The sequence below is a fragment of the Lobosporangium transversale genome (assembly GCF_002105155.1).
Source record: "Lobosporangium transversale strain NRRL 3116 chromosome Unknown BCR41scaffold_56, whole genome shotgun sequence".
Taxonomy (NCBI): domain Eukaryota; kingdom Fungi; phylum Mortierellomycota; class Mortierellomycetes; order Mortierellales; family Mortierellaceae; genus Lobosporangium; species Lobosporangium transversale.
In genome coordinates this window covers 1-260,085 of record NW_019029034.1, presented here as the reverse complement: position 1 = coordinate 260,085, position 260,085 = coordinate 1, and the positions used below count along the sequence as shown (strand labels likewise).

The 260,085-nt window shown below is 42.3% G+C and overlaps 77 protein-coding genes across 78 annotated transcripts; 38 read left to right on the top strand and 39 right to left on the bottom strand.

Annotated features, from left to right (window-relative positions):
- Positions 1-4,083: 4,083 nt before the first annotated feature.
- Positions 4,084-7,012, bottom strand: BCR41DRAFT_362704 (hypothetical protein). The gene is made up of 5 exons (XM_022025766.1): positions 6,599-7,012; positions 5,130-6,100; positions 4,981-5,031; positions 4,641-4,879; positions 4,084-4,535 (listed from the first exon to the last, which is right to left on the bottom strand). Exons 1-5 carry the CDS (start codon positions 6,664-6,666, stop codon positions 4,269-4,271), a joined length of 1,596 nt encoding a protein of 531 aa, XP_021876650.1. The 5' UTR covers positions 6,667-7,012; the 3' UTR covers positions 4,084-4,268.
- Positions 7,013-9,423: 2,411 nt separating this feature from the next.
- BCR41DRAFT_379066 (nucleotide-diphospho-sugar transferase) lies at positions 9,424-11,570 on the top strand (the record flags this gene model as incomplete). Its single annotated transcript, XM_022027192.1, has 2 exons — positions 9,424-10,636; positions 11,470-11,570. 2 exons carry the CDS (start codon positions 9,424-9,426, stop codon positions 11,568-11,570), a joined length of 1,314 nt encoding a protein of 437 aa, XP_021876649.1.
- Positions 11,571-11,949: 379 nt separating this feature from the next.
- On the top strand, positions 11,950-13,410 carry BCR41DRAFT_313010 (hypothetical protein; the record flags this gene model as incomplete). Its single annotated transcript, XM_022021108.1, has 4 exons — positions 11,950-12,252; positions 12,354-12,607; positions 12,690-12,901; positions 12,995-13,410. 4 exons carry the CDS (start codon positions 11,950-11,952, stop codon positions 13,408-13,410), a joined length of 1,185 nt encoding a protein of 394 aa, XP_021876648.1.
- Positions 13,411-13,480: 70 nt separating this feature from the next.
- BCR41DRAFT_362701 (mediator of RNA polymerase II transcription subunit 1-domain-containing protein) lies at positions 13,481-16,805 on the top strand. Its single transcript, XM_022025765.1, has 9 exons — positions 13,481-13,692; positions 13,778-13,953; positions 14,058-14,203; positions 14,328-14,418; positions 14,525-14,599; positions 14,702-14,958; positions 15,122-15,279; positions 15,373-15,764; positions 15,897-16,805. The coding sequence occupies exons 1-9, from the start codon at positions 13,539-13,541 to the stop codon at positions 16,752-16,754; spliced, it is 2,307 nt and encodes a 768-aa protein (XP_021876647.1). The 5' UTR covers positions 13,481-13,538; the 3' UTR covers positions 16,755-16,805.
- Positions 16,806-16,809: 4 nt separating this feature from the next.
- Positions 16,810-17,913, bottom strand: BCR41DRAFT_425890 (N-terminal domain of NEFA-interacting nuclear protein NIP30-domain-containing protein). Its single transcript, XM_022030647.1, has 3 exons — positions 17,874-17,913; positions 17,653-17,718; positions 16,810-17,544 (listed from the first exon to the last, which is right to left on the bottom strand). The coding sequence occupies exons 1-3, from the start codon at positions 17,899-17,901 to the stop codon at positions 16,829-16,831; spliced, it is 810 nt and encodes a 269-aa protein (XP_021876646.1). The 5' UTR covers positions 17,902-17,913; the 3' UTR covers positions 16,810-16,828.
- A 334-nt stretch (positions 17,914-18,247) lies between these two features.
- BCR41DRAFT_312966 (mitochondrial carrier domain-containing protein) lies at positions 18,248-20,635 on the bottom strand (the record flags this gene model as incomplete). Its single annotated transcript, XM_022021106.1, has 4 exons — positions 18,248-19,084; positions 19,180-19,382; positions 19,525-20,279; positions 20,394-20,635. 4 exons carry the CDS (start codon positions 20,633-20,635, stop codon positions 18,248-18,250), a joined length of 2,037 nt encoding a protein of 678 aa, XP_021876645.1.
- Positions 20,636-22,979: 2,344 nt separating this feature from the next.
- Positions 22,980-25,966, top strand: BCR41DRAFT_362695 (alpha-beta tubulin). Its single transcript, XM_022025764.1, has 4 exons — positions 22,980-23,788; positions 24,729-24,978; positions 25,071-25,532; positions 25,659-25,966. The coding sequence occupies exons 1-4, from the start codon at positions 23,267-23,269 to the stop codon at positions 25,769-25,771; spliced, it is 1,347 nt and encodes a 448-aa protein (XP_021876644.1). The 5' UTR covers positions 22,980-23,266; the 3' UTR covers positions 25,772-25,966.
- A 363-nt stretch (positions 25,967-26,329) lies between these two features.
- On the bottom strand, positions 26,330-29,038 carry BCR41DRAFT_362693 (putative CDC12-septin). Its single transcript, XM_022025763.1, has 6 exons — positions 28,717-29,038; positions 28,478-28,609; positions 27,273-27,607; positions 26,967-27,162; positions 26,722-26,869; positions 26,330-26,585 (listed from the first exon to the last, which is right to left on the bottom strand). Exons 1-6 carry the CDS (start codon positions 28,820-28,822, stop codon positions 26,357-26,359), a joined length of 1,146 nt encoding a protein of 381 aa, XP_021876643.1. The 5' UTR covers positions 28,823-29,038; the 3' UTR covers positions 26,330-26,356.
- Positions 29,039-29,743: 705 nt separating this feature from the next.
- Positions 29,744-31,770, top strand: BCR41DRAFT_328253 (organic solute transporter Ostalpha-domain-containing protein). Its single transcript, XM_022021691.1, has 5 exons — positions 29,744-29,937; positions 30,041-30,138; positions 30,279-30,780; positions 30,888-30,974; positions 31,121-31,770. Exons 1-5 carry the CDS (start codon positions 29,856-29,858, stop codon positions 31,666-31,668), a joined length of 1,317 nt encoding a protein of 438 aa, XP_021876642.1. The 5' UTR covers positions 29,744-29,855; the 3' UTR covers positions 31,669-31,770.
- A 51-nt stretch (positions 31,771-31,821) lies between these two features.
- BCR41DRAFT_196350 (hypothetical protein) lies at positions 31,822-36,943 on the bottom strand. Of its 2 annotated transcripts, XM_022019853.1 has the most exons (6): positions 34,624-34,884; positions 33,150-34,445; positions 32,967-33,055; positions 32,732-32,877; positions 32,132-32,637; positions 31,822-32,021 (listed from the first exon to the last, which is right to left on the bottom strand). In XM_022019853.1, exons 2-6 carry the CDS (start codon positions 34,424-34,426, stop codon positions 31,913-31,915), a joined length of 2,127 nt encoding a protein of 708 aa, XP_021876641.1. In that variant the 5' UTR covers positions 34,427-34,445; positions 34,624-34,884; the 3' UTR covers positions 31,822-31,912. The 2 variants fall into 2 exon arrangements, with proteins under 2 accessions (XP_021876641.1, XP_021876640.1); XM_022019852.1 differs by lacking the exons at positions 31,822-32,021; positions 32,132-32,637; positions 32,732-32,877; positions 32,967-33,055 and adding an exon at positions 36,899-36,943 and having other exon boundaries at positions 34,238-34,445; positions 34,624-36,767.
- Positions 36,944-37,104: 161 nt separating this feature from the next.
- Positions 37,105-40,061, bottom strand: BCR41DRAFT_362690 (hypothetical protein). Its single transcript, XM_022025762.1, has 5 exons — positions 39,607-40,061; positions 39,273-39,404; positions 38,669-39,016; positions 38,449-38,548; positions 37,105-38,348 (listed from the first exon to the last, which is right to left on the bottom strand). Exons 1-5 carry the CDS (start codon positions 39,842-39,844, stop codon positions 37,196-37,198), a joined length of 1,971 nt encoding a protein of 656 aa, XP_021876639.1. The 5' UTR covers positions 39,845-40,061; the 3' UTR covers positions 37,105-37,195.
- A 597-nt stretch (positions 40,062-40,658) lies between these two features.
- On the top strand, positions 40,659-43,278 carry BCR41DRAFT_362688 (acetyl-coenzyme A transporter 1-domain-containing protein). Its single transcript, XM_022025761.1, has 6 exons — positions 40,659-40,813; positions 40,965-41,317; positions 41,452-42,320; positions 42,416-42,555; positions 42,666-42,853; positions 42,952-43,278. The coding sequence occupies exons 2-6, from the start codon at positions 40,972-40,974 to the stop codon at positions 43,149-43,151; spliced, it is 1,743 nt and encodes a 580-aa protein (XP_021876638.1). The 5' UTR covers positions 40,659-40,813; positions 40,965-40,971; the 3' UTR covers positions 43,152-43,278.
- A 469-nt stretch (positions 43,279-43,747) lies between these two features.
- Positions 43,748-44,781, bottom strand: BCR41DRAFT_313051 (histone methylation protein DOT1-domain-containing protein; the record flags this gene model as incomplete). Its single annotated transcript, XM_022021112.1, has 2 exons — positions 43,748-44,165; positions 44,264-44,781. 2 exons carry the CDS (start codon positions 44,779-44,781, stop codon positions 43,748-43,750), a joined length of 936 nt encoding a protein of 311 aa, XP_021876637.1.
- Positions 44,782-47,552: 2,771 nt separating this feature from the next.
- On the bottom strand, positions 47,553-48,627 carry BCR41DRAFT_362686 (hypothetical protein). The gene has a single exon (XM_022025760.1). It carries the CDS (start codon positions 48,570-48,572, stop codon positions 47,727-47,729), a length of 846 nt encoding a protein of 281 aa, XP_021876636.1. The 5' UTR covers positions 48,573-48,627; the 3' UTR covers positions 47,553-47,726.
- Positions 48,628-49,795: 1,168 nt separating this feature from the next.
- BCR41DRAFT_313028 (SRP40, C-terminal domain-domain-containing protein) lies at positions 49,796-50,157 on the top strand (the record flags this gene model as incomplete). Its single annotated transcript, XM_022021110.1, has 2 exons — positions 49,796-49,894; positions 49,993-50,157. Coding segments are annotated over 2 exons (264 nt in total), but the record flags the coding sequence as incomplete, so codon positions are not given.
- Positions 50,158-50,486: 329 nt separating this feature from the next.
- Positions 50,487-51,499, bottom strand: BCR41DRAFT_196238 (hypothetical protein). The gene is made up of 2 exons (XM_022019851.1): positions 51,341-51,499; positions 50,487-51,129 (listed from the first exon to the last, which is right to left on the bottom strand). The coding sequence occupies exons 1-2, from the start codon at positions 51,429-51,431 to the stop codon at positions 50,525-50,527; spliced, it is 696 nt and encodes a 231-aa protein (XP_021876634.1). The 5' UTR covers positions 51,432-51,499; the 3' UTR covers positions 50,487-50,524.
- A 197-nt stretch (positions 51,500-51,696) lies between these two features.
- BCR41DRAFT_196219 (40S ribosomal protein S14) lies at positions 51,697-53,160 on the bottom strand. The gene is made up of 3 exons (XM_022019850.1): positions 53,120-53,160; positions 52,062-52,446; positions 51,697-51,958 (listed from the first exon to the last, which is right to left on the bottom strand). Exons 1-3 carry the CDS (start codon positions 53,120-53,122, stop codon positions 51,891-51,893), a joined length of 456 nt encoding a protein of 151 aa, XP_021876633.1. The 5' UTR covers positions 53,123-53,160; the 3' UTR covers positions 51,697-51,890.
- Positions 53,161-53,957: 797 nt separating this feature from the next.
- BCR41DRAFT_425878 (signal recognition particle, SRP9/SRP14 subunit) lies at positions 53,958-54,884 on the top strand. The gene is made up of 3 exons (XM_022030646.1): positions 53,958-54,096; positions 54,277-54,345; positions 54,473-54,884. Exons 1-3 carry the CDS (start codon positions 54,025-54,027, stop codon positions 54,749-54,751), a joined length of 420 nt encoding a protein of 139 aa, XP_021876632.1. The 5' UTR covers positions 53,958-54,024; the 3' UTR covers positions 54,752-54,884.
- BCR41DRAFT_196178 (vacuolar protein sorting 55) lies at positions 54,570-55,890 on the bottom strand. Its single transcript, XM_022019849.1, has 5 exons — positions 55,687-55,890; positions 55,563-55,585; positions 55,295-55,467; positions 55,143-55,200; positions 54,570-55,045 (listed from the first exon to the last, which is right to left on the bottom strand). The coding sequence occupies exons 1-5, from the start codon at positions 55,704-55,706 to the stop codon at positions 55,002-55,004; spliced, it is 318 nt and encodes a 105-aa protein (XP_021876631.1). The 5' UTR covers positions 55,707-55,890; the 3' UTR covers positions 54,570-55,001.
- Positions 55,891-56,663: 773 nt separating this feature from the next.
- BCR41DRAFT_362677 (short chain dehydrogenase) lies at positions 56,664-58,209 on the bottom strand. Its single transcript, XM_022025759.1, has 6 exons — positions 58,126-58,209; positions 57,907-58,025; positions 57,731-57,785; positions 57,529-57,620; positions 57,405-57,414; positions 56,664-57,320 (listed from the first exon to the last, which is right to left on the bottom strand). Exons 1-6 carry the CDS (start codon positions 58,136-58,138, stop codon positions 56,743-56,745), a joined length of 867 nt encoding a protein of 288 aa, XP_021876630.1. The 5' UTR covers positions 58,139-58,209; the 3' UTR covers positions 56,664-56,742.
- A 192-nt stretch (positions 58,210-58,401) lies between these two features.
- On the bottom strand, positions 58,402-64,974 carry BCR41DRAFT_425875 (actin interacting protein 3-domain-containing protein; the record flags this gene model as incomplete). Its single annotated transcript, XM_022030645.1, has 16 exons — positions 58,402-59,671; positions 59,787-60,032; positions 60,150-61,147; positions 61,250-61,431; positions 61,590-61,698; positions 61,837-61,960; positions 62,075-62,274; positions 62,410-62,525; positions 62,635-62,886; positions 62,979-63,100; positions 63,215-63,235; positions 63,329-63,959; positions 64,054-64,195; positions 64,286-64,413; positions 64,509-64,526; positions 64,639-64,974. The coding sequence occupies 16 exons, from the start codon at positions 64,972-64,974 to the stop codon at positions 58,467-58,469; spliced, it is 4,830 nt and encodes a 1,609-aa protein (XP_021876629.1). The 3' UTR covers positions 58,402-58,466.
- A 100-nt stretch (positions 64,975-65,074) lies between these two features.
- Positions 65,075-66,850, bottom strand: BCR41DRAFT_425874 (hypothetical protein). Its single transcript, XM_022030644.1, has 3 exons — positions 66,626-66,850; positions 65,284-66,520; positions 65,075-65,188 (listed from the first exon to the last, which is right to left on the bottom strand). Exons 1-3 carry the CDS (start codon positions 66,787-66,789, stop codon positions 65,093-65,095), a joined length of 1,497 nt encoding a protein of 498 aa, XP_021876628.1. The 5' UTR covers positions 66,790-66,850; the 3' UTR covers positions 65,075-65,092.
- A 232-nt stretch (positions 66,851-67,082) lies between these two features.
- Positions 67,083-70,265, bottom strand: BCR41DRAFT_401034 (WD40-repeat-containing domain protein; the record flags this gene model as incomplete). The annotated part of the gene is made up of 10 exons (XM_022029189.1): positions 67,083-67,180; positions 67,301-67,433; positions 67,544-68,023; positions 68,105-68,213; positions 68,309-68,410; positions 68,535-68,597; positions 68,702-68,901; positions 69,005-69,698; positions 69,816-69,906; positions 70,118-70,265. 10 exons carry the CDS (start codon positions 70,263-70,265, stop codon positions 67,083-67,085), a joined length of 2,118 nt encoding a protein of 705 aa, XP_021876627.1.
- Positions 70,266-72,887: 2,622 nt separating this feature from the next.
- BCR41DRAFT_425872 (hypothetical protein) lies at positions 72,888-74,927 on the bottom strand (the record flags this gene model as incomplete). The annotated part of the gene is made up of 5 exons (XM_022030643.1): positions 72,888-73,333; positions 73,423-73,584; positions 73,737-73,892; positions 74,030-74,226; positions 74,786-74,927. The coding sequence occupies 5 exons, from the start codon at positions 74,925-74,927 to the stop codon at positions 73,049-73,051; spliced, it is 942 nt and encodes a 313-aa protein (XP_021876626.1). The 3' UTR covers positions 72,888-73,048.
- Positions 74,928-75,913: 986 nt separating this feature from the next.
- Positions 75,914-77,076, bottom strand: BCR41DRAFT_282383 (mannosyltransferase putative-domain-containing protein; the record flags this gene model as incomplete). The annotated part of the gene is made up of 3 exons (XM_022020246.1): positions 75,914-76,165; positions 76,271-76,570; positions 76,687-77,076. Coding segments are annotated over 3 exons (942 nt in total), but the record flags the coding sequence as incomplete, so codon positions are not given.
- A 978-nt stretch (positions 77,077-78,054) lies between these two features.
- BCR41DRAFT_195846 (hypothetical protein) lies at positions 78,055-82,658 on the bottom strand. The gene is made up of 8 exons (XM_022019847.1): positions 82,529-82,658; positions 82,306-82,350; positions 80,473-80,642; positions 80,218-80,277; positions 79,468-79,511; positions 78,701-79,344; positions 78,427-78,596; positions 78,055-78,315 (listed from the first exon to the last, which is right to left on the bottom strand). Exons 1-8 carry the CDS (start codon positions 82,555-82,557, stop codon positions 78,128-78,130), a joined length of 1,350 nt encoding a protein of 449 aa, XP_021876624.1. The 5' UTR covers positions 82,558-82,658; the 3' UTR covers positions 78,055-78,127.
- A 189-nt stretch (positions 82,659-82,847) lies between these two features.
- BCR41DRAFT_362667 (hypothetical protein) lies at positions 82,848-85,807 on the bottom strand. The gene is made up of 8 exons (XM_022025758.1): positions 85,408-85,807; positions 85,255-85,289; positions 85,063-85,132; positions 84,747-84,931; positions 84,568-84,640; positions 83,975-84,485; positions 83,465-83,872; positions 82,848-83,359 (listed from the first exon to the last, which is right to left on the bottom strand). The coding sequence occupies exons 1-8, from the start codon at positions 85,539-85,541 to the stop codon at positions 82,898-82,900; spliced, it is 1,878 nt and encodes a 625-aa protein (XP_021876623.1). The 5' UTR covers positions 85,542-85,807; the 3' UTR covers positions 82,848-82,897.
- A 1,769-nt stretch (positions 85,808-87,576) lies between these two features.
- BCR41DRAFT_362664 (60s acidic ribosomal protein-domain-containing protein) lies at positions 87,577-88,985 on the top strand. The gene is made up of 3 exons (XM_022025757.1): positions 87,577-87,694; positions 88,255-88,501; positions 88,628-88,985. The coding sequence occupies exons 1-3, from the start codon at positions 87,632-87,634 to the stop codon at positions 88,639-88,641; spliced, it is 324 nt and encodes a 107-aa protein (XP_021876622.1). The 5' UTR covers positions 87,577-87,631; the 3' UTR covers positions 88,642-88,985.
- Positions 88,986-89,186: 201 nt separating this feature from the next.
- BCR41DRAFT_195745 (hypothetical protein) lies at positions 89,187-92,091 on the bottom strand. Its single transcript, XM_022019846.1, has 2 exons — positions 91,433-92,091; positions 89,187-90,463 (listed from the first exon to the last, which is right to left on the bottom strand). The coding sequence occupies exons 1-2, from the start codon at positions 91,983-91,985 to the stop codon at positions 89,385-89,387; spliced, it is 1,632 nt and encodes a 543-aa protein (XP_021876621.1). The 5' UTR covers positions 91,986-92,091; the 3' UTR covers positions 89,187-89,384.
- Positions 92,092-92,512: 421 nt separating this feature from the next.
- BCR41DRAFT_195743 (hypothetical protein) lies at positions 92,513-93,209 on the bottom strand. Its single transcript, XM_022019845.1, has 2 exons — positions 93,143-93,209; positions 92,513-92,989 (listed from the first exon to the last, which is right to left on the bottom strand). Exons 1-2 carry the CDS (start codon positions 93,153-93,155, stop codon positions 92,658-92,660), a joined length of 345 nt encoding a protein of 114 aa, XP_021876620.1. The 5' UTR covers positions 93,156-93,209; the 3' UTR covers positions 92,513-92,657.
- Positions 93,210-95,552: 2,343 nt separating this feature from the next.
- BCR41DRAFT_195716 (hypothetical protein) lies at positions 95,553-99,075 on the bottom strand. Its single transcript, XM_022019844.1, has 3 exons — positions 98,818-99,075; positions 96,110-98,758; positions 95,553-95,970 (listed from the first exon to the last, which is right to left on the bottom strand). The coding sequence occupies exons 1-3, from the start codon at positions 98,869-98,871 to the stop codon at positions 95,641-95,643; spliced, it is 3,033 nt and encodes a 1,010-aa protein (XP_021876619.1). The 5' UTR covers positions 98,872-99,075; the 3' UTR covers positions 95,553-95,640.
- Positions 99,076-103,296: 4,221 nt separating this feature from the next.
- On the top strand, positions 103,297-105,313 carry BCR41DRAFT_195638 (hypothetical protein). The gene has a single exon (XM_022019842.1). It carries the CDS (start codon positions 103,414-103,416, stop codon positions 105,037-105,039), a length of 1,626 nt encoding a protein of 541 aa, XP_021876618.1. The 5' UTR covers positions 103,297-103,413; the 3' UTR covers positions 105,040-105,313.
- Positions 105,314-107,116, top strand: BCR41DRAFT_195655 (AIG1 family-domain-containing protein). Its single transcript, XM_022019843.1, has 4 exons — positions 105,314-105,670; positions 105,921-106,000; positions 106,348-106,470; positions 106,578-107,116. Exons 1-4 carry the CDS (start codon positions 105,587-105,589, stop codon positions 107,044-107,046), a joined length of 756 nt encoding a protein of 251 aa, XP_021876617.1. The 5' UTR covers positions 105,314-105,586; the 3' UTR covers positions 107,047-107,116.
- Positions 107,117-107,528: 412 nt separating this feature from the next.
- BCR41DRAFT_389926 (hypothetical protein) lies at positions 107,529-110,538 on the top strand. The gene is made up of 3 exons (XM_022028177.1): positions 107,529-109,764; positions 109,910-110,021; positions 110,133-110,538. Exons 1-3 carry the CDS (start codon positions 107,763-107,765, stop codon positions 110,413-110,415), a joined length of 2,397 nt encoding a protein of 798 aa, XP_021876616.1. The 5' UTR covers positions 107,529-107,762; the 3' UTR covers positions 110,416-110,538.
- A 2,907-nt stretch (positions 110,539-113,445) lies between these two features.
- On the top strand, positions 113,446-115,117 carry BCR41DRAFT_313082 (mitochondrial carrier domain-containing protein; the record flags this gene model as incomplete). Its single annotated transcript, XM_022021113.1, has 3 exons — positions 113,446-113,577; positions 113,992-114,214; positions 114,546-115,117. 3 exons carry the CDS (start codon positions 113,446-113,448, stop codon positions 115,115-115,117), a joined length of 927 nt encoding a protein of 308 aa, XP_021876615.1.
- Positions 115,118-115,340: 223 nt separating this feature from the next.
- BCR41DRAFT_362646 (maintenance of mitochondrial structure and function-domain-containing protein) lies at positions 115,341-116,985 on the top strand. The gene is made up of 4 exons (XM_022025756.1): positions 115,341-115,694; positions 115,920-115,999; positions 116,130-116,365; positions 116,475-116,985. The coding sequence occupies exons 1-4, from the start codon at positions 115,422-115,424 to the stop codon at positions 116,804-116,806; spliced, it is 921 nt and encodes a 306-aa protein (XP_021876614.1). The 5' UTR covers positions 115,341-115,421; the 3' UTR covers positions 116,807-116,985.
- Positions 116,986-118,566: 1,581 nt separating this feature from the next.
- On the top strand, positions 118,567-120,064 carry BCR41DRAFT_362641 (60S ribosomal protein L2; the record flags this gene model as incomplete). The annotated part of the gene is made up of 4 exons (XM_022025755.1): positions 118,567-118,772; positions 119,253-119,287; positions 119,414-119,792; positions 119,898-120,064. 4 exons carry the CDS (start codon positions 118,570-118,572, stop codon positions 120,043-120,045), a joined length of 765 nt encoding a protein of 254 aa, XP_021876613.1. The 3' UTR covers positions 120,046-120,064.
- A 425-nt stretch (positions 120,065-120,489) lies between these two features.
- BCR41DRAFT_374859 (hypothetical protein) lies at positions 120,490-122,354 on the top strand (the record flags this gene model as incomplete). The annotated part of the gene is made up of 3 exons (XM_022026903.1): positions 120,490-120,671; positions 120,805-120,880; positions 120,969-122,354. The coding sequence occupies 3 exons, from the start codon at positions 120,490-120,492 to the stop codon at positions 122,352-122,354; spliced, it is 1,644 nt and encodes a 547-aa protein (XP_021876612.1).
- Positions 122,355-122,515: 161 nt separating this feature from the next.
- On the bottom strand, positions 122,516-128,845 carry BCR41DRAFT_425861 (hypothetical protein). The gene is made up of 4 exons (XM_022030642.1): positions 127,980-128,845; positions 126,312-127,800; positions 122,762-126,192; positions 122,516-122,668 (listed from the first exon to the last, which is right to left on the bottom strand). Exons 1-4 carry the CDS (start codon positions 128,817-128,819, stop codon positions 122,624-122,626), a joined length of 5,805 nt encoding a protein of 1,934 aa, XP_021876611.1. The 5' UTR covers positions 128,820-128,845; the 3' UTR covers positions 122,516-122,623.
- A 3,066-nt stretch (positions 128,846-131,911) lies between these two features.
- On the bottom strand, positions 131,912-133,210 carry BCR41DRAFT_341939 (hypothetical protein; the record flags this gene model as incomplete). The annotated part of the gene is made up of 4 exons (XM_022022268.1): positions 132,947-133,210; positions 132,566-132,840; positions 132,301-132,480; positions 131,912-132,206 (listed from the first exon to the last, which is right to left on the bottom strand). The coding sequence occupies exons 1-4, from the start codon at positions 133,058-133,060 to the stop codon at positions 131,912-131,914; spliced, it is 864 nt and encodes a 287-aa protein (XP_021876610.1). The 5' UTR covers positions 133,061-133,210.
- Positions 133,211-135,479: 2,269 nt separating this feature from the next.
- On the top strand, positions 135,480-140,389 carry BCR41DRAFT_379052 (ABC transporter type 1, transmembrane domain-containing protein; the record flags this gene model as incomplete). The annotated part of the gene is made up of 3 exons (XM_022027191.1): positions 135,480-135,784; positions 136,158-136,549; positions 136,683-140,389. The coding sequence occupies 3 exons, from the start codon at positions 135,480-135,482 to the stop codon at positions 140,387-140,389; spliced, it is 4,404 nt and encodes a 1,467-aa protein (XP_021876609.1).
- Positions 140,390-142,322: 1,933 nt separating this feature from the next.
- Positions 142,323-143,740, top strand: BCR41DRAFT_341931 (NADH-ubiquinone oxidoreductase complex I, 21 kDa subunit-domain-containing protein; the record flags this gene model as incomplete). Its single annotated transcript, XM_022022267.1, has 4 exons — positions 142,323-142,473; positions 143,071-143,178; positions 143,317-143,481; positions 143,597-143,740. 4 exons carry the CDS (start codon positions 142,323-142,325, stop codon positions 143,674-143,676), a joined length of 504 nt encoding a protein of 167 aa, XP_021876608.1. The 3' UTR covers positions 143,677-143,740.
- A 732-nt stretch (positions 143,741-144,472) lies between these two features.
- BCR41DRAFT_288640 (hypothetical protein) lies at positions 144,473-144,787 on the bottom strand (the record flags this gene model as incomplete). Its single annotated transcript, XM_022020313.1, has 1 exon — positions 144,473-144,787. A coding segment is annotated over one exon (315 nt), but the record flags the coding sequence as incomplete, so codon positions are not given.
- Positions 144,788-146,688: 1,901 nt separating this feature from the next.
- On the top strand, positions 146,689-148,164 carry BCR41DRAFT_379050 (aurora kinase A-like protein; the record flags this gene model as incomplete). Its single annotated transcript, XM_022027190.1, has 5 exons — positions 146,689-146,768; positions 147,000-147,206; positions 147,321-147,459; positions 147,554-147,949; positions 148,048-148,164. The coding sequence occupies 5 exons, from the start codon at positions 146,689-146,691 to the stop codon at positions 148,162-148,164; spliced, it is 939 nt and encodes a 312-aa protein (XP_021876606.1).
- Positions 148,165-148,350: 186 nt separating this feature from the next.
- On the top strand, positions 148,351-152,934 carry BCR41DRAFT_362628 (hypothetical protein). Its single transcript, XM_022025754.1, has 9 exons — positions 148,351-149,024; positions 149,119-149,214; positions 149,333-149,443; positions 149,561-149,809; positions 149,910-149,987; positions 150,081-150,603; positions 150,773-152,424; positions 152,510-152,637; positions 152,719-152,934. The coding sequence occupies exons 1-9, from the start codon at positions 148,619-148,621 to the stop codon at positions 152,860-152,862; spliced, it is 3,387 nt and encodes a 1,128-aa protein (XP_021876605.1). The 5' UTR covers positions 148,351-148,618; the 3' UTR covers positions 152,863-152,934.
- Positions 152,935-152,938: 4 nt separating this feature from the next.
- Positions 152,939-154,241, bottom strand: BCR41DRAFT_195376 (hypothetical protein). The gene is made up of 2 exons (XM_022019840.1): positions 154,137-154,241; positions 152,939-154,021 (listed from the first exon to the last, which is right to left on the bottom strand). Exon 2 carries the CDS (start codon positions 153,966-153,968, stop codon positions 153,102-153,104), a length of 867 nt encoding a protein of 288 aa, XP_021876604.1. The 5' UTR covers positions 153,969-154,021; positions 154,137-154,241; the 3' UTR covers positions 152,939-153,101.
- BCR41DRAFT_195379 (hypothetical protein) lies at positions 153,703-155,183 on the bottom strand. Its single transcript, XM_022019841.1, has 2 exons — positions 154,137-155,183; positions 153,703-154,015 (listed from the first exon to the last, which is right to left on the bottom strand). Exons 1-2 carry the CDS (start codon positions 154,962-154,964, stop codon positions 153,944-153,946), a joined length of 900 nt encoding a protein of 299 aa, XP_021876603.1. The 5' UTR covers positions 154,965-155,183; the 3' UTR covers positions 153,703-153,943.
- Positions 155,184-157,443: 2,260 nt separating this feature from the next.
- Positions 157,444-160,077, bottom strand: BCR41DRAFT_374852 (kinase-like domain-containing protein; the record flags this gene model as incomplete). Its single annotated transcript, XM_022026902.1, has 6 exons — positions 157,444-157,734; positions 157,813-158,183; positions 158,285-158,692; positions 158,780-158,896; positions 159,000-159,168; positions 159,286-160,077. The coding sequence occupies 6 exons, from the start codon at positions 160,075-160,077 to the stop codon at positions 157,444-157,446; spliced, it is 2,148 nt and encodes a 715-aa protein (XP_021876602.1).
- A 1,343-nt stretch (positions 160,078-161,420) lies between these two features.
- On the top strand, positions 161,421-163,235 carry BCR41DRAFT_362625 (t-SNARE). Its single transcript, XM_022025753.1, has 7 exons — positions 161,421-161,665; positions 161,763-161,858; positions 161,948-162,047; positions 162,150-162,221; positions 162,347-162,591; positions 162,704-162,958; positions 163,059-163,235. Exons 1-7 carry the CDS (start codon positions 161,633-161,635, stop codon positions 163,149-163,151), a joined length of 894 nt encoding a protein of 297 aa, XP_021876601.1. The 5' UTR covers positions 161,421-161,632; the 3' UTR covers positions 163,152-163,235.
- Positions 163,236-163,278: 43 nt separating this feature from the next.
- On the top strand, positions 163,279-165,652 carry BCR41DRAFT_362622 (WD40 repeat-like protein). The gene is made up of 4 exons (XM_022025752.1): positions 163,279-163,335; positions 163,864-163,935; positions 164,314-164,732; positions 165,116-165,652. The coding sequence occupies exons 1-4, from the start codon at positions 163,296-163,298 to the stop codon at positions 165,539-165,541; spliced, it is 957 nt and encodes a 318-aa protein (XP_021876600.1). The 5' UTR covers positions 163,279-163,295; the 3' UTR covers positions 165,542-165,652.
- Positions 165,653-165,958: 306 nt separating this feature from the next.
- BCR41DRAFT_425853 (hypothetical protein) lies at positions 165,959-167,238 on the top strand. The gene is made up of 2 exons (XM_022030641.1): positions 165,959-166,016; positions 166,177-167,238. Exon 2 carries the CDS (start codon positions 166,186-166,188, stop codon positions 167,167-167,169), a length of 984 nt encoding a protein of 327 aa, XP_021876599.1. The 5' UTR covers positions 165,959-166,016; positions 166,177-166,185; the 3' UTR covers positions 167,170-167,238.
- Positions 167,079-171,566, bottom strand: BCR41DRAFT_362619 (hypothetical protein). Its single transcript, XM_022025751.1, has 2 exons — positions 171,365-171,566; positions 167,079-171,277 (listed from the first exon to the last, which is right to left on the bottom strand). The coding sequence occupies exon 2, from the start codon at positions 171,238-171,240 to the stop codon at positions 167,266-167,268; it is 3,975 nt and encodes a 1,324-aa protein (XP_021876598.1). The 5' UTR covers positions 171,241-171,277; positions 171,365-171,566; the 3' UTR covers positions 167,079-167,265.
- A 709-nt stretch (positions 171,567-172,275) lies between these two features.
- BCR41DRAFT_389910 (hypothetical protein) lies at positions 172,276-175,084 on the top strand (the record flags this gene model as incomplete). Its single annotated transcript, XM_022028176.1, has 5 exons — positions 172,276-173,127; positions 173,255-173,331; positions 173,432-173,676; positions 173,812-174,857; positions 174,975-175,084. Exons 1-5 carry the CDS (start codon positions 172,419-172,421, stop codon positions 175,082-175,084), a joined length of 2,187 nt encoding a protein of 728 aa, XP_021876597.1. The 5' UTR covers positions 172,276-172,418.
- A 51-nt stretch (positions 175,085-175,135) lies between these two features.
- BCR41DRAFT_362617 (TRAPP II complex) lies at positions 175,136-181,367 on the bottom strand. Its single transcript, XM_022025750.1, has 14 exons — positions 181,004-181,367; positions 180,716-180,831; positions 180,549-180,632; positions 180,263-180,436; positions 179,803-180,140; positions 179,585-179,702; positions 178,918-179,454; positions 178,476-178,809; positions 178,179-178,371; positions 177,526-178,050; positions 177,218-177,373; positions 176,828-177,100; positions 175,465-176,746; positions 175,136-175,351 (listed from the first exon to the last, which is right to left on the bottom strand). Exons 1-14 carry the CDS (start codon positions 181,161-181,163, stop codon positions 175,208-175,210), a joined length of 4,434 nt encoding a protein of 1,477 aa, XP_021876596.1. The 5' UTR covers positions 181,164-181,367; the 3' UTR covers positions 175,136-175,207.
- Positions 181,368-181,549: 182 nt separating this feature from the next.
- On the bottom strand, positions 181,550-182,604 carry BCR41DRAFT_312974 (hypothetical protein; the record flags this gene model as incomplete). The annotated part of the gene is made up of 3 exons (XM_022021107.1): positions 181,550-181,754; positions 181,862-182,172; positions 182,263-182,604. The coding sequence occupies 3 exons, from the start codon at positions 182,602-182,604 to the stop codon at positions 181,550-181,552; spliced, it is 858 nt and encodes a 285-aa protein (XP_021876595.1).
- A 250-nt stretch (positions 182,605-182,854) lies between these two features.
- Positions 182,855-185,447, top strand: BCR41DRAFT_389907 (DNA polymerase subunit Cdc27). Its single transcript, XM_022028175.1, has 5 exons — positions 182,855-183,176; positions 183,258-183,313; positions 183,405-183,529; positions 183,693-184,769; positions 184,862-185,447. The coding sequence occupies exons 1-5, from the start codon at positions 183,108-183,110 to the stop codon at positions 185,065-185,067; spliced, it is 1,533 nt and encodes a 510-aa protein (XP_021876594.1). The 5' UTR covers positions 182,855-183,107; the 3' UTR covers positions 185,068-185,447.
- Positions 185,448-188,234: 2,787 nt separating this feature from the next.
- On the top strand, positions 188,235-190,130 carry BCR41DRAFT_362614 (hypothetical protein). Its single transcript, XM_022025749.1, has 4 exons — positions 188,235-189,312; positions 189,402-189,473; positions 189,559-189,712; positions 189,822-190,130. Exons 1-4 carry the CDS (start codon positions 188,258-188,260, stop codon positions 189,966-189,968), a joined length of 1,428 nt encoding a protein of 475 aa, XP_021876593.1. The 5' UTR covers positions 188,235-188,257; the 3' UTR covers positions 189,969-190,130.
- Positions 190,131-190,172: 42 nt separating this feature from the next.
- Positions 190,173-195,497, top strand: BCR41DRAFT_328176 (hypothetical protein). The gene is made up of 7 exons (XM_022021690.1): positions 190,173-190,440; positions 190,572-190,714; positions 191,133-191,256; positions 191,480-191,720; positions 191,828-192,276; positions 192,378-192,632; positions 192,754-195,497. Exons 1-7 carry the CDS (start codon positions 190,383-190,385, stop codon positions 195,333-195,335), a joined length of 3,852 nt encoding a protein of 1,283 aa, XP_021876592.1. The 5' UTR covers positions 190,173-190,382; the 3' UTR covers positions 195,336-195,497.
- A 592-nt stretch (positions 195,498-196,089) lies between these two features.
- On the top strand, positions 196,090-198,362 carry BCR41DRAFT_425848 (hypothetical protein). The gene is made up of 7 exons (XM_022030640.1): positions 196,090-196,400; positions 196,490-196,649; positions 196,745-197,135; positions 197,231-197,516; positions 197,663-197,673; positions 197,785-197,979; positions 198,099-198,362. Exons 1-7 carry the CDS (start codon positions 196,247-196,249, stop codon positions 198,321-198,323), a joined length of 1,422 nt encoding a protein of 473 aa, XP_021876591.1. The 5' UTR covers positions 196,090-196,246; the 3' UTR covers positions 198,324-198,362.
- Positions 198,363-198,524: 162 nt separating this feature from the next.
- BCR41DRAFT_313029 (hypothetical protein) lies at positions 198,525-203,326 on the bottom strand (the record flags this gene model as incomplete). The annotated part of the gene is made up of 3 exons (XM_022021111.1): positions 198,525-202,610; positions 202,735-202,941; positions 203,045-203,326. The coding sequence occupies 3 exons, from the start codon at positions 203,324-203,326 to the stop codon at positions 198,525-198,527; spliced, it is 4,575 nt and encodes a 1,524-aa protein (XP_021876590.1).
- Positions 203,327-206,026: 2,700 nt separating this feature from the next.
- On the top strand, positions 206,027-208,512 carry BCR41DRAFT_401006 (hypothetical protein; the record flags this gene model as incomplete). Its single annotated transcript, XM_022029188.1, has 3 exons — positions 206,027-206,298; positions 206,463-206,794; positions 206,906-208,512. 3 exons carry the CDS (start codon positions 206,027-206,029, stop codon positions 208,510-208,512), a joined length of 2,211 nt encoding a protein of 736 aa, XP_021876589.1.
- Positions 208,513-208,544: 32 nt separating this feature from the next.
- On the top strand, positions 208,545-212,767 carry BCR41DRAFT_328170 (chorismate binding enzyme-domain-containing protein). Its single transcript, XM_022021689.1, has 6 exons — positions 208,545-209,016; positions 209,153-209,234; positions 209,382-211,646; positions 211,728-212,160; positions 212,275-212,371; positions 212,502-212,767. Exons 1-6 carry the CDS (start codon positions 208,775-208,777, stop codon positions 212,530-212,532), a joined length of 3,150 nt encoding a protein of 1,049 aa, XP_021876588.1. The 5' UTR covers positions 208,545-208,774; the 3' UTR covers positions 212,533-212,767.
- Positions 212,768-212,874: 107 nt separating this feature from the next.
- Positions 212,875-215,042, bottom strand: BCR41DRAFT_374839 (hypothetical protein; the record flags this gene model as incomplete). The annotated part of the gene is made up of 4 exons (XM_022026901.1): positions 212,875-213,965; positions 214,076-214,213; positions 214,323-214,590; positions 214,683-215,042. 4 exons carry the CDS (start codon positions 215,040-215,042, stop codon positions 212,875-212,877), a joined length of 1,857 nt encoding a protein of 618 aa, XP_021876587.1.
- A 2,434-nt stretch (positions 215,043-217,476) lies between these two features.
- On the bottom strand, positions 217,477-225,154 carry BCR41DRAFT_401003 (Golgi CORVET complex core vacuolar protein 8-domain-containing protein; the record flags this gene model as incomplete). The annotated part of the gene is made up of 9 exons (XM_022029187.1): positions 217,477-221,316; positions 221,404-221,646; positions 221,772-222,007; positions 222,122-222,269; positions 222,376-222,606; positions 222,693-223,543; positions 223,645-223,947; positions 224,041-224,096; positions 224,217-225,154. 9 exons carry the CDS (start codon positions 225,152-225,154, stop codon positions 217,477-217,479), a joined length of 6,846 nt encoding a protein of 2,281 aa, XP_021876586.1.
- Positions 225,155-225,824: 670 nt separating this feature from the next.
- On the top strand, positions 225,825-227,097 carry BCR41DRAFT_401002 (hypothetical protein; the record flags this gene model as incomplete). Its single annotated transcript, XM_022029186.1, has 2 exons — positions 225,825-225,833; positions 225,931-227,097. 2 exons carry the CDS (start codon positions 225,825-225,827, stop codon positions 227,095-227,097), a joined length of 1,176 nt encoding a protein of 391 aa, XP_021876585.1.
- Positions 227,098-227,322: 225 nt separating this feature from the next.
- BCR41DRAFT_401001 (hypothetical protein) lies at positions 227,323-228,172 on the bottom strand (the record flags this gene model as incomplete). Its single annotated transcript, XM_022029185.1, has 2 exons — positions 227,323-227,676; positions 227,825-228,172. 2 exons carry the CDS (start codon positions 228,170-228,172, stop codon positions 227,323-227,325), a joined length of 702 nt encoding a protein of 233 aa, XP_021876584.1.
- A 326-nt stretch (positions 228,173-228,498) lies between these two features.
- Positions 228,499-232,477, bottom strand: BCR41DRAFT_362602 (hypothetical protein). The gene is made up of 8 exons (XM_022025748.1): positions 232,212-232,477; positions 231,655-231,829; positions 231,297-231,546; positions 230,156-231,174; positions 229,187-230,015; positions 228,996-229,094; positions 228,751-228,897; positions 228,499-228,643 (listed from the first exon to the last, which is right to left on the bottom strand). The coding sequence occupies exons 1-8, from the start codon at positions 232,268-232,270 to the stop codon at positions 228,612-228,614; spliced, it is 2,610 nt and encodes an 869-aa protein (XP_021876583.1). The 5' UTR covers positions 232,271-232,477; the 3' UTR covers positions 228,499-228,611.
- A 131-nt stretch (positions 232,478-232,608) lies between these two features.
- BCR41DRAFT_362598 (SacI homology domain-domain-containing protein) lies at positions 232,609-238,676 on the top strand. The gene is made up of 18 exons (XM_022025747.1): positions 232,609-232,897; positions 233,025-233,298; positions 233,443-233,596; positions 233,714-233,813; positions 233,903-233,961; positions 234,049-234,115; positions 234,196-234,610; positions 234,706-235,003; positions 235,085-235,274; positions 235,388-235,638; positions 235,738-235,928; positions 236,022-236,076; positions 236,163-236,381; positions 236,466-236,520; positions 236,632-236,844; positions 236,935-237,141; positions 237,262-237,783; positions 237,939-238,676. The coding sequence occupies exons 1-18, from the start codon at positions 232,633-232,635 to the stop codon at positions 238,634-238,636; spliced, it is 4,233 nt and encodes a 1,410-aa protein (XP_021876582.1). The 5' UTR covers positions 232,609-232,632; the 3' UTR covers positions 238,637-238,676.
- Positions 238,677-238,994: 318 nt separating this feature from the next.
- On the top strand, positions 238,995-240,496 carry BCR41DRAFT_194722 (hypothetical protein). The gene is made up of 2 exons (XM_022019838.1): positions 238,995-240,059; positions 240,214-240,496. The coding sequence occupies exons 1-2, from the start codon at positions 239,289-239,291 to the stop codon at positions 240,217-240,219; spliced, it is 777 nt and encodes a 258-aa protein (XP_021876581.1). The 5' UTR covers positions 238,995-239,288; the 3' UTR covers positions 240,220-240,496.
- BCR41DRAFT_296442 (kinase-like domain-containing protein) lies at positions 240,238-241,909 on the top strand (the record flags this gene model as incomplete). Its single annotated transcript, XM_022020434.1, has 6 exons — positions 240,238-240,342; positions 240,651-240,767; positions 240,879-241,096; positions 241,391-241,492; positions 241,595-241,654; positions 241,774-241,909. Coding segments are annotated over 6 exons (738 nt in total), but the record flags the coding sequence as incomplete, so codon positions are not given.
- A 755-nt stretch (positions 241,910-242,664) lies between these two features.
- Positions 242,665-244,910, top strand: BCR41DRAFT_194769 (hypothetical protein). The gene has a single exon (XM_022019839.1). The coding sequence runs from the start codon at positions 242,906-242,908 to the stop codon at positions 244,784-244,786; it is 1,881 nt and encodes a 626-aa protein (XP_021876579.1). The 5' UTR covers positions 242,665-242,905; the 3' UTR covers positions 244,787-244,910.
- A 1,547-nt stretch (positions 244,911-246,457) lies between these two features.
- Positions 246,458-248,171, top strand: BCR41DRAFT_362594 (ubiquitin carboxyl-terminal hydrolase). Its single transcript, XM_022025746.1, has 2 exons — positions 246,458-246,907; positions 247,058-248,171. Exons 1-2 carry the CDS (start codon positions 246,497-246,499, stop codon positions 247,889-247,891), a joined length of 1,245 nt encoding a protein of 414 aa, XP_021876578.1. The 5' UTR covers positions 246,458-246,496; the 3' UTR covers positions 247,892-248,171.
- Positions 248,172-248,863: 692 nt separating this feature from the next.
- On the top strand, positions 248,864-250,872 carry BCR41DRAFT_313017 (putative arginine--tRNA ligase, cytoplasmic; the record flags this gene model as incomplete). Its single annotated transcript, XM_022021109.1, has 3 exons — positions 248,864-249,103; positions 249,227-249,631; positions 249,769-250,872. 3 exons carry the CDS (start codon positions 248,864-248,866, stop codon positions 250,870-250,872), a joined length of 1,749 nt encoding a protein of 582 aa, XP_021876577.1.
- Positions 250,873-251,034: 162 nt separating this feature from the next.
- Positions 251,035-252,432, bottom strand: BCR41DRAFT_389893 (hypothetical protein). The gene is made up of 2 exons (XM_022028174.1): positions 251,968-252,432; positions 251,035-251,878 (listed from the first exon to the last, which is right to left on the bottom strand). The coding sequence occupies exons 1-2, from the start codon at positions 252,400-252,402 to the stop codon at positions 251,264-251,266; spliced, it is 1,050 nt and encodes a 349-aa protein (XP_021876576.1). The 5' UTR covers positions 252,403-252,432; the 3' UTR covers positions 251,035-251,263.
- A 28-nt stretch (positions 252,433-252,460) lies between these two features.
- Positions 252,461-254,941, bottom strand: BCR41DRAFT_341886 (methylenetetrahydrofolate reductase-domain-containing protein). The gene is made up of 5 exons (XM_022022266.1): positions 254,531-254,941; positions 253,994-254,434; positions 253,204-253,839; positions 252,866-253,084; positions 252,461-252,750 (listed from the first exon to the last, which is right to left on the bottom strand). Exons 1-5 carry the CDS (start codon positions 254,819-254,821, stop codon positions 252,544-252,546), a joined length of 1,794 nt encoding a protein of 597 aa, XP_021876575.1. The 5' UTR covers positions 254,822-254,941; the 3' UTR covers positions 252,461-252,543.
- Positions 254,942-255,566: 625 nt separating this feature from the next.
- On the bottom strand, positions 255,567-256,872 carry BCR41DRAFT_425838 (hypothetical protein). Its single transcript, XM_022030639.1, has 5 exons — positions 256,600-256,872; positions 256,445-256,503; positions 256,233-256,357; positions 256,038-256,130; positions 255,567-255,959 (listed from the first exon to the last, which is right to left on the bottom strand). Exons 1-5 carry the CDS (start codon positions 256,782-256,784, stop codon positions 255,708-255,710), a joined length of 714 nt encoding a protein of 237 aa, XP_021876574.1. The 5' UTR covers positions 256,785-256,872; the 3' UTR covers positions 255,567-255,707.
- A 1,000-nt stretch (positions 256,873-257,872) lies between these two features.
- On the top strand, positions 257,873-260,019 carry BCR41DRAFT_400995 (hypothetical protein; the record flags this gene model as incomplete). The annotated part of the gene is made up of 4 exons (XM_022029184.1): positions 257,873-258,241; positions 258,331-258,891; positions 259,014-259,858; positions 259,926-260,019. 4 exons carry the CDS (start codon positions 257,873-257,875, stop codon positions 260,017-260,019), a joined length of 1,869 nt encoding a protein of 622 aa, XP_021876573.1.
- Between the last annotated feature and the right edge of the window lie 66 nt (positions 260,020-260,085).

Genomic DNA, 260,085 nt, shown 5'->3' with positions numbered 1-260,085 from the left:
ACACACTAAGGAGGACGCTAGATATAAAAGTCCGTTCAGCAATAATCGAAACTGCATCAAAAATTGTGGCAAAGTTTACTCTAAGCAAGAATGGCTCCTGTTAGTGACAAAGGGAACTTGTTAACTTCGATTTAAAAGAATCTATTCAGGATCAACGGAGCACAATGCCTGTATTCATTATTATAACCATAGAAAAAGCATACTCATGTCATTTTTGATGACCGTATGGGTTATTGGGCCAGAACCTCGAGAAGCAGAGATTAATCAAACAGGTATCACTCGCCTAGGTGATTGGTACGATATGGGCCCCATTTCACAATATTTTATTCAATGCTCCTTGAGGAAATGACTTATAGAATATCCGATAATTGTTATTTTTCGCGACTTAGCCAACTTTCCCTGAGGGAAACCTTTTTTTCTTGCTGTGTAACTGGCAAATATTTACCACGACTGGTTTCAAAATTGAAAAATACATATTTTCTGAAGGCTCAATGGGGCTTTGAGTAGCATTCATCACATCACTATAAATATTGGTATTCGTCAGAAAGCATAAACCCCACTTGAATAAATTGCGCTTCGACGCCTGCTAGCGGCTCCAAGCAGAGCGAGCCTAATTGGATTTGAAGTGAGTGACTTTGCCTATAGCACTAAATGTAGCGACATGTCCATAAAAAAACAGCCCTGTAGAGATAGTTTTTTTTATAAGTGAAAACATATTTGCATGGGAACCGTACGAATAAGACGGGTATGTGCAAATAGCTTCATCCTTTAATTTACATTGCAGTCAGACACTCAGAGTTTTTTTTTTTTTTTTTTTTTTTTTAGAAAAAACAAGAGTTATAGGTAGGCCTAGATGTTAGGATAGTAACTTGCATTGGGATGTCATTTGTAGGCACATGGAATCATTGTTTGTTAGCAAATGTGCCAGGGGGCGCAACTGTGGTGAGGAACACAGACGTAGTAGCAATGATTTCCTTCTGTCTCTCCTGAGGCAACAAAAACTAGGGTTTATAAAAGCATGAATACAACGGCTCTGCCGTTTGTACAGCAATAACTGTTTATTCTCTACATATAATGGTCCTTGTTATAAAAAATATCATTTGTCTTTATTTATACCACATGCCGAGCACAATAGATTGACGTATTAGATCACCGTATGCAGTATGGTGGGCAGCTATACACAACGCATTTATTCAACAAGGATCGGAAGTCACGGTCGAGTGGGTCAAAGGACATGCCGGCAACCGAGGGAACGAAGAAGCGGACGAAGCAGCAAAACATGGACATTATGGCGAGCTATGGGATATCAACATAACGGAGCATAATGACATGTACTGCCATGCAAAGTTCAACGGTGTACCAGCGGAAGATGACTTAAGGCAGATCCTTAAGTTACAGTCAACAACTCGTACACATCACACGTGGATCGCTCAGAACAGGATGCAGGAGCATGTTAAGGATTGGACAAAAATTGATTGGCGAGCTACTATGAACATTGTTCATGATAGCAACCTACCGAAAGGACTCTTCACCAGCCCAGCGGACTGCCAAAAGCGAGCGCACAGGATCAAGAAACTCCATGGAATGTTGCCTACACAGTTATATATGAGACACTGGAGGCCGGACCTTTATGAAGACGGCAACTGCAGAGTGTGTGGGACAGAGGATGAAGATACATCGCACATCTGGAGATGTCCAAGGACGATGGAGACTCAGGCCGAGAAGTGGAAGGAGATAATCCAAAATGTGAATGTGATAGGGGAGAGGACATGGAGGAAAGAGTTGAAAGCAGTGCAGGAGCAAGCACAAAGGGCCAGAGAGAGAGGTGTAGACCCACCAAGGACAAAAGAGCCAACTTTTACTGCGGCAGAGGAGGACTACATTTGGGGAACTCTGGAGATGCATATCGATGGTGTGCGAGAAGTACGACGCCGTGGTGATAGGAACGGCGATGATGAGGAAGAGAGAGAGCACACACCAGATTGGTCTGTGCAGGACATTTACCATGGACTTACGCCCAAGTCCATTGCTCAGAGTTGGAAAGTTGGCTTCAAGACAACAACAAGGATAGCTACATATATGGCAGGGCGCTTCGTCAAGGCCATAGAGGAATTCGGTCGTACAGAAATCTGGAACAAACGGTGTAAAGTCACCGTTGAATGGGAAAAGGCTCGTGGAATCACTGCTTTGAGCAAACGCGCCAGAGGACGCAACTGTGTTGGGGAGCACAGACGTAGTAGCAATGATTTCCTTGTCCCTTCCCTCAGACAAAGACAGAAGCTGAATGTAAAAGAGATCTACAAGATCGCGGATGACCGAGTCCGGGACATTTACCTTGGGAAAGCCAAACTGGACGTGATGGAGCGGCTAGGTGGAATGAAGTTTTTGATGACTATGGATAGCGGATAATTTGTCGCGTTGCGCAACAGGCCACGTCGGAAAGGTGGACTTTGAGTACCAACCACGGCGGTCAGGGTTTATGAAATCATGGATACAGCGGCTCTTGTCGTTTGTGCAGTAATAGCTATTTATTGACTATAGTTTCTGGAGCATTTTGTTCATAGAATGTAGAAAATAAATCCCATGACCCTGAGGGTCCTTGTTGCCGAGCACAATAGATTGACACATTAAATAACCTGAAATGATTAGCGCATCAGAGGGTCAGACCTGCTGATATCCCTTTCAAAGTATGTCTGGTTGCTTCAGCAGTACTTGTATTGCCTTTACGCTGACTAAAGGAGCTGATAGCAACCATGGCAAGAGCCATTCGTGCTTGTATAGAACTCATGTTCCAACCACTAATAGTAATAAAATGGCTGACAGTACAAAGGCTGCATTGACAGCCGCGTCTGTACTTCGAAAATAAATCTCTCCAAAAACCTGCTATGTGTTTTACGTTTATCCCAGCTCTTGCAGATAAAGCATGAGTTGTCTTAGAGGGCATAACGTCGAGGCCTAGGTCTGAATAACTACATTTTCATTAGTGTTCATACAGCAGATTGGATCCAGCGATGTCCATGGTGTCGTGGGTAGGATATTTGAAGTATCCAGCTTTGTTGGGGATGCGGGTTCTAGAAGTACTGACAAATAATGGTGTCTTCGAGTTCAAGCTGGTATTTGGGTGAGAAAAAAAAGGTGTCTCTTATATTTTTATTATTCTAAAAGAACGAATAAATTAGGCGAGCCTTTGACAGCTAACAATAAATCCATTGTTATGTTGAAGTTTACCTTCACTGAGTTGAATGCACAGAACGTGGCTCAATGGGCTTTGCGACAAATGCAGGAGCAACGTGGTTGCGTATTCAGTTGCTACTGGTCTACTTGTCTCGGGAGTGTCATCTTTAAAACTGCATCTTCCATTCATAAGTGCTCAATTATATCGAGGAAATCTAAAATGTAAAAAGACAAAAAAAGAACGAAGGATGTTTCTATTGATGAGGACTGATCAATGTGTTACCCCTTGTAGACACGTTTGTCTATTAAGCAAATGAGGTTAGCAACACCTTGTAAGCTGATAAGATATTCGAGACATGTAAAAGAGGTTATTTAGTGAGTCCTGAGCTCTTCTAACACTGATGAATGTAAGCACCGGTAAAAGAATGTTTGCTCTGCTCAAAATAGATCGCTGGTACCAGCTCAAAGGACGAGCTTCGGAAAGACCAATGCCTATAGAGCCTCGTTGGGGTATTTTTGACAAACAAGAGTGGTGCAATTTTATATTCAAAATATCCAACTGCACTGTAGCATAATAATACATTCTAAGATCGAGAAACAACTGTGTAAAAAAATATACTTATAGAATTGATTTGCCTTTGTTTTATTTAGTAGCAATGCAAAGAGACTGCTAGAGATAGATATGATAAGGATTAAGGAGTAAAAGAGAGACGCGTCTCGAAATCTGTAGACCTTAGGCCTATTATCTACATTTCTGACTGTAGAGTGAAATACAAAAAAATCAACTTGGTACGCTGTCTTTTATTTTTCTTTTGTACAACTGTACCTTCAGTATTATTTTTTTATTTTTATTTTTATCTTTTTTTTTTTTTTTTTTTATTTTTTTTTATTGTTTTTTTTTTTTTTTTAGCTCCATGTCTCCTTATGATTGCATACTGCAATATGAAGAGCGATGTATAGACAAAATAGAGACAGTGGACGATGGTTATTGGGTGTAAAACTGTATACTTTTTATGCTTATTAGTGGTAATAAATGAGTGTTACGGTCCAAATGGAAGTGCATTAGTTTGCGTGTAATATGTATAAAAAAACATTCATTCCTGTTTCTCTTCTTTAAAACTCTTTAATCCAGGCCGGCCGGATCGCAGCATGCCGTCGATATGGTTGGAGCACAACAACGCTACAAGCATCACAAAAATATGAAAGGGTGCGATCGAGAATACGATGGTCCAGCAGGTTTTCAAAAGCTTCGCCTCAAATACATTATATTTATGTTGGCATCCTGGTAGCGTGGTTAGAGGGAAGCAGCGTGAATCGTATGCTCCATACCAGCTTGCACTTTGGTACCCACAGCACCACAGCTAAAAAGAAAAGTCATCACCATAAAGTTAGCAACAGTAATAACTTTTATCCTCTGAGGGGGAGCAATTTCTACTAATAAAAATATGGTGGAAGAAACTACTTACATTGTGCTGAACAAGAAGGCGCTGCTGACGGCTGTAGTCATGGATCCACTCGTCCTTGACATGTGCTCGAAGATGAGATTTGGCGCGTCGGAAAGAAATATAACCAATAGACATGTAAAGTGCAAATACGGGCCAAAGAAGAACAGCATACGCAGAAAGCCATATCCTGTTCTCACGGAAAATACCAACAAAGCCAATGCCCGCTGTGGCAATGCCTGCTACTGATGCGGCACACGCCACTAAAATAAATAAAAAAGAAGTTGTGGTCAATTATATAGTGCCACTCCCCCAAAAAACAGAAAAGATGCCAACGCTGCATACATAGGTTATAAAAACATACAATAGACGAGTTTATGATGGAATTCCATGACTAGAACCGACAATTCCCATTCTAAGCGGGACAGGATACAGGATTAGAAATCTAACACAGTATTTCAATATGACTTTTTTTTTTTTTTTTTTTTTTTTTTTTTTTTAAAAAAAACTTACTCTTCATTATGTACCCAATAGTAATAGCAAGGACTGCGCATGAGTACGCAAGCAATAAAAGATTTGAAAAGATGAGGATCCACTTTGATTTCGTCCAGCGTTTATAAAAGGGATACTCAGTGTAACGCTTCTTCATAAGAGCTTGATATGCACGCCATCGGTCTGCAAGGCCTTCCAAAGTCAAGTCAGTTCGTGTAAGATTGTAGCTGGGGTCCAGTCCAGAGCTGTTCCTGGACCCATGGTATGTCGAGCCCAGACTATTGGTCTTTTCACGACCATCAGAGGACCCATTATTTGAGTTTGCAGCGGCAAATGGTGATGCCGGGCGAGTAAGACTGCCATTAATTGCAAGTGCCGCTGTGGGCGGCAAATAGTTGTTTTTGTAGTTGTTGCTGCCACTGTTATGGTTGTTGTTGTTATAAATCATAGAGTTAGTAGAATTGTTGATGGGCGGTGCCCTGTATGGAGCGGGAACGGGGATATCCTGCTGCTGTTGCATTGGAGTCGATTGTGCATTATCAGGAATTAAAAGCGTATCACTGTTGCCGCTTTCATGACCTTGTTTGGGAGTAATCTTAGGCATGACTGGCGTCGCCGCAGATACTGAGGTAGAAAGGGATGATAGTGATCCGTCCGTGATATAAGACGAGTTTGATTTTTGAACGATTACAGGGGCGGTGCTTGCTTCAGGTTGAAGTTGTGCTCTCGCATGGACGGAATGCGAATAATTGATTGGTGAAGGCGTTCTGTCAGGAGTGAGTGTGTCCTTGCTTCCACGTTTGAAGGCATTCATGATGCGATCTTTAGGTTTTTGAGAGCTAGCGTGCGTCTGTATGTAGGGCGAGTTGGCGTGCGTTATTATTGGGCTTGAAATGTCTCGCTCAGGTAAGGACAGATCCTGCTCTGAAAAGAAAGACTGTTCAATGAGTTCTAAATATGGGGATCGGGGTCCAGCGGCGTCGTCTAATGAACTACAATAAATAGGTAGATAAAGATCAATGGGTTGTTACAAGTGTTCTATGCGGAGGATGCACACCCAACCGTCAACAAAGAGCCAAAGGAAATAGGAATTCTGTTCACCCCTTCTTATTTTTTTTTAACTTCATCCCTAACTGTTAGATGAATATGGCATCATAAATAAATATGCTGGACTATTTGTATCCAGTTCTTCACTACACTGCTCAGTGCTCACACTCATAGCCTCTGTCTATTTGTTTGTCGGCTTTACTGTCTATTTCTTTTCGCTCCTCTTCTTTCAACTCAGGGCTTGGACCAAAAGACACGAGGAAATTCATTGATGGAGGATTTTCTTAATGCTTATTTTGGGTGGCGATATAAGCAGCCATTATTTTTGAATTCTTGCTCGATTTCAATAAACATTTTAGAATACAGCTTGGAAAAGTGCAGAAATATTGATATGCACAGATGGAACCATTAAAGGAAAGGGTGGCAAAGGTCTGATTAATTACCTATTGCTTTCCTGAGGGGAGGTGTTGTTATAACTACTCTCTGTTGGATTTGGGGCATTGTGTGGCATGACGTTATGATGGTAAATAAATAAATAACGGTTTCGATTGACGAGATTGTAGATAGAATATGTATGATGAGATTAAGGAGACTAGGGGAATTAAGGAAATGAGAATACCTCCAGAGTTGAGAGAAGGAGGGATGGGAAGGAGGAGGGAAGGAACAACAAGGAGATCGATAAGAGAAAGGGAGAGGAGAAGAGGCAAGGGTGGAGAAGAAAAAAGAGGTGTGGGTGAAAGAGAGTGGAGGGGAGAAGAGTGAAGACTGAGGTGACTGGACAAAATCGAGTGTCTCTGTTTATTATTAACTAGCTCAGTTACACATAACAGGGTTACCTACATTAAGTTAAGAAATGGTGCGAAAGAGAGAAGAGAGACAATTTATTCACCATTGACCATCAACAGCCTTTTATTTCGAGCAAAGTGGGTTCATTGATATATATTTATAATCGAGGATAGCATTGATGATCCTGCTTCTCCTCTCTCCTTGCTGGAATGTCCATCACATAGCATTGCACTAGACCAATGAATTTACATCTGCATGTCGATCGGGTTCGGGAGGCGAGGGCTACCTTTCGCTTACAACATATTTTATAAAAATAAATCCTCAGACCCAAGATGGTATCTATCTTTTCTCTTTGTGCTTTCTTCCCGCAGATGGCTATAACGTAAGTCAATAGTCTACAAACAAAAATCTTTTTAACTGGAATGACAGACAAGAGTGTAGCATGTGGGATAGATGCAGAAAAAAAAAGCAAAGGTGGATCTGCATGCTCTGCGTACTGTCCTTTATCTTAGGATCTTTTTTTTTTTTTTTTTTCTCTGCACTCGTCATGAACTCAACCTCACCTATTCGAAACCATTTCGGTTTTCCATCCGCAAGCAGGAGCTTCTCTCTTTTTTTTTTTTTTTTTTTTTTTCAAGACAATTGTCCTTACTACCATATGTTGCATAGAACCCTTATATGTAGTATGCAATATTCGTCCATAGCTTTTAATCTGGACTCGGGGCATCGTTATGTCTAAATATGGAATCTGTTGTACTCTTATTCTTGTTTGGATGCAGAGTGCAAGTGTTTCAATCATATTACGCACTTAAAGCAATTGAATAGTCTGCACAGCATCAACAATAACAACAGCTCAACATCAACATCAATATTTGTGAATTTGTTTTCTGTGTCATAATGAGGTGATGTGTCTTTTTTTCCTTGATACCAGTAAACGGTATGACATCGCGTGAGAGAAGAACTTTTTCTGAGCTCAGTTAACAATAATAACAGCATTCTTAATTCTAATGTTTATGGATACGATTCTCTGGATATCACCTTGGATTCATTTAAAAAATAAAAATAAAAAGCTTGCACGTTCTTGGTAAAAAAAGAATTGTCGGTGGAGTGAAAGTGAGAAATGATAGTGCGGTCAAATAGAAGCAAAAAAAGCGATTTCGCGCTGTACAAGGCTGGGAGCAGATTATCAAAAGTAAAAAGCAAGTGGGTAAGTAGAGTACACGCAGAACAAATGTCCAAGATGGTCGAGATCGAGGCCTAGAATTTATCAAGTGAATACCCGCGCAAATTACGAATATTTATACTTATGGAAGATACAAAGAAGTTTACCGCTGATGTATCAGTGCATTGGAGTGAAGAATGGAGTGCTGAAAACCTTACAGTCAGATCCTGATGGGATAGTATTGCCATTGAACTATTGCTATGAGACATACATTCCATTGTACCATGCTGGATTCTCATGAGAAATCATTCTCTCCTGCTTAGCTGATAGTAGCATTCTTTCGCGATCTATTTGTGTCCACACGATTTCGCCATCTGTTTCCCGTACAATCTCGTTCAAATACTTAATTTAGGATTCTTGCTTGTGGAACGTTCGTATGATTGTTACATCAAACCCAGGTTAAAAGCATGTAATTCCATGTTGGATGTTCCAAGATAAGAGCCCCTGACTCTAAGGAATCAGGATATTATTCGGAGATGGTAGTAGGAGCAGATATATACCGTGATGTTTTTTTGTCTTAATGACATCTCTCAATGGGATCTATTTTTACCGTTGTGGGCGATTGTGCTAGTTATTCTTCAATTGTGATGGATTGAGTAAGACAGGGATCCTGTTGAGGAAACACCTGCATCTGCATCTTGATAGAGTACATTCATCAAATGAATGTCCGCTTCTTATCCAGGGGCATGCTAGGTTAAATATCATTGTTGTTGCCCATGTTCGCCCCCTTTTTTTGTCCCATTCAATCTTTCATGATACTTTAGTACTCTGTCAATATCCGCCCTGTCCACGGCGCCTCTTTTCGGTCTATCGGTCGTTCTCAATCTCTTCTTTTCTTCTCTCTCTCTTCACTATTTTTCTTTCTTTCTTCTCGACTCACCCACCCCTTTACATCGATTCTACATTTAGCTGGACCAGTGACCAGTGGTCACTGAATATTCTATATAATCCCAATTAACGTCTCTTGGGTGGTCTTTTTCGTCATTAGTTGAGGTAATGCAATGTTCATGTTGACGATGAGCATTTCTGAAAAAAAAAAAAAAAAAAAACTTCTTTTTTGACCTTCCTCCGCATTGGGCCTATCGGTGCCTGAAAAAAGAGATTGGCATCTGTCCATCTACTCACTTTCACTTTTAAAAAAAGCTTATTAGGTCGTTCTGTCTCGACATATTACTACATCATTGGATATTGAGTGACCATCAAGCGCCTACGCCAGCAACTCACGAATCGTTAATCATATAAACATCAAAATCCTTAACGATGTTATATCTGACAAAGGATCTATTCCCGGTCTTTGTACCGCTGGGTGTGGTTGGGTTCTATCGGTATTTGTGGTTTATCATCAAACTGCTTGCCTACTTCTTTTATCGTCCTATGATGCCAAAGAGTAATCCTACCTATCGGGCTGAATACGATGTCACCATTGTTGTCCCTACTATTGATGCTGGAGAGGAGTTCAAGGAAGCTGCCCATTCTTGGTTGGCTAATAATCCCAAGGAAATCATCATCATTACAGAGACGAAGATGAAAGATGCTCTTCAGGAACTCGCCAATTCGGTCGATCCCACTAAAATTAGAGTGTTGACTGTACCCAAGGCCAACAAACGCCTACAGATGGTGGAGGGGATTAGGAATACAACAAGTGAAATCATTGTATTTGCAGATGACGATGCTATTTGGACTCCTACCTGCTTAGAGTATATCCTTGCTTGTTTCGAGGATCCTAATATGGGAGGCGTGGGCACCTCTCAGACCGTTAAATCTGTAGGTCGTTACCAAACTGTCTGGGAGGTCCTCGCTGGTTTCCGTTTAACGATCCGTAATATTGAAATTGCAGCATCTACCCATATCGACGGTGGAGTATGTTGCTTATCAGGTCGGACGGCTGCTTACCGCACTTGTATCCTTCAGGATCCCCAGTTCCAGTACGAATTCACGCATGATTTTTGGCTGGGCAAGTATCCACTCAACTCTGGAGATGACAAATTTTTGACCCGTTGGATGGTCTTCCACGGATGGAATACCTATGTTCAAATCTGCAAGGAGGCGGAGCTACTCTCGACTTTCAAGAATAACTGGCGATTCATTAAGCAGGTATTACGATGGACCCGAAACACTTGGCGCTCTGATTTTCGTTCTCTATTTATGGAGCGCAGGATCTGGAGCCGGCATCCTTATGTGGCCTTTACAATGATAGACAAGATATTTAATCCTATCACACTGCTCTCCGGACCTATCTCTGTCATTGTGTTATCGGCTCAGGATAAATTTCACTTACCCATTTGGGATATCATCATTTCTTATGTTGTCTGGCTCATGATGACCCGTATTATCAAGTTGCTACCGCATTTGTTCAAGCGTCCTCAAGACATTATTTGGGTGCCAGCGTTCTTGGTCTTCGGTTACTATTTTGCAATCATGAAAATTTATGCTCTCTTTACACTGCACGAAGTCGGATGGGGAACACGAGCTGGTATCGATCAGTCACCTGCAGAATTAGCTCAAGAGAAGGAAAAACAACGATCAGAGCAGGAAAAACTGCAGCAGGACATAGAGAAACATGCGCTCGAACATCAGGCTGCGGCTACCCAGGCTGCTATTACTGCCGCTGCCGCCGCCGCTGCAGCGACGCATTACGAGGAGCGGCAGGAACAACGACCACAACTAGAGCGTGAGCCATTACGTCCGCCCACTATGATTGGGGATATGATTCTAAGGCCAGATTCTCCTGGCAGTGCCGAGCTGATCCGCCACTTCAGTCGGCAACAAGAGTACCAGCAGTGTCAAATACCTGGATACTCCCCATCACGGAGCGCTCAAGCTGGAAACGCGCAAAATACGGAGGTGTATGAGTATTGTCAAGATGATGAGCTGACTCAGTATTTCGCGCAACAAGATACAAATCTCACGCGCCGCTCACAGATTGATCCTTTTGGGTACAATAGAAGGATAGATGAGTACGGACGGGGAGGATCCGGTGCATAAGAAAATAGATACCCTAGATGTTCTCTTTCTCAAGGAGGAAGTGGCAGTAATAATAGCAACAAAAGTAAAGCTTGTACAACAATTAAATGGCTGCAATTTTTCTCTTGATATTATTAAAAATGTGGTAATGAATGTTTTTGTGAGTGTACACACACTATGAGCATGGTATACGGTCATAGTGACCTCAATCAGGCACAGAATTATATATGACAAACCAAAAAGGAAGACTTTCTCTTTTTCTTTTCTTTTCTGCTCCCCAATACTCTTCATTCTCTATTGATTCTACTGCCAGCTAACAATTCATCCGGTTTGGTCGAATAGCTTGTTTTTGTTCCTTATATCCCAGCGAAAAGATCAAAAATTGGAATTCATCGTCACCCGATGATAAGAAATCCTTGTTGCCTGGTGCAACATCCACTTAGATCATTGCGTCCGGCAACAGTAAGGGTGTTAGCAAAACCCTCTTCGGGATCTGTTATAGTTTGCTTGGATACGGTTGCTAGACAAACCCCTTTTGGCTCTAAAACGTTTGTGTCAACCGGTTTTTCAACTTTCCATCATGGATTCGCAGTTAACATTTGTAACAGCGGCGAGATACGCGCCATGAGGACAAGAATAAAATTCAGAGGCTCATCAGACGTTCTATGGAGTTATCAACGGGCAACCATTAGTTCGACCTCACAGGAAGTGACGCAGAGGCAGATGCGGACAAATATGCAGACCCAAAAACTGTCATGGAGCCAGAAGTCCCAACTTCTACTACAGAGTCAGGCTGAAACATCGGAGAAGACAGCTGGAATAATGGCAAGGCGACAACGGCTCTTATCAACCATACCTTTTAAACCCCGATCTCATCAAAAGCTCGAAAGCCGCAGAAGCAAAAGCAGTGGCAGTAACAATATTTATGGAGGGACTGGAGCAGGAGCAAATGATGATTTAGAGGACGGTGATAATCCAGTAGCAACCTTGCAAAAGTCTTTGGCAGCTGTACCGCACTATGCAGTGAAGAATGAAATCAAACTGCGGTACACAGAAATTGATTCAAAGGGTAATATCGTTCGGTCAACGTCAGGAGAATTCTTGAAATCAGATTTGTGCCAACAGGTAATGAACGCAGAGACAAATACTAGAGCCTTTCTCTCGCCATCCTTTCTTTTAAAGTAACTGACACTGTTATACTTCCACATTTTGTTTTATCTTGAAAGTATGGCCTGCATCCTCGAGACCTACGTAAAATTGATGGAGGCTTTAGTAATCAGATGCCGGTGGTCTTGGTCCGCCCAGAGGTCATTCTTGTCAACTTAGGGCATATTCGTGCGCTGATCAAGGCAGATCACATCGTCCTCTTTGATTTTCCCGACTCAAAAGATAAAATCGAGGATTCACCCTTTGTCAAAGATCTTCAAGTCAAATTGAGAATGGATATTGTAGAAGCTGGAGGACAAGCATATGAATTCAGGTAAATCAGATAATAATGCCTTTTAATGTTTTTCTTTACTTTCTGATGTAAAGTAAAGTAATGCTCATTAATGCTTGAATAGGGCATTGGAGGCGATATTTGTGTCAGTGGTGGCGTCTCTTCATGCAGAGATGGAGATTCTTGTACATTTTGTAACTAAACTACTGGCAAGTATCGAAGAGGAGATTGATCAGAACAAACTGAAGGAGATGCTCCAATATACAAAGAAAGTGTCTAGATTTGAGTCAAAAACACTCTTGATACGTGATGTTTTTGAGGAGTTGCTGGATCAAGGTACCCAAAAAAAAAAAAAAAAAAAAAAAAAAAAAAGAGATATATACTTGAATTGATGTAAACACATTTCTTTTTTATTATTATTACTACTAGACGAAGATTTGGCTGCCTTATATCTGACAGAAAAGAAGGAGGGTCATCCACGAATGGTTGATCAGCACGATGAAGCTGAGATCTTGCTTGAAGCATACATGAAGCAGGTGGAGGAGATTGCCAACGTGGTGACGGTGGTCAAACATCAGATGCAATCTACAGAAGACTTTGTGAATGTGATCCTAGGCGCCAAACGTAACCAACTGCTCCTGTTTGAGCTACGGATTGCGATGGGAACCTTGGGGATTTCATCAGGTGCAATTATTGCAGGATTTTATGGCATGAATCTTCGAAACTACCTGGAGCAAGATCCGTATGCATTCTTTGTTGTCACAGTTGCAGCCCTTGGGATTAGCGGATCTGTGTTCGGGGCATGTGCCAGGAAGTTGAGGATACTGGCAAGGGGCACAACATAAATAAGTTAGACTTTGTAGACTAAATATAACCAACATGCCTACTGCTCCTACTGCTTTTTATCTTTATTTCGCGTGTCACTTTTTTCTTATATTGTTTCTTACAACTTCAAGTCATCCAGTGGACAACGATGCCTAATACGACCAATGCAACAACAGTGCAGGAGCACCTACGTGAACTTCAGGCACTCGTTCAGGACGCTCTCAAACAATGGAGCCTCGCCTCAACAACTATAGCAGCTACATCACTAGTTGCACAGACTAATCCACCACGATTGACAAATGGTAATAAATGTCGTCTACACTGGAATAAAACTGGAGCAATAGGACCTTAAATTCTGACAAGAAGATCGTAATTGGACATCATTAGAACTACATCCCCTTGGACCTGTCCAAGTAAGCTTATTGCAACGAGACTACAAGGAAAAAATTGCAGCTATTCGCACTATTTGTCTGTCGTTTGCTCAAGGGCCTTTGCAACAGTCATTAAATGGAAGTGATTCGTCTAGTGCGTCGTCTCTCCGCAAGTATTCTTCATTACTAAAAGTAAAGAGAAAACTATGTTTATTTGGTATCTACCTTTCATTGCCAGTTTTTTCGAAGTCTGTGGCACTTTATCTAATTACTTCTTTTTTAATCTCCTGTTTCAGGAAGATGCACAACATGAGGAAGCTTTGTCATCTGTCAAGCTGAGCATGAAGCTATGTCAAAACACTCTCCGAGCAGCATCACAAGACGGCAGTATTAAAACGGAGCATTTAATCAACACTATTCGGGATATGGCCACAGGGCTTGGGTAAAAAGTCGAATTGATGATAATTACTATGTTCACTTTGAAAAATTTGAGATGGGGAGAGCAGCTTTCTAAATATCCTTACACCTTTTACTTGTATTTTGCAAAAAAAACTATCCTTCATCAGATTGGAGTGTTACTTGGAAACTGGATCTAGGCCAGATAGCATGTTACCCGTATCAACACTAACAATCGGAGGAAATGTGATTGTTATCGATGTATGTCCCAAACAAAAAAGATTGTTGGAGAGATCTAAAGGCGCGCTTATGTGACCAGTACCCTTCGACTTACATATTGCAACATGTTCAATTCGCTCCCTGATAGATTGATGTCGAGAGTACAGGGGCAATTTTGAGAGTCAAGGTCTCCTATGCTTCCGAAATTCATCAGGATGAGAGGGTAGCCGTTCATAACTGTGAAGTTGTATTCTATATTATTGTATTTCCAAATACCTTTTCTTTAGCCAACCTGAAATTTTTATTTTTATAATTGAGAACATAGATTGACCGTTTACTGGGCCATAACTTGCGGTGTAAATGTGGAAAGTTGGTGCATACGACGACGGAAAAAACTGGCAAAGCAACAGAGACCAAATTAGTCCACCTTCCGGATTGTAGTCGCGATTTTGACGCCTTTTCAAAGAATTTAAAGGCTTTAGCAACACTCGACAGCTTTTCGAAAAAATATCCAAATATTGACTTCTTTCACAACATCAGGTCTATGGATATGGATCTCAAAGAGTTATTCAGGCGAGAAATGTAATGTGGTTCTATTCACACATGCTCTCAGAGCAAAAGAGAGGGAAAAAAATAAGTGTGATGCCCTTTGGTTGAAACACAAAAAAATTGATTTACATCATGACGAAGAGGGTCAACAAAGCTTATCAGTTGGATCTTTCACTACCATGATTTTTGGATTTAGGTCACTCACCGGAAGGGACCTTAATAGGGTTTTAACATGTGGACACGGAATACCAATGACTCACGAAGTTTCTCCAGGACCCTCTGTCGCGTATTGGGCATCAAAAGCAGATCTGCTAGATGTAGCATGGGAAGAACTTTCAGCAGCAATCGAGCAAGGTGTGAATTCCTAATCAATACTTCTTCATTGTCACTTGATTACCGTCTGGAATCTGAACAAGGAAACTTATATTACCCTTTAATGCAAAACAGGGGCGAATGAGAAAGTGAAGGTACCCTTCCATCGGATTAACATTATGATGGAAGAATCAACAACACCATTGGCTGGATATCTGCCTGCAGATCGCAGTGGTTTTCTGCTTTCAGAGCAAGACTCGCTTAGCTTGACGTCCGTGCCATACGGATCTATCATGAATGACCAAGGCAGCGTCAGTCCGACCACGATCCTCCAACAACCGTTGAGATGGATCGTTCCTAACACAGACTCTACAGTCGAGGCGGCGTATGTGGCAGTACTTCATCCACCTGTTGTTGTATCGGAGGATGTTGCTAAACAGCTAGCAGCACTTTCAAACCAGGCAGGTCTGAATACAACCATGGGTTCACATAAAAATTCAGGATATTTATCGCTTCAAGAGTGCTTAGTATGATTTCTGTAAAACCTTGGTTGAATAGTTTATGACATTTTGTCATATTGGTACATCACAAATGAAGCTAACTTTTTATTCAATATTGATTACAAAATACAAAAAAACAAAAAAACAAAAAAAAAATAGATCAGCAATGATAATGAACAGAGGTCGTGGGAGGTCACATTAGACTATGGTGTGAATGCTGTGCATCAAGTTTACTCGTTTGACAGGAGCAAGATTGAAGCCCGTCTACTACATAGAGTCCCCTTCACCCACGTTTCTCAAATCTACATTTGCACAAAATTATTACGTCAACAGCTGGCATTCAACACCCTCTTCCAGAGCTGTTTTAAAGCAACAGTTTCAGGCTCAAACCCCGCAGTTGAAAAGACCAATAAGGAACTGGCAGCAACTAAATTGCAAACCAGCATTGGTAGTAGTAGTAGCATTAGCAGTGGCGACAAAGGCGGTAGCAATGTCCCTAGTGAAAGCAACAAGGAAGATGACCAAAAGGTCTCAATTGTTATCCAGACGCCCCAGCCTCCACACGTAATCTTGGCTTCGTTCGTCAACCCACATACGGAAACGAACATGACGATCGAAATTCTAATTGATGCAGGCACTGGGTTACCTGCGGTGCGACTTATCAATGGAACAACAGTAGGATCATCAGGGGTATCATCGGGAGGAGTAGGAGGCATAGCTGGAGTCACTGGTTTGAGCAGTATATCTAATATGGGTAATCTGAGTGGTAGTTTAGTTGATATGCAACAGCAGCAGCAGCAGGAGCAGCGACTATTCTCAATTGAGCCAGAGAAGTTGACAAAGGTTCTGCAGATGAGCGATAGTATACCAATTTTGGTCCGGTGGATACTCAAGAGATCATTTGCATGGGTGAAAGAGAACTTATATCAAGGTAAAGCTGTTCACCAACCAAGCCTTTCACGAAGGGCTTCGACCTATACAGAGGAAGGCGGTATATTGAAGCGGCCCAGAGTGTAAAATAAATGCACTTTCATTTATGATGGCGAAACACAGGTGTAATACATACGAGCATCGATAGTAAAAGTTGTATTTTATTCATCTTCATCACTCTGTGAATCGTATGCTACCAGGCTAAGCAGCGCATTTGATTTTGGTTTTGCAGCAGAGGCACTAGAGATAATAGATGTTGCCTTATTTTCCTCCAACTTAACTTTTTTGTTGTTTGTATCTTTGCTTTCTGGTGCCAATTTGGCTACTGCTACTATTACTGGTTGAGGTGATTCTTCAGCCTTACGTTTAGTTTTATCTGGTGATACGGTCGCTGTTGATGGCTTCGAGGTAGAGGTTAATGCGGGTGGAGAGGATGAAGATGAAGAGTTATTGTTGGTATCCGTACGCTTGACTAATCCAGAAAAGAGTGATGCCTTTCTTTTTCGTCCCAGTCCGAGATCCGATACTGGTGTTGACACTGATGCTGATGAGGGTGGTGATTTTGATGGATTAGAGGAAGTGGCAGAAGTAAGAAGGGGCATTGGAACTTGTGGTGATGCTGATTTTTGACTTTGTACTGTCATTCGAAATTTTCTCAGCTCTTCTTCTTCCTGTTCAGCGAGTTCCTTCTTTTTTTTGGCTTCTTCGTCTTCCAAAGAGCTGAGAAAGTCAAATTCATCGTTATCGATTTTATGAATAAGGTTTCCAAACTTGGTGGCCTCCAGGAAGGCATCATTCTTCTTTTGTTTCTGCTCTTGCAATCTTTCGTAAAGCGTACGAGGATCATATGGTTCTTCGTCCTTCAGAGGCGGAGGATCTGGATATAATTTAAATAGGGAGGATGATAGGAATAAAATATAGAAATATTAATAGTTTTTTACATTTTAGCAAGAAAAGTAGATAAGATAGCGGAGTCTTCACTCACTTTCTTTATTCGCATATGCCTTATTCCATTCTTCTTGACGTGCCTTGCGAGCTTCCTCGACAGCATCTAATAATAATTCCGATAGAAAAAAAAGACAGTGTGGGTGAATTGTTAACATAGCTGCGAATCAATGCGGTCATCAACATTTCCGTCTTGTCTGTAATAGTAAGAAGGAAATAAAAAAAAAAAAAATGCTGTTGTTGTTGCTACTGATTTCTTGCCTGCACTGACGAAGTTGATGGAGGACATGGCCACTGAATGCACTGAATGTGATTGAAAATCGAGTGGTTTAAAATTTCTTGAAGTCTATCAAAATTGTGCACGTGAACAATAAGTGCACAGGCCCTCGAGTTGAAAAGAGAGCAGAGACAGACTCTAACGTATTGATTCATGCATGGTAAAGCATTTGAGAGAACTTGGCGATTAAATATCATGCTCTGCAAGTAGACTATTTAGAATAGGATATCTCTATATTTTTATGCTGACATGTCTAAATGATGTTGATGATCGACATTAAGATACAAAATGTGAAAAAGAAAATGAAATGAAGTGTAGTCAAAGATGGGAATAGGTTTGATTGTATCTCCCTTTAAGGCTATGCAGTGCCAGTGATGGCGGCGGCGGCACCGGGAAGCTTAATGTTCGTGGTGGGAACAATGCCGAACTTGTAGTGGACATCCAGGAGAATCTTGAGGGCATTTTTGGACTGAAGATAGCTCAGGTCCTCACCAGGAGCAGCAGCTTGGGCAAGATCTTTGTTAAGAGCTGGCTGCTTACCATCGAAAGGGAAAGCACGCTGGAGAATTTCATAGACCATTAAAGTCGTACCGAACTGAGGTGAGGAGCGGAAGATACGAGCAGGGCCTCCTTTGAAGAAAGCACGGAAGCCTTCTTCTCTGTAGATTTTACGGGCAGCATCAGTGATGCCGTTATAGGTGCTCTGGCCTTTCTTTGCTTCAACTTGCAGGCGAGTCTTGATCACATCTGCAGGGGTAGTGAAGTAAGCCGCAGGCATACCAGCGACAGCACCAGCAATAAGAAGCTCGCCGATAGTCAAGCGGTGATCTGGGCCTTCCTTGAAGAGGTCCTTCTTTAAATGAGCATAGACAGGGAAGTAGATAGCAGAGAAGGGGATATCACGGAGCAAGCACGCGCTTGCGCCCTTGTAAAGACCTACAATACCTAGGTTACGAACGATTTGGACGGCACCAGGACGTGGGGCATTGATATCCATTGACTTGGCAGCCTCACCAGCCACTTGGAGACGAATTTTGACAATCTCCAGAGGATTAGTGAATACCACCTGAGAACCTCCTGCAACACCACCGGCAATTAACTCGCTGGTGAACGTGATGTTGCCGTCCTTATCTGTAAGATGTTTCCTGACCAAGTCATTCATGGTCAACTTGATAGCTTTTTCTGGCGCAACACCCTGTGACACGTCATGAATTCGAAAGAAAAAAAATGTTATTTAAGTGGAAAAACCAATGTTTTTCAACATATAAGCCTTCTTTACAAGTTACTTACAACCAACTGGGGACCAAGACCACGGTAGAGACCAAGCACGCCTTCATTCTTTATGACCTTCTTAAAGCAATCGATACTGTTCTTGTACAACAGCTCTCCAACGACCTTGGAACGCTGATTTTGCATACGAGTCTTGACAAGGTCAATAGGATAAACGACAGTGGCACCAACAGCACCACTGATAGATCCCAACAAGAAACCGTCTAATTTTTTTGTACAAACAGGGGTTAAAACGCGAGTCAGCTTATGAGCTCATGCTTGCTTTTTTAACTCACATAATTTATCGTATATCTAATGAAAAATAAAATAAAATAAAACAAAATAAAAGAAAAAAAAATTGCTTACAAGATCCCTTCAGCAGATCATGGATACGGCCATGTTTCACTTCAGGTTCGGCAAGGACAGCAACAGGGGCGGCGGCATGCTCCCATTTGGACTCTAGCAGACGGTAAAAGTCACGCAGAGTCAACTTGCCTGAGGTATTATCAAGACCAGCGAAATGGAAGATGATGTCGGCTTCCATGGGTGTGAATAAAGCAAAGCGAGTTTCCTTAGCTGCGGTGTTTAAAAAGTCAGCCTTAGTGATGGTGCCATCCTTGCTCTCTGACACAGCCTTGCGGATGATGCGCTCCACCATGTCCATTTCACGAATGACGTTGTAAAAAGCCATGACGTTTGCAAATGAGATCTTGTTCCCAGCATAAACATTAGCAAGCGTAGGTAAGTTATCGAGGACATGATCCGACAGCTTGTGTCCAGCGATGTCGATTATGATGCGCCTGAATTCGTCAGGGGTGATGTAGCCAATGGCCTGGGTATCATAGTATTTGAAGGCTTGACGGAGTCGCTCTGCCTGAAGACCCTTCAGAACCTGTGTAAATTCCTTATAGGGCATCTCATGCGTGGCTGATTTGCCTCCAGTGTACAGCTTGAGCCATTCACAATCAAAGTCGAAAGCTATGGCATCGGGTCCAATGTTGGCAGATAAGATTTGCTTAAACTGCTCACGCGTGATGGTACCTGACCCTTTTGTGTCAAAGAGGCGGAATGCGATCTCGTATTCTGCATCAGGACGTGTCAACAAGTTCTCAAAAACGATACTTTATTTTAGTGTGAGGAAAAAAAAAAATTTAGTTAAAGATTGTAAAAGCAAGAAGCAAACCACCCAATCCAGCAAAGACGTTTTTTTTTAAAGCCTTTTCTGTTTGACTTACAAATCTGATAACGACAAGATGCCGCTCTTGGACTGATCGGCGACATTGAAGAGGACACCGTACTGTGAGCGCTGAAGTCTCTTGTAGTCCTCACCAGGTGCGATGGCATTCACAAAGTCATCCTTAGTCATGAACTTTTCACCGTTCTTTTCAATCGATGCGAATCTATGGAAGACACGCTTATATCGCTCGACGGCAACTTCATTCGAGATACTTGATGAGAAGGCAGTCTTTTGTGACATTGCGGAGGGAAGGAGAGAGAAGTGATATTATAATTTATAAGGGAAAGCTCTAAAAGAAATATGTTTAAAAAACAAAGTCAATTCAGGTACACAAAGTAAAATATAGGCATGACATAATCCTCTTCGAGATCTTGATCAGGTAGAATTATGAATCTCACACAAACACAATGAACCATCATCATCCACTACTTCGCCATCTTTAAGTTACTGATGCTCAGTTTGTAAGTTGTAGATTGGAGGGAGATGAGCGGAGTAGATCATTCACACAATCATTGTGATCGTATTTCAAGTTGGCATCCACTCCTCTTTGATCCCGATATTTCCAGTCCCGATCCACCCTTGTCTGTTCATACGCAAATTCATTAAAATAATAATAATTGTAATTTGGCATTGTCACAGTGTTCCGACGATTCTTAATAGGAATCATGGGGCCAAAATCACGATGAAAGAATTGACCTCTGGTAATAATGCTGATGTGGGACTGTATAATGCATCATGAGACAGATCCATACAAAACTTGCAATGCTTACCAACGGACCTGAGGGGCAGTAAGGAGGTGGATGGAAGGATAGGATGGGAAGAGGAGTGGAGAGAGGTGAGGAAGGAAGAGAGAAAAAATGGAGACGAGCGGAAGATTATTTGAGAGATGCGATCGATTACTCACAACTTGAGGTCAACTGTATTTTTATTTTATTTTTGTGTGCGGGGTTATTTGCTCAGAAAAATATAAAAAAAAAAGCCAACATGTGCTGGCTCAATCCATCCGTTTGATGCTCACTTTCTCCTATAATTCCATCTCAATTCAAGATTGGTTTTGCAACCTACTGTAAATGGTGTATCTGCAAGGAAGGATGTACACAAAATACTGGATATTCATACAATAACAAATGCAAGTCAGCTGAAGTAGATTCAGTCTGAGAGTGGAGCCGATTGAGATGGAGCGAGGTTAAAGAGACAAACACTGAAAGAAAAGCAGTAGAATCGGGGAAATACGGTTCAGGGTCCAGAGTCTGTTCAAAGTGTCAAAGTATACAAATACACCAATAGCCTCGTGCAGCAAGAACGTGCATGAAACTTTGTTTACATTGATTGTAAATGCCATGCGAGCAAGAATCATCTTTGTTTTCTATTGTTCGACGTTGGAAATCTGCCTTTCGCACCCAGGTATGACATTATGTCAGTTTTCTTAATAGTTGAACGTGATCCACTTTTGAACGACACTTGATCTTCCCTTTGTCCATGGAATGCCTTGTAGCATAGCATAGCATTCCTTTCACGTGTCGCGATTGGCCCAGGAGGAGTAAACCTATCAGATCAATAGAACTTCCATTTCCTTTTTTGGATACATCCGGGGTTGACTGTCTAATTTAAAAAGGCTTGCATTTACAGAAAAGCGATTAGTGTATATTATATATATATATGTATACATATACATACGCATTTTCTGTATGCTGATGCTTTGTTCCATGCCTTAGGAATGTTTTATTCAGAGCGACTGTTGTTATTTCCCAAAATGGGCTCAACCTTGCAACACCTTGTGCTGCAGATCTAATAAAGGAATACAACGAAGATTTGCACAGATGGCTTACTTAGTGCCTATACGATCTATGGAGGGTTTTCTCTGGATGACTGAATACTATCATACAACTCCAGTGATGGAAAAAAGGGAAGTCGAGATTTGCAACCAAATTTATTGAAATCACCTTGTATTTAGAGAAAGAGAGAAGGATATTTCACCAGTCCTTGCTCGTAGAGACAGAAGCGTGAGAGAGGCCTGGCGATGAGAAGTTTCTTTCTTTTTTGAGAGAGAGATTGGGAGAAATAATGGTAGAGAAAGGTTAAAAGACGCGTCTGAATTTCAATAGAATGCATCTGTTTGCTAATGTGCGCAGAAGATAAGACTGGAGATAACCAAGAAATTCTCCCATTAAAACCACTGCGGACAATGTGATTAGCTACTGTGTCTGCCAGATCAAAAGCAAAGACAGAGCTAAAAAAATAATAGAGTCAGTGGAGCCAGAGGGACGAAAGGTTGCGCCCGGCTTTTAGGGTTCATACTCCACACTATATTCACTATGCCTGGGTGATGGAGGTGTAAGCTAAGGTACATGTACAAAGCATAGATTACTGTAAAAAAAAAAAAAAGGTAAAAGATGAGAGCATGCTGCAACAGCAAGGGATAAATTTATAAAGACATCATGGATGAGAGCATGGAGCTTCATCTTGCTTTTGTGCATTTGGATAGGTTATATGCATTTCTGAAGTGATTGTTGAATACTTCTGTTTGTCCAGTAACCTGCATGCAGCGCGCTTTTTTTTTTTTTTTTTTTTTTTTTCTTTTCTGTCCCGCAAGAGGTCGAAAAAAGAAGCTCTCACTCCTTCCCCTATTCCCTCCCATCAAGCTTAAAAAGCAATCTTCCTCTTCTTTTCTTTTTTCTCTTTTCTCTTTTCCTCCTCTGTTCTATACCTTTGTTCCTCCTTCTTTAGCCAGTTCCATCCTTCTCCTCTTCCCTTTATAATATATCCATTCGTCATCATCCATTTCCTTATTCAGTCTTCTGGCGCGTTTTCGTCGTCCCCTTACTAATTCATTAATTTCTAACATCACCTTTCTTACATTACAAATTCATCATGCGTGAGATTGTCCATTTGCAAACCGGTCAGTGCGGAAACCAGATTGGAGGCAAGTTCTGGGAGGTCATCAGTGAGGAACACGGTATCGACAACACCGGTGTCTACAATGGTGACTCGGACTTGCAGCTTGAACGCATCAACGTCTACTATAATGAAGCATCTGGCGGCAAATATGTCCCTCGTGCCATCCTCGTTGATCTTGAACCCGGCACCATCGACGCTATCCGCACTGGCGAATTTGGCCAACTTTTCCGCCCCGATAACTATGTCTTTGGCCAGAGTGGCGCTGGCAACAACTGGGCCAAAGGTCATTACACTGAGGGTGCCGAGCTTGTCGACTCGGTCCTTGATATTGTCCGCAAGGAGGCTGAATCTTGCGACTGTCTCCAAGGATTCCAGATTACGCACTCGTTAGGAGGCGGTACTGGCTCTGGTATGGGAACTCTCCTGATTTCTAAGATTCGTGAAGAATACCCTGATCGCATGATGTGCACATTCTCCGTCATGCCTTCTCCAAAGGTAATTGCGTTTTTTCCTCCACTTCTTTGAAAGTTTATGCTATGAGACGCGTCTCCTTTTTTTATTCGAGTTGGTTTTGCCAGGGGGTGCGGGAATGAGTTGAAGAGGTGCTTTCTTGACAGGTCATCGATTTCCATCTCGTTCGTTTTAAGCTTTATTTCTTATGGCCCTTTGACCCATTCTCTCGTGGTGCGAGTGGAAGTTGCCATAGGGGAAAGGTTTTTTTTGGGCACACTCAGCAGCGAGTTTATTATCATTTAACATTGACGCAGGCTCTTCATTGTTACTCGCTTCGAGATATCTCCTTGCCGAGGGATGCAGGGCGGGATGTTTGGGCACATTCATTTATGAAAAGAAAAAAAAAAAATAACGCTCTGGTTATAACTCAATTGCAGTTCCGCAAAAAGAGAGAAGGCATTTGATTATTGAGCATCTCTCATTTGGATATAATACGACATTGCTGTCATTTTGAGATGGAAAAGATGGCTTTAAAATTGTTGTCAAAAACAAAGGCACTCTGTGTTTGTTTTCTTTTTATTGGACATCCCATCAATTTTCAGTGATGTTGGGAGTTGGTGGGTCAAGGAAAGAATTTAAAAGGCGCATTTATCGTTTCATGTTGTTGTTGTCAATATTGATGATGCCTCTGCGCTTGGCTCCGCATGGTTCACTTTCTCCTGCGATATATTTCATTCAAGTTTTGATTGCGGTTTTACTCCTTTCGATCATTGTTTCAGTCTCTTTCGGGTGATCTAGAAGAGGTTTAGGGTTACGACAGCTATTGTAGTGACAGGGGCATGTTAAAACTGTGCAAGGAGCCCATTTTCCCTTTAGAAACAGTTGACTGATTAAGATTGATAGGATGTTATCCTCCTCTTGACTTCGCGATGAAAAGAGGCTTAAGTAGACTTTGAGCTGACTAAATCTTTTGCTTTGTTAGGTGTCAGATACGGTTGTTGAACCCTACAATGCAACTCTGTCTGTTCATCAATTGGTCGAGAACTCTGACGAGACTTTCTGTATTGACAACGATGCTCTCTATGATATTTGCTTCCGTACCCTCAAACTCACTGCCCCCAGTTATGGCGATCTTAACCACTTGGTCTCTGTCGTTATGAGCGGTATCACCACTTCGCTTCGATTCCCCGGTCAGCTCAATGCTGACTTGAGGAAGTTGGCCGTTAACTTGGGTATGCATTAACAAATGATATCTTAATTTCACACCCATCTTGTCCATTTCCATGCTAATTCAGGGCACATCTTACACAACTTCTTTCTATAGTTCCTTTCCCTCGTCTTCACTTCTTTATGGTTGGCTTTGCTCCTTTGACTGCCAACAACTCGGCATCCTTCCGCGCATTAACTGTTCCTGAGTTAACTCAGCAAATGTTTGACGCCAAGAACATGATGGCCGCATCAGATCCTCGCCACGGTCGTTACTTGACCGTCGCTGCCATGTTCCGCGGTCGTATGTCGACTAAGGAAGTTGATGAACAGATGCTCAACGTTCAGTCCAAGAACAGCTCGTATTTTGTTGAATGGATCCCCAACAATGTCAAGACTGCTGTCTGTGATATTCCACCTCGTGGTCTCAAGATGTCGGTCACCTTCATTGGAAACTCCACTGCTATTCAGGAGCTCTTCAAACGTATTTCTGAGCAATTCACTGCCATGTTCCGTCGCAAGGCTTTCTTGCATTGGTACACTGGTGAAGGCATGGATGAAATGGAATTCACAGAAGCTGGTATGAACCTTTTAATTTATGGCAGCAATACCATGGAAAATCCGGGTGTGGGTTATGACTAACTCCTGTGTTTTTTTTTTTTTTTTTTTTTTTTATATTTTTTTTATTAAATCATTTTCTAAATAGAATCCAACATGAACGACTTGGTGTCTGAATACCAACAGTATCAGGACGCCACCATCGAGGACGAGGATGTTGGTGATTATGGTGATGAAGGTCATGAGGAAATGGAGATTTAAGCACCATAAATAATAGATTGATAAATAGTCATTTTACCTTTTAGTGCCCTCAGATGGATGGAGCTCACACTGCACTAAACTCGCCGAGACCATTTTTCTTTTCTTTGCGATTTGTATTAAACACAAGCAACAGTAATAAAAAAAGAATATAAATAAAAAGATTCAGCTGAAAATCCGTTGAGCGGGAAAATTGGCTCTTTTTATTCATGCGTCTTTGTTTTTCTTTTCTGTTTGTGTTTGTTCCTGATGCATCATGTTGGAATGTGGTTGCGACATGCCCATATACAAACTCTATTTGGGACACACCCCGATTCATTCATGTTTCCATCCCATGCTGAAAAAAACTTTATAGCTAATTAATATCAACTTTAGGTTGATATAAGATCAATTTATTATGAAGCTTGGTATTATCTTGCGCAAGCAATAGCTTTATCTCTTTCCTTCAATCAACAATACATTGTAATAGAATTATTCATAAAAAAAAAAAACAAAATTCCGTCTTTGAGAGCATATCCGTCCATCCCAGATAGAGGGCATGAAAAAACAGTGCGGGGGGGTTTTTTTTTTTCTTTTTTTTTTTTTTTTTTACTTGCGCTTGGGAGAAAGGCCAACCTGCATGGATTCGAGTTCAGCTTCCAGAGCCTTGATGTGTGAATGTTCTGCTTCCAGATCCTTGTTCAGACGGTCACGCTCAGCAATAAGCTGTTGTTCCCATGATCTGAATCGGTTCTCCTCCAGTCTGACCTGCTCAGTGAAGCGTTTGCGCAGAGCCTCTTCTTCCTCCTTCCATTTGGGGTTGGTAACAGTCTTGACCCTAAAATAGAAAAGCAAGGAAAGTGAGGAGGAAGAGGAGTTAGCTTCTGTGATTTCCCTAGATTGTTCAACAGCGATCTTGTCTACATCAAAGACAATAGTAATTATATATATATAATAAGATGAGTAATACGTACTTGGCCTCTCCAATTTTGCGGGTCTCCATCTGAGCATGGCGGTAATTTTCGTAATGAGTTTCTTCAGTCGAGCTGATCAGATCCAGCATATGTGTACGAATCAACAACTGGCGGAGTTTCTTGAAGTCGCAATGATCCTCATTCTCGACTATCAATAGGAGTAATGCAATATCAAGCAAAAACATTAATGGATGATAGATAGGACTCTGACAATAGCAACAGCAACAAAAAGTTCATTTCTATACCTTCAGCGACTCCCCAGGAGTACTGGCGTCCCTTGACAGTACGACCGTCAGCAGCGACGACGTCGTCTGTGCTGCCAATGATAGAGAAGGGCATTGCAGCCATAATGCTCATGTTGCGCTTAGTACTAGCCTCGTCATCGCTCTCAAGTGGGAACGAATAACATTGGATGTTCTGAGCTGCAATAACCTCCAAGATCTAATAGCAATGACGATAAAGTAATATAATAGTAATAAAGGTATGAGTCCCGAGCGTTATATCTTCAGTCTTTTTTTTTTTTTTTTTTTTTTTTTTTTTCAATGACATACACGCTTCTTGAATTTGTGTAAGTCGGTAGGAGTCAGAGTATCTGCCTTGGCAATGACAGGGATCAAGTTGACGCGAGTTCCCAAGCGCTTCATGACCTCAATGTCCAAAGGCTTCAAGGTATGTCCAGTTGGGCGAATGAAATACAAGCAGCAGTGGACACGCATATCGCTCAGCTCATGGCGTTTGGGCTGTTGTTCCTGACGCATGTATGATTCGTGCTGATCATCGATAAAGTCAATAATGGGCATCCAGCTGTCGCGGTTGTTGGTATAGTCTCCAAATCCAGGAGTATCAATCACCGAAAGTTTAACATGGAATTGCTTCTCCTCAAGTTCTATTTTTCAAACACAATAAGGAGACAAAGAAATGATGAAGAGGTTAACGACAGAATATTTTTTTCTTTTGTGTGTCGGAAACTAAGGAAATTTGATGATGCAAGTTCATTTTGTGGTAGTTTTTTGTTTATTTTGAATTGAGAGCATTTTGCTGAATTGATGGTGGGACCATAATTATAGAGTGGCACAGAAATAAAAGCTCAGAAGATTCTGAGGCAGGAGAAGGATCAGAAAAAAAGTAAAAACCACTCAGAAAGCGCTGGAGAAAATAAAGCATGCATAAAAACAAGAGGCCAACTTATACCAATATTCATTCAAATAAGTGGATGTAAAAACAAAGCACTGATCAAGGGCTTACAACTCTTTTATCTCTCATGCAAAAACCATTTGAGTATGAAGCTTGAAAGGAAAGGAGTGCATAAAGCATTGAATTTAAACATAAATAAGCTGGCTTCCCAAGAGGAACGAGAAAGTAGAGGATTTAATGCTCAGATAGAGAGAGGATGAAAGACAGAAAAAAAAAAAAAGGAAAGAGCCAGTTGCCAGTTGTGTTGAGCCAACACATCAGAGCTAAGGAAAGAGATATGGATACAAAGGGCGCTGACTAGTCCACCAGACTTCTTCCATTCATTTCACTCACTTGGCTACTCAAAATGAGAGTGGAAATAATAAGAAAAGAAATCCAGAGTAGACAAAGCTACATATTTATGGTTGTATCTCTATAGCTGTGGACTTATTGAAGCAGACATCCATTAAGTGTTGATCGGTGGTTCTACCCCAATTCAAGGGATGCTGCCCACACACGGCCAAAGGCTTGATGGCTTATAAATGATTTGGAAGGATAAATGGAGAAAGGGTAGTGTACCTACCAGCACGAATGATTTCAATCTCAACAGTCTTCTCGGCCGTCTTATTGAAGCGTCGCTTGTGGTTCTTGGGAGTCTTGATGGTGGTAGTGAAGAGAGTGTTGATGAATGTCGTCTTTCCAAGTCCAGACTCACCTAAGGAATGTAATACGTGTCAATTTTTTCTTGATATGGAGGTACATTCGAAACTTCTCATCTGGAATGTCTCCATCCAATGCCTCTTCATGCATACAAAAACTTACCGCAAACCATCATTGTGAAGTTGGCACCACGCTTGGCAACAATCTTGTGGCGCTGATTAGGCAAGTTGGCAATACCGATGCCGGTTCCGACCTGGGGCTGCGACATGTCTGATATTCAGGGAGAAGATAGACAGATGATGAGAAAAGGAAGGGGTCGTTTCTAGTTGTCCGATGGATGGATGTGAAAGAAGGACTAAGAGCGGAAGAGCGAGAGGAGGAAGGAGAGAATAATAAATGGATGGAGGAGAGGAAGTATGAAAGATGAATGAATGAACAAAAAAAAAAGAACGAAAGAAAGAGAGTGAGATGCAGAACGAGATGGAACACGGACAGATGAATGGATGGTGTATTAATCGATGGTCATGGAATTAAAGGGTCAAACTCCCTATTTGCATAAAGTGATTTGAGTTTCCTTTATGTGCACAATTTCAATTTTAAATATTCTGCTGAATAGCAGTTGTAAACTTGTTGCGTTACTGATAGGATATGAATATGTTATTATATATATATTTATATATAAATATACATGTGTTCAACAATGATTTTACATGGGCTGTTACACAAGCACGGAGCTGTAGCCAAAGTGTTATGTATATACATAAGCTTTACTATGAACTTCAACATTTATTATATATACATCCATGTCCGCATTCTCATTAAATTATTCAAAAGGGTGGATCGCAAGAGGCAGGGGACTTTCGATGTAGGAATCAATATGCTTAAAGTTCGGCATAAGGAAAGAAGGTCTTAATAGCTGTTTTTTTTTTTTTTTTTTTTAATTAGAGGAGACATGAAGGGTGTTGAAATTTACGCGCAATAGCAGTGGAAGGATTAAGGAGCGTCCAAAAAGAGAAGAAAAAGCTTAAACTGAAAAAGGACACTCTGATTCGCTGTAATATCGGATTTGTTCACTTGACCTATTCACTGCCAAATTTGCCGATTGTCCGTCCAAAAAGAGTAGGAGATGTGGGCTGTTGTGTGCCATCAATCTTGAAACAGGAGTGGCGGGTGCAGCTGGACTATTTTCACTCTTCTTTCTTTTTCTCCTGACTTAATCAGTGAATGTCATTCACTCTCACTGGTCATTGTACACGCTCATTCTTCTTTGGCTTGTCTCTTCCACATACACTCTAAAAGGGATGGCTCCGACTTGTCCAAATTACGACCTGGAGGCCACAGATCCAAGCCAGTTCTATGATGGTCATAGTATTACATGGAAGCGTGAGTATCCTTGTTTCTGATCCCAACTGTCTATTTCCACCTTAAAAAAGGTACTTGATTTGGGGAGCTGCACTGTTGTAACATACACATCATTTGTATCTAGGCCATTACATTGGATGGGGCATTGCGGGAATTTGTACTTTCCTTTCGACCGTCATTTCGTTCCGTCTACTCTATAAACATGCTCGCAATTATACAAAGGTATATGATGAAAGGGTTCACAGATCGATCTTTAGGTCTGGATACAAACTGCTGTACTCGACAGGAAAAATGGTTCCAAAATAGAAGAAATGTAATATTGACTATTATTTCATATCACTTTATTTCTTCAAAATTAATAGCCAGCAGAGCAGCGGCATATTATGCGAATTGTGCTTATGATACCCATTTACTCTTTCATTTCATTTCTCTCTTACCGGTTTTACAAGCAAGCCATCTACTATGAGACAATTCGCGATTGCTATGAGGCTTTTGTGATCCACTCCTTCTTTATGCTTCTACTCACCTATCTCGGCGAAGACACAGAAGTACGCAAATCCCGTATTAATGCAGGACCCGAGCGTATGAAGCTGGTTTTTCCTCTCAACTGCTGGTATTATAATCCTCAAGGCGAGCTGTTCTTACGCATGATGTCATATGGAGTACTTCAGTATGTAGTCGTGAAGCCTGCAACAACGATCGCGGCAGTAATATTAGAGTATAAAGGCCTTTATTGCGAAACCATGTATAGTTTTGCATATGGAAAGGTTTATATTACTATCATCAACTTTATCTCGGTCACTATTGCCATGTATTTTCTGGTCGTATTTTACGTTACAATCAAGTCAGAGATTCAAGAACAAAGTATTTTTTCATTTCTTTTTTTTTTGTTTTTTTGTTATTTCTTTGTTTGACACTTTGAGCAGAACGAATGTTAATAATTTCCTTTTGAACGGTGAATGGCCTGATAGAACCTTTTTTGAAATTCCTATGTGTTAAGCTGGTGATTTTCTTTTGCTTCTGGCAAACATGTTTGCTCAGCTTGATAGGTCATTTTGGTAGGTTTTTTTTTTTTTTTTTTTTTTTTTTTTAGAAGAAAGTAGATTTGATATCTAACCATGTGAAAAAATCAAAATCATAAAATCCAAATAATCATCTTTCTCTGACATTGTCTCCTTTCATTTTTTATTTTATATAAAAAAAGACGTATTCAAGGCGACGGAGTATTGGAGCGTGAATGATATTGAAATGGGTATCAATGGATTACTAGTATGTGTCGAAATGGTGGTCTTCGCCATTCTCCATGTTTACTCCTTCTCCTATATCCCATATATCTCTAATGTGACTACATCTGTCTGCAAATCCCTCCGAGACGGGTTCAATCCAATCGATTTATTTCGGGAAATCGGGTGGGCATGCAAAGATATTATCCTTATTATCATGGGTAAACCATTACCTACACGAGATGGTCATCTCAGTGGGGCTGTCAAGCGTGCCCAGACTGTCCGGACAAAAGCTAGACTGTTTAGGAAAAAACGCAAAATGGAACAGGCCTCATTATCGTCCTCACCCCCTGATGCTAACGTGGACCCTTCAACTTTGGAAGCAGGGGGCAGATTTATAAACAGAGGAGATCAGATCCTTACTGCTGATGCACAACGCCAGAATGTGCCGTTATTAAGCCATGTGGATGGAGCAAGCCTCTATGAGATGCAGGAGCTAGAGCATGCAAACCAACGGGCGCGATTTTAGTAGTGGAAACAGTCTCAACTACAATATTTATAGAAATTATGGAACCAATATCAGTAGCCTTTTGTATCCAGAGTAGTAGATCGGTATCAATATTGTTATTATAAAAGCTTTCACGTATAGGATATATTGTATTTTTTTTTTTTTTTTTTTTTTTTTTTTTTTTTTAAAAAAAATTGTCGTTTATTGCTTCATCGAGTCAACAAGTGAGCTGGGAATAGTATGAATATGGTTGGTGTATTGTTCATCAAGATAATTCGAAGCCTGTATTTGACATAATTGCGTAGCGAAGCTTTTCTCTGAGGACAGATTTTGAAGTGAATGGTGGTAGTTTAAGCAAGTTGAAGCAGGTTGAGCTGTTTAATCAACAGCAATACAGCAATAAATAAACGAATGAAGGTTAGTTTTTAGTGCATTAGGAATGGATGTCAAGAGTATTGGTGAGCTATGTTTTCTGTTTGTTTACCTTGTAGGCAAACGGGCCTTTTTACCAGCACTCTCACTAGAGGAACTAGTGCTACCAAGGACACCTCCAAAGAAGGATTTCACAACGCCAAGGGCCGCAGGTGTACCATGTTCATCGGTCGTAAGTGTAAAAGGAGAGGGTGAAGATGATGATGAAGATAAGCTTGATCTGGATGTTCGTGAAGAGGATAGAAACGACGTTGCAGTTTGTGGTCTTTCATTGGATCTACTACTGTTATTTACACTAAGCGCTGATCGTAGTCTGGATCCAAACCTTCCCCCTGATGCAGATCCGCCTGAACTGCCTATACTAGTGGCAGTGGCATTACGCTGATGAGGTTGTATATTGTCGTGATGATCCTGGCTGGAAGAATTATTTGTGCTGCTTCCAACGCGCCTCGACGCATTTGCCTGAGGACCATCATGACTCTGGTCAGAAACCGTTGGATTCATGACTAACCGAATTGAGAAGGGTGGGTATAAATGTTTGAAACCGCCTAGCGGAGGCTTTGTTTCACGCAGAATAATAAGCAAAGGTCATTAATTCAAAAAGTTGATTTATATCCTCTTTTACTTTCTTTTGAAAGACGCCTCTACGAACCTTGGAGCAACTAGTGACAAACTTGAGGAAAGCACGTTTTTCTTCCGAGTTAAACTCATCTAAGACTGCCCACAGATTCCTAATCACTGGATGCTGATCGAAATAGCCATTCTGGTACTCTGTATGCGCACGAAGGTCTTGTACATCTGCAGATAAGAAAAATTGAGTCAATACATTCCTAATGGTATAGAGTGATTTCTGTTTATAAAAAAAAAAAAAAAAAAAATCTACATACCGAAATCAACATCCTCACCAGCCATAACGCGCTGTAACTCTTGTGGAGAAAATATTGAGATCCAATGCAACGGAATGATCGATCGGTAGCTAACATCATTTTTCTCAAGTTAGTCTTGATATTTACCTCCAGCTCATGACTTAAGTCCCTTCCCCCTTCAAGCATCAAATGAATATTCCTTACCCTTCAATGAATGCCTTGGACTGCTCTTGAATCTGTTTATTCAGCCGATAGTCTGAGAGCTTGAAGATATAGTTGATCCTGTTATCTTTGGTCACTTCTACATCCTTACCGCCTCTGATTAATTCAATCGTGCGATGTGTTCCAAAGACTTCTTCATCCAACGAGAAGGTCAGTCCTAGGTCCTCGATATTACCATCGTATTTCTTGACGAACATTAGATTCTGATACACCTGTTCATCATAAGATCTCATTTCATCCAAGAAAACTGTTCGACCTAGAATTTTACTAAGAAAAAAGTTTGCAAACTTGACATCCACCAAAAGGCCTTCATACATGGCTTTTCCCAACATCTTGCCAAATAATCGAAACAGTTCCAGTCCATTGGATGGATGCGTATAATGAGATGTCGGTGAAGGGTATAGCATATTCATGGATGCTGTAGATGTTGTAAACAGGTTCAGATTAGGCGAGAATCCGGCCTCCAGAAAGCTTTCCATGAACTCCTTGAAGGGCCCACCTTGATCAATCCCAGCCTCATCTGCTCCAACTTCGTTCACAAATTTCACCCTAATTGTGTTCTTCCATCCATTATTTGATAACTGCGCTAGGCTCTTATAGCCATCTTCTAGGATATATCCACGCCGAACCTTGACTATGAATGATTGATGCAGATCGGGTCGCACAAGCGCTAGTGCCTGTGCTCGTTGCGCCTTTTCTTCTTTGATAAAGTTTCGAAATATCTCGAGACGTGCATTAAAAGGGATGACATGTGACATTGTTTCCAGTATTTGCAATGCAGTCCTGTCCTTTTGTGCTATTTTAGTAATATACTCCTTGGGTGTAGAGTATTGTGGAGGCGATTTGGAAGACGGGAAGGAAAAGATTCCTCCACCACTTTTAAAAGGAGAAGACCCTGGCTTGCTCCCACTGCTGTTCTTGCTACTTGACAAAGTAAGAGACGCTAAAAGCTGCAGAGGTGATTGAAATACGCTCTTGGATGGGTGTATCAAAAGCCAATGGTTCGGAGGGCAGAAGGCTCTGCGGCAATCTCGTTCATACAGTTGCATCAACACTTGTCTTGCATGATAGAAAATAGGCGGAAGTGGAGGTGATAGCAAGGAGTTGCTCTCTGTTGATGTTACATTAGAGTCATTCTTGATCTTGTCTTCGTTTTTTAGATTCTCTTGCTGACTTAGGATAGAAAAGCAAAATTGATTGAAGAAACCAGACATGAATACGAGCTCTGATAATCCCCACGTCTTCTGTTGCTCATACATGTCATCATCATCAAGGGTGCTATGCCATTAAAAAAATGAAAATGAAAATGAAAATGAAAATAAATAAATAAATAAATAAATAAATAAATAAAACTCCGGAATATCAGTAATGCATTTTTTTTCTTCGTTGAACAATACAAGTATGGTTCCAAGAGCATGAAAGGAAACATACATGAAAAACCGAGCACAGCACTCACAAAAGATCTGCAAAATTGCGATCAATGGCTCCTGATCCAATCCTTTACCTCTAGCGCCTCCTGTCGCCGCAGCCTCCAGGTATATTACCATACCGCCCTTGGGACCAAGTGTTAACATCAGCCGCCAGAGATGTGTTAGAAATGAAGGCAAGTACATGAGCGTCACCAAGATCTTGGGCTTTTGCGCGTCAAATAGTTTCATCAGCGTCATATAGAACAAGCAAGATTGCTGTACTTCAATCGCCAACAGCGTGTTCTGAGGCTCGGACCATTTTACTTCGCCAGATTTGGTCAGAGCTAATTCGAGTGGCGATGAAAAACGATTCTGGCGGCTTGTTGATGGCGTACTTTCCTGGCTGCTGGTGATCTGATCCGTTTTTTGTATGGCAGGGAGTGAGGCATCAAGTAAGGCTCTGAAAACACTTAGAGCATATTCGCGACTCCAAAGATATTCCAGCTGTTGCAGTAACACGCTAACCTGGATGTTCGAGAGTTGCTGCTGCTGCTTCCTTTGCGAGGCTCTAGTCCATGAAAAGATAGGATGATACTGCCGAAATTCAGCTGTTTGCGTGGTGGAGACATTTTTTCGACAATGCGTCAACAATACAGTCACGGCTTCAACCAACTGATTATTGAGCCTTGTATTGACAGCATCAGTATTTTTGGAAAGACTAGAGCGGTACAGCTGGATCATATTTCCGATAAGCGAAAGCGTGTCGTTCAGACTCATAATCGAGAGTATATATTGTTGATGGCGTAAATCCAAGATCACATCCAGTGTTTCTTCAAGGGTGTTATTTTGCCAGGCAAGTTGTATGCAGAGGCCGTCCAGACATTCCATAAGCAATGGAACAGTCAAGATATAGCACGCGATACTCACAGATGTTGAGTCATCGCTATACAAATTGATGAGATCGTCCTTATATTGTTTACCGTTGGATTTTTTGGCTGGCTTCTCTATCACCTCCTTGTCCACAGACGGAAGGAGGAGACAGCACCTCCAGACGGCCGTAATCCAAAGCGATAGCGCCTTCTGTCTTGAGCTGTCGATCGGAACCAATGCCGTCTTCTTGGATCGTTCCTTGAGCTGAAGTAGTGCCTCAACTCGCAATGAAACACCAGGTTTGATCTCCTTATAGAATTCGCCGCTGTTGAATATCTTTGTAATCAATGCCTTGCCTCTGTCTGTCATTTGGGTCCTAATTAAAGGATTTACGGCTTCTGGTAGACGATAGGTATTAATATCAATGTATGCCATTACAAACCGAAGTTCTGAGCCTGACAGATATAGGGCATCATTCGATATTCCAAGGGAAGTTGGCTTATGTGCATTGGCTTTTGTTGATGCCTTTCCTCCTGAGGTATTGAGGTTAGAGGAAGATAGTGCATCATACTCAACCCGGTATCCTATCATAGACTTGATGCATTGTTGTAATAATCGCAAAATAACACTTATTCCAAGCTCCGAGTACCGGGAATGAAGTAAAATCATTTGAAAAGGGACTTGAACCATTGGTTTTATATCGCTTCCTCCACCCGACATTTCTGTCTCAGATGATTGAGATATTAAAGCTGAGTCATTAAGCGATAATGATTGTGGCGGTGTATCTGTCTTTGAAACCGCCTGGTCCCTTTCCTCCGCTATAATGACGGTCTTGGATAAAATTAGCTTGCATAATGTGGAAAGTCGTCTAGAATCCATTGGGCATTTGGCCGGGTCATAAAATTTTAAAAGAAGATACGCTAATTGCAAATTGCGGATGAGTCCAAGGGCCGGTGTAGAAGGAAATCTAGTCGAAAGGGTATCCCAATCCAAGCGTTGTTGATCCTTCATCGCACGTCGGTGTTGTATACGTCTCCACGATGCTTGTATCCGTGAAGCGGCCTTTTCCTGAAGTGCATTTTGTTCCTCTATTTTCTTTTGTCCACTCCGTGCTAACCTATCGGCTTTGGCTTGCGCGAGTAGCGCGGCCTTCTTGTCAACTCCGGGGCGGGAGGAGAACATTTGTGCTCAGAATCGTTTCTTGGACAACAGAAGACTAGAATATAGAGACGCAAGACAGCAGTCTTGACCTCTTAGTTGTTGTTCAATGGACTTATTAGAGATGAGAATAATGAGAATGAGAATCTTTGCGCTCCTCCATCTATAGTTATTCGTCACGTGGTCAAAGACAGAAAGTCAGGCGGATGGTGTATGGCAAATATGAATGTGAATTAGTATAAATGTTGGGATACCATTCACAAGCAATTTTGCCCAAACTCATACATGACCGACCTTGTTTGAAAAACAAATGTGGGTGAAAATAGTTGTACATGAAGTGATAGTTGCCTTTTTTTTTTTTTTTTTTTTTTTTTTTTTCAAGCAGGCAGCCGACAGTTACTGGTTACTTATCTTGAATATTAATGCGAACGAGATTTGTAACTGGTCTCGTAACAAAGCAATTTGTACCTGGTACGTATTTTACGTATTACCTTCCACTACCAGCGTTGAAGGGACTTTATAACTAGTTTATTGTCTGAATTATATAATTCTATGAATTGGTCTATTAGCATTTAAACGCCAAGTGCCCATCTAGTGGAAGGCTTTCAACTTTGCTTGCTCAACAAGCTCTTGAATTCGCATCATTGCAGCATGGATACGAATTGACAGCCTGAACTCGAACTCATAACCCGAGTAACTAGCTGCCTTATCCCAATACATCTTGGCTCGTGCCCATTGTTTATCACCTTTCAACGCTCTATCTTCCATCCAACTGCCTACACCAGCCTCCCAACAAGCAAATGGAATAACCCACTTTTCTTCCAAAGTCTTACTAGTTGGTAACTCCACCACCCAATCTAAGCATTCAGCACCTTCTTTGTGCCGTCCAAGTTGATGTAAGATAGCGCCCTTGATTGTCTTGAGCACAGCAAGGGAGTCAAGGCTGGTCTTACTCCTATTTTTACTGATCTGTTCATCCACTTGGGCAAGATTTGTTGATAATATCTCTTTGGACATGGACGGGAATGCATTCCAGATTAAAAGGATTTCGAGTGCAGGCAGATTCGTGTCCTCAAACCCAGTTTGTTCAAACATTTTGACCTTACGTGTCACGTATTGTTCTACGAGGATTGTACGGCCACCAAATTTACGGTTCACCAAGCCAGGAATAGTTTGATAGATGCTGATGGCCTCTTCCTTGTTACCTCCAGCTTCCAAGGACGCTGCCTTGAAATACAAGAAGAATCCCTTTGACCAATAGTTCTCCTTGACCAGCTTTTCAAAATATACTGCTGCCTGTGCCCATTGCATCAGAATGGCGCAGTTCAGTCCCAACTCATAGTCACATAATCTCTTTAGCTCCTGGCCCCATTCCACTGTAGCCTTACTAGAAGCCAGTTCGAACGCTGCGGTTGATTCTTTAATCAAGCCTTTGAGTCGACAGTTACGCCCTTCAAAATAGAGGAAAAATGCGGATTCTTTAAAGTCTTTGAGTGCCTCGTTGAGGATTTTATCTGCGATCGGAATATTAGTTTCACCCAAGACAGAAGGCGCGAAACCTGCAAGAAGGGTGTAGTAAGAAAGGAACATGAGTGACCCAAGCGGTGAGCGGATTCCCTTGCCTGCAATACATTTCGAAACGAGGTCGAAACCAAAAGCTTTGTCTCCTGAGTATCCAAATGATGAAATGACGCGGAGTATTTTAGCCGGCATTGACGCCAAAACGATATGGATTGTTCCCAGCCTGTTATAGGAAGAAAATTTTGGTCAAAATACGATTTTGTATGGGCTGCATATCAATACTAAATAGTAATGTGGTGAAGAGTGTATCGGTTAACGCGTACCCAAAATAAATGCCACCTAGGGTATTGTTATCTACGAGTGTGTTGACCTCATCGCCCATCGATTTGAGCTCTGTCCAAATGTTCTCGTAAGATTTGTACCCTATTTAGTTCACAAGCAATATTAACAATAGACACATTTTAAAAATAATGAGTTTTCTTTGTCTCTGAGTCTGGGCTGTTCGAGCAAGTATTCTCAAAACGAAAACATTTTGCTTTTTACCTTTTCTGAGGTTTAGTCCAGCCTTGAGATAACTCATAATGCTTTCCTGCAGTAGCAAGATTAATGAGGTTAGTAGCAAACTCTCAGCACGAACCACCCTGGCGCGGATTTCTCCGTTCGTCATGTGCTTTGGTGCTGCTGGGTGTGCTTCTGCAGAGCCTTTTTTTCCAGAAGAGTGCTTGTTGTAGCCAAAATAGCTCCAACCGGACGAGACGAGCTTCGAAACTGAGCTTATTACGGATGATGACTTTTTTGGGGCTGCATGAATCTGAGCATTGCAGAGTGACTCCGATTGCTGAAGGATCCGGATCGCGTCCTGAATGTCGGATTCATTAAATGTCATACAAGCTAAAAGAGTGTATATATGAGAGGATAGAGATTCGAGATCAACAACTCAAAATTAATTGTCTGAATGAAGTTCGTATCAGGACAACATCGCTCCGTTACTCCGACAGTGCTCTGTGCAAGGGTGATATCCACGCTCTTTTTTTCCATGTGAAAGAAACATAAAGGCGCATGTTGATGTCTCACCACGTGGAGCTACCATCATCTGCAGAGGATTCCTGCCGAGGAGTATTATGCTCATTTTGCCATCATAGCATACCTTTCATAAAGGCGAGAGCACCCGATCCAAGGGCATAGATAGGATTGACTTGATCCTGTGATGCAAAGATGCGCTGTGCTTCAATAAAGTTGTTTTCAAAAAAAATTCGCACACCATGTAACATAGCAGCATCTATTCATCATAAAACAAAGCAACGTTTTTATATTAGATAGAGGTAATACACCAATGATACATAATTTTGCCAACTATCAAGATGTGAAAAAAACAGCTGGCAGAGAGAGGAACAATGTAAAGAAATTGGTAAAGAACAACATGTGTTGATTAAACAGGATGTAGAATATACCCACAGAGCTGCAATTGCTCAAAAACACACCTTCAGCCTCCTGTTCAGCGGGAGTGAGCATATTGGCCTGCATCTTGATAGTACTTGCGGATGAAGAAGTAGCAGAAGATTCTGAGGAGGCACTAATGTTCTCATCGTCGTCGTCTTCGTCGTGAAGCGCTGCAGTGTGTAATTCGTCTTGCAGTTGCTTCATCAGTTTGGCATCCTCCTCTATCTCATTTGTACTTATTGGATTGCTATTCGGAAGTAAGACAGGTTGAGTAGACATGACGAAGGGATTTGTCAAGAAAGAATATGTGTATGTGAGACGGAGAGAAAAAAAAAAATGGAGAAGGAGAGGGAAGGGGTGAGGAAGAAGGGTAAGAGAGAGAGAGAGAGAGGGAGAGAGAGGGAGAGAGAGGAATGACAATGGAGCGAGAGGACTGGAATGAAATGAAAGCAGAGGAATGAGACCGGGGAAGAGAAAGAAAGAAAATAAAAAAACCGTTAGACAAAGGCAAGTGAGACAAGAAACTATTTTTGCGTTGTAATGTGATGTGTTTTATTACATGTCAACAAAAACAAATGCACTGAAGTTCATTTTTATGAAATATTAAAAGAATACACATCTGTAAAATAAAATGTATTTATACAATACATGGGCTCCTTGTAGACAAAGCAAGTAAGCAAATACCAGGGCCAACATGTTCACCAACGTGCACAAGTACATCCGAGCAAATACAGTGCTCTCCCTAATCCTTTGATAGTCCTTTTTGTAACATCTCAAGAGCTGTTGAATGGTGCATATTAAAACGTATCAATTGTATTAAAAAATATATATATATTCCTTGGTTTGGTTTGTATTGCACAGAGGTACATCAGCAAATGTTTCTCCCCCACATCAAAGCACCGTTTTGCCCTGCATTTGTCTCCGCAGCTTTGCGCTGGTATTTATTTCAAGTGTCCAATGAACGACTGCCAGGACTTATTGGGTAAAACTAAACACACAAAGATCGAAGCTAGCCGCTGGGAAGGTGCAGGTCCATCACATTCAGCTTTTATAATTACTCTTCTCCTTCTTCCTCCTCTTCCCTTCATTTATTCCTGTATTCTGACACGCCTCCCTTTTGTCTTTCTCTTTTCTTCTCTCATCTCTTTACTCCTTTTTTTATTTTTTTTATTTTTTTTTATACCAACCGAACTCTGTCTGTTCATTCACTGCTCTGTGAGTATTAGATTCGTCATCTCACGCCAGAATGTGCGTTGTATTCCCATAATGCCATGGCACCATTCCGTCCTCTTTAAATCTTCATTCTTTCTTTTCTACGTTACATTCATATGTCCTGATCCTGGATTATTTTTGCCCTGAAAATTTTTTTATTCTAACTGACTCTGATTATTGCAAATAGTTCACCAATGTCCAAAAAGACAGAGCCTCAAACATCCTCGAACCGCTCATCTGCTGGCACTGTTGTAACGGATACCAATCACGCCGACAATAACGGATCAGCTGTACATAGTAACGCCCGATCTTCCGCTCTTGATCTAAAGCAGAACATCAACAATAGCGCCATGTTGACACACAAGAGACGTGGTGATTCCTTATTGGCTGAGGACGAGCGTGAGGAACTCATGATGGCGCAGCGAAGTGAATCTACTAGCGATGCTATTAGAGAGAGTCTTCAGGGTAGCTTGGCTTCAGAGACGATGGGGACACTTTCTGGTGCTGACAAATGGAATTTTATCCTTTTGGTTGTGTTGTGTAAGCTCAGACTATCACTATGTTTGGGTTGATCTGTATGGACAGTCGCACTACTCATAGCCAACGGAACTCACTAGAAAGACTAATTATCTTTATTTTATTTTGGTTTATTTTTTTAATTTGTTTGCATCTAGATCTTTTACAGGGGATCCCCGTTGGTTTGACGTTTGGCAGTATTCCATTCTTACTCAAGGCCAAAATGAGCTATTCACAGATCGGGATCTTCTCTTTAGCACATTACCCATATAGCATGAAGTTTCTCTGGTCTCCAATCGTCGATGCAGTCTACAACAAAGATTTAGGTCGCAGAAAGTCCTGGATCGTACCTATCCAACTCATGACGGGATTGATGTTTTTCTGGCTTGGGATGAACATTGAGGACTGGATGGCACAGGATCAGATCGCAGTTGGAACGCTTACTGTCGTTTTTTTCATCCTCATCTTTTTTTGTGCAACACAGGATATTGCGGTCGATGGCTGGGCTTTGACATTGCTTTCTAAAGAGAATCTTTCGTATGCCTCGACTGCCCAGACCATCGGTCTTAACACAGGTTACTTCCTATCATTCACGGTCTTTTTGGCATTCAACTCTTCAGAATTCAGTAACAAGTACTTCAGGACGATCCCTCAGGACTATGGGTTGGTACCGTTGGGAGGATATCTCAAGTTCTGGGCAATGATGTATCTTGCTATCACCCTTTGGCTCGTTTTGATGAAGAAGGAGGGTCGTTCGCACTCGGAGGAAGACGATATTGGTATCAAAGCTGTATACAAGATCATTCTTAAGATCATTAGATTGCCTCATATGAAGTCATTCATGATTGTTCTCCTCACAGCGAAGATCGGGTTTATTGCCAACGATGCTGTGACAGCGCTCAAGTTGTTGGAAAAGGGTTTCAGCAAGGAAGACTTGGCGCTTGCCGTGTTGATCGATTTTCCATTCCAGATCATCTTTGGATACTATGCGGTTCGCTGGAGCTCCGGTTCTCGTCCTTTGAAGCCTGTAAGTTTAATTCCAGATTGTTTTGTATGCCATAGTGTCATAAGTGTGAGATTCCTCATTGACAGAACATTGACTAATTACCAACTACTAAATAGTGGCTCTGGGCGTTTTTCGCTCACTTAGCATGCTGTGTGATCGCCATGCTCCTTGTCTGGGGTTTTCCTTCAGATGGGGTCGTTACTACATCATACTTTTACATGGTCCTCATTACAACCGTTGCCACTTCGTTTACTAGGTATGCTAGCTTGTGCCTTTTTTTATTTTTTTATTTTTTTTATTTTTTATTTTTATTTTTTTTAATTAATTTATTTTAATGTCGTTTATTTCTTTCATGGCTCTCTTTAGTACTGTTGCATTTGTGAGTATGGGTGCCTTCATGACTGTGATTGCCGATCCTGTTATTGGTGGAACATACATGACACTTTTGAACACATTGAGTAACTTTGGAGGCACGTGGCCAAGGTTCTTTGTCCTCGAGGCCGTTGACTACTTTACTGTATCCACTTGCTCTGTTATCGATAGCAAAGGCAAAGGTAAGAAATAAAATAAATCGATTATGGAGCAGCTAATAGTGTAAGTTTCGTCTGCCTTTCTATTTACTTATTTATTGTTTTTATTATCATTATTGTAGAATTTTCTTGCACTGCAGAACCAGGCAAAACATTATGTACAGACCTCGGCGGTGAATGTATATTGCGTCAAGATGGTTATTATCTAGTCAGCTCGATGTGTGTGTTGATCGGAGGACTTCTGCTTATTTTTTACATTGCACCCACGATCCGGTATCTCGAATCTTTGAACCCGAAGAAGTGGAAGCTCGATCAGAAATAAACGCCCTCCCCCTTTCTCCATTGCCTCTTTATGCTATACTTATCTTTTGCAATCCATATAGAAACCCCCACCCTTTCTTTATATTCATAATTATTTTACTAAAATAAACACTTACGACATAAACCAGCATACACTCTTGAAATTGTTCTGATTTTCTGATATTTGTTGGCCTTTGTGCAAATGGGGAGTTCTTTCCCAATGTTTGATACAGCTTTAAGAGCTAAATACAGCAGATTGTTGATATGACAGTCATGGTGGTGAGATGTTCTTAGGGGAGTCTGATGGCGCTATAAATAGCACCAATGTGGCTACACAGATGGCCCTTGGAAACTTCGTAAATATAAGTCAATGCTCGCGTAAAATAATAAAGTTCCGTAGGCTTTGTCCCAATGAGAGCTACTTGTACTATTTTCATACAGGATTTATTCGTGTCAATTAGCTAGGTCAACATGTTTGTTTCTTGCGGTCCAAAAAAAAAAAAAAAAAAAAGAGCCTTTTTTATGACTATTGATTATCGTGGAACGCAGGAATTAATGTTTTGAAAAATACAATGGTTTCTAAAAAGATAAAATAGCAATGTAGGAAAAAAAATCTATTTAGCGGCGACGAGAACTTGACCGACCGCGGTCATCAAGCGTGACACCACCATTCGCATAAAATGCCTGCACAGCCGACCGGTCTACAGTCGCTATGAAGTACTCTCCTCCATTATGAGTCCATGAGACCGCGTTAGTATAGTAAGGATACTTCTTCACTCTTAAAATCGATTCAACACTGCCTGCGTTGCGCACATTGATCTTGTGATCTAGTGAGACAAAAGTTTTTAGAGAAATTATCTTGCATCCTTCCTTCAGATCCAAGAACAATTGTAACAACGACTGATTCAGAGCCGAGTTGAATGCATAGTTATTGACAAGAACCACATCCGCGCGTGCAAGGATTGCTGGTAATCCAGGGGTGTCAAGAAAGTCTCCATGAATCATAGAAACAGCACCATGGTGTAGTCCGTAAGCACTATTAGAACAGCGAGGAAGTGATATTTCATCCACGATTAGTGGCTGGTAATTAGTGACAGTACTATCACTTATTTTACTTTAGCGTTTAATCCTTACCGTGAACGCGCTTCAAATTCCTTAGCTTGCTTCTTGGAAAACTTAGCCGGTGTATCCATGATTTCAACCCCGTACGATTCTGCACCTGTCTGCAACGCAACTTGTAAGACAACATTACCAATTCCACATCCAAGATCCACAAAAACCTTGGTATGGTCCAATTTCGTCCGTTGAATGAATTCTTTAGTCAGAATTGGCAAAATTTCGCCATAAACGTTGTTGGAGAAGGCTTCATACTGATTGAGTTTCGATGCCCTTGAAGCCACTGTGCGTGAATAAACTTGCTGCAAAATGTGAACCACAAGCTCATATGGAAGCTTGTGGCCATAGTGTCTCACGTATTTTTGTACAGTCCCTGAAGTCTTTTCATTCTTCATAATATGATTGAATTCTTCGACAGTCTTCAAGAAATGAGCGCCGTCCTTGCGGTTCTTAAATTTTGTAAGGTTACGGTAAAGCCCCTCTGAAGCTGTGCCAAAAAGTTCTCTGGATTTCTCTTGGTCAAAGAAATGCTCCATGATAATCCGAACTGTGCTCACCAAATCCTCGATCGGGTTGTATTCGTCCTTGTCGTCTGACTCAGTCTTTGATCTGCTTACAAATGGTTTCATGAGGGTGAACCTAAATAGAAATATAAGAATTCGTGTAAAGATTTCACTCAAACCTGAATCGGTCCTCAGCCTCATAGAGCTTAAGCAATATACTTCTTAGACCTACCTTTCTCGTGCATCCTTTCCTGGATACTCTAGAGCGACACGCATTGTATCAGCCCCAACAGATGATGGGCTTGAGGCTACAGTCGAATCTGAGTCCTCAACAACCATGTGGAAATCTAAAATATGGGTTACATCAAGAGTATCAGAATATTAGTGCATATGGCCTGCAATATACACCCGTAATAAACACCATAATTATACAATTAACATACGGTTTTTGTATCGACCAATGGATGCTGCAACAATTTGGTCCGAGTGAAGGATGGACATTCTTCGGGATCCTAATCCATTTGATGTTGTCGATACTGTCTTTTGGCTATCTTCGGTAGATCCTTTAATTCCCTTTGAAGATAGCATGGGGTCTGTTGGCTGGTAGCCATTTCCTTCGTTTAATTTAGGCGTATGTGAGATCGGAACCGTGGCGGAAACCACTGTACCTTTCCGTGTATTGATAATGACGATTTCTCGAAGCTTCTTTGCTGATTTGTTTAAGTGGCGCTTCTTTGAGGCCGTATTATTCTTTGTAGAAATATCACTCTTGATGGGAAAAGTGCCTAATGAAGCGTATTCGTCATCGTCATCGTCATCATCGCCAATGGCTGCAGTTCTGGGCGTAGTTGCCTGCGTTGTATGCTTCATAATTCCATTTCCCTGCTTTTTGAACTTATTCTTAGCGCCATTTAGTTCTGCATCATCATCAGTGCGGCGCTGCTTATCCGCACTAGCCACGCCAAAGAGCTCCATTTCTAATGAACGTTGTAAGTCATTAGGAAGGCCAGTGGTTGTATCCATGGTTGCTTGCATAATGTCTGTTGTATCGGTAGGTGTGGCAAGATAAGGTGACGACTCAGGATCGCTGCCTATAGATTCTCTATCCATTGAAGCATGATTGCTGTGATCCGGCGATAGACTAGACAACGATGAAGGTGAGGAATATGATGCCTCTGCTTGAAGGATACTCTCCATACGTCTCTTTACGACGGGCGTGAGTTCTGGTTTGGGTGATGATGGCAATGACCGTGGAGACGGCGAAAGTGAATACGATGCAGGGGACGACAATGTAGAGAAGGATGATGTATCGTCAATCTCGGGATATGTCGTCCTAGATGGTGGGCTTGGCGTCCGGGGAAGAGATGAAGGTTGAGGTGGTGGGGGAGGAGTCAATGGTCGAAACCCCTCCTCCTTCAACTCAAAACTTTTACTCCTGTTTTCAATTTGAATCCTGCCTGGACTCCTACCTCTACCCCTACCCCTACTCTTGCTCCTATTCTTCCTATGTCTACTTCTGCTTCTACTCCTGCTTCTATTTCTATCTCTGTTTGAATCTCTGCTCCTGTCCCTAGTCCTGCCTCTACTTCTGCTTCTGCTCTTACTCTGGCTCCTGTTCCTGCTCCTGCTCCTGCTCCTGCTACTTGCATGCCTTTTCCTTGCTCTGAAATCGGAGTACGAATCATCTTTAGAAGTATATCGAATGCCGCCTCCTGCGTTTTCACCAGGTCTATCACCATACGATTCCAAATAGTTGTTGTCTGAGTCTCTCTCACGCTTGCGCCTATTTACGGCATTGTTATAGCGACTATCACTGTCACTGTCCTTTCGAGAAGATCCGTTATTACTGTAACCACCATTGACTTGGCGTTTATTGGCAATTCTGTTGTCGTTTGAATATGGATGGCCATGACCATTCACATACTTTTTGGAATCGACTCGATCATGATTTCGATTAGGCAAGGACGACAAGAAATGTTTCCCATTGCTACCAGCAAATGATGGTGTTGTTCTTGATTTTGATGGTAGGCGGGAACGACTTGAAGAAGAAGTGTAGGAGGAGGAGGAGGAGGAATGAGTTGAAGATGAGTAGGATCTACTTGTCGAGTTTACGGAGGTTCTTGACCCACCTGCAGAATGTGGTGCTGCTGTTGTTGATCTTGCTGCTGCGCTTGTAGAGACTGTCGAAGTTCTAGAGGTGGAGGTAGTTGTGGAAGCAGCAACGGCGGACGAAGCGAGTTTTTTGAGAGTCGAGTGACTCCCTGTTGGACCGCCAAGACTAGCAAGAAAGCTCAAGTAGGGATTGGACATTTAACAGGGGGTGGCAAGGAAGAACTAGCGCACGGAGAAAGGAACAAGGGAACACACAACACAAGCACACAGAAAAAAATGTGCCAGAATAGCAAGAGGCAAAAGTTGTTTTGAGGGTGTCGTTTCAAGCGAAAGAAAGGTGAAGGAAAGACTGTTTATTTGAATAATGCGTGATTGTATGTATGCGCATGTGGTGGCAAGACCGAAAAGTATAAAGAAAAGGAAAAAGGAAGGGATGAGAATTTTTTTTTAAAAAAAAAAAAAAAAAAAGTAATGACGACAAGAATGGACAGGTTTACAGATGAGGCAGACGCAGGGTACAAAAGGAACAACGCAGAAAAAACCCTACCAAATAAAGCGAGGGAAAAATCACTAAATGCGTTAAATACGCTGAATTTGTTGACACAAATTCACACATGGCAAAAATGCGTTGGCGCCCAGTGCGCTCCGCTCATTATTCTATTCGATCTCTTGATGCCGATAAATAGACAAATTTATCTGCATGTTCATTTAGTAGGAAACGATATCACCTCCGTGGAAGAGCAGCCAAAATAACAATATAAAAAAGAGAATGACATTACTTCTAAAATAGTGTCTTTTGACACATCAAGCAGTAACTACATATACAACTAAAAGGACACAACCTCACATCATCACAAAGCTCATCTTTATACGGAGGTCGAGTCGACTTTGGCCTTGACACTCTCATACCCAATCTTGCCTCCTGAGACAGTACCATCAAGTGCATCCTTAAGCTCCTGTTCGCGTTTCAACAAGTTGGCATATGATACCTGGCCACCGTTCTCCATCACATCTGCGACCATGTCCTGAACATCCGACAGATATACCTTGCTCTGCAGCGTCAGTCCAGTCTCATAAAACTCGTTCACTTTGGCATCCAAATTTTCTATCGTCACAAAGTTATCCGCTGAATGGTATAGCTGAATCATGGCGTCCAATCTCTTTTCTGACGCACGCGCCTCTGCTTGCTGATAATTAGCCTGACGTTTGATCTTGCGCGCCTTCACAAACTCGGCCACCTGTGCTTGGCGGTCTGGCCCTGAGGCAGCGATCTCTCCATTAGGTTGCATTAAACGCTCAAACGCAATACGGCGCTCATTCTCCAATCGATCCTTTGCCTGGCGTTCCTGAAGACGACGCAATGATCCCTTACGTTGTCTTTGAGTCTCTACTCTCTCGACACTCTGTTCCTCCAAATATTCCCGCTGATATGTGTGGCGAAGCTTTGTCATTTCAAGCTTATATTTCTGTTCTGGTGTGCCATTAGCTTTGATCTGGTGCTTCTTAGACATTTCTGGGAGTGAGTCAGTTGTTCGGGGTTCTGGAGGAGGGTGCGGTGAGGAAGTGGTGCCAGGAGGATGAGGCATGCCTGGAGCGAAACCCTCCTTTCCAGGACGATAGTTGACAGAAGGATCTTCAATAGAGCGAGCTGAGCTGAAGGTCCTGATGTAGCCCGTCGGGCGGGATAGATTCCTTGTGATCTGTCGCAACATTCTCTGCCAGAATACCTCTGTTGATGTGCTGCCAGGTGTTGTTGGATGGAGAGCTGTCCATGGCGATCGGAGAGTTCTCAGCACAATAGGTACACGTGAGATATTCAGCCACATTTCAAAACAGAAATGCATTTGACTTGTTTCTCAAAAAACAAAGGCAATTTACTAATTTACTCGCATGGCTCATTTTCTCATTGTTTCTCTCCCTGTGCACGACGCCTACTTTTCTTCTTGCAATGGGTGCCCCCTCTGAAATATTCCTCCTTATTGAGCAATTCTTGCAAGAGCAAGGCTGTGTTGACACCCTGAAGGCTTTCAAGAAAGAGGCCAAGAACGTACGATTCCTGCCATGTGTTTTAAAGTTTTTATTGTTGCCTCGCGCCATTCTAGCACACTGCTATAACATGAATTTAATCGAAATTGTCGTTGCTTATTACTATTACTTAGACTCTGAAATCTGGTTCAAAGCCAAAGACGACATTGATTGAGATCTATAATGCACATGCCAACAACGTTGATTCTACTTCCTCTTCCTCTTCCCCTTCCCCTTCCTCTTCCTCTTCCTCTCCTAGCGAGTCGAGTGATAGCGAGGAAGAATCTAGCTCCTCGGATTCCTCCTCAGAAGATTCAGAGTCTGAAAGCTCTGAAAGTGGCGAAGATGCAGATTCAGAATCCAACAGTGATGAAGAGGAGTCATCTTCTAGCAGTGAAGAAGAAAGCTCATCCTCCAGCAGTGACAGCAGCGATGATGAAGACAAAGGAAGTAGTACCGCTGAATCTGATGATGATAAGACGCTAGTTGCTGCTCAGAAATCTGGAAGCCAAGGATCATCATCTTCGTCCTCATCAGCTCCGTCCTCATCTTCCGAGTCTGAGTCCGACTCTAGCTCCTCAAGCTCTTCCTCAAGCTCTTCCTCAAGCTCCTCCTCAAGCTCCTCCTCAAGCTCCTCCTCAAGCTCCTCCTCAAGTTCTTCCAGCAGCACCAGTTCTGAATCTGAATCTGAATCTGGATCTGGATCTAATTCAAAAGACAAAAATATTGCCGTGAATAAGACTACTATTGTTCAAGAGACTGTTACCGAGCCGCCAGTAAAGAGGATAAAGATTGAGGTAAATATTTTCTTAATGTTATTTAATTTGCGTGCACTTACAAAAGAGGACCATAGCAGCTAATAATAGCTTACATTTTTAAAATCTGTGTTTTATACTTGAAGCCTAAGGAGAAGAAAGCAAAAGTTCAAAATGAGCCATTTAAGAGAGTCAAAGCTGAAGATGTCGTCTTTATAGATGAGAAATTAAAGGACAACACATATATGAGCAAGGTATGACATAAGATAGCAGGACTTGCAATAATAAATATGGTTATAAAAAACGCGATAGCTGATAATCTTTATTTTACTTTTCAATCCTTTTTAAATAGGGTGGTTCTATGGACGGATACGGCTATCGTGCTCACTTGGATATGATAGTCACAAGAGGCAAGGGATTCCGTGCTGAGAAGACAAAGAAAAAACGCGGATCATACAAGGGCGGTTTTATCACCAACGAATCTCACTCCTTCAAGTTCCCAACTGACTCGGATTAAAGTATATATTAAAAAAAAAAAAAAAAAAAAAAAAATTGCATTTACACTATGGCATATTAGACATTTTTAGCAGCCCTCGTGGTGTAATCATTAGAATTAAAGGTGGCGTTATTGGTGGCTGAGATAATGCTTAGTTTCATATCACGTAAACCATGCCTTTTTATGATGAAGTAGATCCGGTTCAAAGCAGGCGCCAAAGTAAAAGATAGCGCCGCATGGTCAATCTCTATGTAATCTCGATTGAGGCATGAAATTCTCATTTCCTAAATCAATAACCGTTGACTTGATGCTGAAAAAAATAATGGTTCATTTATGAACGATCGATGTGTGCAATAGTGGAAATGTTTTTATTATTTTATTAAGCTCTTCAGTGACATGATTTACCATGTCGCTTCAAATTCCAGTAATTGAAAGGTAGCGGCGCAGACCATCCTGCCAAAGCACTGTATCCTACCGCCTTCCAGAAGATTGGATCAGACAGATTCACGTTACCCCATCCCATCAAATGATAATCTACGGCATTCTCAACAGCCTCCATTGTCAGCATTGAAATCAAAGACATGCCTGTCGCCGTTTTGAAGGCTTCTCTCCACGGCATATTAGAAGCTCTTGAAAATCGCAGCAATATTGTCTCCAAGCTGATCGAGGTCAAAATACCGGAACTCATTGCTAGGGCCATCGCAATACCCGGCGATAGGTCCGGGTGTGCCGACTGGAGATAGAATAGCATCGACATGTCTCCAAGTGTGCATCCGACCAGACAACGAAATGTATTGACAGATGCTGTCTTCCAGATTCTTGGATCGGACCAGAACTGACCTGAAGTGATCGGGAGCGAAGAGGATGAGGATGGTTTGTAAGCCGCTGATTTGGATGGGCATGTCCTCGCACCGGTTTCATCTCGATGTTGTTCCCGTGGATTGGTGGTGATAATGGACCTTGTAGAACTAGAACAGCACGCTTTAGAGAAAGCTTTGTTTCCGGTTGAATGATGAGCTCTTGTATAGGTTTTTCTCCCGAAGAAAGAGCGAGTTGATGAAGCCGCGACCCATTTTGGTAGTGATTGTTCTTTTTTTGATTATTATTTATTTATTTATTTATTTTATGAACCGGGATAAAAGAAAAAGTAAAAGTCAGGATCGGAGGGCAAATAGGATGGAAAAAAGACAGATGATAACCATACCATTAAAAAACACAGCATTAGCCTTTAACGGTGCACGAAGCCTAGTTCGAGGAAGGAGGAGCAATAGGCGAGATGTGGAAGTCTGCATCATGTATTTGTGGATAGTTGGATAATGAGTAATGGTATAGAATATAAAAGAAAGAAGGATTTGAAAGGTCCTTATTAATGGTATTTTATAGGGATTGGTTAATTATTTTGTTGCGTTAATTTAAAAACGCATTCCGAAAATGCGCGCTTAATTAAACCAACAAGATCGCGCAACCCATCACAGATAAAAAAATACATCCCATTTGTACTCAATGCGGCGCTTTTTTTTTTTTTTTTTTTTTTTTTTTCAAAGAACAGCTTCCATTTTTTTTTTTTTTAATGGAGTTTTTATATTATAAACATTGGTGCAAATTTTAGAGTTTTACTGGATGAATATTTGTTCTATCACGTTTATTGGCAAAGTCAATAAAGAACTGCTCCTGCTCCATCACAGTCATGTCGTAAGAACCTTCGAAGCGACAAAAGACATGATCCGATAATAGATGTTGATAGCAGCAACTTTTTACAGACGACGACCACGACGACCACCCTTTTTGCGAGTAGAGTCAGTGGGAGTAGGAGTGACATCCTCTATTGTATTGTGAAGCAAACAAAAAAAAAAAAATTAGAGTATTGCTTTGACTTTGCCCACAATACCATAAAGGTGATAATAAAAAATTAAAAAAATACGTACCAATGCGACCAATTTTCATGCCAGCACGAGCCAAGGCACGGAGGGCAGCCTGGGCACCAGGACCTGGGGTCTTGGAGCGGTTACCACCTGTAGCACGGAGCTTGATGTGGAGGGCGGTGACACCAACCTCCTTGCACTTGACAGCGACATCCTGAGCAGCCAACATGGCGGCGTAAGGAGAAGCTTCATCACGATCAGCTTTGACCTTCATACCTCCAGTAACACGGGAGATGGTTTCACGGCCGGTCAAATCAGTGACGTGGACAAAGGTATCGTTGAACGAGGCGAAGATGTGAGCAACACCGAAAACTTCCTCATCGCCACGGACCTGGGGACCGAGCGAGATGTTCTCCTGAACCTTGGGAGCGGACTTGGCCTTCTTGGACTGCAATAATATTGAAAAAATGAAGGGAAAGAAAATAAATCCTTTTAGGAAACAACTTAAAATAATGATGTTTGTTGATACTAAGTATTTATGAGTGATTTTGGCGGGGGGAGACTTTGGCGGTGAACAAGTCAAGAAAGCGAAGGATTTGTAATAGCCAGGATTGCCCCAAAGCCTGATCTGTCCATTATTTATCCAGCATTTTGTCAATAGTCAGAGCTGTTATTAGATCTGCCTCAAAGCTCCAATATCAGGCTTCCTGTATGCGTTGATGTTGCTGCAGGTTAATATTGTGGGACCGAGGAAAAAAAAAAAAAAAAAGAAAAAAAAAAAAAAAAAAAAGTTGATCAAGTTTGTTGCAAAAATACTTTGGCAAACGAGATCTGATGTAATATTGGATGTAACTGCCAGTTAGGCTCCTGTTTCGTTATTCAGTATGTGATTTCGGAATGGATTGAGCAGTAAAATATGATGATCGTCTAGTACTGCAGCAATGATATAATTAATGCCTTTTTTTTTTTCTTTTTTTTCCGAGAAAAAAAACTGAGAATGATCCTGAGAGTTGATTACAAGCACTAGTTATCTCAATCAATCGATGGATGAGATGGATGGATGGGCCAGTAATATCGATGGATGTTCTATATAGTCTGAAAAATTTCTCCAGCTGCTGTACCATGATGAAAGATATGTGAAAGAGAAGGAACTCCACTGGCTGCACAAAGAAGGGTACAGAAATAATTTTTGCGCTCAAGTGTATGTTATTAAGGGGAGTGCTGACGACTTTTCTTAAAAAAAAGCTGTACAACTTCGAAACTTTATTTTAAAAGCCATGTTCAGCTTCAGTCCCACTGTAATCTGACCTAGTATCTTATCTTTGGGAAGGCTTCTACTCGCTTCCTGGGCTGGGTAACTCAAGAAATAGCACTTTGGGGCTAAGAAGTAAGGGTATATCCTGTTAAGAACAGATTGGTCTTTTTTGACAGGGAAATTTTCAGGATTTTGTAGACGTTATTCACTCTCCGAGCTGTTGCTTTGAGCTCCATGGTAACGTTGTCTCACAGGACTTGCACGAGGCAGGAACTTGTTTAAACTGGTAACTAACGCCTCCATGATTGCTCAATCGTGCTAGCAGCTCTGACATAGTTGACAAGATGTTTCCTGAACGATTTGTCGAACGCATGATACTTAGAATTAAGAGTTTTTCCTAAGCTCAGTCAAGAGGGAACTGAAAGCATGACATCTCTGGACAGCTCCTGTTTTGCTCGCACTCGTTATCCATATTGCTCGGCTTCAAGGACAGTAGTTTCAGACAGAATGCGTTCACAGCCATCTTAACCAGATCAGTAAGGCTAGTGGAAACATCATTTGCGAGGCGCTTAGATAGGTTTTTTTCTCCAATTGAATAGGAACATCAAGCTGGTGTTTTTCCAGCTCTAATTAATTCAAAATGAAAAAGCCACATTCGAACCAGATCTCTTGCGAGCCCAGTCATTATCTCTTTCTTGGTGTCACTGTCATCTATCCATTTTGCATTGTAACTCATCTACGCGATTAACTTACATCACACACCTAAAAACCATGGTAAACATTCAGCATTGGGATGAGTTTCAAAGAGCTGCAGAAGAATTGTACACGGTTTCACCTAAGAATGTAAGAATTACTAGCACATCTCCAGACGTCTTTTCAAAGAACAACTACAGTATCAATACGAAAACAAACGAAGGTTGTCTGGATATACACCCATGGATGTGTTGCTAATAGCCTGTATTTTGAACAATGGTGGCATTTTGCCCCCTTTTTTCTTTTTTTGAAAATATCCTTCATTTCAAGACACGCTATGTCGCCAGATATCGTCACATTGACGGAAAGCTTGTTCTCAAAGTGACCGACGATCGCACAGTAAGTAAAGCCTTATTCCGTAGTCAAGGAAAAACAAACGCGCTAGGTAATAGATCTCTTCAGATATGCAAAACTGACTTCTGATATAAATCTTTCTAATTGACGTATCATGAAATTCATCTCAAAGATTCTTAAATACAAGACGGATCAGATGCAGGATCTCAACAAGTTTGAACGCTTGAATCGCTCATTGATGGCCAAGATGCATAATAGAATCCCAGCAGCAACTGCATCAGAAACTACGCCAGCATCAGGAACAGGACCAACAGCACTACAGACTTCTGTCTCCACGCCAACACCCGCGCCCACACCCTCACAAACACAGGCACAACAACCAACCACGATATCCAACTCATCATCACATCATGGAGGCAGTGGAAAATCAAAGAGGAACAAACGCAAATAATCAAGAGGAGGCTTTGTTTAATCTAGTCGCGAGGCTTTACAGACAGAATCTGAGATACTCTGTCATCTATGGCTTCACTAATAAAACAGGAAAAAATACTTTAATACTCAACGATGAGGCACTGCTACTGCTGTCCTTTTTTTTAAGGCAATTTACACATGTTATTATAAAAAGCCAGCGGCCAAACTATATCATCCTCAATATGTGCTATCCAATTCCTGAATTAAAAGATGGTATCCTACACCGTCGTTTAGAATTCATCTTCCACAGAAAAGAAACGCGAGTATGAAATAACTATTGAAGGAGACCGATGAAATAAGTGAGTTTACATATGAAGCCTAATGTCACATGCCACAAGATACAAGAGGTTAAGTAAAAAAAAAAAACATACTGGTGCCATAGATCAAAAGACCACCCGAAATACTCATAGCCATCGCTGGTACCGTGATCTAAGTATAGCATCAGGAAAGGGATATTTTTCAGTGCGTATGTCAAATGATGGTCAAACATTGACAGAAGATATAAATCTATATTAGGGCTTACGACTCCAGCATGAGCGAGAACGACGGGTAGGCAGAAGCCTGTTATAATCATTAAGCCCGTCAAAAAGTATCCTGCATCCGCAAAGCCACCTTGGTAATCCGACATAAAGTCATCGCGATTTGAGCACCGGCTAAATACTGCGTTCGGTAAAGGTGCCAAAACATACGTTGCCACTACCAAAAAAAAAAAAAAAAAAAAAAAAAAGTTATCAGTTGTCTGAAGTACTGAAAGTGGCAGTAGCGACATACGCCATGAAAGAGTATTATACCAACAAACAATGGCCACCAATTGCTATCAATTACAAGAATTAAACGTCGGATAGATATTTGTCAGTCAAGGGCAGTCTAGTAGTATGTTTACTGTTCCCAAACATATTGTGAAGTTAAGCTTACCCATAGAGCGCACACGACATGATGACGAGAAGAAAGCCAAGAGCCAGGACAAATGCTAGTCCAATGATACTATAATAGTTTGATAAGTACTTTAATTTCCATAAAATGCCAGTCTCTCTCTTTCAAATAACCTGCTGCATAATGCTGATAACAGTGTCGCGTGCGTGGTATGTCTAAGACATGCTATCATTCCACAGTAGTCTTCGCCCTAGTCTGTATATCTCTCTAATTTCCTCACACAAACCAAAATAACTGCTTCCTTTACACTAGAATTAGTAACAGTAAGGAAAAAAGGTTCAAGGGTTAGCTTTTTCGTTGTTGAATCATTTGGACAAACTCTATAAATCTGTGTGTAGGGTGCTATTACTCCAATGCCATAAGGTCCATTGCTTCCAAACGCTACTAGAGATTCTTTCTTTCTTTTTTTGATCTTCAGACACGTTAGAACTAGACAGTGTTTCCTTGAATGCTCTGAAATGGTTCATAGGTTACTCATTGGATATTCAGTTTTTGGTATATGTATATATATATATATTTCTCCCTTAATATCCCTGTTCCATCTATAACTTTCCAGAAAGCTATCTCGATAAGCTTGTGCCGATGTTCTTCAAGTTGAATCGAGGCGTCTCATTGCAATTTCCCATAATTACAATAATTGAGTTGTCGCTCATTCTTTGTTAAGTATCCAGGACATACTTTTTAGTTCGGCAGCCATGGTCTTTTTTATTATTACAATTATTTTTTCTCGTGAATAACTGATGAGGCAAGGGTATTGTCGTGTTGAGAAGAATAAAGGGAATGAACAAACTGCAGGAATAAAAAGATAAAGGAATTGACCAGAGTCTCTTTGGAAAAAAAAAAAAAAAAAAAAAAAAAAAACGCAGCTGACCGTGACGCACAAACGAATTTTGCTTGGACCCCTGTTTCCAAATTTGCTCTGTCATCAATACATGCCACATTTATACCATATTCTATTTCCCCATGATTTATTGAAAACTCAAAAGTATTTAAACAGGCGAAATGCGCTGGTCGACCGATTTAATAAAAAAAAAGCTATTAGTTCCAGCCTTGCTTGGCCCTCAGTTCCTCAATTTCCTTGACTGCCTCATCTGGAACGAAAAAATCGGGGGTAAACTTGCGTAGGCCAGGCGCGTATTGGTCCATATCCGTATAACCTTCCTGTCTCAAAAACAACTCGTCGATCAAGAAGTTGCCTGTGAACTTGCTACTATCTTTTAAAAACACTTCATGGGCTGCATCTGACATGATTTCAGGTGCTCTCATTGTCATCTTTGACGTATCTCCAACCAACTTGAGCGCCGAGGTTCCGATCAGGGTCAAGGGCCAAAGGGCATTAACACCAATTTTGTGTTTCCGAAGCTCCCCTGCCATCCCCAAAACACACATCGACATGTTCATCTTGGACATGGTGTATGCCACATTGTTCTTGAACCATTGCTCCTTCATTGTCAAAGGAGGTGAAAGGTTAAGGATGTGAGGATTCTTAGACGAGTTGATCAGGTGTGGAATCGCATATTTGGACACCATCCATGTACCACGACCATTGATCTGATGCATCAAATCATACTTTTTCAGTGTTGTCTCCTGAGTGTTAGTCAGACTGATTGCCGATGCTAAAAAAAAGGTATATACTTAGCATTCCCAGTTAAAAGATTCAGAACAAAAGGTTTTTTTTGGTTATCCTACATGTCACATACCATTGTTGACCTATTCGAACGCGCGATCGATTGTCGAAAAGGAGAATAATAGTTGGTATCAGTGGATCAACGCTGGAAATAGAAAAACTACTGCAATGAACTTTTTGGCATTTTTTTTCTTTACTAAGATGTCGATTCCTTCAAATTCTTTGGCGGTCTGATCAATAGCGTTCTTGACCTGTTCCTCATCTCGGATATCGCAGACAATAGGGAGCGCTAAGTAGCTCAAAAAAAAAAAAAAAAAACACCCAGTTTTTTCAGTTCTCACGCCCAAGTTGTTGTTCAAGATCTTATGGAAAACAGATACATTCCAAAACTTTTTTTACCTTTGCCTCCAGCTTTCTCAACTTCTTCGGCAGCTGTATAGATAGTGCCAGGTAACTAGCAAGAAAAAAGAAAGAAAAAAGCTTGGTATCACTTTGTTTCTTTTTATAAAAAGTACAATATGAAATATTAACATGCAAGCGACTAGTCCTTGAATTCAAAGGGTGTCCGTACTTACAGTGGGATGAGGCGTAGCTGTCTTTGCAACAATAGCGATATTGGCTTTATCTCTGGCTGCCCTCAATGCAATTGCTAAACCAATACCTCTGCTGGCGCCAGAGATAAAGAGTGTTTTCCCTAACAGATATTAATCATGATTAGTCTCCACTGTTCCTAAATTTTTTCTTCCTTTTTTTTTATATCAGCATTGAAGACTTTAGTAACATTCTTCCTCTACCTTGAAGTGACATAAGGCTGGGTTTTACTATTTTATTAATTTCTGTGAGATGTTTGTTTGATCTGCGGTCTTTGTGGGAGGAATAATGAATTGTTAAAAGGGACAAAAAACATTATAAGCCCGTTTTTATTGTAGACAGGCAGCTGCAATGAGTCTTAGTCACGAGCCGAAGCGCCCGTCACAGGCATCGCAAAGCGCGGTCCGGCAGATCAGAAATGTTCCAGTCGCAAATGTAGGACACCAGAAGGCAACATGTATTCATTCTCATATACAGAGACAGTTTTTCTTTTCTTTTATTTGTCATATTTACATCCTCACTGATTGTTTTAATATTAGGAGTTCTACGGATTTGCTACCGATGGTTGTTCAGGTGTCTCCACACTGATTAATGGTGCCTCCTGATCTTTCTTCGCAAACATGGCTCGAAGGTTTTCAAGGTCTCTCTGCTGCCTCTGCCTCTCAACCTCAAGGGCTCCTCCGGTCTTACGCAACTTACTTGCTCCTACAAACGACGTCAATTCCTCCTCAAACTCATCAATCCTATTTGACAGCTCTATGTGTCGAAGTTTCTCCATCTGTGCCATCGCTTTCAGTCGCCTCTCAGAGTCTGGCTCAATCATTTTGACTTCCTCAAGTACCGTTTTTAGGCCCTCAAAATTTTCATCGACTACTGGCTGGAAGACAAATTCCCTTGATGCTCCTCCGCTCTTGAGCTGCAGCTCCAGTACTTTTTTCAGGTTGTTCAAAGTTTGCAGCAACGAGCTCCGATCTTCTTTCAAGTCTTCCAACAAGGCCTCTTGCTCCTTCAAGAACATCTGTTCCTTAACAATCGTCTGAAGCTCAACCTCCCATGTCTTCTTCCATGAGGGCCGTACGGTTTGAATAAAATCCGAGAGCTCCTCAATTTCTCGACCAATCTGATCGCATTGCTTGTCTACAAACGCAATAGAACTATCACTTGGGCGGCCGCGTCTTTGTGTCACATTAACCTTCATATCCTCGACTATATCTTGCAGATCTTCGATCTTATTAGTGAGATCTTCTGACTTTTTATCGAGTTTGATTTTGCCCGTCTCAATAAACATTCTTGATGAGACCGGTTGCTCTTGTGTCTGCTTCCGGATCTGAGCAGTGTAGCCCGCTAAATTACCCAGTGTTGATTTGGTTTCGCTCTGCAATTCCGTGTAAAGCTGTCGTACCACACCTAAGTCACGCCTTAACGACTGAATTTCTTCATACTGTGATTTGAGCTCTGCAGCTGAGACCTTACTTTGAGATGTTGCGGACCCTGACGATGTAGCGCCTGTACCTTTATTCTTTGCAAGAGCCTTATGAACCACAGAACGAAGGATTTGAGAATTCTCTGATTGGGATGATATGAGGCGTTCTGATGGAGCGGCGACCGCTGAAGCTGCTGCTGCTGCTGCTGCTGCTACTGCTTTTTGACGTGCTGCTTCTGACGCTTCATGAGCTTTCTTAATTTCATGTAGCTCCTTTGACAGGGCAGCAAATCCTTGATCCATCTTGCGCTGAATATTCTCCAAGTCTATTGAGCAGTGGATATAAGAATAATAGTCAGAAACTTAGATGCTTGAAGTGTATCCTCGTCACTAACTAGCGTTTATCCCCCCTTCCTTTTCATCTTTTCTTTTCTCACTTGCCATCAACATTTAATGACAGAAACGCATTCTGTCTCACATCTGCTAATGACTCAAGCTCGTAGTGAATATTGGTATTAGGATCCTTCACATATATTGTCGGGAAATCTTCTTGCCCTGGATTGTACTGGAACTTCTCCATAAATAACATCCGCAGCGCAGAATGTGTCAATTCTCCTTCAAATTTGGTCTTTTTCACACTCTTTCCAACTTGCAAGAACAGCGTCAGGCTATCATCTATTGGTTCAGCTGGGGAGGAGAGATAGTGGAGTTAATAGATCAATTAATCTCGAAATTGGATAGTATGGTCAGGTATGTAAAAAAGGTATGAGTACGAGCATAGTATATAGCATATCTGCGTCTTACATGCGGCATCATTCAATGGTAGGGAAAGTGCATTAGATGTTTCGAGAAGGCTTGATGATTTTGGAGTTTCCGCATTCCGCATCGTATCCATGGACCCACTCCGTGAGAGCGAAGGACGCGGAGATTGAGCACGTTCTGGGGTGAGGGTACCGAGCATCATGGAAGATGAACCCAAACGTGGAGATGATGAGGATGATGGGATATCTTTTTGGAAGTAAGAGGAAGGTGCTGGTATGGTCGATGGCAAAGGCATTCTATTCACTGAACGATTTATGCTCGGAGAAGGCATAGCAGGGCTATTCGGCCGTTCATAGGTAGACGTGGTCTGAAACTGACTATAGGGTGGAGCCATGCTTGGACTAGTAGCGGGAGTTGACCCTTGTGAGCTGCTATATCCTGGGTAAGCCGAGAGCAGCTCGGGATCATTCATGAAGTTACGCCGTGGAACAGGAGGGGCATTTTGTTCCATTACCGTCGAAAATCGTTGAGAATGTCGACGAGAAGAGGCACGCCGAGTTATTGCATCGCTTTTGCGAAGCGAAGCAAGGGTTTCAGCGTGTCCTTGTTCATCGGAGACGGAAGAAATAGAGAGTGTGGGAGCCCCTGTTCCTGCTCCTGTTCCTGTTCCTGTTCCTGTTCCTGCTCCTGTTCCTCTTCCTGTTCCTGTTGCTCCTGCTCCTGCCCCTATTCCTGGTGAAGCAGGCTGAACTCTCATAGAGGTGCCACCTACTTCTGGAGATCTTCCTCCTGTAGGTTGTCTATAGTTGCCACTGGTGCTTTTTGATCTTCCTGATGCATTCGCTGCGGCCTGCAGACGTATAGTCCTTGCTTCATGTTGCTCTCGGTACAGATTTTGTTTGAGGCGAAGGCCCTGCAGTAGGTCAATAATGACCGCCTTGATACGTGGTAGATATTTTTCCAAGGATGCTGGCGAGGGTGGCTCTCCCAAGGCTGTTTCTAGACAATTTCGCAGGTCGTCTGGGATATGGGCAAGCTCACTAATATGCAAACAAAATCAAAAATAGTGTGGTTGGTCAATAAAACAAGCTCCTTGAACACTCTGTTGTCCCTGAATAGGACAATTCAAGGATGTCTCATACCTTGTATCAATGTCGACTTCGTGAAAAGCCTGACTTGCAAGGTTGAACTGTGTTGCAAGCTGTACAAAAATATCAGAAACCTGCTCCTCTGTCATTTTCTTTGTTGACCAAAGGGTCAATCCCTCTAAAAGCTGTTTTGTTGCCACCAACAACTTAGTTACAGTTGCTTCCAAAGGATTTGTCTTTTTTTTTAAAAAAAAAAAAAAAAAAAAAAGTTGGCGTATCTCTGTTTAGTATGAAATAGAGCTGATTGGATTATACTAGTTCTACCTTTCAGGGAAATGTCTATGAGGACTGTATGTTGCATTTCAGGTTTAAAATGAAAAGAGAAGCAACTTACAGCGCCCTGGTCAGTCTTTCGTCGTCGGACAGGCTGTGTGCCAGAAGAGCGGTGTTGATGAGAAGGATCTTTGGCATCCATGTGAATGTGTGAAGGGTAGGAGCAAATGCTATGTGAGAAAAGAATAAAATGAACAGACAGGAGGGGTTGTCTAGGATTTGAAGAAAAGAAAGAATGAATGCATTACACCACACAAACATCAAAGAAAGAATGTAAAAAAGGCGTATTTTATTTTTTAATGAGTGACTATTCCGAGAGCAACGGACCCATCGGACACGACTGGAACGCCTGCTCTACTGTCTCAAGGACAGCCATGTTCTGCTGCGTCTGCTGGCTGGCTTTGATGCCTTGAGACGTCGCCAAGTACAGATCTAATATGAAATTCATGTGTCAATTTTTTGCCGTATTCCAGAATCGCCATCTCTATCATCGTGCATCAATTATTGCCAGCAAAGACCGCCCCCCAAAAAAAAGAAATTACAAACCTTTCAGGCTGGATCCTGCTGCCGCAGCAATAATTTGATTACTCGTCTTAACTGCATGAATATATCCTGCCATTAACATCTTTTCGGCTTGTTCATCATGCGTTTGAAGATAAACATTACCTAACAATAGCAATGTTAGGCTCCTCATCTGTGTATTCAATAGCGCGCTAGAGAGCTTTAAAGCCTCTTGCAAATGCTGTCTGTAATGCAAATAAGCAGGGAATAAGCAGGGAATAAAAAAAAAAGAAAAAAGAAAAAAATTGAATGAGACACACTGTATACATTTGCTTTCGACGATCAATCATGATATAGGAAGCTAGACAACATGTCTGTACCTGGCTGGAATAAGCCCCTCCGCTATCCAACTGTCCAGAATATGAAATGCACAAAGTAAATTGGAAGATGCATTCGTACTATGCCTTGCTCTAGCTTCCAATTGAAGCTCTTTAGCCTTTGCAACAATAAAAAGGTACCATAGTATGTGAAAATTAAATGCTCAATGGCCGTTTTTTTTTTTTTTTTTTTTTTTCAATTGTACATGCGCGATATGCTGCTATTACCTTTTCCAGATCAAGGTACCGATCGCCGCAGTAGATTAGCGCACAGTTAACAATGGCAAGCGTCTTTGCTTCATACCCTTCTGGATCTTTGTGCATCCCTTCCGAGTGCTTCAGGCAAATACCATACCAATCTAGCGCCTCTTTGAGTCGCCCACCCAGCTGCATTATCATCGCTATGGAAAGTGCAAGCCTCCACTTGGATGTCTCCCATAACCCACACATTTTGGACCAATAGACTGCCTTAAGAATTGTCTACATGATATAAAAAGCATGAGGATGACAACAAGTCCAAGCCATTTCAGTGCAATCAATTTAATCCGCTAAGATCATCGTAAGGAATTTACCTCCTCAGCTGAAGCCAGGTCAAACTTGAGTAAGAAAACGTCTGAGAGATGCATAAGCATTGACATCATCAGCAAGGAATACCACTGCTGGTTCCGTCGGACGCTAATGGTAGACGTAGCATCTATAAAAAAAAATAAAAAAAAAATAAAAAATAAGAAAGTCAAAGGAAATCCACTTAAAAGCGCATTTAGCTTGCTAGATAATGATATGATTAATAGTTATACCAACTTCATACAGTTATTTACACAGAATTCTTCTAAAGGATTTAAGTAATTAAGTTAATCATCATTCCCCCATTTTTTTTTTTTTTTTTTTTTTTTTAAAAAAAAAGGGTGTTTTTTTCGCTTACGATCAACGACCTTGATACCCTCCACCAAGAATTGTTGCGCCTTCATTGGTTGCGTCATATCTGCTTTACTGCAGACTCCTGAGAGTAGATAGGTAAGACAATACACTTGCGAAAATGTCATCCACTTGATCGAAATGCTTAATAGATTTTGAGATGAATTGGCTAAAGACCGGTTGTGCGTATCAGATCGATCTTGAGATGCATTGTTTAATGGTATCTGAAATACCCCTCGAAGCTCCAGAGCGTCCTTGGGCTGAACCTCATCCAGTAACGAATGTAAAGCACTAAGAGCAGCCAGAGCCTTAGCTGTGCCTCCCGATCGTAACATACAGTAAGTATAAAGAATAAGGAAAAATACGCGCAACTGCCTAGACTGACATAGCTTTTTTTGTTCTGATGATGGCCGAGTCCCGTTGGATTTATGAGTTTTGGAGTTTGATGGCACGGCTGGTTTTGTTACTGGTAATGATGACAAGTTTTTACTCTTTGGGACATCCGCGCCAGTAGTCGACGGAGTATCCAACGCTTCATCCAGTCCCATGTAAGGCGTCAGCTTCTGCAGATAAGCAGTAGCCTGGTCCCAATTCGAAAGCATAATGGAGTGCTGTCCAGCAACAATCCAAAATGCCAGCTATAATTGGTGATCAAAACTCCACATTTTTATTCACATCAGTCTTTTTTCTTTTTTTTTTTTTTTTTTTTTTGGGACCAAGAAAGTTCCTGACCTTAAGCTCAAAGTCGCCCCGATTTTCAGCAAGAGTGGCCCCTTGATTTAGAGCCTGTAGACTGCCTGCAAGGTCATTCACCATAAATTGTACACGGGCCTTGAGAAGGTAAAAATGGTATGACCACCAGTGCAATCCATGTCTGTGGAGTGATCAAAAAAGAAACATAATCAATAACAATAGTATAATAAAGATAGGAGCAATACTCTTATGTGCCTTCGCTTATCTGTACTTTGCAGCTTCAACTGATGCAATCCTAAGAGTATTTTTTGCGACTCGGAATTTTTTCAATTCAATGTAAATATGGACTTGCAGTTCATAGAGTCGAAGTTGTACATCTAAGGCAGCAGATCCTTGAATCTTTTGAAATGAAGTGTTAGAGAAAAAGAAAAGAGAGAAAAACCCAGAATATTGAACTTTTTTTTTTTTTTTGTTTTCCAGAGGCATCTTCTTACAGCATCAGCGATAACGATCTAAATACGTTAAAAAACAAATAATTAGCGATAGTCCACAGTAAAGCCCAATACACCATCTCATTTATAACCTTGAATGATCGGCTATCCCATCCCCCCTCAGTTGCGTTACCGCTTTATTGACTTCCTCTTCTGCTCTCGAGAAACTCTCTGTCTCTTCGAAAATGAGTTGCGCCAGACGTAGTCCAGTCTTTGCCTTATCTAGTTGTGTCATCGCATGAGACTCAAGTGTGACACAGGCAACTAAACACTTTAGGGCACTAAAGATCAGATCCCGGTGACGCCTTTGCCACTCTGGTTGAGAACATGGCTGTGTAGTGGCAATAAAGCAGAGTGAGTGTGCTTGGTCTATATATTCCTCTGCCAATGCCCACAAAACCAGGTGCGTTTTGCCTTCAGAAGTCAATAACTCTGTTTCGAGTGTCCTTGCGTCTCCTTGCTGGCTCATTGTTTGTTGGTCCATGAATGTTTAGAATCAGAGGCCATTCTAGTTGACAAAAGCAACTTTTTTTTTTAGAGCCTTTGTCATAATTTTTTGGTGGCAATTAATTTATTTTTAAACTTTTTTATCGCTCTTGACTATGTAGCAGCTTAAGGATTCGAGTTCTCCACTCTTGGTATTGTGTGAATGCTTTCGAATCCACATACTTGATCCGTGGAATCTAACAAAAGAAATCTCAGTTTGTCAACATTCGCCAATAATAGGTACAAAAAAGTCCCATGTCTCTTTTAAGGCCTAGCCTTCTACACCACATACCATGCTATAGATTCCTCCTACTCTTTGCCGTTGTTTTTGCGTCCGACTGGCATCCTGAGATGCTATTGTAGTTTCCTTCAACCCTTTTCGCACCATTCCTCTTGTGGGAGCCATGATGCCTGACGACAAAAGGGGTGTATCGTTCTCAATATCTGCCTTTTTACGCTTAGCAGGCGGTTTCGCTGGTATTGAAGACTGCATCTTTGAAGTGGACAAAGACGACAACTCTGAATCCTCATTCTCATCATCAGACATAAGAGACATCTGGCTCACATTTGAAATTTGCCGTTTTGTCCCAAGACCAGCATAAACATCCAACGCCTGTGTACATCTTCGTCCTCTTGATGTGGTTACTGCTAGTACTGGCACTGATGTTGGTGCTGATGAATTTGAAGCCCTCTCAGGCAATGGATCCCCATCGAAGCCACTGTCCTTAGAACTTGAGTCCTCTTGGTTCCGCAACTCAACATTCCCTTGCATCGAGGCCACATCCTCGGCAAGAGTACCATCATTATCACTTTTAATAGATGTTTTCTGTTTTTTCGATGTCGCCAGTGTAGAGTTTGCTACTGATGATGCACTTAAGGCTCTATCTTTTTGCCTGGACTTCCGCAAGCCCATCAGATAATCATGAATCGTTTGTTCGATCAATCGGATGGTGCTTTCAAGTTCGCTCTTCTTAACTGTATGCTCCAACACTTCTAGAATCTTATCTTTGAGTTCCTTACCGCCGCGTCCTCCAATTCGTTTAATTGCCGACTTTGAGTTTCTTGTCCCTGATCCTGTTCCTGCTTCTGATGCTTGTGCCTCATCTTTGCCAGCAGTCATCTCGCGAGCCATTGCGCAAAGCCAGAAGGCCGACCCAACCCATTTGGGATCAGAATACTTGACATGAACACGTTGTGCAGGCGTTAAGGATTTAACCCAAACCTCAAAAAAATGCCCCAAGCACTCTAAAACTACATTGACTAATTCGAGCGATCCTCGTTGAATAGACAGTTGTCGAAGATATACCTGGCATGTCTGACCTAAAAGCAGCTTCATGTGAGATTGATTCGTGTCGGCTGCTATATTATGCTGCCCCAAAGAAGAAGAATCAGAGATTGACGACCGTGATATTTGCTCTGACTTTCCTGTCAGGATCCGAGAAAGGATTTGGAAAGCACTGCTGTACTCCGTCGGTGAAGTCGCTCCCGAGAAACGGACAAGTGCAGGCCTCGACACTTCAATTGAAAGCCTAAATGTATTATCCCATGACCAGCAATTGCTTAATTTAGTCTTCTATTATCAATATTTTTCTTTTTTTTTTTAAAAAAAAAAAAAAAAAAAAAAAAAAACTTACTGATCTGCTGCAATTTCAACACATACGGCAGCATGACTTGGATGATTTTTAATAGTGCTGTTAGACTCAATTACTTGTAAATATGCACATGCTTTATCTGCCAACGATGTTCGATGATCGAGAGAGAGTCGCTCAAGAATTACTGCAATGTCGCGTCGTGACATTTACGGTGCTGCCAGATGAAAAAAGTTTACAGTAAAGACAAAAAACGAAAAAGGAGAAAAGTGGCGGCGGTGCCATTTGAGCCACAGATGTAACACATTTTTGGGCAAAGACTCATTCTTTTAATGAGTCTTTTTAATGTAATATCATAAAATGCAACAAAAAAACGATGATGGGATTTAAACTAGCCCTCAATTGATAATACCAAAATGAAGTCGGGAACAGAGAGAAACAAATAAGGAGTAGGAAAAAAAAAAAAAAAAAGAGTACAGAAATAAAAAATCTACGAGGGATATCATTCCTGAAGAGACTCATAGCTCCAGACACGGGCCCGGGTATCTCCAGAGCCGGTGGCAAAATATGTACCGGCCGGGCTTAGAGCAACAGAGATTACTGTTTAAAAAATGGATACAGGTAATCGAGCACGTAATGGTTAGAAGAATATGAGTCAAATTAGGCGTAGCATGGCATTCGTTATACAGAAATAACAGAACCCCCAGATTAAAGCATTACCAGAGTTTTTATGCCCTTGCAACATAAACTGAACAGCAGTTGAGTTAGGGTCCCAAAATTGTACTCCGCGATCTTTAGAACCAGAGACGACCCATTTTCCATCAGGTGAGACGGCAACAGAGAGTACAAAGTCCTGATAAAGTAAGGCATCCCGCAATTGATGTCATTACGTTAGCAAGTAGACAGCATTATCCCCGATATATACAAAAGAGCGTATGTAAAGCTATCCTCCAGCTAGTTTACCTTGTGTCCATTGAATGTTGCCTTGCACAGTGTACCCCTTGGCGCACCACTCTGACCGTTTCTGCCAAGTAATGTCAAATCCCAGGACTTCAGTGTTCGATCCAAGCTTCCAGAAACAAGAGTCTTACCGTCAGGAGCGAAAGCAACGCTGTAAACAGAGTCCTTGTGGCCGTCTAGCTTCTCCAGCAGCTGACCAGTGTGGGTATCCCAAACACGGACCATCTTGTCCAATGAACCAGCAGCAACAAGGCGGCCATCAGGCGATATGGCGACCGAGGTTACACCAGCATCCTTCAAGTCAACATCGCCGACCGTAAGGACAAATAGACATTTACCAGTATCCATGTCCCAAACACGTGCAGTTTGGTCGCCAGATCCTGACACAATGATACGTCCATCCCTTGAAAAATCTAATGAATAAATATCTTGCTCATGCCCTTTCAATATCATGCGGATCTTTTTGCGGCCAATTTCCCAAATCTATCAACAGGATCAGGTTAGAAAACTAGTATCAACTACATAGAGAATTCATGCTTCAATGAAATTATTATAAATACTTACTCTGATCTGTTTATCTTCAGCACCAGTAGCGAGGTATTTCCCGTCAGGACTGAAGCAAACTGAGCGAATATAGAGATCATCTTTTCCAGCAGTGTCATCAGCAAGGACACTATTGTTATTACATAAATATATAGGATGGAATAAATAGGTTTAGGCTCATTGAAGCATCATTAATCACTAATGGTCTTCAAAATAAATACTCACCACACGCTTTGTCCAGACTGGATATCAAAAATTTGTGCACTGCGGTTGCATCCTGTAGCAAGATATTTGCCGTCAGCGCTAAAGCGAACACAGCACACCACGCTAAAAAGATATGTGGATTTGACACAGAGGGGTTATTTAGCTCACACTGCTATTGATCTGCTGCTATAGATTCGAAGTAATATCAAGGCTACGTTTGATTGCACCAAGACCTTCTTTAATTTACCTGGAATGCTCCATGGTATGAACGAGATCAACCTTAAGAAGCTGAGGGACCTTGGGATTAGAACTAGAGACGTAAACGGTAAATTACATTAATTGTAGGAAGATTAAAAGCAAAACAACCATGTGGATTGAAAACAGGGTGGCCCCTGTTAAAAATAAGTGGCTTACATCGCAAACCAGTCTGGGCCTTCTCTCTTAAGCTGGGCTGGGACATTGTCAGGATCATCACTCCAGTTTGATGGTGTGTTACCCCCTCGAGCAGTCCGAGCAACTGTCGTCGGAGTAGACGAAGCCCCTCCTGTTTTCCGCTTATTATTTCCTGGCGCTGGAGAGCCCACTTCTTCCTTTGCTTGAATGTAAGCTCCACCCTAAAGTCAAACATCGGTTCTTTGATCAGCATTTTGTTATCGATATTTATTTTATACCGGAGGAACAATAACTCAATTGTGGCGCTTAATCCATCAAAAATACCTTTCCTGGCTTGACAGGTTGCTTTGATGATGGTGGAGGTACCGGTGAGTTATAACCACCACCCATCATTGGTTGCCCATTAGGGTTACCATGAGGACTAGGCGACATGTTGCCGTACATATTGCCAGGGGGTCCTTGTGGTGGCATGTCTCCCTCCGTCTTAAATCGTGGCCCATCACTCTCTGTCTTGAAGCGTTTTGCCTGAGGTTGACCTTGCTGAGGCATAGCGTTATTTCCATTCATATAAGGCGAGTGAGGTCCTCCTGGACCTGGGGGCATATTAGGCCCTCCGTAAGGATGTTGTGGAGGTTGCTGCTGCTGCTGTGGCGGTGGTGGTGGTTGTTGCATGTGTTGTTGTTGGTGGTGCTGTGGAACTTGTTGCATATGATGTTGTTGTTGTACTTGCTGTTGCTGCTGCTGCTGTTGCTGTGCCTGCTGTTGCTGTTGCTGTTGCTGTTGCTGTTGTTGTTGTTGTTGTTGTTGTTGTTGTTGTTGTGAGAGATCAACCATCTGAGGAGGTGCGATTAAGCCTGGACCTCCTGGGCCGCCACTAATGATTCCACCAAAGAGATTCGATTGACCGTGGCCAATATTAGGTGGGGGTGGTTGAGCGTGTGACATCTGATGAGGCATCTGCGCGACTCCTCCACGCTGTTCGACCTCGCGTCTCAGTCGTACAACCTCTTCCTCGACCCTAATAATATCGAACAGATTGAGAAATATGCATCTTAATTGTCAATTATACTGTAGTTATTTCCAACGCTCTCGGAGACCATGCTTCAATGTCAGCCCAGATATAACGCCTTCTTACATTTGGTATTGACTCTTCATAGATTCGTGTTTCCTCTCAAGCTCATACAAGGCTCTTCGAAAGGCGTCCATCTCCTGGATCTGATTGTTGACTAGATAAAATACAATGACAATGTAGTGAATTTAAGAAAAAAAAAAAACAAATAAACAAATAATTGCATGTTAGCTACTTATTCCGGATTACTGGATATGTGAGCCTCGCTACAATATTAGAGCTAGGCGTCAGAGAAGCCATTACAATTTATTTGGTCATTCAACACCAGGGCGTGGATCTTCTGTCGCACCATATCGCGACACACTTACTCTTCTGTTCATAATCGTCGCGCTGCATTTTAGCGACCATAATCTCATGATTCAAGCTGTCGAATTCCTGCCTGATGAGATCGAGCCATTCAGGTACACCGGCGCTACGGCCAGGGACCATGGGGCGATGATTATATATTCCTGACATGAGCAAATGCCTGTAATAGTTGCAGTGATTGGCGGCGGTTTTAAAGTTTCTTTCTGTTTTTGACCTTTTAAATATTGTGTTCCAATTGCGAATTGAAAAGAATATATATAAATATAGATATATAAAAATATATACTATATAAAAGGGAAAGGAGGCAATCGCAAGCCGCAAGTAAGGGTGCGCCAAAAATCGGAATCGTAACAAGATTAATACACTAGTAATGTCAAAAAATGAAATAAAATGGGCTGGTTAATCAGATGATCTGGAATGAACCTGACTGTGTGTGATTGAGTGCGCGGTCCTCTTGGTGGCTTGTCTCATCAATCAGTTGAGTGAATTTTTTTTCTTCTGCCTTTTTGGCTTTTTCTTTTTTTTTCTCATCTAAAAAAAGCTGAATCGCTTTCATTCTCCAATGCTTCCATTCTTCCGCTGTTGCTCTTTTTTCTTTCCTTTTTTAGGTGGGGAGGGCCTAGGTCGCGTGGAAATGGATCATCGGCACGAGTGTTACGCATCATTCACTCGTCATGAATACTCTTTTTCAATTTGATCCACTGTGGTCTTTTTTTTTATATAAAAAAAAATTAGCAATGATCTCTGTCTGTAGAATCACCACCTGTACGATCCTCTCCCGCCCCTGCTTGTCCCCTCCGCCTTACCACCGTCACCTTCTTTAACAATGGTCAATGCCATCCATCTTGGATGAAGCACCATTCTATAACCTCACGCACCATCACCCAAAAAGATCGCAAACATGACTGATTGTTTTTATGAATGATGATCAGGGATAGGAGCCAGTACACGCGCTAATGAAAGATGAAAAGCAAGATTATTACCTACCTGCAAAACACAAAAGAGCTTGCAGTAGGTGAATGTAGGAACTGCGAAGGACAGAAAGACGGGGAAGGGGACCAAAAATAAAGAATGTTGTAGATTATGACGGGATATGACCGAGGACAAGGCTTGAAGTATGCCTCGGTATATGTAGTGAGCCCCTTTGAATAAATAAAGTGAGAGTAAGGATGAGAAGGGAAAGAGAGAAGGACGGGGGTGGAAAGAAGTGGGAGAAAAGAGAAGGGGGGAAGGAACGAAGGGAAAGAAGGGAGAGAGAGAGGGGGGGGGGATGAAGAGGAGAGAGGAAATGGGAAAAAGGGAAAAGGAATATGCTTATGCTGACGCACAAGAGATGAAAGAGGGAGGCGAGGAGGTCTGGGTGAGGAGAATAAAAGAGGTATACGGGCAAGAGGGTATGGGTTCACAAGGACAGGGTTAGGACGCGATTCGCCTGTTTCGATCGTCGCTGTTACTGTTTGTTTCGTAGTTTCGTTGAGAATAACAAATAAAGTCAGTTGAAAGTTTGAAACTATACACTCTATTCAGTTTTGTTTGTCTATGGAATAAATACGGTTTTAAAGTAAATGTGAAATGTCTTTTACTGCCCCAATATCCGCCGCGCCTTTTGACAGGTTTTTTTTATATCCGTTATGCATCTTTTCTTGCGGATGACACACATTAAACAAACACTAAAAAAATCACACGCTCAATCCTCTCCCACCCCCAAAACAAGTGAACGAGTGAACGAGTGAATGAATGAAGAAGTTGATTTTTCACATACTCCCTCCTCAAAAAACGGTACTGCTCCTGTCGTAGTCACATTGATGACAATCCAACTATCCGATTGAATCATTGAATGAAAAGAAGGGGAAAACAACCTGAACCGGGTGTATGTGTGTGTGGATCAGGAAGAGCACACATACAAGAACCAAAATAAACATGTATATTTATATAGCCCGTTTCATTTGGTCGCGATACCTTATATTTTTTGAATACTTTCGAGTGTATTGGCAGCCAATTAGCTCGCTTGTTACGAGTATTGTTGCAAGTCCGTCACGTAGTGAGATGCCACCAGAACAATTCAATCATCGTTTTTAGATTAAAAATATAAGGTATCGTGACCAAATAAAATTGGCGATATATACATGTATACATGAATATATATCTTAATATTCTTTTATGGGCAAAAATATACTTTCTTTTCATGGCTTTTTCCCTTCCCTGCGTTGTTTGTTTGCATTACAACATTGTTTATTTTATTTGTTTGTTGTTATTGTTATTTGTTGCTATTGTTGTTCTTGTTGTTTTCCAAATCAAACATCTTTTGTAGCTCAGACACACATGTTGTTTGCCTGCCATGCCTCTGTACATGTATGTTATTTTATTTGTGTCTGACAGAACATGTCCAAATCTGCTTCCATAAAACACGCCACGCCATTGAAAACCAAGCACTGACAGAGCCCAACTGACATTGCTCCTCTTATTTCTTAATGCCTGAACACAATTGACAAGTGACATCTCTCAAATTGATTCACATTATATTTTATATATATACATATTTGTTATATCTTGTAGACCTACAAATTTATTGACATTCATCTTTCATCTTTCTACATGTTTATATATTTATACTCTTTTATCCATACCGGCTAAATAAGGCCCTTATTTCATCCGTGAAGCTTAGCAAAACCGCAATCATGATACTATATATTTATATATATCTATATATCCTTTGAAAAGATTCCTTACCAAATCATATCTTTTTCCTTGTGAAATTTTTTTAGGGTCAAACGATATTAAGTAAATGTTTATATACATATATATATATTTGACAGCTCATGCACCTTAAATAACTGGTCTCCTCCTTTCAACCTTTTATATTTTCCTAAACATAAAACTCAAAAGGGGCAGAACGTGGCGTCGCGCACTGATCAAAACTAGGAGATGTTTATTTACAAGGAAATTACCCTTACTTCTGGGTATGACAAACTTTGTCCATTCAAAGCGTGCTCGCTATCATCGCCGTATTCATCTAGCGACAACGCGTCTTCATCCATGCTCTCAACTGACAACAATGGCACCTGTGCATTAGCATCTTCTACCTGCTTAGTGGTCCAGTAATACCCCGACTTCTCGCACATTTGACGTGTCAAAGCTTCTTCTTCATCTTGATCTTCTTCATCTCCCATGACTGCCAAGTATTTAAATATAATTGACAACATGATTACACCCACCAACTATTAAAAAAAATAAAATAAATAAATAAATATAACAGTATGCACAAAAAAAAAAAAAAAAAAAATCTAGATACAAGATTTTAACGCACCTGAATCAATCGTATATACAAGATAAACGTCCCGAACTCTTGGAGTTTCTTACCGAAGTTTGATTCCAAAGCTCCAATGCAAGGCGGCAGTTGATCGCCCATTCTTCCTAGCGGTTGCTCTAGAGATCTATCATTGCTATCTTTGAACCCTTGACACTGGAGCTAATAGATCCTCAACGAAGGTTGAAGGGAATCATGTTAATAATAATGATAATAAAAGAGAAAAGAAAAAAGAAAAGTTAGCATTTCTTTTTTCCCTTCCCTTAATTTTACAGAATGGAATGGATAGTAGCCTAGTGAATGTGTTACCGTACCTCTTTCTGTAACTCCTTGATGAGATCTGGATCATTTTCATATGCGTTCTCCCATGAAAGATCCAGAGTGTTTTGAACCCAGCTCATGCCTGAGAGGAAACCTTTGACTGCAATGATACCCTGTACAAAACTGAATGCTATCACCAGTGCAAAGTACTTAACAGTTATAATACAACACAACATAATAATAATAATAATAATAATAAAGTAAGAAATATGCGTGATTTTTAATAGGATAGTATCGATCGATTTAGATTACTTCAATATCTACAATTAAGGTAGGAAAAACTTACCACTTTCATCGCTGGTTTACTAGCCCTTACGACTCCAAAAAGGCCCAAGAAAGAGATGAAGATAATGCTGCTTACGCACAAGCTATCGATGTTGAAAGACAGGGTTGGAGCCATAATGACGCTATGATGTGAAGCCGAATCTTGCTGGTAACCACTGATGCTACTGCTACTGCTGCTACTGCTGTTGTTGTCGCTGCCTTGTATTTGAAAGATGTGATGTATGAATAAAATTGGAATCTTTTTTATTAAAAATAAAAATAAAAATAAAAAAAAGTTCGGATTGAGAAATTAGCCAACTGTGTTCTCGGAAATTATGTTTTTGAAAATTTAGAGTGCAAAGTGTAGCGATAAAACAATGAAATAAAAATAACAATAATAATAATAATAAAGGGAAAGAGTGAAGTCAAATAGCTCATCTAATTACTTTTTTTTTTTTTCTTTTCTTTTTTTGAAGAAGACTTGGTTGCTCAAGAAGCAGGCGAATGAAATTAGGTTGTTATTATAACAAATACAATAATAAATAAAAGTCAGGGAGATGTGGAGGAGGGATTATTGGAAATATAAAAATGTATCACAAAAGCCCAAATAATGAAGGAAATGCAATCGCAACTCGATTACATCCTGAGATTCTATTCTATCCAATAGCCGTGACCTCCTAATAAAAAAAAAGGGGGGGGAGGAAGGGCCTGAGCATCTATCGAACCCTTTGCACTTTATTATTATTCTCATTTTCTACGTTTTTTTTTTATTTTTTACCTACCAAGACAAAGAGCAAAAAAGCTGAAATAAGATACCGATGTCTTGGGGAAGGCAGTGGCAAAGAGCTTCTCATCATCCCTGGTATATCTTCCTGAAGCTCCAGCTGTCTATATGGTACTTTCACGTGTAGTGATCTCATTTTAAATATCGATTGTAAACTTTAGTTGGGCCCTGAACTATCGCAAAGTCGTTTATGGACAACACAGATATAAAGAAATGATGATGTACAAAAAAAAAAAGAAAAGAAAAGATAGAGTGCGAAAAAAATAAAATAAAAGGGAGTGAGAGAATGAAAAGCGAATGCAGTACTTTACATGTTTTTATAGGTGTTGGATGTCCTTCTCTCCCTTCCCTCTTTCCCCTTTTTTCTTTTCCCTTCAAAGCCTCGGTATCAAAGCTCAAAGTTTATAGAAACGCTATACCGAATAAGACCCTGCTTTGGCTCGTCATTTAGCAAGAAATGGAATACTCAATCCGCTTGGAATAAAAGTAAACATGGGATGGTCGAAGGCGGAATCTTGGACATTGGATAAAAAGGAAAAAATAAATAAATAAAAAAACATTGGAATGGGAGGGAAAAGAAAAGGGGAAAGGGAATTCTATCCTATTTGAACGTCAAATTCCTTTCTTCCATACCTGTGGTCAAGAACGAGATACCCTACGACTACAAACTACAATCCTCAATCCACAATCCATTCCAGACTGGAGCATAGCTTTTCTTCCTTGGGTTCCTTGGGCAACAATATAGCCTCAGCTTTTTTTTTATTTTTTTTTTTTATTACATACTTCGTGTATTATAGAGATTTAAAGCTTTTTTTTTATACGTACTATGTATTAGACGTTGGCCCAATCATGATAAGGGTTTGCTTCTTCTCCACGAGAAAGCTTCGCAATCTCTGCTTTGCCAATCCGATCAAGCCTCACATAGGCGCTCGTCAATCCAAGCTGAGTCTCATCTAGCTCTCGAACCTCAGCACCACGTAAACAGGACTCTTTCAAGTTCCATTCAGGGTCTTTACTTTCCTGAGGTACCTCATCCATCGATACCAAGTTGAGCTCTTGAAGTAGTGCTCGCTGCATCACCTCGTCTCGCACAACGTTCTCTCGATGTTTTTGCATCCCCCCGCCAGCCATCCAGTATCCAAAGTCAAGTATGCGTCGGTCCCTAGAGTTCTTGTTACGCATCAGTCCTGCATTCCACCACATGGGCCGTTCAAGGTAATCTAGGTGAAGTTGTGTGCCACAGACAGCGACCGTCTGAGGTTGTGATCCATCATTCTTGAGAGGATACTCTTCCCTCTCACCAATCACCCCGGGATATGATTTTACAAACGCATAGGGTTCTTGAACCATTTCATATCCAACCCAGAATGATTCCTGGAAATTTTTTTTAAAAAAAAAAAAAAAAAAAAAATTGATATCTAGATCCAAGTTTCTCTGCTTCACTTTGCTCTTCCCATCACCAGGATTTGGATTCCTCACCTTATCACCATAAAAGTTATCGTACGTGTACATACTACGCTCCCACCGGCTATTCATCTTGCAGGTAGCCAGCAAGCCCAGCAGTCTGGTGCCTTTATTCACAACCACTACCCCAGATTCTTGTTCATGCATGGATAGGCCTCGGAACATACGCGTCGTTGGAGGAAAACTCGACATGATGGGTAAAAACGTCCGCATCCAATTCGGCCCTTTCTTCCAATTAGGGAACAGTGTTCTGTCATAAAAATAGAGCGTTCCTGTGAGCTTGTAACCAGGATCCTCAAAGAGTTCCGCAACATCCTAAAGCACGCGTATATATATGTATAAAAAGAAGTGTAGCATATAACAATGCATTAGCCCAATGTAAACAACAACAATGTTGCGGAGATTTAGAATCAGAATTTAGCTTTTCTTACCCTCAAGAAATACGCGTCAGAGTCGATCATGATCACCTCCTTGAATCGTGAAGCCAAGATAGAAAATGCTTTGATGGACCAGCCCCCCAAATGCATCCATTCATTATCAAGGATTTCAAAGATATCGACTGTCTCAATATCATTTGTCATCTCTGTAATGTACTTCCTCCGTTCAACTGACAGATCTTTGGGACCCATGTGGAAGATCTGGATTGGCATCTTGGGTTGCAACCTTCGGATCGCCTGAACAGACGAAATCAGATATTCAAATTGACCATTCCCAGCACAGATTACAATCCCTCGGCCTTCAAACCCATCATACATTGAAAATGATGTTTGACGGTTGAGATGGAGCCATGGATACAGCTTGGACTCTAACCTCAAAAAGAAATCAACCTCAGCTCGCTCGCGGCTCAATTCCTTCACAAATTTCCTTTCCTTTTCAGCCGCTGTCTCTCCAGGAAGTGCGCTATAGACTGGATAGAGATAGTTCCAGAGAGACTTGTGGATCCTTTCTGCACGGCTACTGAGCGCAAAGTCAATCCGGGCCTTTCCTGTATCCCCTTGAAGATCCTCCACCCTGTTATACTCGAGTTTCAAAAGTTCATTCATCATGTCAAATCCCACAGCTGTATCCAAAGAAGCAGTATCAGCCTCTGTCCACGTTGGAATGTCTCGAGGAACAGCCACATCATGTGTTAGCCGAAGTTCGTCTGGGACCTAACGTTGCCGCCCAAACCATGTATAGATATCTTGGGGTGATGAGATTGGTTTTTTTTTTTTTTTTTTTTTTTTAAATGGCTTAATCAAAAGAATAGCACGCTTGGAATATCAAGTTTACCTCAAAAGAAGACAGCATCTTTGGTTTTCCAGGCGTCTGCAACGGGTCTGATTCTTCTTTAGTATCCATACTATATTGTGGAAAGGTGAACTGCTCTTCATGCTCATAGTATTTTTGATGGACTTTATTATCAGATATGCTCCAGTATTGATGGCATAGTGCCAAAAATGCGACATTGATGAGCACTGCAACCACTGTCCTCAGGTATGGAGATCGGGATGCTCCATACATCTCGCTACTTTCTGTGTTATATCCTGAATACAATGGGTAATGTAGATGTAAAATGAGTATACAAAGAATTTGGATCAAAAGATGAACAAAAGGTGCTCGAGAACAGGGGAAATTGAAAACTGAGTGATGGAGAAAGAAGAGAAGACAGATACTTTGAAGGAAGAATCTGTCCAAGTATACTTCGTAATAGATCTTCCTCCCCGTGTATTCCAGGTTGTCTGGTGATTGTCTCCGTGTCATTTAGAATAAAAGCGAACACAATATGATAGACCAAGCGTTATCTGAGATTTGGGATACCTCTTATGATTTTGGCACCTTTATTCCTTTTTTTAATATTACTATTATTATTAAAGTATCATAAAGGAAAATTCAAGAAACGTCTTTATCTTCTATAGACAATGGCATGGTCGCTCCACTGCCGCTCAAGATCCTTTCTGCATCTGATAATCGATGTTCCACCACAAGGATATTGGCTGTGCTAAAAGTACTAAGATAAAGCAGGTCGATTCCAGCCTCGGTCAATGGCCTTGCCACAGAGTGGATGATGCCGTATTTGTCTGTTTTTCATTTAAAAAGTATTCGTGTTAATGCATCAGGGACCATAGAACCATGTTCCTACTGGATAAGCGGCATTAATTATCTGCCTTGGACGGAGAGATCGAGCTTACCAAGGCCAAAACGGCGTAGGTCCAGTTGAATGAGACGAAGGGGACATGTGTCATGATCCATGAATAACTCATGCTCTTCAAATTCTTCTAGGATATAAGTGTCTGTGATCATTGAAACGCAGTCTGCCGTAGCAGTGAAGGAAAAGAACCTTGGGGCATCATGGGTCGGCCTAATAGGGGTGGATGAAGTAAGTTTGTTTTTAGTAAACCAATAAATCATCCGTAGTTATCATTTCTTACGTCAAATTACTTTGTGGCATTTAAGGCTCATTACCCCCGCCCTGTATCGATGGCCACTTGCTTAATCTTGTCATGGTAGAATAATATCTTGATGACTTTTAGGATCCATGGCTGATGACCCGACTCCAGATCAGTATTCAAGCCTACGCATCGAAGAGTATTTTGAGGCGATGTGCGGATTGCCTGCTGGCGGAGCTCAAATGCGGTGGCTGTCGTAGGCGACGCTTTGGGAGGTATTGCCGCATCGCCTAGCTCGACTGATATGCGTCCATGCTTCTGCGCTGAAATGATGTCCAATGGTGGAACCTGTTTAGCATCTGCATCCAGATGCTTACCGTTCAGGTATTCATTTTTAATCTTTGAATTGCTCTCTACTCCATCTATATCGTTATCAGAGATCGAGCCTCTGGACCCAGGCGGAGTCATCATTGACGACTCGGACATATATTTCAACTGGAATGCTTCCGTTGGGATTGAGTGTAGGGTCCTGTCCTCTTCATCATTGTGCTCTGACAGTTGGTTTTCCTTCTGGATGTCATGTATATCGTGCTTCCAGAATCGAGGTCGATCTGGTATAGGCGTGTCTGGAGGCGTGTTACATAGTTCCTCATCAAGAGCCATGTGAATTCCATTTTGAGATAGGATTGTAAATACAGCAGGAATCCTGTTTTCCTGAACCTATGAAGACATGTACGTTTGCTTGATTAGTAAAAAAAAAAAAAAAAAAAAAAACACTTGGGAGAAAACTGAGAGCTATCCGGATATATACATTGAAATAGCGTATATATTTTATGAACCTACAAATAGCAAATCCATCTGGTATGTACTCATGTAAAAGATCGAGACTATAACAGAGGTGGAACGAAAGAAGGAAATTAGGTTTGACTACACATGGACAAACAATCATCTGTACTTTCTGTTGTGTGACATTAACCCTGAGAAAAGACACCAGTTTCTAATCCACAAGAGATTCCTGTTCTCTCCGTAAACTAATCCTGTTTAGGGTCCTTATGATTTTTTTGTCGTAGAGCACCACCACAAACACATGAATAGCCAAAGTATATACAGTCTGAAGTAAGAGTCAGAGCATATTATTTTTGTTTTCCTCCAATAAGATGCAAGATGAAGGAGCTTCTCTCAAGATTGATAAAAAAAATAAAAAAAAATAAAAAAAAAAAAAAACATAACGTAATGGGTTTGGTCCAACTTTCGAGGGTTTTACAACAAAAGCATGCATGTTGTGGTGTTAAAAACTTTTTTTTTTTTTTTTTTTTTTTTGCAGTATGTGCCGTCAATGTTTGTTCAAACAACATTTTTCTTTATGACATGAAAGGGTGAAAGGCTCAGTCAGCCCCCTCCCCATCCCCTCTCAAATCATATATTTATCGGTGTTTGGAACACATTGTTCTCGATCTTTCGCCACTCCCCTTGCAAGAATTGAGAGCGAACTTTGCACCCCTCGCTCTGTGTCTGCCCATCAGGATTGGAAGCGTATGGGGACACAGGCACATTTTGTGTAAGGAAAGAAAAAAAAAAAAAAAAAAGACGTACCTCCTGCTTTTGCGAGTGGTTCCACAATCGCGCATATCCTCGATGAATTAAAGGTGTCATCTGTTGATTGATCCATGGCATTGTAAAAAAAAAAATTCCATGCAGAAAGAGCAAAAAAAAAAAAAAAAAAAAAAAAGGGATTGGCACAACGATAAAACAAGGTTTGGTTGACAGATTTGTAACATGGATGAGTTCAACATGTATGCAGGTTACGAAATGACCCGCAGATAAAAAAGAATGCGTTCCTCCATTTACCATTGTCAACCTGCAATGCACGATAAATATGATTCGAGATCTCGAGCCTTGGGCAGAGCTCCTGGCCAAAATCGCGCCCGATGGCCTCCGCATCGCCAAAGATAGATATTTCAAGCGAGTTATCGACGTATGAGAAAAGCGTCTCTGCTCGCCGTTGTTCATTTGCATGGCTGTATTTACGGAAGTATTAATCATAATGAGCGATAGGGTTTTGTTTTTTTTTTTTTTGCAAATACTTGTCAACTTTTTTTTCCCTGACCTGTAGTTACGAAAGAGAATATGCTTTAGGATTGCATGACTACATATCTCCAGGTCTTCACGAGGAAAACGAAGCAAGCATAATCGGTCAGGCAGCAACGAGACAGTCATGATTCGAAATGGATGTAAATGTAGAGGCCCTTGAGATAAAAATTATTACAGCGAATGTTCAAGAACAATGTGGAGGAAAGCTTAAAAAAAAGCGGGAAAAATGAAAAAGTCAAATGACAAGTGGCAGAGAAAAAAAATATTTTCTACTGATGTAAAAGAGAAATGAAGGAAGATCACGATTTGATTGATGCGTTACTGTTGGCTGTTGAGGATGAATGGGCCTTTATACTGTTAGTTGTTGAGGATGAACGAGTCTTTGTATGTGATAATGAAATGTCTGTGCCAGAAAGAGTACAGAATCGGGTTAAACAAAGAATGCTTTTAGATGGATTTGAATACGATGAAAAGAGAAAATAGTGAAGGATGCAAGTGTGCTTAATTTGATTGAGGCTGAAAGTGAGAGTGTGCGGTATGTGGAAGCAAGGATCAGTGGAAGTGAGGGAAAGAGAGAGAAGGTGTGAGTGTGTAGCTGAAAGGGTGAGAGGAGGGAGTAACAATGAAAGAAAAAAAAAAAAAAAAAAAAAAAGGATCTTGTGCTTGTGTAATAGCAAAATTGCCTAGAGTGTCAGAAAAGACCTTTTTCTTTTTTTTTTTTTTTTTTTTTTAAATTTCTCTCCGAGCAAATAAGCTCTCAAATAAACCATAGCCCTGCCGCCACTAAAAAAATTCTCTTTTTTTTTTTTTTTTTTTTTTCTTTTTTCATTCTTGATCGAGTGAAAGAAAGGAAAACCATCAAGGATCAAGGCTTTGATTGATAGATAGGCAGTAGACAGGATGTCATCCGCCAGTAATAAAACACTAAACACGGTTTTCCTATTCCTGTCTTGTCCAGCAACCACTTCAAACCGTAACTCTTTTACCAAAATACCAAAAGATTTTTCTTTTTATTCAGGCAATATTGGAAACAGGGTCTCACAAATGTTGTCCGAATAGAATGTTATCGGGTTAAAATCACTCTTCCTTCTCTTCTTTGTTTGATTTTGATTATTGGATTCATTGGTCCTTGTTGGCGCGCAACTTGGCATAGTACTCGGCGCGGATGGCACGATGACTGAGAGCATGATAGTTCCAGAAGCTGAAAGCAGCAGTTCTATTACAAGAGTTAAAAGAATGAGTTTTTTTTTTTTTTTTTTTTTTTTTTTTGTAGCCCCATCCACGTGCCGAGAAAAATTACTTTTTTCACATCAGATTATGTAATGGACATTGTCTTCTGTAACTCAAAGTCTAACTTCGTCATATTGAATATGTATATATATATTTCATTGCACTCATTCTTCCCCATAGTGTCACATGGTCTAACTGCCATCTAGCTTGTCTTTTTCTATGTTAACGCTAAAGATACTCCTGCTTCCATTTTTTTTTCTGTTGATTTGCCACCCTTTATGAAAATCAACCTCAATCCCTGAACTAGCGCTGCTTATAATTCAAATAAATTAACTTAAAATCAAAGTAAACTCAACTTACCCTCCAAGAGTGAGTGCAATACCGATATGAGTGAGCATGCTCTTACTATTTATTTCGGTCCACAGTTGATATTAAAAAAAAAAGGATAAATTAGAAAAAAGAAAGAAAGAAAGAAAGAAAGAAAACTACCACTATGTAATAAGATCTTTTTCCTTTTTTTCTTTTAAACTGTTGTTCCTGCTTGTCAAATGTACGCATCTTTAAGAGTTTACTTATAACGTACGAGAGCTGGTTCTGGACTGGAGCAATCATATTGAAGGAGTTGGGAGATCTGTGATAATACAAGTCAGCTTAGATGGAAAGAGTTGAAAGAAGAAAAGAAACGGAAGGGAGGAAGAAGAAGAAGAAAAAAAAAAAAAAAAAAAAAAAAAGGCGCATTCACCTTTGGAGAGGAAAATCCGAGTAAAACAACCTACTCACATCGGAGTGGCGTATATTGAGTGGTGGTACCTTGCACTTATTACATTTCCAATGTTTCAGCGCGTGCATCTACATGTCGGGAATCCATTTTTGACAAAGCAGCTTTCGATAAATGCACACGGCAACACAAGCTCACATATATTTATATTTCAAATAGACAACTAAATAAAACCTAGAGTTTGGACTCGCCAAACATTTCACCTCTATCTTTGGCGGAAGGCGATACAGCATTACGTGCGTCGGCAAGTGTAAAGAGCATCTGCTTGTTTTCTTCATATCGCTCCTCCTGGCCCAAAGATTGAATCTGACTGTCAACTCGCTGGTAAAGCTCCTCGCACCACCTCTGAGCCGAGATCCTGTCCACCTTAGCCTCCGCAGCAGCAACAGTGTCAGATGGATTTGCCTTGGCCTTGGCCTCCGACCAAATGGCATGCTCACACATCAATGCTCCTGCAAGCACATCAGCCATAGCCAAAGACAATCCCCGGGCAGAGGCCTCTAATGTCTTGCGACCCTCTAATGTCGCATAGGACGTGAAACGGATCGCGATCAGAACCAAACATTCTTCTAAACTCTTGACAGACTTGATCCAAGTGGGCAGATTCTTCAGTTGCTTCAAGATTTCACGGATGGTCTGAATATCATAAAAATAAGAATATGCATTATTAGGATACTAAACGATTGAAGGTGGGGGTTGATGGTCAAACAGTTTACGAGGAAAGAAAAAGGAGGTACATACATCAGAGTACAGCTGTAGGGCCGCTCCTCCGGTCTCAGTCATAACACGAAGCAAGTCCAACGATAAAACATTCGACGTTCCTTCCCAGATTGTGTTCACAAGGACATCTCTCATCGCACGTCCGATTCCAGTCTCCTCCATGTATCCTTGACCACCATAGCATTCCATAGCCTCCTGTGAGAAATAGAATGCATGCTTAGCACTCCAAAGCTTCAAGATGGGGGTCAGGAGACGAAGAAGAGGCATATCACGGTTCTTAATCTCTGGCAAATTGTTGTCCAAAGCCTCAATACGGCCAAGCAAAGTAACACAAAAGAATAAAAACTGGCAAGTGGCGCGATACTGCAGCTCCATATTGGCGAGGGTAGCCAAGTGCAGTGGTTGGTCCTTTAAAAGCGCCCCAAAAACCTTTTATATATATATACATGATAAAGCATATACCCTAGTCAGTATCGTAATCATAGACCAGTCCATTAAGCGAAGAAAAAATGGATGAGTGTTCTTCCATACTTCACGACGGCGTGCATAATCCTTTGCTCCAAGGAGTAACGACTGCATAACGGAGGCGCAGTTGATGCCACAATGCATGCGTGTAATGTTAAGGATCGAAGAGATATTTCTGACACCACGATAGATTTCTCCAACTTGCTGCGCCTCCATGCCACTCAATTGCAATTCAGCCGTTGGCAAGGCCTTGGTGCCAACCTTGTCTTTCAGACGGTGGATGGTAACGCCATTAAGCTTTCCTTGATCGTCACGGACTCGAGCCAAGTACAATGATAAGCCTCTGCTGTCAGATTTCATGTTGCCGGGAGCAAGATCCGGCCTAGGATCATGTGTTCTGGCTAAAAGCATAGTTACATCAGCATCTGTGGCACTAGAGAACCATTTAAAGCCAGAGATAGACCATACTTTCTTCTCCTCGTTCCAAACAGCTTGGGTCTCTGTACGGCCGACATCGCTTCCACCGGGGCGTTCTGTCATCCATTGGCCACTCGTGTAAAATGTAGAGGGGTCGCGACTACATAATAATAATTAACATATTGTTTAAAACTTGAGTTGGTGATAACATATAATATAGCTATGCTATCTATAAAACTAACCTGATAAGTCTAGTAAAGATCTGATCTTTCATTTCCTGTGTTCCAAGAAGCTCAATGACGCGAGCACAACCGTCTTGGAAAAAAAAAAAAAAAAAAAAAAAAAAAAGTCAATAGGTGGCAATGTTCATGTATTTGAATCTAATGACAGCCTTCAAAAAAAAAATTATAAAGTGAAGCACCTGTCATGGCAATGGGACAACTGTAAAGGCCAGATCCAACAGACCAGAGCATCAGCTTCGCCATTTGATAGATACGGGAATATTGACCATACTTGCGTTCGTACGCGATTGCAACAATGCCCTCACGAGCAGCAATATCCTTTTGTTTGTTCCATGCTTCAGTCACCAAGAGCTCGTCAACCCGTCTAATATTGCCGAAGCAAGGGGTTAGCGTAGGATATCACAGATGGGCATATTTTTTTCTCAAGATATTTTCTTTACGAATTAATACCAAATACCAATCCAATCCATCTTCTATTTTTCATAAGAACCTTACCTGCACCAATGATCATATTGACGCAGCCTCGGTTGATCCTCTTCCATTCGCTTGAGTAATGCCGATCCCTCTATTTCATATCAATGTTTCCGTTTAGGAGTATTTTTACGCCACAGGATTAAAAAAAAAAAAGTATCACATGCAGAACGATCGAAAGGAAAATTTTTGAGAAACAAAATGCAGTTGAGTAACCTGAAATGGACCAGTCAGAAATGTGGACGAGATCGCTAAACAGGGGGGGTGAAAATAAATCCTAGTCAAATTTCTTGTGAAAGGTGAATGACTACAAATTACTTCCTATGCTTGAATAGCTGTAGCTTGTCTACTTCACTCTTTCAATCTTACGGGGTAACTTCTTTGAACACATTGCTAGGCAAGAGTCTCTCCAGGATAGAAGCCAAGACTGGATCCTGGAGGAAGGCATTTTGAGCCTGAGGAACATCTTGCTTAAAACCAATGTCGGCTGTTGCATATACCATTTTATATAAAAGTAGTTCGCTTCGCTGGGCCTGTGGAGCAAAGGAGTTAGGGTAATAGGATGTTGTGGAGAACAACTAAAAAATAAAAGATGGAGATGGACCTAAATGTGCAAATGTGCAATTAAGACAAAAAAAAAGAGCAAATGGAGCAGGAGATCTCGTTATTGCAGTTCTGTAGCACATGAATGAACAGGTTTTGTTATAGTGTTCTGCTACGTCATGGCATCAGAGCACATGTCTTGTTATTGACTTCAAAGCATTGGTAGTTTGGTAGTTGTTGAGGTGCTTCAAATGATCAACGCAAATTTTAAGCAGCGAGGAAGTTTGATGGACGACGATACGGGCAGTTTCTGCCTCAAATCGGATGGGTTCAAAGATGAGACATGAAGCACGATAATCTTTGCCTTGGTGAGGAGTGCATATGAGCTCATTGGTCCCATTTTCTACCAAAGAAGGGATGCGCAATGCTAAGACGGAGGGAAAGAAACTACTTCTAGCGAAATTGAAATTCGTAAACCCAAGTATTGAGTGGGGGGTGCCGGAGCTACCCGCATAACCATGAACAAGTGTACTCATAATCATTCTTCTGCAGGTTGATTGAATAGCAAGTGGTGGCGCCAGAACTCATGTGAGATGCTGAAAGAGGTGTTATAGCCGTTACAAACAGTGGCCCGCCCCCTGTGTTCAGAGGCCTGAAAGTAAAGTACGGATTTTATATACATGTACGTTCTGCGATGCTCATTGGCTAGATCCACATTTAATTCAAAATATTTATTCTAAAACCACAATTCAATTGGCTGATTTTTTTGCTTGTCTTTCTCCTTTCACCCTTTGCCAGCCAATTTAAAATAAAAATTTTTGAATTAAATGTGAATCTAGCCAATGAGCATCACAGAACGTATATATAATCCACATTTTGCAAAACAGTGAGACTGGAGTGTACTTCAGAATTATATGATTAAGAGGTCTTCGAGTGAGAAAAGGGTGTGGGTCATCCATCACGACTTTACTAACCTTGAGCAATACAATGAAGTGCTTGCGCATCCCATTTGGCGCCTCATGTGTTTAATATGCGGTATAGCACCTACATGACTATGTACCATGTCATCGCTAGCCCTTCTTCCGAATAACAGCATATACCACTGGCGACGGTCAGGAGGAGTACACTTCTAGAGAGAGAATATATATATATATATACATTTTGAATGCCATTCCTGCATAGAGAAGATAACCCGCTTTCAATAATATATTTGTTCCCGCAATGATCATGAGCAATATCCAAGGAAGCGAAAGAGCAATAAAAGATGAAAGGGAACAAGCTATGGTAAATGAGCCATTTCTTCTCCTTCGCTTATAACCTTTATAACTTCCTTCAGGACTTCAAGGAGGTATAAAATATAAAATATACGTATACATGTGAATACGTTAATCAATAACTGTCATTAATAGTTAGGCCCTCATGATAGGTACACTAGTGAGTTTAAGGACGGAAGATGCAAAAGATTCTTCCCACCTTGATGGTGCTCCCTTATGCGTGAAAGAAAAAATGTACAGTAGAGTTTTGCTTTTAAGGTTACAGATGCCTAGTCACGTTCCTTACGCGTCTTTTTAACCAGAAATAGGCGTTATCCTTTCTATCAATATTGAAGCTTTACAAAAACGCGAAAGATAGGATGTATCCCATCATAAGACGAAGCTTCAATTACTCTGTATATAAGAAAAAAAGCTATCCTACATTGTCTATTGACGAAGAGTATTTCGGTGATAACTTTGAGAGGCGCTAAAGCTATGTCACGATGTTGCTATCAAAATGCCGTAGAGCTGTGCATGAAGAATGAAGCCTCTCTATTTTTTATCTTTGATAAAGGCACGGTCGAAGGTGCAGCCGTAGAACAACGGCAGAGCTCTTTTACTTCTTTACTCGCCGTAAAAAAAAAAAAAAAAAAAAAGAGAACATTGATGAGTGGCTTGGCTTCAAAAGACAAGTTTGATTGAGGGGCGAAACTTTGAGAAAATAAGAAGGACAATTCCACTGCACAAATCTAATCTTCCTCTTTCTCACTCACGAGTTCCAAATTTTAAAAAAAAAAATGGCTGAGCTTGCTACTTCGTACGCTGCATTGATCCTCACCGACGACAACGTCGAGATCACCGTTAAGTATCGGACCAAATCATTCTTCAATCCAATAGTCATATCCTCCCATCCATCGATTCATCTTAATGGATGCGTCATTATCACGATCAGCGGACGGATGGATTGATTCTCAAGCATAGGATTGATGGATACGATTTTTTTATTATTTACTTTTTTTTTTTTTTTTTTTTAACTTTATAATTTGGATTCACAAGGATGGAGACGATTCAGCTCATATGGCGACATTAGTCTATAACATCGATACTCGGCATCGTATCTGTGTTCAAGTTTGGAAGGCAAACATTGTATACGATCAAACCTGATTTCCATGTCAACCAACAAAACAAAATTGATCCAAGGAGCAGCAGCAGTGGTAAAAGTAGAGTAATGCGACTAGTTAAGGTCATTACAAGGATCTAACGGTTCATCTTGATCGGGAAATCTTCATATAGAAGAGCAATAGCTGTCATTCAGTTGTCAATTCGTGCTGACTATACCCAATCTGTTTATTCAGCTACACTTGAATGGAAAGAGAACGCACTACTGACTGAGTATGCATTTTTTTTTCTTCTTCTATAGTCTGACAAGCTCCAGACCCTCTTGAAGGCTGCCAACGTTGAGGTCGAGTCAATCTGGACTTCCCTCTTCGCCAAGGCTCTCGAAGGCAAGGACGTCGCCGCCATGTTGTCTAACGTTGGCGCTGCTGGTGCCGCTCCCGCTGCTGGTGGTGCTGCCCCCGCTGCTGGTGGTGCCGCTGCTGCTGAGGAGAAGAAGGAGGAGAAGAAGGAGGAGGCCAAGGAGGAGTCCGACGACGATATGGGATTCGGTAAATCAATTGTCAATCTTTTTGAAGTGAACTTATTTTACATTCTGATAAACATATGTATCCGCCATAGTAATGTCACCAAGTTGCTAACATTGCGTCTCTTTCACTATCGTTTACTTTCTCTAGGTCTTTTCGATTAAACAATCGCTCTCTAAAATATGCAATAAAAGCAAAACCGGCCTTCTGCCTTTTCCCTCTTCAACATTTCTTGTATATCGTCTGTTATGCGTGCAGACTTTCTAAGCAAAATGCAGCTGTAGTTAGTTTGGAATCTCTGATATCTTTTAAGACTGAGTCTACCTTTACTAGCCCTGACCAGCATTAGGCCATGTATTAGACCGTCAAATGTAATCCTACAATATCCCTTTACTTGATTGCAGCTCAAAGGTAACGTTGCTTGATGAATGTTCATAGGCCAATCCTTTGAGCCGATATCTTCGAGAAACACTACAAGAAATGGTGTATTTTGAATTATAAGCATGAGCATCCTGTTGTGATAATAAAACAGTGTGCTTCATAATACTGCGCCTCCTTCAATAACATATACCACTGTGCGGCAAAGCAGTTCCTCTGTGGATGTGCAAGATTAGTCAAAAACATTGGTGTATACATATCACTGATTATTTCGATCCATGAATGACCACATTGAAATCGGGAGCAAAAACCAGGAAGCATTGCAAATGAGAGTCATGTTGTATTGTACAATCTACAAAAGTTATGTATCATTACTATCATTACACAGAGACCCACAATAACAACAGTAATAATAAGAACAGACAAGGAAAGAGAGAAGAGGGAAGAGGAAGAGGAGGTAATAAATAAATAAAAAGACAGAAATGACATGCGAATTAAAAGATCGAATGCACAAGAGAAAGGAAACATATCAAACCCGGTAATTTGATGATTCACAACTACTTTTAAGAGGAGGATACGTATCCGTTCGACTTGACTTTGCACGCTTCGAGGTTTCCGTGTTCCCATGGCCATTTTGCATTCCGCTGTAGACATCAGATACGGCTTCTTTCTCATATGGAGGTGAAGGAGCGGTCGCCATCGATATGGATTTTAATGGACCATAGCGAATATGGTTCCCATTAAGAACCATGGGTGTGGCTGACAAGGCACGTGCTGTAAAGGCTGATACATGTGCTGCATCGGCCGATTGCATAAACCTTCTGGTGGCCTCTTGGCCATGAGCGACCAAGAGTGCTGTCCAGCGCATAAACGTATCGTGCGAAACAAAAAGCGAGTAGTCAATAAGCTTCAGAAAGATGAGCTCATTGGCATTTATCTCCTTAACGGAAAGACCCGAGATCTTGGCCCATGCTTTGTTGGAATAGTTGCGGTCCTGAAGATATTTTGATGCAACCATCAAAGATGCCAAAAATGTCCGTCGTCCGCAATAGATAATTCTGTTAGAATGGTTAGAAGATAACGATGTCGCAGAGGTCACAGATGAGGATGAAGAATTGGAGGAAACCGAGCACGGTGAAGATGATGATGAAGACGGTGATGAAGTAGTGGAAGATGGTGATGTTGAAGAGCGTGGGCTGTATTCAGATACGGGGCTTGAAGACAGAGGCGAGGGAAGGATAGGCTTGGATTCGGATGACGTACGCAAACTAAAATAATCTGAACCCTGCATGGATGAAAATTCAGAGTTCTGGAGGTGATGAGGAGAAGCAGGGGGGGTCATCAGCCCAGCCACAGGCTGGGAGGCTGACACAATCATATGCGACTGGTAGAGTTGATCTTGGCGGCGCTTAAGATAAGCGCAGGGGACCTTATTGCGGATTTTATACAAGTAAAATAGGGCGGTCTGGAGAGTCGAGTAGGAACTACGCGATCTCTTCAAAGTCTCCTGAATGAAGGTCCGGAGCGGCAAACCTTTTTGCTTTTGAGTACACTCTGTTGATCCGGGCAAAGGAGGCCAAATTGATTCAATAACGATGGCAGCAGTATCTATGACACCCAACGTCGACATTGACATTGATATTTTGAAAATCAGAGCAGGCATAGAAACCGAGCAGAGGTGGCGAGAGCACAGACAAGAGACGAGTCGACAATGACACAGAGGTGAATATCAAATGATTATTACACACACACAAAAAAAAAAAGAAAGAAAGAAAGATGAAAAGAATAGATCAACATGTAGCCAGTCAGAGTAAAAAGGGAAGAAAATATAGGCGTCAGCTGAACGGTTTTATATGAGATAACTCAATGTGAGAGGACATACATTGAACCAAAGAATGTAATCAAAAGAGGACAATGACAAAGGATAGCAAGATCAAGAGTAGAATAAAAACCTACAGTCGAAATAGACTTTTGAGACGATACACGAAAGAAGAAAAGGAGAGAAAAAAAAACAAATCATGTCATAGGACATTACAGAAAATACAAGTAGATAATGTATAAAACTCATTATGGCTACTGATTAAATACTACAATCGCACAATAAGTTCATCAAGAATTGATCAAGACATTCCGCCATATAAGTGGATGGCAACTTGGAGCAGTTCAGAAGTCCAGCTCGGAAATACCCATGCCAGTCCTTGCAGCTCACAAAAACGAGGGTTTGATTACACTGTTATAATTACAAGGGATTGAATGAATAGACAATGGGGGGGGGAGAAGAAATAAAGAGATGCAGCGATAGGGTGGCAGTGTAGGTTTACATCCTGTTTTTTGGCTGCAGAATGACACTCGTAAACCTCACTTAATCGCCTGCGCCTTCGTCCGATACACCAAACCAGAAGGACTAGCACCTGATGATCATGTGGTCGCAGTATTAAAAAAAAAAAAAATAAATAAAAAAAATGCGCGGCAAAAAAAAAAAAAAAAAAAAAAAAAGGTGGCGCAGACATGCAGGCAACTGCGGCAAGAGAAAATTTTACACAAATGTTGTTTACAGGTGTACGACTGAATACTCACCAACAAGGCAGTCGACAAAGTTTGCCTTTACTGCAAGAGGATCCAGTTGACACTGCTGAGTAATATCGTGATTAGCATGTGTCCCTGATCCGATAGACTGAGATCGCTTTCGAGGAAGGCAAAGATGTTGAGTTTGAAGGCGTGGACACTGAAGAGAAGGCGTGGCAGAATCTACAAGAGTCGAGTCATTACGTTCCTGGTCTGAAACGCTATTCGAATCTAGTGTATATTGAGACGAAGCGCAGTCTTCATGGGCACGTTTTCTGGATTGACGTTGCTGCTGCTGCTGCTGAAGATGTTGATGTTGATGTTGATACTCTTGGCTTTGATATGGCTGTAGCTGTTGAGTAGTGGAAGGGCGTTCCGCTTCATTCTTTTCGGATACAGCAATGTTGCTGTGGTGACGAAAAGAATGGCGAGACTGAGGATAATGATGAGGTGAAATAATAGAAGAGAAAGAGGAGGACGTCTGAACAGAAGGCCTATCAAGGCTTCCGCCAGACGGAAAACTTGTACCGGTCGTCGTCACTGCACATGCCTGGAGTGTGAGCATGGGGGTAGGTATGGGGTTGACAAAGGAGAGGAAGGCGGCAGGGCTACGGTACGGATGAAAGGGATAGCTAGGAAATCCTTTGACTACCGTAAAATAAAATAAAATAAAATAAAAATAAAAATAAAGATGACAATAATAATTATATAAAAATAAGATAAATAAAATAAATCTAGTTGAGAGTATTATGGATCTGGGGGAGGGATGAGGAAGGGATGGAGAAGGAACAGGGGGGATATGTAAAAGTCCTGTGGGGCGTGTATTTTGGAAAGGATGCGGACGGTTATAGGAGAGGGAGAAGGAGTGTGGATGGAAATGAAATCCAAATAATCAAAAATAACCAAAAGGAACAAAAGCAGCGCAGTAATATGACAAAGACTATATAAAGTATATAGAGAAGAAGATATAAGAACGGGGAAGAACAATAAGGTCAAGAGCAAGAACAGGGTTGTAGCCGTGAACACCGTAAACAACAGGGTCGAATAAGATGCAAGAGGCAAAGGACGAGCAGATAAACAAAGCAGACAAATCGCGTGGAGGAGAGGATCCTATTGACAGAAACCGGCTTCTGAAGACATTTTGCTGCAGGGAAAATAGGACTTGTAAAATCAAGAATAAATAGTGAAATAAAAAAGGAAAGATGGGGGGCAGGGCTAAAGTCGAGGATAATTGAGATTAGGATAATGATTGAGAGTAAGCAAAAAGAATAATAAATATAAAGTATAAAAAAGGAATATGAAAATATGAAAAGAGAATGGTTAATTTGATTAGAATGGGGATGAAAAGAGAGAAGAGGGTTGAAGAGAAGGTAAAGAGGAATGGATAATTGCACGGACGATAAGGAAGAGAATGATCAATGTGTTTAATTGAATTGAATTCTAGAATGAATTTGAATGCGACCTTTGATAAATTTTTTTCTTTTTTCAAAAAGGGATTATTTAATGAGAAAAGAAAGGAAGAAAAAAGAGAATGAATAAAAAAAGAAAAGAAAAGAAAAGAAAAAAGGTCTGTCAAAGGGGAGGAGGGGTCGAGGCAATGAAAAGGCTGGTAAGTAAAGAAAGAGTCTCTGTGAATTGCAAGGACAAGAGGGGCGGACTAGACAATGTTTTGGGTGTGGACCATCCTGTGTGAGTGTAAACATGCGCTCCAATCGTAATTACCTCTTGTATTCATTATTTATAATGTACAGGCTACTCTGTACTGACAAATGTGTCATTCTGTTTGTTGTTATCCACGCAACACTTTTTTTTTTTTTTTTTCTTCTTCTTCTTCTTGTGTCGTCGACCGGGCCCCCTTGTTTTTTTTTTCTTTTTAACAAGTCCGCTCTGTTCGCTCACTTTTATATATTTTATTTCTTTTGCTGTTTAATATCAGTTAGTACTCTTGACTGAATTGCCATCATCAACCCATACACACAAAAAAACAATCACACTGGAAAAAAAAAGGACTGATGCATGAAAACCCAGAGCGCTCTCGTTTCTGCGGCCAAAAGATGTCATCGGGTCAAACTCTTTTTTTTTTTATTCTCGTCCCCAACTCCATGTACTCGCCACACACAGCATTTCCATCAACTCGCCTTCAAATACTCTATACATCTATATACAAATATATCGATATTTATATCTATATATCTATACTAAGATGTATATATCTATATACCAAGTTGTATCTATATAGTTGCTAAAAATGAGTATTAAATATATTATATATACTACTGCTATTCTTACTAATGTTTATATATATATATATATACTATCATTATATACTATCATTAATATTAATACATGTGATTCGTTAGTCGGAAGCAAAACGTCTTCTCCCCATTGCTGGGGCAAGAACAAGAAGTTACAGGTATTCTTCATGAACGAATACATGTCATGAAGGGTAAGGCATCACTCCATGCTCTCAATAGCCTCTCGTAACACAAAATTCATCGCTATAGCCCTGCCCTGTCTGCGGCTCACAATCCTTTCCATCTCATTCGCCAACCCAAATCACACACACAAAAAAAAAAAAAAAACAAATTCTACTGCGGACGGGATTTGTCACGTATTACGTACACGCCTAGCTTCTCTCATCGGCGTCCGAGACCGAAAGGGTGGTAAGAATTGAGATGGCACAACAGCACAACAGCACAACAACAGCAAAGAAATGGTCAGAGCTTATGTTTAATGATGATGGTTAGGATATACCAGTCCAAGTTATCTGTCTAGGCCGAAGCAGTTCTTCAAAAAGTATTGACCTCCAAACAAGTTTTTCGTGTGCAATGAGGAACAGCGCAGACTTTGATTGAAACACTGCCAAACAGAACTATATCTGCGCCATTTGATGCATTTGATGGGCTTTATTTTTCTTTGATGGTGACAATTTTTTTTTTTTTTTTTTTTTTTTTTGATATTCATGTACAAGCCCACTCTGTCCGTCTTTTGGGGAATAGGAACTAAAATTAATACAATAGGATTACCTCCTCTCCTTCGTCGATCCCTCGTGGCATTATGCATTTTTTTTTCTATCGTAATGTGTATAAGCCATATAAGCCCTATTGTAACCAACCGTCTCCAAAGTGGCATATCCCACATTCCTTTTGAGGAACTTTGACAGAACAGTCATTCAATAATCAATCAATTAATCAGCCAATCAACCATAAAGCACAACATCTTGTCTTAAAAGACCACAAGACCATGTGAAATCATCTCTGAGGTCCTGTGAATGGGGCACATTCTTCCCACTGAAAGCACGCGTGAGGATACTAAGATGGATATCTTATTAAAAGAACCAAAGCAAGTTTATTTATCTATGCCATGGCCATCCATTGTATCATCAACAGTCCAACCATCCAGCAATTCTGAAGTCAGCTTTGAGACTTTTTTCTTTTAGATAACTTATACACTAACCTTGCCCTATTGGCCAATAGGTTTGATCAAAGTAACCCCATACAAGAAAGTCATACAAAGAGTTGCGTTTCAACTGGATCATGCATGAATTATTCATTTACGTCTGTCAGCCTTCACCCAGTACGATCTTTGTGTGAGAACAAAAATCCTTCACAACGCGACCAAAACCCTCACGCATTCCATTACTGCTTGCAAAACATGGATGAGCAGCATGGTCACACAAAACAAAACAAAAAAACAAAAATAAAAGCTACTTTCAGATAGGGATGTTGAAAGGAATTTTGTCGACCTACTTATTTACTATTGAAGTAGCGCGTCCTCTCGTGACTTATCCCCCACATCCGTACAATATCATATTTATTAATACCGAGTTTTCCGCAGTTCAACAGAACAATCCTTTTTTTTTTTTTTTTTTTTTTTTTTTTTGTGATGGACGAAAAGCTCGCCGCTCCAAGCGGTGTGTGTTTTTTTTATCAATAGATAGGAAGGCGTTGAATTTGTCATCAATTCATTACAGAGTTATAAGGAAAGTCACGATGGGAGCGCCGACTAATGGCTCTTGGTTCACCAAGTACTTCATTCTTAGTTGACAAGCAATCGCAGTCGGGGTTTTTTTTTTTTTTTTTTTTTTTTTTTGCAACGTTAACCATTATTTTACTTATATAAGGTTTTTGAACTGCATGGTTGCATTCATCGAGACCTTTGAAAAGCAATAAAGGTATAGTCCTACGTGATTACTGAACACCTATGAAAAGAAAGAGGTTTCAATCGCGTCGCAAGTCCAGGTTGGCATATCGCTGCCAACGATCCTTGTCCTTCATCAACTTCGAATTTTGGAGTGTAAGCTGCCGAATCATTTGCCGAAGACTAGTGTTCTCTTCCGTCAACTGACCGATAATTCCCGTTGCTCTGGCAAGCTGCTCACGTTCCCAAGCAAGACCGGCACATGATGGAACAGATGATGGTTTTGAATGATTAGTTCCAGATGGGATAATGGTACGAGTGATTTTAGGCTGTTGCCGATGTGCTTTTGAGCCATTGCTTCTTTGACTACAAAGGGATCGATTCTCTTTCTTGCCATGCGCAGTACTTCCCTGTTCAGTAACATTAGAGATGTTATGAAAGAAGCACAAAAAAAAAAAAAAAAAAAAAAAGTATTAGACATGCTTATTCTGTGATAAACATCTATGGTATTGGTAAGAGTAAGAGATAAATGCTTCTAGACTTAAGTACCTGACGTAAACCATGGCCGGCTGTTCTTACTGATGAAGTGGACGAGGGAGAAGACACTGACGAGGATGACGAGGACGATCTCCGTGAAGAATCCAATACGTCACCACTATTGCAAGGTTGTTCCATCATTAGGATATGTTCAAGTATTTGGTCCGCCCTCATCCAAAGTCCACAGTACGACCTTGGACACATTACCAGACGGTAATGGCACTGTTCCCGCCCGTGCTGTAGTGCATGCTGCACCTCCATCGTTTCTGAGCAGCCAAAGTCTTTGTGAGGACATTCTACTCGAATCTGAGAGATGAGATCTGACATCATATGAGCCTTCGGAAGCCGAGGCTGATATCGTACCAATGTGCGGTATTGATCCTGAGGTATTCTTTCATCCTCTCCTTGCTCATGTTCATGTGAAGAAGGACCCTGCTCATCCACCGAAAACCCAATCGAATTCGGATCTGGTATTGTAATTGAGTCACCATTGAGGCGTTCGTCAGTTCCTGTATTCCGGTCTCTATTCTCGCTTTGAGTATTTGTTGACTGCCGGTGCTCAGACGAGCCATCCTGTTGGTTCTGTATAGAGGACGTTGTATGTATAGTAGATTGTGGGGCCGGCTCTGCCTCTTGCGCCTCTACCGAAACAGGTAAAGGGAGGGGTAAAGGTGGAGGTGAAGTCATCGTGGTCCGCAGCGGCGTTGTCGTTTGAACCACATCATGCTCCTGATCCACTCCTACTGTCCCTGCCTCAGCAATAGGCGGCGCTCCCGCCAAGTCCGAAACTATAGTTGCTGACAGTGGATCATCTATAGCTGTGCTATCCTCAGGCGAACTTTCCGGCGCAGCTGCCCCAGAGGAAGCTATGGCCTGGCTTGAAGCCCCCTCAGCTGCAGATAATTCTTCTGAATTAGGCGTAGGTATCAAAGATGCGACTCTAGCAGCCTCAGCGAACCCATCATGCGCAGACTCTCGCTGCATATCGGTGGTTTCCATTGCCTCTTCTTCAGTGTCTTCCTCGTCATCATCGTTGTCATAGGGGCTGAGGCTGATACCTGCTGGAAATCGGCGCGGTGGAGGCCGCGCAGTTGATGGTGTGGGGATAGGGGAGTCAACCGGCGAAGGTCGCTCCGTAACACTGGATACGTCCTCCTCTGAGAGCAGAATGGAGTCTGAGCGTGCGCGTGCCAGAATATCAGCATCGATCTGCATATTAGCTATTGTAGTCACAGTACCCTCTGCTGTGACGATAGGAGTGTGGATATCAAGGTCTCGGATCAGAGGAGGAGTCATGGAAGATCCCATCTTCAGACCAAAACTTAATGAGCTATAGACATTGGGATCAAGGATAGCCTCAGAACTAGACCCTTGGTTGTTATCGGACGGTAAAGCCGTTGATGTGACAGATGACTTGCTTTGCCGCGGATCCTCGCCACTTTCGGTTGGCACGACAAAGCTAGACGAAGCCTGGTTATCATCCTCTGTATCAACACGCCCTTCGCTAGTTGACCCTAATATTGCCATCTTCTGACAATCAGAATGTCCCTCTTGTTCCTCGGCAATGTAGTCCATCCATGGTTGCTCCATGCATCGGCCGGACTCATTTTCAGCTAAACTTCCTGAAAGCTGTCTATCCTCAGCATCACCAAAACTACTGCCTCTTGTGTCCAGGACGGGCATTTGCAGGGAGAGTGAGTGGCGCTCCCATGGTGCTTGAGTGGATGAGCGCTGGGAAAATGGTGTGCCGGTCGAGGGATGGTTCTGAATACTCTGAGAGAACGTGGATGACGTTCGGTAAGAGACCGAGGATTCATTGGATGGGGATAACGAGACGTTGGGCGAATGAGAGTCAGATGACGAAGTCGAGTTTGATATAGAATCCGAGATGCTCGTATTACCTCGGTTTTCACCATGCAATGAAGATGTCAACGATCCCTGACCGCCGTCCAAATCCAATCTCAAGCTCGATGGCCTTTGCGTCCAAGCGCGCGTCCCTTGCTGAATAGCCTCTATGACACTGTTATTATCGCCGCTATCATCAGAAACCTCCTCTGTACCATTGCTCAACGACTCGAGATGGTTAACTTGACTTGGCTCTGCTCTAGTCCCCTGGGCATTCTGGAGCTGTGCTGGTCCTTGCTCAGAAACACTGCTCCCTTGGCCAATTTGTTGAGGCTGTGCTAATGTACTTTGGTTATCTTGGCTTTGACGACTGCTTGGCTGTGAGCTAGACGTACCTATTTGTAGCAGCGAGTGCCGAGGTTGGGGCTGTACAACACCTGCGGCACTCTCTTCAGCGCTGCTAAATTCCTGGCTGCTCAATGCGCTCTGAGCTGAGATCTGATGGCTCTGTAGCTGAGGACTGCTGTGAGGTTGAATTGAGGCGTCGGCGCCAGTCGTAGATAAGGATGAATCAGATTCACGCCTTCTAAACTCTTCCTGTTCTTCAATGATTGATGCGGCACGAGCAGTCAAGGATCGCAATAATTCTTCTTGGCTCTCCTGCTCAAGATACAGCCGACGGATTTGCTCCTGTTGGTCATTATATCTATCCTCTACAATGGCATGTGGGAACAATATGCTACCTTGTTCTGAGTGATTGCCAGTAATGGCAGAAGTAGCAGAAGCAGAAGCAGCGACTCGCAGGCGGTTTGCTTGCTGCTGTTGATACCGCATCCACTCACTTGGGCGACGTCCGATAACAGCAGCTGTGGGACTCTGTACCTCATCGTCATCATTTCGGTCGCGATTAGCATACCGCGATGCCTCATGTTCGGCTCCTGCGACAGATTGATTCATATCAAGGCGCTGTATCCTGTCAGGACGCCCATAGTTACTACGAGAAGGCAAATGATTGGCACTGCCACCGTTACTACTGTTCTGTCGACGATCTCTAAGCTCACCAACATGCTCCATCTCTACTTCTTCTAATTCCTCTTCTTCCTCACCAATAACCTCTTCTCGCCGTCTAGATACGCCATTCCGCATTAGTCTATCTGAGCGCGCTCGACGGCGCTCGACTCCTGAAACTGGTCTCTGATGATGTGTTAGTCCCCTACGCTGATGCCAACCTGATGACGGTGATAGTGGTACGGAAGTAGGTACGTCAGAGGAACTAGGTCGAGGGCTGACAGAAACGGGCACTTTGATCTGCTCTTCTACTCTATCCCATCCGTTGATATGCAGTCCAGTTCGGCACATTGGACATTTTGGCATATCCCGGCTTTCCAAAAGTACTGCAATTCGCTGCTGGGTCTGTTGTTGCTGAAGAAGTTGCTGCTGAGCAAGGGTCAAGTGGTTAAAACTGTCGTAAAAATTATTAAAAGCAGAAGTTCCAGGGCGGAATTGAGAGTCGCCCATCCTAGCCAACTCAGACATGAATTGCTGTTGAAATGACTGTGGTTGCGAAATATCGCTGTATCCTGCCATTGAACTCATTGTATCACTTGATACAATATCGCCTTCTGCCGGATACGCTCTCCTAAGTTCGTTCTGGAGCAGATCATCACTCAAGTTCATTCCGATCCAGAGCTGGATGCATTCCAGGCAGAAAACATGACAACAAGGCAAGAAATGGACAGGGTTCTCATAAGGCAGTGTGCAAATAGCACATAATAAATGCGAAGGTACAGCCTCCACGGGATAAAGTGTTACTGTACGAGCTGATGTTAAACTTGGAGAGGAAGTCGAGGATGAAGAACACAACCCTATGGAAGCAGGGGTTGATTTGTTTGGTCCTTGGACGGCTGCTACTGCTGGAACTGGTGATAATAAGAACCGTGTGTTCTGATCCAAAAGCATGGGTGTTTCTGCTGGATGGTCTTCTGCTGATGCAGCTCTTAGTCGTGTGTTTTCTGTGGAAGCCCGTTCCTGGGTCCATATCGTGGCCATGGAGAACTGTGACTATCGTTTCAACAAGAGCTCAAATAGCTAAGGGCGGGGTATGAACTGATATGTTACCAAGCTGGTACGCATCGACCTTTATTGCACAAAAAAGATCATCTTACCAACAAAATCACTAACAGTATGTACCTTGTGTGACAGAGTAATTAAATGAGGGGCAAAAAAAAAAAAAAAGAAGAGTGACCGTAACGATTTGAATTGGTAATGAAGGATGATGTTGATTCATGTAGATTGGGGGTTTAGCAACCACGAAGTTAACAGGGTCTACAAGTGCATGAAATAAAAAGATTGAGAGCAGACAGAAAAAGAATGTTCAAAGTGCATGAGGCATCCTGCCACTGATTCTTTGAAATGTGAACACAAAGGTGACAACGGTACACCAAGTGTTAGTATATTAGAAAGCGTTCAGGAGGGGTGAATCGAATAGCAAAACAACAAAGGGGGGGAATCGAATAGCGAAACAAAGAGAAACTGAAAAAAAAAAAAAAAAAAAAAAAAAGTATGAATATATAAAGAAATGACAAAGAAAAGAAGGAAAGGAAACAAGAAGGGGAAAAAAGAGTGCAACAATCAAGGACTACACACATCGCTCTTAAGATTACACTACTCGAATCATGACTGAGTAACTTTGTCGCCTTGACCAAAAGGCAAAAGAAGGGTTTTCGAGATGGACAGTCAAGGGTGCATTGTGGGACCTTGATTAGCATTGGCGTTGACAAAAATAGCGACAACAGCTCTGAGCATTCTTCAAAGGGGAGGAAATCATGGCAAAAAGAGAGCATTGGGATGGGGTGATCAAACAACTAGCACCAAAGTGCTCTAGATCCATATGCAAACACTGCGCGATGTCAAACATTACTTCTGCCTCGTCACAAAAAAGAAGATATCCTTTAAGGAACTGTCTCATAATTCGGTTTTTGTCCTTAATAAAATTTTTAATAATATAGTATTGCGATGTGTCCAGCCCAGAGTAAGAGTGAGGGATCTAATCGGTTTAGCTAAAGTTTTGTCAATTACGAGCATCATAAAAGAAGCAGTAGCCTAGACTGAGATGTCGTTGAAATAAGAGAAATTTCATGATTAAAAACAACACTTGCCATAAATAATCTTGGATGCTTTTACAACCTTTTATGATTATAAGGCTTCTAGAACAATAATTATTCTGCCATGTATCAAGAATGTTCTACATGGTCCCTCAGATTGATTGTAAATGTCATCTAACGTGTGCAATAGACAGAAGAGAAGTAAAATAAAATAAGAACGACTTACGAGTAATTAAGACCTATTCTTCCTCTCTACACTAGTACCCATGTGTGTCAATAAACTATCTTTCCCATTATTGTCTCTCGCAGAATTAAACACAAGTGAATGTCAATTGGATAAAGTGTTTGCTGCAACAAGAAGGATTAGATGGACCAACAAACCTTGAGAAGGGAAAGACAGAAAAGAAGGAGAGGACTTGAAGAAAGATGCAGAAAATAAACTGACTGTGCCTATTAAGGGCTGTATTTCAAAGCCAATGCCGAAGGAACGCCACCAATCCCGTCAGGGTGCCATGCAAGTGTCGAAAAATTCAGAGATCCTAATGGAGGCCTTAGCATGCAATCACTAGCACGTAAGCAGAGGTGTGTCGATATATAAATGAATCTTTCCAGTGTACCATTTCGGTTTCTCAGCTCAAGCTTATCATATCAAGCCTTGTGTAAAAATAATGTATCGAGTAGGTCAGAATACCAGCAGTGCTACCATGTGCCATAGTGGTGACCTCATATGTGCGACAAAAGCCAATAGTTTGTAGTTCTATTTGATGTCTATGCTGGTAGGATGTTGCTAGCATATTGATCAGGATCTGGCCAACTCATGAATTGATGGAATACGGATCTCTAAAGAGGCAGATTCGCCTCGCTGAGTTGTCAAAGGACATGGTCACATCCAATTTCCGCTACCAACTTACAAAAAAGTAGCTTGATTATCCACGTCTGGGTAAAAGACCCTCTCCAATGTCCTTCACTAATGGGTAAAATAGAGTATTAAAGGTTCCTCCTTTACATGAGGCCATTGAGTACTTTAGACTTTCTTTATGTATATCTGCCCTATCGTGTTTTCGAGGAATCTCAATATCATCGTATACAATAACCGAAAGTGTCCGGTTTCATACGCACAACAAGAATCTCCATATGCTTCAGTTCTAATCATATTCCAACAATAGCTGCAATTAGAAATTCACGATTGCAAGCGAAATTCTTGAAACTAATATGGTTCTTCTGCAGACCGACGTATCATCACAAAAACGACGTCTATACCTATCTTGCATTTCACAACAAAGTTTGGATGATGTGAAGTTACATCTCATGGAATTGGATGTCCAGGTTGATGTATTTCGTTTAAAAAGAATGTGTAAGCAGCTGGTGATATGCTATCTACTTTCAAGAGCCATTTAACCAAGAGCATATAGAACCACTTTGTCTTCCGCCAACTGATGCGAGGGGCGACAGCGAGAGCGCAAAAACTTAATTGAATGTTGTGTAAATTCGAGTTGACTAAAGTTGTAAATGCATGGACTGCAGATTCTCTTGTGCAAAGCAAGAGAGCTGCAGAGTAGATGGGGAGATAAATTTCAAACTTTAAACTTCCAGAATGCTCAACCGACTATGGAAATGAAAAAGTATATCTGGATATGTATAATACATGAATAATATATGAATATGTATATATATATAATTAATGCTGACCCATTGGTATATATATATATATATATATATATTATAATTCAGAGGGGGTGGCCCGGGCAACAAGGTGTCCGATCGAAATCAATTGGCTGATGATACCAGCACCACTACATTGCATTATTGAGACGACATAGTGAATAAGTGAGCCTGGAAGTAATGTATATTGAACTGTGGTAGTCAGTGCAAAGAGTATGAAGGTGGAAATAGGTGCTAAGAAGGAATAGCCTAGTGGACAATATATACTTCTTATCGAGTAATAGAAACACCAGTAGGGGTCTTTGTTAAACGCAACAGAGCCAGAAACAGCTGCCGTAATGTATTAACCCCCGATGGGTGCAGATGGGTATGGCCAGGGGTCCTTACCCATGAAAATCCAGAAGACAGTTTTCTTTCGCGGACTTTTTTGTTGGAACACAGATGTTTAAAATAAAAATACATCTTGCCGTTACAATGCACAATGCACAACGCACATTCGACATTCATACAATGCAATGATTAATGGCCTAGAGACATTGTCTCATAATATTGAGTTAATTATGAAAACCGGGCCATTTTGCGACAACTCTTCGTTCTTCCTTCCTTCCTTCCTTCCTCCCTCCCTTCCTCCCTAACCTCTCTCACTCTTTTTTCGTTCACTCTGAAATACTCATCTCTTGCATTTGTCTCTCTTCTCAGCTCATCATGCCGCCATTGCAGTGCTCATCTACTTTTGATCTTGCAGCACCTATCCCTTTTGCTGATCATTCGTCATCATTTGATACCTTGTTCAATGCCGATCCATTCACTACAAATTCCGTTCAGCAACACCCTTCTCACTATCAGTATACCGACATAGAATACCTTCCCTCTGAAGCCGATATCAACGCTCTCTTTGGGTTGCCACCATCACATTCTTCTGCTCAAAATACACAGAAACAAATAGCATATACAACTTCGACAACAGCGTCTATTTCTCCTCCTACTCATTACACATCCTTAACTGAACAGGATGTGAATTTATCATCATCGGTGCCTGTAGCTCCTGCTTGTGATCAAAGGCCTTCACCCGTTTCTTTATCGGCGCGATCTTCTCTCGCACCAAACAAATGTCAACAGAGTGCAATGTCAAAAGAGTCATTTCGGACGCAAGATGCACATAACGCAGGGTTCCAGTATCAGTTGCAAACCTCACAGGATTACCAACAGCAACAGCAACAGCAGCAACAGTATACCCCTTGCCAGCATTACAGTTCAGATCGGTATAATGCCACTAGCTATAGCACGGCGAGCATCCCCAATATGGGTCCATATGGAGACATGCAACACGGGTCATCAACTGTACCGACATCCACAAATCCTCTGGTGCTCAACCCGCCCTCAAGTTCATTCTTTGCACGGCTTGGAGCAAGAGACGGAGCCTCACCATTGTATTCAACTGGTAATCAGAGTACATTTACTCCCAAGCTGGCCAAAGCCGCTGCGAGCTGTGTATCGAACACTTTAGCGGTGACATCAACATTTGCAAGCAAAAAGCTTGCAAATGCGTCACATAAAATAGCTGATCTTTGGCAGCATAACCAGAATGTCCTCCCTCAACAACAACCCAATAGCTATCAACAGCAGCAACACGCACCGGACAGCTTGTACAACCACGGCAATTATTACACCACTGAGGATGCAACAAATTCAACTAAAAATAGTGGGCCAAATGGGTCTTGCTTTAATAACAACAATTATTTGAATAATGTTAATGCAAGCACGTATTCATATGATAGAGTGGCGCTCAACATAAACCATAACAGCAACAACGTTCATCAACAATCCTCTCAAGGCGAAAACGCCTATGGTGACCATGACACTAGCAATCCATTTGCCGCTTCTACAACCTCCACACTCTCTAATGCAGTGTCAGTTGCGAGCTCCTATCTACCAAGTCTCTCCAAATTGCCAACGTTGTCAGCTCTACCAGCGCTCCCGTGGTCCAATCGCAGCAAGGACCAGCAGTTACCACATCAACAGACATACCAGCAAGGATATTCTTCAGATAATTACTATAGCTCCTATGATGACTCGCGATCGCAGGAGACACAGGCCTATTCATCTCAGGGGCATCAACAAGAACAACAGCGACCCTATCTAGATCAGCACGTCGAGCCCAATAACCATTGCTCTTCTACTAGCAGTATTCTGGCTAGCACAGGCGCTTTATGGGGTGGACTCCGTAGTGAGATGCAAAAAGGACGACAGATGGTAGAGACTGGAGTGCAAGCAGGCGTGGCCTGGTGGTGGGATCATGATGTAAAGAACCCATTGCGAAATGTGGTGTAGGCACGGCGAGTTACGATTTTCTCATGACCTTACGCTTAATTATCTCGACATTATAACGATAGTAACAATAATAGTGGCATAATAATTTTAATAACTATAATAATATTTAGCATCCAACACTTTGAACTCGCTTGTGAATTTAGTCAAACGCATTGATTGCTGTTTAGATTGAGCCTGGCCATCAGAAATAAAAGTGGCAAAGCAGGTCCTAAAAAAAAAAGGGACCGTGACAACACTGAGGTCATTAGTGATGATGCATTTTTTTTTTCTTTCTCTTTCCAACCTTTTTCACCTTGACAATAAACTGTAAAGCCTCTTTTCCAACCTTTTACCAGTGCACTCCGATATAACAGCTTTATTACGATGATCAACGATGCAAACAACATTGTTCTGGCAGTGGTAATGGCTCTCACCAGCTAATCAACACTTTTCGCGATATACTTATATGTATCTTTTGACTTTCGTTGAAGAGGTATCATTTTTCACTATATTTAAACTCCCCTCTTCCTTTGGTACTTGCTGTTACATTCATCGGCATGACAATTAGATGGGTGCAGTTGGAAATGGTAAATCATCTACATTAAACTCCATTATTCAAGAGCCCCTTTTCCAGTCAGGACGATCTATTGGTGTAAGTCTCTAGATTTTCACTCAAAAACACTTGTGTCAGCGCCTTCTGGACGGGGGAGAATTTCTCCGCACTCGTAACGGGCGTAATGGATGAAGAGAGACAGACTAGTAGGCTGTAAAAGTTATAAAGCTGTCACTATATCATCCCTTCACGATGCCCTGACTGCCTTGCAGGCAATGACTTACAAAGTATTTCTAACCCATGTAGCAATTGTCTCATTTATATGACTCTCTGTTTTATGTGCCAATAGCCTGTTACGCAGCGAATCGGCAGCTGCGTCCGCCATTGGAAACTGCCTGAGGTTGGACGCACTGTTCATATCGTAGATACGTGAGTTTTTTTTTTCTACAAGGGCGTTGATATTCTGTGCTCATTGAACGTCATGGATAAACAGCGTCGAAAACCAGCTTTCAAACATCGAAAACGACTTGTATCCTTGTATCTCTGGTATCGAGACAGGAATCAGTAAAGCTCATTCTCAATAGAGTCTAAACACAGTGGCAGAAATATGAGTGATGAAATAAGGAATGAAAAAAAAAAAAAAAAAAAAAAAAAAAAAGCAATCTGGCTCGGGATAATTGCAAAGGAAGAGATCTACAAGCCGCATTCTCTATCTATTTTCCGAGATGAAGGCTTGACAGCGAGCTGATTCCCTTACTACTTTATACGCGCTCTAGGCCTGGCATGTGCGATTCAACTTATAAAGACGTAGAGAACGTTCATCTGATGGTCGAGTTTTTCAAGACTTTGTCACATGGTGTTAGTGCATTTGTACTTGTATTCAATATTCATAATACTAGGTAAAGTGGTCTTTTTTCTTATCAGCTGTGTATACTTCAAGAAGGAAGCAGGATAGAGCATAGAAAAAAGCCACTAACCTGATGGTGAATACCTGATGCTTATATAGGCTGGATGAATACACAAAAAACATGCTGAGATTATTTGAAAGACTACTAGGACCGCAGTTCTGGAAGCATGTGGTCATTGTCTTTACTCATGTTGACGAGGATCAAAGAGATTATTTAGAAGACAACATTGATGCATTGACAGATCCAGTGGATGGGTTTGTAAAGGTGATCAACCAATGGTTCCATCTCCAGTATCAGCCGCCTTTGGTCTTCCTCTCCAACCGCGATACACGGTACAGCCAATACGCACGCGAATGCTTTATGGAGTTGTATGAGGCAGTTCTGTCGGTAGAAAATGGTTCGCGTAGAGAGAAATTCACTTGCACATTTTTTCAAGAGGTCAACAACCGTACCGGAATTATACAAGACAACTATATTGTCCAAAGCATCCGAACTGCAGCAGCAGCCATTCCTCAGATGGTACAATCTGGCACAAGGGCTGTTGCCAATGTATGCAGTGTAATGTGAGGCTATGGGCGGAAACTTTTAATACAGATTTCATTTATATAAACATGCATAAAGCAATGCTTCCTACGCCGTGTTTGCCATGTTTGAATTTATGATTGCGCTTTTTGTAAATTTGAGAGCTACAAAGCCAACTGCACTAACGTGCGCCTTCCATCATCTTGACATTCTATTTGTCCATTTTGTGTGACAAGGGAAAAGAAAAAGGCAGGGGGGGAAAGGTATAAATCAGATAAATATTTGAATGTTGGAATGCACTAAGGATGAACGAGTTTGTCTTTGTTGTCCGCAAAAAAAATTTTTTTTTTCAACCATTTTTCAAACTTTATTTTTAGAAGTCGACACGGGAGGGATGAATTGAATACCAGTAAACATAACGGTCAGTCAACCAGTCCCAGGCATTCTGAGTTCTTACCAGAAATCTATAATACAGCATAAATATACAAACCTTTACACACATTTCTTTAATGTCAACAAAAAAAAAAAAAAAAAAAAAAAAAAATCAGTTGCGGTGTATTTTGAGAATTGGATCGTTTAAGGTTTGAGGGACAGGTATCCTTTCTCCTCTTTTACTCACCTCCCCCTTTCATCCTCTTTATTCTTTCACTCCTCCTTGTTCCTGCCAGTGTTTTTCGTCTACTCCATCTTCCAGAACCCTCATTCTTACACAGCCTTTCAATTTCTCGCCACGCTTACTCTCTGTTTCGCCAGTTATCACCATGGAAAATGGTAAAAACCTTTTCCCACCATCGGCGCTATTTGCTGCTCCATCGTCCTTGTGGCCCAATTCTGTAAACTCGAATCCTTCAGAGTCGAGCTCTACTTCGTTCAATGCTCATCAATCAGATGAATATTCTGGCTTGTCTTTTGCAGCTTGGAGACGCAACTACAGTAGACAAAACCCAAGTCCCGACTATAGTTCCCAGGAAGAAAGGCGTGAAGATCCGGGCGACGATGATGACTCCGAAAAGATCCATGGAGGCGTATCACCATCCAGCTTCTTGTTGCCTGTTTCCAGCAAAGATCGTTTTCCATCCGGACATGACAAAAGAAATGGTATCACAAGTAATAAAATGACGAGGACTGTCATCTCCATTCGGATTCTGGTGATCGTAATCCTTATTTCACTATTTTCATGGTTCTACTTGGAGGCTCTGGCTGGAGGCGATATCGAATGGGTCAAGAATCATCTATCTATACTGGGGACAAACTTGATCCTTTCGGTGCTCTGTCTAACCACGGCATTAACCATGATTGTATTAACACCTATGACTCGAGCCTTTACGATCTGTCTCTGTTCTGGTGTGGGCGTGATCCTGTATGCATTAAAGAGATGGGATGATGGGGAATCATTTGAGGCGCATGGAGCCTACAACATGCTGGTCTTTCTTGTTATTGCTGTGCCCTTGAATGGATTGATTCAGTCAATCTTATTCTGTCAACGCAAGATGCCTCCACGTAAATTTCGTCGATTCATGACCCTGAGTGTAATGGGTACGACCCTTCTGACGACCCTCTTATTAACATACTATCATTCTATATGGGGTATGGGTGCTAATGGAGCGCATTTGTTACATGGAAAGTTGAATGGGACACAGCTTTGTGAGTGGCAAGGGATAAATATCCCAGCGGTCGATCTTTTGCCCAACCATATTCAGAACTTTTGGACAGGAAAGCTTTACTGCCCAGTCGTGACAGGCATCGAAGCAGAATGGACCCATGAAGGCCTTCTGACTATCAACTGTCTTAACAAAGAATTCAAGGTCTCAGGGGCATCGCCTACATATGATATCTTGCCTGATACTAAGCCATGGCCAGCTTCGGATAAGATAATGCACACTTATAACAAAAAGATCGTAGAGCGAACTCAACGGCACACGTACAACGAGCCAGTATTTGTCAATGACAAAGGTGTAGAGGCGATTGTTGCTAACTGTGAGACAGATGTCTCTAAAGTCCTTATTCGGCTTGTCCGTGATCAGGTTGTCTTAGACAGAGTCAGAACAGCTGAGAAGACTGGACAGGGACAGGAAGAAGCTACTATTTCGGAACAAGAACAGGAGCATGAGTTTACTGGCGCACTGAAGGATGATGGCATGAAAGATGACAAAGAGCTAGAGAGAAGACCCAACGTCTTGGTCTTGTTCTTGGATGCTGTGTCTAGGAGAAATTTCTATCGCAAGATGGCCAAAACTGCCTCTGTAATAGCTAGCTTGGACAAAACCACTCAAGGTGGACCTCAACTACACGAGTTCTTCCGCTATCATGCTGTTGGTTTCAATACTGATGCCAATTCACGTGTAGTTTATACCAACTATCCAGAACCCCAGAGTCCTCCTGCGCCTCCCATTTGGAAGGATTTCCATGAGGCTGGATACATCACATCAAGAGTGGAGGACAACTGCGAGGATTGGTCAACACAATACACAGGAGTTGAAACGTCAAAATACTTTGATCACGAGTTACAGGCCCCTTTCTGTCTCCCACCTTACTATGCTCTGGAAGGGAACCCATTCTCGAACTTTGAAGGACCTTATTCGATCGTGAGCAGATGTCTTCATGGCACCAATGTTCACAATCATGCACTCGAATACATGAATCAGTTTCGACGCGCTTATCCAGACCAGCCTTGGTTTCAAATGGGATCCTTTATTGAGGGGCATGAAGGAACTGGAGAAGTCTTGTTGACACTAGATGGAGATATGGCCAGGTTCTTTAAAGGTATATATACATATATATATATTTTTTTTTAAAAAAAAAAAAAAAAAAAAAAAAAAAAAAAAAAAAAAAAGCGAACAGGGGCTATGCTATCATTTTTATCATTTTTATCTAAATAAGCTGCATATCATCTTTATTCACTATCTAGGAATGGAAAAGGATGGCACTCTTGATAATACAATTATCTTTATGATGGCGGATCACGGACTTCACATGGGTATCAACTTTATGTTCACTACGAATGGGCGTATAGAACACATGTAAGGGGTTTTTTTATTTTTTTTTTATTTACTTTTTCTTATAGCGACGAAGAGTAGTGGGCTAATGTTATATTTGATTTTTAACGATGTTCATTGCCTGAATACCTGAAGGAATCCATATTTGTCTGTCATTTTACCACCATCAATTACTCAAAAATACCCAAGTCTCGCGAAGGGGCTAATGCATAACCAACAGTCACTCATTACAGGATACGAAATCCACGCAACCCTCAAGATGCTCGCGTCAGGAAAGATGCCAAAACATGGAGATGAAGACGGTGTTGATGGAGGTAACTGGAGGAAAGGAACACTTTTTGATGAAGAATTGGATCCAGGTCGCACATGTGAGCAAGCGAGAGTCCCTGAAGAGTATTGCTCTTGCCGTGCTAACTAAAAGAGAAAAAAACATCGAGCCTAGAAATACATCATTGATGAACATGTATAATATCATATAGCATAATTAAATAAACGGTAAAGTTGCTAATATGGGAGAGAGAACCCCCAAAGCAGATCAGATTGAAGCTCTTCCTTCTAGGCCATTTTTGTTTATACCATAATAAAAATTTACAGGATATCGGTGCCTTTGAACTATGAAGCTCGTGCTTGAGATATAAAGGCACCAGACACGCCTTGAAACTAGTAGCCATCGTTGATTATAATGAAAGCTCTACGACACGGAAAAATATTGCAGAAGCACAGAGTCCAACCAAAAAGACACCAAAGCTGCTGGAAACTAACAGCCCCCATGAGGTTTCTGATAACCCATTGACCGTAGGCGCTCTCATTTAAGGAGATGTCCTTGATCAAAAAAAAAAAAAAAAAAAAGTCTGGAAGCAAAACTGCGTACGTTATTTCATGAGTATTCAAAAACTCATTCTTCTTTATTGAGTCGTAGCCTGATGGATGGATTCATGGATCTTTAAATACTTGGCACCCCCAAAATGACTTCTTTTGTAGATAGATCTACATTTCCTTCTCAGGCTATGACCATCTAGCGTGTTTATTATACTAGCAAGGATTGTCGTTTTTGTTTTAACCATTATTATGGTGGAATGACAAAGGGTATTCTCGAAGTTATTTGGCCATTTAAAAAGAAAAGAAAAAAAAAAAAAAAAAAAAAAAAAAAGAGAGAGTGGATCTGTATTTTCAGGTCAGCAACGCTTGGATATCCAGTAAGTTAAGAGGAAGATTGCGCTTATCGTAGGTCGGAGTGCTTTTGACATGATCGTGAGCCATGCCATGTCTGTTCTGCGTATCCAGGGGCTACGTAGGTTTTATCCGTCAAAGATCTTTAATTAAGAGCATACACTTGAAGTGAGTTTGGAGAGCCAACTTAAACAAAGGGGTCAGCCCTTTCTGTGCCGCCATTGGCCTGCCCAGAAATCATCACGAGGGGACAAAGATGTCACTATTTGTGATGGGGGACGGGCAGTCCAGTTCCTAAAACTTCCTTCTCCTGCATCAACGTTTCCTGGTCAACTTGAAATAATACACTATATATTTAAGCTACTGCCCATTACAGACGGTGTTGAGTGTTCCACTGCAAGGTGGAACGCCAGTTGGTTGGACGTGCTCTACAATGTTCTACTTGTAGGAAACAAGACCGAACAAGACCATAATCACTCGGGCTGATATGTCTGGTCAGTGGGATAAGTTGGCTGGCCACGTTATAGTGAGTCAAGTTCTTTGGCGTAGGCTCCAGTCTCGTAATTGTATTATTAGCCGTAATAATTAGCCAGTTGTAAGGTGGAATAGATTGAGTGGCGCCAGGAGGGCTGCCTTTTTTGGTTTGGTTCATCATAAAGGAAAATACATATTATATATATAAATATGGTATTGCATCTGATAACACATTTGCTTATTTGCAATTGTTTACAGATTGAACCCTAATGGTTGATCTGTTCAGGTGCGCAATCTGACACCAACCCCGAGTCACTCCAACATGTCACAGGCAGCTGAACAAAAAAAAAAAAACAACATCAGATAATGATCGAGAGCAGTCCCATCTGATAACTTTCTTCCATACCATGCGGGAGATACAGGATTGCGGAGAAAGTGGCGTTTGTATTTCCATGCTTTTGTTGTTATTCTTTCATCTTGATTTTTATCCCAGCTAGAAGCATCGATAAAAACGATTAACCGACAAAAATGAGTAAGCGGACTGAGGATGAATGGGTCAACAATAATTAAAGTAATAGAAAAAAGAAAGCCCCAGATCCTCAATTGTTTTTGATTTTCTCCTCTTTCTTTCTTTTCTTACCTTGTGCACATTATTCAACCATTCTATCTCCCTTTTCTACTTCGTCAAAAAAGTCATCTTATATCGTATTATCCATAACATTCTTTGTTCCCTGGTCCCTATTTTGCTCCTTACTACCGTCCTGGTGGACTACTTACTCTATTTTATTCACGCCACTTCATACATTGATACACTTTCGAAGCTCTTTGTTATAAAACAAAGGCAAAGGAGCAATAGGAATATACTCAACTCCAGGTAGATATGTCACTGCAAATCAAGCTCATTGTTGATATGGTTTCAAATAAAGCCCTTCCCTTCCGTTTCTCAACCTCGAAGGAAAAAAAAAAAAAAAATGGAAAGATTTGATAGTGATGGGATATGACGAAGCAGAGGCCAACTGTTAGGATAAATACTATTAGGATTGCGGAAGAAGAATGGTTGTGAAAGAAACTATGGATCTAATGGGTGCAGAAGACGAGATGCTGGATGGGAGGACGAGCTTACGGGAAGGAACGAAGAAGAGAAAAAAGCGGGCCGTATTTGTTTATTTGTTTTGTTTGTTTGTTGTGAAAGAGAACGTGGGGGTGATAGTGCTCATGCACACTGTGATAGATGAAGGGACGGTTTTGAAAAGAAAAAAAGATAATCAAATCAGATCCTCATAAGGTGGAGAAGGGGCAAAGTGTGCATGTACACATGCTCATTATGACAATGCAGCAAGATAGAGATTATTTCTCTTGGCAGCCTATTTCCGCATGAAATGCAAATCAAAGCTTTCTAAAACCTGCTGGATTATGAAGAAGGTTGATTTCCTATTGAGCGAGGATTTTCTATCGATCGCTCCGTATTTTGTCATCGTCGGGATCAAAAAATGAGCTGCCTAAAATGTCCGTCGTACAAGGGTGTAAATAGAGTCACCTTCCAGGTTGCTCATATGGCAATTTTTTTGTTTATTTGGAAGTGAAAGAGAACTGAGGCGTTTGCATTTGTCGTTATCAGATAAGGCCTTCACTTTTCACTTTTTCTTTCCTTTACCCGCCTTTTCTCTCTCACTCTCTCCGTTCGCTTGCCTTTTTCTTTTCTTCTCACCTTTTTTTGACCAACTCTTCACCTCTCCTACTGTAGATACCCCTTTTTGGTTCTTTCTCGTAATTCTGTCTTTCCTTCATATCTCATATTACAAGAATGACTCACGCCGACGTTGAATATGATTACGAGGCTCTGCCTGAGAACTCCTCCGTCACTGCAAGTCTTATGGCTGGCGCTCTTGCTGGCATTGCAGAGCATGCTGTTATGTACCCTGTCGACTCGATCAAGGTAAAAAAACAATCTTTGCAACTTTTACTAAATCCCTTTTGCACGCTTGGACTGTATCGGCTATATTCGTCAACTGGGATCCGCAGCCGCATACATATGAGCTAGGGGTATTGCAATAATGTATTTGCCAACTCTTCATTCTATCCCAAGCTCAATGTTGATGAAAACGGCAGGTACATGGAAAGACTGGGAACAAGATTAGAAATTAGTTCAGATCAGAGTTCAGGAATGACAAGATTGGTGAATCAGCAGGATTTGACAGCTATTGATTCCAACTCATGAATCATTCTGAACAAATGTCAAACTTGATTAGCAATGACGTTGTATCCAGGGCTTGTACCATTTTTGTCATGTCTGATCATCCCGCTGATTATTTCTTACTCGCAACCTCTCATTCACAATGATATTCTCTAGACTCGTATGCAGATTCTACAGCCTACACCTCAGGCTGTTTACAGTGGTGTCATTAACGCTGCTTCAAGGATTTCTACGACTGAAGGTGCCCGGACTCTTTGGAGGGGAGTCAACTCTGTGATCTTAGGTGCGGGCCCTGCTCATGCTCTTTATTTCGCTACATATGAGTCTGCTAAAGAGTCCTTTGGCGGAAATGCAGCTGGACATCATCTTTTTGCAGCAGGTAAGCTATTCGTGACTCTGGGAGTCATTTGTTTTATGCATCTTGACATTGTTTGGAAATGACACCAACTCGGGCCAATAATCTAGTCCAAGAGATTGAGAGGATAAGGTGCATGAGGCAAGGTGTACAGATCGAAAATCAGTTCTAGCAAGTGTTTGTTAAAAAAAAAAAAAAAAAAAAAAATAAGGCACGGGAAGGGAGGGAACGGGAGACACTTTTTTTGTGCTCTAGTTTTCTTAAAACGCAGAAATCTTCCATCCTCCAAACACTTTAAGAAGCAAATATTTATTGTTTCCACCTTTTTTTTTATATTTCCGACTTTTAACCTTAGCTGCTGCTGGTGCATGTGCGACCACTGCTCACGATGCTCTGATGAATCCATTTGACGTGATTAAACAGAGAATGCAGGTCCACGGGTCTGTATACAGGAGTGTCCTTGACTGTGCAAGTAAGGTTTATCGGACCGAGGGCTTGCGTGCCTTCTATATCTCATATCCTACAACCTTGACCATGACTATCCCCTTTCAATCGATTCAATTTGCTACCTATGAATATCTGCGTAAGATCCTCAACCCTTCAGGAGGCTACGACCCCATGACTCATATCATGGCTGGAGGTGTTGCTGGCGCTGTTGCCGCTGCTGCCACCACTCCGCTTGATGTCGCCAAGACTTTGCTTCAGACTCGTGGAGAATCCCGAGATCTGAGGATAAGGAATTGCAATGGCCTCTTTGAGGCTTGGAGGTTGATTTACCAACGTCAAGGTCTTGCTGGATTTGCCAAGGGTCTCCAACCCCGTGTACTAAGCCATATGCCCTCGACAGCAATTTGCTGGAGTGTGTACGAATATGGAAAGTTTTTGCTCAGACGTGACAGTTTGGACAAGCAACCCATCATGGCCTAGTTGCTCTTATCAATTTCTTTTTTATATTTTTTTTGTAAAGTGTTTTCTTTATCTTTCCCATCAAAACATTGCTTCCCTCCAACCCACTTGTACGATAGGTTTTCTTTAATTGTTTGTATTGCACATATAAAAAAAAAATTAAGGATACGTAATAGAATTTTGCATTGTCGCATTTTGTGTTCTGTTAGTTTTTTTTTTTTTTTTTTTTTTTTTTTGGCTTGGTCATTTCTTTCATTCAGCCAATAGCTGAGATCGTGAGCTCGCATCCATCCATCTCTCAGCTCCACTCTCGACCTCATCGATCATGATGGACAATTCCTCGACTCTACACTTGGCTCTGCCAGCTGTGTATACCGTAGCTAGTGCCACAGCCCCTGTCTCGACGTTGGCTCAACCTAGAGCTTTTTCCACCAGCGTCAATCCCTTGGTGTTCTTCAGCATTCTCGATCACTACTTGCGTCGCAACGCTGATCAGGATAGAGTCATCGGTACCCTCTTGGGTGTTCGCAGTGAGGATGGATCTGAAGTCGAGATTAAAGGATGCTACCCTGTTCCTCATCTAGAGACTCAGGACCAAGTAAGAAACAGAAACATTGCAAACCATTTCATGCTTTCCCTTATTTTATTTTTATTTCTTGTATATTGTAGTGTATCAGTGCAGTTGTTATTCTATTCCTTACAGGAGTAATGGTGATCCTGTAGAGGTTGTCTGAAGTTGTAAAATAGCTGAATACGATCTGTACAATCAGTGGAGAAATGGGTATCAATATTTATTTGTGGGCCATCCATGCTGTTTTGTTAGGTTGAAGTCGATATGGAGTACCACCGTACCATGTTTGATCTTCACAAGCAAGTCAACTCTAAGGAAGTTATTGTTGGATGGTAAGCTTCCATGATGCTGCAGTTGGACGGGCGATATACAAATGTGATTCATAGGACGAGGATCAAAGTTTTGAAATCTGCTAACTCAATTGGCTTGGATCGGTGGCGTTCATCATCATGGATAATGCAGGTATGCCACCGGCGCGGACCTCAACTCGTATTCAGCCTTGATCCATGATTTTTATCAAAAAGAGGTCTCATCCTTCCCAGCTGTTCATCTCACCATGGACACCGCCTTGACCAACGAGCGTTTGGGCGTCAAGACATATATCTCGGCCCCTGTTGGTATTACTTCTAAGGCCGATAATTGCATGTTTATCCCTATTCCTTGTGATGTCAAGTACTTCAAGGCTGAAAGAGCTGGACGTAAGTAGCCTAGTTACTTTCTAGTCTTTTGGAACCTGTTTCGAAAATACTATGGTGGACTGACAGGTTCTTTTTTATTTTTTTTTAAAAAAAAATCTCGCAATGTTAGTCGAACTTCTTGCTAGTGCCAAGGAGACAGAAGATGGATCAACTACGTTGTTGTCTGACATGGATAACTTGGAGCGTGCTATTATCGAAGTTCAAAAGATGCTGGAGCGCGTGTCTGAATACGTGGATGCTGTCCTTGCAGGAACTAAACCCGCCAACAACACTGTCGGTCGTTATCTCATGGATACTGTCAGCGTCGTCCCCAAGGTTGATGCTGCCGAATTTGAAAAGATGTTTAACTCTCATCTTCAGGATTTGCTTATGGTTATCTACTTGGCCAACATGACAAGAACTCAATTGGCCGTTGCAAAGAGACTCGAGAAATTGTTGTAAAAAAAAAGAAAATAAGAAACACTATATGAAATATGAAATAAGATGAAAGGCGATAGGCGCAAGAGGAGTTTGATAGGAGTGAACGAGCGTAGAAAAGATAAAAAAAATGTAGACACATTCATAATATTAGCGATGCATTGGTGGCGAGATACACATGATGATATTCGAAAAAGAATGACCTCTCCAAAAAAACCGCTTCTTCAAAACGCCATGAGCGTATTAAGATTGTACAAAATGAGACTTTCCACCTCTTGATAGACGTGTTGGTACAGACTTGATTGAATGACAGCACACTTTACTCGTGTTATGTACAATGAGTAGTCTTGCTTTACAAAAAAATATGTAAAAGGATTGTTATAGCACAGGCAATTTTCTTGATGGTCGTGATAACCCTTGAGATAGCGATTCCTCCCCTCCTAATAAGTTACAAGAAGAATAAGAGTAACATTTACATCGTTGCTATATCTCTTTTACAGCGTATGTGCATCCAGTATATTGTGCAAGCCAGTCGAATATTACCGGGATGGAGAAGAGCTCTAAGGATTCAGATTTAAGCTCAAAACGAGACTATACATGTGGTTCTAAGATATAAATGCAAATCATTTCCTGAGAACGAGCTCATTCTGTCAGACAAAAGTTGTTCTATCAACTGGGCCTGAGAAGACTTTCGTCGACAACAAAACATGCTGTAAACATATTGCTTTGGCAACCATAGAGATATCCTGCACGAAGCCTCATCACAGAAGACAACGTGCGGTTAGAGACGGTGGAGATGAACCATTATTGGGCCCAATCCAGTCTTCAGTGACAACTGCATCTGCACTGGTGCACTGACTACGATAGAGGTACTTAGACAGTGCATATCTATATTAATGGTGTGCCTGCGCTGTAGACAAGGGTGACATTTGACAGTCATCCGGTGCACCTGGATATAATGAAGTAGATAGCGGCTATGGGTATAAAGAGCACCTTCTGGCTCTGAATATCCAGAAGCGCGAGGGCGGCTAATGTATACATGATTGTGTAGAGTGGCTTATCCATTCCCTTTTTTTGGGCTGGATAAAACCTTCAACGTTACTGTCTTTTTGGTTCCATATGAGAAGAGACAAGTCAAATTTTATTTGAACCCTCTCTTTCCACGATTATTAATAGTTGTGAGTGCCTGTCAAATGAGCAGTGAAAATCCATATCCGTGATATGAGTGATCCATCCATAGTGCAGTCTCTGGATCCATCGATCAAATCCCCATTAGACTACTTCAGTAATTCGGAAGCAAAAGCAGTAGGAGTTCAGTTGAGTTCAGCACCAGCGACATTGACATCTGCTTGGATTTCATCATCAGAAATAAGCATTCAATGACAGACATCCAGTCATTATGCACATTATATAGTGGTTGTACAGGAATGTAGTCAAAGTTATTCGAGAATCCTTATTTGTTCATCTCATGAACAATCCTCAACATAGCTTTTTTACGATCTTTCATGAGAAGGCTGTTATCATCAAACATGGAGCAATTACCGTGGTAGTGCAATAAACCGGATCAATCAGAAACATCCTACCTCTTTTGTCAATCAGGAACAAATATCAGCTTTACTTTGTTTATCTCCATCTTAAGACTGCAAGTTCCTCTACTCTACCCTGCCCTCTTTTTTTTTTTTTTTTTTTTTTTTATGATCTACAACTTCTCGACAAACTCAATCAAAACCGAACTCACGACTGATTGAATGCTTGCAAAATCGATTCTTCGAAAATCTGCATAGAAAATGGGTCGTGTCATTCGTGCTCAGCGTAAGGGTCCCGGAGGAATCTTCAAGTCGCACACTCGTCTGCGCAAGGGTGCCGCCAAGTTGCGCTCCCTTGACTTTGCCGAGCGTACTGGTTACATTCGTGGAATCGTTAAGGAGGTTATCCACGACCCAGGTCGTGGCGCCCCTCTCGCCAAGGTCCAGTTCCGTGATCCATACAGGTAATATTCAAGTCAAGGACAATGTCTATTCTTTACAACTTTTACTTTCTACAAAAGTTGTCCATCTAGATATCATTATCGACTAGCAGTGACAGGATAAATAACTAAAGGACATGGAGTGTCTGATATCACTATTACTACGACATTTGAAGTACCGTATGGATCCATGTATGCACGCATATAGCTTCACATTATCAGGATCGCTCACTTTCAGAATTATCATTTTTCAGGAAGGTTAAAAGAAACTAAAATATTCTTAGGAGGTTATGAGCTACGATATCAGTCATCTGTTCAACAATTTCAAATTCCAAAACAGATCTTAATGGAATAAGCATCATATACAGGACATCCGACAAATCATGTTGTTGCAATTTAGCCATGATCAAGTTTTCAACTTAGAATGTTATTGGCCAAAGCGTTTTTTATTTATTTATTCATTTGCTAACGTAAAATTAACACTTTTCGCCTCGTAAATGTTAGATACAAGATGCGCACTGAGACCTTCATTGCTACTGGTGAGTACCTTAAGATACGCTTGTTCTTGTCGAACATCATGATATTACCACCCTTTCAAAACATCTCTGATGGCATTTTTTTTTTTTTTTTTTTTTTTTTTTTTTTGCGTTCAATGTGTTTTATAGAGGGTACCTACACTGGTCAGTTCATTTACTGCGGTAAGAAGGCTGCCTTAAACATTGGTAATGTCCTTCCTTTGGGTTCTATGCCTGAGGGTACTGTTGTCTGCAACGTTGAGGAGACTGTTGGTGACCGTGGTGCTCTTGCCCGTACCTCTGGTGGTTACGCTACCGTCATTGGTCACAACCCTGATGATGGCAAGACCCGCATCAAGCTCCCTTCCGGTGCCAAGAAGGTTGTCTTCTCCAACGCTCGTGCTACCGTCGGTATTGTTGCTGGAGGTGGTCGTATTGACAAGCCCCTCTTGAAGGCCGGTCGTGCATTCCACAAGTTCCGCGTCAAGCGCAACTCGTGGCCCAAGACTCGTGGTGTTGCTATGAACCCGTACGTACTCTACACTATTAGTTTTTATAGATTTTCTTTTGTGAGTTTTATGCAAACTAATCTAAATGTGTTATCTTTTGCAATTTTTTTTTAAACAAAAAACAGCGTCGACCATCCTCACGGAGGAGGAAACCATCAGCACATTGGTCATGCTTCGACCATTGCTCGCGATGCTGTCCCTGGTCAGAAGGCTGGTCTTATTGCTGCCCGCCGTACCGGTTTGCTCCGCGGTTCCAAGAAGCTCAAGGAGTAAAGAATTGTTGCTTCCCTGTACTCTTATCCGTAGCTCTAGCTTACAGAATAAAACAAATGAAAAGAAAGAAGAAAGAAAACTCAATTAGTTTAAAGGATCTTGACTCTATGGAATTGATTGTCAATTTTGATTCTAGTGATAATAGGAATTTTAGTGTTGATCCCGAGAGTGTTTGCCCACTCAATTTACAATCACAGAAACTGTCCCCTGAACCCCTGAACTCTCTGGCCCAACTCCCACACTCATCACATTCATCACAACCTTCATCCATCTATCCATCCATCCATCCATCCATCCATTTTTTTTTTTTTTTTTTTTTTTTTTTTTTCCTTATTTCATTCTTTAGAGATGAATGAGAAGCAGTTCCCCCCCTCGGTTTTGCCTACACAAACCTTGCTCAAGCAGAAGGAGCAGGAGAGGCATATTTCTATACCATTGAGTAACATGCGCCGTATTGGCTTTTTCAAACTCTCGCTCATTGTACTAGCTATTTATCTCTTTCTTTGTTTACCATCGGATGCTGGACTTCTGTTTCTGTCTGGTGGCGATAAGGCTCCAAAGTTCAAGTTCGAGCATCATTTTCAAGAAAATATTGATAAGCTTATTGCAGGAAGCCTTGAATCCAGGTAAAGCCTTCTCATTTCCATGATTGTTCTTTGTGGTTTATGAGATACATATCATCGCAACCGTCTCAATATCAAAAAGTTGAGAATATTTTTTTTCTGATCCATTCAATGTACCTGATTTGGGTATTAATAGCATTGTCTGGGATCGCTTGGCCGAAATGACCGACACTTTTGGCAATCGCCTTGTTGGATCCGATGCCTTGGAGAAGGTAAATACTATTGTGGTTGATGTCTAATAAATTGAACAAGAATATCCAAGCTTATGACATACAAATTAACCACATTCTTTTTTTCCAGTCTATTGACTGGATCATTGGAAAAGTCAAGGGGGATGGTCTGTCGGTAACAACCGAGGAGGTTGTGGTTGACTACTGGGAACGCAATGAGGAGTCGCTCTATTTCCTTTCTCCAACCCGCGGACGCGTCAAGTTGCATATGCTTGGACTCGGACGTAGTCCCGCGACTCCTGTGGATAAAGATGGTATCAATCATGGTATCACAGCTGAAATTATTGTTGTAACTTCTAAAGAAGAGTTGGAACAATTGGGTGCTGCTGGTGAACTTAAGGGTAGGGTTGTCTTGTACAACAAGCCTTTCGAAGCTTACTCCACCGATGTGATCTATAGGTCCATGGGAGCCACGTGGGCCCAAGAACATGGTGCTGTTGCAGTATTGGTGCGCTCGGTCGCCCCATTGTCATTGCAGACAGCTCATACAGGCAACGCGTATCCGGCCTCGATTCCCGCGGCATCCATTTCGATTGAGGATGCACAACTGCTAGCACGCGTCCTGAATAGACATCAGCAGGATCCTAAGCAGTTTCCAGATTGGCCCAAAGTCCATTTAACCATGAATGCTCAAACGACCCTCAATTCCAAAAAATCCCGTAACATTGTTGTGGAGCTCAAAGGTCGTGAGTTGCCCGAGGAGGTTGTTGTCGTTGGTGGCCATATTGATAGCTGGGATGTTGGTAGTGGTGCAATTGATGACGGAGCCGGTTGTTTCATTGCTTGGGAGACTGTGCGTCAGTTGAGCAGATTGGACAAACCGCCCCGTCGTACTGTCCGGGCAGTCTTCTGGACCTCAGAAGAAAATGGAGCGGCTGGTGGACGTGTCTATGCTGCGAACCACCCAGAGACAAATACAACCCGTCATGTCTTTGCATTTGAGTCTGACTATGGTGTGTTTGACCCATATGGAATCAATTTCACCCCGGGTCGTCGTGCTCAAGAGGGACCTCACAGATTCAACTCGTATGAATATCTGACTGCTGCGGGAGAACATTTCCTTGGCTCGCGTAAGGATCTGGGATATTACGGTGCCGGGTCTTTTGTACTTCCTAATGGAATTGGTGCAGATATTGCACCATTGTGCAAACAAGGTGTTGCATGTGCGCAATTCCGCCCTGCGGATCCTTTTCCTCTGCCTTATTCCACTTCTCCTTATTATATCAAAAAGAATGACGTCAAGAGTGAAAGTAGAGAACTTGGTCATCGTCGTCACCACCATGATGGTGAGGATGCACAGGACCCACCTCGTCGCCCCGTCGATAGCGGATACTTTTATTATCATCATACAGAGGCTGACACCATGGGTGCTTTCACTCCAGATCAAGTCAAGAATTCAGCGGCCGTCATGGCTGTCTGGACTTTTATCGCAGCTGAAAGCCGTGTCGAGTTTTAGAGTAGAACCTTATAATTGTATGTATCTTTTTGCGCCTGTTAGGACAGAAAAATAGATGTTATAATACCAATATGTATCCGATTGGATTTAGAGAGCAAGTATGTTAAAAAAAAAAAAAAAAAAAAAAAAAACCAGTACAGAAAAGAAAAAGCTTTTTATGTGGCCCTATCAAGTTGATCAGTTCATATTTAAGATACTGAATGGATTGTAGTAATAGTAACACGTAAAAGGAAATAGTGATGATACAAATAGGTAGTCATTCAAGACGTCTAGAATATTGTTGCCTTGACCGTTGCTAATAGAGCATCGAGGTCCTAATTAAACGAATATTACAATAAACAAAAAAAATTTAGTAAATTCGAAAATGGACGATAATTAAGATTAAACCATAAAAAACGGCGACTTACTCTTTCGACCTTGTCTAAATCAGCGTCAACCTCCCTCCAGCATTCAAAAACCTCTGGATGACATTCCTCTTTCACATCTCGTAACCGTCTATCAGTTCGGGTCCATATCCTTGGTTCGAAATCAGCGGCCCCATTTAAATTATCATCTTTATCATCCTCTCCATTTGTCATGGCGAGATTCGTAGCAGGGTTAATAATATTACTTGTCGAACAAGCCAACAGCTGTTGCTGTTTGTCATTAGTTGTTGTGGATGGATTGTGCTTATTAGTGTTGCTGTTGTTCGTGTTATTATCATCAAAACGGTGTTGGTCATGAACTGGGGTATCCTTATAATTATTACTGCTACTATTGCTCTTGAAGCTGTAAAGAGAAGGAAGCGACAAGAGTGGTTGTTGGTGTGTTTGTAGTGGAGCTGTAGAGTTGTGTTGCAAAGAAAGTAATCGTTGTCTTGTTGAGAAGGGCGTGGACGTTGATGATTGGATGATCCGGCCATCTTTGCCAAACGTCAACCCGTTCCTAAGCGAAGAAGGCGAACTTGTGCTTAAAGAGCTAGATCGACCTCCACGAACAAGCGTAAGTAGGTCTTGCATGCCTGTATTGTAATCAGATGAGAGTAGCCATGCTTCACGTTGTTGTTGTTGTTGTTGTTGTGCAGTTGTCAATGAGTGCTCTCCAACTGCTGATTCCGAGGCAGAGCCACTATGAAGGCTGCCAGTTCTGGAAGAGGATAATGCAGGCGAGGACTGAATGGATGGTCCCATCCTTGCAATATCAGCAACGGTGGTGCTAGCAGATCGACTCCTGCTGTTATGACGGTGTAGTGAGGTAGACTGGGGGTCATTACTGTTGCCTTCAACTGTCCCTGCAGAGGAGGGCCCTCCAGTGCTAACATTAGCTAAGCCAGTTTGGATAGAAAGCTGGTGAGCTCGAGATGCAGGCGAGGGTGTCTGCAGGGGCCTTGGAAGCGGCGAGAAAGACCGACCTTCTGCAGGAAATTGGTACAGAGGGTTAGTGGATGAAGGAGAGGATGGTGATGGAGTGTTGCTGCTAATTCCCTTGTGACCCGAGACCGAAGCAAGACTGGAAAGTAGCGTGGCTCTTGTGTACCCAGATAATGGCGGTGCTTGTGATTCATGGCCAGCAGAGCCAAGCCCAGTTCCGTTACTAGCGTCGACGATGACAGTGGTGGGCACTGGAACCTGCGACTGCTTCTTACTAGAGATGGGTCCGACAGAAGTAACAGACGCGACCTGGACTTCAGCATCACTTGGTTTGCGATTCAGGGTGGGGCTCGGAAGTGAAGATGACATGGATGTAGGTGATGGTAAGTTCCTTCCACTGCTAAACCCAGACTCGCCCGCCAATGCGCGTTCAAGCTTCAACAATGTTTCTCCTCCTCGAGCTGAAGTACCTAGAAGTTCAAGACGATCTCGTTCCGTAGCAGAACTGTTTTTACGGCTTCGGATGCTGCTGCTCGGTGCTGAGTTTGAGCTTGCATTGACTTTCCTACGCTCCTTTCCTGCTGCAACGGCTTGTGATGCTCTAGCCACTGCAGCTGCAATGCGCTCTTTCCGTGACATTGTCTCCAATTCTAGCATGCCTTCATGGCCTAGGTTTCGAGAGCCACGCGAATCATCTCGTTCATCATCCGAGTCGCCTCCGAGTACATCCTCAATGATCTCTGTGATATCTATCTCTTCACCACCCTCCAGTGGTATAAATGAATAATGAAACTGACTGATCTGCGTCGCTGGGTTAGTGGATTTTGAGGAGCGTGCGATTCCCTTATTGAGAACAATGTCTACGCCATGTAGAGAATTCTTCTTCATATTTAAACGAGCTGATTGATTGGATGGCGTCAAAAGGTCATCTATTGATGCAAAGGACCCTTTTCTCATTCTTGTTGGGTTTGCATTGCCATCTTGGAGCATAACCGAAGATAATGACAAGGGTGAAGGTCCATGTGTTAAGGAAGGTGAAGTGGCTCTCTGTCGCTCTGGCCGATCAACTCGCGAAGACCTTTCTGGCGTTGAGGACCGCGATCCTTCATGTTGATCTACATGGCTCGATAGATTCGATGGAGCCGGGGATGGGGTCTGAAGCTGCCTTCCCAATGGCGTGGGAGAAGATTGATGGACGCCAGAGGAACGTATGTGTGATTGCTGCTGCTGGAAACGGTCAGGTGTGGGTGTTCTTGATAACTGTGATGGTGATTGGATCTGTTGTGTAGCCATCAATGGTTGTGTCGACGGTGTGGGGCTACTGTCAAACGAGTTCCCGCGGATCAGTGGGCTTGTAGGGCTCATAATGACAGAGTCTGTTCTACGTGGGGCTTTGACTGGTGAGGATGCTATGACATTACCAGCGTTGTGTCGACTTGCGTTCATTAATGCGGTAGATGCAGAGTTGAGGTTACGGTTCTGTGAGGCAGTGGAGGTCGGACTGGTGAGGACATTAACGCTACTGGTAAGACTTGGCTGAGCAACAGACGCAGTGTCAGAATCTCCAGAACGGATTGAATGGATAGGTGAAGGCGTATTTCTAGGTTGCTGTTGTTTCATCTGAAGCTGTTCCTGGACAAGTCGCATTTCCGCTTGAAGACTCTTGGTCGCCTTTCTAAGGAAGAATACATAATCAGGATGCAAAGGCATCGATGCGACGTCGGCTTTTGGCGACCTTCGGATGGGAATCAACTGATAATCTTCAAAGCATTGGACTAAAGGCGCTTGAGGCGGCAATGGGATTTCCTCCCCTGCTTTAACCCTCTTTGCCGTATTACTGTTTAGCTTCAGACCTAGCTGATACTCAATCACAAGGCCGTTAGGCACTGTAGCACGCTTGGACGCCAATACATGCTCAGGAACGCCGCCAACAACTCCGGCATGAATACCGACTTTTTCAAGCATCCTAAAAATAATATCGCCAGCATTAGATGTGGTTTGCATTGGGATCCAATGTTCCACCTTGGTTGCCACAGATTGTCCATGTACACGTGGATCAGATTTTTCCATTGCAGAACCCATTCCATCCAATAATATCATGGACTGAGGCAGGTCTTGTGCCTGGCAAATGACCTTAACCCAGAAAAGATCATCCTGAGGGGCAGTGGGTGTCGTCGGCGTCGATGGCAAGGTCGAGAGCGCGATCGATCCAGGACGACGAATCTTCTTGTTGAGTAAGAATCGAATCGAACGCGGCTGTGATTCAGTTTTCCCAGATGAATTTCTGCGCCCTGGAGTGCCTGTCATGGGCGATGATGGCTGTAGATTGTTTGTGTTGGAGGTCTGTGAGCCAGTAGAGTTGACAGACATCATAGAGGAGACAGATGAGATCGAAAGGCGATGGTTTGCAGGTAATGGTGTGGTCAGGTGTGCTGTCAAAGACTGATAAATTGCCATGGGCTTATCTGTTGCTTGGAGGATAGTCTCGTCTGTTAAGGAAGGGAAGATGGTGAGTAGGTTAGTAGCTTGTTTCTCCATGATACCAGGAAAAAAAAAAAAAAAAAAAAAAAAGTATACACAACAAGCTACGAGGCTCTTGGCTTATTACCTCCATCAAGACCCTTTACAGTGAGATAAAAGTCTCCGGTGGATACAGTGCCATCAGGAGCCAATCTGAACTTGAAGACGGCCTGATGTGCCACTTCCGAGGCCAGAGTCGAGGGGGTTACTACTACAGTCTTGTACATGGATGCTCCAAAGTCTACATTGCCCGGGTACACACGGAGAGTCATGATCTCCTGTGGCGGAGGTTCAGACTTGTCCACAGTGGGTGATTGTGGGATGTTTGATGGTGAAGGGCCCGCGGTGGAAGAGCCAACAGACCCATTCGAATTAGAGCGTGCTCTAAAGAGGTTGCTGCTAATGCTGCCACTGCTCGACGAGCCTGCGCCTGACTTGGCAAGATTCTTCAGCCTCTCTTTCTCCTGCTTCTCCTTTTCTTTGCGCTCTTTGTCTTTGGAGCTTTTCCCAACACCGAAGAGACTCTTGAACTTTCCTGGCTTTTTGACAATAACACTCTCTGGCGATAGTCCTTCTTCATATTCTGTTTTTGACTTCCCAACCATAGGTTCTATTTGATTTTTGCCGAGCAATGAATTCAGCTTAGTATCCTTTCTCTCTGTGATCTGACTCTTTTGCTTCTCTTTTCCATCGGCCTCCAAGTCTAGATTTGAAGTGCGAATGTCGGTCGTAGCATTAACAGATGCTTTTGCTCTAGCTTCAGCGCCTGATGTTCCCGATACACCCTTGTGTTGCTGCTGCTGCTGCTGCTGTTGTTGTTGTTGTTGAGGTGATTGCGACCGTTGCTTATGCGATTCCTCAGAGAGACGTAGCGTCCGAGTCTTGCCAGTGGGTGTTGAACCGCGATGTGCAACAGTATTGTCTCGGGCGATGGCGGGCGTTAAAGATATTACGCGTGGTTCAGTATTTGAAAGGAAGAGGTCATCTTCATCCAAAAGTGGTTTTCTGTAGCGGTTGGTCGCCTGGACTTCCTCTCCGTCCTCCTCGTTGTCACCTGTTTTTGATGATTGCTGTCCATGACGATTGAGCCTCTGATTAGCATCCATATGATGGCTAGCGGTGATGGCTGCCATTCTTTTTTGGTCGTTCAAAATTTCCTGCTGAACACGCTCAGCCTCTAGTTGTAATGATGACTTTTGTACATGATTCCCGTATCCCTGCTGGTTTGTAGAAGACTGATTTTCCTGGTCATGTGTCTCCCCGTCATCAAACTCGTCATAGTCTTCATCATCATCAACACCCTCCAACTCCTGGAGATCTTCATCCTCTTCTTCATCCTCCTCTTCACCTTCTTCATACCAATCCCCCTCATCTTCTTCTGTCCATTCCGTTTCACTTGCTTCAAGGAACTCATTCTGGGCCGTGAAGGCAACGGATCGCCTGCTTATAGCACGTTGTTCAAGGATGGCTGGATCAAGCGGTTGAACATGCTCATCAAATGTTCCCCATTCAGATGAGGGTGCCGATAGCTGTACGTTGCGGTAGGTATTAAGTCTAGCCAACCGTTCAAATGGTGTCTATGACCACACACATCGTTAATACTTTTTTTTTTTTTTTTTTTTTTTTTTTTTGCTTTTAAGCTTACATAAACTAAAGTTGATTGAGTAATGAAACAACAGGGGTAACACAAGCGCTACCAAGTTGAATACGGCTTGAACTCATGATGCAATCATGGAAGAGATTCATTACAACTCACCTCAATATTCTCAGCAGGAATGTAGCCAATGACGCCAGTCTTTAGGACTCGAACTAACCACCAATAAACATTGGTATCTTCGAGGAGCATCAGTGAATCATTACGCACAACCGATGCTTGCCCTTCCTGTGTCGCGACAAAGGTGTGGAAAGCATAAACAAGATTGAAATCAATGTCCTCCTCCGTCAGAGACATTGCCTCAGAACCTTCATCTTGGTCTATCATTTCCTGATCTGTTTGGTCCTCTTCCTCCTCGTCAAAGTCATCATCATCGTCATCATGTTGGTGTAACATGTCAATATCCATTTGACGCTGTACATCTGGGTCATGCTGAGGATTCTGCTGGTAATATTCCTCTTCCTCATGGCTATCTGCGCCACTCATATCTTGGTCTTGAGACTGAGTTTGATGAAGCAATTGTTGGATATTCATGGCCTGTGATCGATATGCGTGAAGATGTTGTTGCTGTTGCCGCTGATATTGTTGTTGTATTTGCTGAAGTTGTTGATGTTGATGATGGTTGTATTGGCTAGCAGCATATGCCTCACCATCCTCGTCTACATCTTCGGCTGAGTCATATTCACTTTGAAAATTTTGTTGCTTTTGTTTTTGTTGTTCTTGTTGCTGAATATAGGAGTTATATTCCTCATCCTCATCAGTGCTCTCATCTGAAGCGGGGACAATGGCATCCATGTCCTGTTGTTCAGTGAGATGGTACCCTGTCTTATTATGATTGCTTTCTAGTTGGTTAGGATTATTAATGTTGAGTTGGCGATGACTGAACTGCTGTTGTTGTTGTTCCTGTCTCGGACCAGCATTCTTTCCAGGAGAAGAGGCCATGGCGAGACAAGTTTTTTTTTTTTTTTTGGTAACGCCTGCTTCTTCTGTTTCGTGTTCAACCCAAGGTTGGTTGTGGTACCATGCGTTAGGGTTGGAGTTGGCGATGTTTGTGCAATGAAAGATATTATCCAAGGTGTGCTCACTGAATGCTCAAGCTGTTACTGCTCTTGTCTGCTTCCAATAAGCAATCAAAGAGGCAAATAGGCGGAGTGGGGCGATAAACAATAAAGAAAACAGAGATGGGAAAGTGTTTAGAACGAGTTCCAGTAGGGATACAAGTGGAAGGGTCAAAGGGATGTTAAGTCAAGAGAGTAATGAAGACCCATGTTGATGAGATATGAATTTAGGATATGAAGGAGGACCAAGAAGAAAAATAAGGAGGAGATGGAGACAAAGAAATAAAGTATTCAAATGAGGACAGAGCAAACAGACAGATAATTAGCTTGAAGGTTGCTGAGTAATATTTAATTCTTTCAGTCGAAGAGGTTTTCAGTTTTTGTGAGGATGGTTCCTACCATTGACAACGGGAAGAGAGAAAAAGAAGACAGAGCCGATGAAGTATTGTAATTGTGTCTATTATCAAGCTGTTGATATGTCTTAAACGTGTTGGACGGAGCACAAGGCTGAATAGGGATGACTAAGACAATGAGAACGAGAAAGAGAAAAATGAAGTTAATGGTGAATTAATGAATGTGTGGAAAAAAAAAAAAAAAAAAAAAAAAAAAAAGTGCTGTTCAATGTTTTAAAGAAATAAAGGTAAAATTAAGAGTGAACACGCGGAGAACAGAAAACTAAAGGGAAATTACAGTTTCGACAAGTATGGCAAATGTTTAATGAGAAGGGTTAAAAAAAAGATGGCGAAGAGAATGTGGGATGTTTAATGGAGGGAAAAAAGAAAAGGGGGAGGAAGGAAAAGATGAAGTGTCTAACAAAAAACAATAGAAAAAAAAAAAAAAAAAAAAAAAAAAAGAGTAGAGAGCATGGACAAGTAAATACAGGTAAGCAATGACAGTCTAACCAGCATTGGCTCACTTGACAAACACGCTGTAGTTGTATTGTAACAGAATAAAGTTGAACTGTGCACCTTCGAATCTCTTTTTTCTCTCTTTCTCTCCTTTCTCGTTTTTCTTTCTCGAAAAAACACCCTTTCGTTCCTTTCACATCTCTCCTCCGCGTGTGCATACACAATGTTAATATATTATGCATGTGTACGTCTTTGGAATGCCATGTTATGAATCTTCGTGGGCAGAATGAAATCAAACACAACACGGAGAAAGATTTGAAACTCAAAAACTTTCAATCGATCGGTGAGTGGTCAAGACTAAATCCAATTCACAAAGTATGAATTTTATTTTCCCCCCTTTTTCCCTTTACTCCTTCCTGCATACTTTAACTTCCAGCTCAAAGATATTAAGCATAGTATTGACAAAGACATGTGGAGCCATGCTTTACTCATTCAAAGGATCTGCACTAACAAATGAATTTGCTCCGCAATTATGCTGCACAACCTCTAGTCATGCCCATAAGACTCCATGGTCCAATCACTCTTATTCTTTATTCCTTTTATTCCAGAACAAAAAAAAAAAAAAAAAAAAAAACTTTTGACACCCGACATTCCTCTTGTGTCTCTTTGCTCGAATGCGGCACTATTGTTTATAAAAGAGCCTTAAAAAATAAAATAAAAAAATAAAAAATAAAAAATAAACTGTGAGCACCATGGCTCATCTCTTTTCTGCACATTAAGGATAGGATATTAACCAATGGTTCTATTCATCTAAATGTTTTCTATTGCTACCCGTATGCTACATATGATCTATACAATGTATATAATGCATGCTATGATGGTATGGAGCATACATTTAGATCATTGCTCTTTCCGCTCAAAACTTTGGGCTTTTCTGTGTCCATATTTTAACTTGCACAGCCGTGCAAAATGGGAACCCACGCAGCACTCAGTTCAACGCATTGTCGCAATGCTCTCTGAGGAGATGTAGACAGAAAAGTGGATAATCACCAAGCTTTCCATCATATGTATACGCTGTCACTAAGCCATGCGATATAGTATAGCACCCAAACTGCTCTCACTTTCATGAGTACCGTCGAAAGGAAAATCAGCAAGAGTCTCGAGGACTTGTTTGAAAGCAGTTTTTCAATACCAATGCTCTTCATGAACCTGAATCCTGTATCAGATGCTACACTAAAATATTTATATGCTTTTATATTTATTAATTCTTTGTCCTGACTCGAGAAAGATGAAAAACGGTCCAGGGATGATGGAAACAATAGCTTTTCCAACTTGCATGATATGGGACTCGAACCTGACGACGCGTTAAAACCATGTCAGTGAGATAAAGGATGTAGGGATAAAGTAGGCAGGAAATGAAGATATAAAAGAAGAGAGCGACTACGAGGCGCCAGCATAGGGGAATTAAAAGTGCAATCGTACACTCAAGGATACGATAGTTCTCCCAGCACCTAGGTGTATATCTAAGCTGAAGCTCGACAAAGCTAAAGGGCCCACCGAGGACACGTACAAACACAGCCAGATAAACAGGAAGTGATCCCGAAACTGTTATAAAACTTGGAGCTGACACTCGCCACCAAGGAGCAGCGTTCTGATTACAAGGCAACACTTAGCATCGAGGCTGAGTTAGGTGAGACCAACACGCAACGACGACTAGAGTCGATCCACATAATTCCAATGATTATCATCCCATCACTGTCAGGCGCAAATTTTTTTACAAGTTTTACGCACAGTTTTGCCGATGACCAATTATACAAGAAGCAGGATAATATTGATGCGATTGTGTTAGCAGATCTACTCATGACTTTAAAGAGGATCAGTCAACACCTAGAATATATGAAGTTAACTATGTCTCGACTTCATGCCTTTTAAGTAAGCACATGTATTGCATGGTGCCTCTTTGAAGAGATTAAACTTCTTCAATTCTTCAAGATAAAAGCTTTGGGTTGCATACTGGTTGGATGTTTCGGGAACAAAACCATATTGAAAAGTTTACAAGCTCATGCATAAAGTAGCCACTGGTGGACTCATAATTTTATATGATATTGCATATATATACTACAGATCATTATAAGGCTGTAGAGCGACGCCAGGTAGGAACAAACATGCTTGTTTCTTTTTTGTATTTCCAGTAAGCGACAACGTCCTTGAGACGTCTGTCGTTCTCACGCTCAAGCAAAGGAATTCCACTAACGCGTGTGATCAGAAAAGTGACAAAGATCGGGCTGATCATCGCGAGGCGTGAGATCCACAGAGACATAATTTGTTTGTGGACAGCAATAGAAAAGGCGCTGGAGCAGAGCAAGTGGCTTCCAAACCATAACATGCATTCGCCAAAATAATTGGGGTGTCTTGACAAGGACCTAAAATATGACAAAGAGCGTGTGAATGTCCGTGCAGGTTGCTTTTTTTTTTTTTTTTTTTTTTTAATTGGACAAGAAAGATCTCCCGACTTACCATAGCCCACTGGAAATGAAACTGTGTTTGTAATCTTTGCCAATGTTCTTGCGCCATTGCTGCTTTTGATAATTGGCAATGACTTCAAAGGTGAAGCCGAATGCCCAGATGCTCAGCCCAACATAATCCTTTACTCCAAGTTGAGGATGAAACTCGCTTGAGATGGAATTTGTAAGGTATCTGTTTTGATATGACATGAAAACTTTATAAGTCACGTATAAAAAAAAAAAAAAAAAGTGCCCGCAACAGGTCATTGGATACATACACTGGTAATGCTGTCATCCCAACCCAGATGCTTTGTATAAGCCAATAGGTGAGAAATATACTGGGTGTTTTCTTGACTCTCTCGAAGCGCTTATCATCATGCGCCAGGGCTCTATTGAACAAAAAGAGCCCAAGGTAGGATGCCCAAATGACGGTTGTCCCAGAGGCGAGGATTTGACGCGGATGGAATATTTGTACCACATTTTTGGCAAAAGGCTTGGCCAAAGACAAAAATGTACACAAAAGGAAGGATGTTGAACCAGTCAAATCATAAATCTGGATGTTAAAATAGATTGAATGATCAATTCCGGATCAGTAAAAAAAAAAATTGATCATCTTGTTCTGTCCTAATCAAAACCCTCTGTTTCTGTGTTTCTTTAACTTTTTCTGTCTGGAGTGCGGCTGAAATGCCCCATCCTACAATCTGTATGGAAAAGTTGGCGAAAATAGTAGGAAGTAATACCCTTGTTACGGGTGAAAAATATGTCAAACTCATGATAGGACAAACTTTGAAGGGATCGAATTGGAGTTCTTTGTTGAGGATTAGGAGAAAAAAAAAAAATGAAAGAGTTGAGAAGGTCACCTCAACAATTCTTTGTGTGTGTGCGTTGGATGAAGATCGAATGCAGTTAGGAGTGACGATGCGTGCACGCGCGAAAGCGAAAAAATGAAAAATAAAAAAAGCATTATCAGTCTATCGGTTCAAGAGCTATTCCAATTGATCGGTTACGTGATGAAGGATGTTTAAATATCGAGGTGATGCCTGTCTGAGCTATCATTAGCCATCAATTGTCAACTGTTGACACGCGTTTTATACATATTATATATGAAATTAATATATGAACATTAATAATATAAAGTGGGGCAATGTTCGTTCATGAGAACAGAATTAGATGAAGACATGTTTTATATAAATATACTGTATTATATAACAAAAAACAAAAAAAAAAAAAAAAAAAAAAAAGAAGAAGCAAGAGTAACCAATGAACCTGGATCATTGGATGTACAGCTCTGCCATCGTTCACTTTGTAGATACAAATTGAATGTTTCATTTGAACAGGTTGCTTGATTCCATCCTCTATTGTATTATGAATTATGAAACACCGACAAAGACAGTAGGACGAAAGATCATTTCTAGTCATGTGCCAGGGTAGATGTTTATACACATTTATTTGTATTAATTAACTGACTGCAATGTCTTTATCATCCACATTTTTTTGGTCACACAAACAAATAAACTTTTATTTTTCGCTCAAGTTGGACTATGCATTTGGACACAATCTTTTCTTCTTTTTCCCATGCAATCAAATGATTAAAAAAGTCCGTTATACAGTCCTGTATGTATATAATATCATGTCTGAAGAGTCAACATTTCCAAACTTGGATGCGTTCACTTCCCTTGAACTGCAAGGTTTAAAAGTTAATGAGCGTGTTAAAAGATAAACTCAAACTTTAGTCCCAAATAACTACATCTGTATATACACAATTGCATTCTTTTATATACACATTACCACATTTGTCCTGGATCCTTAGGACCCATAAACGGTGTATTGATGAAAACGGATAAAGCAAAGTCTCCGTTTGGAATAATGGCAGGAAGGGAGGATGACTTACTCGTCCAAGATGATGGTGGTTTTTTTTGTTACTTGCAATCGCAAAGTATAGCCCGTTTCATTTGGTCGCGATACCTTATATTTTTTGAATACTTTCGAGTGTATTGGCAGCCAATTGGCTCGCTTGTTACGAGTATTGTTGCAAGTCCGTCACGTAGTGAGATGCCACCAGAACAATTCAATCATCGTTTTTAGATTAAAATATAAGGTATCGTGACCAAATAAAATTGGCGATGTATAGATGCTTTATCAAGTGTTTTCATGCTAGCTTATGAAAGGAGACACATAAAGTTCAAGGACAGCCTCGATAGAGACAAAGGCGCAATCGGGGGTCGGACTAAACGTATATGTTGTTACATCCCGCAGTAACCGGAAAAGCTTATTCCTCTCTCTTTCTCCCTCTCAAATAAAAAAAGACTGGTCTTTTTTTTTTTTTTTTTTTTTTCTTTCCTTTCTTTTTCTGTTGCTCATCTTTTTCTTTTTCTTTTTCTTTTTCTTTTTTTTTTTTTTTTTTTTTTTTTCTCTTCCCCTCCGATACCCTTCATTCATTTCTGAACGATTTCCATTCTGCATAGAGATGGGTCTTGTCATTAGGTAGGTGAATACATCAGCTAATCCTTGGATGTCATGAACATGAGATCCACTGTACCTTCCTGGACTATTTTGTGGCACTGAAAGAGAATGTAAATAATACTCACAGCTCCTGTCATGGTTATTATTATTCTTTTCATTGTCGTCTACCTTTACCCTGTATTTAGAATCGCTGAGCAGACGTTGCCATTAGTGTATTCCATAACTTCGACTTGTATTATCTTTTACCTGTCACGGAAACCCGTTCATCTGGATCAATACACCTCTCTGAACGATGTATATGAGGAAGACGACAATGAACAGGAGACGCAGCAAGGCAACGATGCTACCATCTCTGCATCGTCCTTGATCGATGCCACAACTATTGAACGGGTCCAGGCTCAATACCAGGCGCAGCGCTCTTCCGGAATGAGCATCAACCTTGCACGCCTTGGTCTTTCAGCCCTTCAACTGGGCCTCGCTCTTTTCTCAATTGTACTGCTCAAGGTTGGCAGGAATGAGGATGATCATCAAGAGCAGAATACTGTTTGGGGTGATGTCGTCCAGATCTTGGCCTGGTCCTATGCCCTCTGCCTATCCTTTGTTCATGTACTCCACCCTTTCCTCTCCTTTCAGTTCTGGATCCGCCCCCAGATGGACCTTCTTTATGTTGTCGAGTTTTTGTTATCGTCGTATCGACTGTACACCACGGAACAAATCACCCTTGCTATAATGCAATGGCCGCTTTGGCTCAAGCTGAATGGCATGTCTTGGATTGTCAGCGCCCTCTTGCTGTGGGTCTCACTTGTGACTCGGCCTTATCAGCCTATTACTCCGGCCAAGAAACTCAGAGAGGGCGAAATAGCTCGTCTTCCATCATCAGAGTACTCGTCATCCCTATATTCGCAAATAACTTTTGCCTGGCTAAATCCTCTAATATACCTCGGCTATAAGAAGCCAATTCAGGATCCTGATCTGCCTGACATTGAAAGTGAGGATTACTCTATTCGTTCCATCAAGCGATATAACCTTGTGCGGTAAGTGTCTGCAAAATGTTTCATAGTAAATGCAGTCGATACAGACTTTGAAAAAGAGAAAGTGAGGTTCGACGGACGACCTTTAGGGTAGATGATGATATTCATGGGAAATTTGGGCTCGTTATAAATATTTACCCATGAGTTACAGTTTCGGTCGAATGGTATTGTATAAATATATAATTTGTAGAGTACACAATACTGCACAGTTTGATTGTTTGCCAATCACATCTAAACATAATTAGGGTTCATAAACACTCTACAGGACTGTACAACACATCCAATCGGTGATTGTCCGTGAAATCTTGCAAGCATAATTGGTGAGCTGATAGCCTTTTTTTTTTTTTTTTTTTTTTTGTGCTCTTTCACTTTCTAGCCAGGACTCGCTCTTCTGGTCACTCTTCAATGTCCTCAAATGGGAGTTCTTTGTGCAATTCCTATGGGCTCTGCCCTGGTGCATCCTAGTCAACGCCGCACCTTTTTGTCTCAACAGGATCATCGAATATATTGAGTGCAGAACCTGCGGACCACCTACCTATGTCAATTATCTTTACGTCTTTGGTTTGCTCTTTTCCTCATTGATTGAGTCATTATGCGACCAAAACGCCCTCCATATTGGTCGCCGTATTTTTGTTCACACTATCTCTATCTGCAATGCTGAAGTGTTTGCCAAGACTCTTCGTCGCAAAGATGTAGCCTCACCTGCTGACAAGTTAGACGACGACCAACCTAATGAAAAGAAGAATGATGGCACCTTAAATATTGCAAGTAAGTCCGGACTTTATTATGCTATTGCTCTATTCTATTGGCTCAGCCATGTGTAGCTATTTTTCTACAAATTCTCTGGCATATGACATCCTGACACCCATCTTCCATTAATACTGCCTCTTATTGTTAATAGACTTGATTGCCGTCGACGTCAAAAAGTTGGAGATTCCTTTCAGTTATGTTTTTTATCTGTATGGTTTCCCTATTCAGTTTGTTATTGCTGGTGTTCAGCTTTACTGGCTGTTGGGATACGCTTCATTGGTCGGCATCGCTTGCATGTTCTTATCATACCCTATCCCAGCCAAATTGTATACCATGATCATGAGACTTTTCAAAGATATCATGAACACTAAAGATGAGCGTATGGACGCTCTCAATGAAATGCTCTCTGCCATCCGTATTGTTAAATTCTTTGGTTGGGAATCCAAGTTCGAGGAAAGGATCACTGCAGCACGTGAGAAGGAGCTGAAGCGCACCAAGGACTCATATGTCAAGATGATCTTCACCGAGATTGTCTGGATGATTGTACCACTGCTCAACATTGTCATTATCTTGGTTGTCTACACCAAAGTCTTTGGTAATGAAATTTCAGCGTCCAAGATGTTTACAACTTTAGCCTTGTTCAATATCATGCGACAGTCCTTGAACATGCTTCCTTGGCAGATCAAGAATACCATGCAGGCTGCGGTCAGTTTAAAGCGTATCAACAGGTTTCTACTCGAAGAAGATCTCGTCAAAGATACCACAGTTACCAAAATCAGTGCAAAGGCTCAAACTAGATCTTCTCACCCCACGGTTGGCTTTGTCAACGCTTCCTACATCTGGCCCAACAAGGAAAACGGCAAGGATGATGTGTCCGCTCCAAAGGAAGAAACAAAACCCTCATGGACACAAAGGATTAAGAGAAAGCTATTCAAGGCCTCTAAGGTTGATGTCATTGAGGAACCTATAACTCAATCTGAGGCTATTCAGGAACGGTTCAAGCTCAAGGACTTGACGATCGATTTTCCTGTTGGGAAATTGTCGGTCATTATTGGACCAACTGGCTCAGGAAAATCGGCATTGTTGCTCGCTTTACTCGGTGAACTCGAACGACTCGAAGGTCATCAGTACATGCCACGCTTGGATTATGGCCCAGGGCCACATAGTGAGATTGGATCGGGGATTGCATATGTTGCCCAAACTGCTTGGCTTCAAAACACCAGCATCCGTAATAACATCTTGTTCGGCAGTGAATTTGATCAGGAGCGATATGATGCTGTTGTTGAAGGCTGCGCTCTCACAACTGACTTTGAAATCATGGAATTCGGCGATGCTACAGAGATTGGTGAGCAAGGCATTACCCTTTCCGGTGGTCAGAAGCAGCGTGTTTCTTTGGCCAGAGCCATCTATTCACGTGCCAACGTTCTTCTTCTGGACGATTGTCTCTCAGCTGTGGATACTCATACAGGCAAACATCTCTTCCAGACTTTGACCGGCCCCTTACTCACTGGTCGAACGATATTATTGGTTACTCATCAGGTTCAGCTTACAATGACCTCCGCTGACTTGATTGTGGTCATGAATAAAGGCGAGATACTGGGTTCAGGAACACCTCTGGAGGCGATTCATAACCACTGGGTCGATTACGTTACTTTACCCACCTCAAAGGATGGTGATTCGAGTGAGGTCAGCACATTACACAACGAAGAGGGTCAGCAGCAGCCCAAGGCCAAAAAAGATACTAAGGAAAAGCGCACTGTCAAGCTGACCGACGATGAGAAGCAGGTTGAAGGAGCTGTCGCATGGAATGTATATAAGACATATTTGATTGCTTCCGGAGGCTGGCCCTTCTGGATTGGTCTAGTGATCCTCTTCATGATTCGTGAGGTGGTTGATGTTAGTCAAAATGCCTGGCTCGCAATTTGGTCTAACAAGATGGCCGAAGCTACTGGTTCATATGCCATCAAGTTATTCGACTACGCTGTCCCTGCTTCTGTTTCCCAATCATTTTATGCTTCTTTCGCCTCTGTTGATAGAAAACCATACGGCATGGCGACCTTGTATATGTTTGGAAAGGGAACACCTGAAACCGTTAATGTCGACTTTTATCTCGGAGTGTACATTCTTTTGAGCATATTAACACTTGTATTTGCTGCATTGACCAACTACTACACCATTTTTGGGGGTCTCGCTGCATCACGTTCACTGCACCAGCAGCTCTTACACAAGATTGTTCGTGCTAAGGTCCGTTTCTTTGATACGACCCCGATTGGTCGCATCGTGAACCGTTTCAGCTCGGATATCTCCACGATTGACGACGATGTCAGCAACGGTCTCCAGGGTCTCTTTGGTTCATTCGTTACGGTTCTTGGAATAGTAGTCATTATCTCTGCCAACATGCCGCTGTTCATGATCCCAGCGGTTTTCATTGTTGCCATTTATGGTGTCATTGGCGCGCTCTATGTGCCAATCTCACGCCAGATGAAGAGATTGAATTCTAACTCGAGGTCCCCTATCTTGAATCATTTTAATGAAGCTTTGAACGGCCTCATCACGATTCGTGCCTATGGTTTCGAGAAGCGCTTTTTATCCAAGAATTTGATCAATCAAGACAACAACAACAGGACATTCTTCTTGCTTTGGTCCACGAATCGTTGGCTACATTGGCGCGTTGACATCGCAGGCGCTCTTGTTGCTTTTGCCACTGGGATCCTTATCTTGCAAAACTACGGGCGCATCGAGCCAGGTTGGGCTGCTATGAGTTTGACCTATGCACTCATGTTCACAGGAACAATTGTCTGGATGATCCGCAACTATGCTCAGAATGAGATGAATTTGAACTCAGTTGAACGTGTAGCTGAATATATGGATTTGGAGGAGGAGCCACCAGCTATTATTGAAGGATCTCGACCTCCAGCCTCTTGGCCTCATGCCGGCCAGATAGTAGTTGAGAATCTAGTGATGAAGTATGCACCTGATGCTCCTGCAGTGATCAAGAATGTATCCTTCAAGATCAATGCAGGGGAGAAGATTGGTGTTGTCGGTCGAACTGGATCTGGCAAATCAACACTTGCAATTAGTCTGTTCCGTTTCATGGACCCTGTCAGTGGGACAATTTTAATTGATGGTATTGACATTTGCAAGATAGGTCTTCAGGACTTGCGCTCCAACTTGACCATCATTCCACAGGATCCTATTCTTTTCAAGGGCACATTACGATCCAACTTGGACCCTTTTGGTGAACATGAAGATAGGGAGCTCTGGGAGGCTCTTCGTAGAAGTCACCTTATCCCTGATATCAAACCCAGTTCAAAAGCTGCGAGTCTCCGCCACAGTTTGGAAACTCTCAGTATAGCGCCTGTTGACGCGGAGGCCTCATCCTCAAAATCATCTGCGTGCTCAATCAAGGGCTCAGGATCTAGTGATAATGATACAGTAGATCCTACCAAGATCACATTGGATACTCCTGTCAAGGAAAATGGTTCCAACTTTTCGCAAGGTCAGCGTCAGCTGATCGCCTTGGCTCGCGCACTAGTCCGCCAATCCAAAATCATTATCATGGATGAAGCTACAGCAAGTGTAGACTTTGAGACGGATCTCAAAATCCAAGGTACAATTCGCCAAGAAATGACCAACTCAACCATTATTACTATAGCACATAGAATCAGGACGATCGCAGACTTTGATCGCGTTCTGGTCATGAACGCAGGTGAAGTCGCTGAGTTTGACAAGCCGTTGACGTTGATGAAGAAAGAAGAGAGCTTGTTTCGATCGATGTGCGAGCGCTCTTCGGAATTTGAGGCATTACTGACGATCGCAGAGGAAAAAGAGCGGCAGGATGCAGTGCGTCTATCATAAATATTCCTCAATGCCAACCATTTCCATTTATCCCTTATACCGTCAACCTGGCAAATTTGCCGGGTTATTTTTTTTTATCAATAAATTATAAACTGCACCTCTCTATTTCTATGCTCAAAAGAAAGCGCGCTGGGCGTTGCATCCACGGTTGCGACATTGATCACCCATTCATTAATTGAATTCCGTTCAAATTATTTAATTATCAACGATTACGCTCATGAGCTCATCATTCACTTCATCATTCGAGACAGTAGTAGCTGTGGAAGAAGCTTCTCTAAGAGAGAAATAAGAGGGGAAGAAGAAGGGTTTACCTCCGTGCTCTGTTTTCGACAGCATGTAGAGGTGAATTCCGAGCAGGACGAGGATGGTAGTAGTTGTGAACCAACAACTGTGCAGGGGAGGAAAGGGAGACGAAAAAAGAAACCTGTGAAAGACCTGTCAACTCCTTCTGACTTCATTCCGTTGCAGCGGCCTGGGCATGTGGCATTTATCCGTCTGCCAGCACCATTGGATCTTAGTACTCCAGCCTAAATCAGTTTGTTTTGGCTTTTTTTCACTGACTTGGTGCTCAATACGATTGTGAAAAACACCTATATTTATGCTATCAGTAAAGATGCAGGCCCTTTGAGGCGTCCATGGATCTGAGCTGAATGAACTGGTGATATGGATTGCTCAGGTCTTATACTATGGCCTGTACAGAATACTCGTCAAGTATTTCTGGAGCACTGATAAACAAGACCCCATCCGCGATCTCTCAAAATATATGATGCAGGCTTGCTATGAGCAGATCAAGAGATATCTCCACATATCGTCTGCAGATGCCACAATTACCAACTACTTCGACAAACTAGAGCCTTTGCTCTCCCACATCCGCAATTTATCACAAAGGCTCTACTTTCTAGCAACAAATGTATCAGTAGACGAAATGATGGTTCGATTCTCTGATCGAAGTCCATATACTCTTTGTATGAAAAATAAGCCAGTTCCCGAGGGATTCAAGATCTTGTCTCTATGCGGGTCAGAATACGCATTCACTTTTTCTCTAACCTCAAGGATCGACTCTTTTCAAGTACCAAGGATAGAAGGACTCACAAAAACTGGAAATTCGGTAAACTATATACTTAGTCCAGCAGCTTCCTTATAGTTGGTTATCATTCGACGTTATTCTTCCAGTGTCAAACTGTTTCGGCATCTCAGAAATATGGGTATTAGTGCATGTGGGACAGCAAGAAGACAAGCGGGGATCCCCAAGGAGCTTCAAGCGGATAAAGCATGACTGGGACACTCGCTCCGGTGTCATGATAGATGAGGTGTTGGCGTTTTTGTGGCAAGATATAGGCCCTGTAAAGATGCTAGCAATCATCCATGGTGTCGTTAGAGAGGAATGAGAAATTACAAGGGAAAGACGCGCGACCCGAGAAACAAGTACAAATGCTGTAAATGTGCGGACAGTTTTTGGTTCTTCCCCTCGAAAAGAATTAAAGATCCCCAAAATCATTGATGATTACATCTTCAATATGGGGCATTAGCAGGAACCTCATGAAGCCTTTCCGCTCCACAAGATAACCCCATGTAGCATGATTCATGAGCCGAAGCTCTATTCGTATTCAACTAATTATCGGAAAAGGCGGTAATCGTCGCGTTCTAGCACGGATGGGGACGTAAATATCGCTGACCAACTTAGGTTGTATTACACCACACATCATTTCAATCGACGAAACTGAGAGTTCCGAAAGATTCTCGTCTGGGTACTCATTAAATCAGTTCGTAGCACTCTGTGCATTCTCCCCAAAAATAAAATTCGTGTTAATTTTTTAAATGGCTCTGGATGGTGCACGTGTACAAAAGAGTGGCTTTATTCTTGTTTGTCTTGTTTGTGCTCTATTTGCCATCACAAACACATCATCTATCCTCTGTCTTCATAATCGCTGAGATGTCTACAGCTGAACAATATATCCAGACGGAATATCCCGTCATAGATCCCGATCCCCACTTCACTCGGGTTATCCGCTACATGCGCGGTTCAGACCTTGCTGCATGGGGTGGTTTGACTGTTGGAGGTCCTGCTATTCTACTCGCATTTGGTAATGGAGACAAATGTTCTTTTTCTCAAGGAACATACATTCCCCGCTATCCACAATATAGCTAGGATTTCGATTCCATCAGGATTTTTGAGGAATGACTGTCTCTTTTATCTGAAGAAAAGTTGTATCCGTGAAACAATAAGTCAGGTCTCCAGGACTCCGATTCAACTTCAAGTTGGATATTGAGACGCAGGAAGACTACCTTTTCTTTTCTTTTCTTTTCTTTTTTTATCAGGGATTCAGATAGCCGTAACTTCAAACCCACAAACAAAGAAACAAAGATACCAAATATGTATTATGCCATGACACTATGAGGAACGTTTTATTGAAATGATCACACGATACGAAGTGCTTACTTTAGTTACTTGTGATTGGACTGATCAGGATTGAAAGACTATGCATGGCACGCAACACTCTTGTTTGGATCTGTTGAATGGGCTATATTAATTATCAAATACTTACGGCACTCAATATGGATTATGCTCGCATAATGTGAAGCATCAGTATCTCATTATTGCTTGGACTTGTGGGCTTTAGATCAACCACTACAGACAAACCAACCCCTATTAAAAAAATGAAATGTGTCAACCTCATTAGAGCGCATTCGCCCTGCTGCTGGGCCAAAAGGGGTCAATTTTGCATTGGGTCTTGCCACAGCCATGGGCTTCATGGGCGGCTTTCTTTTCTCGTATCAGAAATCAAGTCGTAAGTTTATCTTTTTTTTTTTTTTTTTTTTTTTTTTTTTTTTAAAAAAAAAAAAAAAAAAAAAAAGAAAAAAAGAAAACAATGGTATAAATTGATTATTTACCTAAATAATCTTCGTACCATTGTAACTGACCATAGTTCGCTTCTGGGGCTGGGAAGAGAATACTCGTGAACAAGCTATGGACCGTGAGGAGATGGCTGCTCGTGCTGCTGCTGGTCTTCCTGCGTATGGCGAGTCAAAGATGAGCGAACATGACCAGGCAGCAGCAGCTAGAGGCTCCAAGTATGCCGCTCTCAAATTTGGTATGTTAAAAAACCGTGCTGCTGTGTCCAATTTATGGCAATTTGCCCATCTTGAATTCATATCACGCATACCTCACTAACTAGAACACAACACAACTTTGCTTTTGATCTATAGCTTCAATTCCGTGGTTCAACACTGCCAACCACAAATATCACCTTACCGATACTATGAACGCTACAAAGAGCGAGCATTAGAGGAAATAGACTGAAAAATAATAGATTAATTAAATAATAATAATAATAAAAAAGACGAGCCACGTCATCTTGAGAAAGAGGTCCAAAAACAAGTTGATTTACACAAATTCAGGAACCTGGATGAACTTCTACTTTAGTTTGTGGGATGAGTTACACTTGGACGGATCGAACAAAGCATGCAGTCGGATCTTCACGGTTGATCGTCGCGAAATAGGTTTCGCTCGCTCGTTCGCACAAACAATTCTACCCGGTTCGGATGTGGAAGGATGACCGCAAAATTTCATAAGCGGAAGAGGTTAGATAGTCCTGTACCGAAATAAAGCTTTTTCATCATCCTCTCTTGTATATGAACGTGCTCTTTGTTCGTCGTTATTCGTCTCTTTTTTTATTTTATTTTATTTTATTTTTATTTTTTAATCCATGCGGAAATGTCGAAGTACAGACTTCAGAGGCTTGCTACGGACATAACCTCAATCACACTTGTTTGAGGCTTTCTGCCTTGACAGAGTGACAGACAGCACATTTAACACTACTGAGGACTGATCTAGGATATTTTTCTGCATTTTCTGTTTCCCGAATACTCTGGAAATAGGCAGTTGTCTTAATCCTGTCCTGCAAAAAATGTATATCTCGGAACGGTACTGTGTTCTAGATATCGAACAACGTACTTCATATTGATTCTATCGTTTCCTAGATGGAAGACCACTGGATTATCGAAGTATAATTTTTCCTTAACCGTTGATAAATGCGTTTTTGGTAACAGAAATAAACGCAATTTATCTACATACATGGCAGGGTTCAAGTATTCTTCTACCATTAGAGGTATAGCGCCAAAGAAATCTGAAGTCGTGGGCCCATAGAAGCATGTGTAAATATTACAAAGTATCGTTCCTACTCTGTATTGCAATCCAATGGGGAAGTTAAGAAGGCGCTGGGTTCGGACAAAATCAAGTGACGAGAATTGCTGCGTGATTTTTGCAAATCGCCATTCGATATCTGTACGCTGCGAATTCATGACACTGTTATAATGCTTTTCATGTTCTGACATACTGGGCCATTCATTAAACTGAGCTATGATAGTCAGACCAAACATGGTACTATCTCCATAAATTGTCAGTCATTCGCCACATGTATTCTTTGCGTGCTCATTCAAAATAGCTGCAATACCTGAAAGCCGGAACATCTCGATATCATTCGTACATCCATCAAACCCTGTGTTGGGATGGATTATAATATTATTAGTCGAAACAGTGCCCTGATTATTAAGGCCAGGGTATTTTTTCGGCCATTGTAGAATAATTCTTGGACAACTGATGGTGCACATATCTTGCGACAGGTCCCGTCAATAAATGCAAAGTTATTCCAGCATAGCGTCCTTTGCGATAACTAAGGAGGACTCGCTCCTGTAATTTAACAGGGGAGAGACAGTGAGAATCCCAGGCTAAAATATTGTCCCACCTTGCTATAATCCAACGTAGAGTCATGTTGATGACCTTAACAGCGGCGCCTCGGCACGATTAAACATTTACCTCATTCGATCAAGCTTAGTGGGAAATGAGCGCTTGTATAGTAAAATACACATTGCCTCAACAGAAGTGACTCGACCAGCGCTTCCTGCCTTCATTATACCGGCATGCACAATGCCACAATAATATGCAAAAACGCAGTCGATCAAAACGAAACCGCTGCTTCATTTCATCATTATCAAAGCGACTAATGTCAAAGCACAAGTCGGGCAACAGTGAGTCCTCGACTGCCAGAATTTGGATATCGTTCTCCTCTCCTTCATGCCTTCCTCTCCCTCTTCGTATGGCACATCTTCCGCTCTCCCTTCGCCTAGCGCCCTCTCGCCCTCTTACTCCTCTTCTTCTTCAATGTCAACTTCAGGAATATCTTCTTCAAGATCTTCCCCACGAGCAATAAGCCCTCCCATGAACAATATGAGACCAAAAGTCCCCGAGATAAATGGAATAATAAGTGGATGAGTTACGGAATGAAGGACGAGGTGGAAGAGTTATAAAGAGTGAAAAAAGTCTTTTGGATTTTTGGATTTACTCTGCTGCGGCATGCAGTAACTACGATAAGGGGAAATTTTGTTATAGCCACGAAGGCTCCGAAAAAATCATCCAATCTGTAACCATTTCTCCCTGTCACTAGAGTGAGTGCAAAGACGTGGATTTGTCATTGAGTTGCACGGCAATAAGTAAACTTTACAGATGCATCATGTTGAACATGACTAACACGTCATTGAAATAGTCACCTTACCCTTGCTTGGGTTCATTTTTTTTTTCTTTTTTTCATACTGTCCAGGGTACACTTGCAATACATATATACATACATCAGCATTCTATCTTAACACAATGATGCCGGGTTCATCCAAGGAAGTGGGAGCTGTGGCGGGTATATCCAGTACAAATGCGTCATCAACACTTCGGAGGCCTCTTCTCAAGATTGATATGGAAAGCGATAATACGCAATATGATAAGCGGCGATTGGATACTTCTTCGGCATCACATAATCGATTGTTTTCAAATAGGACATCAGGAACAGGAACAGGAACCAGTGCACCAGAGGAAGCAGCATCTATTGTTTTATCAAGTAAACATTCGCGGAAGTTGACCGCGACTAATATCGCTAATAACACTAATACGATTAATACCACTATTACCACTAATACCACTAATACCGCCCCCACCGCCCCCACTGCCACATCCTTGTTTCAGTCGAACACAGTCAGCACCAAAGCTGCTATTACTTCATCCTCATCAACGTATTTAGGACACTCAAAGTCCAATGGTTCAGCTGCAAGCTCAATACCAAATATTTTCAGTAAACTCATCAACAGTGTCGGATCTGGAAACCATATTGGCAGCAGTCGGCAAGCGAAACTCGGGGGAGATCTACTGGCTGCCTCACCAGCAACGGCACATGTTGTTGGCCTTGGTGGCGCAGTGGGGGGGTCTAAGGTGAATGCTTCGGGATCTGGCAGCAACGGCGGAAATAGCACCAGCAATGGTTGCAGTCGAAACAAGAATGCAAACGACAATAATAATACTAGTAGTAGCAGCGCTAACAGGAAAATGCTTCCTCCTGTAAGCGCTGTCCAGCGTCATAATCCATATGGCCGTTCTTTAGTGTTATCTACAGCAACTACACGACAAATTACTCGGACATCAACTACTAGTGACACAGCACCACTACCTCCAATTAGGTATGTAGAATATAAATGGTGGATATATATTAACCCAGGAAAAGACATGGGTAAAAAAAAACACAAGTAAAGTGCTTATATATCTATATTGCTTGTATATCCGCAACACTAGCCGAGCGTTAATACCTAAAGTATGGTGTTTAGACGACTTTGAATTAGCACGACCGTTGGGGAAAGGTCAGTTTGGGCAAGTGTATCTGATGCGGGAGCGACAGAGTAGATTTGTGGTAGCCATGAAGGTTGTTTTGAAATCTGACCTACTCAAACATAATATGGAGCATCAGCTACGTCGTGAAATTGATATTCAATCCAACCTCAGGTAGGTTTTTTTTTTTTTTTTTTTTTTTTTTAAAAAAAAAAAAAAAAAAAATCGATGGTAGATGAGGATTGAAACTCGACTAACTCATAAAAATGCTCCTTCGTCATCGAATAGACATAAGCATATTTTACGCCTCGATACTTTTTTCCATGATGAGAAGCGGGTGTATCTAGTACTGGAATATGCTCCGCAGGGAGAGCTTTACAAGAGATTAAGGAAGATGGTTAAGTTTCCAGAGTGGCAGGCTTCCAAGGTATTGAGACTGTAGGATGCTAATGGATCAAAGCTGTGGACTAGAGGGAAAAAAAAAAGTATAACGCTGATTTATTTTTTGTTTCGATCTTTAGTATATTTACGAGTTAGCTACAGCATTGGCTTATCTGCATCGGAAGCATGTGATCCATCGAGATATTAAGCCTGAGAACTTGTTGCTTGGAGCCCATGGAGAGCTCAAAATTTCTGACTTTGGTTGGTCAGTCCATGCACCATCCCCTTCGTCTCGGCGGCTGACCTTTTGTGGAACATTGGACTACTTAGCCCCGGAAATGGTAGAGGGCCGTGTTCACTCGAATCGGGTGGATGTGTGGTCACTAGGTGTGCTGTGCTATGAGTTCTTGGTAGGAAAACCGCCGTTCGAGGGGCTGCAAGAAGAGGATCGACAGGCGACATACTCGAGAATTGCCAAAGTAGATCTCGACATTCCAGAGACTATCAGTAGCGAGGCAAGAGATCTGATTTTAAAGGTACATTGTTCAATACAGCTTCCTGGCATAGTAGTATTCTTTGTAGTTTTTCTTTTTACGACTGACATTATAAGAGTGTGCTGTTTAACTTTTCCTAGTTGCTGAAATACCATCCGGACCACCGCTTGGGATTGGAGCGCGTGCTTCTTCATCCTTGGATTACTCGACATAATGGCACTAAAGGCAGCAGTAGCAGCCACAATCGGGGGTTATGATCGCCGAGCATTGAGATATTCAGATAAAAGGCTGTCTTGGCATTGATTGTCTTATTGCGACAATGTTGTAATACCTGAATAAAAAATATCTGGCGTGACGTGACTGCGATGCTTGTACAACAGGATAGGACAGAACAAGGATAGGACAGAACGATTGATAATTAATTTTATGTTACTTGAGAGGATCCGCGCATAATACATGCACAAGAGCACCATTCAGCTTCAGCTCCAACTTCTTTCCATTACATTCCTTGCATGCCAAACTCATTAGCCTATTCTCTGCTCCCTTATATTCTACTCTTGTTGTCTGAAGTAGTCATAACCCTCAAGTACTTCTGTTTTATTTTATTTTTGAGCGTTTGGGTGTAGTACTCGCCTGGAACGTTTCAAGTTGTTCCTCCATACCCTTCAGAATAGCAGACTACGTGATCCTCCTGCTATCTATCAACCAACTATGAGATGCATCAACAGCAGCCGTCGGGTCAGAGCTCTTCTTGTTTTGACAGCCATAACATGGTCCACGATTGCCAATTTACCACTTTCTGGAGCCACTGCGCTACCGCAACAGCAACAGGATGGTTCTATAGTTTCTTCATCTTTACTATATGATGCAATTAAACCCCATAGCTTTGACCCCATTACAGTGCTATCGGATGGCGACGATAGAGGTATCTCTTTGGCAAGCCCACTCTTGGCTGTGATGGCACAACAAAGGCTAGGAGATAGACCTGCAGACTGCCCACCATGCTTCAACTGTTTGTTGGATGCATTCCCTTGTTCACACTTCGCGCCCTGTAATCAATATGATGGACGGTGCGTCTGTCCACCGGGATTTGCAGGTGATAACTGCTCTGTGCCAGGTAATGAGTTTTTTTTTTTTTTTTTTTTACGACCACGCTGCCAGCGCGCTAGCTAAATAGAAAGCTTTTTGTTGGATTTACATCCTTGTACCAGTTTGTGGGGCTTTATCTGATGGCAAAGATAGGCCCCAGCGTGGTGAGGATGAGAAGTGTAAGTGCAAGGATGGCTGGTCGGGCATTAATTGCAATGGTAAGTATACATGGTTTTTTTTTTTTTTTTTTTTTTTTTTTTTGTTTTGGCGAAAAGTCCTAATAACCAAAACCCTAATCTCAATGTCTATTCGGGAATATCAAAATATTTTCATCAGTCTGTATTGCAGATCATGTTTGTGATTCGCTTGTCCCTTCTGGCAAAAATGGCACCTGTTATGATGGAGGACTCACGGTGTTTGAGAACTTTCAGCAGTGTGATGTCACCAGTAAGTACTCCTGTTTTCGCATCCTTTTCAGTAACAAAAAATAAAATAAAATAAAATAAAAAGTAAAAAAGCATGCTTTATTGAAGGAATAAATAACATAATAAACAAAATTATTAGATCGAAAGATTCTGGACACGCTAGGTCCAGATTTGCCACCTGCGGTCACCTTTTCGTGCAACCAACGGAACAAAACTTGTGATCTTCAATTCTGGGTGAATGAAGTCGAGTCATTCTATTGTCACTTGAGCGAATGTTCGTTTGCACAGGATGTGCAATACGATAAGACCGTGACGACGTACAAATGTCCAAAAATCAAGTGTTCATGTATCCCAGATCGTATGCTTTGTGGCAAGGATGGAAGTGTCAGTAAGTTATAATTACTCAAATTAACCATCACATTGTACTAAAAGAAAAAAAAAGGTAATGATTTAATGTTAATAATCGATTCTTTATTATTTCCAATTAGATATTGATGACTTTTTAGAAGAGGAGATTCATGGGCCTGGCGATTTTGAATGCTCAGGCGGCAAGTGTACCTTTCAAGGTAAGTTTTACGGACAGTAAAATGTTTTTACTGTGCTTTAAGATTAAGCAATATAACTAGAAATATCGTATCCCTTACTGCTATTGTGAATAGAGCCTGCAATGAACGAGCTTATTATGGATATGTTTGGTGATCCTGCTATCTACCTCAAATGCCACAGTGGTGAATGTTTGCACTATACTCAGGTCCCAGGATTCACGCGCCCTCCGCGACCGGACTACACAAAGGCAATCATTCTTTCGATTGGAGGTGTCTTTGCTTTTTTGATCGGTCTCGGCATCGCCGTATGTTACTTATCTAGGAAAGCATCCTCTTCGGACGGTCGCGGCGTCATCTCGCTTCCAGATGACGAGACTTCAAAACTAATGGCAGAACATATTCCAGCAACACTGATGTTCAAAAACCTGAGCTATTCCGTCGAAGGAAAAGAGGTTCTGAGCCAAGTAAGTGGGCTGGTGAAGCCAGGACAAGTCATGGCAATCATGGGTGCAAGTGGAGCGGGTAAGACGAGTCTTTTGGACATTTTGGCAAGGCGCTATAAGGCTGGAACTATTTCAGGTTATATCTATGTAAATGGACGAACAGTCTCAGATCAGGAATACAAGCAGGTCGTTGGGTAAGCGAGTAGCTCCTTTAATGCGACTGGGTAGTTTGCAGGTCATCAGAAAGGAAAAATGCGCTCGTGGTACGGATATTTCTCATATATTTCTTTTCTTTTCTTTTTTTTTTTTTTTTTTTTTTTTTTTTTTTTTTTTAAAAAAAAAAAAAAAAAAAAAAAAAAAAAGATATGTGGATCAGGAAGATACATTGATGTCTACACTGACAGTGTATGAGACTATACTTTACTCTGCACTTTTACGCCTTCCTCGCGACATGTCATATGATGCTAAGCGTTACCGTGTCCTCGAAACTATGTCAGAGCTCGGAATATTGGGGATTAAAGACATGAAGATCGGCTCTAGTGGTCAACGATCGATTTCGGGTGGTGAGAAGCGTCGTGTCTCTATTGCTTGCGAGCTAGTCACATCACCATCGATATTGTTTTTGGATGAACCTACCTCAGGCTTGGATTCTTACAACGCAAACAATGTGATTGAAAGTTTAGTGACATTGGCAAGGACCTATCATCGAACGGTCGTCTGCACCATCCATCAGCCTCGGAGCAATATCTTTGCCATGTTTGATCATTTAGTCCTCTTAGCGAAGGGTGAAATGATCTTTTCGGGCGAAACTAGAGAGCTGAATGCACATTTAAGACGGTTGGGCCACCCGTGCCCTGAGGGATATAATATGGCGGACTACATGTTAGATCTAACTATGCACACGGGTAAAAGCCCAAGTAGGCCTGAAGAAGGAGTTGGAAATAATGGCTTGGAATCGTATACACAACGTAATCCCATCTTGAGCGGGGACACATCTGAGGGACCTTCAGAAGAATCAGCACTGAGATTCAATGGTATGTCTTCATTCGCGCGTATGCCGAGTATGGCAGATGATACGCGCCAATGGGAAAGTGCTTTGGCTTCAAGAGAACATGGGCGATCAGTCCTTGGCGGTTCTACCGAAAACATAGCCATTGGCATCGACCCACCTGCCCTGTTGAATGAGGATACCTCTGCTCGGCTTACTACTGAAGAAGAGGCATTAGCAGCAACTCATCTTCAAGCACTTGTGGACGGCTTCAAGCAGAGTACGCTTTTGGCAGAGGTAGAGCAAGATATTGATACGGCAGTAATGGTCGCATCTGCACCCGATGGTATTGATAGCGGCAGTAATAATAATGGACAAAACATCCCAGCACCAGGATCAAGCCAACAACAGCGGCAACAACAGCCAGTTCTTTCTGAGAAAGCTGTAGCCATCTTCCGTCGAGCTTCATGGTGGACTCAGTTCAGAATTTTGACGGACCGAACACTCAAGAATATCTACCGTGATCCGATGCTGATGTTATCTCATTACGTGATGTCGATTTTTCTGGGTCTCCTTTGTGGCGCTCTTTTCTACAAGGTCACCAATGATATTCCTGGGTTCCAGAATCGAATGGGGGTCTTCTTTTTTATGTGTGCGCTCTTTGGGTTCTCATGCTTATCAATCTTGCCATCATTTGCGCAAGAACGAATTTTGTTTGTGAGGGAGCGCGCCAACGGATACTATTCACCCTTCATGTATTTTGTCTCAAAAGTCCTGTTTGATATTGTACCGCTTCGAGTAATTCCCCCAATGCTGATGGGCTTAATTATCTATAATATGGTTGGGCTTGTGGAGGGTTGGACTGAGTTTGGAAAGTTCTTCTTAGTCTTAGCGTTATTTAACATCACGACATCTGGCGTATGTCTGATGATCGGTATTCTCTTTGAAGCAGTTGGCGTGGCCAACTTGATGGGCAGCCTTGTCATGCTGTTTTCGATGCTCTTCGGAGGACTCTTATTGAACAAAGGTAAAAAGAAAGTCTATCAATGGGGGAAAAAAATGCAATTTGCATCGAAACGGATCATTGACATGTTACATCGACTTGATTTTAGAATCCATACCCGACGAGTTGTCTTGGCTTCAGAAGCTTTCTTTCTTCAACTTTGCATTTGAGGCATTGCTTGTTAATGAGATTACTTTTCTTCAGCTCGTTCAAAAAGAATACGGACTTGAGATTGATGTAAGTCCCTTTTTTTTTTTTTTTTTTTTTTTTTTTTTTAAAAAAAAAAGTACTCATTTTTTTTTTCTTTCTTAATTTTAGGTCCCTGGCGCAGTTATTCTGTCAACATTCGGATTCAACTCTGGTGCATATTGGAGGGACATCCAGAATCTGGCAATCATGGCCGGGACCTTCTTTGCCATCGCCTTTCTCTGGCTTCAGTTCCGAGTGAACGAACGAAGATGAGCTTATTCACGTAATATATCATTCTTTTCTATCTCCCCAACTTATACTGTAAATAAATTATAATAGCTTGACAAAGTTCCATTGTTGAGTTAAGATTTTCATTTATTTTGAGAAAGGCAAAACGAAGAGAAGACTGTTTTCTTCAAATGTGGAAAAGTAATCTAGTTGAATAAAGTAAGAAAAAGAAAAGAAAAGAAAGCCTTGCTGTTTTCGCGTTCAAATGTGAAAGAATGGGATCATCACTGCGAGTCCTTGGGCTTATTGCTGTCGTTGGTACTAGGTTGGTCACTGTGATCATCTTCACAACTCTTGAGATCCATATGGCGGCGAAGTTCATCTTTGCGCATAAAAGGCTTGTTGCATGTTTGGCAGCTGTAGATGTGGGTCACCCCATGGATAGATATTTGATGGCGCTGAAGATCATTTTTACGTGTAAACGACTTTTTGCAACCTTTCTCAGGGCATGCAAAGAGTCGGGCTTTGCTCCGGTCATGTGTCCGTTCATGAGTATTCAAATTGAAAAGACGGGAAAAAGCACGGCCACACAGCTTGCAAGCAAACTGACGTGGAGAGGAACTCGTATCGCCATTAGACTCTAGTTCATCCGACTTTCGCTTCAATGGATTCTTGTCCGTGGACAAGGGAGTTGTCTGGGTCGTTGCTGCTGGCGCTGTCGACATCGAAGTTACCGTCGTTAGTGTCGATTGCTGACGACTAACTGCAGCCATAGCTGCAGCAACCGTTTTCATCGTCAAAGAGGTAATCAAAGATTGCTGATGCCTATCATACAGTGAGAGTAAAAGGCTCAAATCTAACTGAGGCGAGGTAGCAATGAGAGGAAGTAAAGGTGAAGACTCCGTTGAAAAAGGATGGACAGCCGCAGTGCTGCTGCTGCTATTGTTGTTACTAAAATCGAATGGAGGATTCTGGGAAAGTTGGTCTGACATCCAATCGAGCGACATCTGGGGGCTGGACGTCACCATGGTGGGCGTAACCGATTTCGTCAAAGAGAGATCAACATCGGAGAAAAGATTACCGAGGAGATCGGAGGAATCATTCATGAGAGGTGAAGTCAGGGCACTCACAGTCGATAACTGGTTTGCCATATTTGTTGCTGCAGCGGTAACGAGCTGCTTTGCAAGCTCATCGGTATCTATGTCTTGTGAAAACTAGATGAATATGAATACCCTCTAGATTAGATGAGGTACTTACTAGGGTGTAGGATACGAGATAAAAGCCTTTTCAATAATGATGATGGATATAGCAAAACATACCGTTGAATCCGAGAACATGGGGGATGATACGGAAGTTGTTTCAGGAGTGGCCATTAAGGTCGAGATAGGGCTCGGATGAGTAATATCGTCATAGAGAACAAAGTCGAGTAAGGCGTTTTCGGCTTGAAGACGAGACATAGCCTGACTAAGATCCTGATCAGAAGCATCTTTCTCTTCTAAAAAAGTTGTTGAGGCAAGAGGTGAAGTGCTAGAGATGGGCGAAATAAGGCCCAAGTTCAGGTCCAAGTTTAAGCCCCCAGCGGTCATAGAAGAGGCGAGATTGATATCAGAGTCGGCACTATTCCAGAACTGATTGGGGGCAGCAATATCAAGGACTTCAGAGGCCACAGAATCGAATAGGGGGGTCTGGTGAGATGGGTCCGGCGAGTCAAGGTGGGATGTAAACGGGGTACTGGAAACAGAGGCGCAAATCTCGTCCAAGAGCGAGAGCTGATCGAAGCCAGATGCATCGTCTTGGGGAAGCGTTGCAGCCACTGGGGCAAAGGCAGGGGCAGAGGCAGAGACTGTTGAAGCTTTGGAAGAACTGGAAGTATTGAACCATTCAAGATCATCAAAGCTTAACAGAGGTTGCTGGGACAACAGTGAGCCATCACACGAGGTGACAGCATCGAGAGGGCAGAGGCCATCCTTGGGCGGAGTCGTTCGTTGCAAGACATGGTTGGTAATAGAAGAAGGGTTAACCTTGGGAAGAGAGTTTTGAATAAGAGGTTGAATAAAAGTCGGCTCTAAAGGCTCGTTAAAAAAAACAGGATCTGGTGGATTGTCTGTAAAATATGAATTATTAAATTTGTCGTCAAAAATGAACATGCACAGGCTAGAAAAGGAAGCTTGGTGTTGTTCAGGCGCCAAAAACAAAACGGATGCTTGAAAGTGACGGGGATTGAAAAAGGCTCAGTTGCTATTACAACGAACGGTACGGGCCGATAGACAAGCAGATATGAAGATGAAGAGGTTTGTTCAGAAGCGGAAGGGGCTTGAACAAACTAAATAAAAAGGTGAGAACACGGACGCTCTTGTGGGTATGCGCGTGTTCTTTAAAAAGAGTCGTTTGTTGAGATTTGCAGCAAGCACTGGAAGGTCAAGAGCTGCGCTGGCGGAATAAAAAACTATGCTTGCTTTGATCGATTGGTTTGCGTCGCTTTCGTAGATTAAGAAAGTGAGGGGGGAGGAGGAGGAAGGAAAGAAGGGGAGAGGGAGGGAAGGGAAAGAAAGTGAGCTTGTTGTGTGCAGTAGTAGCAGACAAAGTCAAAAGAAAGAAAAGTCAAAGGAAGCAAAGTAAAAAAAGGGAAGACGATCGTATCCGTATGATAGGATGGAACGTCCTTTTAGGAGAAGTGCTTTGTTTATAGTCCTTTGTGAAAGGATTAAAAAGAAAAAAAAAAGCCAATTGAAGGCTATGTCGCTTTGGGTAGAAAGGGGAAATGGTGGAGGAGGAAGAAAAGAAAAGAAAAATAGAAAAAAAAGAAAGAGGCGAGAAAAAAAGGCTTTTGCCCGTACTCCTTAAGAAAGAGCGAAGAGAAATTTTTTTTTTTGTGAACTGCGGGATGCATGGGGCGTCCTATGCTCACAAGAACATTGGCCAATCAGATTTCGCCCAACTAAAAATGAACACAAATGCCATTGTTCAACAACCAGTTTTTTTTACGCCGCCCATTTAGTGTCACCCATTTAGTGTCATCAACAATTCTATTTTGTATATCTATACATGTATAACATTCAAACTGAGAAAAAAGGCAGTGTAAAATATATATAATATATATATTATAGCCCGTTTCATTTGGTCATGATACCTTATATTTTTTGAATACTTTCGAGTGTATTGGCAGCCAATTGGCTCGCTTGTTGCGAGTATTGTTGCAAGTCCGTCACGTAGTGAAATGCCACCAGAACAATTCAATCATCGTTTTTAGATTAAAAATATAAGGTATCATGACCAAATGAAATTGGCGATATATATCTTCTCATTCTGCTTTTCATCCATGGCGGTCTTGTAAGCCACCAAATTAGTTCAATCCAATCATCTTGATATAACAAGAGCCGTGGGAATGACGGATAGAATTATAACATCATCATAACATGTATTGGAGTATTCTGAAGTATTCTATTTAAATTCAATCGAGATAGAAAAAGCTTAGTAGAACTTTATTTACTACCTGGTCGGCTCCACAGCCAATAAAAAAAAAAAAAAAGATACACAATACTTTATTGAATTGGAAATCGACCTAATTCAATTTTTTACTCCAATACATAGTGTCCTGGCACTGTGCATGTATGCAGCATTTATATATATATCATCTATAACAAATAAAGTGAGCATAAAAAATGAGTCCCAATAATCAGATCCATCCTTGGTATACTCCATATTCAAAATATTCAGGAAAAAAAATATATTATTTATATATTCTATGTAATTCTATTTAAATACATATATTACAATGGAGTTGCTGAAGTTGGCAAATGTTCTCCTGCAATACCACTTCGAACAGACAATCGTGGCATCAGTTCTTGACACCTATTCTTCTGCATGCCTTCCCCATCCCCACTTTGCTCATGGAAGACAACCGGCGACAGCGGGCTGATCTCTACTGGTGAATACACCCAGCTCTTGGAGAGTGCACTGTGGCCTGTGGAGACCATTCGACCATTTCCTGAACCAGTATGGAATGTGGGTCCCATGCGGCCGCCTTGATCCAATTGTTCATCCGAATGCGTTCGCCTAGCAGGCGTCGAGGCGAGAAAGCCTGTGAGAGATGGTCGTCTCGGCTGATAGCTCTCTTGAAGGTACTGATTAGGATGATGCTGTTGTTGTGAATGATGATGCTGAAAATGTGAATGGTAAGGCTGATACTGACTTGCATTCTGACTTGTTAGTGGTGAAAGAGGGTGGTGGTGTTGCTGTTGCTGCTGCTGCTGTTGCTGTTGCTGTTGCTGTTGGCTGGTGGGGTGAAAGAGTCGTCTACGACTGACATAGCTAGTGCTGTTTTGTGCTGACGAACCCGATCCACTCTGTCCAGAGTGCTCATCACCCTCATCAACTTCATCTATGCTGCTGGCGTTGCTACAAATACTATTAGGTCTTTCTAACCTTCCATGTCCAAAACTGGACGCAGGCCCAGGTCCGCTGTATAAATGAAAATTGTGGAATCGCTCTGGCAAAGACATAGGGTTTGTTGGATATGAGTGTTGCTGGTGCAGCCCTACGTTAGGTGACCGAATGATTGGAATTGGACCATGCTCTGTTGTGGGTGTAGGAGAATCTACTGACGTCAAACGTTATAAATGTTAATTACAAGTGGACAACGGCAACATCAACAAAACGACAGTAATTGGTGATTCCAATATGCAGAGCCTTGCCTAAAGTGCATGTTGACGAAATGGACTTGCTTCGTCGACGATTGGCTGCAAAGTTTCCAATGGAAACTGAGAGCTTGCGAATCCGGTTCTTAATCTTTTCCATAATAGTAACGGCCCCCTTTACTTCCTCCTCCGTGACATGCACACGCTGATAATTCCCAGGATCAGTCTCAATCCTCCACCTTAGAGGATCTTGCATGTCTGCAGTCACCCATGGGTGCTCCTAACAATAGACAGGACACGTGAGTTTTAATAACTAATGATACTGATCATAATAATATAATAATAGTAAGACCCGTACCTTGACTTCCTTCAGGGTGATTCTCTTAAATACATCCTTTTCCAAAAGACGAGAGAGTAGATCTTTGAGCTCTGGCTCGACAGAATCCCGTCCTGGAACACTATCCGGAAAGATCGGCTGCTTACGAGGGATGATGTTAAACAGCTCAAACTCAGTTTCTGCAATAAAAGGACATCGCCCATAGATAAAGCAGTATAGAGTTACGCCAAGCGCCCAAATGTCGATGGCCTTGGTGATAGGCGGTCGTGTGGATGTGGGGTTGTTATTGACTACCAGCATGCCTGTAGAGGCCGAGGGATTGGTACGAGGGGCTGTCGACAACATTGTAAGTGAAGTCTGAGATGCAGACGACAGAGCAGGCGTGTATTCACCTAAATACATGGATGATAGACTCAGTATTCAAGGATATGACACTTTATTCGAAACCACTTGATGCACGTTTTTTTTTTTTTTTTTTTTTTTTTTTTCTTACTCACGTAACACAGCTCTGGGGCGAAAAAGGCAGGACTTCCAGCTGTTTTGGCCAATTCCAAGTCCTCGCCCCATTGCTGCTGGGAAACGATCGACAATGGCCTTTGTTGGTAGAGTGATCCTTGGTCAGGTTGAGGACTGGCACCAATTACAGATTGGGCTCTACTTGAAAACGAAGAAGACACAGGAGATGCTAAAGCGCCACTTCGGATATCTGAGGATGTAGAGTGGACAGTGGAGGGGACGTTAAATCCCTTAGAAACAATGGGTGAATTGTCAAGATCACGCTCTAGTGCATTCTTTTCACTAAAATGGGACACTCCAAAGTCAGATATCTTGACTGCTCCTTCGGAGGAAAGCAATAAGTTGGCTGGCTTGATATCTCGATGGATAATGCCCTGCATGTGAACTATGAGAAAAAAATAAAAAGAGAGCAAGCGAAATTAAGAAATCCCATCCTTGTAACTATTGTCCAAACAATTAAAAAGGCACCTACGGTACTCCAAGCCCAATACGACATCGCGAAATATTGAACGTGCATCCTGCAACGGCAAGATTGGTTTATCCTCAGTGTCTTTCCAGCGTACCTCACCACCTTCCATATATTCGAGTACTATGCAATATTAGCCATTTGGAAGAAAGAGTGAGCCTCAAAATTAAAATGAACTTTGTTGTCGAGCAGCCAAAAATATGGACTTTTTTTTTATTTTTTTTACCTAGATATATTTTTCGGGCAGTGGGATCGTCAATCACTTCAATGAGACGGACGACGTTGGGGTGAATACACTTCTTCATGATTGCTATCTCGCGACGAATCTTTTGTTCGTTCGAGAACTGTGAACGTCCAAGCCGTCTTCGGGTTGTCTTGTCTACAATCTTGATGGCCTGAGTTAGTGCAACGGGAAACCAAGGGAATGCATGTTAACCTCTCACGCTAATCTCATACCGCATGCAAACAAATGCAAGTTTGTCATACCAACATTTGAGAGGAAACACACTTACGCAGAATTCATTTGTGATGGTATCACGGCACAGTTTCACCTTCCCATGCACGCCGCGACCCAGCTCCCGTACAACCATGTACTTGTTGATCATCTTATTACCCGTCATGGGATCATAGTCCTTCATCATCGTACGAGTCTCCTTAACTGGTTGAGAGGAGGGGGAGGCAACCGACCGTCCTGGCGATGTCCCGTAGCCGGAAGGAACAGGAGACTGCATTGGCGTAGTATTACTGCGTTGATGTGAGTGACGGATGGAAGAAGGGGAAGAAGGTACGGGAGAATAGATAAATGAGAACCGTGATGATGGTTTTGGAGCCGATGTGGAAAACTGTAACATCGAGGCATGCGGCTCTACTTGACGTGCATTAATGTTTTCAAACGACGAACGGTCCTCAAACGATTGCTGATCCAGAGACATTCGCCTCTCCATGGCTGATCTAGGTGTCGCTATAATGGAGGGCCGTCGGCCATGCTGTTCGTGATCGCCTTGACTAGCCTTTGGTGTACGTAAACTCTTGAGACTAAGGCGTAGACGAGAGGTCTTGCCCTTCCTATTTGAAACTACAGGTGTACCTGATGGTGTGGTTGCTCCTGGCGAGGCTGTCCGAGAGCTTTGGTTGCTGGGAGAAGGTGAGGATGATGCCTCATGGGGTGAATCCTGGTCTGATACGCTCTCTTCAATATCTGTTGTAGAGTTGTTTGATATGGCACTAGAGGATGCTCTCCTGGTGGAGTGCAGGTCAGGTTGTTTGATCCAAGGTATCGCGAGCTGATGATTATCGCTACCCATTGTCAACTGTTGGTGTTGAACTGAACGACTGGTACTCATTCGATCCCTTCAAACACCCTCCGTGCGTTCGAATCAGTGGATTGACAACAGAGGAAAAAATAAAAAATAAAAAAAGGAACAGGCTAGGATGTGGAGACAAAAATGGCTACTGACGGTTACACTTGAGGAGAACCAGGTTACAAAAAAAGACGATTTGAGGACGGAAAAGAATAGTCGGGGAGTGGAGCTAATTGATCGAGCAAAGACAGAAAAGTATCTTCTTGTTTGGTTACCTATCTGATCAAGAGGAAAAAAAAAAGAGATAGAGAGAGAGAGAGAGACTAAATGTGTCTTGAAGGAGAGGAAGAGAAAGTAAGAAAAGAAGTACCCGGATCCATGAACAAAAGAGATGAACAAGATTACAGACATTCAAGTTGGAAACGGGAAACAGGATGGATTTCTAATGCAACGTCAGTCTTAAGGGAGGAACAAGGGATAGAACAGATTAGGTAGGAGAAAGAATTGGGAAAACAAAACATTCCACATAAAACCCGACTGGATCCCAGTAGAATTGAACAAAATCGACAAAAAATAGAAAAGGATGAAGGGATGGAAGCAGAGCATGCATTCGTTTAATCATTTGAACATTCACTGTAAACACACATCACAAACTGTAAAGTTCTTTTTGCTCTTGGAGCTGTGTCTTTTTTTATTTCATTGCCAGTCGAGTTGTTCCTTGTTTTTTTTAGCGCCATGTCCCATGACATGATTTGAAGGGGAAGGAGGACCTCGCTTTCGATGTAGAGCTTGTTGAACAAGGCTAGAGAGCAATCCGATCGACAAAAGCACTAGTAGGCCTCTGTATACAACAGCAGCAAAGTGCACAGGACAGTAGCCGAGGAGATCAAGTTAATAAAAGCATAGTATTTCATTCATTCCCATCCATATCCCAGATGGTTAATGATTCTTGGTGACCAGCCACGTGCGATATTGGTGGCAAAGAAGACTGCATCTGAGCTGTAAATCCAAATCCGAATCCAAATCCAAATCAATGAATGTATCCATTGACAAAGAAGTGCTGACCCTTGCCACAATTCGTAAAAAGTAGACTACGCAAGTGTTTGTGCCTGGCTGTACACGAGTGCCTACCAAAACCCAACAATAGTACCCTTGAGTATTTATTAGAAAACTATAGACAAAAAAGCCCTCTCTGTACCTGACAATTTGGATGGAGAATTTTGATGGATTGGAAACATGAGGCATCGCCACAGAACACAAAAATCACAGTTCCTTGCGCATTTACTGGAGGCAGACAAACAAATGGCACAGCCCATCCAGCTTTGGACTTTCTCTAAAAATACCACCTTGGCTAAGAGATGTGAACTGGAGTAAAAGGAGTAATGACTATCGAAGCTGTTTGTTGTCCTTCTCCGTTCTCTTGCTTCTCTTCTTCTTTCTTTCCCTAGTCACTATCTTTATCGAATTGGTCTCTTCTGTAATACTTAGCTCTTCTTCTACAACACGTTTGCTCCATTACGATCTATACCTTAACTGAAACCTCTTTGTTTGACTTACAATGAGTCGTGATCGCTTGAACGATTTCAACAATGTAATTGCAAACTTAATGTGTTTATGCCTTGTAGTCCATTTAATTTAGGCTTCAAAAAAATTTATCTCGCTATACTCATCATCAATTTCCATATCAGGGTTCTGCCGCATATGGCGACAAGGATAATGGCAATCAAACGCCTGTTGAGCTTGCTCCTTTGCGTGGCGATACATTGAATCAATTCTTTCAAGAGGTAGTTTTTTTTTTTTTTTTTTTTTTTTTTTTTGAAAGGGAAAAAGAGAGCATAAAATAAGGATACTTATTCAAACTATCGCTCTACAGACTGAAGTCATTCAGACCAAGATCCAACAATTCCAGACTGGCATCAGTGAGATTGATCAACTCTATAGCCGAAAGCTCAGCTCCAGCGCTAGCGTTGAAGGTAAACTTTGATTTAATCTGTTTTTTTTATTTTGTTGTAGTAGTTATGGTAGTAGTCTTCGGAAGCATTTTCTAAGCAAAAAGCTATGCTGATTCCATCTAGTTATCAAGCAGCTGGAGGAAAGGACCCAATCCACTAACAGTCTATCAACCGAAATCTATGACCGACTTCGAGGTACGACATTCCATGCATACGTTATTGCCATTATTGTACGGCAAGAAATAGAGTCATGCTTACAATCAATAATCTGCCTTTTGAGGTTAACTGTGTTATCCATATGATCTCAAATACCTATTCAGCCTTAACATCGTCCAACATGAAAGTGCGTACTAAAGAGGAATATGACCAACGTAAACTGAGGACATCGACGCTGAGTAAACAATTCAAGGAGGCTGTTAGCCGATACCAAAATGTACAGTATGAGAATGGACAAAAGGCTAAGGAAACGATGGCGAGACAGTTCCGTATTGCTAATCCCCAAGCAACTGAAGAGGATATCAAGCGGTTGGTGGATGAGGAGCAAGGTGGTGCTTTCACACAACAGGTAATCAATATAAAGACCACACATTACCAAAGGTTAATCCATAGTATAATTTTCGTGATATATCGCTTTAATCTTTAACCTTTTATTGTCTTTGTGAACGCATTTTTATCAGCTGCTTCAGCAAACTAGAGGGCAACAGGCTACATTGGCACTCAATAATGTTCAAGACCGGCAACGGGAACTGAAGAAACTTCAAGAGAGTGTTGTGGAATTGGCTGAGCTGTACAAGCAAATGGAGACTTTGATCTTTGATCAGGATCTAACCTTTCAGCAGATTGAAGGCAATGTTATGCGAGCAGAACAAGATCTTGAAAAGGGCCTTGGACAGGTTGATCTGGCCTATCGAGATGCCAGTGCGGCGAGGAAGGTATACATGCTATTTTCATTTCAGAATCCCATTTAGTTTTTCTAAGGGATACAGCTGCTTATCTCAATTGCTATTGTTACTTTTTGTTCTGCTTTATTAGAAAAAGTGGATGGCTTTAGGCATTATAGTCCTCATTATTGCCATTATCCTCGTCATTGGAGCAATTCAAGGCTGGTTCCGACCAGCAAATTAAGCGGCAATGCTTATTATTCGATATTCTGTTAGCAATTCATTGAAATAAAATAAAGTGATGTATATTAAGGGGCGGGGTTGATCCTTTTTTTATATTGCCGCCGATACAACCTGTGATAAGTCCTTCTCTTCGCTTCATTTCAACATGTCCAGTGATTCGCTCTCATACAGAGGCCAGCTCGTCGGTAATGCATCCAATAAGAGCATCTATGAAGAAGACGGCGATAAGCACCAGTGACATTAGAGCACAATCACCATTGGCAAAGGATGTGCAGACACTTTCAATGGATGTATTGATGGATGCAATATTATTCATGGATACTATCGTATATATTTAGAAGACGCTCCTTCAGCTCAGTTCAGCAGCCTACACGTACTCTCACATTCTGGCACTATATTGAAAAAGCTATAAATTATCTTGACAGTAATATTCAAACTCTGTTGCCAGCTATTATTCTTAACAACACTATTCATCCAAGGCAGAAAAATTCATTTCTTGCATACATGGCAAATCTGAAAACCACCCCACTTTGAAAGGGGAAGCAAGGCTCAGAACTGTCACACTATGTATGGATCACAAAAACTGATTCAAATAATACAAAGGACCAACATCTTAGATCGCGACGAGCGGGAGTGTCAGGATTTTGATCTTTTATTTTCGTTGGAGAGCTTTCTAAGACTTACACTGTGCAATCTTTTTTGTTCACGTTTAGGCCACCGTGATTGGGTCACGGCCATTGCCACCACTGCCGAGGCTCCCGATATGCTTTTGACCTCTTCCCGTGGTATGTAAACCCTTGTCAATCAAAAAGAAAAACAGAGGGTCGATAGGAGGATCGAATTGACTTGCAAACATAAATATCATGGAGAATATCAAAAAGCAGAAATAGGCCAGGAGTATATTTTCTGAATTCATCTACAACTCTTGTTGGAACCCCATGAAAAACACCATTGATTTTCGAGCAAGGATTGTAATAGATTACTCGAGTGCCATTGCATGAGACACGAATCCATCAAACAAAGGAAAAAAAAAACCCCCTACTCAGACAGACGGTAGCTAGGAATGAAAAAAGAAAAAAGAGTTGGGTCTTTACAGGAGCTCTCGAGTGATCTGACATAGACACTGATTGTTTTCGCTTTTTTTTCCAAATCTTTTTTTTCAGACAAGTCCATCATTGTCTGGAACTTGGTCCGCGATGATGAGGGTAACTTCGGTGTCCCTCGTAAGTCTCTTCACGGCCACAACTCGGCTGTTCAGGATGTTGTCATCTCCTCGGACGGTCAGTTCGCCTTGTCTGCTTCTTGGGACAAGACCCTCCGTCTTTGGGATCTTAACACTGGTTTGACCACTCGTCGCTTTGTTGGCCACACCAACGATGTTCTCTCGGTTTCCTTCTCTGCTGATAATCGTCAGATTGTCTCTGGATCCCGCGACAAGACTATCAAGTTGTGGAACACTCTCGGTGAGTGCAAGTTCACCATCCAAGATGATGGCCACACCGAGTGGGTCTCTTGCGTCCGCTTCTCCCCTAACCCCGCCAACCCTGTCATTGTCTCTGGAGGCTGGGACAAGGTTGTCAAGGTAAAAAAACAACTTGCTTGATTTATTGATTTTTTTTATCCAGACATCAATAACGGTCGTGAAGAAAGAATTGAGCATTGGGTTCCTTTTTTTCTTTTCGTTTTTGATGCGTCTTATCCTTTCAGCACTTGGACATATGAGAATAGTTGCCTTGAAAGAAGAAAACAAAAGGATGTTTATCAGTATCTGCTACTTCAGAGGAGGGCTTTGCAACCTACCAATGAGACAAATTTTCCACAAATTTATCTGACCTTTTTTCTTTTCTGTTACCATCTTGCGACCTTTCTCTTGGTGTACTTCATTTGGTTTTCATTCATGTTTTCATTAACATGTTTTTTCTTGACAATGCGGCATGATTTGGTTATATTAATGTAATATTACAGGTTTGGGAGCTTACCAAGTGCAAGCTCCGCACCAACCACATCGGACACACCGGTTACATCAACACCGTCACTGTCTCTCCCGATGGTTCCCTCTGTGCTTCTGGTGGACGTGATGGTATCACTATGCTCTGGGATCTCAACGAGGGCAAGCACTTGTACTCTTTGGAGGGCAAGGGCGATGACATCATCAACGCATTGGTCTTCTCGCCCAACCGTTACTGGTTGTGCGCTGCCACCTCATCCTGCATCAAGATCTGGGATCTCGAGTCCAAATCTGTTGTGGATGAGCTCAAGCCCGAGTTCACCAATGTGGGCAAGAAATCCCAACCTCCCCAGGCTGTCTCTTTGGCCTGGTCTGCTGATGGTCAGACTCTCTTTGCTGGTTACCAGGATGGTCTTGTCCGTGTCTGGTCCGTTGGTTTCTAAATAAATATAGGAAAAGAGGGGGGTTTTTTTTTCATTAAAATGCTTTGATTATCTCGAGAGAAAGAGGAGTTCTCCAAGTGTTTGTGTTGACGAAGCTAAAATAAACAGACAACAACCAAAAGGGCTTAAATGGATGAAGTAGCACTCGTTTCTTGTGTACTTTTGCCCCTTCCTTTTGATGTGCAATCAAGCTTCTATAAGTATATTTATGACAAACTGTAGCCTGCTCATTTCGCGAAGCTATATAGCACTGTAATAGACGGGTTTGTGTTCATTTCGAATTAGTGTCAAGTGCAGATGATTGGCTCTTCAGCACCGATCCAGATTTGAGGGCAAAGGCAATAGAAAAGGTATTCGTGCCATTAATCTTTCCTTGATATTTACAACGCGCCGAAACCCCTTGAAAGAAGATCCCGACGAATTGTCTATGATAGCCCCAAGTATCCGGCCCAATGTAAAGTGCGATTGAATCCCCATGTGCGTATCAAAACCCTTGCCTCTTAATTCAAGAGGAGGAGTCCAAATATCTACGTTAGTGTTGAATCTCGTGATACGTATTTTGAATTTTGATCATCAAAAGCAACCATCATTTAAAATCATTTCTGTAACTTCTTTTTTTTTTTTTTTTTTTTTTCAGTTTAATCATGTCTGACATTGCTACCAACGAGTCGTCACTAAATCCTGGTCAAGAAACTCATCCTAGACCACGCTCCAGAGACGAATCTGAGGAGAAAAAAGATTTTAGAGCGCCCTCATTATCACATAGCCTTCAGGGTGCAAACAATAACGACAGCAGCAATACCAGTGACACGTCCAAAAAATTGTCAGGTCGCGTTCAGAATCAAGGCGAAGGATCTCATGGATCCATCTTTGGCTATGATAGTGGCGATAATAGCGACATTAGCAACAAGAATGTTAAGACCAATCGTGAGAAGTTAAATCGCCGCCCACGCTTGGATGAAAACAGTGAGAATGATCACGATAGTGCTGATGATAGTGACAGTGACAGTGACAGTGACGGTGATAATGGACATCGTTATTCCCGAAGAACAGGCCATGGTAGAGGCAGTAAAAGGCGCTTCTCCTCCTCCGCATCACATCTTTTGGCACAAGCGCCCCCTGTTCCAGATCTGAGATTCGATCACAATTATAGAAAAGCTCTCGATCAAATTTATGAAGCCCATGCTCGTGAGACAGCAGCAATCGAAACCACAGAGGAAGCAGCAGCAACAGTATCAGCCTCCGCCTCAGAACCATCCTCGTGGCAGAGCCAAAAAGCATTAAAAAAACAACAAGTAAAGTCGGTTCCATCGCTAGCTACCCGCATCACTGTGATGACGATTCGCGATATCATTATCATGCCTTTCGTCCATGGCTTCTTCTGGGGATTTGGAACAATTCTGTTGACATTAGCGAGTCAAAGGAGTTTGACCTCACATCTGAATAGAACATGGAGACGTATGCTTGGTGACCATCCTGAGGATCTGCCGGCTATCTCAACCAGAGGCGAACCCGCACGTGTGCGCACGAGTGGAAGCATAGGCGGCTTTGGTAACAGAGGGTCTGGAATAGGAGGCATTGGGTTAATGAGCGCAGCATCTGCAGCAGGCCCATCAACAGGCTTATAAAGGGGTTTATTAGATGAACCAGCTTGCTTATAGTCCATTCAGCCTAAGAAATAAAAATAGCAAATGGTCCAGTTTTTCTTTAACAATTATTAATCTCTATCTTAGTCTATGGTTGGATGGACTTCTATCTCCCAAAAACTGTTTACGTTCCATATCCTTCATTACTGACTTGAGTCGGCGCCATTGTCGTAAGCCTGTAAGATTGGAGCTCCGTTGTGTGGTGGAGGATAGTGAGTTTAAACCATTAGTCCTGTCATCAGGTTCTGATGGGTTCAGGTTTGTGGGGGGCGTTACAAGCATTCCTTCGTTCAAAGCTTCTAGGACGCGAGGATATTCTGTTCGAAGCATGCTCCATAATATCCAGCGTTCATTTACATTCAGCGCACTGAACGGCTTTGGGTACGGTTGTAGCTTGGCCTCAATCAATGCCTGACTCCTAGCGAGTCGCTTAGCTTGGAGGCTTAAAGCGTTTGGGGCGACCTTAGACGACTCGGCAACACCCTCAGGTTCCATGACGATGGGTTCGGAAAGCCAGTCTTGATAGCGCGAACGCTTATCAGCTTTGGGCGACAAGAGCTCCTCAAGACTGTCTGCTAGTGCCGCAAAAGTCCTGGGTCGTGGGTAGAATAATGTTTCAGGTTGTTTCGAAATGACAGTATCATCCTCGATAGATTCTAAAAAGCCTCCCTCACTTCTTTTAGATCTAAGACTTTTTCCAAAAGCCGGCGTGCCTCTACCATTACGAGGTCCTGCAGGTGCCTCCTCTGGGGGCGGCCGAATAAAGTCACTTTCAAAGCCTGGTAGAAGCTTGTCCTGAACAATTTGAAATGCCTCCATCAACTGACCGTTCCTCGCCAATGCAATACAGTAGTCATTCCAATTGAAAGAGTCAAATTCGAATCCCATCTGTTGAAGCTGATTCCATATTGCTTTAGCTTCTGATATCCGCCCAGAATAGCAAAGAGAGTCAAGTGTAATCGAAATGGGGTGCTGTAGCAGTGTTTGAAGCTTTGAAGCCTTTGTGGTTAAACGATCTTGAACCCACTCGACTGCCACAGGGCCTTTAGATGGTCTGTACTTCTCTGGGTGCTCCATGATATCCTTCCACTGGCTGTGGAACCGATCGAACAATTCATTCCAAATGCGCATGACTGTGTCAACATCTCCTGTACGTCTATAAGCATCCATCAGACTTGTATAAACGATAGTGTTGGGCTGAAGACCCCGCGCCCTGATCTCGTCAAACATCTCCTGGCCTGCAAGAACGTCGCCTTCTCTAGCATATGCGTCTAACAATGGTGCAAAAGCCACCAATGGCTTTGGCCTTGCAGCCATTTTAAGTGGCTTCCTTTCAGTGCCCAGTGTCGATAGATGCCCTTCCTGAAAACCAACCAAGCTTAAATCTTTATCAGAAACCGTATCTAATCTATGTCCAGTGACTTCTTCAGTCTGAAATAGCCCATCTCCTTCATCCATGAAAACGAGGCCGCGGCTCTTCATGATTTTGTTCAAGAATGCACGGCTTTGCTTCTTCTGCCCACGCTTTGCATGCGCCTGCAGTAATGTGGCATAGGTCATAAAGTTGGGTATCAAACCGGAACGGAGTATTTTTTTGTAGATTTCCTGAGATTCTTTGAAATTGCCTTGATCCAAATAACCCTTCATTAGAATCGTTTGGGCTAGAACATTGTGGCCAAATCCATCCCCCTCCATGTTCTCGTAAAGACGCCGGGCTGCAGTCATATCGCCATCTTTGATCAAACCAAATAATAAATTGGAATAAATATAGCTATTGGGCTTGAGGCCTTCGGAGCGCATCGTGTCATAAATGGATAGCATCTGTGTCAGGTCGCCGTGACGAGCATATGCATTAAGTAGTGTACCAAAGATAACCTCATTTGGCATGATCCCAGCTTGAATCATCTCCCTGTACACAACCTGGGCGCTCAACATGTCCTCCTTTGTACAATAGACATGCATCATAGATCCATAAGTATGTACATTTGGGACAACATTATGTACAGTGATCATCTCGTCCCAGAAGATTTCGGCGCCATCAGAATCACCGCGTGTGGCAAAGAGACTGAGAATGCTGGAAAAAGTATATTGGTCTGGCTTTACTTGGCTTTTTACCATGGATCGAAATACCCTGAATGCCCCATCAAGATCACCATGACGCTGGAAAGCACGGATCAAGATATTGTAGTTGACCGTGTTAGGAGTCATTTTACCCGAAAGCTCATCAAAAAGCTTGCTACTTTTATCAAGATCTTCCGAAAGGCTTTGGAGAAGAGCACTAATTGTGTATTCGTTAGACGCAACACCACTGGAATTCATCCTATCCACAAGTTGCTGCGTCATCTCATAGTCGCCCAGCTTTCCAACTGCCTCCAGCATGGGACCAAACACTTGATTGGTGGGTGTCAAGTTCGCGTCAAGGAGCTCTTGGTATACTCGCTGTGCTTCCCTAAGATTCCCCGCCTTTGAATGAGCGTCAATGATAGCGGCATATGTGTCTTCCAAGGGTTCTAGACCTTGTCTCCGCATTAGAGCAAGCGTAGCATCCATGTAGTCAAAATTTTGTGCCCGGCCGAACCGATGAATAGCTGACGTATAGAATATATGGCTAAAACTGAAGTTCTCATTAAAGAGGCTGCTGATGGAGCTAAAGACCTTATCCATAACACCGCGATCTAGCAAAAAGACCAGGAGATTCTCCACGACTTTAGAGTTAACTTGTCTGCCAGGTTCCATGATCCATTGTAGTACCATATCGCCAAGATTTTCAGCGCGCTCCTTCCGACTTTGATAATATGTCGAGAACCCATCCACATCAAATGAGGATTTCATAAGTCGATTGTAAAGACCTAGAAATGATTTTATCTCTGCGTTGGAATCACACAACTGTATAAATTCAGCTATAAACCGCCGTCGCCCTTGTATTTGCCACAACATGGCTTTGATCTGCTCTGCAGGTAGGTCATCGACTGTTTGGTGCAATAGGATGTCAAAAGCTTCTTGAGGGAGCTGTTTTTTGATGTCATTTACATCTAGAGCCACTTGCAACATCATTTCCGTCGCTTCTTCAATGTCATATGATTGCGAGAGGACCCGAAAAAGAGAAATAACGTCATCACTTTGCATGAGTGTGAGCGCTTGAGCTTTCACGATCTTTGTGTATGAAGTCCAAAGGTGTGTAACTTTAGCCCTGGTAAAGGTCTTCCGCCTAAGATCTGCTACAAGCAACCTCTTTTCCTCTAAACTTAAGCCTATGCCTTCAGCGCCCCTATCCTGCGAGAAAATAGAACGCCGTGATCGTGTTGAGTGTAGTAGTCTCTTTGATTGCGAAAAATCTATATGTATAGTATGTTGGCGTGACCATACGGATGTGAGGTACGTATTTCTACGAGTAGCACCTGCAGATGTTGCGGACGATATCCTGTGAACTGGAAATCGATCCCCTATGGTATCACGTGGAGTATGATGATGTCTTGATAATGTTGAATGTGTATGGGCGGATCGCAATTGTGAATTGGCAACAGACCTCTTGCCTCGATGTACACCGTCAACTGCAATGCATGATGGCGATACAAGTAAGGATTGCTGAAGGGCAGTATCTTTTTGTGGACAGCACTGTACTCCTTCCGAGATGAATGTTAAAGACCCATCTGCGCATGCTTTCATTGAGAAAGATCGATGTACAGCCACTTGCCGATTTCGAGGTTGAGGATGGTAGTGATGACAAGGGACCAATGATCTCGAGCGCCTTAGGCCAGAGCCGCATGATCGAGTAAAAAAAACTTCCCATGTTACTTCTGGTTGTTGCCGTATTCGAGTTGTGAGTCCTAATAAGGGCGATGGAATGGATGATGCCTGAAGACTCTGTTGACTCGAGGGATTCAGGGTCTGAACATGGCATGACATACTGGAGTACAATGATCTGCAAGTATTGTCGCCTGGTATCCGGCGGATATTGCGCTTTGATAAATCGACTAAGCAGTTTCTCGATCGTGAAGAGATGCACTTTGCGACAGAGAGCATGCTAACAGCAGAACTCGAGGAACTAGTCATCTAGGATGTATTACGGAGTAGTGTCAAGGTTCTAAATCTACAAAGAGCCAAGAAGTGGTTATTAGAAATAGGCGTATGAAGGTGGAAAGAGAGACTGTGGGGTACTAGGACATGATATTCGTACCTGGATAGCAGAGGATTTAGTATTTTGAAATTAGTGTGGACACGCGTCCACAAGACGACGCGAGACGATCGGGTAGGAAGGTGGGAATGAAATTACTAAAAGAAAGGAAACCTTCCAATAAAAGGAATGAGAGAGAAAAGAGAACGGACGAGAGCGAGAAAGAGAAGGAAACAGAAGAGGACGAGGACAAGTGAATTTGGAGGGAAAAGAAAGAATGCATGGACGATAGAGCAGACATTTTACAAATGTCAATTGACCCCGGTTGGTGGCGGGGTGACTGCGATTCTTAGTGCATAAATGTAAACAACGCTTGATCAGGCACTTTGTTCGTTGTTAGACTGGCTTAAGGGCCACAACAGGCCGAAGAGCATTTATTCATCTTGACTCTTAATGAATGTGTAGTCTATAGTAAGGACAAATCCTACCGATATGGAAGGTTAGGAAACTGCAATTGCTTTCTTTGAATGCGCAAACATTGGCAATGCTAATACTGATGATTGTTGGACCATCATTAACAACGTTTGACAAAGACATAGTTGCGAGACTAAGGAACCTCGTTCCAAAGCTCTGGTAAAAATCGTTTACAAAGATTTGTCACACAAAAGCTTAAATAAAAAGCTATTGTTGGGAATGTTGACTACCTCTCTGTTGCCTACTTTCTCTGAACAATCGCTAGCATAAAAATGTGAACAATGAATAATTCTTAAAGATTAGCCGAAGAAGAATGCTGAATATGAGTGCTCTTACAAGAAATTCAGCCAAGGAATAGTGCATTTGTCGGAAATGAATAAAATTAAATAAAGTAATCCCACGCTCTATTTTCATGTATCTCGCGTGTCTCGTCTAACCAGGCAAGCCACGGTAAAGACTCCATCCTTATAATCCTGCCTGCATGCCATCCTGCCTTCATTGTTTCATCTACCCAGTCATCCACTCTTTCCTCCATCAATCTCTGTAATTCTTAACTCCTCTCTCCCAGTGTCTTGTGTCGCATCAGACTATTATATTATCATCCCTTATCATTGTACATTTCAATATATAATTGTAACCCACTATGGCTGCTCGGCCCATATCTTATGCAGGTCAGCCACCAGGGGCTCCACCACCCCGCCCTGGAGGTATGGTGTATCCGCAGCCACAGCCACAACCCCAACCACTCTATCGCCCACAGCAACAACCACTTTTGCAACAACAGCCTCCCTTGCAGCATTACCAGCCTCGGCCTCTGCAGCACCAGCAACCACGTTCCGCATATTCTACACCACAGCAACAGTATCTTCCCCAGCACATGCCATTCCAGCAATTGCATGGTGTTGCATCGCCTCGACCCCAGTTTGTGCAGCGTCCAGGATTGATGATCGCTCCTTCATTGCCATCCATGCCCATACCACAATCACAGCCGCAGATACAACAACAAATATTGCTACAACAGCAAAGACTTCAACAGCAGCAGCAGCAACTACAACAGCAAATGGGACCTCCTTATAACCCTAATAATAATATAATGGTTTCATCTGTGGCGATGCCCGGCGTTGTTAATGGCGGTGGTGTAGCAGCAGGCCCACCATTTCTACTAAAGACACCCTCTTTAGGAGCTGCACCAAGTGTAAGCATTGCTGCGACTACAGGGCTAGGAGGAATTCGACCAGTCATAATGCGTCCACCAGGTGCCTTTACTGCCAGCTCGCCCACTATGATTTCATCGCCAGGCGTAGCTCGGATACCTGGCACGATTATAGCGCCTCAGCGTCCAGTTCTTATTGGTATGTTTCTACTTTTATTTATGTCAAGCGCAATTAAGACGAATAAGTGAAAATTTTCAGTCATGGTCCCCTTTTGTCTCTTGGCTATTTTGCTGATCATTATTATATTATCACATCCTTATTTTAGCTGCTGGCCCCCCAAGCATCATCAAACAACCCTCACGGACTAAAACCCTGCTGGAGCGGCCTGTCCCTGTTATTCAAGTAAGATAATTCATGCTTTTTTTTTTTTACTATTTATTTTTTGTGCCAAAGTGCGTAGGACTAACTAGACTATTTTTTTGCTTAACTTTTGTTTTGGAAGATTAAGCAAAAAACAAACACACTTTTATCAGACTTTTGGGGCGATGATATGGATGTGACCAAGGATGGACGAGTTATTGATCGATCTGAGCGGGACTCTTCAAAATCACCAAATGGCAACAATAACGACAGTAAGCAACGAGTACGACAGACTGGGATTGTAGTTGGGATAGACTTTGGAAATACTTTCACCGGCGTTTCATATGCTCATCAAGGTGATGGCGAAATGATCGATGTCGTCAAATGGTATGAGCATAGACAAAAAATAAAAAGAAAGAAGAAAAAAAACTACAATGATGTAACTCGACATTGTACTAACTAACATCTCTTGGATAAATTTTTTTATTTTATTTTTATTTTTATTTTTTGCATTCATTCAAGGCCAAGACACCTGAATGCATATGCCAAGGTACCTACAGTCAGTCTGTACAAGACTGGTGACGACAAGGCGTTTATAGACTGGGGATCGTCGGCGCTTTCTACCTATAAACGGTCTAAAACTGGCAAGGTGCTCATTCGAGACTATAAACTTTTACTATTTGATCAAGACGCGCGCGGTAAACTTGAAAATGGACTTCATCTCATGGATGTAATTACGCAGTACTTGAAGAGTGTCCATCGTCATCTCATGGAAGAGGTTAACAAATCACAGGTGCGCGCTGCAGAATCTGTCCCTATCCATTACTGCATAACAGTCCCACAAGCTTGGACATTACCGACCCGAGAACTGATGTTGAGGTGCTATGTCGAAGCCGGAATCATTTTACAGACACCGGCTCTTAATATGACTGTTATCACTGAAGCAGAGGCGGCTGCCACGTATTGCCGCGAGAATTGTGAGGAATTTGAGCAGCTTAAGGATGGGGATATCTTTATGATTTGTGACGCAGGAGGGTTGACAACAACAGTCACTGTATTCAGAGTGGATGATGGTCTAGGTGTCCGTCAGTTTGTGAGGATGTCAAATTCACATGCTGAAAACTGTGGATCAGTCATACTAGACCGTCTATTCCGGGAACTGATTTTGAAGAAGCTGGAGGGACTAGATATAGAGGACGAGGCAAAACCTACAAGGCAGAAGGCGTTTGAAACATTATTGGAAGGTTTTCGAGAGATCAAGTCACAGTTTGATGGCAATTCAAGGGATGAAGTCAAGCATATCTCAGTCCCTATGGGGCTCGATATTAAGGATATGGATCCACCGCCTCCATGGCTCGAAGATGAATATATGTCCCTGAAAGGCCAGGAATTATGCGATCTAGTGTTCGATCCTGTGATCGAGATGGTTCAAGAGTTAGTTAATGCACAGTCCAAGACTCATCCAGTCTGCGCAGGCCTGTTCATGGTTGGTGGATTTGGTGCCAACAAATATCTGTTACATAAACTAGAAAGCGCAGCAGAAAAGAGTCGAAGCAAATCAACAGGAAGTAATAGGAGCTCATTGGTCAACGGAAGACTATCGGGATCGATGATAGACTTGAAAATAAGTGACGATAGCGGCTACGGAGGAAATCCATCATTATCAAAATCATCATCTTGTCCAGGCGTGATCAAGAAGGTTGTCATGGTTCAGAAAGCAGAGCTTGCAGTTGCTCGTGGTGCGGTCATTTATGGACTCAAGAGTGCATCGCAATATACCAAAGCATTTCTATGATATCATTTCTTGACATTCATATATATATATATATATAAAAGCTTTTTGCTTTATGCTTGCAAGTGGGGCATTTTCATTTTTAAACAATCTACACTGGCTTTGATCCCGATATTCGATAAAAAGTTAAAATGCTTCGATCACCAATGGTTCATGGTCGTAGTAGACAACTCGACGGTGCACATCTTCCGCATGATACAGAACCTTAAACTCGCCACGGCTATAAAAGCACACAGGGAGGACATGACTCGTCGTAGAATCCGGTTGCATCTATTTATAATGCAATAAGTAGTAGAGCAAAGCAATATAAAAGTAGCTGGACAGCGTCAGAGGTAAATGTTATTAGTAAAACTCCACAAGCATATTGAAAAAGTGTCCCTCACCTTCGCCAGCGGTGCTTGCAGCACTCCATGCCAGACCATCCGTGTGCCCATGTCATAGTCCATGGTCCCGTCGCCATGTACCTGAACAGGCTGCATTCTCAGACATAATTTTACATCTATATGGGATCTATTCACGACCGTGACTCGAATCTGTGCAAATTGGTCGACAGGACATCTCCATCGATTCGAACCAATCTGTTCCAAGCCTTTTGTCAGCCCTTGGTCTACACTCTTTCTTTGCATAGCAGCCGTAGGTTCCATAGCCACCAAGAAAGAAATATCCTCAATCTTAAGCACGTTCAACATTGATTTGTTTAATCGCAAGTTTCGAAGGTCGAACTTGCCATATCGGCCGGAGGTATCCTTGCAGGTCCATCTTGCAACCACACGCTTGAGAAGCTCTTCTCTGAACCAAAAGAGTGCTCTCTCCATCGCCAACTGCTCTGCAGACAATGCGGCCGCTCCCCTAGCCACCACAAACTGTTTATTTGATAATGTAGGAATGGGTGTCGAAAGCTGTTCCGTTGATAGGGCCATTCTTCTGACAGGAAGTATGATCCGCTGAGTATTGCCTGGTTGAATCACAGTTGTAGATTTAATCAACTTGTTGACATCCAAGCCTTCGCCATCCTCAGAATCATCTACTAGCATGGCTACCTCCACAGGAACAGTCCACACGTTCCGGACATCTAGTGTCAGTAGACAGTATTCATTCTTGGTGCCTAAAGCTACACGGCGTGAAATTGCGGCCTCAATTTGTTCTCCTGGCAAGATTGCATCTCCACGGGCCTTGGAAAGCAATTGCTCTACAGACTGTCCTTTATCGATCTTGGCGAAGTTAGAGCTGAGTCGTTTACTAATCGTGCGCGAACCACGGCGGCCATTTCTATATCCATTCGGTTGTTTATTGTCGTTGGATTGAGGAGACAAGCCTGTCTTGGTTCCATCACCATCATTACTATTACTTGGTGGAGCTAAAAACCCGTCATTGGAGAAGTCGAGTTTAGGAAGTGCTGAGTCTCTATTAGCTTTCGAGAATGTAGCATGGCTATTGGCACTAAAGTCATCCAGAACCGGAGTATTGGGCTCTGTTGCAGGAATATCCATTCCACCATGAGACTGCAAGTAGAGGATGTCCAAATTGAGTGATTCGACTGTCTTATAAACTGTCATTAATACTTGTGAGAAGAGCTGACGTGTTACAAAATAGGTGGATGGCTCAGCTCCTTCGTCATCCTCTCTATTAAGGTATGCATAGTCGATCTGGATCATTCCAGATGAACTAAAGGCAAAGGATTGCGTAAAATTAGTCTAACCATCACGATAAATGGCATAGGTTCATACACGTATCTGATGGGCTTACCATCCGCGTTTTCCAAGTACGTCGACCATAATCTCATGTGTGCCTCCAACAGGAATATGGCACTCCACTTCGCGATTCCAAGAGAAAACATTTGTCTTTTTCAGGAACAGCTCCATTTCATATGCATCTTCAGATGACAGCTCAACCCCATTGTTCGTTGTGTTGCCGTAGTGGTTACCAAGAGCTAGCTGACTGGTTGAATCAGAAAACGTCAATGTCACAAAGTCCACAGGAATTGATCCGATATTTTCCAAAGTCAGACGGACCGTGGTTCTATACAAATGAATGAATGAATGAATGAGCGATAATAAAAGGAGGAAGGATAGACATTTAAATGGACCATAGTGAACATGTTGTTACTGGAACAACGTTGTTTCATGTGTACCATACTTTTCACCTTCAAATAGCATGACCGAGCCATGCTGCAACGAAGTCGAGTTGATTTTTAACAATGGCTGTTTAGGGATAACGGTAACTGTGGTAAACCTTGGCTCAGTGACTACATCATCGTTCACTGGCTTGACTAATGTAAAGCTCTCCAATCCTCTATCAAAGGGACAATATACAATGATCAGACCAGAATCATGAAGAGATATTAAATTCTCTTAAAGCGCAACGCTCATCGAAATCATAAAATAAATCAATAATAAACGAGCAGTTTAGAATATATATATATATATATAAAAGAGGGAGCGTACCTCTTTTTGAATCGAACCAAAGGTTCGCTACTATTACTTGCTGTTCCATTCTTATTGCTATTGTCGCTACCGTTTTTGCTGCTGGTATCAGTACTGGTGGGTTGTCCGGTCCTCGGATTAATGACAAAAAACTCATGTTCTGCACAATGCGCAATCTGGACCCAACAACCACGGATCACCAGCTCGCCTGGGTGCTTGGGCACACCACCCACTTTGATGGAAACTGTGGTCTGAGCTGGGATCATAGTCGATGTTGGGATCGGCTCAAACTCGATATCTGAAGTTGACAGCCTAATCTCCTGAACTTCCAAATCAATTCCATGTGGATTTGTGAGAGTAACAATAAAATATGCAGTCTCTTCTGCTACTAAGTCTAACTTAGTAATATTATTGACCTTGCGATGGAAGGGGTTGTATATGAATGGGTCAATCTCGCCTGTGGACTTGGTTGTGAGCTTGGACTCTGGCAAGATAGATTTAAGCGTATCCTTGGATCTGGTAAATGGAATCTTGCGGGCAGAAGGTCTGTGCATGATAAACAACAGTGACAGAGCAAAAAAAAAGATAAGTAGCTTACTTTCTGCAAAATCCCTAGCGGTACATATAAAGAGCATATTTAGATTAATGGAGTACATTCTTCGAGCTTCACTTACGAGCAAACTTCGATATCGACTACGAGGATTTTGGTCCAATAATGAGTTTCAGTTAAATCAGACGATCCTGTCTTCCTGGCTGCAGCGAGAATGCGAGGCAATGAGGCATAGAGGCCAGCCTGCTCCTCTCTGGTCAAATAGGCATGTAACTGTCGTAAAAGAGTGGTTGAAAACTTCATCATGGCCTTGTAGTCTAAAGCAATGAAAATGCATAATTATTTGCATTATTAGTGGCTAAACATTTCAGCAGACCATCCCATACACTGTTATTTTCAAACGATATTGCCTCTCACATACCAGGGACAGCCTCTGCAACACGGATACATTCATAGAGGACATCAATCTGTAATTCCGGCCATCCATGGTCCATATAAAGATTGTTGCTGGATGTGAAGTTTTCACCCACTCCGAAAACGTTGCATATCTCGGTTAAGCAGCCAAGTACTCCATGGTCCATATTCATAGGCTTTTTAAGAGGATTTCCACTGGCTTGGGCCGCTGACGCGTGAGCAAGTCTTGTTTGGTGCAGTAAAGGAGTGATCATACGCACAGCGTATCTTAGGTAGAGTGCCTGTTTCCTCCGGAACTGAATGGCACCCAAAACGGAGGCAATGGATAGCGTAAAATGAATCTTTTTTTTTTTTTTTTTTTTCTTTGTCAGTTTTAAGTCCCATAGCCATGGCATATCATGCAGTCTATTAAACAACTAAACATGTTAATATGATGCTTTGAGCCTTACTTGGTCAACAATCCATAGTTCTTCCAATCGACCTGTCCAAGTCTTAGCAATCCAGTTCATAATATCTGTCCGGGTGATACCGAGACTTGATGTTGTCATGCTCGCGCTCCGTGACCGCAGCGTTGATGCTCTTCGTAGTAATCCTGACGCCGTAGAAGCGGTTTGAGAATGATTGCCGGAGGGGGACTGAGTCATAGGCTGTTGTTGCTGCTGGCCATCAGAGCCATGTCCCTCAGAATACATTAAGATGTTGCCGCTCACTACCGCTGCAAGGGCACGGTCATCCAAAATACCATTTCCACACACAAAGCACGTGGCAATGAATTTAGTGACCTTCATGCTTGCTTCGACGCAGAGGATGGGTGGTGTGGCATTACCTGGAACTTTATTATAGAGCGTTAATATTGCCTGGTACTTTTCAGGAATGTCGACAATCAAAGGTTTTATGACAGGCGTGTTTTGTATCTTGGCATGTTCGTTGCTCGTTGGTGAAGTCGGCGAAATGATAGTCTGTGCGACTTGTTGTTGATGAAATTGCTATATCCAATATAATGAATAAATTTAGTCTTACTTTCAGATAGACCAAGGTGAGCCTTACTCCATGAAATCACTTTTACGTTGTCATGTCATATAAGCATTCACAATGGATGTGGAAGGTGTCTCTTACAGCGAGATCAGCCTGAACGAAGGCTAGAAGGACAACCGCACAATACAACCCTTCCATCGCATTTGCTTGCCATAGAAAATCTGAATTAGATTTTGTTGCCTCAATCACTGATTGGTAGCTGAATTGTTAGCGGATTGTATGTGATGTTAGTGCATAGGCATCCTTGATATCCTCATTGTTTACTAATCATCATACTATAATTATCTTGTTACTCATACCTAGATACTGCATCCGATATTCGCCCTGCCATCAGGTATAGGTCTCCATATAGTTTCTGAGCCCTTGCTGCAGTTCTCTTCCGAAGTCTCTGATCTGTCATTACTGCTGATTGCACATATTGATTCCCAGAGGCTATAGACGTAAATCCTGCAGAAGAAAGTGCACGCGAATGGGTCGACGATCCTGAAGTGGTCATTGCAGATGGCGGGGCTGTCAGAGTAGACATATCGGGCATGGATGTGACACTAGCAGTCAAAGGCATGGGTCCATGCCTCGCATACACAGAAACGGCAGGATTAGGCGATTCAATATCCTGCCGTTTCCCAATCGCTGAAGCCTAGAGGTCCATGATTATATTAAACCAAATAATAAGTTTAACGATAATCCATGATTTGCCTACGACTGCTTTTTTCAAAGATGAAGTTATCCACATTGGTCTTCTCGACTGAAATGACATACAATGTTTTCGAACTCAGTTAAAATAGTCCTTGCGAGATCGCAGATTAAGACACGAAGGTAGGAAGAAGTGTTGCCCACGTTAGGGATCATGATGACTCCGCCTCCCCGCAGATCATCCGGATGCTGTTCTGATGGATCAAAGGCAAAACACTGATTCGCAATTGCTGAGGGATACTAGATGGCAAAGACCATAAGAGAATGCTTCGTCAGGAAAGCAAATGCACTTTTTGTGAGGCCAAAGGCGTACAGACTATGATACTAAAATTATTAATACGACAACATTTACTTTGGATAGGATCTGTTGAAACCGCTGATGACCCGCGGCCATATTCCCGTCAGGCCATTCTTGACAATCCATGATTCCTATTACCTAATTTCAAATGGATACTTAATATTCATATCCATATTCTAGGCAAGCAACATCCTTTATTTTAGCTCGCATTGTTTCCTTACTCCAAACACGCGACGATGCATCTGAAACTCTTCTAGGTACTGATGCTCCGCACTGTATGAGGTCGTAAAGTTGAAGTAAAGCTGGCCTTCATGTGGGACATTCTGACTGAAAAATGCTAATTTTGCGAGCCGATTAACATAGGAAATTGATACAGAACTAATGTCAATTAAAAAGACACATGTTGGAGAAGGAAACTGTATCCAATTTTTTTTCTCATCCTTAAAAAAAAGAGAAAGAGTAAGTTATACAAGGACAGGTCATCGCTATACTACATGTTATACTCTTACAGTTCTCTGTACGTGGACCCATCCAAACCTCCTCAAGTTTGACCGAATTGTGCTGTCGGAGCATCTTGACGCGATTTTCGAACGTAGCCTTCTTGATAGGTCCGACAGGTACCAGCAGCACGCGAATGCGAGCTGCGGACGTAAAGTTCACTACGTCCATTGCCAATGACGATGTATCAATTGGTTGAAATCCTGGAGAGTCCTAATGCTACAAGTGACTTGTAGTATGACGAATTTTTACAAGAGTAGATGACGAGGATAAGGATGTTAAAGAAGATGAGCGAAGATGAGTGGATGGCGGCGAGGAGGAATAAGGACAAGGGATGATGATGACTTGCTGCTCCAGACAGGCACAACAAACAGCTCTGAAAGGCAAGTGACTTGCAGCAAACCGCTTTTTTTCTAAAATGTGTGGTCACAGACAGTTGTCATTTATTCTCTTGTGTCTTTCATACTAATGATGGTACGGATAGTAATGCTGCTCGCTAAACAAAACATACATTATACAGATATTAAGGATTGTCATGGTGATAAAAGGAAGAGGAATTACATGATAGTGTACAGAACAAAGACAACACAGGAGCCGATGACACAGGAAAGAATGACATTGTCCCTGTTCTTTCTTGATTGAATTTTACCAATCAATTGACCCACACCAGGGAGCTGTGAGGCCACATTGTTAATCCTCTGGTTGACATTCTGCAGCGCCGATCCCTGTCGCCTCAAGTCATCGTGTGTTGCATACGCTTGCCTATACAATATTTAATATACAACGTTCAGCATCCAAGGAGGACGATAACAAAAATACATTATGAAATTCCGTTTAAATAGCACGAAGGCAGAAAGAAAGAGACTTACTCAAGCGCACTATCTGCTAGTCGATGGCTGCCATCGATTCTTGACCTCTCATTCAACAAGTAGTCAGTGGCTGACATGCTTCCTGAAGCTCCGTTCTTAAATACGCTGATATCCTCCTGAACGGAACTTAATAGTTGAGCATGATCTCTCGCCGCCCGTACGTTCTGACATGTCTTCTTGTATTCCTTTGTGTAGTCGTGAAGGCTATCTCTGTGCTTCTGGAGCGTGTGTACCATAGTCAGAGGTGCCTGACCGTTGGTTTGAGTGTGTGTCTCGATATGTCCCGACATAGCGTCCACCAGCCGATTCAACTGTGAGGCCCAGAATAAAATAAAAAACTTTCCGGTGAATGATCAGCAAAAAAAATTCAATATATTAAATGTGATGCGCCTCAAATGTACCTTCGCAAGCAGGTCTTCAATAGACTTTTCAAGTTCCTCTGGGGTGGCAGTTACACCTGCACCGCTGTCTTGACCAGATTCTGATGGTACTGGAGCGATCTGTTGTCGTCCAACTTGGTTAATTTTGACCACTGATTTTGATAGAGTTGTCAATTTTGATTCAATTTCGATTTCGACATGGCGAGCATCCTTGCGCAGCGTATCCCATGTTGGTATAGCTGTTCCTGTAGCCTGTGCTATGGCAAGAGAGGCATTGCTCAGAGCAGGAGAGACAGAAGGTGAGTGACTGTTCAAAGGAGCGTCCTTGTAGATCGGTGTTCGTGAGGGTGTCGTCTTTTGCATTGGGATATTTTTTATATGTTTTTCTATGACTAGCTGGAATAAATCTTGCCAAGGTAATAATGAATATAATAGTTGATGAATGATAAAGGTGAACATGACAAGAAGGGAAGATATTTTTCCTATAAATGCAAAGGCTGCATTTGTAGAGGTACGTGCAACAAGGGACTAGGCTATGCACGTAAATAGTATACACATATAAAAATATACTCTCAAAATGAGCCTTTCATGTCAGTGTTACTGGCTCTGGTAACATCTTTCACAAACATTTCAGAGGTTTGAGGGATTTGGTAATAGGAGCAACGAGGTGGCAGATAGGAGTGATAATTGATGATTGTTATATGATAGATTTACATGATAGCCAAGCTCAGAGAGCAAGTAGGGATCAGTGGCTTACTGCTCATGCTGTTGAAACCTGGAACGCAAAGCGCAATCGCAAAGCGCAATCGCAATTTTCTTTTATTACATATTTATCCTACATTGCGGAACCATAAAGGCAAACGGACATGACGACTGACATTGAGAATCAGACTATGGAGTTGCTTACCACAATAGTTGAAGATGAGCAGAAGAATGTGCGTCTTTATTTTATTTAAAAAATAAATTGGTGGCAAAATAGTCTCCAAAAACTGACATTACCTCCTCGTGCCTTATAGGTCACATATCGTTGGCTAAGCAGGAGCATGGGATACTCTGTCAATATTGCGAAGCAGTAAGGGTTTTATAGAGCAGTTATTAATGATACGTCTTTGAATTTCTGATCCTAGTCAGGCTATTCAACGGATCTACATCATGCCATATAGATTTATGGAATCGTATTTAGCGACTGTAGGCAAAGGAAAGGTTCATGCAAGTTATTATGTAGCACGGCAGGATCCCCAAACCGGCAACAGAGCCATTTCCCTTATTAGTCATAAAGACCTTGAGGGTATGTACGATGTTGAAGCAGATCATGTCACCACATACTCAGGACGCGAAATGTATCTGTTGTTATTGGTGACTAGATTAATTCTGACTGTTGCTGACAAACTCACATAATCTACTTTTTTTTTTTTTTTTTTTTTTTTTTCATTTGTCTTTGCCTGCTATAGATGCAAGGAATGATACAACAGTAACAGGATACCATATCTATAGTTTGGAACCCTCGCCTCTCAAAGACCTATCTATTCTCTCCGTTGTTAACTCTGAAGCAAACATTCTACAAAGCGGCAAAGATATCAGTATGTACAGGATTGTCTACAGCGACGAGGCAAGTGTTCCTGAACCCAGCAAAGAAGCTTTGAGGTCATCTGCGTCAGTATCAGTTGTACAGTCCCAGAAGCCATCACCTTCATCTTCGGCTGCAAGTATCGCAGAACAGCCATTGACTGGAGGGCCGCTCACCATGAGGAGCACAAGTAAAAAAGCCACACCGGCCCCAACAGCGGGAAAGTCATCGATGATGAATTTTTTTGGTAAAGCAGGCAATTCAACGCCAAAGCTTACTACAGCTAGCACCGCGCTCTCTAGCACATCTTCAGATAGTGCAACCAATCCTATACCACAGAAACGTAAAGCTGATCCTCTGACGGTGTTGAACACTTATAATGATAAGAGCGCAAGAGATGCAGTTCATGGCTCGAATGAAGAGATCGACTCTGAAGAAGAAAGGGACCGTCGGTTAGCTCTCAGTTCACGTTTGGATCAGAGCTTGAAGAAATCAAGTACACACCTTGGTGAACCCCCTGTTGATTTGGATATAAATGCACTCAAGAAGCGACAGCGATCTGCCCGGTTATTAGCCATGGATGACGATGATGAATTTGAGCAAGAAGAGGACAAGAAAAAGAGTAGTTTGAGCACAGACGAAGATGATGAAGAATCGCTGGAGGCACTTTCTAAAGAGGCAAGAGAGGCACTGGAAGAGGAAAAAGAGAAGCATCGCTTGGCACTGGAGAAAATGATGTTAAAAGAATCAGAACCGGTCGAGAATCATAGATTGGAGGACGAAGATAGTGAGATGATCGATGTTGAGGCAATGGACGAAGATAACATAGGCTCTTCCGCTTCAAGTCCCAGACATGTTGAAAGTAAGGCGGCTTTGAACCAAGAACCACGGACAAGACGTGTGCGAGGATTCCGTATGGTAGTAAAGCGCAAGACATTCAGGAATGAGCGTGGTTACATGGGTATGTGTACTTGGTACCAAAATATTTATGAAATATATGATAATTTAGGTCATTGTTCATTTATTGACCAAGGATCTATAATGTTTAAATAGTAACGGAGGATGTGGTTGAGAAGGAGCCTTATTCGGAGGATGAAGCGATTCCAGAAGACATTCCTGCTCCTGCTCCTGTTCCTGCGCCTGCTGCATCCAAGCCGCCGAAGTCAGCAGGGGCAGTGCGGGGCAAGAATGAGACTCTACCTAAGAAGAAAGCTGGTACTGGTAACCAAAGCCTACTGAACTTTTTCTCCAAGAAGTAGAACTATAGAAGAGGTCATCATTTTAAACATGTCCAATCCTATTTTAAACCAATTACTGTCACTTTCCGTCATTTTTCATTTGTGTTACCAAAAGGGGAGCTTACACAGACCCATGCTCTTCTCCACAAATGCGAAGTAAACTGTTGACAACGTCTATTACTCTTCTTTCTGTCTGTTTTTTTACCTTTTTGACTTAAACATCAACTCTTCTGACTCACCTTCTGCTGTGATTCCAACACAGCTATCCTCACATGCATATCGCCCCTCCAAAGCCTCCACCTCAGCAGTCGACACTTCAGAAAATACATCAAGACTACAATCTCACCTCAACGGTTACTGTACTTCTAGACATAATAACTCTACAGGGCTTATTCCTGTATACAATTTATCTCCTTCATCAGCTTCGTCTCTTTCGATGGCACAGAGACATACATAAAGTAAAACAGCTTTGCAGAATACTATGTTTCACAATCCCTGCAGTAGCTAGAAGTGTTTTACAGAAAAAAGGATTTACAGCAAGGCGTATCCCGATAGGGTACCTTATCAGACATGGTGATCACAATGCAGAAGATATTTTAATCACAATAGCATCATCACCGCCATCCGCACAGACAACACCTGAAGCAATAAGTACAACAGCAAATGAAGCAGCCTCACAGTCGAAAGACTCAAAAAGTAACGTCTCGATTAATGACATGCTGCCGCCTGAAATCCTAGTCCTCGTATTTAAGCACCTTGGCTCACGTCCACAGACAATGATGCGATGCATACTTGTTTGTCGATCGTGGCACCAGTTATTAGGGCCTATAGTATGGAAATCGCCTCGAATACTATGGTCAAAGCACTGGCCGCGTTTTCATCCTATCTCTGTTGTGAGGATGACAAGACCACATCAGCGAGCCCACTCCTATGAAATTGTAAATAGTGGCGCGAGTACAAGAAACGACGCTCTGTACGAGCAAGTACAATCGTATAAGGAGTTTACTCAGAAAGATCTCTTGATAGCGATGTCCTCTGAATTAATCCATGATTCCGACAAACATGAGCTCGAGCAGTGGTTCGAATGGAAACGACAAGAGAGAGCACAAAGACTACAGGATTGCAGGAGGAGAAAGCTACTGCGAGCTATTAGAAAAGACATCAGAGCGAGTAAGACAACGGATGTGACAAGAACATCGATTTCAAAGGGCGTTCAACCACAGCTGAGTAAGAGATATGGACTTTCGCATCGATTTCTGGATCAAAGCAGCGAAGTTAATAATGAGAGCGCTGAAAACGATAGCGACGATTTAGAAATCGAAGACGATGATGACGGCGCACACTATGGCAATAGTGAGGCTGATAGTAAGAGAGATGCAGAAGACAATACCGAAAGCGAGACCGATTGGGATGCCTCAGACGATGAAACACCCTTGATGAAACTAATGTCTAAGTTTGATTATTTGCAGTCGCTTGCCGCCGTTGATTCATTAGTGCAAGAGAGGCAGAAGCACTTGAATGAGAGGCTAGCCTCACGACAAACCACTACCACCATGCTGTTCTTACCCTTTTCTAAAACTATTGTTCGTATTCGTCAGCGAAAAGCCATTAAAGAAACACGCCATCGCCTTGCTCAAATGCGTACGCTGGATGGATTACCAATTTCGCTGCCGTTGCAAACTTGTGGGCATTGGATCCAGGTGATTAATTTGCAACAGGAAACACCTTTCACTCAAAAGGTTATGTCTCAGCCTTTAGCCCAATATCCAGCAAATACAGCATCGGCATCAGCGCTTTTGTCTACGCAGCCATATTCTATAGAGCATGTTCTTCCTGAACATCAGCAAAACCATCAGCAACATACGAATCAGCAATATCAGCAGCAGCAACAGTCTAATAGACAACGTATCTATCGGCTACTTGCTTCATTTTTTAATGGGCCATTACGACAGGCGAGTTTGGACAACTATGGCGAACTTTCTTCAGATTTACCACTACAACAAAAGAAAATGTCAAGTCGACTAGAATCACGACGTGATTTTGTGACAAGCAAGACTCTTCAAACTATCCTAGATAATTGTCCTGGGCTCTGTCGCCTAACACTTTCGGGATGTCAGGGGGTTACTGACCATGGGTTAGGCCTGATCAAACAGGCGGCTTGTGTCCGAAATAGCACTTTGGTCTGGCTACATATGGCAGGATGTGTACAAATTACAGATCAAGGCCTCTTGAATCTTGTCATTCAAGATTTTAAAAATGATTCTTCTATCTCATCAGAGTCTACACCTCGTTTCGAGTCACTGGATTTTTCGGGTTGCTTTCAAATTACTGATCAAAGCCTGATTCCCCTTATACGCCAATGCGGAACAAAATTGACACAATTAAAACTTGCAGACTGCAAAAGTATATCATCAGAATGCATCATGATCCTGACACAACATTGCCCACGTATCCGTTGGCTCGATCTAGGACAATCAGGTGGAGAAGATATGCTGGCAGAGGAGTGCTTGATCCAACTAGCAATCTTCTGTCCCGGATTAGAGTGGCTCAACCTCTCCAGAAGTCCCCCTGAGCTAAATTTCGACGGATCAGGAGGTCATGCCGAAACTGAAGGAGAGATGAGAAAGAATCATGGTATTGGCGGTTTTGGAGCAAATAACTGGGATTGCACTCAGAGAAGAGATGCGAACTTGGAGACACAACAGGATCACACACGTCTAGTATCAGATTATGCTGTTGCGAAGCTTTGTCAGTATTGTACGAAGCTCCAACTCTTGGACCTTTCTTATATTCTAACCATAACCGACAGTGCTATTGAGTCCCTTTCAAAGACTGCGCGATCGTTGGTTTGCTTAACTATCATTGGATGTCCCGGCATTACTAGTCGATCGCTGAGCTTCTTGGCCAAATTGCGTAATACCAATAGGAAGCTTAGTTGCATCACCATGGGGGATGCTCAAGGGATATCGGAAAAAGATATCGAGCAAGTTATGCAAGTCGCACTAAGTGGATGGCAGAAGAGTTTAGTAGATGACATCCATATGACCGATATTCTAGGACACAGCTGGGAGGACTAGTGATACCAACTAATGCTCGAATAAAATTCAAAATGTGACATTTTAAGATTTGTGCAGTGTGGGTAGGATCAACAGTCACCAAAGTCACTGGAAGAATTGACAAACATGAAACTCGATTCATTCGGACAACGACCATGCTCAACCCAAGAAGAATGACGACAATTGTTGCAAGATCAATCTCAAAACCCATACCTCTGGTAGAGCGTCTTTACATTCGGCGATATATTCGTACAGCATGTGCAAGGCCTACAGTTAATGTCTTTACTTCGGCACGTAGTCCCATAACCGCAACCGGCGCCGGCACCGTAACAGCTTTAAACATTCGACGCTTGTACTTTTCAAATTCACATGAAGAAACAGGAACAAGAGGGATTCGTGCGCTAGTCCAAAACGCACCTTTTGTTGCAGTTGGTCTGATCTTGGGAGGCTTGACACTTACGGCTGTTGGGCTTTGGAAATTTTACACTTCAGGGGTCAATGCCTTCCCAGAAGCGATCCGTAACGATCTTCGGAAAGCACTGTATTATCAAAATTACGGCAATGACCCTGAAAAAGCTGTTAAATTTTACCGATCAGCATTGAATGCTGCAATGCATCATCCTGATTTGAATGTTGATGGTCCTGAAGTAACAGGAATCATGATTCAGTTAGGAACAATGTTTCAAGACATGGGTCGGACTCGTGAGGCGATCGATGTCTTGGTGATGGCATTTGAATGCTTAGTCCATGGCCGTACTATGGGTACTAGCAATAAGGATTTTCGGGACCAAGATCAGCACCCTGGACAGAGTCTGCAAGACACAGAATTTAGCAGTTCACAGGATAAAGCAGAGGATCTGCATACACAAGACCAAAAGAAACATGGAACTAAAGTGATGGATGGCCCCACGCGACTCAAGACTATTGGCATTGCACAGAAGCTAGGGGACTTATATCATTTAACCAAGAAGGATGAACAAGCAGAGCGGTACTATCTGTGGTCTGTGGAGCAGTTATTGATCAATCATGACGAGAAGTTAAGGCAATCAGCAGGAAATGTGGATGGGGAGCGACTTTGGAATGCAAGAGATCAAGAAGTAGTGAGGAAGCAATTCAATTTTGACAAATTACCTGCCTGGATGAGTAAGTCAGATCTGGGAGCGAGTTTGGAGGCATTAGGTGGGTTTTATGCCAGCAAAGGGATTTACTCGTAAGTCAACTTAGTTTATTTCCCTCTTGGTTATGTCGTTACTTCAACACAACAGCCAAGGTTCTTACTTTTATTATTTATATTTTTAGAAATGCTTTGCCATTGTACATGCGTGCGTTATCTTTAGTTGATGCCAAATCTTGTCATGCAGCTGTGTTGATGTGAGTCCAATTTTTGTTCTCAGGATAGATGGGAGACAAATGTACGATAATTGCAAATACTAACTCTCCTTGATATAAATGCCAGGTGTAACATCTCAGATGCTTTCGCAGGACAGGGCAATATCGATGATGCCACCGGTTGGGCTGAACGTGGCCTCAAGGTTGGATTAGCGCAGAGTGGTCAGGAATGTGATGAAGGCTGCGGAGTTTTGCTTTTCAATCTGGGCATGCTTCACGAGGTATATAAAAGTATTAGGAAAAAACTTTCGGTTGAATTGTAATGGGCCTCATTTAAAGATCGTTTGATTTCTCCTCCAAATCCCTAATCTTGATATTCAACCAATATAGATGAAAGGCAACATACATAAGGCCCAGGATTACTATAAACAGTCGAAGCAACATGGGTTAAAGACAGGGTTTGATCGATGTATTGTTGAATCGGACAAAGCTTTAAAGCGTTTAAAGGAGAATAAGGAAGGAACATTATCAACATAGGCAATTAATGTCTATTACTAAATGTCTATTATGAAAAAAAGTAATGTTTCCTTCCGACATGGCATGGTGTAACTGGCATAGATTCGGACAGTAAAATGTTTTTGTGCTTTTATTATCTGCATCAGCAATTGTTCATACAAAGGCATGCATGTCTCGTGCGTGAAATAAACTTGATAAACTTGTTCTAAATTGCCTTCTGTCTCCCTTCACTCTCGTTCTCCCTCCCTCTCTCGTTCTCCCTCCCTCTCTCGTTCTTTCTCTTTTATACGCCATACACATTCATTCATATTCTCTATTACCTCCATCTCATCTCATTATTTCACCCCTTCCATTCCATCTTTTAATTCTTTTATTTTTCTCATCTTGAAATATCCTCACATCACACTCCTTTTGTTTTTATAGCACCCTCATAACATGTCGTCTTTCGGAAGCCCTATTACTCGAGACGGCACAGGCACTATCCGCCGTCGAGGTAAAATGAGTGAAGCAGAGAAAGAGAGAATTATTCTTGTTTTTTTTTACAAGCATAAAATGTGGACATTCAACATTTTGTCATTGGCTGACTTTTCCTGAATTGCCATGATCTACGATACTCGCAAATAGAAATCACACTCTCGCCGCGGGAAAAGCAATTGTATGGGCAACTTTGGATAGCAGCTGATAAAGACCAAAGTGGTTTTATTACAGGCGCTGATGCAGTTCCTTTTTTTGCCAAGAGCGGTTTACCACCTCAGGTTCTTGGACAGGTAAATAAACTTTAAGCACTTTCTACTGAGGAGCATTGAACATTGGGCACGATGAAACGAATGAAGACGTTTCAAAGTTGTTGGGGGAGTGGATGCAAAGATGCTGGGCATACCAAGGGATACATCGGCGTAGCACAAACATGACACAACAATTCAGCAATACCCCTCGTCTCGAAGGAACAAAGAGAACAGCAACAACAAAAGAGCCGCCATTGAGTAATGTTTGGGTTCTGATAGTGGTAGTTGTTAACCCTTCGCATGATTACTTGCGGAATTATATGCTCTTTTCTATAATTTTATTATTATAGTACAGTTTGAAGAATACTTTCATGTTATACAAATAATAGCCAGCATGGTTATACATAGCAGAATCTAACTGTATAATTTATGACGTTGTTTTTTCTCTTCAACGGTCTAGATTTGGGTGATAGCTGATGCAGACAACAAGGGTGTTCTTGGACAACAAGGATTCAGCATTGCTGTGAAGCTGATAGCACACGCTCAGAATGGAAAAACACCCTCGGCCGCCCTCATTAATATTGGTAATTAACCCACAATCCAGTTCCAAACGAAATCAGAAAAGCATAACAAATTATGATATCCAGCTCTCACGCCTTCCCTTGCAATCCGTTATGAGAGCCGACAGTTGATGTATTTTTATTCAAAGGCATTATATTGAGCAAAACTGTAAATTAACAGAAGCTTTTTTTTTTTTTTTTTTTTTTTTTTTTTTTTTTGGATCATACCGTCCTATTTTCACAACAGATGCCCCGCTTCCCCATTTCGAGGGTCTTACTCCAGCCAAGACAGGCGATTCGTCCTCCGCCGCAGCGCCTATTGCAACCCAAACGACTGGATCTGAACCTTCGCTTACAAACGAAGACAGAATGAAGTATGGAGGCATGTTTGTTGCGTGTGGACCTGTCAATGGGCTTTTGGATGGCGAAAAGGCCCGTGAGGTGTTCTTAAAGTCCAAACTGCCTGTGGAGAAGCTTAGTCAGATCTGGTAAGCCCGAGTACATATATGCATATCTCGCAATTATAGGTGTGCACAGTGCTACTTCTCTTACAGTTCGCTTTGACAACTAATGTCATCCATATTGTCATTATCAGGGCTCTTGCGGATACAAAGCAGCGTGGATCTCTAGATATCACTGATTTCACTATTGCCATGTATTATATCCAGCATACCATGGATGGCTCAATTAAGAACTTGCCTTCAACCCTACCAGCATCCATTCTCAGAGTGTGCACAAGTACTCCACCGGGGACGGGCGCTGGAGTATTGTCATCACCCGTCATGAGCGCGCAAACCCTCACGCGCCAATCCACAGGGAACAATATGAATATCCATAACCCAACAATTACTAGGCAGTTGACAGGCTCGGTCGGAATGACATCCAGTCCCCTTTCAAAGCAAAACACTGGAGGCAATAGCGCCTTGTTTGGAGGTTCTTCATCAAGCGCGGTAGACATTCCTTGGGAAGTTACGCCAGAGGAGAAGGCTAAGTTTGACGGATTCTTTGATCGACTTGATCCCAATGGCACTGGCTTCGTCGGAGGTAGGCCTATCTGAAGTGGTCTCATACCTGCCATATTTGATCCGTCATCAACATTATTCGAATTAGTAATCATTAAACGTTTGTTTGGGACCGTGATATAGGTGAAGAGGCTAGCAAGTTCTTTTTGAACTCTCGGTTACCCGAGTCCGTGCTGGCACAGATTTGGGATCTTTCTGATATCACAGGATCAGGAAGGCTTTCCAAGGATGAATTCGCGGTTGCTATGCTCCTTATCAATAGAAAAAATACTACAGGCGCACCTATTCCTAAGACGCTCCCACTTTCACTTGTCCCACCTTCACTCCGTCACAGAGTTGCCCCCTCTTTGCCGTTTGCTTCGCAAGACCCGCTTAGAAGTATGCTTTTCGAATGAATGATTGTCATTGCCAACTAACTTGATACATTTGCTTATTGATACATTGGTTCACTAACAAGACATCAATCGTATACATTCTTAATAATATCATATTATTACAGACATGACCCTTCCAGTTGGACAGTCATCGCAGCATTTCCGGCGCCAGTCGTTTGATCTTTTAGGAGATGGTCCTGCTCTAGGCACGTCTATCAGCCATACAGGAGTGTCACAGCCAGATAAGGACCTCATTGGTGCAGAAGACTTGACTAGCAAAATTACTTCTGAGACAGGAGAGCTTGCATCAATGCAGAATCAAATTAACAGCCTTAGCAAGGTCACTGGTGACCTACAAGCGAAGCGTTCTGCTCTTGAAAAAAACCTTTCGGCTCTATCTGCACAGAAGCAAGACATTAGCATTCGACTAAACCAGATCAAGACACTCCACGAAAGTGAGACAAAATCAATTAAGGAGATTGAGAGTGCATTGGCGACAATCCAGCCTCAATTGAAAAAGCTACGTGAAGAACTTTCAGTCTCAGAGCGCGAGCTGGCCGTTGCTCGTTCTAATAAAGATGAATACTTCTTATCGTTGGCGAAGGACCAGGAAGAGAGCAATCAAATTAGGGCGCGATTGCGCCAAAACAATGAAGAGACAATCAAACTACGTGAAGAACTGGAGGCTAAGAGGAAGGATACTGGCCGTCAAAAAGGGTTGCTCGAGATTGCACGCCGACAACTTGCTACGAGTGATGCAGACAAACAAAAACTGATCAATGAGATTGCTGAGGAGTCTGAAAAAGCAGCCCAGGCCGCAAAACAGATTCATGCTCTGTCGACTACTTCGTTTATGCCTTCTTCATCGCCTACTCCTTCCTCGTCTCCAGTTCCGCCCCCACCACCCGCTCCCCGTGGTTCTCGCAAGGAACCTCCACCACCACCAGCCAGTCGTGGCAGTGCTTTTGCATCGCGAGCTTCACCAGAGGAGGAAGAGGCATTTGGTATCCCCGAGGCTCTTCGTAGCCCCACTGGTAGTTTCCACAGTGTGCACTCGCCTAGGACAGGTACCAATGCACCTCTTCCACCTGCCAGCGTTAGTCGTCAATCTACAGGCACTTCTCCATTTGAAGCAATCCCTAGGCAGAGCAGTGGTACCTCACCTTTTGAGAGTATTTCAAAACAAGGGACTGGGACATCGCCATTTGAACCTATTTCTCGTCAAGGTACCGGCATGAGTGGAGAGGCGCCTTCAGTGACTAATGTAGGCGAGGCTGGTAGTTTCTTTCCAACCTCTGCTGGCGGCGGAATGAAGGCTCAAGATGACCTGTGGTCACCTATGACTCATGCTGCTCAGGCGAAGACGGCTGGACAGCCCGAAGTATCCATGTCGCCTGATCCAGAGACCTCCGTGCCCCCTCAAAACTCGTTGCTTGCATTCGCAGCTGCTCAGACCCTTCCAGTGTCACCACCAGTATCGCAGGATCCTTTCGGGGCAATGGCATTCCCCGCTATAGACACGCCTCCTGTCACGAAAATGGACTTTGACTCTGCTTTCCAAGGGTTTTCTACTGGAGCGTCGTCCAAAGGTTTCAGCGCGGATAGTGTCAAATCTGCCGAAGCCTTTAGTGAAGCATTTCCTGATATTGACGTGATTAACAGCTCAGATTCATCCAAGGCCAAGCGCGTAAGTGCATTTGGCTTTGACGATGATTTTGCGAGCTCGCCCTTCAGCCAGACACTGGAGAAGAGCAAAGAGGATGAGGAGTTCCCCCCGATTGTCGAGATAGCCCACGATGACGATGATTCAAGCGATGATGACTCTGATAGTGGCGACAATGACACTTTTGTCCAGGCAAAGAGCTCAGTCACGTCACCTGAACCGTTCCCTGTTGCTCCCTTTCTTGCTGTGGAGAATGCCTCGATTACGGCTTCAGAAACACAGGCTCAACAGAGTGGAGCCGAATCATCAGTCGCTACAACCGTACCAGCTGTTGCTCCTATCTCGACTGGGCCTAAGAAGCTGACAGCGGCTGATTTCAGTGAATTTGAGTCATCCTTTGATGGCGGGGAAGGTGACGATTTTGATTCAGCCTTCAAGGGCGTGGAGTTTACAACGCCCAAAAAAAGCAGCGGAGCAGTTGGAAAGATTTCTGGATTTGATGATAGCTTTGATTTTAATGCATCATTCGAAGATCCATTCGGATCGTCGTCGGCGTTTAGAGATGCAAATAATACTAATGCACAAGGACAAGCAGCATCAAAGACGACTTCATCGGGCGCTTTTGGGCCTGTAGATTTGGATGAAGCCTTCGGCGGATTTGGAGTTTCTTCATCGTCAGCCGGTGCTTCCTCGCAGCCTGCTACTGCCGGAGCTGGCAAACCTGAAGATACGTTCAGTCATGGATTTGATGATTTCGAGGCTGAATTTGCGTCTTCCAGCTCATTCCCTGCTTCATCCGCAGCTCCTGCGACGGTAGCTCTTCCACCTCGACCAGTATCAGCGACACCTGACCTGCCTCCATCTACAGCGGCACCTAATACACTTGACTCTAGTGCAACATCGTTGCCAGCACCACCTGCAGTACCGTTGGTAGGTGTTGATGAGCTGATCAATATGGGCTTTACCCGTCAACAGGCCGAGGACGCTTTGTTAAGATATGACACTGTGGAACGGGCAGCCAACTTTTTGCTTGGGGGACAATAGAGGATAGTAGGTTATGACCGCTCGATAGATAATGATATGATATGAACATGATACGAATCAAATATGAAACGACAAAATGATTACATCTACAGCAATCCGTGAGGAAATATGGAGGTTGAACTGATGAAATAGGAAATAAATATTGTAACAAGCAAGCCTAATACATATACATCTATCTAAAGTGCATGATAGATATTAATTGAAGGCTTGTATTTTTAGATATTGCCTCATGCGTCTTCAGGTCTTTAGGGACATTAGTTAGATCATGTTTAATTTGGTGAAGTCTGACCCCACGTACAAATATTTGGCTCCCGTGGCAAGCCAGTAGGCCATGTCATACCAGTATGACTCTTATATTATAAAATGGATTCAAGAGAGAAAGGCTTGAGATTAAGGTATCGGACGGATGATTGCCTTAAAAGATTCCTTGGATCTGAGTGACTTAGACTCTGTATTTAGAATACAATATGCACACACTCTGTTTTGCATAGTACAATACACACAAAGGAAGATGAATAGCTTTGGAGGCGGAGCGTCATAAAATACGTCTTTTAGTGACTATGTACAAGATTATTGCAGCCAGACACATCTTGCTAAGGAATGTTAGTTCACATGTCAGGGCACAAAAGTAGAATCTTACTCTTCATTGGGGAATGCGTGTGTTACACAAAAGAAGAGACGCGTTACACAGAAAAGGAGCTTTTAGGGCAATAAAAGGTGTTGACACCTCACCTCACCTCGCCTCACCTCATCCCACCTCATTACACCTCATTTCACCTCATTTCACCTCATCTCATCTTATACCATTTCATATCATCTCATCTCATATCATCTTGATTCACATTCCTTCTTTCGTCTTGTTCACTTCTAATTCTCCAACCCTGTATCAATACTGCAGATAAGAGGAATTAATGTCAACAGAATTTCCTCCAACCAAATCAGCCAGTAAACCCAAGGTACTGATTGTCGGCGCTGGTATTGCTGGACTCACATTAGCCATTCTTCTTGAGAAGGCTGGTGTCCCATATAAGGTCTATGATCGCATGACAGAACTCAAGCCCTTGGGTAAAGAAGCTCCCACCATCTATTTTTTCAAATGAAAATAGCACTGCAGTATATATTAATGATTCTTTTTTTTTTGTATTCATTAATAGGGTCTGGGATGGGGTTTGGTGCAAATGTAGGGCCATTGTTCAAACAGATTGGTATTTACGATGAGTTTGTCCGCCTTGGAAAGCGATCCAAATCAATTGACTATTATAATGAGGAACGTAAGCTGGAGCATTCGATGGATTTCGAGAAATGTACCGAAATGTAAGGATCCAATAGGACTGGTCGAAGGAAAACTATTGCTCTACAACTCCTAATTCTTTTAATAATCTCTTTTTTTTACTAATATTATTATTTAGGGGAGGGTCTCCTGGCTATATGATCCCTCGTCCCGTCCTTCATGACTTATTGTTTCGACAGGTACCATCAAACAAAATCTTTTTAGGAAAGCGAGTCCTGTACATCAAGCAACGTCTAGAAGATGGTGTCCAGATCCAATTCTCGGACAATACATCTGCAGAGGGTGATATTCTTGTTGGAGCTGATGGTGCTCATAGTACTATTCGGCAAAATCTCTATGAGTCGTTAAAGAGCGAAGACCAACTACCAGCTTCAGATGATGGAGCTTTGCCATTTAGTTGTATTCATCTTGTCGGACAAACCAAACCATTAGATCCTACAGCATATCCAGAGCTTACTGACTCCCGCACTCATTTCGTAAGGGTTGTTGGGAACAACAAACCATTCTCTGTAAGTATTTTCAAAATAGAAAAAAAGGCGGGGAAGAGACTTAATACAAACACTCACCATCATCCTTTCTATATATTATTTTCTTTGGGTGGAAGTGGGGATATATGACAGTGCAAGGTAATATCTTCTGTTGGAGCGCAACTCGATACCTGGACAATGAGAGTTCCAAGGATGATGGGAGCTTTCAAAATTCAGAATGGGGCCCTGAAGCCGCAATTGCGATGTGTGAAGAGGTCCGAGACTTTCCATTGCCTGGAGGCAAGGACAACAAATTGACCATTGGAGATCTCATTGACAACACGCAACTGGTCTCTAAGGTCAAGTTGGAGGAGAAGGTCTTTGATACATGGTATTCGGGAAGGACAGTTCTGATTGGGGATGGTAATTTCACACACCTATTGTTGTTTAATTGCTTGATCGTTGTTGAGCCTCATTAGAATATCGCTATGCCCGCCTTCCTCACTTCTATCTCTTCTCTGCTGTTTGGTTTGATCTGCCTGTGCTATTTGTTTGTTCTGACTGAACAGCTTGTCACAAGGTACCGTATTGTATAGAAAAAATAGCAACGAAAGTTACTGAAGATCTCTCAAAGAGTATCTGACGAAATATTCCCTATTAAAAAGCTTGTTTTTATTTTTTATTCTAATAGATCCACCCTGCTAGTGGTGCTGGCGCTACTAATGCAATCCAGGATGCGGTAGCATTAGCAAACTGGATCAGCGTATTAGATTCAACAGCAGTCAGCAAAATTACAAAAGCCTTTGAAGAATATAAAGCAGAGCGCTACCCAGTTGTCATGAAGGCCTATGAGAATGGGCGAGCGCTATCCAAAGTGACGGCAACGGTAATGTTGTTGATATGGAAATTTGGCTAGAGGAGTACAAGTGAAGAAGAAAACTTGACGAATTTTTTTTTTTTTTTTTTTTCCATTCCAAAAAAAAAAAAAAAAAAAAAAAAATACAGGACCTGACTGCCAAGATCAGTCGCTTCATCACTAGAAACCTGCCGACTTGGCTCTGGAACATCATGCTTAAGCGCATGGTTGAGTCGCGCCCTCAAGTGTCATTCTTGCCATTGGTAAAAGATAAAGGAACTGTACCACCCACGTACCAGCCAAGTCTTCAAAAAACATTAGAGATCAGGAAGGCTAGAGAAACTGCAGAAGAAAAGGATCCACTACAGTTATAGTGAACTAGTAGAGGAGGTATTGATAATAAAATAAAAAAGGATATAATTCATACTGAGAATTAGTGAAATAGGAGATGATAGGATTCATCACTAGCCCGAAAGAAAGCTTAGAGTGTGTACCAAAGCAAACAGCCATATCAAACTCGTATATTCTAATAGTTTATTCATTTATTTTGTTTTTCTAATGACGCCTTTATATTTTTAGTGAGGAATGCCGTTAGTGACCTTCTGGAACGAGTCATAGAGAACAGTACGACGGTTCAAATATGATTCATCCACTCGTTCCTTCATAAATTCAGCTGCAGCACGTTCTGAACGATCCAACTGGAAACGATATCGCAACCTTTTAATAGTCTCCCCGCGGAAACAAGGCAGACCCGACTCGAGCATTAATGAAATCATTTGACAGATCTGCTCAGCATATGGACGTGACGCTAAATAGGCCTTGATACAAAGTTCACAGAACCATCTGTAGCCTTGCTCCTCTACGCCTGAGCCCATGATTTGGATCATCTCGGCTGTCAGCTTGAAAGGCGAAGACTCGAAATTGATGTTTCCTCCAGGCGAAATGTCCAGGATGAATCCGAAATCAATGTGGATAATATGTCCATCATCATCAATCATGATGTTGCCGTTATGTCGATCTTTGAACTGGAGCAAGTATGAAATCACACTGTATGATGCAACTGATTGAATAAAGTTGTTGCGCGCCTTTTGATACTCGATCGAATCCACACCGCCGTACTTGGTCACAAAGTAATCCTGAAGGTTATTAACTTTCTCGCGACCTAATTGATCGCGTGAGATCGAGTTGGGGATTACATCAATCATACCACATCCAGGGGCAGTCGCGACGATGCGGTAAGGGAATAGATACAAGTCCAGGCCAACACTTGTAAAAATGTTCTTAAACACAGCAATAAGTTGGATGGCCAACACATCCTGTCGACAATCGTCTCCAACTTTGAAAATGGCGGATTGCCAAACATCATACGTTTTTGGAGCGGCCTCTTCATCTTCATCATCGCCTGAACCACGTTTGATGATTGTCTTGCCTAGATTGGACTCTTCACGGGTCTTACGGACCTTGAAAGTCGCCATGAAGGGGGTTTTGGCATGACTCTGGAGAGGTCGGCCAGACCGTTTATCAATATCCACAACCACACCCTCGGGATTGCTGGGTAAGTACACGCCCACATCTACTACAATTTTGGCCATCTCTTCATCAATCTTTTTCTTCTTCTCGGGTTTGCTTTTCTTCACAAGAGGCATCAATGTCCCGGAAATGGAGGTGACTTGGTTGAAGAACGTGAACTCGCGCTCATAAAAGTTCTTGGCTTCGCCTGATAAACCGTGAACAATGTTATCAATAATGCGATCCAGAACAGGCTTTAGGGGATCCGGGACTTCGCTGTTGTTATCCTTATACATATTGGCCTTCATATTCCAAATGATCTGATGTGCGAAAAGTTGAGAAACACGAGCTGCGCGCATAATATACCTTTCAACATACCCAAGGTCGTCATGACGAAGCGCTTGTACAATTTGAGGTACATAAAAGAAGACAACTTCTACGGGAGAATGCTCCAATGAGCGCATAGCATACTGAAGAACCATTGGATTGCTGTGATACGCTGGCTGGAAATAAGTGATGGCGGTAATGGAAGGGACAGGGTGCCAGAAGAGTAAGTATCTGAATTGTGCGGAAGAGTAACGGACACTACTTTCACCAAGTAAGAACTGAATCGCGTCCGAATCATGAACAGCTGCGAATGGGTCGTTTGCCAGGAGATAGCTGAGCTCATTAGTAATGACGCTGTTCTTGAAACGCGACGTTAGCTGGAGAGCCAACGTGGGCGAAACTTCCCAGGCGAAACGAACCAAGCTTCTCCACCCTTCTTCTGAAAACGTCTTTTCTATTGCATTGACCTCAGGACTGGCGCTATTCAATACCAAAGGAGTGCTCCAGACACTCAAGCGGTTCAGCTCATTCTCATTCAACAAAGAAAGTAGTCTGCGGCATTGAGTATGCTTGCGGACGATAGCATCGCGTGTGAGCCTGTTTGTAATAAGATAGTTTGGTCCGACACCTTTGTCGCTCGATTGAATGCTGGTGAGAATAGAGTCCAAGAAAATTTTGTCTTGCTCTAAAGCAACGCCAAACTCCTTCATAACTCTTGTCTCTGTCTTGTTTAGCATCCTGTTACCTCCAAAGGACCAGCGAGGGGATAGCTCGAACCAGGAGAAGGCAGCATGGTACAGCGCAGACCGAATCTTGTACTCAATCAAGGCTTCCATGCGGTTCGATTGCATCAGTTGAAGGCCTAGGAGAATAAGTTGGAAGCGGCCCTCTCTGGCTAGGGGATGGGTACTCATCTTATATTTGGTGTCAAACGTCAACTGGATCAGACGTGTAAAGATATCAACCATGTCGCGATTGCCATAACGAGTCGCCTGGAAGCGACTGGATAAAAATTCAATCCAGATCACATGGGGCGCAAAGAGATATGAGGCGATCTTGTAGCATTTCTGACGAGCTTTCTTGTCAGAGGGAGCGTATTCCATGCGGACACGGAAAGGATCTTCAGAGTCAAGCAAAGATGAGAATAGGCCTTTTTGGTGACGTGTGGCCCAGACCCACCCAGAGGCCACTTCCGACATCAAACGTCTCTCCACAGCCGGTTTCTCTGTGATAAGCCAGTTCCAGACCGAGGTCCCGATCTTCATGCTATCTGGTGTAAACAGGTAAATAGGGATCCACGCAACCATTTTGACGAGACCTTCTTCAACCTTATCAAGAGTGACCAGTGCGCTGACAGCACGATGTAAGGCATTCGCTAGGTCCTTATTCGAAATAAACTGATCATTCTTAACTTGTTGTACCATTTTTTCGAGATTAGCACGTAGTGCAGGTAATTGGCTCTTCAATACCGATCCAGACTCGAGAGTAAAGACAGCAGAGAAGGTTTCCATACCACCAATCTCCCCTTGGTATCTACGGCGCGCTGAAAACTCCTGGAAGAAGACAGACGAATTGTCAATGATAGCTCCAGAGATGTTTGCAAGTATACCAAAGCTATTTTGGTTTTGGATGAGATCCTTTCCAGCTCGCGCCGCAAGTGTCCGACCCATGTGAACACAGCTGACCCCAGTATGAATCTTTTCCGACTCTGCAAGATAGTCTTGTAACAGAGCATCAACTTCCTGAGGGGAATTAGCCATTGCAGCGTTAATCCATTTGCGAGTCAATTCTACGAACTTGGTTAGCAGTTCGCGACGATAAGGATATGAGTCTGGTAGGTCGATGGTCACCCCGACCTTGCTCGACGTAAAGCTGTAAATAGGACAGTATTCGTCTGTCAACTCGTTTTCACAGCTTAACCAGAGCAACTCACTTAACTCCAGCACAAGAGTCAAAAGTGCCTTGTCACACATGAGTTGAGGGAAAGAGGCGACCATACGATGAATCCACTTATTACTTAGGGAGCTGACACGCTTGAGACGGTGAGCACAATTAATGACCAAGTTTCGGACCTGATGGCGAATATTGTCATCCAAGGAATGAGAGAGGACCTTGATCTGAGACTCAGATATGAATACATTAATGACTTGGTCTGCGATCGCTTCCAAGCACGTGAAAAGGCCTCCTTCGCTTACGCCTGAGTTCATGAAGTACTGGAGGATGAATGAACAATTTCCTTGACGGCCGCGCATAATCTCAACATGGTACACGGATAGAAGGAAGACGACTTTTGCTGAGCTGAGCGATTTGATTTCTCCTGTCTGTCCAGGGAGATAGCTGGCAAGAGTTGCCCGCATAGAAGATTTTTGATCCTCAAGGATGCCCCTGGGAAGGACAGAACTGTACTCAAGATCGCCTTCCAAGTAAGCATTTGTGCCAAGGTCGCCAGAAACAAACGTAGGTGTCTTGCGTGCAATCAAAAGCATGGCATCGCTCCATTCCTTGTGCCATGGATAGACTTTGACAAACTCAAACAGAACACAGTGGAACCATGCATCTCTGAACAACTTTGTGTCCTCCTTACTGGGCCTAAGGTGAGGCTGAAAATCGTCATGAGAGAGTAGCTGACTGATGATAGGCAAAAGAGGTCCCAGTCCAGCAGAGAGCGAATTGATGTTGCTTTGATTTTTCTTACTAGACTGCACTGTGAGCTGAATCTGAACACCCTTCTCAACAAAAAGTTTAAGCAAGCATGTCAAGTAGGAGGAATAAAACTCTGGACGCGTGTTGATGGTCTTGGCCAAACGCAGCAGACAGGCATTTACCTGTTATAAAAAGTATGTAGATAGGCGACGGAAAAGAAAAAGAGGGAATGAATAAGAATTATGATGGACATAAACACATGCTATAGCCTTACCATAATATTACTCTAATGGGAAATCAGCTTACAGTTTCGCACAATTCCTTAGTCTCAGAGTTATTCTCTGGTGAGATCGAGAGTTTTGATAGATTGGAAAGAATTTGAATGATGTCGTTGAAGGAGCTTGCTGTTCCAGTCAAGGCCATGTCAGTAAGGCGAGATACAATGACACAATCCAGTTTAGGGCTATGATGACGAATCTGTTGGGCGAGCATAGAGAGAGCCAGTGGCGTGATCTATATAAACATGTGCGCAAAGTTACATGAACGAATCAGCCATAATGATGCCAGTTGTTACAGCAATTGAGATGTGAGAGCTACCCAGGGCTGCCTGCATTACCTTTCCGCTCTTGAAGACACAGGCAATTTTGGAGATAGCTGTAATAACGTTCTCTTGAATCAAAATAGATTGCTCAAAGGCCCCATTCGAAATTGCAGTATTGTGACTGTAGAGTGTGTTCAACAGGGCATAAACGGTCGACATAGCGACGTCTTCTCCTGAAGAACAGTGCTTTAAGGTCTGTGCCAGACGTTCAACAGCACAAGCCTGAATAACAATCGCATTGAGCCCTTCAAAAATAGGCGATGGCACTGTCAAGAATTGCTGCAATAAAGCTACCATTTCCTGATGAGCCTCACTGAAACTGGTTTTTTAAATGAATGGAGAGATAAAAAGAAGGCGACACGGCCTATTGTGAGCATCAAGTTGAATAACGTACGGGGCGTTTTAGCGAAGCAAGGAAACTTACTTGATGCCCAGTAATGAAGCGCAATCCAAAGCGGCAACGTGAATCCAGGATTCTTCAGCGCGAACTTGATTAAAAAGACATATGGAGATATGTGATGGGAGCACATCATCTAGTTCGTGGATGTAGACACTTGCCAGCGATGCCAATTGCTATCAAAAAACATTAGAATCAGAAACTCTTCATGTTAAAAAAAAAAAAAAAAAAAAAAAAGAAGGATTCTTTTATATATATATATATTTACCAAAGAAATACCCATGATCTCACTGTAATAGAATTCGTACGAGAGACTTCCTTGGGCTAAAAGGTCGTTGGCAAATGAGCGCATATCAGAAAAGAATTGTAGAGACATAATGTATTCGGCCCTCATAATCTTGATCATATCTACAGGACATTGTTGAATAGCAATGGCAGGTGTGCTCAAAAGTGTGGCCCAAATATCATCGAAGACAAGATAAGAAGGCGATTTCCGTGTCTTCCGGTAGGTCTGGCCATTCCCGGCTTGTTCTTTGGCTTGAGCCTTGACAAGATGGGTATTGATGAGGCATCCAATCATGTTGCGCTTAACAGTCAAAACTTGAAGAACAACACGGTTGGAGCTAAGGATAATGCTTTCGTCCGCATACTGTGTGAGGACTCTGCGGGCGTACGAGTTATTAGCGTCTTGTCTGACAGTACGGATGGCATTACGGATGTGATCTGAAGTCTCATTAGAGAGGAAAGGGTTGGAATGGGATACCAAGTCGGCAAAATCCTGTGGCTGGAACTCAAGAGACGATGTCTTCAGAGCAGCCAGGAGGCCATTGAGCGACGGTAGAACAAACTCACATATTTTTTCAGCTGTTGTAAAAAATATTATTAGCAACGTTGGATCGCAGAGTCATCGCCAGAAACGCAACGCGGAAATGTAGCTGATGTAAAATGCTCACCATTATCAGATTTTACAAGCGAAGATAGTTTGTCGAGGTACGACCAAATGGAGTTGAGGACCTGTTGACGAATTGTGGATCTTTTACCAGCAACTGTCAAGAGGTGTTTCGTAAGGTTGTAGGTCAGGTTGTCAGCAGGAGACTTGCCTGCACAGAGAAATAGGGAAATAGGGGACAAGTGTTATATCACGGTTGTCAATATCGGAATCAATAATGTTTTCAGGGAAATGCCAGTTCATTTTGCCAGATAATTGCCTGTCCGTTTCTACTTTACAAACCTTTGAGACCGAATCCATCACTAAACTGGAAATAGGAGAGTGAGTGTAGATATCCACAAAGGCGAGGAACCAGATCACTGTCAAACTGGCCAGAAGATTCTGCTGCAAACTTGGCCTGGGAAATGAGCGCATGTTGATGACGCATCGTCTAATAAATCATCCAGATAGAGCAAGGATTTAAATCAGGAACAAGCATGTAGGACAGATCGCCGACTGATGGGTAAAATTAAATTTTAAAGAGCTGCTTGAACTATATAATACATACCATGACTCCTCCTTCTGGTAAGATTGACTCTATCAAGGCCCCAGATGGACTAGCAAGCGGTGGTGCCGAGGGGCCAGTCTTAATGAGTCGTTGTACTTCATCTTCCGAAGTAGTTGAGTCCTTTGCTAATGTCGAGGCTAAGCTCGAAAGGATCTGAGAGTGTAGGTCAAATTCGAGCCTGTAGCCCAAGATATAAAATTCATTGATAGAAATATAATAAAGCAAGATGACGAGATGGTTAAAAACAATGGCCTAAACGTCGATCTGCTCTATTGATCGAAGGAATGGGGAGATTTCTTTGATAACGTACGTCTCCATATTCCGTTGTAAAGACTGTTGATTACTGAAGAAAAAAAAAAAAAAAAAAAAAAAAAGAAAAGTAGTTGAATGTGAATGTGAGGGTAAAAAAAAGTGCAAATGATGCGATGGATGAGTTTGCAGGGAAAGGAAAGGGGGAAAAGATGGAGCTAATGTTGATGGAATGAAAAGAAAAAGAAGCCTGAATGTCTGTCTTTGTGTCCGTGTGTTTTAGATGTGATTTTGTGGGATACAGAAAGACGGCCTTAAATGAAAGAATTATGTAGATATTCGAGCCCTCTTTTTCTTTTTATTTTTACTGACGGCACGTGCTTATTTCAATCATGATATATTTTTATTTTTTAGAGTAGTGCAAAAGACTCAATTGATCTGCTTCACTTGCTCACAAGTCTCGTCAGAGCAAAGATAGAAGAGGAATGGAACAAAAATATTAATATCCATAATGATCATAATAAGAAGGAGAATAGACCAAGGCCTATTTTATTCAATCGGCCTTTTTTTAACGTCTCTTTTTGTTATTACTCTTGTCGTTGTTGTTCCTGTTGCTGCGGTTGTGGTGTGTGAATACTGATCAATTCTAGCTTCCAATTTCAGAGTAGAGGTAGACGCACCGACTGACGACATATCCATGTATCTTATTGATTTGAACGGACGGAAGTTGACCCGTTTGTCTTTAAGAGCAACATCCTTCCGTCAACCCTTTCACATTCGCATACCACCTTCCCTATTATGAAAGTCTCGTTTTTTTCCCTGCTTTATGTTTCGGTGCTTTATATTTTGGATGGCATGGCTGGATCCCATCCTTCTACAAATAAAAAAGTCACTCATCAAAACCATCAGGAAAAACTCATATCTCTAACAAGCACGCCCCACATCGAAACAGTTGATTACTGTGCCATTGCTGCAAAATCATCCAAAGAAGCCGATGGGACCATCCCCTATATCGTCGCAAGAGGTTGCTATGAATTGTTTGCTTTCGATCCACAAATTAGAGAGGATGCAATCAACAGCATTCGAGCCAACTTGGAGTCTTTTTATGTCTTTTACGACATCGCCAAGTATGACCCATTCTTTTTTTTTTTTTTTTTTTTTTGTAATATTATTCTTCCTCTCATATTTCGTTGCAATCCAGTTATATAAAAGAGATTACACGTATCTTGTTGGCAAAGGCATACTAATGCATCTCTTGGTCGTATTCTCTATATCGAACTCATTATTAAAGATCACCACCTCGCATGGAGAATTCGGACTTGGAGCCCATTGATTTATCGGTATCTTTGGCCGAGCTCGCGAATGAAACATATCTAAATGATTATGCTTTCCATGACAGGCTTTCGAATCTCATTGCACGGTTGCAGGACCCGCATACGGTATACAAAAGCATGTGTTATCAGCAATTTGTCTTCGTTCAACCCATTTCAACCTATGGTGTATACGAAGATCATCGACAGCAAGTAAAAGTGGCTTCAATTCTTGATAAATTAGACCCGCGATTGACGAGTGATCTGAATGACTGCGAGGTCACACACATCGATGGCCGCTCAGCTTACGAGAGTATAATCAATAACTGGGACACTGATTGGCAGCCTTTATCGAGGAGATTCATCAGAGTTAATTCTTTGTTTTTCATCTTTGCATGCCAACATACCTAACATGACAATATAGTGATCGTTGAATTTGCCAAATCCAAAGCATATAGTAAGGACAGAGGGGTCCGTATCAACAAATCGTTCTCGTCTCTTGCACATGACAAAATTGGGGGTTATTATGATCATTATTCTATGGGCACCTTTGCTCAGAGGACAAGTATCCCGCCTAATGAAACGATCGAATATAAAATCGACTGCAGGTCAAAGTTCAGCTTGAACACGCTGCCACAGAACCTCTCTACATTGTTAGCGACCTTTAAGTTATCATGGACAGCACTGGATGTAACGATGTTGCCATTCAATGATGCTCGCTCCTACCACAGGCAATTCTGTACTCAAGGCTCTATCCAGACAGTGAAAAAGCTTGTTCTTAATTCTGCGTTACCAGATGATTTCAATTCTGTCAAGGAAGACGCCCTTGGGACTTATAAGAAAGCTAGAGAATTGTATCGTGGAGCGTATGCATCTTTCTACCTTTTAGATGACAATATAACAGGCATCTTTCGGCTTGGCACAGAGTCACCTCATAAAGAAAAAGTCCAGTCGAATTTTTATGCCAACATTGACAAAGGATTTGAAGCATTGAGCAAGGCAGGAGCTAGAAAGCTTATTGTTGACTTGCAAAACAACTCTGGCGGGATCATTTGTTGGGGTCGTTATGTTTTGCAGACGCTTTTCCCTCAAACAGTCAATTCGCCCTACATTTACAGTCTGCGTGCTTCGCCTTTGGCGCAGGCGCTGGCACAAGCAACATTCATTTATGATTGTGAAAGCGACTCACCATATGATGGATTTGTGGATCCAAACACAGGAGAAGAATTCACAAACGATTCATGGATGATACCTGGGACTACGATGCTTGGAAGGCAAGGCAACTTCAGTGACAAGATAGCAGATAGGCGCTGCTCAGCAGTGGAGGATGTCAAAGGCGATCATGAGAACGCCATGTTTGCTCCCTCAAATATTACCCTTCTTACAAATGGATTTTGTGGATCAACATGCGCTGTCCTCGCCATACAAATGCACGAACGTTATGGTGTGCGCACGGTTGCCATCGGTGGAGTGCACGGACAGCCCATGATGTTTACCTCTTTCCCTGGAGGGGCTGTTCAAGCAAACAATACACTTTGGATAAAACGCATCCAAGATGTCATTGACATATTACCCGATAATCTACACACTCAACAGATTAAAACGCTCCTTCCAAGGCAGTTACCAGCTAACGGACAACTCGCCTTTACATTCCGGCAGGTGCTGAGCACGATCAACCCGGATCAAGTCCTAGAGTATATGAGGATTCCAAGCGAGTTCCGAATGGACTATACAGTTGCACGTTTCCGACTACCTTCTATTTTATGGAAAGATGTCCGAGACCTGGTATGGGATACTATTATGTCATCGAAGGGGAAGGAGGAGGAGAAGGAGAAGAAGGGCCTAGAGGGCGATGAAAGCTTCGGAGGGGATTTGGAGGGGATTTCGGAGGCAATTTTTAGCGATCAAAAGATTGGAACGATGGTTGAAGTTGAAAGAACAGCTGCGGATGATTTGATGATGGCGATTTTGGGGCTAGAGGGAGCAGATCGTGAGGACTTCCGATGGATCCATCAATTCGAGATGTACTAATCCAAAATGAATCTCAGCTCTTTCTGATAAATGCATCCAAGGCATTAAACCTCGGAACTGTTCTTACCCTTTTTGCTTCATTCATTTCTTCATTTCATTCCATTTGTCGCCATTTCATTTCTCTTCATTTATCTCCCATCATTCTGCGTCTCGTTCTTGCCTTCATTCTCCATTCAATCTCTCATTCCATCTCTTAATCATCGACTGATCCGTTTTTACTTTTTTTCTCTGTAGCTCTGTGAGGCAGCAAAGATAGATCGCTATGCCAAACCCAGTAAATAGTGGTCTTCCTGGGATCTTGAGTAGCATCGACATTTTAGCAACCCTTCCTACCGGTCTTCACATAGATTCAGCAATAGAGCTAACAAAATCATTGTCACCAGGAAGTATACTGCGCACATTAATCGTTGATAACTACGACTCATATACGTTCAACCTGCTGCAGTTATTTGATCAGGAGCACCTTCAGCAGGTGGTGGTAATCCGCAACGATCAGTTTACATGGTACTTACACATCCTGCCTAATATTTTAAATAGTTGGTAACGTCAACTCAAAGACACTCGACAATCTAACACTAACCCTTTGTATCCTTTCACCTCACTTTACTCCCAAACTGCCTTATGCTTTATTTTTCTGCAGGCCCGAGTTTAAGCAGCAGATCCTGCCTTTCTTTGATCAGATCATCCTCTCACCTGGCCCTGGGCGTCCAGAACGTCCCCATGTAAATAAACTTTTTTGTTACCTCCAATCTGTTGTATTCCAAATGTGACTCACCCATTCGCTCATACTCTTACATTAAAAGTTTGGGCGAATTAAAAAAAAAAAAAAAAAAAAAAAAATTAAAGTATTGTTTATGAAATCTTTTTAGGATTTTGGGATCTGTGCTCAGATCTTAGAAAAGTCCCGTATCCCCGTCTTTGGCATTTGCCTGGGTCACCAGGGTATCGGTTGGATACACGGCGCCAAAATAACATATAGCCCAGAACCGGTTCATGGACAGATTGCTCATATTCAGCACAACGGTGCAGGGATTTTCCATGGAATACCCCAAGATTTCAAAGTAGTACGGTATCACTCGCTTGTCATCCAGGAGCAGGATCTACCTGATGACCTCATAATCACTGCTTGGTGTTACAGCACCCCGCTGATCGCTGATGATACTACTATCAGGAAGGACAATACATTCCGCAATAATTCAAAAGATCGTGCTATCTCATGTAATACGTGGGGGGAAAAGTCTATTATGGGTGTCAAGCACAGATATCTTCCACATTATGGTGTTCAATTCCATCCAGAATCTATCTGCACGCAATATGGTCAAAAGATGATGAACAACTTCTTTATGCTCACACACGAGTTTTATCGAGAGCATAAACGAAATAGCATCGCTGGATGCATACCTGATCATGTCCGAGCGCACTCAGTGATAGCCACAAAATCACCTGCTGTCATCCCCCAACCAATGTTGACATCTAGTAGTTTGAAGGATAATCCGCCCAGTCAATATAGCCTCTTCATCCATATGCTGGATCCTACGATTTTTCCGGCACCCGAGATTGTATTTTCATCCCTCTTCTTGACGGGACCTCGCTCCAAGGCCGCAGCCTGGTGGTTGGATAGTGCGCGTCAGCCTCATCCAATGTCTCGGTTCTCTTTCATGGGCGGCATTGAAACCAGGCGTTGCTGTAGCCAGTCGTCAAATGGATATCTAAATACTCCTAGTGCAGCCCAAGCAGTGATCCAATACTCTACACTCCATAGGGAGATCTGCATTCGTCACTACAAGAGGCAGTCCAATGCTTCTAGTATTAAGCGAGTATACTTAAATCAGAATCGACGATCGGCGCATGGGGCAGCTGAAACATTTTGGGATTGGGTATCACAGCTGATGGCCGGCTTTAGTAAGGACGATATTGAAACCATTTTAACCGGGCCTAATGGTGAGCAACGGGACTTTGAAGAGGCGCCCTTTGACTTCTTTACAGGCATGGTTGGATACTTTGGATATGAGATGAAGCGTGAGAGTTTGGATGGGTACCAGACTCCATTAGAACAACAATGTCAATGTGATGGCCATTCTGGACGTTCCGAATGTTTTTGTACATGTAATTGCCTACGACAGCCTGATGCGTCATTTATTCTAGCTACACAGGCTGTTGTATTTGATCATGTCGATAAGCGCGTTTATGTATTGGGAGTAGTGAATAACCAGCCCGAAAAGTTGCAGAAAAACCTGGAGGCGCCTATCGGATTCTTGGATCGCCAGGCTTGCGATACTTGGATTAAAGAGGTTACACGCTCCATCACTCATGTTGCAACGATACACACTAAAGCGGGGAGCTCAGCGACAGGAGCTACTTTTTTACCCAGTGCGGCCAAAAGCGATAAACCTTATCGTCAACGTCGTCGATCATCTGTAAGCTTGTTGTCCCCATTTAAAGTGGATGTATCGGAGGAGAACTACTTGAAGGCTATTCGGGATAGCCTTGACTATATTCATGAGGGTGAGAGCTATGAACTCTGCTTGACTACGCAGTTCAGAGCCAAAATACCGTTACATAAACAGTATCAGGAGGATCATTTGGTCAACAGCGATGAACAGCAAGGTGATCCTGCATATGACTTGTATAAGATCTTACGGAAACTCAATCCTGCGCCTTTTTCTGCATTTTTGAGCCTCCCAATAGCGATGGACGAAGGAGTAGCATTAAAAAGCCAATACCTAAATGGGCACAGCTCAGTTCCAGAAAAGAACGAGATAGTTAGAAGGCTGGTCATTCTCTCTTCCTCACCCGAGCGATTTCTAAAAATCGGACGTATTTCTGATGACAAGTTGACGACTCAAGATGATAAAAATGCTTCATGTTCACTTAGGACTGTTGAAATGAAGCCTATCAAGGGGACAGTAGCTGTTGCTAAAGGGTGCTTCTGCGAAGAAAATGAAGGCTGCAATATCAGTCAGAGCACGGATGGAGAACATTTTGAAGACATCGAATTGTCGTATCAAGGTGATAAGACTTATGCAAGCCACCGTTCCACCTATGATCGATGCACAGAAGCGAGGAAACGCGAGAATCAAAGACGGATAGATACCCTGTCAAACAATGTGAAGGAGCGCGCAGAAAACCTAATGGTAACATTTCGCACTCGTCACTGCAGGACTGCAAGAACTGTCTAAATTGTTTTAGTTGATACTAACCTCTTTAATCTATAGATCGTAGATTTGATCCGCAATGACCTCGCACATGTTTGCAGCTCTTATTCCGTCAGAGTTCCTTATTTGATGAAGGTTGAGTCATATGAGACTGTGCATCAACTAGTGACAACAGTGAGAGGCGAGCTCTTTGACCATATCGACAGCACGCAAACTGTTAGAGCCTGTTTTCCACCAGGGTCTATGACCGGCGCTCCTAAATTGCGCTCTGTTCAGCTTCTCGATTCTCTTGAACATCATGTCAAACGCGGTGTCTATTCAGGTTGTCTCGGTTATATCGGGATTCCTGCCAGAGCAGCTTCTTCAGCGGGTGCTAACACTAAATCACACAAAAAGGCCCGCTCTTCTACAGATTTCGCGGTTGTTATACGGACAGCAGTACTTTCCGTTGAGCCCAATGTGGACAATGATGGGAAAATGATCCTTTCAGGAGGTAAATTCATTGAAGATTAGGCGGTATCAGAAGAAATGGTAGTGACACTATCCTCTCAATCTCTCAATGCTTTAATCCTTTTTTTTTTTTTTTTTTTTTTTTTTACGCATTTAGATCTCTCAGTCGGAGCTGGAGGTGCTTTGACAATTTTATCAGACGCGCAAGAAGAATGGAAAGAGGTATTGCTCAAATCACGGTCTGTTGTTCCAAGGTATGGTCAACGCCCTATTTTGTGTATTGCATCACATGGCTGTTTTTTTTTTTTTTTTTTTTTTTTGGATGATGGTCTTCAAATGCACTGACTATCCTTTTTATTCGTGAATCTACGTGTTCGGCGGCAGTGTGCTAACATATTTGCACCAAAAATATTAATAGCCAACACTTGATCTTTAGATCTTTAATATGTGGTCAGCATCTCTCGTTTGGATTGGCCTAAATATAACACGTTGTTTCAGACGAGTAAAAACTAAATATCCTGGTTATTCGTTTAACCTTTTTATATATGTAATTCACTCTTTATTGATTTCATTTGAGAGGAAGCTCTGCTTACTCATGAATACATTGAGAGTGTATGAAATAAACAACGATAAATGATGTGGCCTGCCATCACCGCTAGTCAAATAAATACTTTTTTTTTTGTTGTTGTTGTTGTTGCTGAGGGGTTTAAGAACATCCTGTGTTCATCTTTACTTATCCTCCCACTACCTTACTTCATTAGTAACGGCGGCGGCGAAGAGCAGCACTGCAGGCTGCACCTTTGACCCAGACAGAAGAACTACCGGGTGTATCACCTTGAGTCCACCACTGTGCAGTATAGACGAATCCGTTATAGGTAACCCTGGCACCACTGTTGTAAGCAGCCGAGGTCGACCAGGCGTTAATGTCGGAGCATGAACTACCGGGAACGCTACCTCCAGAGCATACACCATTGTCCTTCCATGGAGCACCTGCGGAGGGAACATTGCCCTGTGTCCACCACATAGCAGTATACTGCTTACCATTGTACGAGACGACAGCGCCGCCAGTGTAAACCTTGCCGGCTTCCCAGGCAGGAGCAGCACAGGTAGGGTTGGTGGGGCCAGGCGTGCTCGTGGTCGTAGTCCTAGTTTGCGTCTGAGTGACAGTGGCGGTCGAGGTGGGGGTTGTGCCATCAAATGGAGGGATAACACCCGAGCAGCGTGGTGTGTTGGCGCCAAGAGCAGCCTTACATATCTGCTGTGCCGCAGTAGTGGCATCAACGTTGTTGGAATTTCCAGCCTTCTTGTACAATTCCCAAAAGAAGCCACCTCTAGCACCTTGGGCAGCCAGAATGGCTGTCAGCTCGGATTGGGTCAGAGGCAACTGATGGGTAGGGTCATGTGTGGGGTCTGGATAGGCAGGAATGCCGATCTCATAACCGACAATAGCCTTCAGGCCGTTGTTAGCGTAGCCGTTCATGTAGTAGATGACCTGCTGGCTCAAGCTGCATACGCCTGTGTCAGGACACTCATGATATTGCTGGTTGTTGGATAGATCATAAGTCATTACATTCACTCCACCACTATCGGCGATGGCGTTGTAAAGGTCAGGGTACCACTTGAACAGGTTATACCAAATGTTCTTGAGGTTACCGCCCCACCAGTTGGTCGAGAGACCACCAGCAGCAGAAGCAGCGGTTGCAAGCTTCAAAGATGGCTGGATGGCCTGAATGTTGATAAGAACATCCTTCATGATAGCACCATATTTGTAGACGGTTTGATGAGAGGTCCATGGACCAGTGGATGGACCACTCTTGAAGTAATCGGCATGCCACATCTCCTCATAATCTATAGTAACAAAAAGCGAGACATTAGGTAAGTATGGTAAGCAAAATACGGCCGGTTTCTTGCGTCAATACAAATGCATAGCCTTGATTAAACTTTTTCGAGCTGCATACCAATATCGACTCCGACAAGACCAAGGTCTTTAGCAAGATAGACCAAGTCCTGGTAGGGGTCACGATTAACAGTCTGGTAGTAGTTGCTACCGGGAACTATATTGACTTTATTGTTCTTGGTATCGGTCCAAGACTTGCCTACCCATTGTATTATAAAGAAATAGATGCTTATTAGTATAAGCAATTCGGTGGCTATCAGTTGTAACAAGAGCAATCAAAAAAAAAAAAAAAAAAAAAAAAAAAATACCTGGAACCATCTCGGGATGCCAAACAGGGGCCTCTGCTGCGGCACCAGCTGCGATATACTGCTGGGCAGCTTTCCAAGTAGCCGACTCGGAAGGCTCAGGGAAGATATCAAAATCAGCCAAAGTAGTGTTCTCGCTCTTGGGTTCGCAGGTGTAACACCACATGTTGGCTTCTGTGCAAGAAGCAAGCGATCCTCCATTTTCAATGATTTTCCAATAGTTGGGGGTGCTGGTTCCATAACCACCAACGGAGTAGTAAGTGTAGACGTACTGGAGATATGTGTGCGATGCCATAAAAGTTTAGGTATCATTAGTCGACCTACTCTTAACGAATATATATATCCTTTTACGCTGATACATACCGGGAAGCATCCGTAGTTCCATCCTCCAACTGACAAGAAAACTTCAACGCCACCGGCCTGAAGTTTGGTAACTTTCTCTTTGAGGTCGGCAAATCCGAAATCTGGCGTGTTAGCATAATTCAGCCCGACGTGCTCAAGAGTGTTAGAACCAGGTACATAGACCATGCCTGGACGAGCAAACGACAAGAAAATTCTGTTGATAGGGATCTTGTCAGCGTTGTCCGCAAGGGCCTTGAGCTTGGCAGGTCCGTTCGTTGGGTTCAAGAGGAGGTAGCCTGCGGCTTGAGGTGCTGCTACTACAGACGAGCAAACAAATGCCAGTGCCGAAGCAACTGACAGAAAAGCGGTTGTTAAATGCATGTTTTATTCCCTTTTTCTGGATGACCTTAAATGTGATTGGAGCGAGAATGAATGGGGAAGTGAATGAGATGAAGGAGGTGAAGAATAACAGAGACGTCTTTACTGTTAGTATTTATACGTTTTTGCGGGTTGCTTTGGATTGAGATACTATTTTCAACGCCATCGCATACATGGAGCAAGCCAAACTATCCCGATTATACACTAAAGAGAGAATAGAGCGTAAAAAAAGCGTCCATTTCGGTTTTGTTCGATCTAGTTCAGACGCTGCGATCCTTGACGCGATCGACTCGTGATAAGATTGCGCTACAACTAGGTATTCCGATAACACACAATAGCACGTTACAAAAAATAAAAATGGGTATGTCCACGGAGAATGCAATCAAAAAAAAAAAAAAAAAAAAAAAAAAAAAAAACATCGGTCAATTTGAGTACAATCGGTCATCAGTAGGATAAATGTTGTACTTCCATGCCTTCCACCTTCCATAGTGCGCGCTAAACATAAACATACGAGCCCGCGCTGTTTGCTTTGAAAGGCACTTGTGTATACCCGCACCCTCTGCAAGGCTCCATCAGCTTTTCATAGCCCTACTCGAAGGCCATACCTCCTACACTTACGTTGATTGTGTTAACTTTGCCTTTCCATACTTTAACTTTAGGGTCTAGATGGTAAATTTGAATCTCTCTAAAGCAGCAACAATATAATGGCAATGGCAACAATCAAAAACAGCAACGAAAGCAGTAATAATGATAACAACAAACAGTGATAGTGACAAAACAAAAAGCAAGGGGATGTTGACGAGCCTCTCCTTAAACAAGCTAGATTATGCGAGATTGTGAAAAGGCCTTCCCATTCACTTGCCTTTGTCTCCCATCCTCCTTGCTCCTTGTGTTCTCCAAACATTCTGCTGTTTATATTTGTGCTCTTTACGGTCAAAGTAAAGACGTTGCCGTGTTTAATCATCTTCACGAATGTGAATTGTGATCACGATTGTGATTATCATGGTTAATTTTTCCTTTTTATTGCTATTCAATAATGTAGGACCATAGCTGCAAGTAGCTATAGGAAGAGTATCAAAGTGTCTTACAGCGGGTGGATAATAGATGATAATCCAAGTTTATTTTATAGCGCTTTGGCCTCCTATGATCAATATCCTTGCACCATCAAACTTTCCTGTGCTCTGCCGCCATATCCAATTATACGCGAATGTAACGCAGACAATTAGGGCTTTCATAATTTGTTTACACATGCTCCGTGTGCATGTCCAACCAATGAAAGGACGCGATAATAGCCCATGCCATGTTTACCTGCATGAAAAGAAAAAAACAACACCCGTGTTCCCCTGTGATGTGAATGTTTGGGTGTTGAGCCCTTCTCCCCTTCTCTTGTTCATCCTAACTCTTCTTTCTTTCAGTCTTTCAGTCTATCTAATGTCCACTTTAGCTTGTCTCATAAAGCGGAACCTTTGTTATGTAATGTAGTTTTTTTTTTTTTTTTTTTTTTTTTTTTTTTAAGAAGAAAACGAAAGTGAAAAAAAAAGAAAAAGTTGAAATGAAGACTGATATGTTCCTCTATTTACCCATTCGATACCTTTATTATTATCATTGGAAGAATGGTAGCAATGGTAATAATGGTAATAATAACAAAAAACAACAGCTGCCCTTTGGCCTCTTCTTTGATCAAATTCTGCAACTTTGAGAAGCATTAAGTTGGTTTTAGGATAAATGTTGCTATCGGCTAAAATCTATTGGCTCAATACAACTCTGTTGTTATACGCGTAACCATGTTGTTTAACCATGTCCATATCCATGTCTTTGTCTATGCCCACGTCCGTATCTTTTTTCTTTTTTTTTTTGATCTTTTGACAACTTGATGATTGTTTTTGATTGTGTACACTTACCCCCGGCTTCCGCAAGCAGACTGAAAGTGTATCTTTCAGGGACCAAGAGGGGACAAATCCAAGTGCATTTTGTACACGTACAACCCTCTTTCCATTTAGTCTAAAAAAGATGTCACATTTTTTTCCAATTTAACAATCATCATATCCTTTTTTGTGCGTGTTTTTTATCCTAGAGAAAGCAGTCCCTGTCCTATAAATATTGTTTCCTGACTTGGCCTAGCAAGCTCTCTATCTACATTCGAGATTCAAACAGTTCCGAACTGCCTGCTCTCCATCAGGCTATCTCGGAGATTCCATCTCGGTAGAACCGACCGGAGTTTTAATAAGAGTTTGGCCTCAACAGGCACGGTTTTCGTATCTGTTGTGAGGTTTTGACGTCAGAGGCTTCGAACATCTTGACATTCAACATTCATTATAAATATCAAAAGAAGCGAGGAGACTGAAGGCGACATTGCATGCATGTATATCTATCGCTTTAGCTTTTTTTTTTTTTTTTTTTTTTTTTAATGCCTATTGTTACAACGTTAAAATTAACTTCAGTATATGGCTTTGCCTTTGCCATTGCTGAAGCTCGCCTTCATGCTTGGGCTTGTTGCTGCTTCGTATTCGTTGCTTGTCATATAATACTCTTCACTGTCGGGCGAATGCCTACGATCATCTTGATCTTCATGGTATTGGACTGTCTCTTGAGAACTCGTCTTTAAATTCAACTTTTGAGCACCGTCAGTCTTGATACCATTTGCGTTGTTGCTAGAGTTCTGCGGTGGGGGGGTTCGTCCAGAGGTAGGTTCTGCCACCGGATGGGATGCACTGCGCTGGAGTAGCTCCACTGTTGTCCATCCCTTTTTAATATTTTTGGATGTTTGGCGACTCGAGCGACTCGCATGCCGTTGATGAGTAGCATCGGTTTGGGGGCCTTTCACGCCTGATGGGCGTGAAGAAAGCTTTGATTTCGGACTTTGAATCAAACCGCTGCAGACCACACACTTGGGAGCCTTTGTTGAGTCAGTTTCGAGCAATGTCATATCGCCTTTGTGCTTTGAGACCTCAACCTCTTGTTGCTGTGTTGAAGCGACTCTCGAACTCGCTACAGCTGTAGGAGATACCCCTGCTGTTTCCATCTCAAGGCACTGGTGATGGTATCCATGGCCACATCGAAAGATCAGCAGTCCCTTATCTACCTTATCTTTACTCTTGTCTTTGCTCTGCTCCAGAGTAGCTGAATGTTTCAGTTCAGACCTTGGTGAGGAGGTGGAGGCTGCTGCCGAAGCTTCTGATTCCGATGCATCTAAGGTAGATCCTTCTTGTCGCTCTGTTAATATGACGTTGGTTGCAAGCGCAGCTTTGATGGCATCAACCGCAGCTTTTTGCTGTTGCACCCAAAGATCACGGACAACGTTAGGTCCCCAAAATGCCCCTCCGCATATCTCACAATTTCCCTTGAGGGGTCGCCAACCCTTCGATCGACTCTTTGCAATAAGATTCACCCCCATGAATAGATCTCGCTCGAAGAGTCCATTAGTCATTTCCAATAGTTGACCCTCGTACTTGAACGTATTTAGCATACCCATGAAGATATCCTTGAAATCCGAAAACCGGTTAAGTTCACCCTCATCAGCAGACTCAGATTTCAATAGTCGACGCAAAAGTGATGGGAGAGACACCTGTGGAGTGGAGGTGGAAAGAAGCAAGGTTGCCAAAATTGACTGAACAAATCCCTTAAAGTTACTCAAGAGCTGGTCAACGACATAATAAGATGTTCGACTCTCTTGACTCGTGTTAGAGAAGAGAGAAGGAGGAGCATTCTCGATGATGAGGGCGTTGGGCATCGATGAATGAGTCACCTCTACATTGTCATCCACTTTAACCTCAATACTTGGACGCTTCGTCGCAATCAGTATAGTCATCTTCCTGGTGGCTGAAACAAAGACTTGAAGCAATCTAAACCACAACGTTTCGGTATCGCTCTCTGCTGATAGATTTTGTTGTAAGGGCACTTTGGCAGCTTGGGATAGCAATTTGACCTTCTGACTACGTCGTTCGCAGAGTTGTTTCCCAACATTCAATACACCGCGTAGACGAACCAGGCACGCCCGCATATTAATCTGTTCTTCCATCGACCAATGAATATCTTGAATCGCCCCATCATTCTTGGATCTGACTAATGCTGATAATACATCGATTCTTTCTCGAACAATCTCCAAAACTTTTCCCAATGCACCTCCTACGTTTCCGCTCCGTTCAAGGATCCACACCACAGCGTCAACCACGCCTGCATTCTCACAGGTCTTTAAGACTCGCTCAAGTCGGTAACTGTTATCCTGATGCCGCTCCAAATAATCATAAACTCCTGAAGGATCATACTGACAAAGAAGCTCAATATACTCCTCATGAATCTCGGGGTCAGTGATGGAAGAAGCTCCAATAGTACTGTATTCTCTATTGCTGATGTCAGTAGCTGTCATGTTCTGAAGCTTAGATTGATCCTGAGCATATGTAACCGATGGTTCTAATAAACCACGAAGATAAGCAAAGAGTCTTGGTTTGGAGCCATGGAGTGTTTCCATAACAGAGCGATGTTCACCGTTGAGGTATTTATGGACCAGAAGCGCTGCCTGCTCACCGTCAATATCAACTATGTCAGCAATGTGTTCCATTGTTGTTTTTACAACATCTGTCCTTTGCTTCTCTGTCAATACTGTACGCTGTGGCCTAGATGAGTCGAGCAACTTTCGGATACATTCAAACACGTGAGAGCGGCGTTCAGGATCCTTTAAAAAGGTAGCTACCATTGGACCATATTGCTTCTGAGACCGGTACATCTTCTCAAGGACTCTGTAAAATCTAGCTTGTTCATATAACGCCATCATCCCGGTCTCGTCGCCTGGTGAATAGAACCGTAGGAGCGCCTGTACTGCCACCTGTCGCTTCTCTCGTGTTGCTTCATCTGTGTCGCTGGAAAGTTTGGTCAATATCCTATGAAGTGTTGTTGGCGAGAGCACAAGAGTTTTGTGCGATTTAGCATAATTACGAGCTATAAAGCTGTATACATGGGCGATGTCTCTGGCCGTGTACTCTATCTGTTGTGAGCTATTACTAATAGCTTCAGTGCTGGATAAGCCTGTAAATGGAGATGTACTTGGTGATACAACCTCAAGCAAGGTATTAATAATCAATTGGCGACTCATTAGCCTTCCAGGGCCTTCCTGACCATTCCTTCCAGATTGCGATAAGCTTTTGCTGGTTGTAGAAAGATAGCTATCCTCGAATGCTAGATCCAGCACTTTGAGAAACTCTTCACTATTGTGCCTTAAGAACAGACGCAGGTAAGGATATGTTGGCTCCGAATCCTCGGAATCATCATCCGCATCTCCAGTCAGGATGAGCTGTCCTCCTACGGGCGGCCACATGATGCATCTGCCAGAGAAGATGAATGAATACAGAGATGATTTAGCGGTAATTGCTTCGCTCTCCTCGAGGTTTACTCCATCGACGTAAGACTTTCCGAGAAGACTGTCAGATAAGTATTGATAGAGCTTCTGAACAACCTCTTCATTAGAAGGTTCGGCCTGATAGTGAGGCAGATCTTCTGTTGCAACAAGCGGTGCCGAGTTACTACTGCTTAAAGTGCCCTGATTTCGGGCGCCAGCTCTAGCCTCTCGAGCAAGACGCCGCTCTTTGAGGATACCTTTGATAACCTTTAACAACTCTATCACAGGACTCACATAGTCGCCGATGCTCTTATTCCAGACATAGATCAAACCAGTATACAGTTTATGGCGTTGACAAATGTCTACAATGTGATCCATTTCGATAATTTCACAAGATGTATGGCAGATGCACAATTCCAGTTCCTTGAACATGCCGCGTTCGCAATAGTTCTTGACGAAATCCTGCATCACCTGTGGCGGCATCTCAGTGAGACGATCCTGTAAAATATATCCGCTAAGGGACTGTAGAAATATACCTCTTACAAGCGGGCTCGCCTCGGCATAGCGCTCATACACATCTTCGAAAAGAAACCTTTGGTCTTCAATCGCAAGGCAGCTCTCGATGGCTTGAATAGCCAAGTCATGAAATAATACAGTTCCTGCCCCAACGCCACCAGCTGCGGCATCGTCATCCACATCTGTCATCCTCTCTGGATTGAATGTATAATTGAGTGATGCTGTCAAAAGTTCATAGATTTTTTCGCCAACCAGCTGTTTACGTGCTGCCTCATCCTCGGGTAGACCGACTACTGCTGCCTGAACCGATTTTCCTATATAAAACAACGTTGCCAGCGCTATTCCCTCAAGGAAATCACCGGATTTCACTAATGCCAAAATGCGATCTGTCCAATTTAATATGGTTCCGACTTGAACTCTTCGCAAGCCCTATTGTGATAGAGAACGGAGTATGTTTTAAAGAATGAACCAACTCAATAAAAAATGCCTCAGACAAGATTATACATGTAAACATACCAATACAAACAGTTTGCCTTTATGAACTCGCCAACTGTTATTGTAGTACATATCGCCGCTGAGTTGCTTATCCTCCATGATGGTCATGGTGGCTGCAGCTGGTGTGCGGTGAGTCTTTGCCACATCCTTGAACCAGTCATGATACACAATTTGAAGTGAACGAGCACTACATCTCTCTGTTTCGCTTAAAGTCTTTGGATCAAAGACAATAATGTCCTCAGTGTTGGTTAGCAAAAGTAGAATCTAAAATATCAGTAGTATAGTATTAAAGATTGAAAGAGACGCCAACGTTAGTTAATTGAATAGGTCACTACTCAATAGCATCTGATTGTGTATTATTCCTGCCATGGATCTTGTGTTATGCATACCTGTGAGCGAACCCATTGGATACCGACTATACCCTCTCTGCAGATCCAATCTCCTACTACAGCAAACTCCAGTCTCAGTTCTTTACTCGTCGGTTCAGCTACGGGTTTCTTGTCAGGACTCAAATATGTTGAAGACGGCTCTGCACTTTGATTAGCGCGTTTACAAACTTGAAGAATGTACAAATGTCGGTTCCAAGAGTATGCAAGCAAAGGATTCGTGTTCGCGACATCATTATCTATATATATATTCATTATTTAACAATGATCAGTCATCATTGGTTATTCCACTATTTTAAGTATCATCCATGAATAGTAATTTTTTTTTTTTTTTTTTTTTTTTTTTTTAGTACCTGCTGCGTTCTGGATTTTTGTTGCAGGAAACCAAGCAAGGTTACCCGAGATTACTACTGGCGGCTCTTCACTTTTTCCTTGCAAATCTTTTGGTCGCAGAAACTTGTATACAGTTTGTGGCTGTGGCTTCATACATACAATCAACAACTAAGAATGATTTAGAAGAAGAGTTACGTTAGCAATAGAGGAGATATATACTATGAAAGTGAATTTTAACAGTAACATCAGGACCTTACAGCATAGCTCTCAATACCTTGAAGGGAGTCAGAAGAGCCACCAGTCCAGCACTATCTGCGGGATGAGGAACCTGTCCATACGGTAGTACACCCATACTAAAGACAGTGCTCTGTCGTATAGTACCAACGAGGCTATTCGATTCGAACGCTCTCATTGGCTTTGGCACGGGGTACTTACCTAACAGCCTTGTAGTTTCTACTGCATTAACCATCATGGTTTTGTACAGCAAATGATGGAATGCCATACCCTAGCCGTTTCAATCCAATAGTACTGTTAAAAATCCCATTAGACAGAAAGACATAAATGCTAATCGTCACTTAAAACATTACATACGTGATTGTCTGCACTAATGACTTCCGCTCTCTTAATTCCAATAAATGCAACGTTAAGCACGGCTGAACCTCGAAGGTGTCCATGTTTCCGTCCAGAGAACGCCATTTCCTTAGTGACAGGTGGGATGATACGAGATGGAGTGTTTGGTTTGTTGATATTCCAGATAATAATGGATCCGAGCGAGTGTCCTGCAACCAGGTAAGTGTTGTCCGTGGAAATAGCAATCGAGCAAACTGCCCCATGCTCCATTGCATATTGTGCACTTCCATAGATACCTATCAAAGCCTGAGTCGTGCTGTACACTAAAACTGATCCGCGGCTTGTCCCCACAGCAATAATACTTGACACAGCAATACAGGTACCTAATCCAGAAGAAGCTTTGATTTCTTCTGAAAACAGCTGATCCGACAATTTGAGAAGAGGTGTCCATCTAAAAGTTTCCCAAGGCTCGGCGCCAGCACTTTGTCTTGGAGAATATGAATCAGAATGATGAGGTGCTGTGATGGGCAGCGAGATAGAGGATATATGAGATCGAGCCCCAGCCAGAGCTGAAGATGAAGCTACAGATCCAGGCCCTCTAGGGGAGAATGTATATGGGCGAAGACGATTTATAGGATCCGCTGATCGCAAGGATAAAGTAGAAAGAGGTGGGCTGGAGTGAGGATTAGTACCGATATGTCCATAATTGTTGCTAGACATGAATGATGTCTGAGATTGGGCATCCTCGTGATGAAAATCGGAGACAGAATCTCTCTCTGAAATACTCCTGTCCAAGCCTGCAAATCCCTGGAGTTCCTCATCATCCTCGTCCGATGCTTCATTCAAAATTGCATCCAAATTAAGATAGTTGGCTATAGCATCATATTATTTGAAATATGGTAGAGTATATAAAGTTAGTTCTTGTAGCACATTCAATCAAGAGAGACTGTTCAGATAGCACTATTTGACCTACATTTTCGTACAAACTCTTCATAGAGCGAGGTCTCACGATCAATCCTGTCAATAATTTCCTTAATCCGTTTCTGTCTTTGAGTCTCTCCTGAAATGATTATTCCATCTCCATCTCTCCTGGTAGGTTGAGGTGCATCAGCTAGTGCTCCACCTTGCAGATGCATATGCAGCTCCTCTGAAATCTTATAAATATCTGCCAAGACAGCTCTGATTGTTGTCTCTGGTGTACTCAAAAGCTCGAGTTCAGGAATCCGAAGCTCATTGAACTTTTGTTCAAGTGATGTGATTGACTGGAGGCCATTTACTAGTTTTCTCCAAAGAAAAAAAAAAAAAAAAAAATAGTAACGTTAATCTGCTGCCGATATCATAATAGCTATATTGCAGCTTGTAGGCTTACCAAGACGAGTATTGGATCCTTTCAGAATTATGGGAGCATTGGTAGGCCTTGACGAACTAATGGCAAGTTTCATAAAATCATCCCACGGCACTGAACGTCAGTATTGCAAGCAGCTTGAATACTGAAAGAATCTATCATATGATGTAGTTATTATATGACCAATTGATTGTCCTTACGATGAATTGCGTCCATCCCATTGAGAGGCCCTCTCATGCTGCTGAGCCCCAGATACGAGAAGAGATGGTATATCCATCTTGCTGACAAATTTTAATAATGAACTGCTCTGCCTGTTATAACGCCTAAATTTATGTTGCTGGTTTACTTCACACTTCCTAGTAGTATTGTCTGTGACGCTGCTTCGTTGTTGAGATTTGGAAGATCTATTCGAGAAGTATATTGATGCGTATCCTGTATGTTCTAACGATACGCCTGCGTCTAGGGAAGGCAAGAGATGGGTGCTCGTATCCTTGTTAGGTAACGAATCCAGAAGCAAAATAGGACTACGATAGTTCTGACTGTGTTTGGAAGAGGACGATACTATACTACTAGCTCGAGTGAAGGTATTGACGGAAGATGAAGGGCTGGACCCAGAAGAAGATGGAGCTGAGAGCGAAAGAAGCGGCTGTGGTCGGATAAGCGCTGATGAGAGTAGAGATGGTTTAGCGTCCGAAGGATTGCTGGTAGAGAGATTATTGAAGTGTACGTTATCTGGCAAGTCTTCACCGACAACAATACTAACGCCGGCAATTGGGTTTGCTGTGGCGCCAATCTGACTACTGCTACTACTGCTATTATTGCTATTTTTATCGTTGTTTTTATCACTGTTGCTATTGCTATTGCTGTTGCTAATATTATTCTTTGTGAGGCTTTTGGCGAAATTGCTTTTTTGAAGGGCGTTGTCAGTGTACGAGTAACGATTTAGGTCTAAGTCAAAGTCCAAGTCTAGGTCGGGAGTAACGCAAGAGGAGGAAAGCGATAATTGTTTCTTGCTAAATAGACGGCGGCGAGAGCGTCCTTCGTCAGAGGAGGAATCAGATTCGAGAATCTCTTTGAGCAGTGCTTCGTACTCGTCTTGGGTCGATGGTGTAGAATGTTTTGCCCCGGGTGTGCTCATGAGAATCCGTTTTGGGGGTCTAGAGTGAAAAAAGACATCAATATGTCAGAGATGCAAGTCCTTACAGTGAAAGGAGTATCGGACGCAAGAGGCTTGAAAAGAACGAATAGAAAAAGAAAAAAAGTGTATAACGAAAAGCAAAAGGAAAAAATGGTGACTGTGCGATAGTGACTTTATTATACATGGTCATTCTAATACATGTGCGTACATGAGCACCTTTTTCGCTTACATCTTATAATTGGTTGATCTGTTCTGTTAATAATGGTATTATGGGTTGCATTGGTTGCATCGTAAAGACTAGCGCAGAGAACAGGAGCAAGGAATTTGTTGAATTGAATCGCAATGTACCTTTCTGATTGGTCTGACTTGACGCTGGCCTTTCTGTCGACTTTTACTTTCAAATAAATACCCGTTTTCACAAACACTGCCTTTTTTTTTTTGCTTTATCATTTCATCCACCTTTTTCGTGCTAATAATCTTTATTTTAATTCACGCTCACAGCTTTATCCTTGAACCTGCTTTGCCATTTGTGCTTCAAAAGATATGTCCTTTCCGTCCAATAAAGTCCATCCAACAATGTTCTCTCTCTTTCCTAATGCCCTGGTTATCGTCTTGCATCATTCCTTTTACTTTACAAACGAAGAGTTGGCTGCCTTAAGCCTAGTCAATCATGAGGCACGTAAGCTTGTCTCATTCATTTATCATGACTATTATTATTATTAGGGGTGCAGGGAGAATTGGACAGGCATTTTAACACCTGATTGACTTCATACTAGTGTTACCGCGTGGTTCGACCTGTGCTCTGGACTGATCCTCAGCTTTGCAACAGCTCTATCTACACGCCTCTGCAATGCTTTCAAGCCCTTTTATCCTTATTCAAGGCCAAAGCCATCCTTCCAGAGACGACACAGATGATTCATCGCCTGGATATATCATCTGTCGAAGAAACTCTTTACAGCACCCTTCCCGATGACTGGCTCCTTATTCTCTTAAGCAACACACCCAATCTGCACACACTCTGCCTTTCTGGCAAGAAAACAGGCTCTTCCTTCGTCCAAAGCCATGCGTTCCGCAAGCTAGAAAGAGCAGGTTTAGTCCATCGTGGCATGGAAAATCTGGATTTAAGCGAGTGCACTGACATTCGCGAACCTACCCTCAAATCCTTTGTTCATCTTTTCCCAAATTTGGTCTCTCTCAATTTGAGCAAGACCTCAGGCGTAACGGATACAGCCGTAGCCTTGATCGTTGACAGATGTCAATACCTTAAAACCATCAATTTATCATATTGTCGACAGGTAACTGATCTAGGATTACTTTCAGTCGCCAAATTCTGTCGACTCAATCTTCGCTCCCTCAATTTGACAGGCAATCTCAAGATTACAAATACCTCCTTGATGGTTGTCGCAAAAAACTGCCCCAAAATTCAAAAGTTGTTTCTGGGCGAATGTAGCCAGGTCACTGATGCCGCCATGGAATGGATCGCACAATCCAATTCAAGTGACTCTTTAAAGGAATTAGAGCTACATCGTTGTGACAGAGTTTTGTTCGGATTACCTTTACTGGAGTTACTCGCGAGAAAATGTATTGTACTAGAGCGACTTACAATCACATACAACCAGATCAACTCACGACGAGACGATCTTAAACTTGTAATGGAAGCGTTTCGCGATTTCCACCAACTACAAATAATCGATATTTTTGATGTACCAGAGCACAGTCCTGCATTGTTTTTTTGGGATCTTGCGTTCAAAGGGAGCCGTGGGCAGTTGAAAGTCATAAATTTACATCGAGGAATGTTTGTCACCGATTACATTTTAGGAAACTATGCTGTCGCATTTGAGCACGACCAAAACATCTCCGACCAGACCGTCCGCAAGTTCAATGATCAACGGAATGGCGCCAGAAAGGCTATCATCAACCTCAACATGGACGATCTTTACTAAACCTTCATTTTCCTTTTCTATGCTCATGGTGTGTTCCATCTTTTGATCCAATCTTGGTGATAAGCTAGTTTAACGCTGAAAGTATTGAAGCTATGAACACATACACGCTGAAAAAGTTTTAATAAATCTGCTATTTTGATGATACCATTTCATTTATATTGTTTGATCTGATATGCCATCCTATTGCGCCTTTTCTCCAATTATCCAGAGTGTTGCCGCTTAAAATCACTTCCTATTGCGGGCGTAAAATTCATATGCCAAAGCATGCATTTGTGGCGGGAAGGGGCTCGGAATCTCTGTTTTTCCTGGACGAGAGATTGGCGAACGTAAAAAGCAAGTTGAGCAAGTATTGTAGTTGACCTCAAGGTAATCGGGAACAAAGAGAAAGGGTTGAGAGAAAGGTTTGGGGACAAATTCCATGGGAGCCTTCGCCCTAGTTACTGATGAAGCCGCACCGTCCCCGACACTTGTTTCCTCTGCTTCCTCCGTTTTTGATTCAACCTTCTTTAACATCGGTACTGATGCAGGGTCAATTTGAATGATGTCTCCGTCAGTGACCCGATGTGAGGGGAATGGCATCTACAGATTAATGACAAATCTCCATTAGTCAAAGCCCATCATCCTTATCCACTTATCCCTTTGATGCTATGTTTGCTTTGTCTTGATCAAGACTATTGGATTGTGAGATAATAAAAAAAAGGGAGAAGCTGAAAGAAATGGTACATACAGTCTTTCCGTTGACAGTAACTTTCCCATGTCCAACCAACTGACGAGCCGCATAAACACTAGGAGCGAAGTTGCTTCTAAAGACAATAAAATCTAGACGTCTCTCCATCTCGGCGAATGTCAAAGAAAAGACAGGGGGGTGGGGCTCCACTCCTCCGACTTTAGTGTTAGCAGTTGGGAGACGTGTCTTGAACATGGACTGCCATTGACGCTCGGTGATCTGATCTCCATGATAGGAACGTGTATCTTTCTTGGCGGCCCACTTTTGCTGATACAGAGTTTTGTTGGAGTTGTTTGGAGTTCTTGTACGCTGTGTAAGGTTGTACAGGTTATACTTGTTCCAAGACATGCGCAACATCTGCCTGCGCAAGGAATAAACTGGAATCTTTGAATTGCGCATAATTGGGGCTGTTTATATGTTCCTGCGTCCCTGTGTCCTGCCCTGGTGCTGAGTATGTGATGGATTGTGATGAGTTGTCAGAATCTCTTCAAGGAAAAGAGGAAAAAGGATCTTGTATTTAAGAAGACGGAGCGTAAACAAAACAAATTAAATGGTGGCTTTTACATAAGGAAACGCCCAAAAGCATTGGAATATTTGAACACACTTCATCGACTCTCTATCACTATTCTCAGGCAGAAAAGCTCTACGTTTGTTTTCGCAAAACATTTTATTTGCTGTGTGTTAAAAGATTTTGAGTATGCATCAATAGTAAAACGTCATAAGTATCAAAAAGAGACGTATTTTATCAGAGCAAGTCCCTTGTATGATAATGAACAGGGTAAGGGCATTAGTTATGCGTACCCGACTCTGGTAACATTTCTATGTTCAACCAATAATTGAATAAAAGTTTAGTCTCCCCACTGGAACCAGCTACAGATGATGCGGTTTGGATACAATCAGTGATCAATTGTGGGTTCAATGTCTACCTTCATTGACACCGCCTTCGCGTCCACCGCGGTAATGTGCTGTTTGCGGATCCATATTCAGCGGCTGCTGGTGCATCAGCATGCCGTTAGGACCAATGGGGGGCATCATTTCTGGAAGAGGAGGATATCTCATCATTACATGCCCACCTATAATTCGATTATATGCAAGGAGATAGGTCATAAGATTTTTTTTTTTACAATGCTTTTGCAAAAAGGCGATTATAGAAGAATTACTCGATTAGTACCATGTGGGTTGGGTGCATATGGATATACAGGCACATGCATGCCTGCAGGCGGGATCATGCCTGTCCGATTAGGTGGAAATCCTTGTGGGGGATAATGTGCTATGTAATAAGAGAATTGATTTTGCATGTGTTATTGGATGGTTCAAGTAAATAAGGACTCAGAGAAGGTAAACAGCTGACAATCGACTTACGCGAAGAAGTTGGTGCCATTTGAGGGAAACCAGGCCCAGCTGCAGTGTGAGGCATGCCAGGCGGAGGAGGTTGTGAAAATGGCAGAGGCCCCGTTGCGCTTATATAAGGCATTATGTGTCCGGGCCCAGCCACAGACATGGGCGGTGGGACACCAAATTGGCCAGAAGGACCGTAGTTGTAGTGTGCAATTGTATAGTAGCCGCCAGCGCCGTTTCCTGGGTGCTGCGCCATGCCTTGACTATACATCATATCTTCTTCATAGCGATTGGTCACCTGGAACAAGTGACGGAAAGACCGCTGGCCATATGGCCATGTTGGAGCAATGGTTCCAGGACTGGGTGAAGCAATTCCTTTCTTAAAGGGGCTCGCCATTGTTTCGCTGAGAGGTAATGCTCCCTTTTTAATGAGCTTTCCGAAGAAAAGATTTTTGTCCACGATATTCGAGGAAGTTCCTGCCTTCTTGTCGCCTGCAAATGAAGGGGTAAACGGAGTGGCATTGACATTCGGTTTGAATACAGATGCCTTGACATTGAGTTTGAATGAACTTGTGGTTCCAGACTTTTCATTTGTGGGCTTCTCTGCGTTGGAAAGTGCTTCACTGCCTGGTAAAGGTTTAATGATCTCCTGCTTAGTTTCTATGGTTTCCCTTCCCAACTTTTCTTTTTCTTTTTCTTTTTCTTTTTCCTTCTCCTTCTCCTTCTTTTCATTTTCCTTGTCCGTATCCTTAGTTTTGGATGCTGATGTGTCCTTAGTTTTATCGGTACTAGTAGAGCTATTGCCTTTTTTCCCAAGAATTTCTTTCAAATCATCTGGTACTGGAGTATTGATCTTTTTTTTTTTTAAAAAAAAAAAATAAAATAAAAATATAAATAAAATAAAACGAGTGAGGTTGTAATCAAAGAAGCAAGGATATAAGTTAGTCATGTCATAATCCAGTCCAGCCTTTAAAACATTTTAACCTGACTTACTGTGTGTTCCATGGCCCACTGCTTAAGTTCGGCAGATATTTCATTCTTCTCTTTCTGTTGCAGCTCCTTGAGGCGTTGTGTCAGACCCATCTTGGTCTGATCTACCAACTCTTTGTCATTCATTACGAAAGTGCGAGCAGTCATTGCAAATTTTACAAGATTGTCTTCGATTTGCTTGGAATCGAAAGCGTGCTCTGGGATCTGCTGACCTTTAGATCCCTGAATTGTTGCTGCATTCATAAGTGGTGCCACGGGATTGGGCTTACGCAAATCATTCAAATTAAACTGACTTCCAGACTTTGCAGAATTTGAGCGGCTGACAGTGGCGCCTTCTGATGGTTTGGTTTGAGCATAAGCAGGCTTATTGGGGCCACTCGCTAAAGAAGCTGCTTGCTCATTTGGAGGCTGCTTTGACTGTTGCAAGTCCTTTATAGGCTCAGTGGGCTGGGCAGGCTGTGAAGATGTCTGCACAGGCTTGTCAGTCTGAATAGGAGCGCTGGTTGATGTGATAGGTTGCATTGAAGTAGTGGATGCTCGAGATGGTGGTTGTTGTGAAGGTGTAGATGATCGTTTCTGCTGGCTAAGCTGCTGGCGGCGCATAGGAGGCATATACTTGTTCGTCACAGGCAAAGGATCTCTGACAACGGCACCATAGAGATCTTCTTCATCAAGGCCACTATCATCTACTGCCAAGCCACGCTCTTCTCTCATATGTACATTGTTTGAGACACTCTGTTGGATTTCATTGGCAATCTGGATGGCATGTTGTTCCCGAGCCTTGTAATCTGCTCCAGACCGATCCAGCTTTGTCGTATATATCTCTTCATCAAAATCTGTTTTCACGCCAAAGAGCTTTTCATTAGCAGCAAACTGATCCCATCCAGACCTACTGTGATGATGGCTATCTCCGAGCTCATCTTCGATTCCAGTAAAGGCGACATGCTCTTCAGGGGCCCATTTCTTTAAATCTCTTTCTCTGATTTCTCCTGACCGACTAATATCCGTATCAGTTTTGAAACCTGTCCAAATTGGAAAGCACAACATTAACTGTAATTTGACTGATCGCTGCCATTTCATCACTTTTGATTTTTCTCTTCATTTTAAAAAAAAATGTATAAAAAACGATCACATCAGTCCTTACCTTCACGTTCATTGCGCTCTGGGCCAGATTTCTCAAGGGAGGCAAAGTCAACACCTACAACACGGATAGCCATGCATTCTTTGGCGAAAATAATCAACTGACCCTTCAATAGTGGAGGATCCTTCTTGTCCTTGCCTGATACAGCCTTTGCAAGGCGTAACACAATTCCAAGCTCTCCCTCCGTAAGAGCAGTGTGAAAAAGTCCTTCGTATTTGGAGCCGTTCTTCATTGTGATCTCAACAGGTTGACCCTAAGATTAGTGTTTACAAAACATGATATCAGGATGGTGCTTAAAAATGAGAGACACTTAGTACTATAGTATTTCATACGGTAGAACCACATAATCAATCATTCTTACGATCATGTTTGAGAGCAGGAACAGCATCCGGTCATGCATATGTTTTGAATCTATCTCATTGATTACAGTGTCCTTATTTGTTGCGGACGAATTGGAGTTCAAACTTGTGATTTGTGGGTTTCCAAACTGTGTAGATATGGGCGGAGACTGAGTGCTCAACTTGGTCTTGCCTCCTCTACAGCACACAGGCAAGAAGTATCAATGAGACCGAGGAAAGTAAGTATCAGTAAGGTAGGTTATAAAAAAAGAATTACATTCCTGAACAAGAAAAACTATAGTTGCATGTTAATGAGCGTGAAAGATGAGAATGGTGGTTAAAAAAAACCACATGCCCACTATAGTTTTTTGCTTTGAGATCTTTTATTCTTCTGAGAGCAGCACTAGGAAACTTGTGGCACTAATGTCTTTCTGTCCATGATTTAGGTGATTGTATAACAAAGCGCTCATCCATCGCTTTGTTCAGATGCTCAATCCTGTAACATTGACCTTCCGAGTGATCTGCTTTGAGGTGTAAACACATTGAAAGTTAGCGTGGTACCAAGTCAATTCAGTTTTACCTTTGCACAACTGCAGGTTTTCCACCTTTAGAAGCAGGTCGACCGTTGAAGGTTGTCATGGAAACAGGATTCTGATGGATGAAGGGTTAGAGGGAAGAATGGAGGCAGTTGAAGTTGAGGTTGAGAGAAAGAAAGGAGGAGTCAAGGAAGAGAATCAAGAGCGAGAGGAGAGAAAGCAAAGCAAAGCAAAAGCAAAGAGAATGTAAAAGTTAAAAAGAAAACTGGCTCAGGCACACTTCTCATACCACACATTGGATACTGAGCACTGAACGCGTTTTGTCAAACTTGAATAGACTATGGGGAGCCACATGAAGCCAATAGCCCAAGTCAAGGCAGTCGCAGTCACATCTGTACTTTGCCAGAATAGCGCTGCTTTATTCATCATTCTCGGTCTTGACTCGTAACATTTATTGGCTTCATCATGCAATCCGAAGTCTTTTTGTCGACTGATGATTCAAGCGAACACACCATTGCGCTCAGGCCTTGCACAACCAACCGCTTCGATTCGGACACAGAGCATCACCATGTCTTGTATCTTTCACCATGTAGCCAAACTGCCATTTCCAATGGCTTGACACAGGTTTCTGTTAGACTAGAACCTGCAGCAAGTTTTCAAACTAGTCGCTTTCGCAAACTTCATAATAGACCCATCTATGGATGCTTAGGCTTGATGTACCATGCAAAAGGTATTACGGGTCTTGAGTCATTCGAATGTTAACGCGAGTTCTATGTGTATAACAATACTTGTAGGCCAAAGATGACACTTGAGAAGTTGCCAACTTTTATTTTTTCTTCCCAATGCCTATTTTACAGACACTTTTATCGCTCTGGTTACTGGATGTACAAAGGTGGGCGATATTCGACTAGGCGAATCAGTTTATAGAATCATTGCGGTCAAGTTTTTTTCACTCACAGGAAGCACACCAGATGAAGATATGATCCCTGCACCCTTCGACTCAACCACTACTTACGAAAACGAAGAACCAAATATGCTGCCACACCCCTGCCGTGAGCTTGAGAAGGTCCTCTGTAATGGTGCCTTCTTCTTTTCGCCCCAGTTTGATCTCACACGTTCTGTTCAGACTAGGTAAGAAAAAAAAATGGAGTATAATAATTTGTTAAAGTGCCAGGACAATAATCCTTTAGCCTTTATTGCTGAGATTTGTCCTGAAATTGCTATTGAATGATGTATTCACAAGAGTTTTCTTTACATTATATTCTCATTCGATAGGGCTACCAAATTACAGAATCATCTCAATGTCCAATCAACTATCAATTACGATGAGCAATTTCTATGGAATAGCTTCATGCTTAAAGAACTTTTAACATTTCGCTCACGTCTGAATGAACAAGAGCGTCAGGAGCTGGACTCTGGAGGGCTCTTGGTAAGTATACTTCACGCCTTCCTGACTCATGGCAGAGTATAGTCCAAGAGAACTATATCATAGCATGCTCTGCGATAGTAACATGAAACATCCAAAATGCGATCACCAATAATTCAGGTTCCTATCATTCAAGGATATGTCGGATCCCAATCATTCAGAACAGTCGGAACTCAGGGTCAGATCTCAGTTATCTCAAGACTTAGCTCAAAACGAGCAGGTAGTTAATTTAATTTGACCAGATCAACTTGTTAGATTGTTCTTACTATTGAGTGCAATAATGTGACGTTGTATGACATTTGAAAATAGGCACTCGCTATAACACACGGGGAATAGACGATAATGGAAATGTAGCCAATTTTGTAGAGGTATTTAAGTAGTGCCATTTAATTTTTATCGCAACAATAGCTATTATTGTAATTTTCCAATTAACAGGAGCCTTCTTGGTTGTTCAGACAGAGACAATCATCTCCAATAACGAGTGGTGTTTTTCATATACTCAGGTCAGAGGGAGCGTTCCAGGTAAGTCGCATGGCCTGCGTGCCTTTTAATGGTTGAAGGTTGAGCTCCTCAAATGGTCACTCATTGATTCTTTTATACAGTCTTTTGGGAACAACAGGGGCTACAACTCACGAGCCACAAAATCCAACTCTCCAGAGGAACTGAAGCTACTAAGCCTGCTGTCCGACGGCATTTTGAGGAACTTATTCAAAAATATGAGGATGTGCACATCCTAGATTTGCTGGGTTGTAAAGATCAAGGAGAAGTTACGCTTTCCCAAGAATACAAAACCCAAGTGGAGGGTTTAGGTCCTCTTCTGAAACATATTCATATGACACGGTTTGACTACCATTCTCAAGTTAGAGGAGGCAATTACGATCAAATCTCGGCATTGTTAAACCATATTCGTGGCGACTCAGAACGCTATGGATACTTTTATCATGATTTAATATCCAACACGATCATTCAACCTCAACGAGGCATCTTTCGAACCAGCTGCCTGGATTGCTTGGATCGGTAAGAGGCTTTCCTGCGGAGATGGAGAATATAATAGCTATATATCGAGGGTATCTATATTAATAAGCTTTGAGTCACCATATTTTTTGGAATAGCACAAATGTTATCCAAAACAATCTGTCAAAAGAAGCAGTGGAGCATTTTCTCTACAATCTGCTTCCGCAGGATAGTCGATTCGCCAGTCTGATGATGATGCACTCCGAGCTTTGGGTGGACAATGGGGATTTGCTGTCCAAGATCTATACTGGAACAGGCGCACTGAAGTCAGAGGTCACGCGGACTGGTAAAATGTCATTTGCCAGTATTCTTGGAGACGCTACTAAATCGCTCAACCGTTTTGTCATCAACAACTTTCAGGACAAGGACCGGCAAGAAGTTATTGATCTGCTCTTGGTGGGAGAACACAGCAAATACATTTGATTATCTAAATATTATGTGCAACTACATTCCGCCTAACCAAAATTACTCACTTAGGGCAAAATGTCGTATCAAAGCCCTGTAGCAATCCATGACCCTGTACACGATTCAATCAAGTCCGAGGTGAATGCGCGCCTTAACGAATATTCTCAAAAGGTTCAAATCGATGTCTTTGTTGGAACTTATAACCTTAATGGAAAGCTTCCTTCAGGCGAGTCGCTCGCAGACTGGCTCTGCTTTGATAAAGGTATGTATATATTTCAAAGCAATTGATGCTGGCACGACTAGTTCCATCCTGGACATGAATGGAACGTACTAGATTCTTTTCTTTTTTCTCTTTTTTTCTCTTCTATTCTCTAGATGTATCTGAGCCAGACATGTATGTTATTGGATTCCAAGAGATCGTAAAGCTCACAGCGAGGCAGATCGCAGCTACAGATGAGAATAAGCGACGGATCTGGGAGCAAGAAGTTGAAAAGACCATCAACAACAGAGGAGGACCGCGATACATCCAACTTCGATCTGTGCAACTCGTTGGCGCGGCATTAATGATATATGTCAAAGAACAAAACGTAGCGCATATTCGAAACGTGGAGTGCGTTATGAAGAAGGTGTCTATGCATATTTAAAGTCAAAAAGTAAATGTTGATTTGCATACAAAAATGGATTCATGATTAACAACTACTCTTTTGTATTATTATCATCGATAGACGGGGTTGAGAGGTATGGCGGGAAATAAAGGAGCTGTCGCTATACGTATGGATTACTGGGAAACCTCTCTTTGCCTAGTTACCGCACACTTAGCTTCAGGACAAGATAATCTGCAGGAGCGGAATGATGATTTTCAAACAATTGACAGTGGTATCATGTTTGCTAGAGGCCGTAATATTTCAAGCCATGAGTAAGTCGAGCACAAATGAATGCTCAGTTCACTGCTATATGAATGAATCGTGTCTGCTCTACTTCCTTTTCTAATTTTGACCACGCTGATCAGCATTATCCTATGGTGCGGTGATTTTAACTACCGGGTTGACATGGAAAATGATCAGGTATGAACACTACTAAAGCTGATTTGTCGATCCCCCACCTGGTATGAAAACTCAACAACGTTTGGACACTTCATATGCATTGTCAGATCCGTGCACTGGTCAGTCAAGGCAATTACTTTGAAATCTTTAGATGTGATCAGCTAAAGCGCTCTATTGATTACGGGGAAGCATTCTATGGATACAAAGAAGGGATAATTGCCTTTGCCCCTACTTATCGCTACGATATTGGGACTGATAACTACGATACCAGTGAGAAATACCGTGCGCCTGCGTGGACGGACCGTATCCTTTACCGAGGTAGAGGCGTAAGTGATTGACAACCACATGCTAAAGGCATGGTGCATATAATTTCTTGATATTAATTAGGTCCTCATCTGCCAATTATTTAGATCTATCAAACGAGCTACGAACGAGCTGAACTCAAGACATCTGATCACCGGCCTGGTACAAGTGTTCATTAGACGTTAAGACTGAGTAACCTCTTAGCAACCATGCGAACACTCCCTAACCAAACTTCGCTTTTTTTTTACTACTATACTGCCTCATGGACCTCAGTCATGTCAATGTTTGTTCTAGACCTGACGATGCTAGACGCAGAGGCAAAAGAGAAGATGGAAGAAACACTGTATCGTAAAAACAGTAGCCAGCTACTTATTAATGGTGTTTCAAATTCTGGATCGAATGCTAGCTTGTACTTTAAAGGACTAGAGTCGTCCTCGGAACGGTCACGAACTGTCTCGCTAGCAGACTCCACCCAAAGTTCATATGGTAGAAAATGGAGAATGCAGATCTACGATTTGATGTTTAAGCTCTTAGCTGGTATTAATATATTTCAATTGCTAACTGTTCATGGAATAGTGCCCAAACCCAGTTCTGATTCGCACCAATGGTGGAACGACCCTATGGAGGAGGGAGTCAAGCGTATCCCCTCTAGCCGCAAGAATCCATTTGAAGATGACCAAACGATCAGAGAGGATGGGAAGTTTAGTTCTCAGCGCGCAGCGTTCTTAAAGCCAATGACACTGGCACCATCCGGCAAAAAACCGACTCTAGATCTCTTGGGAGGTATGTGTAGTGTGTTTAGAAGCGCCACAACCGTAATCCTTGACCTTTAACAATGTGATGATGACGCAAGGACTTTACAAGCCTTTAATAACGCTATCAATATTTTTTGAGAATAAAAAGATCTAGAAAATGACAATCTAAGCGAAAAGCTGCAGCGGCCTTTGACGAATCTTAGCTACGCTAATCCGCTAGGAAGGACGAGGGAGCTCGGCGAGAAGATGACCCAACAATCCTCCCAATCATCACTTTTGACCTCGTCTCTCAATAAACGTGACGCACCTCCTCCACCTACCAAACGCAAAATTGGTGTTCCTCCTACAACTCTACCAGCCTCACAGATAATCCATAAGGGAGGGATTCATCGAAGACCAGCGCCACCTCCACCACAGCGTAAAAAGCTTGCAGCAGATGATGATGATGATGATGATGATGATGATGATGACGATGATGATGATGATGATAACAGTGGCAACCATGATGCCAAGGCTAAGTCATTTTTAGATGCTGGTTTTAGCTCATCTGCGAAGGCCGCGCTAAAACTGCCTTTGGATACAATGGGACAAGAGACATTAGTAAAGCCTTCGCAAATCAAAACGAAAACTCAGGCCGGAAGTGCGCCAGTATCTAACAATGTGAATGGTGGTAAGTTTTTGGTAATACTAAATACTCATCATAGTAAAGTAATTACTTTCATTTATGCTTTCGGATTGCTCCAGTAGCTATAGTTGACTTATGATAAACAAACCCTCATTAATAGCCAACATTTAACGACATTTTACACTGAATTGTGTCAATAGGATATAACTCCAGTGGAACAGGAGCGAACCCTGATCAAAGTTTTCCTCGAAGCGGCAGTGTTCTTCAACGTACGAAGGAATTCAATGATCTGGGTGATATCTCAACAACCACTAAACTTTTAACAAAAGCCCCTTCCTCAATGTCACCAAAGCGGGCTGTGAGTATTACAGATCCTGTAGTTGGTGTGCATGCAAAGTCAACTAGTGTGCCTGTGAGCGTATCTACATCTTTGTCTGCTGTAGGTAACAACAAAACTAGGGCCGCGGTGCTTCAAGGAAAAGATAGTCAGGGCACAAGTAGTATTGGCAACAATAGCAGTAGTGTGGCCACGGCGCCTGTCATCCAAAAGGTGAAGCCACTTGTATTTTCGAGAGATGGTGTATCATCATCAAGCAAAGTTGCCGATTCTGGCTTCACAAATCCCAGCATCAATGGGGTCAAGATGGGAGGGTTGGGCGCAGCACTTCCAACAGCTACAGAAAAGGAGAATGTAACTGAAGCAAAGGATATTAGACCAGCCAGCGGATCCGTGAAGCAGGCAATTGTGGTACTTAAAGCAAGCACTGTAAGTAGTGATTCGCCAAGCGGAGACGGCCTCGGTTTTGAGATAAATCAAACTCTAGATAACCAAGTGGACGATGAAGATTCAAAGGTGGATGCTTTTGCTTTTTGGAAAGCAAATGCAGGTAAATTATAGTAAATAGACGCTCATTAAAAAAAAATAATAAAGAAAAAAGCCAATGGTTACCATTAAAAGCGACCGAAACAAAAGTATTTTGTCAAAGGAATTGACGCTTCCAGGTGCTTTATGTCGCTTAAGGATATCTGAGGTCAAGCTAATGCTCACCGAAGTTTTTTGGTAATGATAAAATAACGTCCCATCCAATATGCCTAGAGTAAAAAGTCAAATATGAACATTGGTATTGCAACATTGTCCACCTGATTGGTCAGGTGAACAAGAGCAAGTTGGACGGGAGACACCTAGGAAATTTGAAGCATTCAGTTCTGAAAGGCATGCTCTACCTGTCAAGGATTATCAAAGTATAATGAATGACTCTGTCTCTGTTATTCTGTTATTACTGTTCTTTATTAAGAGACATGACAATCTTTCACAATTGTTGAATGTTTTTTTTTTTTTTTTACTTGACCCGCCTGTTTGTCCCGCCTTCTTGTCCCGCCGTACCTGAAGAAAAAATTTGCACCAAGACCCTTCAAATATAATTCCTTCATTTCTCATTTCATCAAACCCGCCACTGTTTTTTTTGGGGATCCTTCTCTTTCTCCCCTTCTCCCTTTGTCGCTCTCTCCTTTGCTCCGATCTTGAAGGCTTCCCACGCCCTCTCCTCGCTATGTCAAAACGCTCACAGAGTGCACCTGTTCCAGACGAACAACAGCAACAACGCCAGCTGCAGCAACAACAACAACGCCAACTACAGCAGCAGAGTCAGACATCGTCGTCATTGCAGATGCCACCGCCATCACATCCCTATTCCCACTCAGCCACACCCCCCCGCATCGTCCAAACCCACAATGTACCTACTTCCATTACTTCCTCTATTCCTATTTCAGCTACTGGTACAGTAGGGCCCGTCAGAATAAAGACCGTCTCTTCTTCCTTAGGCGGTGGTATGGGTACTGCTACTACGGTTCAGGGTCGAAGACTTCAATATCAACTATCGGTGCCTACGCGTCTAGAGAATGGAGCTCAATTTATACAGTCTTCTCATACTCCGTATTCATCTCAGCAATCGCAGCACCATGGCGCTCTTGGCACTAATGGCAGCAGTAACAGTGGTCTTAGACCAGTTCAAGCGAGCATAGGCACTGGTACATCAACTACGCGTTCACCACAACAACAGCAACTTCGACCTGCACAACAAAACACATTTGATAGTAATCGATATGATGGAAATCGAGCATCACAAGCGACAAATGCAAATACGAATACACAGACTACGATGGCAACGGGCACAACCACCACCGGCACCACGAACCAAACAGGCATGACTGATAAACCAAAGTCTCGTAAGAAGGACAAGCCTCCACGTATTCCGCCTCCTGAGCTGATTGAGGATAACAACAACAAAGTTTCGTATACCCGAGGGATGTCTTTAGGAGAGGTAAGAAACAATGATGCGCAAAACACGAAAATGCGCATGCCTCTCTCTCTTTCCCCTTATCAAGAATGATGCATAGTAACATGATGTCGCTTCGTTTGAGTGTATTGCTTGATTCACGTGTGTGCATTTCGTGCATGTTCACTAATACAACCAGTATTAAATTGAACTCTCTTAATAGGGTGGCTTCGCGAGCTGCTATATCATATCAGACCAAAGAAACTGTCGCTACGCTGCAAAAGTCATCCAGAAGACTGAGTTGCCCACATACAAGACAAGACAAAAGGTAGTTTATGCATCTACATTGATGCTTGCCACTTATTTTTTTCATTATTGAAAAGACTCACGGCAAAGCAATAATTGATCAGGGCACCTCAAGGACGTACAACACTATAGTAACAAGAATAAAATATTGAGGCAGAGTATTAGACCACGGATGATATGACAAGACAGCACTAACAAACTGATGAATATATCATTAGACAGCTTACCGGCATTGCATAACAAACATGACAAGTCGACAATCTACAAAGCTTATTTGATTGATTAAATTTAAGGAGACTGACTAGTCCTTCTCGACTGTTGCATTTATAGCTCTTTGCAGAGATAAAAATCCATCAAGGACTGGAGCATGAAAACATTGTAAAATATTATCACTGCTTCGAAGACGATGACTTTGTATACTTGGTTTTGGAGCTCTGTGAGAACAAGGTATGGTTGAGCTCCATGACAAGAAAACATTTAATGAACACTCTTTAATGAATGTGTGGTAACCATCGACCGCATTATTAACACCGCTATTGGGGGGCCCTTATGAACTAGACGTTAATGGAACTTATCAAACGAAGAAAGCGATTAACAGAGCCGGAGGTCCGTTACTACATGAAGGAGATCGTGGCAGCATGCTCTTATCTTCATCGCACAGCGAGCGTCATTCATAGAGATTTGAAACTTGGCAACATCTTTCTTACACATGACCTTCACGTTCGAATCGGCGATTTTGGATTGGCCACGCTTATAGTTGAGGACGAAAGAAAAAGGTACGGATTTGAGTTTTTTTCTTTTGAGATAGTGGACTTTACTTGATGAAGCCTGGTGATATCGAATACAAGTAAAAGCGTAAAAGAGCCAATTGGTGTATTTTGAATCTACTTATTGATCGGCAATGAACAAATATCACATACATATCCACCTTATATCCATCAGGTCTAGTGGTCTGTTTGATGACAAAATGGGGACAAGGCATACTAGGGCCGTCATTGCCTTCATTGGCAATCAGACTGCTCTACGATTACTGTACTTATCCATTTAGCTATCTGTTTCCCCAACAATAGAACTATTTGCGGTACCCCTAACTATATCGCACCCGAGATCTTATTTGATACCGACAATGGACACAGCTTCGAAGTGGATATTTGGTCTGTGGGCGTAATCATGTAGGTGCTCATTAGATCTCCAATGATGTTTTCAAGATCAAGGTTTTATACTATTCCAAATGTGATTCTTAGCCTAACTTCATCCTTCTCTCTTAACGCCAGGTATACTCTCCTTATTGGAAAGCCTCCATTTCAAACAAATGAAGTCAAGGCTATCTACAAGTAAGTGCAACCATATCCTTCTCTCTTTTTTTTTTTACTTTTTTTTAAGGCACAATTAATAGCTTTCCATACTATTCATACCAACCCTGCTTTTGCCATCCGTTCCTCCCTCTTGATAGAAAAATTCGTGATAATAATTACGTGTTTCCTGAAGATGTTCCAGTATCTGAAGAAGCGAAGAGCCTTATCGCAGCACTTTTAACGCCAACACCAGCTTCGCGACCATCCGTAGAAAGTGTTCTTAACCACCCTTTCTTTACATCAGGATATTGTCCAGAGAAGCTAGATCAGAAAACGTTGCAGGTTGCGCCTAATTTTGAGCAAGAAGAGCTAAGAATGAAACAGCAGCTCCAACATCAACGTAATCAAGACGAACTTTCAAGGAGCACATTTGCTAACCGGCCGTCCGGAGAGTGTGTACCATCCCAACATTCACAGCAAATATCCGCACAGAATGATAAAAAAAGGCAGCAATTGCATCATGACCAGACATCCTTTGGTGATGGTTTGCTCGTAGAACAGCCTACACGACGGTTCTCTGAAATGGTAGCTGATTTTATGGATCAGAAGCCCATAAATTCGCCATTGAGAAAAAAACAACTGTATAGTCTCAGTAGCCATAAGGTTTCTCTAGACCAGATGCGACCAACTTCTCGTCTGAGTGGCGTCAATAGTAAGCATTACCAAGACGGCTCTCCAATTGGCTCCCAGTTCCAATATGGAGAGCAAGTCAGGATGGAAATGGTCGATGGTGACCGAGTGACTACTGAAATTCGGACAATTAACTTCAGTCGCGGACAAGGTGCCCCGAACTTCTCTCAGTTTAGCCAGTCTCACGGTCGTCCCAATCAAACTCAACAACCTCAGTCTTCAAGGCCTAAAACTTTAGCCTCTAGCAGTCATTATTCACAGCCGCTGCCGCGTGCTAGCAAGACCCAAGCTTCAATTCATGTCCAAAGTAGCGTCCAAGAAATCAGAAATACTGGCTCAATATCGTCTCAATCTATTGTCGCCAACACACTTTCTTCCAGGCTCCCTGTCCCAAGATCACGAGTAAGCGGGGGCCCTGTACATCAGCATTTAGGGCACTCAGACCATCCTTCGTCGCCTCTTGCAAAATTTAATCACATTGGTTCCAGCACTGTATCTTCGCCTCGGCCATCATCCGCATCAAGTGTACATGCGGACCAAAAGGCTGTTGTACGTGCCCAATCTCAACGGCAGAGCGGGGAGACTCAATCATCTCAGCGAATGACTTCATCATTTACAGACCGAATACAAGCAACAAGTATGAGTAGTTCACATGGAATGATGAATACCAAAAAACCTCCGCTAAATCACTCCATGGAAGAGGTAGGAGCACAGAAAAGCCCTATCGTTGACGAAGCTAAAGCAGCTGTGAATTTGTTTGACTTGGATACAGACATGGATGTCGATCATGACGTGCCTCAGCATCTGGATCTTTTGATTGCCAATATCTCTGGCGTAATAGCCTCGCCTATTAAACAACCCGGTAGCAACAATTTCTCTCAGGATCAGCAACAATCGTTACAACGCCTTTCAACTCCTGCATGGCGGAGTCCTCAGCAAAGTGAGTCGACAAGAGCGACGCTTATCCAGAATGTTCAAGGAGTGGAGAGACCAGCCAGCGCTATGCAAAGGACTTTTAGCCAGGAGAAGGAGCTCTCGGATATAAATCAGGTCTCAGACTCACCGCGGAGGATTCCTGGGAAAGTACATTCACAGGCGAATGAATCTACGACATCCACATTGCGCGGTTCGTCACAGCTACAACAGCATTCGTTTCTACAGTCTAGCCAACAAGAGTATCAGTCATCCCGCTCATTAAAACAAAGCCCCATTCGTGGTCAAAGTGGGCTAATTAATGATCTTCAGCCTTCACAGCCATCACAGCAACACTTGGATATAAGCCTACATGGGATAAACGGAGCGTCTGTTGGCATGGTGGCCATAGAGACAGAGGATGATACTCATATCAGAAATACAAAACAAAAGGCCTCACCGCTACCCAAGAACAGTTCTCAAACAGTAGACCACCACCAGTCATCAGGACAGAGCAATGATAGTGACATTGATGAACCCTATCTACTCCAGTCCAATAACACTTCACAGCACTGTAACGTCCAAGCAAAACCCTTACCACAGGAGCCACAACAATTCGCCCAGCTTCAATCGCCTAAGACTCCATCTCTTCGTTCCTTTTCATTCGGGACTGACCATACATCCAACTTGACGTCACGGTCTCAGTCACAGTCACATCTAGGCCCCCAGATGCAGGATGAGAGAGGTGATAGCCGATCATCGGCTCAAGACAAGCCTTTAAAGCATAAATTGGCAGCTTTCGCTCGTAGCAATGGCACTGAAAGTAATGCACATGCCATGAGCTATGATGTTGAAGTACATTCTAAGGACCAAGATCTCAGTAAGGAGATATTTGAGGGCGCACGAGAAATGGACGTCGACACTGAACGTGAGACAAAAAAGATAAATCAACATCGCTTTTCATCACAGCAGAACCAAATGTACGAACAAGGACGACAACAGGGGCAACTGCAAGATATCTCCCAAGGTGGTAACAACAATAATAATCACACAGTTAAGCAGAGTAATCATGAAACCACCATGGCAGGTATAAGTTCGGGAGGTCATTCAGACGAACAAGACCACGTGGAAGTCCCCTCTACCAGCTGTATTACGGCCACATCAATGTCATTTTCTATGCGCCGCGAGCCTTGTAATCGTCCAAAGCTACAGTCCCAGTATCAGGACGCAGCCTCCAGAGCCCCGCCACATCTTGGGAAATCATTGAACCAAGCCATCATGCATAAACAAGCCGCAGAAGTCGAGAGATCCACTGCCAGGACGCGCTCCAACCGCATGGGGATTTGTGAAGAAGTGGAATATAACCTTCGCAAAATGCTTCAAATGCGAAAGAGTGGGATTCTGCCTCATCCAGGTTTCGATGTCTCCTCTGCGAAGCCTCCAGCTGTATTTTTGACACGTTGGATCAATTATGCGCGCTACGGAGTTGGATGGCATCTCACAAATGGCGTTATTGGCGTCTTCTGCAATGACAAAACTACTCTTGCAGTATCACCAAATGGAATGTAAGTCCTTATCTCCTTATCTTTTAGTTACCACTTTTTTTTTTTAGGATGTTTTCAGCATTGTAAACGGATCTAACTTGGCTATGATGTTTTTACGATAGCGATCTTGAAATTATGGAGCCGCCGCCAAGACGAAAAGCTCGTTCATCCCGAAAGACACGTTTTAAAGATAAAGATAATATCAAAGAGCAATCGATCGATGCCAATGGTAACAGTGCTAGTAGTCGTCACCAACGTCATGGATCGGGCAGTTCAAAGGGTAACAACGCCCTTGGTAGCCAGAGCAGTACCGCTCAGAGTGTAGCGGAATCCATGGCTGACATGCGCATGGTTCTGGAGCGTGAAATGGAGTTGGATTTGAAAGGTAGCTATCCAATCCCGGACAATATGCTTGTTGGGACACAAATGAGCCATAGTCGAGTGTACGAAAATTCAAACTCGAATCCAGAAGACATGCTTGAAGGCGAGATCAGTGGACCGAGTACAGTAGATTTTGATGATGATTGGGATAACGTCGACTTTCTTGCCAAGTTGGAGAGAACCCACTGTCGTATTAGCAAATATCCATCACGTTTAGAGAAAAAAATGCGAGTACTCCAAGGCTTTAAGAACTATATGCTGCAAATGTTATCTGGTTTGTCCTGGTCATATGAAGATACAAGTCTGACTCGAGGCATGCCATTTTTAACCGATTTCTTCCGCAAGCGACATGTCGTTTCACGCCTGAGCAATGGCATTGTTCAGGTAAGCTAGTTTTTGATGGATACGTAATCGCTTCACTATATTTTTGAGTAAGGAACTAAATCATTATTGATTTATTTAACTTTTAGATTAACTTTGCAGATCATACTAAGATGATTTTTTCTGAGCATGGCAAGATCTTGACGTTTATTGATAACGATGATTCTCAACCTCGGCGTCTGACACTAACTGTGCACCAAGCCCTGACTCCGGAATTCTTTTATAATCCGGATGATGAATCGGATCATCAGACACTTATCCAGGCAGACCTCGACCAGATGTCCATTCGTCCAAAATTCCGAAAACAACAGCGAAAACCTATGCAGGAGCAGGAACATGTGCATTCTATAAATGACGTTGAACGCTCCTTTGACCCAGAGAAGGACTATGACTTGCCCATTTTCCCTCGAACATGTCTGATTAAAAAAGAAATACGGCGACAACAATCAATTCGAGGAGACATTCCTGACAACCAAGCTACAGCAGCGTCAGCTGCTTCCCCCTTGATGAGCGCAACACAGAATATTTATCTTTGAATCTTGCTGATCCCAACCACGCGCTTGCCATGAGTATTGATGCATGTCAAGTAGAGTTGATTGATATTTCTAAAGAAGATCCGCCTGTTGTTATTCGTGAGATGACATTCAAGCAGTTGCATTATCAACTTGTTCGCAGGTTGAGAATCGCGCAGGAATTGCTGCATGAGCGAAGATTGCAGCTTGCGGAAGAGCGAAGAAAAGAAAGGATAGAGAAAGAGCAGCTTGCCAAGGATCGTGAAGACAATCGAAGGCGGCGCCAGCAGCGTCAAAGCGAAAGAGAGAAGGAACGCGAACTAGCGTCGGCCAATATACGGGAAATAGAGCAATGAAAAAGCATTTGCCTCAATAAAATAAAATTAATTGTCTGTCACTAAGAATAGGACTTTTTTTTTGCACTTCAATCGTTCTGACATTCAACACCTGTCTATTTCATAATGACAAATAGAATTACATCGACTGTGGATCCTGCTTACGTCTCGTTAGGTGGCCATTGGTGTACCATCGAATCAAGTCCTGCGGTGTTCAACGCGCTCATCCAAAAGAATGGAGTACGTGGTGCCTATATAAAAGAAGTATGGTCACTAGACCGTGAGATCTTTGATTTGTTCAAAAAAGAGACAGTCTATGGGTTCATTTTCTTACTAAAGTCTCAAGGGAGACGCTTGTCCAAGGTCGAGAGCATGGGTATGGATGTGGACACGAGTAACATTTATTTCGCCAACCAAGTGATCCCTGATGCTTGCGGCACTCAAGCGCTACTCTCAATCGTGTTAAACTCGCCTACACTTGATATTGGGCCCATGCTTAATGAGTTTAAAGAATTCACGTCAAAATTTGATCCTAAGGCAAGACCTTTTCTTTTAAGGATCGCTGGAGCAGTTTCGTTACAATATTGACTCTCACCACCATGTCTTTATGCCTATAACGTAACCGATGGCTTCCCTTCCTTCTTTTCACTCTTGAACGGACAATGTATTATGTATCAACTCTAGTAGGACAAGGGCCTAGCAATGACTAATTGTAAAGAACTACGGGAGAACCACAACAGTCTCACAGGGAGATTTGAGCGCCAACCCATCTTACCGCTACCATTTCTGATGGAAATTGATGGGCAAGAAAATCCAGATGACGATGATACTCAATTTCACTATGTAGCATACGTTCATATGGATGGCTATGTTTGGGAGCTTGATGGTCTACAGCCAGAGCCGTTGAGGTTGATGCCATGTACTGAAGAGACGTGGTTGGATGTGGTCCGAATCGAGCTTATGGCGCGCATGAGGACGTATGGCGAAGAAGAGGGCCATTTCGTGTTGATGGCGGTTATCAAAGATCCAATGATAGTGCTTCATGAGAAGCTGGATAAACTGAGAGTGATAGCAGAGGCATCAATAGCTAGATCCACAAGTGTGAGAGGCAATCAGCAAGAACAGGAGAAAGAGAAAGAGAAGGGAAAACATTACATCCAACCTACAATGGCCATTGTTGACGAAATTGCCGCAGTAGAACAGGAGATCGAGACTCTGGAACAAGGAATCGTGGCAGAGCAGAGGGAGATCCAAGAGACAGAGGCGGATTTTCAAGAAGCAATCAACATCTTCATGAAGGCGTATGTCGAAATGAAAGGTATCCATACCAATAACTACAACAGCAAGGCCAAGGCTGAAGCGAAGGCTAAAGACAAGTCAAAAGGCAGAATTAAGAACAAACCTAGGACCAAGGCTAAAAACAGAGGCAGGAAACGGCTTCTAACCAATGACGCTGACAGCGACCATTCTATGGACCTGGATAGCGATGAATACAATAACGGAATTAATGTATGTCGATAATGAGGATTCTAAAGGCTTATTCAGATACTCAGGTAGTTACCATCACCCTTTTTCAATGGTATACAACCAGAACAGTAGCCTCCATGATAATATACACCAAACTACAATGACAATCTATCCGTTGAAGAAGAAAAAAAGTAAAGTAGTAGAGGTCTGCCCATTGAGGAGCTACGTTGTTTCTTAACAGTATAGTAGCCACAGCATCACAGAAAAGGAATATCAAATCAAATATTAATCTACACTTACTCGTCCCTTGTCCGATCATTGCGAGTCATCAAATATACATCTAAGCCTCTTTCACTCCTAAATAAATACTCCCTTTGCCAACACAAACAAATGTTCTTTAAAATCACATCCATCCACTCGAACACCATGGCTCTGTCCTTTCCCTTGAACAGCGCTCCTTATGGTCTGCTTGCCATCGCAGTCGCCCTAGACCCAGCTAATCCACTTCCATTCTCCTTGAACCCCCGCTCACACGAGACTTCGACAGCCACAGTCCTTGTTCCCTCCAGTACTGCAAAGCCTGTCTCTATTAATGGACCCGTTGCTATTGCCCGCTTTCTTGTTCGCTCCGCCGCTGCAGAAGGATCTGCACTCTATCCTGAGAATGATCCTGCCCTTGTTGCTGCTCAGGACAACCTTCTAGACCTGGTTCGCCACACAATTGCTACTCCTAAACATATCACAACCCTCGCTACTGTTGTCAATGACGCATCAACCACCTTCTTGCTTGCAGAAGATAAGCCTCTGCTGGCTGACTATGCTGTCTGGGGCGCCATCACTGCATATACAAAATCGCATTCATTACTCGCCAATCTCAAAGACCTTGGTCGGTTTACTACCTGGATCGCCCGCATGGATCAGCGCCAGGAATGTCAAAAGGCTATCGAGGAACTTGACAAGGCTGTCAAGGATGCCAATGCTGCTCTCGCTGAAAAAGCCGCTGTAGAAGCAGCTGAAAAGGCAAAGATGAGCTCTATTGTTGAAATCCCCTCAATTGAAGGATCAGACCCGGAGACAGATCCTTTGGATGCCTTTAAGAATGTTCTAGCGGCCCAGCTTTCAAAATTGATAGATTTGGATATTAAAGTTTTATACGAAGCATTAGAGGCCCCTCGTGCATCAGAGAATGGGCACATTGCATTGTCTGTACCTCGTCTCAGGCTTAAAGGTAACCCCTCGGCGATTGCCTCTGACATTGTTGAAAAGGTATGTTAAAAATATATAAAATAACCTCTAAGCCTCTAATACGTCTACCAAAAAAAAAAAAAAAAAAAAAAAAAACCTCACAGACAGGCACTTACCATATTGGTTTCTCATCCATTTATATAGTTCCAATTGAATGATTACGTCCTATTGGCCAAAGCAGATGGCCCCTTTGTCAATTTTTTCTTGAACCACATTAAACTTGCACAAGCGCTTTTTAAGAAGATCTACAACACTAAGGAGAATTGGGGAAACAACAACCTTGGTCAGCAAAAGAAAGTCATTGTTGAGTTTTCATCGCCTAATATTGCCAAGCCCTTTCATGCTGGGCACTTGCGCTCGACTATCATCGGATCATTTGTTCGCAATATCTTGAAAGCCAATGGGTATGATACTATTAGTATGAACTACCTTGGAGACTGGGGTAAACAATATGGCTTGTTGGCTGTCGGGTTTGAGCGCTATGGGTCAGAGGAGAAGCTCTTGGAAGATCCTATCAAACATCTCTTTGACGTCTATGTAAAGATCAATGTAAGTATCGTAGACAAAGTCAGTGGCACTTCATTGTAATTTTGAGTTGTAATTGTGATTATGGTCACCACTATTATTTATCAACATAATATCTTGTCTTGCCCATGTCGTAAAACGTATATCTTCTATCAAAATAGCAAGATGCTAAGGAAAACAACGCTGTTCATGATGAAGCTCGTGCCTACTTCAAGAAGATGGAGGATGGAGACGAAGCGGCACTCAAGATCTGGTCTCGATTCCGAGACTTGTCAATTGCCAAGTACAAAGACATCTATGCTCGCCTCAACATTGCCTTTGATGTTTATTCAGGAGAATCCCAGGTCACAGACGGCATGAACCGCGCCTTGAAAATGCTGCATGAGAAAAATTTGCTAACTGAATCTGATGGAGCACTAATTATCGATCTCACGAAGTACAAACTCGGCATCTGCGTAGTCCAGAAGAAGGATGGTACTACACTTTACATCACTCGCGATATCGGCGCAGCAATAGAGCGTTACGAGAAGTATGGATTCGAACACATGTACTATATTGTAGCATCACAACAAGACTTGCATCTGAAACAGCTATTCAAGATCCTGGAGTTGCTCGAGTTTGAATGGGCCAATAAGGTGACACATATTAATTTTGGTATGGTTGGAGGCATGTCAACACGAAAGGGTACAGTTGTCTTTTTGGAGGATATCCTCGAGGAGACTCGCGACACTATGCACGAGGTCATGAAGAAGAATGAGCACAAATATGCACAGATTGAAGATCCTCTCGCGGTTGCAGACAACATTGGTATTTCAGCTATCATGACTCAGGATGCATCGGCCCGTCGTGTCAAGAATTATGACTTTGATTGGAAGCGCATGTTCTCATTCGAAGGTGATACAGGCCCATACCTTCAATATGCCCATGCTCGTCTGTGCTCGATCGAGCGCAAGACGGAGATGGAGGTGAATCCCAACGCAGATTTACGCCACCTAGACGACTCGCGTGCCGCCGCTGATCTTATTACGATGATTGCGCGGTACCCACAAATTGTGCGTGAAACGGCGCGCCTTTTTGAGCCTGTTAACATTGTGGGCTACGCTATGAAGTTGTCGCATCACGTTTCTCAGGCACTTGAGTCGATGTATGTGATGGGTGCAGAAAAGGATGTTGCAGAGGCGCGTCTATTCATGTACTGGTGTGCGCGTATGACTCTTGGTAATGCTATGCGGCTCTTGAACTTGAAGCCGCAGGAGCGTATGTAGAGAAGAAAGTACTGAAAGCGAAGATAAAAATAAAAATATAAAATAAATAAAAAAGAAGTTACTACATGTTACAGACAATAAAAATCAATTTTCCATGCACTGAACATCCCATTCAAAGAACCCTAAAATGGTAGATCAATGACAACATTCCTAAAAGTCTAAATATTTTTGTACGCATTTATCGACTAAATTTGGATGATTACAATAATTCTTCCACAATCTAAAGTGTCTAAAGTAAAATCTGCGCAAGTATACATTGAAACGGCACTCTATCAATCTGCTGTAACATTAAATTACTCTAAGCGACTGCGTTTCTTGAACTACCAAGTGTTTGAATCAATTCCTTAATGGATACTCTGGTAACTTGAACACTTCAACAAATTTCTACCCCTTACTCGGCTACAGTTTCGGCAGCCTGCTCAGCCATCTTCAAGGCTGAGCTTTCCCTATCTAGATCAGCTTCCATATTGGCTTGATATTCCTGAGGGGTCTCGCTAACCTGCATGGACTTTTGGATCCGCTCCCTGATGACTGCTTGTTGCACAAGGGAAGAAGATCGGCCGGATCCAAGAATAGGTGCAATGACATAATCATGTGCTGTACTCGAGAACCTTGCAGCCTTGTCAAAAAACCAAGCCTGCCAGTAAGGTGGTCGCTGAAGTTGATCTGCAGATTTGCCTTTGTTTGTCCAAAACCTGAATGCAAACAATAGTAAAGTAGGGAAATTGATGAAGACAAAGAGAACACGAGCGATCTTGGATCGGGCTCCTGTGCATTCATATGGAACAATAGTAGAGAGGTATTGTTGATAGGCTGGGTCAAGGTTGTGATAAGCCGCACCAGAGACCAACAGGGCCTTATAACGAGCTGAGGGTTGGCAATGGCTTTTAACAGATAGTGGGCGTGCCTCTAACACATGAGTAGTGATGTGTTCATTGGTGCCAACAACTCGACAGTCTACTTCAATCTGGTTGTAGCCTGTAGGTACATCATGACCCCATCCACCCTAAATGGATAAAAACAAATTCTTTTCTTTAGTTCAAATGGATAAATAAATAAATATAAATAAATATAAAATATAAAAAACCCCTTTACCTCAGATTGAATAACAAGCTGCCAGTCGCGAAGTGTTATTTTGTGAGCAACCCCTTGGAGAACAGGAGGATAAGAGCGAGCTGGATGATCTGGGTGGCGTTCATCCCACAAGAATTCACGGCCATATTGTGTTCTAACAAAGACCTCTTGTGCATAAGCCTTATCATGCATCCTTGCAGGATCCATTTTGAGGATAGAGGCAAAGCATGGCTCAACAAAAGGAATGCCTCCAATATCAAAGCTTAGCCAGTATCCAGGTACAATGACAGGGACTGACTCGATGGGTTTGATTTTGCGTCGACCTGTCAGGACCTTTGGCTCCATATTGCTACCATATGCAAGGTACCAGACAGTCTTTTCGCCATCAGCAGCAGCCGCGGTGGTTGTTGCTGCTGCTGTCTGCTCTGATGGTCGATGTGAAATAGACGGTGACATGCTGAATGAGGCTAAGGAATTGAATGCATTTTCACCTTCTTAAAAAAACAATCTTACAGTCCCAAAAATTTATATTTTATTTATTGACTTAATTTATGTATCATGTGCCATTACGTAAGCTTGGTACGTAGTTCAAAGATTTTATGATCGACCATTAGCAACAAACGCAGAGTGATCGACAGTTTTAACAGAGTCAAGCAAACGGAAAAGTCCTTCCGGATCCTGGAAATCATTATGAACGATGTTGATAAGATACCACTCATCTCGGATTGCGTTAATCACTTTGGTGGACATGGATGAAGCTTCATAGATCTTGGACCACTCTGACCACAGCTCGAATGCCTCATCCTACATTTTTTTTTTTTTTTTTTTTTTTTTTTTTTTCAAGTGAATTAAACAGATATGTGTGAACAATTGAATAGTAGGAAAGAGAAAGAAAAAAAAAATACAAATCTAATATTACCTTCCATGCCATGAAACTAACAACTTCCACAACGGTCGGTTGGACAATCTCCTTGCCAACAAACACGCCCCAGGTGACCGCATTAGGCCCATCAGTCTGACTGTTTGTCCTGAGATCGCCTCGCTTATTGACCGCATAGTAAGTAATTTGTGGCTCATCCTCGATCTTATTAACTAACTCGCTCAAGTTCTCTGGGGAAACAAAAAATTCGAGATATGCCTACAAATAAAAGATTGAACAGACGATCTCAGATCTCGTTAGAAAATACGTAAGATCTGATCAAGCATTGCAGGATATTATATATTCGTGGTAACCCCACGGGTTGGCATATACATTACTTTTTGATAAACATATCCATTCTTAGGTCCCCATCCATGAATCTTATCGTCCGATCGCACTCCATTGACTGCAGGTTGAGAGTTGATGGTCAGGTAGCCACGTGCATTGATTTCCGCTAGTCGATCTCTAATAGCCTCAGTCTCCGGGTAAAGTGAGCTTTCGTCACTCCAAGGAATCGACTTGACCTGTCCTCGGCAGTACTTTGAGAATAGGATTGCCACATCTTTAGGACTCTCGGGATAACCCCACAGCTCCAATGCCTCTTTGGCTGTAACTTTGAGCGAAGTGCCATATCCATCCAGTTCACCAAAAGCAGGTGATCGAGAATCTCCCCAACGACCATTAGGAAACTCATCCCAGGCTTCTGTGCGCGCAACATACGACTTGATTCTATTCTTCCAAAAGATAGGTCGTACATTTTCCTTTTCACGCTTTTTGGAAAGGGAGGGATTCCATGGTAGCTGACGGATATTTTCACGTGGAGCTACGAATTCAAGACCTTCAAGGATCAGTCGAGTAGATTTTTCTAGGTTGAGGGTATAAAAGTGAAAGCCATTGATCCCGGCTGCTTGGATTTCCTTGCACATTTCCACAGCAAGTTTGACACCAAAATCCTTTACTGCCTGGTCATCCTCCTATAATATATATAAGGAAAGAAAAAAGACCAAACATATTAGCAAATCTATATCATTCCGCAGTGTGTTGCTACTAGATGGAAACATTTGCTTGCTATGGCATCTAATGGAATTGCAAAGATAACATGATAATGCGACAGTGTTTGTTGCTAACCTTGATAGGCTCCAATGCACGCTTAATACGCTCAGGCACATATGTTTTGCATAGCGTTGTCATTCTCGTGAATCCTCCAAAGTTCTGGATCGGCATAATGCCTGGTAGAATAGGTACAGTGATCCCGTACTCTCGACACTCCTTAACCCAGTTTATAAAGAGTTCTGTGTCGTAAAATAGTTGTGTGACAATAAAATCTGCGCCTTGGTCAACCTTATGCTTGAGCCATTTGAAATCATCTTCCTTACTTGATGAGTCCAGGTGCCCTTCCGGATAGCCTGCAACACCAATTGAGAAGTAATCTCCATACTCTTGACGAATGTATGCGACTAGATCCGAAGCATATGAAAAGCCATTATCACAAGAAACCCATTGCTCCTGGCCCCTGGGTGGATCCCCTCGAAGGGCCAGAATATTTTGATTTCCACAGGCTTTTGCCGCCTGTTGAAGATTAAAGAAAGAGGAAATATCAGTAGGCGATCTCATATCTAGAATGGCGGAAAAGAAGCAATTGATCGTAGAATAAATCTTTATTACCTTTAGAGCAGCATCAATCTTTTCTTTGGGCATGTTGGTGCAGGTAAGATGCATGCATGTCTCAAGGCCGTAAACACTCTGGGCAGTCGCAACAAGCTCAGTTGTGAGATCAGAAGAAGTACCGCCAGCATTCCAGGTGATGTCGACGAATTCTGGACCAAGATTATACATGCGTTCCATGCGGTCAAACAGATTCTGAATACCGGCTGTGGTCTTTGGCGGGAAATATTCGAAAGACCAGAAGGGCCGCCGTTCCTCTTCGGCACGAGTAATCTTGTCGATGATCTTCATGTGTATTTACAAGGAGCAGAAAAGGGCAAGCGGTGAATGAGGAGAATGGAGGGTTCAAGACAAAAATATATAAAACTTTTGAGAAAGATGGATGTCGTGCTTTCGCTGTCCAATCTCACGTGCAAGGAATAGCCCCTGAGCGAAAGAGAAAGGTCGTTCGCTACAACCTTAGTGGGCCGAAATCACCCTTATTCACATGTGTATAAATGTGTACATTTGTGTATAGAGAGACTAAATGTATCGCAAGGGTGGCATATGGAGATTCTCTACGAGAACACAAGCTATGATAACTGACTAAAATCCTTGTTCATTTTCTTTAAGAATTGATCTCAATTTCTGAGGTTGAGGAAGACAGGGACTTTAGCTCTCTGATTGTCCCAGTTGAAAGTAATACTCGCCCTCACTACATCTTCAAGGCATTATATTTGAAAAACAATAATGAATACACCAGGGATGAAGATGACACGGACAACGATGAGAAAGGAACCGTTGGAGCAAACGCAGTATCCATTTCAGTATCCATAAATAACAATACAAGGCCGCGACTCCCAGCAGTTACGTATATGATTCAACGGACTATGGATGTCATCTTTAACCTCTCTGCGAAATTAAGGCTAGAAAGAACCTAGACTTAGTTATCATTCTTCATTCGAATCTTGAGTTTGCTCGACCATGAAGGACTGAGAGAGTCATTAATGCAGCTAAGGCTGCTGAAGCAGAGGTGGTTAATAACTCTGTCGTTTGAGTACAGTGTTTATTACTTTCTTTCAGTTTTACAGCATGCCTTTTTGATATTGTAAAAAAGTTATATCTGTATATATAAAGAATCAAGCCCGCCAGATCGTGCCAATCTTATATAGATTGGTTTATTTCGGTTTCCATCGTCTTAATCTCCTTTTTCTTTCATGGATGAAACCTCTTTAAGGGCGCTATGGGCTTTCGGTACGATATACTTGAGCCCTATGATCGCAACAACTGCGATAGTAACAGCGAGTTTCAACGCCTGGTAAGGAATCCTGAAGTAAAGACGCTCTAGGACAAGATTGTACGGTATAGGCAGCTTTTCGGGGTATTGATCCTTATTTGTAAGGTATGATATCCCAGTATATGTGGCATCGACATGAGCCAACATTACGTTCTAAATAAAGCAATATGCTGTTAAGAGAGAAAGAATATATAGACATGAATAGTGTGGAAGCCTCTGAATGATTGATACCTTGGTAAAATACTTGTCCAGACGAAGATCCTTTGATAAATACTTTTGGGCTTCGCTCAATGTCCAAACTGCAATGTTAAAGTCTGCGGGAGACTAATAAATATACATTCCATAGCGAGCCAAATCATAAGACAGAGTTAAACAAATATTTTACAATATTTGCAAAAAAAAAAAGATATTTCAGAGAACACGCACCGAAGCTGGATATGAAACGCGTAATTCATACATGACGCTGTCCTCCAAACCCTGGAGCACATACCACTTGGAGTTCTCAGTTTGGGAATGAGTCTGGTTAGAATACGCTAACGAGCTCGATTGCACTAATGCGATGGTTGATGGTAGAAGGAAAGAGGGTTGTAAATAGTCTGTCGGGCATATACCTTAATTGACGTCTGGTTCTCTCATACCGTTTTTCGGAAGTATCGATTCAAAACGGACTATGGTATGTGGGGGTACCATTTGCTTCCTTGAGTACATGTAATGAACTTGATGAGCTTTAGTAAGAGGGTTGTAAATATACAATATATCAACATATCAATTACGGATAAGAAAGGCCTCATACCAACGCGTTGGATCCACAGCCCCTTGATCTTCCTGAAGATCACTGTTGAAACGATCAGTGGTGGAAATACAATTAAATTTGGCAGCAAATATTATCTTCTCGGTGTTCGCCTGTACAAGAGAAGAGAGGATGAGAGCCACAGTCCAGGCTATGGCTAGGAATGATGAGACATGCATCAATTGCATTGTGTAACGAGTAGCGATGACTTTTTCGCACAATGAACAATGAATAAAAGGGATTACTTTTATTTTGCCATGAAAATTTACGTTTAGTGTATCAAGGACTATGACATGTAGAACCGGAGGTCGTCTATTCCAGTTGCTGCGATGCTTGAGACTGTTTTGTCGTCCAATACAAATGAGCAGTGCATTTGCCATGCTACAGCCTATAATCTTTGGTGCTTTGACGTTACAGGAAAACTTGCTTGTCCAGACAAGAACGTCAGATCAGGTCTCTTCGACTTTCTGTAGACGGGAGAGACCTCCCGCCTCAACAAAGCTGATAGCGAGATTGTCTCGAGAGAGTGCGCTGCCAGATTATACGGGCCTGATGCAGAGTGTGATGACCAAAAGCTGCACTGCACTGTTTCTCCTGTGTGGTGGCAAAGGCATGTGGATATAGTTACATAGGTTTAGACGACTCTTCAAAGAAGAAGGGGCAGGAGGGCTGGGAGGAAGTCTGAAGGGGTCAGATAGGCAAGGTTGCTGCCTCCTGATATGTATAAGGATGCGCTCGCAGCTGTCATTGCCTTAGGCGCGAAGACGAACAGTGTCTTGGAATGGATCTGTTGTGGGGCACCTCTTACCCGAGTTCTAGAACGCGTATATGCGGATTAAATTGTAGAATATCGCGCATCGGAAGGGGAGATGGATAGTAATGAAAGATAAGGCCTATCCGTTCACAGATCTAGCAACGAAATTTAGTGGAGAGGTAGAAGAATGGAAAAATGAAGGGAGGCATGAAGCTGCTCTGGCTGCACGGTGATTATGGTCAAATGGTAGTTCTTTAACTCCTTAATGGGCATACACGGACCAACATTGGTCCAAGGAGAAAAAATGAAAGAGAAACACCAAGGGTCATGAAACATTCAAACAAGATTCTAAATCTCTTGCCCTCTTTTCTCATTCTTTTTTGTTTTTTCTCTTCATTTTCCTCATTCTTGCCCCTTCTCCTCCAGTGCAATCTAAAACAATTTATATTATCTTGTCTCTTAACACTAACAAACGTTGCTAAACATATTCACCACCCAAGAAACGTGCAAGCCTCTTGCGGCATGGATATCCATGGGGGAAAAAGCCATCCACCGCAGGAAAAATCTTCTGTCTTGAGTGCAGGAATATCAAATGAACATGTAGAGAACCATATCACCAAGAATAACCACTTCACAGCCGGTATTATTGAAAGGTCCAATTTGACACCTTCTACAACACCACTGCCACAACACACACCATCGCCACAGCCTCATCCGCATCAGACTGTATCTGTCTTCTCTTTATCGAGCTCTATCGTTAATACTACCCATTCAAAGGCAGCACCATCAATTGGGACATCCACAAGGAGCCCCGACAATGCTTCGACTGCTGCATCAATATCTCACCTTCAAGATCGCAGCAAGGAACAACCTGGTCTTAATCTGTGGCTGGTGGGTCCTATGGTTCTATGACTAAGACCATGTCTATGCTAATATCTATCCAATCAAAGTCTGACTGTTTCAAAGAAATACTCTATTAGTCTTGGCTCGAAGCACAGTCTAACACTAACAGGATACCAATGGCTCAGGTCACACCTAAAATACTTTTACGTTATCTTGACTCGGTCATCGTGCCAATGGAAAGCTCAAATGCCGAACAGCTCAGTAATCTAGCACTCATTAATACAAATGCGACTGTTTCGGGCGCGTCAAGTAAACCATCTGGCTCATTAATCCAAACCTATATTAGACCTATTTTGAAGCTATGGCAGGAAGAACAGGACCAGGATCAACAGCATATTGGGCTCAACATATCCGAAACATTGCCTATTACATCCTCTTCTATTTCTCCGCTGCCCATCGAAGAGCCGATGGTAGCAAGCCTGTCGCGTGATCAACTGCAGCGGATAGCCCAGTTGGAGCATTCCCATAGGGATATTGTCCTTATTATCTCAAAATTGCAGCAGCAAGTCCGACGACTGACGCAGGTCCAGACCATTCGGCAATGCCAGCTTTCGGAAGCAGATCTTGACCATGATCAAGCGTCTAAGTATCCACAGGACCAAGTGCCTGTACAGTTCATATCAGGGCCTACAGGTCAGGTAAGATGGCAACTCCTGTATCCCTAATAGTCGTTTTAACGACTACGCTATGATGCCTGACAACGCCTCATGGCCCGGTAAAACATGGTCGGGCTAATAGGCTCCCAATAACGCACCCTTAGATTGACTCAAAACCGAAACCATGGCAACAGCTCTCAAATACATCAACACATCAATCAAGTCGTCGCATTAACCATCGCAATCGGTCAGATGAACTAATTGCAGCAATAGCCAAGGCTTTGGAAGAGCATCGTGCGCGACCTTTACACGCTTCTCGACCTTATTTTCAAGAATCAAATCCTATCGGCTATAATCAAGAGGATCAGTCTCATAGAGGAGATAATTGGGACACAAGATACCCATTCATGACTTCACCAGGTGAGGTGGATCAACATGACGTCTGTGAGGTCAATCCTCTGGTGTGTTCAAACTCAGATGCCCTCTCTTACCCAGCTCCTTCTTTCCATGAGACACGTCCACAAACACCTAGTGGACGAACAGGTTTTCAGCGGAATGATCTCTTCGTTACCAAGCTACGGAAGCAAACTTCCCTCAATCGGAAAAGAGCAAATAGCGTGCATGAGCCTGGAAACCCCTTCAAAAGGAATATTAATCAGTCACGGTCATGTTCCCCCGCGATTGGTCAAGCAAACAGCGACATGAGTGGTGATGATACACAACATCGCGTGCAGAAGACTTCCATAGCGTCTTCTAATAAGACTTCAACTACAGGCGACTACTACCGACAGCGATGTAGTCCTCAGCGTGCTCAAAATTGCCATGGGGAGCTGCATCCTTCTCAAACGTTGTGTTCTAGGCCCGAAACAGACTCACATCGCGATTATTGCGAGTATGATCAGGGTCAGCATCAAGAATGCCCACACTCAAAGGAAGCCATTGCATCTGGATCCCCTGCCTACCATAGCAGTGATTATCGCTCACATTACTTCCAGTCATCGACAAGGCGGTCCCATAAAGGAAAACACTCTAGGAAGCAAAGCTCTTTCTCTGGCCTTCGTTCAATACCGCAACAGTTGCAACAGCACCAATACCAGCGCCTTAGCCCAAGAGTTTTTCGTGGGTATGATCAACACCGCGTTGAGCCCCATGAATATAGTAACCCCCTAAACCAACAAGAGGAAGATATAAAACCGTTACAACAAAAACAGACATATTCACATCATCAACAAAAAC

What these genes read in the sequence shown, in the direction of transcription:
- BCR41DRAFT_195638 (XM_022019842.1), top strand. Translation starts at nt 103,414, where the DNA reads ATGCCGCCATTGCAGTGCTCATCTACTTTTGATCTTGCAGCACCTATC.
- BCR41DRAFT_195655 (XM_022019843.1), top strand. Translation starts at nt 105,587, where the DNA reads ATGGGTGCAGTTGGAAATGGTAAATCATCTACATTAAACTCCATTATT. An exon ending in ACTGTTCATATCGTAGATAC is followed by an intron (nt 106,001 to 106,347) that starts GTGAGTTTTTTT and finishes TACGCGCTCTAG; the next exon opens with GCCTGGCATGTGCGATTCAA. An exon ending in TTCAATATTCATAATACTAG is followed by an intron (nt 106,471 to 106,577) that starts GTAAAGTGGTCT and finishes ATGCTTATATAG; the next exon opens with GCTGGATGAATACACAAAAA.
- BCR41DRAFT_195846 (XM_022019847.1), bottom strand. Translation starts at nt 82,557, where the DNA reads ATGATTGCTCCAGTCCAGAACCAGCTCTC. An exon ending in ACCACTCGCAAAAGCAGGAG is followed by an intron (nt 79,512 to 80,217) that starts GTACGTCTTTTT and finishes CCTCTGTTATAG; the next exon opens with TCTCGATCTTTTACATGAGT. An exon ending in GCCATCGATACAGGGCGGGG is followed by an intron (nt 78,597 to 78,700) that starts GTAATGAGCCTT and finishes CACCCCTATTAG; the next exon opens with GCCGACCCATGATGCCCCAA.
- BCR41DRAFT_362619 (XM_022025751.1), bottom strand. Translation starts at nt 171,240, where the DNA reads ATGACTAGTTCCTCGAGTTCTGCTGTTAGCATGCTCTCTGTCGCAAAG.
- BCR41DRAFT_341886 (XM_022022266.1), bottom strand. Translation starts at nt 254,821, where the DNA reads ATGAAGATCATCGACAAGATTACTCGTGCCGAAGAGGAACGGCGGCCC. An exon ending in AGATTGATGCTGCTCTAAAG is followed by an intron (nt 254,435 to 254,530) that starts GTAATAAAGATT and finishes AATCTTCAACAG; the next exon opens with GCGGCAAAAGCCTGTGGAAA. An exon ending in TTAGTTTCATGGCATGGAAG is followed by an intron (nt 252,751 to 252,865) that starts GTAATATTAGAT and finishes AAAAAAATGTAG; the next exon opens with GATGAGGCATTCGAGCTGTG.
- BCR41DRAFT_196238 (XM_022019851.1), bottom strand. Translation starts at nt 51,431, where the DNA reads ATGATGCAGACTTCCACATCTCGCCTATTGCTCCTCCTTCCTCGAACT. An exon ending in TAATGCTGTGTTTTTTAATG is followed by an intron (nt 51,130 to 51,340) that starts GTATGGTTATCA and finishes CCGGAAACAAAG; the next exon opens with CTTTCTCTAAAGCGTGCTGT.
- BCR41DRAFT_194769 (XM_022019839.1), top strand. Translation starts at nt 242,906, where the DNA reads ATGACTTCATCATTTACAGACCGAATACAAGCAACAAGTATGAGTAGT.
- BCR41DRAFT_196350 (XM_022019853.1), bottom strand. Translation starts at nt 34,426, where the DNA reads ATGTATGAGCAACAGAAGACGTGGGGATTATCAGAGCTCGTATTCATG. An exon ending in TCCAAGGCATTCATTGAAGG is followed by an intron (nt 33,056 to 33,149) that starts GTAAGGAATATT and finishes AAATGATGTTAG; the next exon opens with CTACCGATCGATCATTCCGT. An exon ending in TGGTGAGGATGTTGATTTCG is followed by an intron (nt 32,878 to 32,966) that starts GTATGTAGATTT and finishes TCTTATCTGCAG; the next exon opens with ATGTACAAGACCTTCGTGCG.
- BCR41DRAFT_362625 (XM_022025753.1), top strand. Translation starts at nt 161,633, where the DNA reads ATGAGTCGTGATCGCTTGAACGATTTCAACAAT. An exon ending in GTGGTGCTTTCACACAACAG is followed by an intron (nt 162,592 to 162,703) that starts GTAATCAATATA and finishes CATTTTTATCAG; the next exon opens with CTGCTTCAGCAAACTAGAGG. An exon ending in ATGCCAGTGCGGCGAGGAAG is followed by an intron (nt 162,959 to 163,058) that starts GTATACATGCTA and finishes CTGCTTTATTAG; the next exon opens with AAAAAGTGGATGGCTTTAGG.
- BCR41DRAFT_425853 (XM_022030641.1), top strand. Translation starts at nt 166,186, where the DNA reads ATGTCTGACATTGCTACCAACGAGTCGTCACTAAATCCTGGTCAAGAA.
- BCR41DRAFT_362598 (XM_022025747.1), top strand. Translation starts at nt 232,633, where the DNA reads ATGCAATCCGAAGTCTTTTTGTCGACTGATGATTCAAGCGAACACACC. An exon ending in TCCTTTACCGAGGTAGAGGC is followed by an intron (nt 236,382 to 236,465) that starts GTAAGTGATTGA and finishes CCAATTATTTAG; the next exon opens with ATCTATCAAACGAGCTACGA. An exon ending in ATCTAACAATGTGAATGGTG is followed by an intron (nt 237,784 to 237,938) that starts GTAAGTTTTTGG and finishes TTGTGTCAATAG; the next exon opens with GATATAACTCCAGTGGAACA.
- BCR41DRAFT_389907 (XM_022028175.1), top strand. Translation starts at nt 183,108, where the DNA reads ATGACGACTGACATTGAGAATCAGACTATGGAGTTGCTTACCACAATA. An exon ending in TAGTCATAAAGACCTTGAGG is followed by an intron (nt 183,530 to 183,692) that starts GTATGTACGATG and finishes TGCCTGCTATAG; the next exon opens with ATGCAAGGAATGATACAACA. An exon ending in GAATGAGCGTGGTTACATGG is followed by an intron (nt 184,770 to 184,861) that starts GTATGTGTACTT and finishes ATGTTTAAATAG; the next exon opens with TAACGGAGGATGTGGTTGAG.
- BCR41DRAFT_362688 (XM_022025761.1), top strand. Translation starts at nt 40,972, where the DNA reads ATGTCCAAAAAGACAGAGCCTCAAACATCCTCGAACCGCTCATCTGCT. An exon ending in GTTCTCGTCCTTTGAAGCCT is followed by an intron (nt 42,321 to 42,415) that starts GTAAGTTTAATT and finishes ACTACTAAATAG; the next exon opens with TGGCTCTGGGCGTTTTTCGC. An exon ending in GTTGCCACTTCGTTTACTAG is followed by an intron (nt 42,556 to 42,665) that starts GTATGCTAGCTT and finishes GGCTCTCTTTAG; the next exon opens with TACTGTTGCATTTGTGAGTA.
- BCR41DRAFT_196178 (XM_022019849.1), bottom strand. Translation starts at nt 55,706, where the DNA reads ATGTCGTGTGCGCTCTATGG. An exon ending in ATGTCGTGTGCGCTCTATGG is followed by an intron (nt 55,586 to 55,686) that starts GTAAGCTTAACT and finishes TGTAATTGATAG; the next exon opens with CAATTGGTGGCCATTGTTTG. An exon ending in TCTTTTGATCTATGGCACCA is followed by an intron (nt 55,046 to 55,142) that starts GTATGTTTTTTT and finishes CTCCTTCAATAG; the next exon opens with TTATTTCATACTCGCGTTTC.
- BCR41DRAFT_194722 (XM_022019838.1), top strand. Translation starts at nt 239,289, where the DNA reads ATGTCAAAACGCTCACAGAGTGCACCTGTTCCAGACGAACAACAGCAA.
- BCR41DRAFT_328170 (XM_022021689.1), top strand. Translation starts at nt 208,775, where the DNA reads ATGCCAAACCCAGTAAATAGTGGTCTTCCTGGGATCTTGAGTAGCATC. An exon ending in CGCAACGATCAGTTTACATG is followed by an intron (nt 209,017 to 209,152) that starts GTACTTACACAT and finishes ATTTTTCTGCAG; the next exon opens with GCCCGAGTTTAAGCAGCAGA. An exon ending in GGCGTCCAGAACGTCCCCAT is followed by an intron (nt 209,235 to 209,381) that starts GTAAATAAACTT and finishes AAATCTTTTTAG; the next exon opens with GATTTTGGGATCTGTGCTCA.
- BCR41DRAFT_425861 (XM_022030642.1), bottom strand. Translation starts at nt 128,819, where the DNA reads ATGGCCTCTTCTCCTGGAAAGAATGCTGGTCCGAGACAGGAACAACAA. An exon ending in TTCCTGCTGAGAATATTGAG is followed by an intron (nt 127,801 to 127,979) that starts GTGAGTTGTAAT and finishes GTGTGGTCATAG; the next exon opens with ACACCATTTGAACGGTTGGC. An exon ending in ATTTAGACAAGGTCGAAAGA is followed by an intron (nt 122,669 to 122,761) that starts GTAAGTCGCCGT and finishes TCGTTTAATTAG; the next exon opens with GACCTCGATGCTCTATTAGC.
- BCR41DRAFT_362667 (XM_022025758.1), bottom strand. Translation starts at nt 85,541, where the DNA reads ATGGTATATGCAACAGCCGACATTGGTTTTAAGCAAGATGTTCCTCAG. An exon ending in CAATATGATCATTGGTGCAG is followed by an intron (nt 84,932 to 85,062) that starts GTAAGGTTCTTA and finishes CGGCAATATTAG; the next exon opens with ACGGGTTGACGAGCTCTTGG. An exon ending in TTGTCCCATTGCCATGACAG is followed by an intron (nt 84,641 to 84,746) that starts GTGCTTCACTTT and finishes TTTTTTTCCAAG; the next exon opens with ACGGTTGTGCTCGCGTCATT.
- BCR41DRAFT_195745 (XM_022019846.1), bottom strand. Translation starts at nt 91,985, where the DNA reads ATGCTCACACTCCAGGCATGTGCAGTGACGACGACCGGTACAAGTTTT. An exon ending in CTTTGTCGACTGCCTTGTTG is followed by an intron (nt 90,464 to 91,432) that starts GTGAGTATTCAG and finishes TGGGTGTCATAG; the next exon opens with ATACTGCTGCCATCGTTATT.
- BCR41DRAFT_362695 (XM_022025764.1), top strand. Translation starts at nt 23,267, where the DNA reads ATGCGTGAGATTGTCCATTTGCAAACCGGTCAGTGCGGAAACCAGATT. An exon ending in GAAGTTGGCCGTTAACTTGG is followed by an intron (nt 24,979 to 25,070) that starts GTATGCATTAAC and finishes TTCTTTCTATAG; the next exon opens with TTCCTTTCCCTCGTCTTCAC. An exon ending in AATGGAATTCACAGAAGCTG is followed by an intron (nt 25,533 to 25,658) that starts GTATGAACCTTT and finishes TTTTCTAAATAG; the next exon opens with AATCCAACATGAACGACTTG.
- BCR41DRAFT_195716 (XM_022019844.1), bottom strand. Translation starts at nt 98,871, where the DNA reads ATGAGGCATCGCGGTATGCTAATCGCGACCGAAATGATGACGATGAGG. An exon ending in TGATGACGATGAGGTACAGA is followed by an intron (nt 98,759 to 98,817) that starts GTCCCACAGCTG and finishes TATCAACAGCAG; the next exon opens with CAAGCAAACCGCCTGCGAGT. An exon ending in CCGGCCATGGTTTACGTCAG is followed by an intron (nt 95,971 to 96,109) that starts GTACTTAAGTCT and finishes GTTACTGAACAG; the next exon opens with GGAAGTACTGCGCATGGCAA.
- BCR41DRAFT_195379 (XM_022019841.1), bottom strand. Translation starts at nt 154,964, where the DNA reads ATGTTCATTTTTGACGACAAATTTAATAATTCATATTTTACAGACAAT. An exon ending in CCATGTTCTCGGATTCAACG is followed by an intron (nt 154,016 to 154,136) that starts GTATGTTTTGCT and finishes CACAAGACATAG; the next exon opens with ATACCGATGAGCTTGCAAAG.
- BCR41DRAFT_196219 (XM_022019850.1), bottom strand. An exon ending in CATGAAAATTGGTCGCATTG is followed by an intron (nt 51,959 to 52,061) that starts GTACGTATTTTT and finishes ACAATACAATAG; the next exon opens with AGGATGTCACTCCTACTCCC.
- BCR41DRAFT_425838 (XM_022030639.1), bottom strand. Translation starts at nt 256,784, where the DNA reads ATGCAATTGATGCATGTCTCATCATTCCTAGCCATAGCCTGGACTGTG. An exon ending in GCTGTGGATCCAACGCGTTG is followed by an intron (nt 256,504 to 256,599) that starts GTATGAGGCCTT and finishes CATGTACTCAAG; the next exon opens with GAAGCAAATGGTACCCCCAC. An exon ending in TGGACAAGTATTTTACCAAG is followed by an intron (nt 255,960 to 256,037) that starts GTATCAATCATT and finishes TGCTTTATTTAG; the next exon opens with AACGTAATGTTGGCTCATGT.
- BCR41DRAFT_362693 (XM_022025763.1), bottom strand. Translation starts at nt 28,822, where the DNA reads ATGTCGCAGCCCCAGGTCGGAACCGGCATCGGTATTGCCAACTTGCCT. An exon ending in CTTCACAATGATGGTTTGCG is followed by an intron (nt 28,610 to 28,716) that starts GTAAGTTTTTGT and finishes TACATTCCTTAG; the next exon opens with GTGAGTCTGGACTTGGAAAG. An exon ending in GATTGAAATCATTCGTGCTG is followed by an intron (nt 27,608 to 28,477) that starts GTAGGTACACTA and finishes TTTGAAAAATAG; the next exon opens with AACTTGAGGAGAAGCAATTC.
- BCR41DRAFT_362686 (XM_022025760.1), bottom strand. Translation starts at nt 48,572, where the DNA reads ATGTTGCGACAGATCACAAGGAATCTATCCCGCCCGACGGGCTACATC.
- BCR41DRAFT_425874 (XM_022030644.1), bottom strand. Translation starts at nt 66,789, where the DNA reads ATGTCACGACGCGACATTGCAGTAATTCTTGAGCGACTCTCTCTCGAT. An exon ending in GTTGAAATTGCAGCAGATCA is followed by an intron (nt 66,521 to 66,625) that starts GTAAGTTTTTTT and finishes TAATACATTTAG; the next exon opens with GCTTTCAATTGAAGTGTCGA. An exon ending in TAGGAGGAATCTATAGCATG is followed by an intron (nt 65,189 to 65,283) that starts GTATGTGGTGTA and finishes TTCTTTTGTTAG; the next exon opens with ATTCCACGGATCAAGTATGT.
- BCR41DRAFT_362594 (XM_022025746.1), top strand. Translation starts at nt 246,497, where the DNA reads ATGACAAATAGAATTACATCGACTGTGGATCCTGCTTACGTCTCGTTA. An exon ending in CGTCAAAATTTGATCCTAAG is followed by an intron (nt 246,908 to 247,057) that starts GCAAGACCTTTT and finishes CAACTCTAGTAG; the next exon opens with GACAAGGGCCTAGCAATGAC.
- BCR41DRAFT_425878 (XM_022030646.1), top strand. Translation starts at nt 54,025, where the DNA reads ATGGTAAACATTCAGCATTGGGATGAGTTTCAAAGAGCTGCAGAAGAA. An exon ending in ACACGGTTTCACCTAAGAAT is followed by an intron (nt 54,097 to 54,276) that starts GTAAGAATTACT and finishes CTTCATTTCAAG; the next exon opens with ACACGCTATGTCGCCAGATA. An exon ending in AAGTGACCGACGATCGCACA is followed by an intron (nt 54,346 to 54,472) that starts GTAAGTAAAGCC and finishes TTCATCTCAAAG; the next exon opens with ATTCTTAAATACAAGACGGA.
- BCR41DRAFT_195376 (XM_022019840.1), bottom strand. Translation starts at nt 153,968, where the DNA reads ATGGCAAACCAGTTATCGACTGTGAGTGCCCTGACTTCACCTCTCATG.
- BCR41DRAFT_362614 (XM_022025749.1), top strand. Translation starts at nt 188,258, where the DNA reads ATGCTCAACCCAAGAAGAATGACGACAATTGTTGCAAGATCAATCTCA. An exon ending in TGTCATGCAGCTGTGTTGAT is followed by an intron (nt 189,474 to 189,558) that starts GTGAGTCCAATT and finishes TATAAATGCCAG; the next exon opens with GTGTAACATCTCAGATGCTT. An exon ending in ATCTGGGCATGCTTCACGAG is followed by an intron (nt 189,713 to 189,821) that starts GTATATAAAAGT and finishes CAACCAATATAG; the next exon opens with ATGAAAGGCAACATACATAA.
- BCR41DRAFT_362617 (XM_022025750.1), bottom strand. Translation starts at nt 181,163, where the DNA reads ATGGACGTAGTGAACTTTACGTCCGCAGCTCGCATTCGCGTGCTGCTG. An exon ending in ATATCGGATGCAGTATCTAG is followed by an intron (nt 179,703 to 179,802) that starts GTATGAGTAACA and finishes CTAACAATTCAG; the next exon opens with CTACCAATCAGTGATTGAGG. An exon ending in TCGTTCAGGCTGATCTCGCT is followed by an intron (nt 179,455 to 179,584) that starts GTAAGAGACACC and finishes TATTGGATATAG; the next exon opens with CAATTTCATCAACAACAAGT.
- BCR41DRAFT_362704 (XM_022025766.1), bottom strand. Translation starts at nt 6,666, where the DNA reads ATGCCACACAATGCCCCAAATCCAACAGAGAGTAGTTATAACAACACC. An exon ending in TCCCCTCAGGAAAGCAATAG is followed by an intron (nt 6,101 to 6,598) that starts GTAATTAATCAG and finishes TATTTATTGTAG; the next exon opens with TTCATTAGACGACGCCGCTG. An exon ending in CCATCATAAACTCGTCTATT is followed by an intron (nt 4,880 to 4,980) that starts GTATGTTTTTAT and finishes TATTTATTTTAG; the next exon opens with TGGCGTGTGCCGCATCAGTA.
- BCR41DRAFT_362602 (XM_022025748.1), bottom strand. Translation starts at nt 232,270, where the DNA reads ATGACAACCTTCAACGGTCGACCTGCTTCTAAAGGTGGAAAACCTGCA. An exon ending in AATGGCACCAACTTCTTCGC is followed by an intron (nt 229,095 to 229,186) that starts GTAAGTCGATTG and finishes CTTATTACATAG; the next exon opens with CACATTATCCCCCACAAGGA. An exon ending in CGAAGGCGGTGTCAATGAAG is followed by an intron (nt 228,644 to 228,750) that starts GTAGACATTGAA and finishes GGTTGAACATAG; the next exon opens with AAATGTTACCAGAGTCGGGT.
- BCR41DRAFT_362701 (XM_022025765.1), top strand. Translation starts at nt 13,539, where the DNA reads ATGCCTAATACGACCAATGCAACAACAGTGCAGGAGCACCTACGTGAA. An exon ending in TCCACCACGATTGACAAATG is followed by an intron (nt 13,693 to 13,777) that starts GTAATAAATGTC and finishes GGACATCATTAG; the next exon opens with AACTACATCCCCTTGGACCT. An exon ending in TTCAGCAGCAATCGAGCAAG is followed by an intron (nt 15,280 to 15,372) that starts GTGTGAATTCCT and finishes AATGCAAAACAG; the next exon opens with GGGCGAATGAGAAAGTGAAG.
- BCR41DRAFT_362646 (XM_022025756.1), top strand. Translation starts at nt 115,422, where the DNA reads ATGATGGACAATTCCTCGACTCTACACTTGGCTCTGCCAGCTGTGTAT. An exon ending in AAGGAAGTTATTGTTGGATG is followed by an intron (nt 116,000 to 116,129) that starts GTAAGCTTCCAT and finishes TGGATAATGCAG; the next exon opens with GTATGCCACCGGCGCGGACC. An exon ending in CAAGGCTGAAAGAGCTGGAC is followed by an intron (nt 116,366 to 116,474) that starts GTAAGTAGCCTA and finishes TCGCAATGTTAG; the next exon opens with TCGAACTTCTTGCTAGTGCC.
- BCR41DRAFT_362622 (XM_022025752.1), top strand. Translation starts at nt 163,296, where the DNA reads ATGTCCAGTGATTCGCTCTCATACAGAGGCCAGCTCGTCG. An exon ending in GCTTTTGACCTCTTCCCGTG is followed by an intron (nt 163,936 to 164,313) that starts GTATGTAAACCC and finishes CTTTTTTTTCAG; the next exon opens with ACAAGTCCATCATTGTCTGG. An exon ending in GCTGGGACAAGGTTGTCAAG is followed by an intron (nt 164,733 to 165,115) that starts GTAAAAAAACAA and finishes GTAATATTACAG; the next exon opens with GTTTGGGAGCTTACCAAGTG.
- BCR41DRAFT_425848 (XM_022030640.1), top strand. Translation starts at nt 196,247, where the DNA reads ATGTCAACAGAATTTCCTCCAACCAAATCAGCCAGTAAACCCAAGGTA. An exon ending in GACAGAACTCAAGCCCTTGG is followed by an intron (nt 196,401 to 196,489) that starts GTAAAGAAGCTC and finishes ATTCATTAATAG; the next exon opens with GGTCTGGGATGGGGTTTGGT. An exon ending in TATCCAAAGTGACGGCAACG is followed by an intron (nt 197,980 to 198,098) that starts GTAATGTTGTTG and finishes AAAAAAATACAG; the next exon opens with GACCTGACTGCCAAGATCAG.
- BCR41DRAFT_425890 (XM_022030647.1), bottom strand. Translation starts at nt 17,901, where the DNA reads ATGTCCTCCATCAACTTCGTCAGTGCAG. An exon ending in CATCAACTTCGTCAGTGCAG is followed by an intron (nt 17,719 to 17,873) that starts GCAAGAAATCAG and finishes AATTATTATTAG; the next exon opens with ATGCTGTCGAGGAAGCTCGC. An exon ending in GGCATATGCGAATAAAGAAA is followed by an intron (nt 17,545 to 17,652) that starts GTGAGTGAAGAC and finishes AATTATATCCAG; the next exon opens with ATCCTCCGCCTCTGAAGGAC.
- BCR41DRAFT_389893 (XM_022028174.1), bottom strand. Translation starts at nt 252,402, where the DNA reads ATGTCACCGTCTATTTCACATCGACCATCAGAGCAGACAGCAGCAGCA. An exon ending in AGCTTGTTATTCAATCTGAG is followed by an intron (nt 251,879 to 251,967) that starts GTAAAGGGGTTT and finishes TTATCCATTTAG; the next exon opens with GGTGGATGGGGTCATGATGT.
- BCR41DRAFT_362628 (XM_022025754.1), top strand. Translation starts at nt 148,619, where the DNA reads ATGAGATGCATCAACAGCAGCCGTCGGGTCAGAGCTCTTCTTGTTTTG. An exon ending in AGGACTCTTATTGAACAAAG is followed by an intron (nt 152,425 to 152,509) that starts GTAAAAAGAAAG and finishes ACTTGATTTTAG; the next exon opens with AATCCATACCCGACGAGTTG. An exon ending in AATACGGACTTGAGATTGAT is followed by an intron (nt 152,638 to 152,718) that starts GTAAGTCCCTTT and finishes TCTTAATTTTAG; the next exon opens with GTCCCTGGCGCAGTTATTCT.
- BCR41DRAFT_389926 (XM_022028177.1), top strand. Translation starts at nt 107,763, where the DNA reads ATGGAAAATGGTAAAAACCTTTTCCCACCATCGGCGCTATTTGCTGCT. An exon ending in TATGGCCAGGTTCTTTAAAG is followed by an intron (nt 109,765 to 109,909) that starts GTATATATACAT and finishes TTCACTATCTAG; the next exon opens with GAATGGAAAAGGATGGCACT. An exon ending in AATGGGCGTATAGAACACAT is followed by an intron (nt 110,022 to 110,132) that starts GTAAGGGGTTTT and finishes GAATACCTGAAG; the next exon opens with GAATCCATATTTGTCTGTCA.
- BCR41DRAFT_362677 (XM_022025759.1), bottom strand. An exon ending in CAGCTACGCCTCATCCCACT is followed by an intron (nt 57,786 to 57,906) that starts GTAAGTACGGAC and finishes TTTTCTTGCTAG; the next exon opens with TTACCTGGCACTATCTATAC. An exon ending in TGAGAAAGCTGGAGGCAAAG is followed by an intron (nt 57,621 to 57,730) that starts GTAAAAAAAGTT and finishes TGAGCTACTTAG; the next exon opens with CGCTCCCTATTGTCTGCGAT.
- BCR41DRAFT_362664 (XM_022025757.1), top strand. Translation starts at nt 87,632, where the DNA reads ATGGCTGAGCTTGCTACTTCGTACGCTGCATTGATCCTCACCGACGAC. An exon ending in ACGACAACGTCGAGATCACC is followed by an intron (nt 87,695 to 88,254) that starts GTTAAGTATCGG and finishes CTTCTTCTATAG; the next exon opens with TCTGACAAGCTCCAGACCCT.
- BCR41DRAFT_328253 (XM_022021691.1), top strand. Translation starts at nt 29,856, where the DNA reads ATGGCTCCGACTTGTCCAAATTACGACCTGGAGGCCACAGATCCAAGC. An exon ending in TCATAGTATTACATGGAAGC is followed by an intron (nt 29,938 to 30,040) that starts GTGAGTATCCTT and finishes ATTTGTATCTAG; the next exon opens with GCCATTACATTGGATGGGGC. An exon ending in ATGCTCGCAATTATACAAAG is followed by an intron (nt 30,139 to 30,278) that starts GTATATGATGAA and finishes CAAAATTAATAG; the next exon opens with CCAGCAGAGCAGCGGCATAT.
- BCR41DRAFT_328176 (XM_022021690.1), top strand. Translation starts at nt 190,383, where the DNA reads ATGTCGTCTTTCGGAAGCCCTATTACTCGAGACGGCACAGGCACTATC. An exon ending in GGCCGCCCTCATTAATATTG is followed by an intron (nt 191,257 to 191,479) that starts GTAATTAACCCA and finishes TTTTCACAACAG; the next exon opens with ATGCCCCGCTTCCCCATTTC. An exon ending in GAGAAGCTTAGTCAGATCTG is followed by an intron (nt 191,721 to 191,827) that starts GTAAGCCCGAGT and finishes TGTCATTATCAG; the next exon opens with GGCTCTTGCGGATACAAAGC.
- BCR41DRAFT_362690 (XM_022025762.1), bottom strand. Translation starts at nt 39,844, where the DNA reads ATGTCTACTCAACCTGTCTTACTTCCGAATAGCAATCCAATAAGTACA. An exon ending in CGCTGAACAGGAGGCTGAAG is followed by an intron (nt 39,405 to 39,606) that starts GTGTGTTTTTGA and finishes TATGATGAATAG; the next exon opens with ATGCTGCTATGTTACATGGT. An exon ending in TGCTCTCGCCTTTATGAAAG is followed by an intron (nt 39,017 to 39,272) that starts GTATGCTATGAT and finishes ACACTCTTTTAG; the next exon opens with CTTGTATGACATTTAATGAA.